Genomic DNA, 217,969 nt, shown 5'->3' with positions numbered 1-217,969 from the left:
GAGCACATAGCACATTAGGCCATGAGCACATAGCACATTAGGCCATGAGCACATAGCACATTAGACCATGAGCACCTAGCCCATTAGACCATGAGCACCTAGCACAATTAGACCTTAGCACCAAACCACATTAGACCTTAGCACCTAACCACATTAGACCTTAGCACCTAACCACATTAGACCTTAGCACCAAACCACATTAGACCTTAGCACCAAACCACATTAGACCTTAGCACCTAACCACATTAGACCTTAGCACCTAACCACATTAGACCTTAGCACCAAACCACATTAGACCTTAGCACCAAACCACATTAGACCTTAGCACCAAACCATGTTAGACCTTAGCACCAAACCACGTTAGACCTTAGCACCAAACCACATTAGACCTTAGCACCAAACCACATTAGACCTTAGCACCATACCACATTAAACCTTAGCACCAAACCACATTAGACCTTAGCACCAAACCACATTAGACCTTAGCACCAAACCACATTAGACCTTAGCACCTAACCACATTAGCCACTAGCACCTAGCTTCTAGCACCTAACCTCTAGCCTCTAGCACCTAGCTTCTAGCACCTAACCTCTAGCCTCTAGCACCTAGACCTTAGCACCTAGACCTTAGCACCTAGACCTTAGCACCTAGACCTTAGCACCTAGACCTTAGCACCTAGACCTTAGCCTCTAGCACCTAGCCTCTAGCACCTAGCCTCTAGCACCTAGCCTCTAGCACCTAGCCTCTAGCACCTAGCCTAACGAACCAAAAATATGACATCACAAAAAACAGAGTATGACATCACAAATGCAAAACATCATCCCAAAAAAGACATCACATCACCCCACATGCTCTTTTAAAATAACTTGGCCAATGCGTTTGTCTATTTGATTTGCTGCAAATCCAAATTATACCTAAGGATGGTGACAAATCTTAATATTATACTTAATAGGACATATTAAAGACTCTTTTGAATAAGTTCATTAACTTAATTGTTAGTTAAATCATTTTAATTATGATTTTGTATAAATACCAGGTATAAACAGAAAATATACTACACAAAATGGGCAGTTTACTTGTTTGAAAAAGAGTGGGAAGTAAGACTTATTTCATTTATTTAAACGGAAAAAGTAAAACTTATTTATTTAATGGGAAAAATGGATATGGTGGAATTCCAAATTTCAAAAATGAATGAAGTCATTTCAATTATGATTTTGGATAAATATTAAGTATGAACATAAACACGACTGCAAAAAATGGCCAGTTTACTTGTTTAAAAAGGACTAGGAATAAAATACTTATTTCATTTATTTAAATGGGAAGAAGAATTATTTAGTTTAATATATTTTTGTTCCCAGGCAAAATTGGATTTGCTGCAATTGCAAATTTCGACAAATTACGGTTCCAAATATTGACTTGAGACCTGATGGGACGTATTAATAGCTAATTTGATAGAAGTTGGTCATATGAGCAAGTGGAGTAACATGAGATCTATTCTCAATTACACAGCACACACAACTTTGGATCTTCTGAATGAATGAGTGAGTGGGTGAGTGAATGAATCTTATTTGTTCATTTAAATTATGACTGTATAAGTACTAGGTATAAACACACAAAATGGCCAGTTTACTTGTTTGAAATGGTGTGGGAAGAAGTAATCTATCCAATTTAAGACAAATGTAGTTACCTCTAACATTGTGTTACTTTATCTATTGTTGTCTGTGACTTCCAATGAATAAAAAGGAAGGAAGGACTCACCGGAGACGTCTTCGCCAACATCCAACCGTTGGACTTTCATCCTTCTTACAGTGGAAAACGTACAGCCGACCAACACCATAGAACCTAAAGGAATGAAAGAAAACTTTAACATTTGGCCTCAAGCAACATTCGCAGATACAACACAATGTGACGTGCGGGCTTGGGGCTCGTTCGGGTTAAAGGTTGAGGGAGGGGCCCTCGTTTTAAACTACTTTTTTCAAAAGGAGTGGGAACAAGCAAGACTTAGTTAATTTATTTAATGGGAACATGTAAGACTATTTTTCTTCCCTGGCAAAATTGGATTTGCTGCTATTGCAAATTTCAAAAAAGTACGGTGCCAAATCTTGACTTGAGATCTGATAGGACGTATTAAACGCTTAGTTACATTGATAGGAGTTGGTAATAAGAGCGAGTGGACTAGCCGTGGTTGAATGGATGAATGAATGTTGAAAGTAATTTAAATTATGACTTTGTTTAAATACTAGGTATTAACAGAACATCTACTGCGCAAAATGGGCAGAGTTTAGTTGTTTGAGAAGGGGTGGCTTATTTAAGACTACGACTTATTTAATCTGTTTGTTCCCAGGCAAAACTGGATGTGATGCAATTCCAAAATTCACCACATGATGGTGCCAAATTTTGACTTGAGCCCTGATAGGACATATATTAAACACTGGATTACTACTTTGGATCTTTTCTTATATTACTTTGCAACAACATACTCGGTAAGAGATTAGGCAGTATAATCACATATGTTAACTTAAGAGTGCCCACACTCAATTTACTTATGGTTATGTGTAACATTAATTACTGTTAGGCATCATTTGAGCAGTCTGATAATGTACCAAATATTTGAATTGAAGAATTTGTGATTTAACAAATAGCTTATTATGTTCAGGGTAATCAGATTTGTATATAATTGTAATGGCCGTCTTTTGAAAACTATTCTGAATTACAACTTTGGATCTTTTCTCATATTACTTTGCAACAATATACACGGTGACAGATTAGGCAGTATAATCGCATATGTTAACTTGAGAGTGCCCACACTCAATTTACTTATGGTTATGTGTTAAATCAACTACTGTTAAACATGAAATAGGAGGTGTTTAACATAAATGGAGGAAGAAATGGGTACTCACCATTGTGGCGACTGGTCAATGATGCGAGCCTCCAACTGATTTGTATATTCATTCTTCTGACGGTGGAAAACGTACAGCCGACCAACACCGAGGAACCTAAAGGAATGAAAGAAAACTTTAACATTTGGCCTCAAGCAACATTCGCAGATACAACACAATGTGACGTGCGGGGTTAGGGCTCGTTAGGGTTAAAGGTTGAGGGAAGGGCCCTCGTTTTAAACTACTTTTTTCAAAAGGAGTGGAAACAAGCAAGACTTATTTCATTTATTTAATGGGAACATGTAAGACTATTTTTCTTCCCTGGCAAAATTGGATTTGCTGCAATTGCAAATTTCAAAAAAGTACGGTGCCAAATCTTGACTTGAGACCTGATAGGACGTATTAAACGCTTAGTTACATTGATAGGAGTTGGTAATAAGAGCGAGTGGAATAACGGTGGTTTAATGGATGAGTGAATGTTGAAAGTAATTTAAATTATGACTTTGTTTAAATACTAGGTATTAACAGAACATCTACTGCGCAAAATGGGCAGAGTTTACTTGTTTGAGAAGGAGTGGCTTATTTAAGACTAAGATTTATTTAATCTGTTTGTTCCCAGGCAAAATTGGACGTGATGCAACTCCAAATTTCACCACATGATGGTGCCAAATTTTGACTTCAGCCCTGATAGAACATATTAAACACTGGATTACTACTTTGGATCTTTTCTTATATTACTTTGCAACAACATACTCGGTAAGAGATTAGGCAGTATAATCACATATGTTAACTAGAGAGTGCCCACACTCAATTTACTTATGGTTATGTGTTACATGAAATACTGTTAGGCATCATTTGAGCAGTCTGACCAAATCTTTGAATAGAATTTGTGATTTAAGAAATTACTTGTTATGTTCAGGGTAATCAGATTTGTATATAATTCTAATGGTCGTCTTTTGAAAACTATTCTGAATTACAACTTTGGATCATTTCTTATATTACTTTGCAACAATATACTCAGTGACAGATTAGGCAGTATAATCACACATGTTAAATTGAGAGTGCCCACACACAATTTACTTATGGTGATGTGTTAAATCAATTACTGTTAGACATAAAATAGGAGGTGTTTAACATAAATGGAGGAAGAAAGGGCTACTCACCATTGTAGCGCCTGGTCAATGATGCGAGCCTCCAACTGATGTGTATATTCATTCTTCTTACAGTGGAAAACATACAGCCAACAAACACCATGTAACCTAAAAGAATGAAATTAAACATTAACATTTACCCTCAAGACATTCAAAGATACAAGGCAACGCGACTACGTTTCAGCTAGGGTTAGTTACACATAGCTATTACACAGTGAACGCTAGCTACATCGACAACTTTAGTCAAACTACACTAAAGTAAATCTCTTTAACCACAATGAGTTGTATTTACCGTGTACGCTCTAGACGGCCCAGTTTCAAGCAGAAAATAAAGATATTTCTGTTGATATTCGTCGTGTTTGAATCTGCTGTCGCGCTTACGGCCATTTCGCGCCCACGATTTGAATCTTGGCGGGAGTTTCCCCTTTTGACGTAATTTCGACGGCACATTACTGCGACGTAATACCCGCTTATCTAAAACGGCAAAGTTAAAAGTAGAGTTAAATAAAGTTTTATTTTTTAACCAACGCAATAATTTACAAAATAACCCGGCACACTCACTTGCTTTACGGGGCTACAAAAGTACTTCTTTTTAAAAACAATTAGTTGTATTTACCCTGTACGCTCTAGATGGTCCAGTTGCAAGCAGAAAATAAAGATATTTCTGTTGTTAATCGTCGTGCTTGTATCCGCTGTCTCGCTCGCGACCGTTTCAGCTAGGTTTAGCTATGCACAGTGAACGCTAGCTACATCGACAACTTTAGTCAAACTACACAAAAGTAAGTCTTTTTAAACACAATGAGTTGTATTTACCGTGTACGCTCTAGACGGTCCAGTTGCAAGCAGAAAATAAAAATATTTCTCTTGTTAGTCGTCGTGTTACTATCCACTGTGTCTCGTTCGCTACCATTGTAGAAAGCCCCGCCCACAGATTTGAATTTCCCGCCTATTGACGTCATTTCCGCGGCACGTGACTGCGACGTAATACCCGCTTATCTAAAACGGCAAAGTTAAAAGTAGAGAAATATAGTTTTTCTTTTTAAATCAACACAATCATTTATAACCGTTGACCAGGAAGAATCGTCGAAATTCGGCGTTTGTGGCTGGCAGCAGACGCCGAGTTCGAGGACCCTAACCCCCCCCCCCCCCCCCGCCACACTCACTCGCTTTTCAGGGCTACAAAAGTACTTCTTTTTAAAAACAATGAGTTGTATTTACCGTGTACGCTCTAGACGGTCGAGTTGCAAGCAGAAAATAGAAATATTTCTCTTGTTAGTCGTCGTGTTACTATCCGCTGTGTCTCGTTCGCTGCCATTGTTGAAAGCCGCGCCCATGGATTTGAATTTCGGCGGAAGTTTCGCCCATTGACGTCACGTCCGCGTCACGTGACTGCGACGGAGCAGACGTCATTTAGCAACCGCTGTTTTGTTTAGTAGACTTACAATTGTTATACGTTGACTTAATGGTGCACTGGTTAGCATGTCCACCTCTTAAGCATGATGTTGCGGGTTCGACGCTCGTCTCAGCACTCTTTCTTTCGTCCCTTGTCTGTATGTACAGGGCTGTCTCACAAAATTAGAATATTGTGATAAATTTCTTTATTTTCTGTAATGCAATTAAAAAAAACAAAAATGTCATACATTCTGGATTCATTAAAAATCAACTGAAATATTGCAAGCCTTTGATTATTTTAATATTGCTGATTATGGCATACAGCTTCAGAAAACTCAAAAATCCTAACTCAAAATATTAGAATATTATATCACTTGCATTATGTAGCGGGTTCGACTCAAGTCTCAAAAATTTGTTTTTTCCTTTGTATGTATAACTGTATGTAAACTGGGATTTGAGCCATCCCATTGCTGAATGCAAGACACTCATCTGCACTGCACCGCCACACCCAACCAAATATTCACATACCTCTTTGACTCAACCTAAATAAAGAGACAGCTCATGGAAAATTGACTTTTTGCTTTTAAAATAATTTTCTTGTGTATTTTAAGTCTTCAGCAGTGTAAAAAAGTGTCATATATATATAGATCTATAGATATATGATATATGCAGAGATACTTTTATTATCTGTTTGGGGAGCTATTTTTTACTCCGTTCAGATTTCTCCATTTTGTATTACGTATCATTTACATCACATCCGTTGGGGCGGACAAACCAAACTACGTAATGGGTTTCGCAAATCCGCTATGTTTATTACTCGGAGAGACTTTTGCAGTCCAAACGACTCAAGGATGCCAAAGTGGATGGATCAAAATGTATGTAAAACATGACATGTCTGTATTTATCGAGGCCATTTTCTTGTCCCACTCGTGAGGCAGTCATGACACTTGGCAAACAGAAAAAAATAAATTATGAATCATAAGACACGACATGTCATATTGTACCAATAAATCAGGATGATTGGTTTGCCACTTGGCACCATAGTCATTAAGCAACTGCGTAGCTAAATTCCCTTGTCTCCTAAACATACGCACGGGTCATGGTTTATCTTGAGAGGTCACAGGAAATATGCTGCACATTTTTGCAGGCCGCATTTTGTGTGTATCGCTGGAATTATGAAAGCCATGTATTATTATTTCATAAATGCACCCTATGGTCTATCTCCTTTCTTTACAGTCTTACGTCACCGGAGCGGAATGGAATCCAAATGTGAGAGACCTCTTGCTTGTGGTTGTAAGTCACGTTATGAAGACGTCACAGCTTGGCTTTGGCCAATTGATCCCTCAGCTCCAGACGGGCGATGGTGGACAAGTGCACCTCATCCGGTCCGTCAGCAACACGCACAGTTCTTGCGTAGGAATACCTGGAAAAGGAGGCGGGAGGAGGGGGGGGGGGGGGGTCATTATACAAATAAACTTTGACTGCTCAATCAAAGTACATGTTCACATCTGCGCCAGACACCGGCACCCCCCCCAAACACTTGGATGGCACAGTCCACTACTTTGCACGCCATTCTGCCCGCTACCACTTTGATCAGCGCAATCTGCACAAATGAAAGGAATTGAATGGCGAAATGGGGAGGGTGTGCAAAAATTCCACAAAAAGTGCACAATTACGTAAAAACGGGAAATGAATCTCGAATAGTGGCTTTTGTTTCACCTGCTTGCGCGCGGCACGGCTGCCGAGGATGTCGAGCGCATGTGCGGCACAGAGTGTGAGGAGGCACTTTTGCTCAATCAGGAGTCGGCGCTCTGAGATCCAGTGAGCGACCACTTACTGCACGCACATAGGTCATGGCACGTGATGTCCACTAGGGAGCGACAGAAGCTTTTCAATCAGCATCGCCTGGAGGCTGCGCGTTGGCACAGCAGTTCAACAAGCATAAGCAGTTTCTGAAATAAAACCATGTAAATATAAATCAGACTCTGTAAATAAACACTTCTCAGTAATAAATTGCCTCTACTGACCGCAAATGACGTTATATTCACAAATGCTGTGTTAAACTGTAAGTGAATAACACACACGTTAACAGTACAGGCTAACGAGCTAGCGGAAAGATGCTAATTCACGAAACGGACCTCTAAAAGAATGAAAACAAACATTTGGAGTAACAGTAGATTGTCCTAAAGGTTTTTTTCCTCTTGTTAGGAGCCCAAACTTACGTCGTCAATGACTGCTTCACCACTGTAACCAATACTCGAACGTGAAACACAGGAAAAGGTTTCGCGTGAAAACAGCCTTCAAAATAAAAGCAGTGCTGAATAACAACGAAGAATTCTTAACAGACGCTGTTTTCAGCAAGAATCATCCGACGGAAGCGTCTGTCATCAACAGTGGCAACGCAAGATGGCGGCCACCGGGGGGCCAATTGAGATAGGCGGACGGCTGTCTGCACTCTTCTCCACTCTTCTCGATGCCGTGACGACAACGGGAAGCGATAACGCAAAGCAGTGAGCGGACAAGAGCAAAGACTTTATTGCAAAACATTTGTCAGCGGGGCTTGTTTGGCAGAACGCTCCTCATCCTCATCCTGGTCCTCTCGCTGTCGTTTCCTCGCCGGCCCCGCCTCCTGCCATCACAAACAATGGACATTGGTCAGTCTTCCGATTCCAATCGGAAAAATTCCAATTTGGCGGGTTTGCATCTCAATCAGAGTCGCTCCTTGCTGCTGTTAAGCGTGTACGTATATGTGTGCGTGCGTGCGTGTCTGTGTATGTATGTGTTGGGGGTACCATGGCAGCTGGATACATCAGCCGGTGGGCTTTCTCCAACATCACGGGGTCCTACGAATACACACACACGCACACAATCCTGTTTGAATCTCCATCACGCTGCTGCCGCTTCCGTTGATGACGAGCGACAAAGAGCACCTGCAGCCAGGCGTGCCGTAGCGCCTCGTCGATGGTCATCCTGTCGGCGGGCGCCACCACCAGAAGCTTCCTAACCATGTCCTTGGCTGTCACGCCCGCACACACACGCATACGCGCACACGCACACACACACACAAACACACGCATGAGACCACCGCGGTGAAGGTGACAACAATGAAGACGACGATCTCACCCTGGTCGGACACGTGGCGCCACTTGGACGGCACCATGGTGAAGCGGCCTTGCACGATCTGCTCGCTCACCGACAGGTCCGAGAAGCTCTCGTGGAACGGCGGGTACCCGCACAGGCTGCGCACGCAGAACGACGCCAGTAGAATGTGGCTCTTGAACCGACGTCTATACGAGACGCTCAATTACCAGACAAACAGGAGGACGCCAAGGCTCCAGGCGTCAACGGGCAGGCCGTATCCGCCGGTGGCGGCGTGCGTCAGCACCTCGGGCGCCAGGTAGGACGGCGTCCCGCACAGCGTCCGCATCAGGGCCGCCTCCTCCAGGATGCGTGACTGGTTGAAGTCCGTCACCTGATGTGCGGACGCACACGCACGCACGCACGCACGGGGTCACGCCGCTTTGCAGAAAAAGTTGCGCCGGGGGCGGGCTAACCTTGACGAGGCAGTCGTCTTCCTGCGACGACAGGAGGATGTTCTCCGGTTTCAGGTCCCGGTGGATGATACCCCGGCTGTGCAGGTACTGCGTGCACGCATCGGGCCGCATTCAGCGATCGCGCTCGACATCCGGCCGAGGTTTCGAGCGGCGCCTCACCTGCACGGCTTTCAACATTTGGTAGAAGTAAAGCTTGGCTGTGGCCTCGCTAAGTCGCTGCTGAGATTTGAGTCGACCAAAGAGCTCGCCGCCCTCCATCCTGTCGGGCGAGGCCGTTAGCACGTTAGCAAATGCGCACCGCACGCGCATGCACTCACAGCTCCAACACGATGAAGAAGGTGTCGTCCGTCTGGTAGAAGTCCTCGGTCCTGATGAGGCACGGCTGAAATCAAAGCACAGCGGCGCAGTGGGCGGGGAGGCCTTCCTTCCTGCCTCCCTCCCTCCACGGGGCGAGGCGGGAGCGCTCGACGAGCTCACGTGATCGATGCGCTGCAGGATTTCGATCTCCGTTTGAGCGTTTCTGGCCGCCGTCTGCAAACGGAGCGGCGGCGCAAAGGTCAGCCGCGGGGTCGACCGGGCACCGGCCGGCCGATGAGAGGACAGATACTCGCTCCTTCGGACTTGAAGTTGTTCTTGTTGATGACTTTGACGGCAAACTTTTTACAGGTGGAGCGTTGGAACGCCAGCTTCACCTCGCCGCACACGCCTCTGAAAGACAGCCAAGTGACGTCAAGTTTATTTATACGGCCCTAAATCACAAGCAAGTCTCAAAAGGCTTCACATGTACCAAAAATTGAAAATTATTCTCAAACATCCCCTGATCGTAAACTCTCAGGAGCGTGCGGCGAGGAGCCCGGCCGTGCTGGGCCGGGCGGGGCGTGCCGGGCGCACTCACGTCCCGATGCGACGGGTCAGCAGATACTTGTCGCGGAGCTCCTTGGGCAACGAGGACTCTTGGCCAGACATCAGGTCGATGAAGACAAACACTGAGCAAAGACAGCGACGTTACGCTGGCGGCCGCATCAGGGCCGCCTCCTCCGGCCGGTCGCCGCGGCACTTCCGGTCTTCACCTTTGTTGCGCTGCTCCGACAGCGCCAGCACTGCGTTGTTGACCAGAGGAAGTATCTTGTTGCTTCCGATTTTGTTCCCGTCGACAAAGGTCCCGTTGTTGCTCAGGTCCTGAACAAACACCTCGGTGCCCTCCTGGGATTGGGTCGCGAAAGGAAAGCAAAGAAGCAAAGCTCAGGCAAGTGTGTGTGTGTTGAGGAGGTTGAAGAGGAAGAGGAGGAGGCTCAGCTACCCTGTAGATCCTGAAGTGTCGCTTGCTGTAAATTCTGAACCGCAAGGATCCTCTGTGGTCGGGATCGTCCAGGACATAATGACATTTGGAGTCTCGGCCAAACAAATACTCGTCCTCTACGCAATCTGAAAAAAGAGCGCGCACGCACGCACGCACGCACAATCGCATTCCGTGTTTGAAATGTGCTCAGTGTGCGTTGCTACTTTTGGGAACCAGCAGGAGGAACCCGCGTGCCTTCAACTGTGCTAGGAGAAGTGGCACAACTGCCAGTGGCCTGACCAGGCCCGGGACCAAGACCAAAGAGGCTGACTTGCCGTGAGAGCCAAAGCCCGGCTGCATGGGCAGCAGACGTCCCCAAGGTTGACTTTCGGGTTCCTCTGGGACAGACGGCAAGGTGACGGGAAGCGTGTCGGCGCTGCTCAGCGTCCCCGAGCCGCTGGACGACTGGCTGCCTGATGCCGGGCCACTGGAAGAACTGGAGCTGCCCTGGGACTTGGACTGGGCCTGTGAGGGGGACAGGGTGGACGGGGCCTGCGACGAGCACTGGGCCCCGTCCCCCTCTTGTGGGGTTTCTCGGGACATCGGAGCCTACGAACGGGACGTGCAAAGGCGGCAAAATGACATCGATGAGCGAGTTTTCAGGGTTGTGCATTTGGCGCCGACACGATTGGATCGTCGTATGTCGAATTATTACACTCGACACGGTGTCACATATTCTGTCAGTGGTTCTTAACCTGGGTTCGATCGAACTGGGAGGTCCGAACACACCTGATTTATCGTGTAAATCTACTAGTCGATTACTTGACTATGTTACTTGTGTCTACCTCATGCACTGGATGGAGGTCTCCAATTTCATTGTACTATGTAGAATGACAATAAAGGTTTTCTGATTTCTGATTTCTGAAATTCGTGATAACGCATATCTGAACTGGTCTTGCAGAGGCACACTGATTTTGCAGGTATGTATATGTTGAATTCATGTACTGTGTAGGTTTTGTCCGTTGAACAAAGTGATGATCATGCACGGCTCATCTTGTGCGCCAGTAAAAAAACATGTTTTGAATTTGATTTTTTTTTTCTGCTAAAAAGGGGTTCGATGAATGCGCGTATTAAACTGGTGGGGTGCGGTACCTACATGACCTGAGAGCAGCTCGCCCCTGACTCCGCCCACTAAGCCTGGAGGGAGGGAGTTGGGAGAGAGTTGGGGGGGGGGGGCAAGTCGACGGCAATGCAGAGCGGCTCCAAATCTCTCACGAGCGAGGACCAAGCGCGTGCAGGCAAGGAGTGCGAGGACCAAGCGCGTTTCTTCTTACCTTGCTTTGCGCGCTTGCAGGCGTCGTCCACGTTTTCCGTTTCACCACGCGCCCGACGTGCGCGCCAAGCGAGTTTGAGCGAGAGCCTCGCGGGAAATGCGACAGGCTTCGTTTTCCTCTTGCGTCACAGACCCAGCCGACCAATGGGACGTTAGGCACTACGCCACGTGCTGCCGCCCTCGCTGGTTCGGAATTCCGGCGCTCGTTGTTGACTTCCGGCTTTGCGCAGGACTGACGAGCGAGCAGCGGTGCTCGATGTGACGTCACCATGTCTGCACGCAGGCGTCGTGGGAAGACCTTAATCTTCACTGAAGCTATTTGAATTATTTTTCGTGTCATTTTTGACGCAATGTCTCGTTCAGGAGGCCACATGCTCAAGCTGAAGTCGAGTGCACCGTCATGGCAGCCATGAAGCACAACGCCAACATGGCGTCAGACTACCTGGACAAGACGGCCACGCACGCATCCATCAGGAGGGTACCCGTTTATGTCGGCGTCCGGGCTGCCGCGCTGCCATGGATCCACGGTCAATAATGGACAGACTACACACGCGGCAACAAACACGCCACCTGCATGTTCATGATGTCATGGGGGCGTGGCCCACTCGCAGTCTGCTCTCTGCGTTTTTGGCTCCATCTTGTGCTTTATTCCAGCCAACAGTGTGTATGTAGTGTGTCCATGTTCAGTGTGTCAGCGTGTGTAACTGTAGCCTCCAGTGCGTCTTCCAGCTTTGAAGTTCGTTAAGTCGTCTTCGTTTGTCTGCGTCGGAATGCGACAATTGTGACGAGAACACCTGCTGAAAACGCTAACACACACACACAAAGGTTTGTTAGCCAAATGTGTGAGTGTCGAATTTGTGCGTGTACCTTGGCGGCTGCGTCCCTGTGCTGGATGACGGCCAGATGTCCCAGGGTGCACTTGGCGGTGGCCACGGCCACGGTGGTTGCGGCGCTCAGGGCGGATGCGGCGTTGGCGGGGAGCGACATGTGAGGAATGCCCGGCCACATCCTGAGACACGCACACAACCGGCGGCTCTTTAGCTCCGCCGAGACGGAACGGGCGCGTGGGAGGCTACCTGCAGGATTGCTGCGTGGTCTCCATGGCAACATCTCTGTCCTCCGACATCTGCTGCGAGGTCACTTCTGCGAGCGAGATCAGGCGCACGGATTCACGACGGTCACATGACGCCGACTACCCGCTAATTACACCCGATCAGATGTACACAAAACCTGACCTGGTAGAGGAAGTCGGTCCATCTGATGGAGGAGGTGCTCCGTCAGAGAAGCCAGCGATGTCACAAACTCCTCGGCTCTGCGTCTCATGCACTCCTGCGGGCAGAGCGGGTGAGGTCACGCGCGGACGGCACGGACGGGGCGTCTCGCTACCTACCTGCAGTTCCCGATGCGAGCCCAAGATAGCGTCGTGGAGTCTCTGTTGTCGGGCCTCCTCGCCACACCTCAGTGCTTCCATCTCATTGGTGGAGAGCGACACGCGGAGACCGGCCACGCTTGCCATCTGATGACACGCGGGCAAGCGCTCGTTAATTGACAGTGTGCCGATGCTAACGAAAGGCCGCGCGGGACCCATCGATAACATTGCGCTAACGTCCGTCACCCCGTCAGTGTTTTTTAAAAAATGTTCTAAATTAGTCATACATAAAGATCAGTGGACAAATAATATATTTTTTTTACTCATCATGATGACCTCCCTTGATCGCACGTCCCTGCTTAATACGTCGGGCCGCTAACGCTAGAGGCGGTCGTCACGACGATGCCGTCTCAGGCAACGGCATCTGGGTCGTCGCGGCAAAAGCGTTACCTTCTCCTCCTCGCTGGCGGCCATGGTTTCCTCAAAGGAGCGGCGGACTCGCCCCGCCTCTTCCCTCAGCTCCGCCCCCAGCCGTTTCTCGTGCGTACGGATCAAGGTGGCGGGCAGCAAATGCATCATGTCGGCCAACACGCACTGCTGCTGCTCCAGCGCTGCCCGTGAACACACACGCATGCACGCACAGCGTCAAGGACGATGTCGTCAGAGGAGGCAGCAGCGGCGACGGCCGGCACCTTCCCTGCTGGCGCTGAGCAGCGAGCGGGAGTGCTCGTGATGTCCCAGAAGCCTTTGCTGCGTGTTTTCCACCCACTGGTCCAGCCCGGCAGGAAGTCGATGGAAGCCGCCACAGCGTTGACTCTGGTAGAAGTCCTGAGGAGGCAGGCCGATGCCGTCGGGTGATGCCGAAGCCGCATGCGCGCAGAGTGGCGCCAGCGTGGCAACACCCAACCGTGTGTGTTACCTTGGCAACCAGCAGAAGGGTCTGATGAGTCCTCCTTAGTATGGCGTTCACGATGGAGATGTAACAACTACACACGAAAAGGAAGCCAGGCCCTAGGTGACGTCTCTCGCATGTGTGACGTGACTAATGTGGACTCACTCTGGATTGGGATCTGCTTCTGACTTGGTGCCAAAGATCTGGAGCCTTTTGTCAGTCCTGAACGACCTAACAACACATGCACGCACATGCAGTCAACGAAGCCTCAGGCGCAGCCTCGGGCGCAGCCTTGGGGCACACAAGGCGCGCAAACCTCGCGACGCCGGCAGATTCGCTGCGTCTCGATGACTGCTGGCGCGGGGCGGGGCTTTGACCTACACGCCAGCCAACACACAAACAAACACAGAGATGTGGGCGCGCGGCCGTAGCAGCGACCGACCACATCCATCGGGCCGGAGATCTTCAAGACGGCAGCCGACGTGCCATTGCGCAGGAGGCGGAGTCAGTACCTTCAGAGAACCTGGCGGACATGTGGAAAAGGTCAGAGCGGGGTGGGGCGGGGCCTCCTCCTTGCATACGCACCTGTTGAGTGACTTGACCACGCCCACTATGGGGTCTTCCATGATGTTCCCGCCCGAGCGGCAGGGCTGCAGCAAGGCCGGGGGCGGGGCCGACCACACCTGCTTTCTGGATTTGGACACGGCGGGAGGAGCTGCGCTCTCCTCGTTCAAGTATTGTCTCCGCCTCCTCAGGTCCTCGCCGATGGTCGACAACAAGGCAAACACCTGCTCCACGCTCACCTGCGCGCGCGGGCAGTCACACACAAAATGAGCATTTGTCGGCGCACGGCGGGCGTTGCCAGCCGGCCGGGGCAAAGGGACCTGCTCTTCTTCCAGGGTTTTCCTGAGTTGCTCCAGGCGTGCGCCGATGACCGCCTCCTGCTGGTTGCTGCTGGCCGCCTGGGCGCACACACACGCTCAGCTCCAGCCTCGCGCAGGTCGGCCGAGGCGGAAAAAGCAGCTACCTCGGCTTTGACCTCCACTTGAGTGCTGCTGAGGATCCTCTCGATCAACTCGATGAACTTGACCTCGGCCTGCAGCACGCACAGCTTCTCCTCCAGACGCCCGGACGCCGCTTTCACCTGAACGCAAACACCATCTTGGGTCAGCCCGACCATTTTTTTGTTTGTGTGTGTGCGTGTGTGTGCGTGTGCGTGCGTGCATGCGCGTGTGTGTACCACACCTGCTGCAAGGTCTTGGTCTGCAGGTTGTGCAGGTCCGTGTAGACGTTCTCCTCTGTGACACTGATGCGTTTGCTCTCCTCCTTCAGACGCCGCTGGAAGGTTTTCACCTCCTGACGCGTGTAGTCACCCCCTTCACTGAAAAGCCTACGCCGCACGCATGCCGAGTGGAGCAAATCAAATACGCGACGTTTACGAGAAAGGTAACGTGGCCACAGCGGCTGGCGGGAAAGGCGGAAGCGGGCACCTGAACGATTTGAGGAGGCGCGCCGTCCGGTTTCGGAGCTCGTCCATCTGCAGCTGAAGCGCCGCCCGGAAGGACGAGTGCGAGCGCTGGGTGTGCTTGATGTGCTCGTCCAGACGGTCCTGCAGAGTGGCGCTAAGGGCCTCCAGACTGGGCCACGCACACATACAGTCAGAGGAAACAGCCAACCGGAGTGACCTCCCCACCGCTTACCGTTGGCTGCCGTCCGTTTTGAGGACGCCGTCCTCCATCTCGCCGAGCGTGGCGGTCAGCTTCCGGTTCTTCTCGTTGATGGCCGTCCGCAGCTCCTGCAAGGCTGCCGTGCACGAGGCCAGCACGTCCGACACTTCCTGGCAGTGAGCGTCCACACGCTGCTTGTGCAGCTGCAGCTCGGCTACATTGGCCGTGCGAGTCAACCGACTGGAACTGCACTTACAAAGTTTCACCGACAGAAGGCGCCGTACCCATGCGCGGGATGTAGATGCACGCCTTGATGTGTAGCGGATCCAGCGGCTGCATTTGCAAGTCGTGGTAGGCGCGCACCGCCTCCTTCCTGTCCGTCACCGTGGCCACAGCCGACGTCAGGACGTCCTGAAAACGCCGCTCCACGTAATCCAGGAACAAAATGCGCATCCTGCACACGCGCGCGCGGGTCACACAGATCTGGCTGATGTCAAGCCCGACGACGCTATAGGCTAACACCTGTTGAGCGCGTGCATGAGAAGCTCGACAGGAAATACGCTCAGGTGCGTTTCCTGTTGCTTGCTCATGTTGCCAGGCAGGTCGGAGGCGGGGCATCTGAAGGCGGGGCCAGAGTAGGACACGCCCCCAGACGACATGAAGGTGACCTTGCCGCTGAGGTCGTACAGCTCCAGTAGAGACGACTCAGCCTGGACGAGTACGTGCAAAAATGTTATTCCAGCCTCTTTGCGGCCGGCCGATCGATCGATCGATCGCAAGGGGAGGCAAGGCGACCTCGGCCTGCAAATCGGAAAGCTCCTCGTGTGCCGCGTCATCCCGACAGCCGATTGGCTCTTCCTCCTCTCTCGTCCCGCCCTCTTGACGACCTTCTACAAATACACAAGTGCGCAAAAAGACAAAGTGGACAAACGCACGAGACAACCTGATGACATCATCGTCATCCACGCCAGCAGACCTTGAGTGTCGCTGGCGATGACGTCACTGACTGGCGGCAGCTTCTTCAAGTCTTCTGCACTCTGCAGGGGGCAGTGACATCATCACCATCGGGCACCCACGCGCTCGAGGCGTGTGTGCGCGCGCGCGCAGTCACAGGAGCAAAGGAGTTCTCCAGGCGGAAGAAGTTGCCGAGGAGTCGGCCGAACTCCAGAAGCTCATCGGCGACGGTGCGGGGGAGGCGGTCCAACACGGCGCACTGGTGCGTCACGCACTCGCAGCAGCTGCGTCCAAACACACATCAAACGTTGTTTGATGGGCCGTCCGCGTTCCTGGGCGCCGGCTAACCTGTTCCTGATGTCACGCAGGTAGATGATGGTTTGCTCCAGCGACGACTTCAAGGCCACTTCGCTGCTCTCCTGACGAAGCGCGGCCAGGAGCTCGTCCAGGAACACCTTCTTCCTCTTTTCGGCCGAGGCTCGCCGTTAGCGTCTGGCCGGCCGCCGGGCACCGGCTCACTCACCTGCACGTGTCGCTCGTGCGTTAGTCGCAGCTGGTCCAAGCGCCGCTGGACGTCCTCCTCTCGCCCCCGCAGGACGCTGCCGTGCTTTTCCCACAACGACGCCAGGGCCCTCATGACCACAAAGACACGTCTGCTGAGACGCGCCGACGCGCGGTACAGGCTGTCGGAACACGTCTGCGCACAGCACACGCGCCCGAGCAAGCGTGACGCAGACGACACAGACGAGAGAAGGACGCGCGGCCGCTCCAGGCGGGCCAACACTGACGTCGATGGCGGCCAGCTGCGTTTCGTCTTGTCTCTGGTGTTGTCCGATCAGAGAGATGAGTTGAGACTTGACCACGTCGCTCACCTCCTCCTCCGGCAGCTCCAGCGCAGACAGTGCCTCCTGCAGGCAGAAAGGCGTCAAGCCAGCTCGTCGGAGCGCGGCGGCGGCTTAGCCGCTGACCTGGCAACGCTTGACTTGGGACACGCGATCCTGCCACATCAGCTCGTAATGACAACGCAGCTGATGAAGGAAGTCGGCGTGACACGTGTCTGACGGACACACGCGTCAACGCTCGAGAGGGCACGGAGGGAGGGGGAGGCAGGCGTGCGGGCGGGGAGGGGCGTTACCAATCTGTTGATTGACCGCCGTCAGTTGCGCCAGCCAATCGGAGACCAGCGCAGCCGAGAGGGAGGGCGGGGCCAGAGAGCTGGAAGAGACGTGCGCGATTAGACCCGAGCGCCCGGCCCCAGGCCCTTGGGCGGCTACCGTTACCCGAGGCCCGTGACGATGTCGCAGCGTCGCTGGGACAACCGCCGCAGGTTCTGGTCCGCTTCGCGGAAGGTCAGCTGCTCCGACAGCAGACGCCACACGTCCACGCTTGCCACCGACAACCTGCCGCCGCCGTCCGACTGAGTTTGGGCGCGCCGCCTGACCCGAGCGAGCAAGTCGACGTGGCGCGACGCCAGAGCGATCACCCACCTGAACTCTTGGAGCATGTGGCCGGCCTGACTCCGCCTCCACTGGCTGACCGACTCCTCCCACTGCAAGCGCAAGAGTGCCTCCTGCTGGAGGGCCTCCTCGTGCAGCAGCAGCAGGAGGCGTGCCGCGCTGCGCCGGTTGGCCAGCAAGCACTGATTCAGCATCTGAAACACGCACGCACGCACACACGCACGCAGTGGCCTCACATTCATGGTTCAGAAGTCGCTCAGCGGCTTACCGTGGCCTGGCTGTGGATGTGCATATGCGTGTTTGTGCAAGGCAGGAAGTTAATCTTCTCCAGCAGGTGGCAGTACCTCCGCAGAACCGGTCTGATCTACATACAAGCGAGAAGAGCGTCATCGGTCACCACGGCGACCGCGTCCACCCTGCGGCGTGAAGCACAAGCCAGATCGTCACCTTGTTGACTCGCAGTCGCTCACACTGGTTGACTTGCAGTTCAAAGGTCAACACGCTGGACTTTTTCTCCTTCATGTGAGCCTCCACCGAGCTCCACACGCACAACACCTCCTGAGCGCACACGCAAGGTACCCATGTACATTTGACGTGTAATGGTGGCGGCGGCGTGTACCTGCAGGCTGCGTTGCTGCACATGCGTCATGTCCTGCGCCAGCTTGTGCAAAGAGGCATCGATCCTTTGCAGCTTGGTCCTCAGTTGCACGCTGTGGGTCCTCACTTGCTCCTCGCACAACTGCATGCGCACGCATATATATGTGTGTGTGTGTGTGTGTGTGTGCTTGCTTGTGTGCTCGCGCGAGGGCCGCGTGCGCGTGTTACCTGCGCCAGGTGTGTGAGTTGCGCGTGCACATGGCGCACAGCTTCTTGGTGCTGGATCTTCTTGTTCTGGTGGACGCGTTGCAGGATGTCGCACGACTGGTGCCGGGCCTCTGGACACAGAGTGCTTCCCGTTGGTCGGCGTCAGCGCATCACGGCGAAGTCGTCATACCCACCCACGGCGTCGGGAAGCCTGACCACCGCCTCCGCGTCGCCTTCACCGTCATCCTCTCGGCCGGCGTTGTCCTCGGCGCCGGGATGCTCCCTGCTCAAAGTCGGCGGCCATGTCTCTGCCTGTCTGTACAGTTGTGTGTGTGTGTGCGCCCGCACGCACCCGCTTTTAGCGCTGCACGGTGTGTCACAGTCGGCAGCACGCACACGCGTCGTCGCCGTGTGTTTGCGCGCGGCCAACAAACTTTTGGACAGACGAACCTTGAAGCAAAGCAACATTAGCATTAGCTTTAGCATGTGTATCTTCATCAACTTTTAACACACAAAGTCGACGCCAACAACATTAGCACACGTCATTAGAGTTAGCAATTGTAACATAAGCAGCTGCTCGAGCACCTTTACAAATACTCGGTTATTATTTTTAATAACACAAACAATATTATATAATGAATAGAAAAACACCTTATGACTATTAGTAGACTCGCCCTGAATGTGTTTTATCTTCAGCTTTTTTAAACGACAAAATTGACGTTAGCATCAATTAGCATTTGCGGGATTAGCCCTTGTTCGAGTAGTCGTTTGCATGCATTTGAAAATGGCATTATCACGTGTTTGGCTATCTTGGTCGTTGTCAAACAAATGCTTTCTTTGAATTTTCTCGAATGTCGATGGATAATGAGCGACATTAGCATTTGGGGTAAGTGACGTCATCATCGTGATATGCAGCGCTCGCATTAGCATTTGCATAGGCCCAACGCACCTGATCACCAAAGAGCTGCTGGTAAACATTGCCGCTCGGAACCACGCGGCTCTCCGACATGCTAACGCCAGCCTGCTGCAAACGCTGCCGCTTGAGTGACGTCATCTGCGTGAGCCCCCAAAAAAATCCCAATTTTTTTTTTTTTTTACACACAACCAATTCGGACCCAAACTTGCTGCATGGACGACCTCAAATGCGCCTTGGCGACATGGGTGCGTATGTTACCGTCTCCATAGAAACAACAGGTGTTTGACCAACAGAGGGCGCGCGCGTCGTCGGCTTGGAACGCGCTCCGTCGCCCGGGCACTGGCCAGGGGGATGTCACGTCGGCGTGACGTCAAGGCATTGGAGGGCGAAAGGATTTTTTTTAAACGTGTCATAAGGTGCAACGTTGCTCAGTTCATATCAATAAAATGGAATCAAGGAAATCGGGAAGATGTGGTCTCGAGGTGATTTTCTCAAAAGGTCTTTGCAGTCTTGTCGTTCGAACGTCGTCGGTGTTCAAAAAACTTCCGTCATCCAGACCAAACGACAAGAATGATTGAAACAGCAACAAATTGGTTGGTCCCATTCATATGAAAATTTTACACTACAAATATGAAACTTAAACACCTTAACAGGGCAAGTCATGACGTTGGATAAGAAAGAGAAAGGCAATATGCAGTCGCTGTGGGGAAAACAAGTCAAAAATAGCTAACTTCATTGCTTTGCACGCCCAAACACAAGCGTCATCGCACAGGTTCACGTGGCTTTTCGCAAACTTTTATTTGGGCAGGAAAACGATTGATACGGTCAGAATAACGATCGGTCACGTCAGCATAAGTCGTTTACAGTCACTGTGCACACGTTTCAAGACGGGAAATGTAAAAACAAAAACAAGACGATTCATACGTGACATCACTGAAAGACGGACGGCACGCGTGGCATTAGCGTGTCAGTGCGAACATTTGCAGCGGCTGGCTGACTGACTGGGGCTTTTCCCTTGAGGTCGGTCCGTCACGATGACGCCACTCGCAGAGCTAAAGGCTAGCGCCTTGCTACAATAGTTTTCACAAAATATAAAAATGTTAGCAGGCAAAGGTTAGCTAGCTATCATATACATTTTTTTTCACATTTTTATGTAGACAGTGCAAAACACATCATTGAAATCCTATACTACATGTATACGTCAGAACGCTTTCCCGTTTATGTTTGAAAAGGTGAAAAACACGCGTAGCTCCGAGTGGATCGGCTCATCTTAAGGAGGGAAGGAGGGAGGGAGGCCGGCCGGCCGGCCGGCGAGAAAGTCAGAGCAGGTTCAAGCTCCTGACTGCCTGGATGGGACGCACCGACACCACTCGATTTCTGCCTTAGCATTTTCAGAGCTCCTCTGATTGCAAGAAGCTACGGTATTGTCTTGTGCTGGCCTAGGCCGCCAAGGAACAGTGTGGCGCGCACATGCTGATGAAGCGCATACATTTAATGAAAGACACACGCTGCAGTATTTAGGCTTTGTTTTTTTGCCGAGGAGAAAAAAAAATAAGCGCCCGTGGACATCTTATACAGTGCTGTGCAAAAGTTTTAGGCCGCCATTTCCATTTGTTGTCTTGCCAGTGCCATAACGGTTGGGGTCCAAAAGAATTGCAGACCTCAGGCAAGGATGGGCTGCGACACACAATTTGCACCGCTTTGCATTTGCGTCCGTTGCTCCGTCTACTTGTTAGTCAGCAAGTTGGCGTCTGGTTCACGGAGGATGCGAAACAGGTGCCAAAAGGATTCGGACTCCAATGATTGATTGCAACAATAAAACCCATCGTTGCCAAAGAGTAATGAGACATCTTGAGTTAGTTGTCCGTTGAATGTTTTTTTTGTTTTCCCCCTTCTCGTTCCATCCCTCTCCAAGGTTTTGTCCGTCCTACGAGTTCACGTTTGACAATTCGAGAAGACGAACCAACCCGGCAATGGCCTGAGACTTTTCCGCAGTACTGTATGAGATCTGAAACGAGCCCACTCGCGACCGCAAGCGGGGCGGCGGCTAAGGACAAATGCCATCGCCGGGGCCCGAGAGACCAGACCGGCGTGCGCAAAGTACGTTGAAACAAACGGCCAGACGACGTCGTCGGCTATCGTGCTTTCAAAATATTTTCGAGATGATCCAGATAGCAGTCGCCGCCAAATGAAATGAAAGCCAAAGTGAGCCGGAGCCCTAAGGAAACAAAAAAAAAAAAAAAGCCAAACAAAGCGACGCCAACCTAACAAAAACTAACCGGCTGGCGGTGGTAGACGGAGTGACATCATAATGCCAGTCTGAGGAGATCATCAATCCCGGCGGAGGTTGGTTGGTCCCGGTGAGATGAAGCTAATGTGCTAAAGGCGCTCCATCTTTTGCTGTATAGCTCAAAGAATCAGTGGAACCTATTTTCAAATGCCACTTCCTGTTTGTGCATTTCATTTCCCAGCCAGCGTCCCTACAAACTCGCGCGCGTTTTATGGTGAGGAGAAAGCGCTTGTGGAGCCGCCCACCCGCCCGATAAATGACCAGGAAAGCTTCTGACGGCAAAAATCAAATCATCTCTGGGGCCAGTGCTCGCGCGTGCCGTGTACATATGCGGGTTTGGGTTTTTCAGACCACGGTGCTGACGGACGGATCCGTCAGGTTGATCTGTCCAGTGATGTCGGTCGGGTACGGCTGCACGGGGCAGAAAGAACAAACACGCACGCACCAAAGAAGGAGTCATTGTCACGATCACAGTTGCCAACAGGGGGCGACGGCGGGCGGTCCTCACCTGCAGGTTCTTCCTCCAGACGTTGACGGCGGCAAACGCCAACTGCATCTGCTTGCGACGGGCGTCCTTGTGGCGCTTGTAGGCGATCTCGATGAAGATGAGGAAGATGCCTGCCACGATGCCCCCCGCCACCAGCATGAATACGCCTGGCGGTGAGAAGAAGCACAAGGGAAGTGAGGGCAAAGAGGCACCACCGGCCACTGCCACTCACCTGCCATATTTTCAAAGGTGAGCGTGGCGGGCGCGTTGCTCCTGGAGTCGCACTCCTGGTAGCGAACCCACGTCTTGTCCAGGTCCTCCATGAAGCCGTTCTCGTGAGAACTGGGAGCCGCAGAGCCGCTGGTTTAGACCGGCGGCGGCAAGTAGGCGGCGACCCTCACCTAAGGATGGCGAGCGACACGTTCTGCTTCCAGGGGCTATCCTTCCTCATCCCGATGCCGAAGCCCGAGCGGAAGAAAAGCTCTCCGGTGGTCACCAGGTCGCACTTCTGTGAGGCCTCGAACTCCAGCACGGCGCTATCCCAGATGAAGGCGTGCAGCTTGCTAGCGGGCGCAAGACACAAAACGCTCTGCTGATCCTGATATCGTGACAACCCTCCCTCCCCCCCAAACGCGTCTCACTTGTCTCGAACGGCCTGGATGGCCTCGGCGGCGCTCTCGTAGTTGTGCTTCTCCATGTGCCGGTACATGGTGCTCAGCTCCACTTGGCGCCGGAAGTAAATGTCCACAGAACTCTGTTTCACCGTCGCGTAGATGAACTTGTCCGACGGGTTCCGCAGCTGAGCCAGGCAAAAATGGAACGTTACCCTGGTGGGACCGTCACGCAGCGCATGGGGAGCGTGGTGATGATGATGATGATGATGATGATGATGATGATGACGACAACGTCGAAGGCTCGGCGGCACAATGAGGTCGAAGGCTCGGTGGCACGATGACGACGTCGAAGGGTCGGTGGCGTGCTGACCCTGGGGTCGTTGATGCCAGTGATGCGCTCCTCAGGCCGGTCCAGCACCAGGAAGGCGGCCAGATTGGCCGTGTACGACGCCACGATGATCATGGCGAAGCCCGCCCACACCATTCCCAGGATCCTGGCCGAAAAACTCCTCGGGGCTCCTACGGGAGGTCGGGGGGTCAGAGCCAGAGGCAGACAGGGCCGGCGGCAGTCACGCCACCGCCTCGGGCTCACCTTCACCAATCCCGGAATTGAGAAGGACTCCCCAGGAGAACCACATGGCCGACGACAAGGTGAGGGCGTCTTCTTCTTCTTCTTCGCTGTTGACTTTGAACCTTCCAAAAGGGCTGCCCGCCCACACGCACGCACGCATGCACACAGACACGTTAGCGCCCGCTAGCTCTGGACACCGTTAGCGTCATAGACGTCTACCTGAATCGGTCTAATAGGTAGAGCATCACTGCCACCACGTGGACCGACAGGCCGACAAGGAGCCACAAGGTGCTCTGGAAAGGCTGCATGAAGGAGTCCAGCGTGCTGCGAGGGATTTCCTGCATGGTGCACATGAGCCACAGCCAATGGCAGCGGGCCGCAAGCCACAGCCAATGGCCACAAGCCACAGCTAATGGCTGCCGGCCACAGCCAATGGCTGCCGGCCACAGCCAAAGGCGGACGGCCGCTCTCGCTCGGCTTGGCCTCCTCCTACCTTCTTGACTAGAATGGTGAGGCCCTGGTACTTGAAGGGCTTGGAGAACTCAATGTACTGAGCGCGCTCGTTGTTGATGGTGAGGGGGGCCACGATCATGTCAGCCAACCCGCCCAGCAGCTCGCCCATCATGCCGTTCCACTCCTTCTTGTTGCTGTTGTTCACCTAAACCATGCCAAAAGCCGCTCACTCGCTCGGTCCTTCGCTCCCTGGCTCTTGTCGTGTGCTTGCGTAGCGGAGGCCGCTGCTTCTTACCCTCTCTTGCGTTCCAAATTTCCCGTCCGCCACCAGGTGAACCTCATACGTGAAGTTCATACTCATGGCCAACTTGATGAGGAGGTCGATGCAGAAGCCGTAACAACACTGAGGAACCGTCGGCTGACCTGAAACACCAGATGCGCGTGTGGCACATGTGGACGGACGGACGGACGGACGGACGGACCTCGTGTATGCATGCGTGCATGCACCAGACCTGGGATGGTGCCGTTGGGTCCGGTGCAGATAACCTTTTTGATGAGGACTCCGTTGACTGTGTATTCCTCTGTACATGTTCCATCCGCTTTTGTGGGCTTCACGTAGACAAAGGGCTCTTGGTGGATGGTCACGATCTGCAGGCACGTGACAAGATTCAGAAAAATGAGGGAGAGAGAGAGAGAGAGCCTTCATTGCCATCCACGTGGCAAACCTTGAGTTTGGTCGACATCTGGTAGCCGACCGGCTTTTCCGTTTCACCGCCGGGCCAGATGATCTTCCTTTGCGGGTTCATCACCACCTGCCACAAGCGCGCACATGCGCGCGTACGTCACCGACACGATCACATCTCGCCCCACGTGCGTGCAGATTGCCTCCCACCTGCGATCCGTTGAAGATGCCGACCTGCACCAATCTGCCGGGCTTCTGCTGATAGTTGAGGATGTTGTAAGTGGCGAAGCGTCGGTCGCCGTCGTCGTTGAACTCGATGCGACCGGTCAGGCCCTCGGCGTACTTTGAGGACATCAGCACCCTGGTCCGGTCGAAAGCGTCGCCTCATTCATCCTTTTCTTTTCAAGCGCTTGCTTTGTTTATTTTCTTCACGCAACTGCACTTTCAATGTTCGTTTGACTCGTTTGGGTCAAGGCTGGCGGCTTTGCTGCCGACCCGTGTAGCGAGCGAGCTAGCGAGTGAGCGAGCTAGCGAGTGAGCGAGCGGCGCACCTTTTGAACAGGGGTCCGGTCCTCCAGATATTGGTGTTGCCCACGCACCCACGCGGAGGTTCCGTGATGTTCTCCTTGTCCAGAAGCTCCTGCAGGGACTGTGCCACCACTCCCACGGCGTCCCTGATGTGCGCCGACTCGTTCTTACCGTTAATCAGCTGCAGACCCAGCAGGCCTAGCCGACACGCACGCACGCACGTGCGCACGTGCGCGCGCGCACACACACGCACACACACACACACACACGCACACACACACACACACACACTGGCGGGTTACACACGTACACGCGCACACACGCGGAGCGCTGTGTCCTCATAACTGCGCATGCTAATTACACCCATGTCCTTAATTACAGTTTGACACACACTCCAGGCACCAAAATGCACACTGGGAGGTGAGAGCCGCTTGTTAATTAAAATGCTCAACAGATTTATCTTCACCAGTCACATAGAGTGCAAAGTACATTTGTGCTGTTAGCACTGGCCAATGATATGTGACACGCGGCTAACAAGTGGTTAGCGTGTCCTACCGACTAAAACTACTCGCTAACATCAGCATTCGCCGCAGAACACGTGGTTAACACGAACTACCACCATTAGCATTTGGTATTACAATTACCTCCAAAAGTGGCTCATACCGCCTGCTAGCCAGCTAGCTCACTGGAAACAGTAGCTATTGCCATTAGCATTTGCTATCGCAATCGCCTCCAAAAGTGGCTCATTCTGCCTGCTAGCTAGCTAGCTAGATAGTTAGCTCACTGGAAACACTAGCTACCACATTAGCATTTGCCATCACAATTACCTCCAAGAGTGGGTCATACCACCAGCTAGCTAGCTAGCTAGCTCACTGGAAACACCACCTAAAAGTGGCTAACAGTGCAATTATCATTGTACAACAAAGGCGTTCATTTTGACTGGAATGCTAACAGGCAAAGCTAAGCTATCTTTATTACGGTCCGTGTTCTTCATCGTGTGTCTCCCAAAGAACGTCGAGTGTGTGTGTCACGCGTTCTTGTTGACCGGCATCTGTTTTGTGATGGCGCCTTCTCAGTTTAGTGGGGCTGATGGTCACGTGGCAATACAAGCCAGGCCTTCTTTGTCAAGATGCTTTCAGCACAATCAAACACACAAGCCGACACTCTTTCATTTGGCATGTCTCCGCAACGCCTGTCACGTGACCATGCATCAACGACACCACTCTCCAACACAGCACGACTCATCCACTCGGACTACGACGTTGCCATTGTCTTACTGGCGTTTGTTCAGACAATGACATCAAAACAGTCATGGCAACACAAGAGGTCGTCTGCCGTACGGCCCCCAGCGGCAAACATTATTATTACAGTCAACCCCCTCCCCGTTTGAGACCGATGCTAATTCCCATTAGCCCGTCCATGGTGTCTCACGTGTTATGTTAGCATTAAGCTAACGGACTTAGCTTCCACTGCAGTTTGACATATGCTAATTCCCATTAGCCCCGTCTATGGACCAAAGCTGCTCAACAGGCGAGCCAGAACGGGGTTACCAGTTACTTGTCGTGAAACGAGTTGTGTTGCCTTGGCCACCGCCACTGTGTGCGTGGCCCTCTGAAGGCAAACTTTGGCTTAACAGGTCAAAGTTTCAAGAGATGACCGGCTATCTGGAGAAACTCCAAAGTCGGGTGCCTCCTACTTCGTCCAGTACCTGTGAGGCTTTGGCTTGTTTTTTTGTTTTTTTTTGGCATTGCCCATTTCCTGCGTAAACCCCCAACCACCCCCCGCCCCCCCGATGCACGGAGGGGGTCACTGAATTCAAGCCCCCGCCGGCCAAATACGACAACAGGCAGGCAGACAGGCGGCAGCAGCGGCGGTGAGAAGAAAGAAGCTAAAGATGACACAAACAAAAGATGTTAGTACAGTGAAAGGCACACGCACACACGCGCGCAACATGGTTAACGCGTTCAAACGTGATTGGCACGTTTGAACCTTCAACCGGCAAAAAACAGAAGCGGCGAGATCGCACGGCACCAAAAAGAAGCCAACGGCATCACAGCTGTCATCTTCCAATCCAATGATGAAAATAATGAAGCTACACGGTAGCTTTGCCTAGCTGCAACCCACTCACATTCACTGGAACCACATTTTTCAGACGACCATTTCCTTATCCCGACATTGACCCACTGTATCGTTTTTCGCAACAATTGGAATTTCATCTCGGTGTCTTTGGCAAGCTTTCCAATGCCCCCGCGTCAAATCTGACTTGACTTGAAGACGTTGGCATTTTCTAAGAACTTTTTGGTTTGGAAAAATGATCAATTTTCAAAGAACGTTTTGTTTTTCCAATACTTGTCAGGAAAACGATGCCACTGGAACCATGTAGAAAACACTGTATACGCCCATGTAAATCAATTCATGCTAATGTAGCTCGATGCTATCTCGCAGAGTCTGCAGAGACAACTCCGAGAGAACAAGTTGAAGACAGGAAGCAAAATGAACACAGGAAGCAGAAGACAAGGACCACGTGTTCCATACCGTCCGGTGCCTCATTCAAAGCTTTTCCGCTCATTTCTCTCTCTCCGACGATCCAGACGTAACCGGAACCGGTCATGTTGAGTTGACGGGCCGCCTTGTAAACGCCCGCCGCTTCGTCCTCGCTGCCACCGGCCGGGTACAAACACAGACACGCACGTCACAAACAGGCAAAACAAACGGGAGCCTTGTTAGCTTATCCTGTTGCTATCCGGCAGTTAGTGAGTAGTTGGCTCTCACGTGACTCGCTCCAAGCAAAAATAAGTCACAGGTCTCTATACATCATTGACGTCACGAGACCTGTTCTAAATTTGGATTCACTGCATTTGGAGTCTGATCGAACGGCCTTGATCTGAGGATTGTGAGGACCTGCACAACGTCAGCTGCGCTGGTATGGCCATGTCAAAAGACTCCCCCCTGAACACCCGACTCATGCTATCCTCAATTTCCAACCAAAAAGTGCCGGCTGGAAACGACCCCGCGGTGCCCCCCGCACGCGATGGATCGATGCCGTCACCATGGACCTACATCACCTGGGCCTGTCGCTACGTGAAGCTGAGCCCCTAGCACTGGACCAAACCGACTGGCGAAGACTAACTAAACTGATTGGCTCTACGCATGGCGGCACCCCCGTCGCTGAGCAAGAGAACCGATGATGATGAGGATTCCCTCAAGGGTCACTCATCAGACAACTTTTTTTTCAGTCTGTATCTGCTACCTTTGGGTGAAATGCTCATGGCGATGCAGATGACACGCAGCTCTATTTATCAACGTCCCCAATTACCCTGTTGTTAGCATCTAAAGCAAATTAACAAGTGCCGTCCGTCCTCTACCGCTTATCCTCGCTCGTTGTGAGCAAGAGCTCAACATTATGTAAGCCACAAGCAGCTAGTAGATGGTGTGCACAGGTTAGCTCACTGACCTGGCAGAGAGGATGATGACGCGAGCCTCCAGGTCTTTGGCGTCCATGAGCAGGGCAGTGAGGTTGGTGTCCGGACCAAACAGCAGAACCTTCTCAGCCTGAAGTCCACACAGACACGTCACAACACATCATAGCACAGACTAGGTTAGCACATTGGCCGCCCTCCCATTCTGTGACCATGCTCCCACTCGTCCTGTACCAGTAGGAATAAGAATCATTTGTGCAGGGGCCGGCCGGGGGTAGGAAGGGCATCCAATGGGGAGCGGAAAGTGAAAGCTGATAGACATGCAAGACCAACCAATCAGGGACGTGCATGTTAGCGAGCGCAAATCAAACCAAAGATTTGAGAGGGGGGGTGTTGGCAGAGAAGTGGTAGGTCCCAACCGCCCGCCCGCCCGGCGGGCGGTGTTCGTCAGACCCCGCATGCATCCCTCACATGGGTTGGGGGTGGGGGGGTGCAAGGGTGTATCTGTCCTGCATTCCCAAAGTCATGACAAACCAAAAGAAAGATGGCTGCCTCCAGGATAAGGGCTATCTCTGGATCGGGTGGGCAGGGCTTCGGCCGGTGGACAAGATCGGTGAGTGGGTGGGTGGGTCGGTCGGTCGGTCGGTCGGTCGGCGTGCAGCGTTTGGACCATGCAAGCGTTCTACCTTAGACAATCTTCTACCTTAGGCGTTCTCCGGAAGTCAAAGCCGTGATGCTCCATGTTTTCATAGTTCCTGATTTTAGTCTGATGGTCATGCGACAACAGAGAGAACGTCACACACACACACACACACACACCGCAAAACAACACGCACTCGCACAACAGGACCGAAACACACACGCTGAGAACGGACACGTGAAATCTGCCGACGTGATTGGACACGCAGGTGTGATGTCATCAGATTGACTTGTGTGTGTGTGCGTGTGTGTGTGTGTGTGTGTGTGTGTGTGTGTGCGCGCTTTCTATTTTTCTTTTGGTTGCTTTTGTTTTTTCGTGTCAAACGGTGACATCTTTGTGTCCGCTTTGTGTCATTTGTTTGATATGCAAATGAGCTGACAATGGGAGACAAATTTAAGTCAAGTTGGTGCAGACCGGGGAGGCCGAACAAATCTCACTGAGCCGTTTGGCACAAAAGCGGCAAACAATGTTCATTGGGCACTGAATGAAACCGTCAGCTCAGCTCTGCGCAAACCTCAAATGGGTCATTCAGGCAAAATTGGCGACATCGTTGTTAGTGCTGATGGCTCAGCTAGCACAGCGGCACTACGCCAGCGTGCCCCACGTCAGTGGGGCCCACGTTCCCAAGCGTGAAGATGAAATGAACCTGAGTGGACAGACAGGCGGAGCACGACGGGAACGAGATGCTGAGAAGGACCCAAACTGGAGAATTCCTCAACCAAGTCTAAGGCGGACACAACTGGAATGGCTTATGTGACGACAAATCAAACAAGAAGGAACATTAGCAGGGGCGCAAATGCTCCATCTTGTCTCATCCTCATCCTTGTCCTTGCTTTCACTGGGGATGGAGCATCAGGAGGGGTCGGGGTCGTGGGGGGGGGCAGTAACTTCCACGCGTTCACCGGGCCGCAAGCTTCGGGTCGGGACACCATCCGAGCCGTGTGAGTGGCTGGATAAAGTATGACGATGAATGGGAGCGCTTCATTGTGAACAAAGCCACTTGAGCGACTGACTCCATTATCGAGCTCAGTGCTGTAAGACGCTGACTTGGGAGCAAAAAGAAAAGTTGAAGCACTGCCATCATTGGGTGAGCTACCTGAGCCCCAGTCACGTGACCCCGCTTCACCTATCACATGACCCCACGAGGAGGAAGCGAAGAAGAAGCAGGAAGATGACCAGGGGGGTGACGCAGCAAATCCCGCCGGTGCGTTTGTGAGGACGCCCGCCCGCCCCCTCCCCCCCATGTTCAAAAGTGTTGCCGTGGCAACGACGTCACACATTGAACCGTGGGATGCGCTGTCGCCATGAGAACGTCCTCACAAAGACACACGAGGAAGACGCGTGCGCGCACGTGTGTATTGTAGCTACTTCTCCCCATAGATTTGGATAGCAAAGGCTAGATGGCTTATGGCGGCGGCGCCACCTGTCGGCCGTTTTAGAAAGTAGCACTATGAATTGATTACAGACCTCAATAACGTGGCTATCCTTGAGACTGAATGTTTACATCGCACATTTCAAAGAAAACGGAAAAGCTTGCGTTTGTGTCAATAAGTAGCTCTCTGACGTCGACCCGACCGGCAAAGCGGGCCGTTCCAAATTCGGTTGCGTTGAGCAATCGAGAGGTTACTTCAAAGTCGGTCGACCGTAACGTTATAGGAGCGATCGAGCGGCTCAGTCCCAAGATGGCCGGCACCGGCCGCCTTGTGTGTGTGCTCACAGCGCGCATGAGCCATCTATACTTCTCTCACTGTTTGGGTGTGTGCGCGCGTGTGTGAATGTGTTATGTGTGTCAGGTCATAGCCACGGCATGCATGTGCATCGCCATTGTTGGCCCCTTGTTGGTTTGTGTGTGCGTGGGTGAGGCCAGCGCGCGAACCCCCCCGTCAGCTGAGTCACCTTGGTCTCCTTCTCCTCCAGGAGCGTTTCCAGCCTCTTCTGCGCGGCCCGTCCTTCGTGGTCGTCGCTGACAATGAGGATGATGTGGTTCCAGCGGAACTCTCGCATCAGGTCGAACCAGACGCTGGCCTGGTGCGAGTACGGGGGCACCGTCCGCAGGAAGGACAGGTGGATGCTCTGCACGGGGTGTCAACAGTTGGCGAACGGCGGGCGGGCAAGCGGCCGAGCGCTCGTGGCTCACCTTGTCGGAGTAGATGGACATGCGCGTGGTCAGGCCCACCACGGGGATGCGGTAGAAGCCAGCAGTGTAGGACACGGGCGTCGGCGTCAGGTGGTCGTTAGACTGAGGCGGGTGGCTCACCAAGATGGCGTACACCTGAAACGCCACGCCACGCCTCTGTGAGGGAGGCCGCACGCCAGCGTGGGAGGGACTAACCTGGTTGGAGATGAGGTCCTCGCAGACAGAGAGCGCCATTTGGATGGCGTTGGCCTTGTGCGTGACGGCGATGGCGTTCATCTTGAAGCGGTCGCGGCCGTAAGCGGCGTTGGCATGTGCCACTGCCTCGCGGAACACCTCCTCGTAGCGCTTCTGGCTCAAGACGGCGCCCACGTTGACCACGCGCGGCTCGCAGCCACACAGCGCCACCGCGCCGCAGTGTAGCGCCAGCAGCAGCAGTGACGCGCGCACCTCCACTGAGGGGGGGGATCACAGGGGCGGCGCTTAACCAATCGGCCAAAATCGACGCACGCAAATTACAATCGTGTGTTGTTGTATATTTTCTATTTACACAACATAAAAGGCAACAACACACACAGCACACAGCACACAACGAAGAGCTTATGGGGTAACCCTAACCCTACCCCCCCCCCCCTCATTGTTTACCAGGCAAGCCGATTGAGAACACTTTCTCATTTACAACGGCGACCTGGAGGCAAGGTGTGTGAAGCGTCTTACCTAATGACACAACGACGTGTGATTGTGACAGAGCTGGGATCGAACCGCCAACCCTCCGGTTATTAACCGACCCGCACTCTTGCCTGAGCCACAGCTGCCACAGCTACGCCGTGAACATGCCTTACGCAACATAAAAGCCAATAATGCACAGGTGTTTCCAATCACAACACTAAACGCTTCAGACAACCATGCACACGCGCACAACTCTCGACAACACAATACCCAACACACTTGCCACACAAATCTCACATTTTACACCCAACTCCGACCCACCCAAGAAAACACTACTATATGACAACCCTTTAACCACAATAACAAATGTGCACACAGCAACAGCCCAATTTACGCCACAACACAAAAACCCCGAACGCAACAGCAGACACACACGCACACAACACAGCGGGGGGGGAATCTTTGCACATTAGCCAAAAGGTGTTCGCGCAATAATGACGTCACCAGGCACAGGAGGAAGTAGCAGTAGAATTCCAAACTAAAAGCACTTACTGTGCGAGGCGCTTTTTTTTCTTTTCAGAATAACAGCAAGCGCGATTCCCGCCCTTGACTCAATGAGCACAGCTGCTTCCGGTCTCCTTGGCGCGTCCGAGGGTTCGGCGTATGCGCGGTTCGGTTCGCGGTTTGCCTCGATGTCACGAACGTCGACTCACTCGCTCCCTCCGTGTCTATTTCTCTGGCGCTCCGTCCTGTTGATTCCCGCGCTCACGCACGCGCAACACGTCAATTAGTGCACGCGCACCTTTCCTTCATGCCGTCCGAATGACCTCACCGCCGCCGCCGCCGCCACAACGACGACGACCATGATGATGATGATGTCGACGATGATGAAGACGGAGGATGCTCGCTCGCGCGTCAACTGTCCTCGATGCTCGCTCGTGCGCGCGCTCCCAGCGATGACAACGAAAGGGATGCACGCGGCCGCCGCAGCAGCAACGAGCGCGCGCGAGCTTCCTTGCTGGGGTTTAATCGGGTAGACGCACGCATGCACGCACGCACGCAGCGCAAGTCGCGCGCAAATCTCTGTTATAGTTGTAGCGAGCTCGAGGGCGGGCATCCAAAGTGGGACGCAGCGGATTGCTCAGAGCAACTGAATGAATCCACACCATTGAAGGTATGAAAAACACTAGCGGCAACAGCTCAGAAGGACAATCCGCCCAGGCGGGCAAGGAAGCCATTTGTAGCTCTCTGTCACTGTTGACATATTTTGTTGTTGCGGCCTCGTCCCAAAATAAAATAAATCGAACCTCATAAGTTTACACACAACACTCCGTACACTTGAAAGTTTGTTTTATCTTCTTTTTTTTTTTTTCTCAAGTTTAGTTTTAGTTTATTCGCGCAATATCCAAGACATACATCATACAACAAACAGTATTACACAGTCGGATGCGTGAAAGGTCACCCCAAGCAAGCTATTTAAAGCTTTTAATAGGGGGGCCGGTTTTCCATAAGTATCAGATATGAGCCAGAAATCCTTACTTATTTTGCTAGTGCTTTCCAAGAAAAACGGGGGATAGGGTGGAGAAAAGAAAACAAAACCGAAATGTTATTTCGAACAAACGTGCGACGAGGCAAATTAGGCGATGGTCAAATTAAGGCAGCATGCACGACGTCACCTAATTGCTGCCTATACACACGTTCATATGCGTACTCCGTGCGCTCCTTTTGGATTCAAAGTGTTCGCATCTTCACCACCACGGCCACGTATTTAAGAGCACGCACGTCCCGTACACATGCGAGAGGCAATCATGTCACTCGTGCACATATGGCCTTACTAAGTCAAAAATGAAAGATTGCGCGCGTTACCACGGCGATGCCGACTGCAGTGACCGTGCCAACAAGATACCGCTCGCTCGGGAGGCCACTTTGACGTGTCACTCGATTTGACGTGAGGGAGCGCTAATCCGCTCGACGGTGGGCGTGGCCCGCGTCTGACATCATTAGCGAGCACGTCCAATGCATGGCAGAGGCGCTGCTTGGGAATCTCGGCTGGCGGCTGGCTGCACGCGCTCACAAATTCGCTCTGTCCCGTGCACGCGTGTGCGTGTGGAGAGGCCAAGGGGGAGGGTTCCGAAAGTGGACCAGAAATCAGAGGAGTGAACTCATCGCCATCCTTCTCATCGTCTTCACATTCGCTGTCGTCATCTTTGTTATCGTTCAAATTGTCTTATCATCATCAGTATCTTTGTCACCACCTTGATCTTCATCATTGGCTACACTTATAACATGGACACACCGATCGGAGTTAAAACGCTTCATACACACACACACACACACACACACACACACACACACACACACACACACACACACACACACACACACACACACACACACACACACACACACACACACACACACAGGCTCACACACCTACACTTGCACGCACGCACACACACACACGCACAAAAGTCAATCTGATAACATCACACCTGCGTGTCCAATTATTAAACAAGCAATACCTTGAATTAACGACGAGGAATTAAATCAGTAGGAAAAAAAACAAGTGTGTAGCGCAGCGCAGTGCGCGCCGTTCGGTAGAGGAACACTTGATTCAGGCTCGTATCGTTTGTTCCTACCCGGACCACAAAACTGAGGCGCTCTCGCCGACACACGCCTGACAAAGACGCGCCGCTCAAGCGTGACACAAATAATATTTGTTGCATTTGAATGAAGCACATTACCTGGGCTTGAAAAGCACCACACAACGCAGCTAACGAGCGTGTGCTTGAAAATTTCGGTTTCTGCGATGGTTAGCATCAGCCGTTAGCTGGGCGGCGAGCTGAGTTGCGTATTGGACTGTGGCCGCCGGCCACTGGCCGGGCTCTCCGGAACGCTCAAAGGTAGTCAAGTGGAGCGCCGTCAGTGGCGTCGCCATGGTAACGGACGCTGCGGAGGCGCCGCCCACCCGCGCAAGGGTCACGTGGAGTTGAGCCGAAGCTGAACACCGTGGAAGCTGCTGTTCCTTGTTCTCCTCCTCCAGGCGGCTTCGGGTCAAGGCGTCCGCATGTCGTCCTCAGGTGGAACCGCGCTAGAAGACGCTCCCGCCGCCACCGCGCCCCCTGGCGGCGGCCGCGCTCCCTTGGCCTCCAAAGCCCTGTCAGAGTCGTTCGCTCGCCTGCGCTACCTGGACACGTCATTGCTGGTGTGGAGGCAGCAGCAGGTGGCGGCGGCGGCGGCCACCCCGCCTCCGTCCTCTTACCTCAGCCGTAGCCAGTCGGGCTGGTACAGCAGCTACGGGAACAGTGCCGTGGTGGTCCCCGACAAGAGCCGCCTGGACGAGCAGCAAGGACGCTCCAGGGTTTGCACGCTCATGTAGCGCGACGGACAGACGCGCAAGGAGCCACTTTCACCAGACCAGGGAGTGTTGGATACAAAGTTGAGATTACAGCTCGTAGCCCCTCATCACAATGTAGCTTCGACGTAAGCAGTATAATTATACTATAGCCGTTGCGGAAAGTAAATAAATTATGTTGCTCAACATCTATGGTTCTATCCGTAAGGTTTTGTGACTCATCAGTTTGCTCTGTTTTATTCAATACTTTGAATGAAATGGTGTTTTTTTTGGTGTGTGAGAGAGTGTGTGTGTGTGTGTGTGGGGGGGGGGGGGGTTGGATCTGTCTGTTTGGGCCGCTTCCTCGGGAGAAAAAAGAACGCACGTCAACAAACAGCAGCACGCTGTCCAACCATCATGAACATTTCAAATCGCTCACACGCCCCGTCTTACTCAATATCAGAACCAATGAGGTGCCCTGGAAAAGGATCCCACAAAGCCGAGCTATTCCCGCCGTTTGCCCAGGTTAGCGTGCTTGCGCTCGCGGCAGAGTCAGCCAGGCCAAGCTCACGTTACGTGTTTATTTATGAAAAGAAAGGAAGTCAGAAAATAAGGATCCCATATCAGTAATTACACCAAATGACTTTTTTTTTTTTTTCTTCTAGCTTCTCGCGTGTTGGCGCGTAGCACACGCATGTAGCATGGCGACTACACGGGAAGCTACTTGACGAGAAGCGACTATACAGGAAGCTACTATACAGTGCTGACGTACGGCCCGACGGAGTGCATGCAAACACATCAAATCACTCTTTTCCTTTTTCTTAGTAAAATACAAAATTAACTAGAGCAACTAAAAACAAACCCGCCCCTGCCCGCCTGCCCGTCGCACGTGGCCGGCTGGCGTGACCTGACCGATGGGACGAGGACATTGATGATGATTAAGAACGTAAAATTTGAAAGATTAAAAACTTGTTCCCCCCTCGCAGCGGTGTTTGGCGGTAGTGTTAGTGGGGGGGGGGGGGGGGGGGGGGGGGGGGGGCAGGTGGTGACATCACAAAGGCTTTTCATTGACTCAAAAGTGTCTGTCACGGAAACTCGCTGCCATGCCTCCCCCAACGTGGCGTGCCCCCCCGCCCCCCAGGCCATTCTTCTGACGGCAAACGTGTCGGCTTTCTTTTCCTCCACAAAGAACAAAATTCAAAAACAAAGACTAGATAGATGCTAAAAAACAGCTCAGCTTATGTACATACATCTGTGTGTGTACTTGAGTGTCTATATTTATATATTTTGTGTGTGTGTGTGTGTGTGTGTGTGTGCGCGTGTGTGTGTGGGGGGGAGGGGTGGAACAAGTCCGGAGAGTTCAGTCTGTGTCTGACGAAGAGGACGTTCCCGTCGAGGAGCTGTCATCAGACGAGGAAGATGAGCTGCCACTCAAACGACTGGCCCCGCCCCCTGTTGCCCCGCCTCCAGCTTGCTTCTCTGGAAAGAAAACAAACAAACGATGAGCGCCTACTCGGTGCAGACGTTTGGAGGCTCGACGCCGAGTCAGCGTGCAGAATTGACACTCGCGGCTGCGGCTACGGCTACGTTCGTCCTTCCTTGAAGTTCTTCTGCTCTGTGTGTGTGTGTGTGTGACTCACGCAAGAGCTTCCTCTGCTTCTTCTGCAGGCAAGACTTGACGTAGCGCTCCAGTTCTCGGAGCGTGGACGGCTTGAGGGTCTCAAAGTCGATCTCGATCTCGTCGGGGTTGGAGTCCCTCAGGGAAGGTTCCCTGGATTGGATGATGTGCACCACGCGGCCCAGCTTCTCTCCGGGCAGCCGGTTGATGTCCAGACTCAGCTGGCGTTTCTCGTCATACGACATGGGCAGAGAAGACGACTCCTCAGCGCCGCCGCCGTCGTCGCCGTTGGCCGAGCCACCCCCGGCCGCCTTGGCGCCCTTCTTGGCTTGTCTGGGAGACGGAGCGGCACACGACAGTTTCACAACGTTTGGGCCCCCAAGAGGCCGCCACTCGCTCAGCAAGAACCTCAACCCGGCCCAATCGGACAAGTTTTACTGTTGAGAAGCTGAAATTCTGCGGGACAAGCTGTTGCAGATGGAAGGAAGGAGGGAGTGAAGGAAGGAAGGAAGGAAGGAAGGAAGGAAGGAAGGAAGGAAGGAAGGAAGGAAGGAAGGAAGGAAGGAAGGAAGGAAGGAAGGAAGGAAGGAAGGAAGGAGCTCACCTGGCGGCAGTGACGGTGCTGTTGGCTTTACGCGCTGGCGCCTTCTTCTGATTGGCCTTGTTGGGCTGCTGAGCTTGGGCCTTGGGCTTCTTGTCGTCGTCAGGCTTGGCCTTGGCGGCGCTTTTGTCGGCCTTGTCTTTTTTCTTGTCCTTGTCCTTCTTCTCCTTCTTCTTCTTGGGCTTGCTGACGGGCGCCTGCGACAGGACGGCCAGCTGCTCGTGCACAGCCTTCAGCTGGAGGGAAAAGCTCGTTAGCGTCCGGTTAAACCCGTTAGCGCTAGCCGGAGGAGGAGACGAGTAGAATGTTCTGGACCTGGGATTGGCCGGCAGCACCAACCTGCTCCTGTAGCTCAGCCAAGCGCGTGGCGCGCTCCTCCTCCGAGTCGGACGACTCGTCTGAGGAGGAGTTGTTGCTGCTGTCGGACGAGGCCGTGCTTTTACTAACCAATGGCGTCGTGGACGGCGCCGACGCCTCCACACCTTCGTCCGGGATCTTGGCGAAGCGCATCTCGAACACGTCCTGCCGGAAGACGGACGGCGGCCGTCAGCCTACGAGCCTTGGTCGCTCTCCCGCCTTTACTTTAATACTTTGCCATCTGGAACAAACTTTGCTCAAAAGAGCTCATTCCTAACGCTTGCTCTGATTGCTGACTGGGGAAAAGTCAAAGGTGAGGTGGAGCAAGCACGCTTGGCCTCCTAATGTGTCGCAACGCGGGCGGGCGATGGTACCTGCAGCTTGCGCGCCATGGCCACCACTTCGTGGTCGGGGGGGTTGTACTTGTAGCAGTTGGAGAACATTAACCTGACGTCGGTGGCGAAGCTCTGAGGGTCGCCGTACTCGCCTTTGTCCATCTTTTTCTGCAAAAAAAAAGCGCAGGCGGGTTACAGGCCGGTCCCCCCGCCCGGCCCGATGGCCCGGCGGCCTGGCCCAACGCTTACCCTGACGGTGCTGAGGTCCATGGGGTGCTTGATGATGTCGTGGTAGTCGTGTAGCTCCAGGGCCTCGGCGTCGACGGGCTTGTAGAAGGGCCAGGCGTAGGCGGCGTGCTTTTTGGACAGCATCTCCTTCAAGATGGCGTCGCAGTGTTTCATCTGCTCTCCGGGCTTGCCTCCCTTGCGGCCACCGGCGGGCGCCCCGCTCGCGTCGCCCGTCTCCAGCTCCTCGCCCGCCTCCCGCCGCGCTTTGGCGGGGCGGGCGGCGGCCTCCCGGCGGGCCGAGGCCAGCTTGGCGGGTTTGGCGTCCTGCGCGGTGGGCGAGTCAGCGCGGCTGGCTGAGATGGCTGACGTGGTGGGCGTGGTGGTGTCCGCTTTCCTCTTCACGCCCTTCTTCTGTCGGCACAGCGCGCACCACGCACGGTGGGTGACGTCTGGCAAAAGCCACCGAGGAAATGTTGAGGCCCCGGCCCGGCGCTCACCTTGACAACGGGCTGAGCGGACGGCATCATGGCGGCGGGCGGCGGCACGGGCGGCGGCGGCTGGACGTTTGTGGGCGTGGCAGAAATGACGGCCGTCTGGGAGGGCGAGGGGTAGGAGGACGGTGGCGACGCCGACGACTCCGCCTGCTGACTCACTGACACGCAAAGGAGGTGGACTGTGAGCGAGCGGCCGTCTGGCGCTGGGCTAACAACGGTCCTTTGCGATCTAGCTGGTTCCAATTTTGGGGAAAATGCTTTCCGTCCGTCTGTCCATTCATTTGTTTGGTTTGGGGTGCGTGCGTGCGTACCTACCTAGGGCGGCGGTGCCAGGAACCTGCTTGCTCTTGTTCTTGCCTTTGGGGGCGGGCGGCAGCAGCGCCACTTCCTCCTGAGGCATCTGAGCCACCTTCTGCAGAAATATCTTCTCCAGCGCCTGCGCCATTAGGACGATGTCGTCTGTTGGCTGCGCGTGCGCGTGCGCACACACACACACACACACACACACGCACACACACACACACACACACACACACACACACACACACACACACACACACACACACACACACACACACACACACACACACACACACACACACACACACACACACACACACACACACACACACACACACACAAAGCCGGCAACTCAAGTACAAGTGCGGAAAGAATTTGCAAAGCTGGGCCGGCCCGGGGGCGTACTTTGTTGTAGATGTAGCAGTTGGTGAACATGGTGTTGAAGTCCTGCATGGCCTCACTGGCGCTCCAGTAGTAATTGTTCTCCAGACGCTTCTTGATGGTGCCCATGTCCATCGGGTTCTTGATCACCTTGTGGTAGTCCTACACACACACACACACACACACACACACAACACAACACGCACACACAGAGGGACAGGCTCAGCCACTCCCCTCCCCACAGCCTGGTACCAGTAGGGTGGGCGCCGGCTGCTCACCGCCAGGCACAGCTTGATGGCATCCACGGGCTGGTAGAAAGGCCACGCAAACTGATGCTTCCACAGCGTCTTCACCACCACGTTCTGCATGTACTGCAGCTGGTTTGTCTTCCTGCGCGAGCACGCACACACGCACACAAGTAACGCTTTGGATGGGTCGGTCGCCATGGCGCAGCCGCCACGTTGCTGGCGACTGGCCAGTTGTTGCCCCAGAAAGAGGACACTGAGCTACCGCAGCTCCCTGCTGGCTAGCCACTAACGAAGCTGTGGCGGAGCCTCACCTGCCGGGCTTGGTGGGGTTGGTGACCTCCGGCGGCGGCGGGTTGCTGAGGGCCGGGGGGCTCGCAGGGGCGGCCTCGGGGGCGTCCGACATGGTGGACGGCGGCGCGCTGGCGCGGCGTGGGGATGCAGCGTCTGACCGCAGGAGGGGTGGAGAAACGGCAGAAGGTGGTCCCGAAGGGGCGGACGGGACAGCAGGCGAGCAGGCGGGCGGGTGCCTTTGGCTCAATTGCGTTGCGCCTTCAGCTGGACCTTTCCCTCCAGGAGACAAACTCCCATCGTACGACCTGACAAAGGCACAGCGTTAGTTGTCAGCAAGCCGACAGGGTGAAGACGATGAGGGGGGGAACGGCGAGCAACGACACAAGCGGCCGTCATCATGCGGAACTCTCAAACACACAAAAAGAGCAATTGCGGAACTCTCAAAATCACAGAAAGAGCACTTCAAAGGCCTGGTCAATCCACCAGCACAAAAAAATAGATATATATAACACTGACAGCAACCTTCAGTTTGCACAATTCAAGTGTCAGGACTTGAAGCGTCACTCTCATTTTGGACGCTTCATGTGCATATTTTCTAATGAAACTTGTCAGCCAATCGCCGAAGGGCTCGCTACGCGAACGGAGCAATAAAGTTGGGGAATTCTGTTGACAAACAAGAAAGTTCGACTGTCCGTTTGAAAATTGAAGGCGGCAACATTTCTGGGTGCAATATCACACTCAAATATTCCCCCAGAAAAGCCATTCTTCTTGACGCCCAAAAAAAAACCCTGACACCAAAAAAAAAAAAAACCCTAACTCTTGGCGCTCATTTTCTCACCAGGAACAATCAAAAGAGAGAGCAAACAAAATACACTCCATTGGCTGGAATGTAAAAAGTTTGGCAACATGGCAAGCTTCACTTGTGACTTTGGCAAAACAAACACAGCAGCTCCTTTGGGTCCGTCCGTTGAGTGTCTTCGCAATCAAAGTTAGTGGCTACTTAATTGCACTTCAAGAACTGAAACGAAAAAGGAGGCCAGGAATATCCAGATTTCAAATCACGGCACACATACGTACGTCACTCGGCTGAACCCGAAGGAAGCGGTTGCTTTGGCTTGACGGCAAGTCAAATGTAAATGGTCAAATGTATCCCGTTTTGCGTGTGGCTCATGACGTCACAACGTGAAAATGAGCTCAGCGAAAGGCTGCTGATGAACTCAACTTGTTTCCCCAGGTGAGGTAGCAAAACCACCGTGTGGCATTTCAAGCTTGCATTTTGATCGCAACTCGGATTTTCGCTTGAGCCTCACGTTAACTGCTGTAGATTTTTTTTTTTTTTTTTTGGGGGGGGGGGGGACAAAATTGGTAAAGATAACTCTGAAATAGAAACGTTGCCTTCGAAGGCAGCGAAGCATCCGTTTTGCAAGCTCCACCGACTGCATCGGATAAAGCCAAAGCAAAAGTGAACTCGCCTGGCTTGGCGGCTTGCAGATGCTTGCAGCGGCGGCTAGCGCACAAGCTAACGGCCGACAGCGGCGGCTCCTGGGCGAATCCCCGCGATGAGCCCGCCAGCCGCTTTTTGACACACACGCAGCCCGTTTTTGTCCGCCGACGTGGGCACAAACGTAGCCCCGCGATGAAAGGCGCTCGCGGGCTTGCCCATTTTCTCACGGCCCAGCGCGACGCTCGCGATGCTCGCTCGCTAGCTGGAAAAAGATGGCGGGCAAGCCGACGCACAAGAGCGACTACGCGAGCTAGCTACACAACGTTCAGCACGTCGCCACCACAAGGAAGAAGAAGCGCGCGCGCGCGCGGGCGTACGCCCGTCCGTGGACGGAAGGGGGCACGCCGATCGAGTTGCCCGTCAAAGTTGAAGCAACATCGACGCTCGCTCGCCCGCTGGCTCGCGCTGGCAGGGTTAATTAGCACGTTAGCATGTTAGCTGAGCTTTGTCTGAAGGCGCCGAGCGGCCGGGATTGCTCCCGACGAGCGGCGTCACTTTGCGGCCAGGCCAAGCCCGAGCCGGCCCCGAGACCAATGCCACAGCGCGCGCGCACGTCTTTACTTTGGGCTTCGGTCCTCCGGCGAGTCCAACGGCGGCCTCGGCTCACGTTCCGGGATGATTTGGATTTAGCCGAGTAGCATAATAGATGAGTTATCAGCTGTCTCCCCTACGCGCAGCCGTAGTGACTAGGCGCGTCATCGCTGTTGTTGTGCCCCGATTGGCTGGCCGCGTAGTCGAGGCGTTGCCATTGCTTCAACCCGCTTCCCTTTTCAACAAGTCGTGTAAAACAAAATGGCAAATAAAGTTGTAATGAATGCGTTGCACATAACCAAATAAAAAAACTCTAATAAATTGAAATAATTGGGCCGAGCGCGTTCCACGATCTTTGCATTTGTGATTGGACGACCAGGCAAAATTGGCGGAGTGCTGCGATTGGTCGAAGGGAACAGCACGCTGCTGTGATTGGCCAAATATTCCGTTTGGCGCTCAAGTGACGAACTTCATTTCCCTGTGTACATTGCGCTCCGCTCTGACGTTAACTGCTGTGTTTGACACCGATTTCAACGTTCAACCGCCTCAACTACCGTGTGCCCAGTATGTTGCGGCAAGACCTTTTGCCATCTTTGTTTTGACTATTTCCTCTATTATTTTGCTGGCCTCCGTATTTGTTCATCTTCGCCTTGACTGATTGTTCTTTCTGTTGTGTATTTGTTAAAATTTTATCATCTATCTTTTGCGATGTTAAGAAATAAGGCTTGCCAAAAGCTCAAGAAACACATTTCAGCACCTGCCACCATCAGATGTTGTTGTACAGTATAAGACGGCGATTATTATCGCTTCACGATGTTTCCGTTTAAATTAAGACGTTCTGTGGGGGGGCGGGGGAGGGGGGCTTCTCAAGCAAATGTAGTAACGCTGTAAATATTAATCATAAGGTATGTTCAGTTGTGAGGGGCGATCAATGGATTGATTCAAAACGAAAGGAGAATGGAATTTGGCTACAAGTAAAAGGTCAAAGAGCATATCTGTGATTTCCAGAGAAGCTTTACTGTCATCAGCATGATCAGTCCCGCGTTGCTAGCGGCCAAGAAGCTGGTTAACATGCAGCAGAGCGGCTGAGGAAAAGGACAAGAAGTGCCATAGGGTAGACGGGCCGTGAGGTAGAATGACGGGCGATAAGTTAGGGGACAGACGGGAAGTTGGACAGACGCAGCCCAATGCTTATTGACTGTCTGGAGGCTCCGCCTCCTTGCCGTCAGCATCCGGGGGGTGTGGCGAAGAAGAGGAAGAGGAGGAGGAGCCCACGCAGAGGAGAAGGCGGCGGTGCCGGTCCCGATGTGGCGTACCTTCCCCGGCCGTCTCCGGACACGGGTAGGGGGTGACGCCGAGCCGACGCGCTTCCGAGCTCTCGCCGCCGCCTCCCGGTCCCGTGGCTCCCCTGCGGACCGCCTTCCCGCCACCGCAGGGCAGCAGGGACCGTATCTTTGGGAGCCATCTCTTGCGAACCCTGCGAGCGTTGGTGCACATGTCGGCCGCGATCACGTTCATCTCGCTCTCCTTGAAGCTCGGAGCAAAGTTCTGACAGTACACTGAGCAGGACCGGCATCGTTAGTCACGGCACCATTATCATCGGGCATGGGCTGTGTTGGGAATCACTCATTTAGTCAAAATGGATGATTGGGAACACAGCCCGAGCGAGCGTGGGACGCGCCTTACGTTTGACGGTGTTTAACACCCGGTTGTCCAGCGGCTTTCGGCTCGGGTCGTTGGTGGAGGAGCGGATCCCCGTCCCGCAGCTGTTGGCCAGGGTGTTTCTACGGATAGCGCAACATTGGAACACGAGTACGCTCGTGTTAGCAAGAAAAGATCATTTAAGCTAGGCTATGCTAACCTGTCAAAGAAGGTCGCCAGCAGCCTCCTGAGCAGAACTTTGTGTTTCACCCCGGCACAAAGGTGACAGTTCATCAGCTGGCCCCGTGTCATCAACACGCCCGAACCTACGCGGGCGCAAATGAGCGTACACGCATGCACGCATGCAGGCGCGCACACACACGCACGCACACACACACACACACACACACACACACACACACACACACACACGATCCCACTAAACTATTCCACCGCTGGCAACAGCGCCATTTTTTTTTTTTTCCCGTTTGAATTTGACATGACCTGCCACCAGTTCCAGTTTGTGTCCGGGCTCGCCCTCAGCGTAGAGCGCGGGGTGGCATCGATAGCCAATCTGACTGATCAGACTAGCGGGGAGCGCCACGCTGTCTCCTCCCAACGACACGCACGCACGCCGCTCGCTGGCTGACGGCAGGCGCGGTGGCATCTCTATTTAGAGACCGGCGGCGGGCGGGACATCAGGAGGCGAATCATCAAAAGACACGCAGACGAGTCACGTGACTGGCCGACCGCTCTTACCCCGGTGTTGGATCGCGTCTCGGTAGATTCCAGAGCGTGCGGCGGCGGCAGCATCGCCGTAGTAACCGTCATCCGGCTTGACTTCCGTCCAGACTTCCGATGGGGCGGGCGAGTCTTCTGAAGTAGTTGGGAGGTAGGACTGCAGGACCAGGCTCCTGGATGCACCCAGGTAATAAACAGCGCTCCCTCTGGTGCTCTGCAGCTCCCTCGAAAAGTCCACTCTGAGGACAAATGGAGGAGGACTAGTCAGAAAGCAGGGGTGGGACTAAGGCCCTACCAACTTTCGGATCCGTTCAAATCCGGACAGGCCACACTGGTCTTGCGTGACCTTCTGACCTGCCATTTGGTTCTTCTGGAGTTGTTCCTGCATGCTCCTCAGGAGGCGTCTCTCGCCTCTCCTGTTTGATCCGGCTCTCGGCCACAATCAGGTCCTCTGGAGTCATGCGCGACGGATCTGGACTGGAATCCTGCAGGTGGCCCACAGACTGGTCCAAAGGTCCCAGCTCATCCGCTGAGATGGTCTGTGAACCACCATCACAAAGAAAGGATAACACTAAAGAGCAGCCATTGTGGACCATTCTTTTGAACTCGGTGCGTCCTGCTTTTTGGACCGAGTTGACCATAGTATTTGGAACAAGCGGACCGACAATAAGCTCATGGCTGAGGGTCTACCGGGCCACGCCGGACGCTCGACTGAAACTCACCTGCGAGTCGCAGCGATCCGGCGATGAGGACGATGTGCTCTTTGTCTTCATAAGCTCTCGACTCCTCTCCACAATGTTCTGGACCTGCAGGTACCCGGCCGTGTACATGAGCACCAGCTGCTCGCTGGAAACCATGTCGAGACGGCCCGTGTAGCAGAAGGTCAGGATTTGCCGGAAACAGGACGGCGTCACCGAGGACGGGAGCTCGTACGTCGAGCGGGACCACTCCGACGGGTCGGAGGACTCGGCGCTGAACAGGTCCCGGAAGTAGAGCGAGGAGGCGGCCAGGACGGCACGGTGGGCTTTGAAGAGCTGACCCTGGACCAGGATGGAGACGTCACAGTGGAGTCCCAGGAGTCTTTGCTGGTTCAGGCTGCTCAGAACGCTGCTTCCGAAATCACCGACCGAAACCTGAAGACCGGACTCCGCCATGATGGAATGGAGGTGGGCTTAGGGAGGGTTGCTCCTGATGCTGCCGGAAGGTGTAGCGTCCATGTCGTGCTGGTGGAGGGGAGGGGAGAGGGGGGTCCAAGGAAATGAAGGAATTTGAAGAAAAGCAGAGTCCACAAGAGTCCACTTGAGAGTACGCTTCAGTCTGACAGACACCAGAAGGGTCAGGTCGAGGCCAACGTGTCAGGGGGTGTCCACAATATTTTGGGAAAAAGTCCGTCCTGCCTACCACGAGCATGTCATTAGATATCGGCTGGGGCCAGGCGAGTCGCTGTCCGGCCCCGTTTGGAACTGTCCCTCCTCCACACACCTGATTGAAATGATCAGCGTCGTGAACCAACTTCTGCAGAGCTCGCTGATCATTTCAATGGGAGGGACAAAACAAGCAGGACGGCGGCTCCCTCGGAGCAAACCTGCCTACCATCGGTCAGTACCGAGACACCCGACATCCGCATACGAGGCGGTCAGAGCGCCCCCTCAGCCTGCATCCAGAACCTTAACTTATTGCTGCGCGCCTCTCATAATAGTAGCCAGTCATAATAGTGCCCATTGTCAAGTCTGCGACAGTCCAGTAGAGTCTACCAGAGTTTTGAGTCCATCTGTGTCATCGTGCTCCCGGCCACCGTGACCCATTTCAAAAGTAGGAGTCCAGTACATTTTGGGGGAGTCCAATCAAGTCCGCTACGAAGTGCAGTTTTTCGTTCACTTTGGTCTTGCGCTTGTCTGGTTGCTCACCTCCTCTCTGCTCCTCTTCCGACGGCGGCAGCAGGCAGACACACAAACGCACACACATACACACACCCAGAAAGCATCGGGGGGTTGCAGACAGAGAGGAGGGGGTGGGGCGGGGGAGTCATCTGAGGACAGCTAGGGCGCAAATGCAGCTAACTGCTAAAGCAACGAACTGCCCTGCGGAGGACAACAAGGGAGGGGGCACGGGCGCGCTTGCGCACGCGCGCACACACACACACACACACACACACATGCCAGCGCGTGTGGCATGACTGAGCTCAACTCACAGCACTGCATTGCAGTAGAGGCGCTTGGCATGCCGACTGCGCAAGCTCGCTCACAAGCGCTACAGATGTGTTGCTGCGAGTGGATTGGGTGGCTCACAACTCCAGGTGAGGGAGTGAGGGCGGGCGGGGACTCACTCACTCACTCACTCACTGGAGCTGTCATAAATGATGAGGTCAGAGAAAAGATGACAAAACTGCTGGGTCATATTCTCCTTCGGAATGTATTTGACCTGACAGACTTTCACGTTTTAATCACAAGAATACAAACATTTCAAAATTTCAGCATATGGTGTCACTGTTGCCAAAATGATTACTTGGCAACAAAGTTAGCAGCAGGCGTCAAGTTCCTTCCACTGTCTGTGCCCCTTTCATTTGACATTTTCTCGCTTCTAAATGCTTGTGTTGTTGTGTTGATTTTCTTTGACATCAAAATTAAACAATAAATTCCACCCCCCAAAAGGCACATTCAAACTCAGATGACAAAAAGCAAAATAGTACAACCTGTAGCATTTAGATTTAGAAAGAGATTTTGAAAAGGCAACTATTGTCAGACATCCTTTCGGCGTTGAAAGCAAAATGAAAGCAGTGTGCTTCGTCTCCCCGCCGCGAGGTGGCCGCAACAAACACTTGACGTCAGCAAAACAACATCCGGGCACGTTGACAAGATTACGAGGAAGAACGCCACAAAGAACGTCAAATGAGAAAAGGCTTCTGTCCAAAGTGTTCATCGCGCTGATTTGTCGTTCACTTTTTTACGCACATGATCATCGAGAACATGACGGAAGAGTACTAACCCGGCAAGAGCCAGATCGATACGGGGACTCGTTCCATCGCGGAGCACAACACTGCCATCTGTTCGGGAAAGGAGGGAGCATTGAGTACTCGAAGGTGATTGGCTGATGTGGCCACTTGTGCAGCCTACCCAGCTTGTTTTTGACCAATCACGGCAAGGAAGAAGCATCCCCTAAAAACGCAAAAAGCGCCTCGCTGCTCTTCTTCCAAAAGGATACTGTGAGTGACTCTGCGAGAACAGAATGAATGGCGTGGCGTCCGCCCGTCTGCGCATTCGTCTACCGGTGTCGCCAAATCTGTTTCCGCCTCAGCGATTCTTGTTTTCATCGCAGCCACATACGCTCTGGGAGACAATCAGCAGCTTCCGTCCAAGTGTCTCGTTTTTTTGGTGTGATACCGCGAGAATTCAGCCGGAGGGGAAAAAAAAAAAGAAGTGACAATTCTGTCCACGCGACGGTGCTGTTCCATTGTTTCTTTAGTGGCGGAGCGATCACATCACATTACATTACTCCACATGGAACATATGTTCTGATCAAAATATTTCATTAGACTTACGTGCATATACAAATAAGTCAAGTTAATATCGCGTCGGCGTTTGTTGTCCGGTAACCATAGCAACGAGTCACTGCACCACTCAGGCGCGAGTTGCTGCCGTCGTCATAAGGATGGTCGGTCGGTCGGTCGGTCGGTCGCTGGGTCGGTCAGTCAGTCACAAGTATTGCAACAAGAATTCTCTTGGTTAGATCGGGCTGCCTGCCACAGGTTCGCTTGTGAAGTTCAAGACGACGTCTGAGGTATTCTTTCTTTTAGAAATGCCCCCTCAAACATGGTCATTGTTCCGCCAATGGCCTACAAACACATTTTCCCCGACATATTCTTGATAATCAGAAACAGCTTTATTGGCCAAATTTGTGCCTGCCAAACAAGGAATTTGACTAATATTGATTTGATTGGAATAACGTGCCGTTTGGTTTCTTCACTACTCAAGTTTTGCCCAATTTCATATCCACAAATCCAATGTTGGTTTTGTAAAACTTTGGGGGAAGGAAATCAGACAGTACACGAGTGTTGTGCGCAAAGCCCCCAAAAACAATGAGATACCTTCTTTTCATGTTTGCATCATTTTCCCCCCTCGACAGCTCTTTTTCGTTCGTGACTTGATTAATCTTGGAGTAAAGCTTGTCAAAAAAATAGTAGTTTTTGCTGTGACGTCACAGATTTCGAATGTATGATCCTAATTGGACCAAAGAGACCCTAAACAAAGAAAGAAAATGTTTGTATTTGAATGGTCATTTTGAGGCCTTTCTTCCCCTCCTTCTCACAGTATATCGCCTTAACATGACGTCACCCGCGGAGGGCGTGACCCGAGAGTCCATGAGGGACGACTCATTGCCGAGGGTAAATAAACGCTAATCGGTTAAACTAAGGCGAGACGTCCATGTGTCGGCGATGATGTCGCAATATAACGTGCATGCATGCTTGTGTATTCCTTGATTGGATGCCAAATGTGTGAGTGTTTGTCTACGGCCGTGTTTTAGGCTCCACCTTTGACTGGGGGAGCCAGCAGCAGGTTCCCAGCAGACGTGGCCCAAGGTAACGAACAGTCTTGTCCACTTTGCTGTCAGGCGAGAACGACGCCACACGTACCTGTGCTCTGCTCTGCTGTGTGTGCAGCCTTGTCCCGTTGGAGCGTCCAGTGCCGACAGCAAGTCCCGCCCCCGCGTAACCCCCCCGTCCCTGACTTTGTGACCTTCAACCAGGAAGCCATCAAGTCCGGTTGCGTGACGGCCAAACAGCTGAGGGAGTACAGAGCACAGATGGGTGTGGTCAAGCACAGCGCCGGCTCCAAAGCGCACAGAGGCCGAGCTCCGCAACGCCCGCAAGTCCCGGATATCACCTTTGGGGTCAAGACGAGGTGCGACGTGCCCGGCGTTTTGTTTTGAAGGGACTATGCAGCGATCGCCTGCGAATGACACCGAACGCGCTCGCTGTGCTCTGCATCGTTTGCTCGTTCCCGAACCGAGGAATTTTCACAAACTGACGATGGCATTCCTCAGGCCCAGATCCCCGCTCTTCGACCTTTTGTCTCACGAGTACGGTCGGCGCTGGCTGGAGGACAACGTGAAAAGCCGTAGCGAGCACGAACGACGCCATGCGGTCAGAGCACGTGCGCACGCGTGGCGCACGCGCGCAAAATGACTCACCTATACTTTTTCTGTTTGCAGGTGAAGTGTGTGCCCTTTACACACACGCGCACTTCTTTGCTACGCACTAACCCTGCGCTTCCTCACATGAAGACGCACACACACACGTGTGCACGCTACGCACAGGTAGTATAAACACACATGCTAATGTGTGCGCGAGCACTTACCAACTGTGTGTCAGGTGGGCCCCGCTCTGGACACGTTCAGCAAACGTCGCCATGCAAAGCCCACAGTCAACAAGGCAGCCGGTTAAGGCAATGAGTGGCGAGGTCGGCGGGCGGGCGCAGCACCAACTCAACAATGGCGTCATGTGCGTGATGGCAATCAATAAAAGTTGGAGGCGAAGCTACCCCGTCAAGGCATCCTGCCCTCTGTCAAGCGCATGCGCGCGACATTTCAAAGTGACGTGCATGGTTTTGGTCCCTCATAGGTGGGGTCAACCTCAAGGCCCGGGGCCAGATATGGCCCGCCACATCATTCTACGTGGCCCGCAAAGACACATTGTGCATCGACTTCATGTGTCAATACTAAGATTACAAATTGTCTTGGCTTTTACGATAATGGAGATATTGCTATAGCACCCTTTTATTTTAAAGAACGAACAGTACGAGAAGCTGACAGTCATAATGGCCTCCTGTACGACTACGGTGCGGCCCGCGACAAAAAATCGGTTTGACACCTCTGCTTTAGCTTGACGTGACAACCCGCCATGTTTCATGTTAAAATGCAAAGTGTGCGGCGGGGCAAGATGTTTTTCACGCGACTGCCGCGTGGTCAGTCCGTCTCTTGTGGCTCCTCCCGCTTCTTTTTCTTGGTGGTGAATTGGAGACCGGCGGAGAACTCGTCGGCGGCGGCGGCCTTGGCGCTCTGCTGTTGCAGTCGATGCAACCTGGGTGAGGGATCGAGGGATTTGGCATTGGTTTTATTGTTACGCAGACCATCCATCCGCAATTGGATATGCTGCCGGAAATAGCCATCCGCAATTGGATATGCTGCCGGAAATAGGCAATCTCCATAATTGCTGTAACCTCGCAAAGTGTTTTGTATGCTTGAGTGCTCTCACTTGTGGCGTGCCTTTGCAGCGCTCGGGGCTCCCCGCGGGCCACCCCCTCCTCGGGCTCCGTCGGCGAGGTCTCGCGGCGCGTCTCTCAGGCCAAAGCTCTTGGCGGCGTGGCCCAGGTGGAGGGCGCGGATGTGGAAAACGTGCTTGAGACGGGCCGGGTAGGTGGCGTACGAGCGCAGGTATGAGCCCAGCGCTGACCGCAAGGCAGAGCGTCAGCTGGGGCGAGGCAAGGTGGGCCGAGCGGAGCTCTTACCTTTCTTGGCGTTGCGCAGCGATGTGGCATCGGCGTGGACAAAGTCCTCAAAGTGCGTCTGCAGGATGGTGGCGCGCTCGCGCGTCTCCATCTCCAGAGCGCCGTGACTCGTCTGCCGGACGTCAAATTGCACGAGTTGCCATCGAGCGGACGCCGACCGCCTCGGATTCTTACATATGAAAGGTGCAAACGATACCTGGCTGCGGTACTTGCCCCGCCCCTTGAAGGCGTCGTCCTTCATGAGATGGGCCAGGATGTCGGGCAGCTTCATCTCCGACAAGCTGCGAGCAGACGGCCCCGCCCATCCGGTCAACGCCGGCCGGACCTCGAGCCAAACCGGGGTGGCGCCTCACCTGATGCCGCCGCGGGCCAATTCGTCCACGAACGCCGACTCACCGGGCGTGAGGAAGAGGAGGGTGCTGCCCGCCAAACCCATGCGCGCCGTGCGCCCTGCACGGTGGACGTACTCGGCCACGCTGCACGGAGGCGTGTACTGCCAGCGGGGGTCGACAACATGCAGATCAGAAGGGAGGAAAAGCGGAACCGGTGCGCCCCGTGTGTCACCTGTATTATCCACGTGACCTCAGGTAAGTGTAGCCCACGAGCGGCGACATCCTGAAACCACGACAAAAGTGTTTGGAGCGTATGACCCCATTGGCCGTCACGTCAAGTGCGTCTGAACGGACCGTACACAGCAGAACTCGGTGCTCAGAAGCTAAGAAGTCGCCAAAGGCCTCAGAGCGCTCCTGGTGGACAAAGCAAAGGTCATCCGACTCCGGAGGCGGAGCCTAGAGCCCGGAGCCGGCCTCACCTCCTGACACATGCTGCCGTGGAGGCGCAGGAAGAGCGGGCCCCCCAGCTTGGCTGACAACACGCCGCAGAAGAGCGTGTGCAGGAAGTCCACCTCCTCGCAACTGGACACAAACACCATGGCCTTCTTGCCCTACCACGCGCACACGCAGCCACACGTGAGTGCGCAGGTGACGGAGACACGCTTAGAGGACGCACATACCCGGCAGGCATGGAGGAGGAAGGTGGCCAGGCAAACCAGTCGGACTTTACTGGGCACCACCACCGCAAAGTGTCGGAGGCCCGTCGGCAGCGCAAAGTTTTCCCATTGGCCCTCGGCGGTGGTGGCGGCGCTGGTGGTGGCGCAGGGGGTGGCGCTGGGGGCAGGCCGGTCGGGGGGAGAGGCGGGCTCGTGCACCTGAACGCTGATCGGGTCCTTCAGACAAATGTCTGCCAAACGCGTCACACCTTCCAACACACACGTGACTGTCAAGGGTTAGGGCAGCGGCTTTGGTCCCGGTGAGCATTTACCCTGCGTGAGTGTTGCCGACAAGAGAACATTTTGTCGCTCTGATCCGGTGGCGTTCAAAGAATTTAAGATGATTGAGAGGTCCTTCTCAAAACCCAGGTCCAGCGTTCTGCAAAAGAAGGCGGCGGCGGCGGTATGGGCCCGTGCGCTGTTGCGCGTTTGCCATCATGCGTGTGCGTGCGGTACCGGTCGGCCTCGTCCAGAACCAGCCAGCGTACGGCGCCAAAGGCGATGCTGGCGGTGTGTTGGATGTGATCCACCAGACGTCCCGGTGTGGCCACCAGGATGTTGATGCCTTTGCGCAATCTGCCGACACCAGGCCAAACGCTGCGCTTAGGGGCGTGCGGTCCACTTTGCGCGCATACGTACGTACGTACCTGGCCTTCTCCGACTTCCTCTTTTCGCCGCCCATCAGAACGCCGGGAACGATCCAGGTGAACGGCTGCCGGCCGAGGGAGGAACGGGGTCAGCGCTTCCCGTCCTTCCGCCATACGTGCGAGCGCGCCGGTTACCTTGAGAAGTCTCTGGAAGGTGCCGAAGGTCTGCTGGGCCAGCTGGAAAACGACAAGACGGCGGAAATGAGGGTTAGGGACCAGCGCTGGCCCGGCCGCTTCCTGCAAATAAGGCTAACCTCCCTGGTGGGCACCACCACGAGGGCCAGAGGGCCGTCGCTGCGCCGGACTTTGGTGGGGAGACCCTGCAGGCTCTGCACCAGCGGGACGGCATAAGACAGCGTCTTACCTGCCACGCGCAACAACACACTCACACATGTCAGCGGCCAGCCGCCAATCCGTCACTGCGCGTGCACTGACCTGAGCCCGTCTGGGATCGCACCACGGCGTCTCTCCCCGACAGAAGCGCCGGGATGCTCTGCTTCTGAACGCTGGACCGCAACAAGATGTCGTCAAGCTGGAGCGGAGTGGAGAAGGAAACCTGCCTACCTCTTACCTGGTTAGCGTGGAGACATTGAGGACTTTGTTCAGCGTTGCCACCTAGTGCAGGAAAAGAGTCCATCAGGCCAAGGAGCTGACAGTGCGCATGTGTGTGCGCACGTGCGCGCGCGCGCGCGTTACCAGGTGAGGGTGAAGGTCCAAGTCTGAGAAGGACTCCGAGGTAAAAATCTTCTCTGTAAGCGGACACACGTCGGCCCTTAGCAAATGGCAGAACGTCAACACGCCATGGGCAAAAAAGGCAAAAGAAATCAAAAGTTCTCCTCAAAAGGACACAACTAAAGTCTTTCCAGATGAGGCCTCACCTGCGCACTTGCGGTATCTCCGGGTTGTGCCTGAACAGCGACGAGGTCTTGATGTCTGCCTTGAGGCGCCGCCCGACCTGCGCTGGAGGCGGGCCCTCTTGCGGCCTTGCCCGTTTGTCACAACGCTCTTTGAAGGGAGGCCGCTTCCTCTTGGCCGCCTGAAGGGCAGACACAAAATCGGTTGGCGCATTCACTCGACAATGCCACGCCAATGCCTGGTCGTGCGTGCGTGCGTGCGTGCGTGCGTGCCGCTCTGAGAGAGCGAGTCAGGTCAAAGTAGGCTCACCGGTAAAGTGGAAGGTGAACAGGAAGTGATGTTGATACACAGCTGCCCGTCCGATGACGACATCGTCGACCGGTCCTGAGCAAATGAGCCACACGGCAAGCCCGATTGAAGGCGCAGCCGGACGCTTAGACGGAAGCGGTCCAAACGGCGTATTTCTACATATTTCAATCATCTAATCATACGAATAACCTCATGATGTAGTCTGAAAGCGGAGGTCTGTATGTTGCACGGATGCAATATGCACTTGTGAGTGGATTTTTTTGGGTGGGTATTATTATTTATTCCTGACGGGCTCGTGTCATTTCTTCAGCTTTATGAAAATCCAGCCAAAATAGAAACCTTGCGGACAGATGTGCACCAAGCCACGCCAATGCTTTCTTTCCAATCACAATGTTTACAGTCAAAGTCATAACAAACAATACTGCTACCGATAGTAAGTCTGATGACGTTAATACTAATCATACTGATACTACTAGGAACTAATAAAAGTTGTTACTGGCAAGATTGCTGACTTGGGGCGCCCTCTAGCGATATAATCAAGAACCTTCAGGACACCCATTCGACTTGGGAGCAATCGACCCGTTTCTCAAGCGAGTCCGTCCGCCTCGCGTGACTTCCAAGCCGGACTCGGACCTCAGCCAGCATTTTAGACTCACCTTTCACCATCAGGCTAATGCTAGCAACGTTTACGCGCGAGCCAGCACCCAACAAGCAGACACCTTGGCTCCAAAATGGCGCACGTAAAGGGCGGCCAACATAACCCAGTGGAAACATGAACGCAGACGCGAAGCCCAAAGACCAAAAACTCACCGCTAGGCACGCACGCGGAGCGAGAGAGAACGCGTGGAAAGGCTTCCCCTTCACGTGAAGAGGCGAGGCCGCGCCTCTTTCTTCTCTTCTTCTTCGGCGTCTTTGTGTTCTTCTTCGTTGCCTTGCCAGTGGGCATTGCTTGACTTTACCTTGCTGCCACCTGTCGTTTTCATTCAGCTGCTCTTGGCGCTTCGAAGAAAAAGTCCAACGAGTTTGTTGTTCAATCAGTAGATTGCTTGTTGATTGGTTTTGGTTCCTGCGTGTTACAACAAGTCCGTCCTCAGTGCCGACGTGAAATGTGTGCCAATATGGCGGCGTGCGCATGCGTCTTCAAGAGAGCGTTTGCACACGCGCAAGTTCCATTGAGCAAAGAGATGGTAGAAAACAAGCGTGCTAACATGACTAAGAAAGAAAACGAAGAAAAGCATTCCCCGTGCAGAGTGCGAGATAAAGGGTGACGGGCTAACGGCAGAGAAATTGCGCTTAAGCAGCAAAACGCAATGTTTACCAATCAATCAATCAATCAATCAAAGCAATCGAGTGAAAAGGAACACAAGTCAGTTCAAAAAGGAAGGAGAGGTCACAAAGTCACGATGATGTTCCGGTGATGTCACTACGATGTCATGACAATGTCACAATGATGATGTCACGATGATGATGTCACGATGATGTCACGCAATGGCAGCGAGATGACACGCAAAATAAAAAGTTCGTTAGATAACAATCTGTGGCCAACGTCACCGCGCGGCCGTGACGTCGACTCGGGCCGCGGCGTCGGTGACGCGGCGAGGCGCGCCCGGGCCGACGACGCCACCACCTCGGCGGTGGCGCGGTAGGGTCAGCGTACGATGTGGTGGAGCGTCACGTTGTAGAGCAGCTGGCGGCCGTTGTTCCAGGCGTAGAGGGCCCTGTCGCGCGGGTTGTAGTCCAGCATGGAGATGTGGCCGTAGACGTTGGCCAGGGGCACGTCCACGTACTCGTAGGTGGAGGAGTCGGTGGCGAAGGCGTAGTAGACCCTGGTGGCGCCCGAGTGGCCGTCGGTGACGTAGAGCGTGCCGCAAAGCATGAAGGCCTCGCCGGCGCCGCGCTTGGGGTGCTGGGTGGTCCAGCTGCGCAGCACCCGCAGGCTGTCGGGGTCCAGCCGGCTCAGCGCCATGTTGCCGGCGTCGCGGTCGGTGGCGTAGACGGCCCACAGCCCGCCCTCGTCCACCATCAGGTCGATGTCCGAGTGGCCGCCCCACGAGTAGTGGTACGTGTTGCCGTAGCCGGCAAAGTCCAGCTGGCGGGAGCGGCTGATGAGCGATGACTTCAGGTCAAACTTGATCAGCGTGTGACTCTGGAACTTGTTGAAGTACAGCGAGCCGTTCAGGACCACCTGGCCCGTCCCGGACCACGGGTGAGGCAGGCGGTGCGAGGTGAAGTTGTCCGTGGTCATGAAGGCCAGCAGCGACGCGTACTCGCGCACAAAGCGGTTGTTATGGTAGCCGTCCATGTACCACACCTGCAACAAGACAAAATGCATTTTTTGCCATTTCAAAACAAACTCGTCCACGGCCACGTCGCCGACTCACTCTGTTGTCTCCGATGGGCGCCGCGGGGTCCGTCATCCAGGAGCCGAACCTGGACCCGGAGGTCTTGACGGTGACGGGCTGGGCTATTCTCGTCAGCTTCCCGCAAGCTGCGAGGCGAGCGGGAAGCCGGTCAGAGGCGTTGAACAAATACGAACGCTCAGGCGTGGGCTACGCTAGCACGGCTGGCCGCTCGCTCGCTCACCAAGCCGCCGCATACAGGCGCGCAGACGCTCCTCCAGGCCGGCCACGCGAGCGTGCAGGTCTCGGTAGTCCGCCGGGGAGGCGCGGTCGTGCAGCTCGGCGAGCGCCGCCGTCACGTCGGCCGCCTCCTCCTTGAAGCGTCGCACCAGGAGGGCGTCAGCCTTGTACGCCTCCAGCCGCGGGATGAGCGGACGCAGCTCCTCCATTTTGGCCTTCATGGCCTGCAGCCAAACGCGCTCGTCAAAGGCTAACAAGTTCCCGGTGGCTAATTTGTGTAGCCTCCCTCCACAGGTTTTGAGAAACGCGAGCGAGACGAGATCCTCTAGCAAAAGTCAATGCGCGCTTGCTTACCTGGTAGTGCCTGGCCTTGTTGCCCTCATGCCCCACCTCCACCTCTTTGAACTTGTTTTCCAAGCCTCTGAGCTCCACCTCCATCTTCTCCACCACGCCCATGTCCTGACGGCTGCGCCGCTCCAAATCCTCAATGGAGCGGCTTATGTTGTGCACCTGCAAAATTAACGCCGTGCTAGCTAGCGAGGTGGGGGTTTCTACGCTCGCCTGTATGTTTCTCACCTTGTCCAGCAGGTGTCGCACTTGCTTGCTGCGAGCGTCTCGGGAGCAAACGGCATCATCGAAGGGGGTCAACACCGTGCACACGCAGCCGCCTCCCGAGCTCTGGGCTGAGCTGAACACCTGCCAGCCGTCCCGCTCTTGACCCCCGTCCCGGACCCGTGGGGCCGCCGGACCCACCTGCGTGTGAAAGAAGGTTCACGCTCATCAAAATAAAGACGTCGAGAGATGTCACGTTTGTGCTGCGCGTGTGTGAAAATTCACAGCGAGCGAGCGAGCGAGCGAACGTAGTTGAGTTTCGTAACGTGGGTGAGGCTGAGACGTGCGTCAGTGTGAGAGAGAAAAGGAACGACGTGTGCGGATCTGATGTGAAAACGAGAAAGGACGGACGTGGCGTACCGGCGTGCAGGAGGCAGCGAGGAGAAGGATGAGCAGAAACGACTTGACCGCGTTCTCTTCGGACTCCATCCCTCCCGTCTTGTCCTTCTTTCTTCTCCTCGTTCGTCTTCTTGCAGCTCCGCTGCCGTGGCCAGCCCACTGCCAATACGCCGCACGCACGAGCCGTGGGCGTATGTGCGAGTGATGATGTCACTGCATGTCGTGTGGCAGCGTCCATAGCTGCTGAGGACTGCGCGCGCCGCGCGCGCGCGCGCTCGGTACCGACAACTATGTTGCTGTCGCCTGCAGCAGTGACATGTCGCCTCTTCGCAGTGAGGAGACTGTCTCCATGGCAACCGCCGACTTAGAAAAGGATGCACGCATTCAAGCAGATGGACGAGGCACACGCAGGGATGTCCGCGCACGCGCGCACAGACACAAACACGGAGATGCGCGCAGCGTTGGTGGAAATGAGTTCTTGACGTCCCGTAACACACGGATCCAATCACAGCGTTGATTGTTGGAATGGAGAGCTTAGCATTAGCATTGTCAGCTCTAGCAATTGTGGAACTTAATGGCAATACGTACAGACTATCTTTCCGACAGACAGCTCAGAAACCAGAGCCAGTCCGTTTTTGGAGAATGCGCATGCGCAGGTCTCTCCTTCACGCCTCCGCACTCACGTGCACGAGCGCCATATTTCTCAAATACGTCACAAACAGGCTTTCTTTTACGAGAACCTTCATCGTCACGACGTGCATCAGCCATTTTCACTCAGAAGTCAAGCAGGGAACACTACAACTAAACCAGTGTCCAAAGTTCGCGGGGTTTTAGCCACAAATTACGCGCATGCGCAGCACTTGGCGCAGGGACCTGAGCGCGTGTGGATGTCAACAAGGAACTAAAACACGGAAAACAAATTGATAAACAAGTTAACTGACCAATGCGGCCATCATTCACGCTAACAATGATTGCTTGAGGTTTTTCTGGTCCCACAGAGCGCGCTTTATATATATTATTTAAAGACGACCTATTTAACAATCCGTCAGTGGTATGTGGGGAGAAATTTGAAAAATATTACCAAATAAATTCCAAATGAGATCCTCTGTAATACCTTCGAGTTGTCAGTGACGAGGACAAACCTTCACAATAAACGCACACGTCAAATCACAGGCTGAGTCGAGTTCTTTTACTTTGAAACGGGGCACGTACAGGAAGGGGTTAAAAAAAAAAAAAAAAACACGTAGAAAAGAAGACACGACGACGACAGTGGGCTTGCGGGGGAGTCCAATTTCACACACTCGGCTCTTCCTGCATTACGACTTCAAAATGGAGCTTTTTGATTTGAAGGAATTTCATCCCGAGTGGCGCCAAACGGGAAGCCCGAACACAACTTTGGAACTTTCCTTGACTGTAGGGTGGGCGTCTGCGTGTAGTCGCACTGAGACAGAATTTAGCTTAGTGCAGTTACCACGGAGACCGCCGTGACCATGGTTACCAAAGGTGTGACCGTGAGGACGCCGCCGCCGCCATCTGCTGTCTCCTCACACCAGACGACTCGCCTGCACAAAGCCTGCACACACATGCAAATAAAGAGTTGCGCACGCTATGAACACCATTATTGTCTGCGTTTTGGGGCGTTGACCTTTGGCCTCAATGAAGACTTTGATGTAGGAGGTGGGCACGTATCCTTCTTCATCCGCGTTCCTGCGCACGCGCGTCCACCCGTCACCTTTGTCCTCCTCCACCACGCTCAAAAGTTCCCCCTCACCCATGGACAGCGTGCCCTCGTTTTGACCTGAGATGCCGCCGCCGCCGCCGGCATCATCATCATCATCATCATCAAGATCACAAACGCGTGCAGGTCGAGCTCCGGGCTACCTCGGAACGGGTAGAGCGACTTGCAGGTTCCGATGCTGGGCGGCGGCGGCTCATCGTCAAAGTCGTCGTCAAAGTCGGAGCTCCGGGACTTGGAGAAGTGGAGCTCAGCGCCGGGCTCTTCCGTGTAGCTGCCGTCGGGACTGCAACCACAACAAGCGAGCGCCATCTCAAAAGGCAAGCCAGCAAGACCGCAAGAGCGAGGAGGAACAAGCGTGTGCGTGCGTGCGTGCGTGCGTGCGTGCGTGCGTGCGTGCTTGCGTGCGTTTGTTCACCTTTCTCTGCTGTCCGGACCGGTGGCCTCCACCCGTTTCCCAATTCCCGGTGTACATATCGGGTCAGGCGGGAGACGCGCGCTCACACCCTGCTCGGCCTCCGCCAGCCACGCCTGGAACACACGGACGGGCGCTTGAAGAGGACAACCAAAAAAGCGGCGACATCGTCACTCCAGCGACATCACAGACAGACGAGCTGGCGCGCTTCGCCGCGCAATGACCTCATCACAGCGACGTCATCACAGACCGGCCGCGTCATCAAAGATGGCCACCCTTTGTCGGAGCGCCGCTGGGGGTGGGGGGGCCATCGGATGAGGGGCCATCAGACGAGCCACGCCGACAACCCCTTGAGCCTCGGCCACCACATCAGGCGCAAAGTCGGGTCGGAGCAGCCGACTCCTTAGTGCATTTTGCCCGCCGACGAGCCAATCGAATCAAATCGGACGCGAATCTCGGCCGCCCGCCATGTCCAACCCCAACCAAAGCCCGGACTCCAGGAAGGAGGTGAACTGGAAGATCAGGAGGCTGGTCCAGAAGCAGGACGAGTTCAAAAAGCTGTGGCAGAGCGATCGACTGAGCCACGATGTCAAGGTGGAGGCTCTGGAGTCTCAGAACCGGGCGCTGCGGGAGAAACTGGACGCGGCCGGCAAAGACGAGGAGGAGCTGATGACCCAGGTGAGAGTCCACAAAGCCCAGATCTTCTCGCTGGAGCAGAGGAAGTGCCTGATCGAATCTGAGGCCAGAGACCTGAAGGCGCTGCGGGCTCAGCTGGAGGAGAAGATCGGCGAGCTGGAGGCGGCACTGGTCGCCTGGCAGAAGAACCTGGAAGCCCAGGCCCAGAGGCACAGCGAGCAACTGCGGAAGGTGGACGACGGGTGGAAGGAGAAGCTGCGCGAGAAGGACGAGGCCTTTGCCAAGCAGGCGGCCGCGCTCCAGGCCCAGACGGACAAGATGGGCAAACAGGCGGAGGAGCTGGCCGAGGACAAACGCAAGCTCCAGGCAGCGCTGAGCGAGCGGCAGGAGGAGCTGGAAGCCCAAAAGAGCATTCGCGACAAACTGCAGTACGACCATGGCGTGGAGATGAGACTCATCCAGATGCAGAAGAACGCGCTCTCCAACAAGGTGACGGCGCTCACCAACACCACCGACGACCTGATGGAGAAGAAGGAAGCCCTCAAGAAGTCCGAGGAGCAGAAGAGCAAAGAGCTCAAGGCCAAGCTGGCCGACATCAGCGAATTGCAGACGCACAAGGAGGTGGTCAACGCGCAGCTCCAACGCGAGGAGCGAGGAGCCGCCACTCTGAGGGAATCGCTCCGACACATGGAGAGCGACATAGAGGCCCTGAGGGCCGAGTACACGGGCGAGCAGGCTGCCCACAAGGTCACCAAGAAGGACCTGGCCCTGGCCAAGATGCAGGCCGACGACCTGGCCGAGAAGATCAAGTTCCACGAGGGCCGCGTCAAGGCCCACCAGGCCAGCGTTAAGAGTCTGGAGTGCGTGCTCCTCACCAAAGACACCTACATACGCAGGTTCCGCGAGGACCTGGAGACCTCCATCTCGCTCATCAACAGGCCAAAGACCTTCACCAAAGCCATCACCAGCCTCAAGAGGAAGTACATCACGGGCGACCAGGACGTCTGCGTGGACACCATCGAGGAAAAGATTGCAAAGTTCTTGGAGTCCAACAAGCTGCAGTCGGACCAGTTTGAGAAGACCATCCAGAGTCTGCGGCGCCAGCTGGAGCAGAAAGACACAGAGACCCAGAAGAGGCTCCAGAAGCTGGACCGTTGCCGAGGAGACCTCATCAAGATCATCAACGAGCAGCGGTTGGAGATCGCCAAGGTCAAGGCGGAGCTAAACGACGTCACGCATCAACTTCGGCAACTGGCTCCGCCCCTCGCCATGGCCAGGACCAACCGACCGTGAACGCCATCGGGCGCGTGCTGGGTGGCCACCCACGCGCCCACGCGCACACCACACAAAAGCAAACACACACACACAAAAGCAAACACACACTCAAGACGGACGGACAGCGGTCAGTCGATCTTGGCGCGCCCACCTGGTTGTTCCGAAGCTCCTCCTCCAGCCTGTGCAGGCTCCGCCTGACCTCGTCCAATCGTGGCTCCAGGGCGGCGCCGTCTCCCAGCGTGGGGTTCTGGTTGTACACCGCCTTCATCTTCACCAGCGCCTCCCTGGAAACAAACACAGCAGAGAAGGAAGTGACATCACTTGCGCTCTCTCACGCTCTTCTGCCTAATCTAAGGAGGCGCGCTTGGACCTCATGCGGGGCTAACGCTAAGGAGTGGCGAGAGACTGCATCCCGGCTGGTGCAAAGCTAATGCTATGCTAATGGGACCTGTGCTACTCGCTCGCGCCCTCGTTTGGTCTTCTGGCATATGCTAAGCTCGGGCTCTCGGAGCTAAGCTAACGCCAAGCTAACGAGCGTCACCTTTGCTCTCGCTCTCGCAGGATCTCTTGTCCGATGCGGCGAATTCGGTTCTGAAGCTTATTCCGTCGTTGCTCGACGGGAAGGTGGCTGCAGTCCGCAGGGGAGGAGCCCTGAAACCACGGCACACGTCGATGACCACATCACGGCCGGCCGGGGGCTGGCCCACCGCCGCGCCTGTGCTACTCACCAGCTTGAGTGACAGCTGTCCAAAGGGAGCGTTGAAGGAAGGACATTTGGAGTTAGGAAGTCCATCAAAAGCTTTCATGTGTGCACGAAATGTAAACAATTGTTGGAAAATACCACGTTGTCGTTCAAATGTTGTTGTCCCCCCCCTTCTGAAAATGAGTCTTGCATGCGTGTTTGCGAGCGTACGCCAACGTGAAATTTGTAGGGCCTACTCCTCTCTTGATGCTGCGCAGGCACTGCTTCCTGCTCCGGGAGCCGGAGGTCATGAGGTCGTTGAGCCGCCGCGCGATGGGCTCCCTGGCGGCTGGGGGAGGGGACTGCGGGCTGCCGGCCGCGCCCCCCGGAGAAGGCGAGGCAGGCGGCGGCGGCGGGGGCTGGCGAGGCGACGGCAGCAGATTCAGCAACTGAGAGAGAGGTCGGGCAGGCTCAGGGGTCACGGAAGCGCATAGATGGGCGGGGCGCGCACAGACGAGCCTACTTTGTTCCTGCGGAGGAAAGGCCACAGCTTCCTGCCCCGCCTGCGTCCCTCCACGTGGCCGTCCAGGTAGCTGGACTCGGACACGCTCCGCCTCATGGCGGCGGCGGCGGCATGCTCCTCCACGTCCACGTCGCCCGGCGGCTCGAAGCCCGACTTGTACGCGTGCACCACCGCCAGCGTGTCCTGAGGAGCCGTCGGCTCTCGTCAGCGTGGGCCCGGCCGAGGGAGGGAGGGAGGGAGGAAGGGAGGAAGGAAGGAAGGAAGGAAGGAAGGAAGGAAGGAAGGAAGGAAGGAAGGAAGGAAGGAAGGGAAGGAAGGAAGGGAAGGAAGGAAGGAAGGAAGGAAGGAAGGAAGGAAGGAAGGAAGGAAGGAAGGAAGGAAGGAAGGAAGGAAGGAAGGAAGGAAGGAAGGAAGGGCGCGCTCACCGTGCGGGCGTGGATACTGTGGGCGGCCTCCATCATGGCGTCCAGACAACGGCTGACGACGGGAAGCGATTTCTTCTCCGCCTCGGCTGACGAGCGCATGGCCGCGCCCACGCGCTCGATGCGCCGCTCCTCCATTTCCTGGATGCGCTGACACACGCAAACGCGTTTGAGCAATGGAAAAGCCCGGGCCGGCCCGGCCCGGCCCAGCGCAGCCCAGGGTCAGCCACTCTCACCTGGTAGATGACAGGAACCATGGTGCGGTAGTGCTGGTGCTGGTCCCGGTTAAACTGGCTCAAAGCGTTCAAATATTCCTTCTCGGACTCTCGGGCCGTTAGCTGCTTTTGTTGCGCCGCCTGACGGGCCTGAAGATAAAAGCCAGCCAGACTTGCGGCGCACGCACGCACACCTTCTTGTGCTTGGGATTTGCAAAAGGGCCAAATCTGACCTTCAGGGAGCAGCGCTGACACCGGCAAACACACACAAGACACAGTTGACACAGTTACTCGTTATTCTTCAGCGCGTCACGTCAACAATCCGAAAGGACGGACGGGCGAGAGACGACTGGACCGGAGTAGCAACGGAGCAAAGGCCGTGTTGTTTGTGGCCCACCTTCTCGGCGTCCACGTCGTCGTCCGCGTCCATCCTGTCGCACGTGTGCCGAGCTCGCTCGGCCTCCTTGCTGTCGCGCTCAAAACGCCGTTTGGCCTGCAACGCCACAAGTCGTCGTTCAAAACGCAAAGGCCCGCCGGGCCTGACGGCGTCCGCCGAGTCGCCTCAACTCACAGACTCCAGTTGCTTCCAGGAATTTTCAATGTGCTGCTGGGCACGGCGGCCATCTTGGAAATGCTGGGGAGGGAAAAGTAGGAAGGAGTTTGCGAGTCGTCCCGCTTAGAGCTGGCTGGCTGGCTGGCTGGCTCGCTCGCGCAATCTGACCGACTTCCTCTCGGCCTTGAGCTCCTGCGTGAACCTGCCGAGGTCGGCGGCGACGTGCGAGCCCAGCCTGTCGGCCACTTCCTCTCTCTGCGCCGCCAGCTCACCCAGCTGCGCCAGGGTGGCGCCGAAGGCGGCGCACCACGTGTACCTGTGGGTTAGGGTTAGAAACACGTGAAGAACCCGTTTGAAAAGAGCCCACGGTGGACTGACCTGCCGTCATCTTCTCTGCTCCTCTTGGGAAGATACTTCTTTGACAGGCTCCTGAAAATGTGCAGCGTTATGTCACGGCCGCCATGCATGTCACGGCCGCCGCGCATGTCACGCCGCACGCATCCAACGAGGCTCACCTCATCTGTTTGGCGTAGTTGAGTTCGATGTCGGCTCGCTCTTTGACAAACTTGGTGTACTTCTCTAGGAAGTCGATGCCCCAGCTGGTGTGTTTCTCCAGATTGTCAAACTGGTCCTGGTTCAGTAAGAAGACAAAAGCTGGACCACAGGGCCAACGCTGGGACCCGAGGAAACGCTTGCAGCGCTGCACAGAGAGCTCAAGCTCTCACGCACCAGACTGGGCCTCTGGCGCATCTTCCAAACTAGACCGGGTCTAGAGACAAGGACCCGAGGACCTGCACTTAAGACTGATATGCAGTTAGCTGCACGCTTTGACTTGAAACAGTGCACGCAACACTGGGCAGGTTGAGTAAGCCCGTCCGTCCGTCCGTCCGTCCGTCCGTCCGTCCGTCCATCCATCCATCCATCCATCCATCCATCCATCCATCCATCCATCCATCCATCCATCCATCCATCCATCGAGGCCTCCCTACCTCGCGATTCCAACGTGCTGACAGCGGACACGAGCCGCCGCCCGGCAGCGGGACACACACGTACGCACGAGCACGCGCCGCAGGTGCCTTCCGCGGTACGTACCCACAGCTCCGCGCCCCAGTTGACGCTCATGTCGTCTCCTCTTCCTCCTCCTCCTCCTCTTTCTCCTCCACCTCCTCTTCTTCGTCTTCCTTCTCGCCGAAGCCGCCCGACCGCCGTGAGTCTGTCCGTACCTGCGCGTGCGCAGTGGCGAGAACCCAAGCAGCAACCGACGCGGTCACGCGCCTAGCCTTTGTTGTCTCCGAGAGGGCGCCAGGCAGGCAGCGCGCGCACGCGCCCGAGCATGCGCAGTGGCCGCTTCATTGTGCAGAGTCCGCTTCATTGTACAGAGGTGGCTCCATCTGCAGCTTCCACCTCGGACGACTTTTTGCCACCTTCGAAAACATTGCATTAGAAAGAAAGAGGTTCCTTGCAAAACACTTCATCGAAATGTACAATTAACCCTGAACCTCCGCGTCCCCTTTGTATTGTGTTGTGCTGATCTTACATGATTGAGTAAATCAGAAATACTCGGAAATGTATGGTTAAATCTGCGGGCCGTGCGCATGCGCGCGCCGGTGCAGCGCAGCACAGCGTAGCGTAGCCCTCAACAGGTGGAGACAAATACAAGAAAAACATTGCTTCCAAATTTGCAGCGCCACTGGCTCTAAACAGGTGGAGAAAAATACAAGTAAAACATAGCTTCCAACTTGGTGGAACACAACTTTATTTCCTTTTCTCATTTTTTATCCGTTGACGTCAACTTTGAGCTTATGCTCGGCTTGCGTCTGGAGCCAAAAGTCGGAGATCCCGGCTGGAGCGGTGAACTAGAGGCTGCAAAAGAAAAAGCGGCGGTGGGTCTCGGGGGTGGTGGGGGGGTTGACGGGCAGGTGGCGTTCAGGTGCGACATCCACGACAGCACGCCGCCGCCGCCTAATTGACCTTCATCAATGAGTCATGAAGGGCACACCGATGCGCTCCTCATTAGCACTGGTGCAAATCCTTTGGGGAGCATTTAACATTTTCCAGAAGGGGGGAGATGAAGATGATTGCAGCCCACCAGGAGATGGCCAAGGTTCAACGCAAACACCACTCGAGCCTGAAATGAACTGCGTGTGCCTGTGCTTTTTTTTTTTTCCTTTTTCACATGCGGCAGGTGTCATGGAAGGCTTCTAAGGTCCTGAAGTCCCTCCACGTTGGAGGTAGGCCGTCCTGCAGGAAGTGACCGCATCGCTGACACGGAGACTGGAAGAGCTTGATGTAGCTCCTCAGCCAAGTCTGCGCACACATTGGCACACATGAACGAGAGCACACGTGGACACCCGGCGCCTGCCTGCCTGATGCTTTTTTCCTGACCATGAAGGAGCGCACCACTACGTCGGGCATCTGCGGCAGTTGGTAGTGCAGCAGGGCGGTGGTGGCGTGGTCCGTTACCTAGTGAGCACAGCGCCGATCAGCAGGTGCCGCCGTCGACCCCGGCCCTGCCCTGCCCTGGCCTCACTCACCTTTTGAAAGACCTGATGCTGCGACTTGGTCCAGATGTCCAGCTGCAGAGGAGGGAAAGTGAAAAGACGCACGCATGCACACTAACCCTAACCCTAAGGAACAGGGGGTAACGTGCGGGCTCTCACCTTGCCGCCGTGGTCGTAAACGTTCTCGTTGAAGCCCCGCACCAACGTTCGGTCGATGAAGAGTGAGCGCATCACCACGATAGCCTTCAGCACTTTGCCCAGCGTCACCTGACCAACAGGAAGTTACGCCTCAGCTGGTTAGCACGCTAGAGGTGGGTGGGCGAGCGAGCGGCCTCGTACCAGCAGCACGGCGGACGTTCCGTTCGGTCGGAAAAGTTCGATGCTCATGTCGGGAAACAGGCGGCCGATCCGAGAAATCACGTCATCCACGTACCTGGAAAAAAAATGGAGTGCACGCAAACGACCGGGCTTTCCTCCCGTGACGTCAAATGTGGGGAGGCCGGACTCGTTTGATCTACTCACTGCGGGGGGAGGACCAGGGTGCTGGGCTGGACTTTGGGCCGTCGCTTGGCCGAGGCTCCCATCTGATTGGCCGAGCGCTTGAGCGACTGCTGGTTCAGCAGACTGGAGGCCAGGCCGGCGTGGTACTGCAGCTGCCGAGGTGCAAAGCAAAGCGCCGGTGAGCCGGCCCGAGGGAGGGCCGAGCCCGAGGGAGGGCCGAGCCCGAGGGAGGGCCGAGCCCGAGGGAGGGCCGAGCCCGAGGGAGGGCCGAGCCCGAGGGAAGGCCGAGCCCGAGGGAAGGCCGAGCCCGAGGGAAGGCCGAGCCCGAGGGAAGGCCGAGCCCGAGGGAAGGCCGAGCCCGAGGGAAGGCCGAGCCCGAGGGAAGGCCGAGCCCGAGGGAAGGCCGAGCCCGAGGGAAGGCCGAGCCCGAGGGAAGGCCGAGCCCGAGGGAAGGCCGAGCCCGAGGGAAGGCCGAGCCCGAGGGAAGGCCGAGCCCGAGGGAGGGCCTCACCTTGTTGGACCACTTGTAGGCCTGCAGCAGCTGCGAGTAGAGCGGCGTCTTGTCCTGGACCGGATCCAGACTGAGGAGGCCGCTGTTGTGCAGGGGATGCGACTCGGACGGGCGGCCCACCAGGCCACTCAGGCGCTCCAGCTCGCTGGCGACGGCAAACACAAAGAGACAAGCGGGCTAGAGCTCACCGAGCCACGGGCGAGACGGGGCCCGACGACCCCGGCCACGTGCTCGTCGCCTCCGTCTTAGTGGCTTTTGCCGGTTCTATTGATTTTGGACACTTGGAGCTGCCAAAGACCCATTGAAAACTCTGAAATGATGGCAGAGCTTGACTTAATGAATAGGCTGGGATGTACCGTCCGCCAACAAGCGCTTGTCCTGAGAAACAGGGCTTGCTTGGCTCGCTCCAAAAATCTAGTCAAAGGGCAAATTGGAGAATCACTGTAATTGCTAGCTTCAATCATGACCATCGTGATCAATTGCTTTGCAATCCTTGGACAATTTCATGTAAAAGTAGCATCCTGTCCAAAGCTCCGTTGGGCACTCAAGGAGACCGGCCGGCTGTCCAGATCATCTCCTCGCCGCATGACAGGAAAAGCGTTGCTTCTGCAATCCGCTCGAAAAGAAATGCTCAACGTGTGAGGTGCGACGCGAAGTGAAGCGAGGCGAGGCGAGGCGAGGCGAGGCGAGGCGAGGCGAGGCGAGGCGAGGCGACGCGAGTTACTGACTTGAGGTCCCTGTTGACCGCCTGCAGGTTCTCCTGGAAGTTGGCGATAAATTGCTTCTCGCGGCCTTCCAGTGTCTCACGGTTCTTCATCCCGTCCTTCAGGGACTCGAAGACACGGCTGACGCTGGAGCGCAGCGCCTGAATGCCGCTAATGGCGTGAGAAAAGGCGTCCAGATTAACACCAACGCTCACCGCGTCCGCCATCTTGTCGTCGTCCTAGGCTGTCGCTCGCCGATGACGTCAGCACACGGGAATCGCCGATGCTGCGTTCATGATTTTGTCCAACATGAGGAAACGACAGTACTTTCCAACGTTTCTGGACTTCTTCATGGATCAGGAAGATAGAACGTTTGAAAAGGATAAGCGGCGGCTCACACAATAGTCAACTAAACCATGTGTGGACAAAACGCATGAAAAAATTCTCTAATAATTGCATTCTCAAAATAAATAAATGCTCTGATATGCTATAGCTGTGGTCTGTCGAATCAAAAAAACTTCAGCCGAGGGCTAAGAAGGGAGCTTAATGTAAAGAGCTTTTGCGCGCGTGTGTGCGCGCGTGTGTGAATGTGTGCGTGAGTGAGAAGTCCATTTGAAGAAAAAAAAAAAGGAAAGAGCCACAGATGAATAAAGTAAAATGTTCATAAGAAAGTGACAGGTCTGCTGCTGCTGCTGCTGCTGCTGCTGCTGCTGCTGGTGATGATGATGATGATGATGATGATGATGGTGATGGTGACGATATTGATTATAACGATGAAGTAAAAGTAGGCGGGGCTGGAGGGAGTGAAACATCAGACGAACAAGTCTAAAGAGGATGAGACAGAAGGAGATTAGGAGAAGACGAGAAGGAGGAAGAGGAGGAGGAGGTGTGAAAGAAAACGACAGCTGCAAGACAGCGAGAAGAAAAAGATCGAGAAAGCAGAAAAGGAAATAAGAAAGTAGCCCAGCTTTTGCGCTCCATCAGCTCATTCACGCAAGAGGAAACAAGAGAAAGGTACGTGAGCTGTTGCGAGTGGATGAGTGCAACGCCACCTCGTGGCCATTTCCCCTAACCGTCAACAACGACGTCCATTTGAGCACTGGCTCAATTGCTCTACACTGCGAGTGCCAATGTGCGAGCTGACACTCTGCAAACGGCCATGCGACTGACTGCAAGTCCACTTCGTTAGGGACTTGCACTGAACAATTTGTACGCGTACAGGACTGCAAGTCCACTTCGGGCGGGCGGATGGGCGAAACTTGCACTGAACAATTTCTACTCGGCCAAAAAGTGCACCGTATACGCAGTATGGGGGTAGATGGTGTCAGCACGTCTTTTTATACGTAACAGGCTGCCACGGTAAGCGGCCCACCTGCGGCATGCCAGCCAGCCAGCGACGCCCCACAGCTCCGAGCAGCCCGTGACCTCGAAGCGACTCCCCGAGGACCTCCTCATGGACGGCCTCAAGCGCCTGCCGCTCCTGCTCCTCTTGGCCACGTCGGCTCGATGCCAATTTGATGCCTGTCGCCGAGGGACGGGCACCGGATGGGAGGACTCCGCCTGCCAGCCGCCAGCCGCCAACATGAAAGAAGCCATGCAGATACGAGTGGAGCCGCCGGGAGTCACCTGCGGCGACCCGCCCGAGCGATTCTGCACTCTGGTCAGTGTGTTCCCATTCTTTGGTGCTGTTTCCATCCCAATGGCTCGTAAGTTGGCTCAGTCCGACCCAGACTATCATCTGGACCTTTGCGTCACCCTTTAGGAAAACCCATACCTCTGCAGTGACGAGTGCGACGCCTCCAGTCCGGACCTGTCCCACCCGCCTCAGCTGATGGGAGACCGGGAAAGGGGCGGGCTCATCACCTACTGGCAGACGGTCCCGTGGTCCAAATATCCCGAGCCGCTGTTGGCCAACGTCACGCTGTCCTGGAACAAAAGTCTGGAGGTGGTGGACGACCTGGTGGTCAGCTTCGAATATGGGCGCCCCACCAGCATGGTGCTGGACAAGTCCACGGACAAAGGTGAGAGGTCCCGCGTGGGGAGGTCGTGCCCGAGTCGCGCCCGAGTCGCGCCCGAGTCGCGCCCGAGTCACGCGCTTTGTGCCGCTTCGCTCCTGCAACAGGGTTGACGTGGCGGCCCTACCAGTTCTACGCCGACGACTGCATGGAGACGTTCGGCATGCCGCCCAAGCGAGTGTCCGACTTGGCGCCCAGCAACGTGACCAGGGTCATCTGCACCGAGCGGTACTCCGGATGGCTGGGGGCCAAGGTGACTGTCCGTCCGTCCGACCATTAGATCCGGTCCGGAGAGCGCAAATGCCGACGTGCTAACGCTGACGGGAGGGGAAGACGGCAAGCTGGCATGCTAGCGCTCTAGCTAGCTAGCACGCTGGCACACTAGCACACTAGCACTAACCCTAACTCCCACCTGGCCAGGAGGAGAAGACGGTGGTGTTTGAGGTGGGAGCCCGCTTGCGAGCGCTGGCGGGCCCGAAGCTCCTGGACACGGACGCCTTGTTCACGCGGCTGCAGAGCAGCAAAGCTCTGCGGGACTTCTTTACCTTCACCGACCTTCGCCTCCGACTCCTGCGACCGGCCCTGGGCGGGACCTACGTCCAGAGAGACAACCTGCTCAAGTACTTCTACGCCATATCCAACATCGACGTCCCCGCCAGGTGCGCCGCCGAGCGCGGGCAGTTTTGTCCTAATCTCCGGATAGGGAGGGGCTCACGGACGTGCGCTTGCCGCCTTTCAGGTGTCAATGTAACCTGCACGCGTCGGCGTGCGGGTTGCAGGACGCCACCTTGACGTGCGACTGTCAGCACAACACCAGTGGGCAGGACTGCCAACGCTGCGGCGCTGGCTTCCGGTCCCGCAAATGGATGGCGGGCAGCTTTCTGCCGCTTCCCGGCGGGACTGCCAATGTGTGTACGTATTTTTGATGAGTCGTGCGTGCGTGCGCGCGCGCGTGCATTCAGATTTTTCTCCTTGCTCGATTTCCATCAATAGGCCTCTGACCTGTTTTTAATCCAACCTGTTTGCCTTTTAGGTGAAGCAGCAGCAGAAATGAGCGGTGAGTGTCTGTCTACCTCTCTTTACATTTGTGACTCTCGTGGGTGGCCCAATTTGGAAAACTATTCCCATCTCTGGCACAGTTTGCTAAGCACAAACACCGCCGTCAATGTTCTTCTCTGACAGCGGCCGATGACTCTGACAGAAGTTCAACGCGTGGAATCACTGACACTGACTCGACTTCCACCGTCGAGCCTTCTTCCCTTTCTCCTTTTGCCACTTTGGGTTCTTCTCCCGAGAGCAAGAGCGGCGCTCGCGCTATTTCCACACCTGCGACAACGGCTTCCTCGGGCGATAGGACTTTTTCGACGGACGCTTCTACTAGCTTCACGACTTTTACGGACACTTCTGCTGACACGACTCCCGCTTTTGCCACGACGACGACTCGGACGGGTACATCCGATAGCTCGTCTCCTTCCTGGGGTGGTTCTGGGACGGCGGGCGCCGTTGGCGTTTCCGGCTCCGACGGCTCCACGACTTACACTTTGACGACAGACGCTTCGGCACCCGACGCTGTGACGATTGCACCAGAGGACAAAGGCGTGAGGTCTTCAGCTGTTCCAAAGCGGCAAAGCGCTGACTCGGCATCAGCGGAAGGCGCCGGCGTCCCCCCGCCGGTTCCCGCTGTCGACACCTCCCTCGGTCAGCGTATGGACCTCGGCGCTCCGACGGTGCCCGGCGGCGCTAGGGAGACCTCAGACGTCGGCGCTAACGCTCAGGTGTCTGTGACTCCGCCCCCTGACAGCACAGACTTTGACCTCTGGCCGACATCCGGTGCCAGCTCCTCCCCTCGGAGCTCAAGTTCCCGGTCGTCGGACGCGATGGCTCTCGACGGCACGGTCCCCTCTGGAGAGGCTCCGCCTCCTCCGACGTCTTTCCTCGCGGAAGATCCCGATTTGACGACGGGAAGGTCTAACCGACCTCTCGCCGTAGGATCTCCCCCCGATGGCTCGCTCCCCAGCCCGGCGTCCGACGATCTTCTCCCTGATTTTTCTCTTGAGAAAGTAGCACTGCCTCCCTATGGACTCGCTCCTGGCAGAACGTCCGATCGGCCGTCCACGGCTGCAGCGCCTCTGGCGAAAATCCTTCCCGACGGCTTACCTCCGGACGCGACTTTTGCCCGAGAAGCTCCTGCGGACGGACTGCCGACTGACGGAACAACGCAGGCCGACAGACTCGGCCCAAAGTCACCTCCTGATGCAACTTCTGCCGACGGACTTCCTCCTGACGGCGTCGCTCCTAAATTACTTCCTCCTTCTTCTGCTGCTGCTGCTCCTCCTACACAAGTCGGCGAGATCGCACAGGACAAAGAGTCAACGGCATCAGATTGGTCAGAGCCTGCCGGGGACTTGGCCCCAGTGGACTTCACCTTCCCTTTTCCAGATCAGGATCCCACCGGGCTAGGAAGAGAAGTCTTGGGTCTGGATTCTGTTGATCCAAGTTCCAATTTGAATTTTAGATTGGATTCAGAGAACCGGGATTCCACTGGACCTGGAACTCCTTCTGCAACAGAAGATTCAAGTCCATTAAGTCTCAATTCTGGATTGGATTTAAGCGCTCAGGATTCCAGTCCTTCTGGAACAGAAGATTGGAGTCCAGATTTTGGATCGGTTTCAGTAGCTCAAGACTCAGCTGGCCCCGAAGATCTAAATCCTGAATCTGGATTAGATTTAACTGAGAAGGGTTCCACTGGACCTGGACCAGAAGATCGTGCTTCTGGATCCGATTCAACGGATCGGGACTCCACTGGTCCTAGAACAGAAGATTCTGCAATAAATTTAATTGATCAGGATTCAATTGGTCCTATAACACCTCCTGAGGCAGAAAGTTCTAATCCGGAATCGGTCGAGCGTCGTTTGGATTCCCAAACAGGCCGGACGAGTCCTCGGGAACCTGAACCGGAGTCTTTGGATTCCAACCCCAAAATTCCCGAGCGGACGTCCCGACCCGGTTCTCCTGATCGAGTCGACGAACCGAGACGGGATGCTTCTGCCGCGATGGAGAAAGAGGATCGAGAGCCTGATGCCAGGAGGAAAGAGGGCCAAAGCAATCAAAAAGGTGAAGAGCGAGAACGAGCGAGCCATCCGTTGGAATCCAACTGAAGCGGAAAAACGATGTATTTGATTGACAGCTGCTGAGTCCAAAGAAGAAGGGCTGAAGCAACCTGAGAAGAAACAGATGGAAGAAGAGAATGCGCGGACGGCATTGAAAGAAGAGCAAAAAGGCTATGAGAGAAAAGGTAACAAAGGAGCATGATGCTACTTTTAGCACCAAGAGCATCCCTGCCACCTTGCCACAGCTGCACATTCGTTCTTGTTTCCTTTCTTGCTTTTGCCCGCCAAGCAACTCAGAAGATTTTGATTCCCGCCAGTGGGACGAGCAGCCAGCTCTCCAAAATCGCCTATGTCACTTTCCAGGGTAAGACGGCTCGCCTCGCCTCAGAGTTGACCTCTAGCTCCTCCCTAGCTGTCCCTCGTTGGCATGTCACTTTCCAGGGTAAGGTGCCTCACCTCACCTCAGACAGAATTGACCTCTAGCTCCTCCCTAGCTCCTCCCAAGCTCCTCCTTAGCTGCGCCTAGTTGGCCCCGGCCCGGTGGGTGACTCTGACCCCTCTCCCATTTCAAAACCTCATCGGTCAGGATCACGGCGAGACGGCCGCCACCCTGTGATCCGTCATGGGTAATTAGCCGCGTTAGCCTATGTTAGCGTAGCTTTTCTGCTCTCTCTGTGTTAGAGTGCGAGTGCAACGGCCACTCCAACCGCTGCAGCTTCATGGACTTCCTGAACGTGGTGACGTGCGTCAGCTGCAAACACAACACCAGGGGACATCGCTGCCAACACTGCCGTCTCGGTTACTACAGGAACGACACCCTGCCGCTCCATCACCAGGACGTTTGCGTGGGTCAGTCAGTGCAGGCACACACATGGGCGCATGCAGGCACAGGCACACGATAAAAAGCCGACAGGACTCGGACCGGATCCTGATCCTGTTCTCGTGCGCATGTCAGCGTGCGAGTGCAACGACGCCGGCAGCCGCTCTCGGCACTGCGGCGCCTCGGGGGAGTGCCAGTGCAAGGAGGGCGCCGCTGGGAGGCGCTGCGACCAATGTCAGCCCGGATACACGAGGAGAAGCAGCGGGGCCGGCTGCACAGGTACGCGGCGCAGGGGGAGGGGCCGGACGCTCGGCGGATGAGTAACTAACAAGCTTCACCTCGGTCCAGTCAACGTGTGCCACGAGGCTCGCCCCTGTCTCAACGGCGGCACATGCTTGGACTTCCAGCGCTGCCAGTGTGCCGACGGCTTTGCAGGTGAGGCTCGCCATCGTGGCAGGCACTTTTTCTTTTCCTCGCTCAAACGGTGAGGCCCCGCCAAGTTGGGTCCTCGGGAGCGGCTGCCCTGCCCTGCCCTGCCTGCTGTCCGCTTCTCCCTGCTGCAACAAACCTGATCCAAATGATCAGCTCATCAACAAGCTCCGTCCGAGTTTGAGAAGGACCCTGATCGTTTGAATCAGGTGTTAGTGTGGTATCATAGAATTTCGATATTTGCGATTATTTATTCCAACAGAGGGCGCTATGATAAGATATTGCAACATCGTCCCCCCCCCCCAAAGGTTTAAAAAATGGATGGATGGATGGATGGATGGATGGATGGATGGATGGATGGATGGATGGATGGATGGATGGATGGATGGAAGAACATTTGGGTGATCTGCTGTATGAAACAATTTCAACAGCTTTCGTCAAACGTGCGTGTTGGAACGCTTTTGCAGCTTGACTTTCCCCATCATGTCAGATGGCCCGCGCGCGCGCGCGCGTGCACTGACCATGTCGCGGCCGTGTGCACGCAGGCGTTTACTGTGAGCGGCGCGCGTGTCTGAAGAAGAGCGGTTGCCTTGACGACGCAAGCGCCGCCTCGGCGCTGATGACTTCGCAACTCCGCCTCCCATTCATCTTCAGCCTGATCGCCGCTGCCGCCTTTTGAAGCCATCAAATCGAGGAACTGCTCGGCGACGTCATCATCCGGCGACGCACGCGACGTCACCAAGCCTCTGTGCCGGGAACATTTGATTGAAAGGACTGATATCATCTCGGAAAGCAATGTTTGCAAAAGATTACACGCAGCCCTGGTGGGGAAACGCTGCACATTTCGCTTTTCACTATTACATTTGTTGACCAAACCCAAGAGTATGCCAATAAAATGACCTATTTAGCCTTGTTGCCACTTGTCCGATTAAGCCAAGTTGATTGAAGGAAAAGTTGGCAATCGTCCATCGCTCCGGCACAAAGCAGCTTGTTCGAGATCACCAGCGCACGCCCGCCCGCCCGCGACGTCATTAGAGCGCGACCGGCGCGATGCGTAAATGGCGGCGGACCTTAGCAACCTTGTCGTTCGGAGCGGCCGTCGGCGCCTCGGCGGGCCACCTGTGGAGGCCTTCGGGTGGCGAGGAGGGTCTGCAGCCGGTCTTTCCGCTGGGTCCGGTACCGAGTGTCCACGCCGCCTCCGAATTGACGGTGCGTGAAGAGAGTTGCTCACGTTCTCCTGTTTGACATTGATGAAGCACATGCTAAGACGTCTAGTTTTGAAATACGGACCAATTTGGAACCAATTTGTCAGTGTTTCCCCATCAAACGAAAGCACTTTTTCTGGCGCTGTCGGAGACCGAAGGAGCGGGCGCAATTAGCTCTTTAGCACCAAGATGTCGAACTGCAATACAAAACGCAAGGCTCCTCGGTGTGGCCGATTGAACAACTCATCCACACTGTTTTGAGACACTTTTTGGTGTCGATTGCATTTCCACTCGTGGAGGCAGCGCTTCGCCGTCAAAACGCCCGCCCACTTACGCTACTCGCTCAAAAACAATTGGCGAATCGGAACTAAAAAGTGTCTTAATTGTTGCAGTTGAGCAGGTCTTCGGGGGGCGCCGTCATGAAATACGGTTTCCCCTCGCTATCCAACATCCGCACGAGAGAATCCTACGTGAGCTCGTACGACCCGCGCACCCGGACGCCCGCGTGGGTCATTGAGCGGCTCAGCGGCGACACGCTCGGCGGGGCAGCGGACAGGGCGTGCTGCGACTTCAAGGAGGACGACAGGTGGGTGGGCCCGGCGCTCGTGCGTGCCGCTCTGACATTGGTGCATAAGCGTCAGCGTGCGTGCGTGGCCGCAGTGTCCACTTCTACCACCGCGCCACCAACGCCGACTACAAGGGGAGCGGCCTCGACAGAGGTCACATGGCAGCGGCGGCTAATCACAAGTGGAGCCAAAAGGCCATGGACGACACCTTCTACCTGAGCAACGTGGCCCCCCAGGTGCCCGCCCGTGCGCGCGCTTTCCTCACTTGCGCCTTTGTGCTGCTCACTCACTCACTCACACGCACGTGCGTGTGCAGAACCCCCACTTGAACCAGAACGCGTGGAACAACCTGGAGAAGCTGTGTCGCTCGCTGACCAAACGTTACGCCAACGTCTACGTGTGCACCGGCCCACTCTATCTGCCCAGGTGAGCGCGACCTCTCGTCACGGTGGCTCGCCAAGTAACGACTGCGGTCGACAAGGAAACTCAAGGCGCCGCTGCGCTCACCCGTTGTGCAGGCAGGAAGCTGACGGCAAACTATACGTGCGCTACCAAGTTGTGGGTCGGAACCACGTCGCCGTGCCGACGCACTTCTTTAAGGTCAGCCAGCGTCCGATCCAAAAGGAAGGTCTGCTGCGCACACGCCATATTGAATTGTCTGAAGAGGCCATAGGACCAACCCAAATAATTGGTCTGCTGTTACTTCCGGTGTGGGTCCCTCGACCACCAGGGGGCAGTAGACACCAAACCTAGATTATGACACTCAACTGCGATAACGAGACCCTTTTTTTTTTTTTGCAGGCTCGTGCTGCGTTTGCAATCGTTCGCAACACAATTGGACACCAGGGTGCTCATCCATCTGTCAGCAATGTTTTCGTTGCGGAGGACTTTGAGGGCGTTTCAAGTGCTCATTGGCGTCTTTTCTTATTTTGGTCATTCCATAAAGATGGCGGCCAATGCTCACATCCTAATGATGAGGCAGGACATTTTGTCAAGGCTGTTACGACACATTCAACATGGCGGCCGCAGGGACATGTCTCTCCTTTGCGTAGTCTTCAATTCTCATGTCACGTGTGTGTCGCCATCCCAGGTGTTGATCTTGGAGCGCGGCGGCGCTCAGGAGGGCGTGGAACTGCGCTCATACGTCCTTCCCAACGAGGCTGTGGACCAGAAGATGCCTCTGGAGCGCTTCCTGGTTCCCATAGAAACCATTGAGAGGGCGTCAGGCCTCCTGTTTGTCCCTAACATCGTGCGGGCCAGCGGCACCATTGCCGCCAAGTAGCCCGAGCGACAAAGTCACGGCGGGAGTTTTGTCCGTGGCGTGGCCAACTGTGCAAAAATAAAAGCAAGGCAAAAAAACGTTTGTTTGTCTCCTCCTCAGGTGTTTTGGTAGCGCCAAGCAGTGTGTTTGCACACTGTTGTTTTTGTCATCCGACAACCGTGTGTTCATTTCGTGGGCGGCAGCCGGCCAGTCTCGGCGGGCTGAACAGCTGAGAAAGAGGTTTGCTTTGAAAAATAGCTGTATTCAGAGAGCACGGCGGCGGCAACAATGGCCGACCGCCAATGAAACACAGAGCGAGCGCGACTAGCTCACGGAAAGCCAGGAGAGGTGACGCAGGAACACACTGTCTGAGCCAATTCCAATGTCAGCATTTTGCAATGGGAGGGGACGAGCAGCAGATGCAAGGGAGTCAGCGACCCGCTCGGGACGATCAGGGCTGCGGCGTCGCCGCGGGCTCAAGCGTGGGCTGCGCTTCGGGCCACTCCCTCCTGCACTTGGATCGGCCTCTGCTCGGCCGAGTGTTATCCACTTCCAGCAAATGGCCGTCTTCTCCGTCCACGAAGATGTCTGACAGAGAGTACGAGTCGTCGAGGGTCGCCAGGCGCTCCGCCTCGTCCTCCTGCCGCCATTTGTCGTAGCGCCGGAGCCGCTCCTCCAGACGCGGCGTCACGTGCTCCTGCAGGAAGTCGATGATCTCTGCGGGGCGGCCAGAGGGTCACCAAAAGTGGGCGCAAAGTGGCAGGAAGAGGCCGCCGCCAACCGCACCCACCTCCGTAGGAGAGCCGAGACCAGTCGGGAACGTTGCGGACTTTGAGGCTTCGGAAAAGCTTCTGAACGCAGAGCGGAGTCACGCCGCTGAAAGCGCAGCGCCGAGGCGTCAGAATCTGTCGCCGAGGCGTCAGAATCTGTCGCCGCGCTGAGGCGACAGAAGCTGTCGCCGCGACTCGCAACTCACCCCAGGATGCTGGAAACCGTATCCCAATCAATGTCGCAAGCGTCCTCGATGTTCAAAGCGTACAGCCTGCAGTCCAGGGACACAAACGAGTCGGGAGCGGTCAGCCTTGCCGTCCGTCAATCGATCGCTCGACCGTACGTACGTACGTACGTGTTGATCAGGTGGAGCCTGGTCCTCAGTCCCTCCGGGGGTTTCCTAGGGTTCTTCTGCGACAGCCGGGCCTGCAGGATACAGAACCTGAAAGGCAAGACGGAACCGGTTGGCTTTTCTTTCTCCAAAAGCCTCCAAGCCGCACGGAGACATGCGGTCGGTCGAGAAAGGCAGCGGGTGGCACCGGCGCTGTTCATGCGCACTGACCACTTGACGCGACACTGGGTCCAGCATCGGGTGCGCACGTGCTGGCTGATCTCCGTCCAGGGCAAACGCGCGCAAAGCTGACGCAGCGTCAAACGGGCGTCTCCGGCGGCTCCTTGAACCAGCGCCTCCAGGTGAGCCTTGACCACCTCCTCCAGCCTGTTCTCCTCCTCCGACGTCCACAGGCCTCGGCCCGTCGCTGAGCCAGACAAAGCGTTTGCCGGGCGAGCGAACGAGTGAGCGGGGGCCGATAAAAGAGAACCAACCCACCGATGCTGACGAAGCGCTTCTGCAAGGCGAATTTGCTGCGGCCCATCTTCCTGGCGATGGTGCTCCAGTCGTTGCCGTGGAGCGTGTGCAACTTGACCAGACGATCCAGCTCCTCCTCGGTGAACCTCAAAGGCCACGGCAAGGTTAGCGTGCCTCGGCAGCGCTTTGTGTGTCGACGGCGGCGGCGGCAGCTCTCACTCTCCCATGTGGTTCATGTCGTCCAGCTTGACGGCCCGGGTCACCACCTGCTTGCACGGTCTGGGGATTCCCTCGGCTGCAAGACACGACGACAGCGGGCAGTGGGTTACGGCGGGCGGGCGGACAGGCAGACGTTCAGGCGCCTCCCATTCATCTCACCGATGGCCTCCAAGAAGCCATGTTGCTTTTTCAGCCTCTTGATGTCGGCCCGCAGCTCCTCGTAGCGATGCGGGAAGAGAAGCTGGTCGGCGGAGGCGATGCCCGTCACCGCCAGGAAGCGCGCCACGTTTTCTCGGATGCGCACATTCTCCTCGTGCGTGAAGCGGCCCCAACGCACGCGCAGGCCTGCGCGGAGAGATCGGGCTTGAGGTGCAACATTGTTGAGGAACCCGGGGATCTTCCGGAAAGAGGTTCTTTCCGCACGGCGGGCGACCTTGCTCTCTGAAGACTCGGAAGCGCTCCAGGTCGTGACGCAGAAGGGTCTTGATCTCGGACTCGGCTCTCTTCCTCACGTTGGGAACAAACTCTTCCAACTCAGCCACCAAACGGGAGTCCAAGCTGCAAGACACGCACGCGGCCGGCCGGCCGGCCTCCTGTGATATTTGCCAGGTCACGTCAGGAGTCCATCCGGCCTTTGTTTTAGCGCGCCCGCTCCACTCACCTGTCAGCTCGGTCAAGCTGGTGTCCGTCGGCGGCCACGGCAACGCTCTCCTCCGTCTCGCCGTCAGCGACAAGGAGGCTTTCTTCTGCTCTCTTGCGCTTCTTTTTGCGCACGTCGGCAGGAGGAACACGGTCGTCGTCATTGTCCGCTTCTCTGATTTTCTCCTTTCTTCGTTTCTTGGCTTTGCGGGCGAGCGCCTCGGCGGGAAAGACGCCGTCGTCATCTTTTTGGTCCTCTAGTTCTGCTTCTGCCTTCTCCACAGCCGCAGCGACCGGGTCTCGTTTGTCTCGCTTTTTCTTCCTCGGCTTTGCGGCGGCAGGAATCCCGTCCTCTTGGTCTCTTCCTTCTCCCGTCTCTTTCCTCTTCTTTGTGCGTTTGTGAGCCGGAAGAAGGCCGTGGTCCTCTTGTGTACTTTTTTTCTTCTTCCTCTTCATCTCGGGCGTAGGGACATGGACGAGGCTGGGCACCGGCGAGCGGCGGCCGACTGGAAACGACGGCGGCGAGCCACATGAGCCCAACGCTGCCTCCATTGATCAGCTAAACAAGGAGAACAATTCTGTTGTCGTCGTCTTCTTCCTCTGTAGAAGAAGAAATTCACTCATGAGTTCAAGTCATCTGGTCCGGGCTCACAATTCTTGTCACACAATAGAAGCTCCACCATAAAAAAGCAAAAGAAAAACACCACCAAAGCCACGTTTAACGACTAAAAGATCAAAATGAACTGACTGATTGATAGACTGATTGATTGTTCCGGTGAGACGAGTCTCCCTCGACGTTTGAACATTAACTTGTGACTAACGTGAAATGTGAAAATGAAGTGCGCAGGAAATGCACTTGGCTACCTGAAGTTGCCTCGACTGACGAAAGTAACTCGAAGAGCAAACTCCGACGTCAAATTGTTTGCTGTCACGTTGAAAAAGCTCAAGTTTGATGCGTGACGATGCTGGAGGGGGAAAAAGTAAACAATTCCTTCCACGTTTTTCGTAAGCGAACACGTGTGCAGCGGGGAACAACACTCGCGGCTCGCGGTCGGCGACTTTGTGCTTCCTTCCGAGTCTCGGGTCGACTGCTTCCGGTATGCAGAACCCTCTCGCGTCATCCATCCGCGTCGCAAAGCTACGTCAACGCAGACGCCATATTTGTCGGGGCAAGGCCGCGCTTAAGCTAGGGAGGAGAAGGCACGGACGGACGCTGGACGGACGCTGGACGGACGCTGGACGGACGCTGGACGGACGCTGGACGGACGCTGGACGGACGCTGGACGGACGCTGGACGGACGCTGGACGGACGCTGGACGGACGCTGGACGGACGCTGGACGGACGCTGGACGGACGGACATGAACAAACTGAAAATGGAAAAAGTGGACCATGGAAGTACTCATTTGTTTTTCGTTGCATCTTACGGTATTACAGTTGTTGTTTTTTTTTTAAAAAAAAAAGTCAAAAGTCAAAGTCTGCTTTATTGTCAATTTCTTCACGTCAAGACACACAGAGATCGAAATTACGTTTCCCACTATCCCACGGTGACAAGACATAGTGCACAATATACACACAAGTAAACAACACAAAAAGTAAAAAGAAGAAGGCACAAACAATGAATGAATAAGAGCGATGAATAAATAATAAATAAACAAATAACATAATAAATAAGAGGAGCAAAAATGGAGCAAGTGCGCATACAGCAGACAGTCAGAATATAGCGCAAAAGTACAGGACGTTACGCAGCCGAGGGTAGAGGGGGGAGAGAGTTCAGGATCCTAACAGCCTGGAGTATGACACTGTTGGTGAATCTGGTGGTGCGGGAGCGCAGGCTCCTGTACCTCTTCCCAGAGGGCAGAAGATCACACAAAGAGTGAGCGGGGTGACTCACATCACACACAATCGTGGTCGCCTCGCGGGTGAGATGGGAGGTGTAAATGTCCTTCAGTGAGGGGAGCGAAGCACCAATAATCTTGGCAGCTGTGTTCACTATGCGCTGCAGGGCCTTCATGTTGTATTCAGTGCAGCTACCACCCCACACGGCGATACCACTGGAGAGGACGCTCTCAATGGTGCCACCATTGTGGCAGAATGAGGTCATGATGGCCGGAGGAGCACTTGCTCGCCTGAGTTTCCGCAGGAAGTACAGGCGGCGCTGAGCTTTCTTTGCCAGTGATGCGGTGTTGGTGGTCCAGGAGAGGTCCTCACTGATGTGCACCCCCAGGAATCTGGTGCCGCTCACTCCCTCTACCACAGCACCGTCGATGGTCAGCGGCAGGTGTTGGGTGTGACCCTTCCGGAAGTCAACAACAATCTCCTTGCTCTTGTTGACGTTCAGCAGGAGGTTGTTGTCCCTGCACCACGTGGCCAGAAGGTCGACCTCCGACCTGTATCGAGTCTCGTCGCCCTCGGTGATGAGAGCCACCAGAGTCGTGTCGTCGGCGTATTTCAACACGCGGTTGCTGCTGTAAGTCGCAGTGCAGTCATGCATCAGCAGGGTGAAGTCTGGCTCTCTCTCTCAATTTGAGGTGTCAGGTCAAGTATTCGTTCATTTAGGAATCAATTCCGTTTTGATTCTTGAGGTTACACCATGGTTCCATTGTGAGTCTTTTAGTTGCGAATGGCAGCTTCATGGCAACACTTTGGTGCCAGCCACAATCTCGTCTCAAGCACCGTGGCGGGGAAAAACATTGAAAAAAAACATTAGCATGCTAGGCTAACATCCAGAGTATTCATCGTAGGCGCTGCTACACTTACACTAACGCTGCAAAAGCTAACTCACTGCCTTTACTTTAAGGTGAGCAACTCGCGCCTTGCCGTCTGGTCTAGAGCACCATAGCGGCGGGAATGTGGTGGACCAAGGAAGCAGAATGCGGAGGAGGCGAGCGCTGGTCGCGCACCATCAGCAGCGCCCGTCCGGCGGCGGCGGCGGCGGCTCCGGCACCACTGCCGGTGACCCCGGCTCCGGTGGCCGGGCGGTGCCTGGCGCTCTTCTGATGGGCGCGCAGACCGGCCAGCTGCGAGTAGGCCGACTGGCACACGTGGCACTTGTACGGCCGCTCGCCCGTGTGCAGGCGCACGTGGTTACGCAGCGTGGACGACTGGCTGAAGCGGCGGTTGCAGAAGCGGCACACGAAGGGCTTGTCCAGGGTGTGGATGCGCATGTGCGAGCGCAGGTTGCTGCGAGAGTTGAAGCCGCGGTGGCAAATGACGCAGCGCATGCGGCCCAGACCCCCCGAGCCCGACGTGGAGACTTCGCAGCCGTGCGACTCGTCTAAACGAGAAGAAAAGGCGTGCATGCATGTATGCACGCATGCATGCATGCATGCATGCATGCTAGTGACATGGCTGGCTGGCCCGCAGTTCTATCTATTGCAATTGAGTCCGCTACGCTGGCCTCGGCCGGCCGCTAGGCTGCTAATGCTAACTTACTTACCGCTCTTGCTTTTCTTTGCTTGCTCGTCGTCGCCTCCTGGAATTCCAGGAATCCCCAGGAAGGTGTTGTGGGAATTTCCGTACCAAACGAGCAGCTCTTGGTCTGGCGGGATGGTCTGGGGAGCGGGAGCGCGCGGAAGCGAGCGGGTGACGTTACACTGACGGGGACGGCGAGCCTGGGTTGCGCCGGGTGCCAATGAGGCCGGCCACGCGCTCACTTACCTGCAGCGCTTTGTAGAAGATGGCGCTTCCCAACTGCACCACCTCCAGGTTCTGCTCGTGCTCGTTGCGAGCGCATTTGATGTACGTCATCCAGCTGCGTTGCTCCTCCTGACTGGCGTCCACGAAGAAACGCACGCCGCCGTCGCCGTTGAACACCTACAATCCAGACGAGAGGCGATTTGTGCATGCGTTTGTAGCTGGAAAAGAGCTTGCGTGCGTGCGTGCGTGCGTGCGTGCGTACCTCCCACATGAGGTTGTTGTTCTTGTAAAAGTCGACGTGTTGCGGAGAAACCAGGCGCCCCGTAAACGGACCCATCTCGGTACCTGCCTTGATCCAAGTTTTGGAGAAGATTCCCAGACCTTCTCCTGCACGCGCGCGCACACACCCACAAGCACAACTCAAACTGTAAATGCCTGCCAACGAGACGACGAGCTCGCGAACGTCTTAAAGGCACATGAAAACAAATGCCATCCAAAAATGCTCTTTTGAAAATGCATGGCGGCGGCATAGTGCACGCGGTGCGGCATTTCATTTACATTGATTTTAAGCAGATAGTACACTTAAATACAGGGAGTGCCATCAAATATAAAATGGAGTTGATTTAATTCAAATTTTCGCTGTATTAGTAATCCTAAATTCAAACCGCTCCAAAAAATTGAGCCGTTCAAAAAAAATAAAAAAATTCCACCACGCTTGGTGCCCAAAGCGCTTTCCAAGGCCTCACATTCGCCCATTCACACACACACATTCATACACCAATGGCAGGCTGCTGCTGCTGCTGCTGCTGCATACATGCAACACTGATTTAACAATTAATATTTCAAGTAGATGCAACTGAAAAAATGAGATTATTATTGAACGAAACAAATCTGCTACACTTACTCCATTTTTTAAACATAATGTCAATTATATTATACATATCAGAATAAATCATTTTTAATATTCTCTGAGTACTTGTGCGTCTGGCATTGTTAATCCATGGTTGAAATCGGGACGGGTCGAGATCAGCAAAATTGCTTCAACCCGCCTCCCTCTCTCCCTCCCTTTCCGTCAAGTCACAATGTAAAATGAAATTGGAATCACTGTTGATTATGTACTTGCCGAAATAAACTAATCGAGTCAAATCCACGCTTCATTTTATTCAAGGTCTGTTGTTTTTTTCTTTGCTCATTTGGGTCATGGCGTTCCGGTCCGGTATGCGCTCCGCTCGGTCAGCCTCGTTTCATCTTTCGAAGATCAAACTTTGTTCTTTTTTAGCACGGTTGCATTTTACATTTTGGTTTACAACTTTTGCTACGGCCGATTTGCTGCATGCCGTTGAGTTCCGAAAGGGTTCGGAAATCTAATCTAGAGTTTCGAACTCATTTGAGCCGGGCCGGCTGCCTCTCATGCAGAGCGCCAAATCCATTAACACGACTGGGCCTCAACAAGTTCATCAGTGCAGGAACATGCACGGTCCTGTGTCGAATTTCACCACACACACACACACACACACACACACACACACACACACACACACACACACACACACACACACACACACACACACACACACGCACACACACACACACAGAACGACACGACAGGATATGGCAAAAAAAGACAAAACCACAAACAATCAAAAAAATCGGGGGACATGTGAAACAAACACGCAGTTTCATTTGGATACTTTGAGGGGGAACAAGACGAAAAAGAATGAACGTCACTTGACCGCATCAAAACGTTAACTGCTTTCCCCCTCAACGTACATCGAGTCGGCAGATGAGCGAATTAAGGAAGGTTTGCAGTGCATGCGTCACCCTTACCTGGGACAGAGCTTTGCGCAATGACCACCTCGCTGGGAAGAACCAAACTGGACAACTTCTGAACCTCTGTGGGACACACACACGCGCGCGCGCGCGCGCACACACACATTTTCAGTAAAACTATTTGGCTTTCTAATGGCACGTTTCAAATAATAATAATAATAAAAAAACATCGGAACGGAAAAGTCACTCGCATCGAAAGGAATGAAGTATGGAAAATAATCAAACGAATTTCACACACACACAAAAAATGTTAGCGCGGGCGGCCCAGCAATCATGACTCCAACAGTTTTTGGCCTTACAAAAAGAAAAGAAAAAAATTGTGTCTTTGAAAAAAAAATCTGAACAAACCCAAGACTTCTGACTTGATCTTCAACTCAAGCGAAATGGAATTAATGACCATGGACAATATTTTGATCTGCATTCATGAATGAACGACTTTCGAGTCTTTCAACAAATACACGAAATATGTTTCTGTGGGCAAACATTTACGAATATATTCATTAATAATAATAGTAATAATTGATGTTTTTAATGAGATAAATATTATATAATAATTAAATGAATAATAATAGTCATAACAATGATACCTTTCTGTCTTCGCGTGTTCATTTGGAATCTTAAATGTTCATTTCAACGTTTCAAGATAAATGAAAACATTTGGAAAATTCAGGGACATTTTTATTTACCATAAACAACATTGGTATTCTATCTATCTTCATCCTCAAAAACAGATCCAAACAAAAACCAATCTTCGTCTCTCACTGATAACACTAAATTCCAAATTTGCAACATTTACATTTCTACTTCATTTGAAATGGGAAACCCTTTTCCAAAAGATGCTCAACGAACGAATGTTTTTTTTTTTTTAGTTTTTCATCCATCTCCTGAAATATAACACAACGTTCCCTAAATTGCCTGCCATGAACGAAAGGAAAATGATCAGGAAGGTGATTTGCGATCGACCGACCTCCGGAGAAGGACTGCGCCAGCACCTCGGCGGTGAAGGCGGTTTTGGGGCTCGCGCCTGCGGCGGCCTCGTGCGTCAACTGCTGCTCGCCGTGCACGCGCCTCCATCGCCCGTACAGGAAGCTGTGCACCACGTCCGACGTGATCACTTCCGACAGCGGCGCGCCAGCGGGAGGCCTGGGCAGACAAAACTTGCGCCCTGGCCCCAGCCCCGGCCCCGGCGAGTAGGCGGGAAGTGACGAGCCCATGGCGGGTAACGAGGCGGGAGAGAGGTCAAATAGAAATTCGATGCAAAAACACCCTCGACCTCCCTTGCTGGCACCCCAGCGAAAAAAATAAAAAGAACAACGATTTGCGCTTGTTTTGGCGAGTTGCAAAGTCAACAAGTTGAAGATGAAAAGAAGCAAATGAAGCGCGACCCAGACGCGCGCTACCTTTTTATACGTGTGCGCGCGCGTTCACGAGTGACTGGCAGGAGGGGGAGGGAACAATGTGCGTGTGTATGTGTGTATGCGTGTGTCTGAAAGGAGGGCGGTGTTTCAATGTATACGTGTCTATAAATGTGTATACACACACTTGTGAGTGTATCTCAATGTGCGTGTGTGTGTGTGTGTGTGTCTGCGTGCGTGTGCGTGTCTAAAAGGGTGTGGTGTGTTTCATTGTCTGTATTTGTATGCGTGCGTGGTGTATATACCAAAGTAAGTGCCTGTGTGTGGAATTGGAAGAATTATGTGTGAAATAGCGTGGCAATGATGTAGCCTAATGGGGGTGTTGGAAATGACCATGTAGGAGTCAAGTGGAAAAGGATCACGCTTATGACGAGGAGGAGGAGGAGGAGGCGCAGGAGGAGGAGGAGGAGAAAGGGAGCAGCAGCGAGAATGACAGGTGGGTAATCCAATTAGGAAGAACCCCCATGAAGATGGCGACTGTTCCCTTTCTTGCCATTTATGCGCAATCGAGGAAAAAAGATGGGAATCTAAGGCCTAACGAGGCAAAATTCAAGGCGATAAATGGTGGCAATCTTGCAGACATCCATGTGGCCGGAATCTTCTTGAAAAGTCAGAAGAGGGCTGGAGTGAACTGAGCTGGCTGCGGGTTCTGCGCATGCGCCGCGCAACACGAGTCAAGTCGATCCTCGTTTAGTCAACATGAAACTTCGAGTGGACGCAGGACTCACACGTGTGTGTGTGTGTGAGAGAGAGAGAGACTCTGAACCAAGCAAGAATATCACGTGCGCTCCGATGAAAATGAAAAGACCGAATTTCCCAATGCGCTAGTGATGACGTCAAAGAGGGTGAATAAATTCTGTGCCGGTACGTGGACAAATGGGGATGGGTTAAATGCAGAGGACACATTTCACCACACCCAGATGTGTGTGTGACGATGATCATTGGGACTTTAACTTTAATCGGGAGTATAGGGCGCACGCGTGCGCCACTCACTGCGCCGATTGGATGAGACGCCTCGTCCTCTGATGACGTCTTCAGCCCGAATCGTTTTGGGATGACGGATGGACAGAGGGACGGACGGACAGATGGGCCCCATGCGTGTGAGATCGCAGGTCACGTAACTTCCTGGGGCGGAGACAGACGGACATTTCATGAGGACAGACACGTTCACAACTTATGAAATATTCATCGCACGCACATCAAGTTCAACTGTACTTACAGAGCACTTTGCTGTACTTAACGCGCGCGCGCGCACTCACCGTTAAAAGCTGCCCAGGAGAGCGGAGCCAGATCATTTCAACCGCAGAGGCGACTGACTTCACCGCCTCGCTCGGCAACACCCCCCCCCCCCCCCCACACACACACACACACAGCCGAAATTCTAATCGGCAGCATTTGATTTGGACGGGACACTGGGGCATCATCGCGCGCGTGCGTGTGTTTGCGCAAACACGACGCCGTTACAAGCATACTTGCGCACCCAGTGGGCATTCTGATGTCAATTCAAGATCACAACAAACACTGAGGTTTGAGGTCTTTGCGATGGTCAGTTGACATCAGGTCAGATCCCCACTGGGCACATGACAACCCAAAAGTCGCAGAAAGCAAGCCCAACACGTACTGAGACTCACAACCACAAAGACACACGGCAAGCACACTAATAACTGGCCTACACTCATCACGTTACAACCACACGCGTTGGAGGGAGGCGCACACGACCGGGTATGACATCATCAATCAGGCCATCTGGACCAAGAATAAATAAATAAATAAGGGATCCATTATTAATGGAACGGAAAAGATGGCCGCCGCAGGACGTGTTCATAAAGACACAGGAAGTCAGAAAGAAGGAGCTTCTTTATTAGCCCTCATGGTTAAATCATCATGTTCACCTTCGTCTTCCTCACCCATCAGTCCATAAAAAGTCCAAGGTTACATTTGGACAAACGTCCATTAGAAAAACAAAACAAAACAAATCAAGTTTGGCGGAGCCGCGAAAAAACGAAACGGGGACGTCCCCAGCCATCCGTTTCCCGACCTTGGAGTCGCCGTCAGGGCCAACGAGCTAATTGGCTAATCGGCCGCTCTCGGGCTCGCCAGATGTTAGCTTTAGCATTTAGCATAGGAGTCTTGAGAAGAGCTTTTCCTTGTTGGCAGGTGACGACGGAAAAAAGGGGAAAAAAATCCTTGGGAAGCAATGACATGTTCACATAGCATTAGCAATTGTAGTACATTATCAAAGCCAATATTGCTCAAAATTTGGAGTGATTCAAGAGATAGGGAATTCCCGTTCCGAATCACTACCGCAGCATTTTTATAGAACAGACGATACCATTGACTCTGTGGCTGGGTTAGGGGCCTCCTCTATGAAAACCATGAATCTGATTTATCAAATACTCCCTAATCATTATAAAGCAAACAAAACAAAATTGATTCTGATGTGACATGTACATGTAGCATTAGCATATTAGCTCATGATCAAACCAAATATTCATAAACATTTAAATAGAGCCCTGAACCCAACTCCTCATCATCATGGTCACACACACACACACACACACACACACACACACACACACACACACACACACACACACACACACACACCTGACAAAACATCTGTGGTCCGACACACGCTATGCTAGCGCCAAGCTAGCACCCTCCTTTTGCTGAGGCCAAGTGAAAACGGAAAGACGGTGGTGAATAAAGTGATAAAACAATAAACAGAGTGGGAACGTGAATGAATGCAAACTCATGAAAAAAGGACCGCTCTGACTTTAGCCACAAACAGGAAACTTAAGCGCTAATGTGCTAGTTTGGCACCGCCCACAGAGAAAACAAAGAGAGGATCACCTTATGCGGTAAACAAGATTAAAAACTCTCGCGAAACCAGGAAGAGGAAAAAAATCGCACGGCATCACTAGCACGTGGCCGTCCGAGTCACGGCGAGACTGACGGCTGGCTCCATTGAAAAAGTGACGTCCGTCCATCCGTTCGAGTGTAAAGAAGCACGCTCGTGGCTTTCTTTCCTTAAGGCTGGCTGACAGACAAGAAACGGGGAGCTAAAGTGCTCATTTGATGGAATTTGCCATTCCTTCAAACTCATCCTCGTGACAGGCCGCAAGCACTTTAGCCACCGACAGCTGCGCACGCATATTACGAGCGGCGACCAAAAGTTCCACCACGCCGTCCTGAGTCCGACCCCACAATAGACAAGATTTAAGAACCCAAAGAAAAACAAACTTAGTCACTATTGCTAGCATATCCAAATTGCGGACTTCTGATGGTTTCAAACGAGAAACAACCAACCCTGTCGTCAAAGTCACCTTTTTGTCCGACGCCATGAAAACATCCACAGAGAAAAAAAAAAAGGCATAACAATCTGCAGCATGCTTAAAACTATATTGTCGTCGTCTTCCTCAAGACTGCGAGGCATCACGTGGTGAAAAGACAAAGAAAAAAAACAAAAGGTGGTGTGAACTTTGTTCAAACTTGTCCGCGGTGGGATTGGATTACACCCAAAAAAAAAGGCCAAACAGGAAGTCCAACAATTCGGAGGTTAAAACCAAAAGAGCACTTCCTGTGTCTGCTGTTAATTTGCTCTTCGAAAAGAGGGAGGGAGGGAGGGAGGAAGGGAGGCGTGGCGTCCGAGGGATGGAGGGAGGGGCCTCCTAGTGATCCTACAGAGACAGGAAATGACATCGTCAACGTCAAATAGGCCGTGTCAAAAACAATTCAAGGCAATGTGCAAATACGAACGCAGCTATTGGGCACTGTTAGTGAGCCGCCAGCGCAGGGCCCAAAGGATTGACCGAGCCCAGCGAAACCGCTTTGCCGCCCCCTACTGGCCAGTCGCAGCGGGCTTCGGCACGAGCGGAACGAAGCGGCCGGATGTGTGTGTGATGACATCGCTACCCGTGCTCTACCTGGATCTGGGCGGGGTTCCACAAGTAGGGCTGCTGGCGGTAATACTCAGCCAGCGCTGCCGTGTAGTCGGGCAGCGAACTCTGCTGGGACGACTGACCTGAGCGAGTGCGCACGCACGCACGCACACACAAACGAGAAACACGCACACACACAAAGAGACCCCGGCGACGTCACAAGCGGCCATCGAGCCGAGTAAAAAGTGTGATAAAAAGTGTTTTGGCGTACTTTGTTTCTTGTAGTAGTCTTCCCACGCTTTGCCATAGTCACTCATCACGCCGGCGGGCTGGCCCTGCGGACCTGCACGCACGGGGGCACGAAGATGAGGCGTTGCTACGGAGATGGCGGGTCGGTGCGCGGGCGCGTTACCGGGGTCCTGCTGCGTGGCGTTCTGCCAGCCCGTCTGGTAGGTGTTCCCCCACACGCCCGTCAAGAAGGTCTGAGCAGCGCCGCAGCTGCAAAAGCGCCACATCAGTGCCTTGCGGAGAGGAGCGCGCACGCCGCTGTGATGGCGGGCGGGGACCTACTTCTGGTGGGCGGGGCCTTGCGCAAAGGGGCCGAAGCCGAATCCTCCGTTACTCACGATGCCGGAACCCTGCAGACAAAAGAAGGCGCAGGGGCGAGAGGGCGCGTGGGCATCCCGGCCCCAAACGCGTCTCACCCACCCCGATTTTGTCGTCGATGAGCTGCCGGGCGTGCTCCATCTGCTGCGCCGAGCCCCGGATGGTGAAGACGCGGGCGTTGGGGTCGGTAGAGGGCGGCGGGTTCCTCTGGAGCTCCACGTGGGCGCCAGACTGCTGGTTGATGCTCTTGATGCTTTCGCCACCTGCGAGCTCAGTCGTTAGCTTAGCGCTTAGCATCACGGCGGCGGCGGCAACGGCTTGCCTTTGCCGATGACCAGGCCGCACTTGTCCGCCGGGATGGTGTAGGTGACCTCCTGCAGGGGTCCGGGGGAACCCATGGTCCAATCCCCGCGGCCTCTGGCCCGGTTGGCCCTCAGCGCCGAGCCAAAGCCGTCGCGCTCCTGAACGGCGGAAGGAGGAAGGGAGTGAGGGAGGGAGGGAGGGAGGAAGAAAGGAAGGAAGAAGGCCAAAGCATTTGAGACCAAGACAAAGCCAACGACGCTGCCTGCTTTCAAAGGCTAAATGGATCTGGGGCTTACCTGCGCCGTCCGGATGAGCTCGTTGATGAGATGCAGCGCGTGCTGACAGCGTTCCGGCTGCCCCATCACCATGGCAACGCGCTCCGGACTGACGCCGTCGTCTGCGGAGGAGACGAGGGCCACGCTCAGGTTCCCCCCGAAACCGACGGGGCGCGAGCGGGCGCTACCTGTTTTAAACTGGACGCGCACTCCAGCGTCATTCTGAATCTTCTTGATCATTTCGCCGTTGCGGCCGATGACGATGCCCACCGCAAACCTTGGAACGGGAACCTGCCAAAAGAGGGAAGGAGAGGCGGTGGCGTCAGGCCCGTCCGTCCAGGCCCGGCGAAGCGGATCGAGCGCCTTTTACTTCAGCCGCGCGTACGTCAAGGCCGGCTCCTCCCGGTCGGGCAGAGAAGTCGCCGCGTCCCCCCCGGAAGTCGCCGTCCTTCTCCCGGATCACCTCCAGCACCAGCTCCTTGGCCACCTGCAACGGGCACGCTTCAGAGAAAGCTCGCGCTCGGGCCGGAGATTGAATCAACGTGGATCCGGGAGGCTTTGGGCACCTGAACCTTGTACGGGTCGCCGGAGATGCGGAGAGGTTTATCTGCTCCCGTGGGCATGGGACCGTCTTGGATCATCATCATCTTCACACCGGCGCGCTCCTGACGTGCACACCGGGCCAAGGTCAACGAACGCGTGCGCGCGGCCAGAGCGAGCAGAAGACTCCCTTACCTGCAGCTGCTTGATGGTTTCGCCCCCCCGGCCGATCACCAGCCCCACCTTGCTGGCCGGGATCAGCATCTCTTGCACCAGGGCTCCGCCGTCCAAGTCGCCGGGGAAGCCGGGGCCGTTCCTGCAGCGCTCCACGATTTGAACCAGGAGACGCTTGGCCTGCCTACGCCGCGCACACGCACACGCACAACCACCTCAAAGCTTCATTGATATGCAAACACGCAAAGACACGTGCGCTCGTACTGACGCAAAGACGCAAATGCAAAGCGAGCATAGCAGCGGCACGTCGGCCACTCACTCGATGCACTCGGGCGTCCCGGTCAGGGAACAGGGCCGCTCCAGCAGACCGCCGCTATCTAGGCAGGGTCACACGCGCGCGCACACACACACACACACACACACACGCGCACGCACGCCGTCAGCAGGGGCGCCAGCCACGGGCCCGATGCCAGCGGCCGGGACTCACCGGCGGCGATCTGGATCTTGCATCCCGACTCCAGCTGGATCCTGGTGATCTGCTCGCCGCCCCGGCCAATGACTGCCACGCACGCGCGCACACGATTGTGAGAAGGCGCGGGCGGGTGAGCAAGCGGGCGGGCGGAGGACAGCCACTTACTGAAGCCCACCATCCTGTCGGGGACCTTGTAGTCCTCCGTCAGCACCCTGAAACACGCACAGCCGCTCAAGATGCCGCACTGGGCTGCAGCGCACGTGCAGCGCTCATACCTTTGGTGGCCCCCTGCTGACACTTGGCTACCTAAACGCAAACATACAGGCGCACAAACAGACACGACGTCGTCAGTCAGCAAGCTAACACGCTAAGTGAGACAACATCACGGCATACGATCCAAAAGAGCACCGAGGACATCGTGGCTCGGCCGCAGCTCTCACCTGCGTCGTCTCGCTTGTAATAGAGCGACGGCTCAGCGCTCGCCGGCGAGCCGTCCATGTGCGGCACCGCCTCGCCCATCTTTCCCACCATCTGGGGAGCGCAGGAAGTGTGCTCATTGGGCCACACTAACACAACAAGTTTGCGTGCTCGTAAGCGTGAACGCCCGCCGAGAGGCAAATGGAGCGCTTGTGCGCCAGTCGCTGCGCTAAACTTTTTTTGTCCATTGGCTTGTTAGCTGCTAAGTGGACAAATGGATGATCATTGACACGTCCATGGGGAGGGGAAGGGCGGGGAGTTCCCCGAGTCAGGGCACGCAGCGTTCATGTTGAGGAGACATGTCAAATCATTTGCAAGTACCAGCAAGTTTGTTGACTCTGGGCTGTGCGGCCGGGCCTGGCCCAGCCCGGCCCGGCCCAGCTACTGGCCCGGGGACCGCTGTTTAGAGATACCCGTGTTCGCATAGGAAATGTGATGCATGCCAGGGAAAGTCAAAGTTGACCTGAATTAGTGCAGCAAAAGGTGCTGTTGAAGGCTTGCTTGCTTGTTTGAGAGTTCAACACATCGTGTTTGCGTTTGACTCGAGTCAATCTGGAAATTGGGGTCCACATGACAAAACTTTATAATTTGGACCCCACACGTGTGTGTGTTTTCACTCGCAGCCCTTCAGTTGACTGAGTTAGTCTACAAACAAATGTGTGTTACTTAGTATACTAAACAAGTCGTTGATCGCTAAGTTAGTTTGTTGGCGAGTTCAACAAGTTGGCAGGCCGAGTGACACGTGTGGACGCCAACAACCAGCCCCAACGCGTCGTCGTCTCACCGCCCCCCCACCCCCAACTTTGGCATGACAGCTCGTCAAAGTCTCCCCCCAAAAGTCTCTCCCGGCGGGGGCGGGAGGATTGGGGGGGCCTTGTGTCAGTAGCGTAAAAGTCGTCCAAAGTGGCTCAACTAGCTTAGCCTGCTAGTTGGCGTGCGTGCGCGCTGCGCTCGCGCGCGTCTGGTCCAAGTTGCGAGCGGTCGGCGGTCCGAAAGCAGGCAAAAAAAGTGTGCGGACTCGACGGAAGAGGCGCGTTGGGGGACTGCGGGGGGTGCGGGAGTCTCTGGCCGGCGGCCCCTCGGCGGAGGTTACCTGGCGGGCCCGCTGCAGCGCGTCGGCCAGGCCGTCCGACTTGAGCGCCGGCTGGCCGATCGAGGCCTGTCCTCCAGCCTGCACCAGCTCCGCCATTACAGCGCCACTAGCTCGCTAGCCGTTAGCCTGCTAGCGCTAGCTCAGCTCTCGGCCAGGCGCAGATGCTCTCCTAGGGCACAGAGGGCTCACTCGACTGACCGACCGGCCGGTTGGCCGGCCCGCCCTCACAATTCCGGGGCGAGACGCGAGTAGGAGGTGGTCTGGAGGTGGCGAGCCGGCGCCATTGCGCTCGTGCGGCAAGGAAGGAGCGGAAGGTGGACGGAAGAAGGCTTTTGAAGAAGCGTCGCGCTCGTTCCAACTCGTCGAGCGCGTCCTGTCGCGCCGAGGAGACGATCTGTGCCGCGCGCGGCTGTCTCAGCTGGCTGTCGCTTCCGCTTCCGCGTCGAATCACGTGGTCCCGCGGGCGCCACAGGTGGCAGACGAAAGTTCCCAAAACGGTGCCCGAAAAGTTCCCCGACGGCAAGGACTCTTGACAACGAGTGCAAACACGCCGCCTCTTTTCCAACTCTTGTCCCGTTGCATATACTGTAGGATACGCGCGCACGTAGTCTGGATTATGTACGGGCCGGGCCGTACATAATCCAGACTACTTACTCCCTCCCCAGTGTACCATCAATCATTGATTTGTGCATGGCTTTGGGGCCTACATTACACCATTAAATTGAAGAAGAATAAAAAAGAAAGGATAACTAGGTTAACATTGTTTACTTGCAATTTGATGCTTTTAGACGTTTTCACTCATAATGCAATCTGCATAATTCACAATTGACCTGTTTTTCACTTGTGTTGCAATCCGCATAATGCATATGCACGCTCGGATGTTTCCCGTCGACGTCCAACAAACTCGGGACGTCTTCCACTTCACTCGATGCGCGCGCACAAGTCATGAAGCGGCTTCTTCGCCGTCCTGACTCTGGGCCGCGTGACCTTGGTGGTCTTCCTCGCCCCAAATTTTCAAGAAATATTGAAAAGGCTGTAGTTTTTTTGTGTGTAATGACGCTACTGCCGATAAAAGACAAAGGTCCGGATGAGACGCGCTCCATTTTCAAGGCCTGTTTGTCGCTCTGTGCCTTAGCAAAGCGAATGACGTGGATGCATGTTGAAAGGATGTGCACCTTGGTTTCTAGTTGAAGAAAGCGTGTTTGTTTCAAAAACGTTGAGCCCAACTGTCAAATGTTTATTCAAGTGAAGATGCAATACTACCATTGAAATGACATTTCCATGCAAAATGGCCAAATAGATTGGGTGTCGAGCCGGGGTGGACCAATGCCATTCTTGGAGTCGCATTGCTTAGTCAGGCATGCAAGAAAACACGGAGAAAGGGAGTCAATCATGTCGGAGGGATCCATTTTGGTTGGCCCGTTTGTAAAAATGTTGTGCTTCCCCCCCCCCAATTTCCACTCAGTCAAGTGAGTCATGTTGGCAAACGCGCCCTCAAAATTCTCAAGGCCGTCCATCCGTCTGTCCGCATTCGTCACTTCCTTTCGAGCCAAGAAGACGAAGAGGAGCGGAAGAGGAGAGCTGGCGTTTGGCTGCTCTTGTTTAGGCCTACGTGCAGCTTAGATTCATTGACAACCCCCCCCCCCCCACCACCAATACCACCACTCATGTCAAATCTTACAAAATGTCACTGAATTCCATCAAAACGCTTTACAGTGAATGCGTGTTTTTTTTTTACAATTATCTCCCGTTCACAAATAGACAAACAATACACACACACACACACACACACACACACACACACACACACACACACACACACACACACACACACACACACACACACACACACACACAGACCAACCTTCACCACCCCCTACAAAGACGACAGTATGACGAGACACACAAACCGATAGAGAGCCACAAGTACACGCACAGTCCCCCTCAGTGGTCCTCCCCCAAAATGTGCCGTAGCCCCCCTCCCTCCCTCCCTCCCTCCCTCCCCGCGACCTTGCGCAGCTGGTGCCGCTGAAAGGAATCGAGCCGGCAGCCAATCCACGCTCACCTCGGTTGGCGCGCCATTGTGTCCGAGGCAAATGTTCTTTTGTGGTCCCTTTTCACCATTTTGACCTTTTCATCATCTCATAGGGACGCAAAGTACTTGACCTCTCGCCCCACCCGCACGCGCGTGCGTGGGTGCGTGCGCATAACGCCCATCGGCGCGCTTTCGGCGACCATGCACGTCCACGAATGCGTCTACAATGAAGTCAATTTGCGCCGATTGCGGGTAAAGGTCCAAATTCGGGTCGGGAAAGCGTCGAATCCCGTCGACGCGCCTCAGCGGACGGAGCCGCTTGCGCGTGAAAAAGAAAGGGTGCTTGTGTCGGGCAGGTGCTGCATGGAGCCACCGGCACCGACATCAGCTTCCCTGTGTTGTGCGGTGACACACGCTTCAATTGTCTCTACGTCTATCTGCATGTGTCCTCGGAGGTGCGGGCTGGCTCGGGCGCGACGGGTGGGGGTACTAATGAGTGCTTATTGTCTTCATGTCCATTACGACTGCTTCAATTCATTAGCACTGCGCGCGTCTACAATGAAGTCAATTTGCAGACTTGCATTGAGAACTTCTTGATGGCGGGCCAAAGAAATCCTAAACAAAGGAAGCTAAAAGTCTTATCAGTGTGGTGGGTGCATGGGAGTGAAAAGATTGGATTGGACTGGAATGCAAATGGAAGATTTGAATGACTTCGAAGAGGTGACCGACTCGTCGCGGGACATCCATCACAAACCGCTAAACGTCTATCAATTGGCAATCTTTACAAAATAGTCACTTTTGACGCACCAAAACACACACACACACACACACATATACATATACATATATATATATATATATATATATATATATATATATATATATATATATATATATATATATATTATACATACACACATACAATATAACAAATATATCAATACACACACACACACACACATCTAGACGCACTATCCTAAAAATATAATAAAGTCAATCTCTATTTCACGGCTATCACATCATTAAGCACGCACACCGATTGTGTATGCGCGAACTGGGCGCATGTCTGCTTCCTAAAAATACAAGTTGAGAGGCAAGCGAGCAGCAATCGAGCTCAGCAGGGCTCCCTCCGCCTGCCTTCTCACCGTGAGTGACACGCATGCGCATCTTTGCGGCTGCATTGCCCCTACCTCTACCGAGAGTAAACCTTCGTCACGATTTATTTCATTTAAATAAAGAAATATCAAATCATTTCACGCAGTCAGTACAAATCACGCTGTGCTACGTTAAAATCTCCATTATTCATAAATAAACTTTCTGATCTATGTCAAGTTTTGCGCGGTTCCTCCCATTTGATCGCAATCCCAATTGACGATGGCGACCATTGTCTAGTGACGTCACATTGTGGTACGACATCTAAACTCGGACCGCCCGGTTCAAAGGGTTGTTGCGCATGGGGCTCGGGTTCTAGTGGGATTTTTCCTACTTTCCATTTTCCACGAATGCAGCTTTACAGTTTGTCGTCATGGGAGCGCGGCGCGCTAATTGCACCTTAATTGCAGGTTAGCCGCCAAGGACGCTTGATCACCGGGGGGGCGGGGGGTAGTCCGCCTGTCACTCACACGTCACTTGAGCGCACGCAAGAGCGGGGAACACACGCGCGCACGCACCTTGATGAACACTCTCCGACGAGCGCGCGCGCACACACTTGTCTTTCGCGTGGAGGAGCAATTGCAAATCTGAGCAAGTGAAAAAAGTCAAGCAGCGCGACGACGGCGTCACGTCACGCGCGTGTTCGTTCGAAAGGAAAGAGCGTGTGCGCGCACGCGCGCAGAAGAGGGACGCGCGTCCTTGGACTTAATGGCTTGTCAATGACAAAAGACGCGCGCGCGCGCTTGCAAATGGAGTTTAAGAGAAAGAAAAAGCTCGTCAGGAGCTCATTCGAGGCACTTTTGTGACCTCGCGGCAGCTGAGCTTTTATGGAGGACAGGGAAGAGAAAAAAAAACATCTCTGAAAAGCTTTTTCAAACTATTGCGTTGCATGTTCCAATGACGAGTTGCATTCAGGCCGATGAGAGTCAAGGGCCGATCACAATTCAAATCCTCACATCCCAATTGTTTGATTTATCCATCAATCAATTGCTTGCTATTGTCGTTACTAAAGCTTTGGGAATTTGCCCTTAGTCTAAGCGTCGCAATTCCATGTGTTGAAAAATGAGTTTGAGGGCGCACGGTGCGGTTCTGCGGCGGCCCGCGAGTCGGGAGAGGAGAAGCGGCCGTATGCCCTCACACCATTTTGCTTCGCTTTGCGCGAGAAAGCGGCAAGACAACTCGATGGGGAGGCTAAGGCTAAACGATTACGCGTTAGGTCCAGATTGAACGAACACGCGGTGTTTGCGACGCCAAGGTTACACTGCATGGCACAGGCGCACCATGCATGCAGCCGTCTGCTTTCTTTGGGGGCCAATCAATAAGTCATTATGCCACCATGCACGTGCACGTGCAGGGTCTTTTTCTTGCGCGTCCTTGGCGGGCGAGCCCGCTTGATCAAGCGCCGCTCGCTCGCATGCACAAACAGGCAGACGCATGCACGCGTTCATTTCCACCTGACGCGGCAGCGCAAAAAACAAACAAAACTCACGCATGCGCGCGCCATTGCCTCTATTCAAATACAGCCAGCAAGTGAGATATGCAGAGCTGCATGGAGAAAGAAAAGCAGCCACAACCAAAACACATATTGGCCCCCGTGCACAATTTCATTTCATAGTTGCTAGGCATAATCATGACATTTGCAAACTCGCAGAGTTTTGTGTCTTCCTACAGGCTACAGGCTTAGGGCGCCTTTCCAAGCCCGCCGTAAAAGGCTGCCTCTCCGTCGCCATCTGCTGGCGGCATTGCCTCATCACCACTCAAAGGCAAGCGGCGTCGCTCAAAGGCAAGGAAGGATGGAGGGAAAGTTGGGAGAAAGGAAGGGAAGAAAGAAAGGAAAGAAGGAAGCAAGCAAGCAAGTAAGCGAGCGAGGAAGGAAGGAAGGAAGGAAGGAAGGAAGGAAGGAAGGAAGGAAGGAAGGAAGGAAGGAAGGAAGGAAGGAAGGAAGGGTGCAGCTTCAGCCGGGGCGTTAGTACACAAAAGTGCCCATTGGACGTCTCGCTAATCATTTTTTTTTAAACCGTGATTTCTGCAAAATATTATCCCAAATCAGCTACAACGAGCTGTCAAGTGAGGTCACTTCCGTCATGGGCTTCTAGGCCGGCCACCTGCGCGGGCGGAAGGATGAGAGCAGTTATTGCGGGCAGGCTGCCCAATGGCCGGCCGGCCGGCCAGCCAGCCACCAAGAGTCAAAAAGGGGCCGGCTCACCTGTCGGTCGAGCGAGCGAGCGAGCGAGCGGCCGCCTCGTCTTCGGCCGGTTCTGACGCCATTTCCTGCTTTGCCCCGCCCCCTTCCTCTTCAAAACAGCCAATGGCATCCACGGTGATGAGCTCCTGCCCCTGAGCCTTCTGGGCGCGCACCTTCTGAGAGGGGCGCACGCTCGTCAGCGGGTGCCGGCCGACGGACGGACAAACTCTCACCTGCACCTTGTGCTTGTCCGACTTCATGTGCTCCACAAACTTCCGGGGCGTCTTGAAATGACGACGGCACGCCGCACAGAACGGCCGCGCCACACGCTTGAGCGCCTGTCAGAAAACAAATGAGACTGGGAAACGCGCACACGCCATCCATCAACTCACTTTGTGTCGTTTGGTCTGGCGATGGCTGATGACATCATGGCTAAAGTCACTCTGACAAGTGTCGCACCAACGGCGTCTCCTGGCGGACAAAGCACGTCACAGCAGAGCCGGCGCCTGTGTTTGGCTGGAATTCGTCGGTTCCTACCTGTTGGAGAGCGCGCGCGTGACGACACTGACGGAATGCGCCATCTCCTCCCACTTGCTCACGTGATCTGAGCTGCTCATGTGCTCCACAAACATCTAAACACACGCACGCAGGTCAAAGATGATGGCTGCGAAAGTCTGGCGCTTGGCCGGCCTCCCGCCGTCCGCACCGGCATGGTTGAGCAGGTGACCCCGCACAGGTGACAGCGAAGCCCCGGATCCGCCCGCCGCTCGCCGGCCATCTTGAAGGCGCGACCGTCGCCGCGCCGCTGGATAGTCACCTTTAGCGAAGACGCGCTCTGGAGAAGGCGCGAACACGGCAAGTGTTTCGGCGCTGCTGCGACAACGCGGTCGGCGCGGGGGCGACGACAAGTTTGACTCACCGGGCAAGTTTGGTAGCCGTGGCGACTCCCTCCTGCTCCTGCTGCGTTTGCTGGCTCCGGAGGACAAACTCCATCGCTGCTGTCATCGGAGGGGAAAAGAGGCGGACGTTCCGGAGCAGCGCTCTGGCGCGCCGCTCCGACTCGCGAGTCCACCCGCGAGTCCGCGCCCTCGTCACCGGCGGTCGACATGGCGGCGGTCGACATGGCGGCGGTCTCCTCGGCTCGACATTGAAACACACTTCAGGCGACAACGTCCAACGTCCTTCAATTGCTCAGCCCTGTTGAAGCCAATTCAAGGTGTCGCGTTTTTTGGACCAGTAGACGTCATCCACTGACGTCGCGAGTGCTTGGGAATGCGGCAGCGACTCGCTTCCGGGTTTTGACGAAAGACGCTTGGCGAGCGAAAACCTTTTCTCGTCGTCTTTAATGAATCCCAAAGCGGCTTTTGAAGCCCTTAGAAGTGAGCCCGTTGGGGGCTCATCGGTAGTGTTGGGGTTCCGATGCTTCGGAGCGTGTATCGAGTCATCCAGGAAGTGTTTAGTGCAGCGCGCATCGAAGCATGTATGGTTGGTTGTGGAGCGGTGACGTCACCGATGACTTGGTCTGCTCGCCCGACGGGTGCCGTGATTGGCTGACAGGCTTCGTCTGCTCGACGGGTGCCGTGATTGGCTGACACACAGACAAGGCTTCGTCTGCTCGACGAGTGCCGTGATTGGCTGACACGCAAAAGCGTCTTGCCCGCGCAATTGGACTTTTTGTGCTACAATACAAGATTCTTTGCAAACGAACCGTTTTCATGGAGCCTGCGAGAAAAGGGAAGGAAACATTCCTCAGTGTGGGAACATTTTGATCTCATTTCCCCAAATAAGGTGTTCTTTTGTATGGTGCCCTATTTGATCCAAGTTGCATTCTCTTCGAAAGTGTCCCTGATGCTCCCTCCGGTGGTTAGGCTGCGGCGCTTTCACCGCGCGAGGCTTGGGGTCGACGCCCGGTCAGGGACCCATGTGCCAGTCTATTGACAAAGACTATTGTTTTGGAATAAAAATCAATAACCTCCGTTGCACAAGCACTCACTCCTCTTTACTGTTCACAAGCACAAGTACAAGTCATCTTCATCCATAAGCACATCGGTCTTTCCTTGTTAAAACACAGCAGCCCTTCTAAACAAAATGTGTTCCGGCAACGTTTAGTGTCTTAATAGACATTGATGGTATTTATTTACATATTATAATATATAGTATATGTATATATTATATTATATTATATACACGTCACTTCCTGCATCGATTAAAAAGCCACCGTTTGGTGACTTGTGCCTGGCTTCACCAAGAGCAAGAAAGCACACTGACCGATGCTGCTGGCTGGCTGGCTGGCTGGCTGGCAGGCTGGCTGGCTGCCGTACTTTATTCAAGTCTCTCTGGTGTTGATGGCGACTTGCACAATGAAAGGCTTTGACAAAGACACAAAGACCAGGCGGCTAAATTCCGTCAGATCGGCAGAACCTCTTGCAACAGGGATGCTTGCCGCGAGTGCTATGACACAACCAAAACAATGTGGGGTTTTTTCAAATGGTCAATGCGATGTGATTGGCTGGCGGGCTGGCTGGCTGGCTAGCTGGCTGATTTGTTTCACTGCTGCATTTGAACGCAAATGTTGAATCCTGCCTTCCTTTAAGCATCTGGTGGCGCGCCACAGGAAGGCGAGCGAGCGCTCGTGCAAACGGGAAATGTCAGACGCTGACGTGGAGTGGTTAACGTTCTTCTTGGTGTGTGCTTGTGCGTGCGTGCGTGCGTGCGTGCGTACCAACTTGCTAGGGAACCTCCCACTTGCAGTTGTCGCTGCCGCCGCCGGCCTGTAGCCGGCCGGCTCAGCGATGATCCGAATTGCGAAACTCGCCGTTTTCTGTGATCTGCAGCGATGATGTGTTGCTAGGAGACAAACCGTTCCTCTGTGATGTCACGCCGTAGCGCTCTTTCAGCTGAGCCAGCGCCGCCATCAGGCGACTGTTGGTAGCGTCCAGATTTGCCATCCGCTTCTCCTGATCGACACATTGGTATCATGATTACTACACATGGTCAGAATGGCAAATGTGTTTTGTTTGTTTTGACAAAGGGAGCGTGCCATTCGCTCACCCTCGTATTAAACAGACAGACCTGTGCCTCAATGATCTTTTGCTTGGAGTCAACCACAGCCTGCATTTCGGAATGATCTTTCTTCAGCTCCTCTTCCACTGCCATCAACCTGCTCGGGTCAAAGGGTGTGTGTTACTTCCCAGGCAGGCAGCCAGGCAGCCTGGCAGCCAGGCAGCCTGGCAGCCAGGCAGCCAGGCAGCCTGGCAGCCAGGCAGCCAGGCAGCCAGGCAGCCAGGCAGCCAGGCAGCCAGGCAGCCAGGCAGCCAGGCAGCCAGGCACGCAGACACAACGAGAAGTGAACCTGCTGATGATGCTGTTCATCTGGAGATCTTTGTCATCCTGCAGCCTCCTCAGCCGACTCTCTGTATCCTCCAGTCGAGCCTGAAGCGCATGAACATGTGACTCAAAAAGCTTTCATGGCTTGATTGATTGAAAAAAAAAAAGTTCAACATAGTACATGCATGCTGTGCTTTTGTGTGTATTGGAAGTGAAGAAATGAAGCCAGTGTCCTGTGCGGTGGCAGCGGCCCGAAGCCAAACAGAAGATGGGCTGCACCTACCTGATATTCCTGCAGCAGACGCTGGTTTTGCTGGTCCTGAACCAGGAGCCGGGCCTCACACTCCTCCTGACGCAGGGCCGCCACACGAAGTTTCTCCTGCAGCAATGCAATGTCCTGCTGGTACTGTCCACGCGCACACACACACACAACCATGAATTAGGTGTGTCTCGGTTAAGGTGTTCAGCGGCAGGTTGGCAGGCGCTTGGTTACCTTGTCGATGAGGGCATCGTCATGGCGGTCGTCTTCCGTCTCGGCGTAGGAAGAGGCAGAGTTCATGTTGAGAAGCCAGGCGGCCGTACGGTCCAACGCGCATGGAGACGGCGCCTGGGCAAACGCACGCGCCACCGTGTCGAGGTTTAGCGTGCGCGGCGTGGTACGGTACGGTACGGGCCGGCCAGGTTGCCACGCTACTGACCTTTGTGGCAGGCCGCACTTTTTCGGGACTGTCTCCTTTGGACGAAGACGAGGCCTGGCGCAGTCGCGAGTGTCCGCTGCTGGGCCAATCGGGACTGGACGACATCATGCTCCCAGAGGTGGGGCGAGGGGGGAGCATGCTGGGCGGCGTGCGGCCCCGCGTCGGGGGCGGCGCCGCCGCCAAGGGCGGCGGCGGTTGGTCAATGCGACGCTGAGGACCCGTGCAGCTCTGACGGGGGGGCGCGCCGCCACCTAGTGCGAGAGCGGGGCGTCAACCCTCCCTCGCTCGGACATTCAAAGGTAGGTCGGCTGCATACGTCTCATTGGTGACAAGGAAAGAAAAATGTTACTTGTGATGTTGTCCGAGAGCGCTCTTCTGTTTTGCTCTTCTCCGCTGCTGCTGCTGGATACGGCCGACAGACGCTCTCCTCGCTCGCCCCCGCAGGCCGCGCCCACTTGCATCTGGGTGAGGAAGGCGGATCTGGGCGCGACGGCCGAGTTGCGCTCATCCCCGCCTTGCGAGGTCGCAGAGCAGCCGTCGGAGGGCGCGGCCTCGGCCCGGCGGGGTTGCCGCGACGACATGTGATAGACGGGGTTCTGGAAGGACAACGGCAGCAACCCCGCCCTGCGCTGCCATTGGCTGTCATCCGCCGCATCACCGGGGAAGGAATCCTGCAGGTCCACCAGAGACAGGCTCCGGCCCTCCGCACTGCTCACTTCCTGGCCCGCTCTCGCGAACGCCGCCTCGTCGTTGGGCTCCGAGTAGGAGGAGCTCGGGGCCGGAGAGCCGCGCGGGCCTACGACAAGCGACACGCGAGTTCAGCTGTCACGGACGGACGAGGCTCGGGCCAAAGATGAAAGGTCACCTGACGCAGGCTGAAGACTGGAACCTTTTGTGACAAAGAACAAATCTTTGTTTTCAGGCGTGGGCGACGGAAGCCTGGTGAAATCCACCAACCTGCGACAAATTCCGTCGTTATTTACGGAAAGCTCGGCCATTCTGCTAACGGCGGTGCTGCCATGGCTTCGCACGTGTTTCCCATAGCAAAGAGGTCAATCCATTCCAAGAAGGTGACAAAAGCAGCCTCGAGCGGTAACGGAATACACGTGGCACTGTTACGTAATTGGGACGAAACAAAAAAGAACCTGCCCAGATTCAATCCCGCGAACCTTCGGTACCCACTGCGCCACCCCGGCCGCAGCCGAGACCGACAGCCAGTCAGTCGGTCATCAGCTGCCGGCAGCTGCCGATAGCTGCTCACCGGCTGGTGACCAGCTGCCGGCAGCTGGCTCGGCTCGGCCCTTCCCATCTGGGCTGTGTCGTTGCGCTGGTGAGGCGGTTGCTGACTCAGGTATGGGGACTAACCCTCCGTCCGGTCCAACGCCGCACTGCTGGCCGAGCGAGGGATTGCATGCTGCCAGAGGAGGTGAGAGGGGCGGCGGCGACAAAGGTGGTGGTGGCGGTGGCGGCGGCGGCGGCGGCGGGGACGACAATTGCTGCTCGGGCGAGGAGGCTTTCCCGGGATAAGGCCCGCCCCCGGGGTTGGCCAGAGCCGCCGTCACGTCCCGTAGGATCCGAGGAAGCGGACTCAGCTTGGACAGGCAGGACTGAGGAGGAAAGGCGGACGTGTCACCTGGGTGCCACCCGGCCGAAGGCTCCTCCTGCATCGAGAAGGTCATGCCTAACACCTGAGCAAATTTGCAGCTGCGCCACGCACGTCAGCCGACTGAACGTCTGGCCAGCGACCGGCCGCTTTTGCCGCGTGTATAGTCTGTCATGTACGCTGAGCACGAGCGAAAGCTTCTCCTGCGTGTCACCCACCCCGGTCACCCCTGGTACCTGTTTGGAACCCCCTCCCTCCTCCGAACGCTCGGTCGGTCGGTCACCTGGTCCAGCTCAGCGAGCAAGGTGTGCAGGCAGGACAGCTCCCGGCCCAGGTCGACGTATCCGTCAAAGCCGGCGCCGGTGTGGTTGAGTCCATCGGGGTTGGAGATCTCCTGCAGGAATCGCTGCATGTTGCTCCACTGGAGCTCCACAAAGTCGTTCATGAAGAGCATGTATTCTTCTTTAGTGCCGAACCTAAAAGCGGCGCGGGCAGGCGTTACGCCGGGCCGGCTGGCCAGCCGGCCGGTCGGCCGGCGAACGATCGGACAGACGGACTCACTTGCTGAAGTTGGCCAGCGTCTGGATGACTTTGGCGATGAGCGTCAGCGTGCGAGCCGTGCGCTCGTCGGGGTATCCTTGCGTCAGGTCGAAGAGCGAGGGCGACATCACCGCCGGACACAGGAAGCGCAGGAACAGCGAGGCGCTGATCAGGCGCTCGCTGATGTCTGTTCTCCCACGGTTGCTGCACTCCTGACGCCACGAGGCAAAAACCTCCTTCAGCTCCCGAGGAAACACCCTGTAGGGGGCACGCCGCGCCGTCAGTCACTTGGAGTCGAGGCGCGGCTGAGTGAGTGAGTGAATGGCTGAATGGCTGGGTCTGAGCGCACGGATGCGCACGGATGCGCACGTGCGCCGCCGCTGTGGTTGTCTGAGTGTCCCAGGTATACATGCGTGCGGGCCAGACCTGTAGGAGTCGAGTATCTTGCAGAAGGCCAGCTCACAGCACATTCTCAGGTTGGCCTGATGCTCGGCCAGCTCAGAGCCGGCGCAGCGAGACGCGTCCACCTCGCAGTTCTCGTCCGACTCGCACAGAGCTTTGATGAACTCGCCTGAACACAGGCAACGTACGCGTCAGCCTCGCTTGGTGTCGGAGTGCCGGCCGGCCGGCCAGCCGGCCAGCCAGCCAGCCAGCCGGCCAGCCGGCCAGCCTGCCAGCCAGCCAGCCAGCCAGCCAGCCAGCCAGCCAGCCGGCCGGCCAGCCGGCTGGCCGGCCGGCCAACCGAGCAGCCGGCCTGCAATGGCGTACCCAGCGCGTCCTGCAGGTACTTTTGTCCAATCAGCTTCAAGTATTCCTCAATGCTTTTAGTGGCCAGGGTGTTCTCTCTGAAGATCAGCTGATCATTGTCCCGGTAACGGTCCACCTCCGACATCATCAAGTCCGTCAGGAAGTCCTGTCGACGGCGAGCGTCAGGGGTTGCGTGACGGGGGCGGGCGGGGTTCCTACCTTGGCTTTGCCGGTGCTGTGCAGGATGTGAACCAGCGCCGCCGCCACTTCCTCTTTGGCTCGCAGGCCGATGGAAGATTCCAGCGTGTTGCACAGCAGCAAGTAGTTGGCGCTGATGAACTCGGCAAACTCTTTGTACTGCTCCATGGGCAGGATGGCTACGCTCTGGTAGCGCGCCTTCACCCGCACCGTCGGCACGCTCGACTTGCCTGTTGACCCGGGCGTGGAAACCGATGCAGCGACGCGTCACGTTCCGGATCCTGCCGCAAAGGCCGCTGGCGGGCCAGCGTGCCCAAATATACATATCTCACCCCTGATGGTGCTGGGCATGCTGACCGTGTACCACTTCTCCACCAGCTGTCTGCCCGTCACCGTGATGACGGGGATGTTGACCAGACCCACGTAGCTGCTCTTGTCCTTCTTGCGTTTCCTGTCTGTGTCTTTGTAGATGTGCAGCGTCACGGCGTTGACGCACGGCAGACTGCTGAAGTCGAAGCGCTCGCCCCAAAAGATGTTGTCCGTCTTCATCTTGCAGGACGTGCGTGCGTACAGGCTGTCGTCTAGACAAAGTTCACAGAAGTACCTGCGCACAGCAGGCCGGAGAGAGGGAGGGAGGGAGGGAGGGAGGGAGTCGGTGTGAGTGGTCTCCACCTTCCAACAAAGTTAGAGCTCGAAGCGCGCGCGCGCACACACACACACACACGCACACACGCACGCACACACACACACACACACACACACACACACACACACACACACACACACACACAACGCCTTCTCCGAGTCCACAAAACACACGTGCCGCCGCCACGCAGCCTCCAGGACCGAGCAAAGTCCGAGCTGAGCCGAGTGAGCGGCCGCCGCGAGCGTATTCGGCCGCCGCCACCGGCCAACGGTCACCTCTTCTTGGCGGGCAGGTCCTTGGCTTCGATGACCCACAAGGTCAGAAGGTTCTCCAGGCGTCGGCTGTTGTCTTTGTTGGGTTGCACAGCTCGCCGCAGGTTCTCCATCCACTTGTCCCGCTCGGCCGCTGAGCGGCACGAGAAGCACTTGGTCCCCGCCGAGGTGGTCACCTGCCGTGCCGACGGGTCGCGGGCAGGGTGAGAGTGGCCTACCCGCCGACGGCCAGCCCGCCCACCCCCGCCGTGCCTCTGACCTCAAAGCAGTAGTCCTGGCCCAGAAGCGAGGAGTGAACGGGTTTGATGATCACCGATTGGTCCATTTTCAGCTCCAGAGAGGTCACCCCTCCGCCGCTTAACACCGACTCCTGACGAGCGCAGCGCGGCCGACGCATGACACGCCTGCGCACAAAACAAGTGTCTGGACATCGCGCGTCCGGATGGCTCCAGCCCGGCCCGCCTTGACCCATTTGTGTCTGACGGCGGAAACGTGATCAGGGGGCAGACGCGGGATGAGCACCCAAAAGACCTCCGGAAGCAATTCTGACGGCATTATTTTTAGAGCCAGCTACTTCGGATAATTGCCGTCAAAGGGCCCGTTGCAAGTCAATGTATTGCGTGAATTAGAAATGGCTGGGACGTACATTGACATTCAATAAAACATCAAAATGTTTCTTTTATGCCGTGTAAAGGGTTACAATTAAGTCATGTAAACATGCCACAGCATAAATGCTATTAGGGTACTCTCAAGTTACATAATACCATTGATTCGATCGAATATGAACATTATGGGATGTCGGAAAATGAGTTGCCCATCTCAGGTTCCCTCAAACCTAAAGTTGAGTTGAACGCTTGCATTTCTAAAGGTCGTATTGAAGAGGAGGAAGGCGAACGGGCAGGCGGGCGTAGGGTGGGTGTGGGGGGGGGGGGGCACCCGGGCAGGGACAGTATTTCTTACACGCGAGCGAGCGACGCGCACGCGTACAGTCGTGGAGGTTTGGACGCATGCCGATCGAGCAGCGACGCACAGGTTGACTTTTGCCTTGGCGTTGCTGAAAAGCGGCGGGCCTAGCCTAGCCGCATGCTAACACGGCAGGCAGCGCGCTCGATGCACGCGCGTGCGCGCACGCACTGCAGATAGCGTGTCGATCGAGAGGACAAAAGAGAAGTACTCACAAAGCATTCTGTGCAGGTGAAGAGGAGGAGGAGAAAGAGATGGAGAAGGTTTACACACCCGCGCTATTCTCAAGCAAACAAGACCCCATGAAAGACAAACCTGCTGATCCTGTCTGTCTATCTATCTGTCTGTCTGTGCGTGCGCGCGCACGCGTCTCCTAGCTGCTGATGCTGGAGGCTCCAGCCGCGCGCGCACGGCCCCTCCCATCACGGATGCTGCCCTACTTCCTCTCTCTCCTCCCTTCCTCCATCTTTGAAAGACTGCAGCTGCTGCGCAAGGGCATCATCCAGCGACGACGTTGTCAGTCAGTCAGTCAGTATTCGGCTGAGGGTCCAAATTCCACTTTCGGACTTACTATCCCGATGCCGCAAATGGACGTCAATCAAACATCTATCTGTTCATGTCACGGGACTGACTGCGAAGCCAAACTGCTTATTTCGAGCCTTGATGATTTGAGAGAAAGAGAGAGAGCGAGCGAGAGCAATGGATAACGCCAATATATTGTACAGTGTGTCAAACCTGTTTCCAAATGCTCTTTTTCCCAGTGCATTATAACATGAAAGTGGAAGCTGCCGCTTTCTGAGGGCGTGGATGAGAAATCACCTCGAGCAAAAACGTCCCATTTTTGTGTCCGGCGGCAAAATCTGGCGCCCGCCGCCATCTAGCCGTCGACAGTGGGACGACACCCAAAACAAAGGGTCGGTAGGGCAGAGTCAAAGGCACAAAAGAAAACACGCAACGGGGACTGGCGTTGACGCCACCCGCATTTGCGACGCTCATTATGTGGGTGGATTGCTCTCGCCTGCCGTCATCCGTGCCAAAGACTTTGGAGCGGGAGCCGCTTCTGCAGACAGGTGAAGGTAGTATGCACATGGACACAAATGACACGCCCGTCAATCGGTCAGGTCAGAAGAAAAAGAACGTCTGGATAGACTCACTTGACTTTGATTGGAAGCACCTGAAGCAGATGACTTCCTCTTGGACAGTCGCGCTCACTTGACTCTTGGAAGCACCTGAAGCAGATGACTTCCTATTCTTCGCTCTTCACTCGCACGAATGACTCTTCTGAACTTGAGACGTCCTCAATAACTCAAACAAATAAATACTGACTTTAGAGCAGATGAGGAAAGACGAGCTATAGGTCAAAAGGCAACGGGTTTATTGCTGCTGACAGTTCAACAGGCCCAAGAGTGCGGTTACCATAGCAACACAAGTGGCGTTTGCTGTTTGCGACACTTCCAATGATAAATGACCATATGGACACTGTCTATTGATTGTCAATGGCAGTCCTTCCTTCCTTCCACCCACAGCGCTCAGGCCATCACATCCGAGTCAAAACGCTACGTCTGTTTTCTTAGCTTTCGTTGTTTTGGATAGCAAACATTTTGGATGAAGACCCGCTATATTATATATACACATAAACACATTTTATACGCGTCTACACATACTGCGCGCGCACACACACATTATATTAGTTCTATATATTTTCTATATACATTTTATACGCAGCGGCCTCTGATGGATGATCAGCCGCCACTGCTTGGATCACTCCAGCAATTTGCTCCCGTTACACATTAGAAGCTGGCAGAATGGTTATCCCGGTTTGCTTGAGCTGTTTTTCTCTGGTTGGTCCTCAAGTCGCTAGCAAGGTGCCGAGCCCTCCCACTCCCACTGCAGCAGGTACTGCAGGGCGCCATCTGCGGTGACACGGCGCGCCAGCACACGGGAACGCGAGTGCAGGCGAGACATGTAGCGCGACGGCTCGGCGGGATACGGGTTGACGGGAGACGGCTCGGTGGGATACGGCTCGGCGGGATACGGCTCGGCGGGATACGGGCCTTCCTCGGCGCTTACGGGAGCCTCCTCGGCCAAATGCTTGTAGGCGGAGCTCGGCAACTTCCTCTTGCTGCTGCCTACCTTTGGTCTGAAGACACAGGTCAAAAGTTGAGAAGGAGGCGGCGCTGGCCGGGCCAGTGCATTTCCAGCGGCTGACGTCCGCCTCCCTTTGAAGCTCCTACCTGGCTGGCCCAAAGGAGCCGCCGGCACTGACGGAACCCGACGTGGAAACGTCTGCCGAGTCCCGATCCGCACCCGACGTTCGTCTACAACATGACATTCTGGTCAGTGTCGTCTACACGGCTCGCTAGCTCGCGCTCATGCGCTGGTGTGTGCCACCTGCTAAGCTTGTGCAGTTGGTCCAGGGTGAAGTCAAAGATGGCGGCCATGCGGTGATGATCATTCTACGGACGCAAACATAGACGCTTGGTTTCAAGAGCAAACAAAGAAGAGCGCTTGAAAGTAAGCGAGTGTCCTAACATCGGGGATGGCGTCTTCCAGCACCCACTTGGACTTCCTCTTTCTCCTCTCTGATGAAGTGCTGCACACGCACACACGGGTGATGGGGGGGTGTTGAGGTGCCCACATTAGGCTTGGAGAAGGTCGCGGCGGTTACCTGTTGCGACCCACGGCCTTCTTGCAGCCCGGAGCGCCCTCGCCGTGAGCACGCTCGGGGAAAAGTTTGGAGGGCGGCGTGGGAGGAACGCGTGCCCTTAGACGAAAGATGCACTTCCTCTTTTTGATCTCTTTCCCGCACAGGAACCTGGGCCGTACATATTAAAAAAAAGGAGGGGGGGGGGGGGGGGGGGGGAGAAGGAAAATGTCGAACAAGCCGAGTGGATGGAAACCCCATCGTGCATTGCGCCGCAACACAGATGGATGGCTCAAGCGTATTTTTGTCAAATATGGTCAGCTGTCGCAAAGCCATCCGTTAGGCATGGACTGGTCGGGGAATGGCCTTCAAACTTTTTGTGTTTGCAGAACACCTCAGAGATGGGAAGGTGCCAACGACAGCAAACCTTGAGCGGCGGGCGCAGGAGCTTTGCGGACAAAATCGAGTGCGAGCAGAGCGCCGGCTTACTTGCTCTTGTACTTGTTGAGGGCGTCGAGCAGGTGCTGCCCCCTGTCTGCCGGAGGAGTGCTCGACAACTAGACACGCAAGCAAGAAGGTCAAGGCCGGCCGGGCCGGGCCGGGCTCGCGCTGCGCCACAGCCCGCCAACGCTCGCTATCCTCGGCTACCTTTCCCAGCTGCAAGTGTTGCCAGTGCGTGTTGACAAAGGTCACAATTTCCTCCAGTTCAAAGTACTTCTTCTTGTTGCTCAGCGACAGATTGTAGAGAACCAAGTGCACCACGTCCACCCAGCGAAGAGACAAACGGCGCACGTGCTCCGATCCTTTGTTGCACACACAACACACGAACAAGTAGAACCTGGATGGTGGGAGGGAGCAAGAGAGAGAGAGAGAGAGAGAGAACGAGAGGACCCAGTTACGAGGCAGACCGCGGGTCAGAGTCCGTGCCGCAGAGTCGGCAGTCCGGCCTTCACGGCATGGCACGGCTCGGTCCCTTTTGCGCAAAGGACATTGCTGTTGTGTGCTCAGCTCACCTGTCTCCAAACATCATGCTCTCTTGCAAGCACTGCGTGCACGCCTCGTGGAACCACTGCCGACACTGGAAGCACTGGAGCATCTTCAGATACCACCTGTGTGCACACACCAGCGGCCAGGTCACCGCCCGCCACACCAGCGGCCACGTCATCCGCACGCACGCACGCACGCACGCACGCACGCACGCACGCACGCACGCACGCACGCACGCACGCACGCACGCACGCACGCACGCGGCTCTTACTCTCCAGGGCCTCCGCAGTAGCAGTAAGACTGCTGCTGATTGGTGCGGTGCAGAGAGTCCCACTGGAGCGCATCCGGGTCGTAGGACAGCACCTGCTTCATGGCGAGCAGAGCTTTGGCCAGGGGCCCCTTCTTCAAAGCACCCCCTTTCTGTGGGAGGGCAAGGAAAGTGACGTCATTCCTCGTCACACGAGGGCCTTCACCAAGGCAGGCGCGGGGCAATCGGTCCAGTACCCTGACGGCCAGGGCAAAGACGCAACGTCGACAGAACCAGGGACTCGCATCACCGCTGTCCTCTACGGGAGGATCGTGACACTTGCGGTGGAAACCTGACAGACAGACAGACCAACAGAGAGGCGAGGTGAGGCGATGGCTCAGGAGCCGCGCCGCGCCTTTCGGACGCAAACATCCGTGCTCACCTATGCCGCACTTTCCGCAAATGAGGATCGGCTCGGATCTTGGCGCCACCTTCAGACACACCGAGCAGCGGGGCTCCTTCCCAGGCACGCCGGCTGCAATGCCATCGGATCGATCCTTAGTTGCACTTACAGATGGCAAACTTTTTCCAACCAACCAGTCAGTCAGTCAGTCAGTCAGTCAGTCAGTCAGTCAGTCAGTCAGTCAGTCAGTCAGTCAGTCAGTCAGTCAGTCAGTCAGTCAGTCAGTCAGTCAGTCAGTCAGTCAGTCAGTCAGTCAGTCAGTCAGTCGTCCGTCAGTTCGTCTCTCCCCGGGCGCGCGTCTCACCGTGCTGAATGTCCTTCCACAGGACCCAAAATTTGGAGTTGTCCTCAAAGGTGACGAAGCAGCTATGTCTCGATGGGCTGAGCTGCGCGCAAATCAGAGCAGAGTTGCGTGCACGCGGCAAAAAAAGGAGCGCATCGCAAAGGCCCAGGCAAGAGGGGAGCTGCCCACGTGCGAGCCAGGCCAAATGACGTTCGCGTCGCACAAGATAACACAGGCCGTGCCAGGATGAAACATGTTCAATATGCTGGCAGGAAGGCTGGTTACCCTGAGAATCTTGCCCAGGTAGTAAAGGCCATCCGACCAATGACAGAGCACAAACTGGCCCACGCTGAGGCCGGAGTCTGGCCCGGCCCCGTCATCCTCCGGCCCGGCCTCGTCGTCGTCCCCCGGCCCGGCCGCGTCGTCCTCCGGCCCGGCCTCGTCGTCCTCATCTTCGCTCTCCTCCCAGCGCACAGGTGCCACAGGCTCCACTTCAAACACGTCCTCAAACATGCCGACCTGTTTGACATGCTAAACACGTCACGTCACGTCACGTCACATGAGCTCATCAACGAGGAACTACCGTTACACCGGGACCGTGTGGCAACTAGTCATTGTGTCGTCCTCGCGCTCGCTCGCGCGCGCGCTCCTAATCTTCATGACCTGCTGAATTGGTTCACTGTACGCCTGAAGTGACACTACGAGATCTACGTAGTATTTGAAATTGAAAGCAGTTCAAACGAATTCAAAAGTTAAGATTCATCTGGCAACTGACGTGATGCTTGCAGTGTTTCGCCTTCCATCGAACGCCACATCGTTTACCGCCTCAACTTACTTTACGGAACTTGCGTGACGTGCGCGGTTTTTAATAAAGACACACAAGTGAACATTTTGTGCGAAAAGAAAGAGAAAAACACGTTACCGGGTAGACGCGTCGCTGCCTTCTCTCTCCTGTGCTTTGGTCACGTTTTCTTGTCGGTGTTCTTACGCCGCTGTCAGGCGTCCGCTTCGAACGTCCACCATCGCCATTTTCCCCCCGCCCCGTTTTTGCTTTTCCCGCCAAACACACCCTGGGTTGTCCCTTATTTACATACGAGACGTCACCACCTACGCCATCAACAGTCGTCAGAGTCGACCACCGATTACTTCATTTCCCCAGATTTCCCAGAAAAAATGTACCTTCTGTAAAAGTAAATGTGAAAATGGAGAGCATTTCTTTTATGGCTGTTCATCGAGCAATCAAATTGGTAAAGAACTACTAAATGGGCGGTATCGTACACCAGATAACGCGCTATGAATAACGCGCAGATAACGCGCTATGAAGCGGCGGCGTCGCCACAGGGCGGCCATCTTGGGTCAGAGCTGGTCGATCACTCATAACATGACAGTCAATGGAGCACCGATTTGAAAATAACATGTAGATTGATCAACGCAACCGATTTTCAAACGTCTCGCTTTGTCTATTTGGACTGGGTTGACCATTTCGAGGGTCAATCGTTGAAATTTGAAATGAACCGAGACGAGCCTTGTCCGCTTTGAACGATCTTGTTTTTACTGGCCGTCCCCCGGTGAGCCCATGATTGAGCCGTCCGGTTCAATCAAAGAATGAAGACAAATGCAAAAGTTAACACTCCAAAAAGTCTTTTGTGAGAAATCCGTCGGCTCTACGTTCGACATATTCAAGACGCCAAGTTTTGAAGCGATGCCAAAAGACCTTCCGAGGCAGGAACAGGCTCGCGGCTAACGGAACAAGCGCTTCGGCGAAGCGCTTCACGTGGCGGAAGCGGAAGAGCGCTCGGATCTCCACAAGTGTCTTTGGTGACGGGGGGAGCCCGAAAGCTCAGTCGTCGGTGTTAGGCGCGGGCCGTATCTTCATCTCGGTGAATCTCAGGGAGTACTGCCAGCCGGTCCAGCTGGACCACTCCACACCGTCGGCGTAAGAGGCGTGGCCTCCTCCCAGGTACTGCCCGTTCAGGTTGGATGTGTGACAGTTGCGGTACCACCAAGCACCCTGGTAGTACGCGGCGCAGTTGTTCTCAGACTGGTCCCGGTCGCGGTCTTTGGTGGTGAACTGCATCCCGGAATGCTTCAAGAGCGAATCGCCTGCGGCGCACACAAACTTGCGTTTGTCTTCCGGCACGCTCCAGAAAGGGCTCGGCCCTCCCTCCGTGCTCGGCCCTCCCTCCGGGCTCGGCTCTCCGGCCGGCGCCGGTCAGAGTCGCTACCTGCGGTTCCCGAGTAGCCGTCCACGGCCAGCGGGTAGCCGTCCTCCTCGGGGTTGACCGAGTCTCGGCCCACCGAGAAGTCGGCGTAGTGAGCGAAGGCTGTGGCGTTGTCAAAGTCGGCCATGTCGATCCGCAACTGGTAACCGCCTGAACGCGTCAGAGCGTAGATCCTCCGCAGGCCTGAAGACACGCGACGGCAGAGCATTGAGGCAAAAAATAAAAAAGACAGGACAGGACAGGACAGGACAGCACAGGACAGGACAGAGACTCCAGGCTGACTTTGTTGTCCAAAGAGGGACGCAGACACTGGCCCCCACACTTGGAGCAAATATTCACCTTTCATCTCAGCAGCTCGCCTCAACATGTGGAAGTGCAACTTTTGGAGCTGTACGGCTCAAAAAGTCAAGCCCAAGTTCAAGACCAAGTTCATCATTTTTAACCTAATGACCTTTGATGTGCTGGGCCATTTGTACACTTCACTGAACGCCAGAGAAAGCAGGTGACGGTGTGCGCGTGCGCGTCTTTCAAACCTAGCCAGTGCTCTCCCGTTGTCGTTCCAAAGCCGTCTCGATACGCATCCCAACCACGAAAGAAATTTACAGAGCCGTCCTGTCTCCTCTGGATCACCTGCATGCACGCGCAGCATTTTCCCACTCAGCAAATTAGCACGATTAGCTAGCTGTCTAGCGACAATGTGCACCGAGGTGAACGGCTAATGAGCTCGCAGCGTCGAGCTCGGTGACAACGTCAAGCTAAAGGAACGCAATGCAAGTGGAACGTTTGGGCACGTACGGTCCAGCCTCCGGCATCCGTGCTCAAGTCGCAGTAAACCATGAAGCCGTCGGGCTCGTGGACGGGAAAGATGGAATAGACTCCATCTCGGGAATTTCCCGCCGCCATGACCTCACTGCAGTCTCTGGGCGTGAGAGCTGATGAGGAAAAAGCGCGTGAGAGGGAGGGCACAAAGCCGACGCGATCGCTGCAAACCCCACACCGCGCGTTACCTTGGCGTTTGTCCCGATGAAGTCTGCTCAGACTCTCTGTCTCCCTCTGCAGGCTGGACAAGGAATCCGTCAAAGCCGAAGTGAGCCCGAGGAACCCCGCGTGCTCGCCTGACAGCACCTGCGCACCGATATTTTCGAAAAACTGAAATGATGAATGAAAGAAAAAAAATGCATGGATGGATTGTTATGTTGTTATGTTATGCGAAGTGTACGTTGTCATGTTAGTGCTATGTTATGTTAGGTTATGTTAAATGTCCGTTGCGTTACAAGCAGCATGTTAAATGTAGTATGTAAATGTCATGTATGTAAATGTCCTATGTGTATGTCTATTAGAATGATAGCTCACCAGCATCTAACTCTACACAGAAGGCTCCTACCATAAGCTTAAGTTAGCTTCCTCAGGAGACCTACTCACTTGCCTAAAATGATATGTCCAGCAAGCTGTATACATGATGTGTGTGTGTGTGTGTGTGTGTGTGTGTGTGCGCGTGTGTGTGTGTGTGTGTGTGTGTGTGTGTGTGTGTGTGTGTGTGTGTGTGTGTGTGTGTGTGTGTGTGTGTGTGTGTGTGTGTGTGTGTGTGCGTGCGTGCGTGTGTGTGTGAGTGTGTGAGTGTGTGTGTGTGTGTGTGTGAATGAATGTAACTAACTAAACTCAAAACTAAATGGACGAATGAATGGATGGATGGATGGATGGATGGATGGATGGATGGATGGATGGATGGATGGACGGACGGACGGACGGACGGACGGACGGACGCGGCTCCGACGGGAGTCATCAATGAGACTGCGGTCAGATTTGTTGGCACACCAAAGCCACGGCCGGCGCATCCCACCTGAGCCATGCGGTTCTGCTGGTTCTGCAGGCGCTCCAGTCTCTGCTCCAGTAGCCCTTGTCCGCTTTTCAAGCCCTGCGCGTCCCGTCGGAGGTCGCGCGCGTGTTCCGCGGCCGTCCGGAGCTCCTCGGCCAGCGCGCCGACGCGGCTCATCTCCTGCCAGTCTTCGGTGTTGCGCGCGCTCAGCGCCCGTATGAGCGACGCGTGCAGCGCCTCCCAGCGCTCAAAGTGGCGGGCGGGGTCGGAACAGTCGGGCTCCAGGAAGATGCTGATGGGTTCGCCCGCGCCTGCCTGCGACACGGTCACCAGCGCACCCGACTCTTTGGGGTTAGTGGTGATGACGGGGGAAGAGGACGCCGACGCTCGGTCTCTGGAGGAAAACAATGGCGTGCGTACATTAAATAAAAACGGAGCCTCGAGTTGCCGTTCACCCTTCGAAGTGCTGAAAAATCGGACCGGTAAGATGGGTCAATTTGACCCAACTTTGGCTTGCTTCCAAGAAAAAAACAAATCCCTGGATCTTTTCGGCGAAAAGCGTTTTTGTGTGTGCGTGCGTACCTGTTGACGAAGGGTAGAGCCAAGTGCTTCCCGTAGAGGACGGTGAGCGTCGCCGTGACGACCGCTACCACAAGCGCCAGCAGGAGCGCCGGCAGAAGGAAGCCGCAGCATTTCTGAGCCAAAAAAAAGGGTTTGCAAATGACGTGGTGCCAAGCGAGCGCTCTTTCCTGACCGACCGACCGACAAAGAGACAGCGTATCCGAGGCTGTTACGATTGAAAACGTGGCAGCCTCGTCCAATCTGTCGCTCGGGATTGGCCCGTGCCGCTCTCTTCTGCCGGCATTAAGTCGGTCGGTCACGTCGCCACGCGCGCACGCACACGCGCACGCACAGCGCCAGCCGCTCTGGCTTACTTGACTGCAGATTAACACAAAGCAGCTTTTTGCTGCTTCCACTTTGACCTCAATTTAGGATCTTTTGGGGACTTTTTTGTGTTTTGAGCTGCTGTTCAATTTCCGTGCACTTTGCACTCTCTGTGACGACAATCGGCAGAGCTTCTTCACTTTGGTGCCTCACTCACGCACTCAGTCAGGCTTTTTCTTTCTTTCTTTCTTTCTTTCTTTCTTTCTTTCTTTCTTTCTTTCTTTCTTTCTTTCTTTCTTTCTTTCTTTCTTTCTTTCTTTCTTTCTTTCTTTCTTTCTTTCTTTCTTTCTTTCTTTCTTTCTTTCTTTCTTTCTTTGGTACCTTGCGCTTGCTGGCTCGTCTGCCGTCCAGCTCGGAGCTGCTGTTGTTCATGACGGTCCAGCTGTCGTTCAGCATGGTCCTGAAAGACAAGAAATGGAAAGAGAAGAAGAGAAGGCCAAAGCAAAGTGTTGTAACATTGAAAGAAGACCAGTCACAATTTCAGCAAAAAGATTTGAAGGTGCGCTTGATTTCAGCCCAAACTTTCCCGAAGGTCCTTCCGTGGACAGAGTATTGACGAACCGACTTACTTGTCTGCCTCGCCGACGATCCCGGACAAAGATGATCGATCCGACACGTCGCCCACTGCAAAGTGTCGCATCGTCATGACAACAGACGCCGCCAGACAGATAGAGAGCGAGAGAGAGAGAGCGAGAGAGAGAGAGAGCGAGAGAGCGAGAGACAAGGTGCCGCTCTCAAATCAATCTGCGCAGATTAGCTCCCAATCTGTGCGGATTAACAAGAGCAATGTGTCACCCTGCACACTTATTTGTCACACATGCAAACGCACCCACACAGCATTTTCACTTGACGGCCACCACAGTCAGCATGTCACGAATGGCAAGTCAATCGTCGACAGCAATCATTGGGCAATCCCATGAGGCTGAATTATCGGAGTTTTGGCCTGCTGGGACCTTTTCGGCCTCTACCGTGATGCTTTGAAAAAGAAACGCACGGCTCGCGGCTACTTTAGCCACGCCAGCCCTCGCCAAAGAGCCCGAAGAGATGTCAGTGCAGTGATACTAGAAATAGATTTGAAGTGCTCACCGCGGTCACCATGGGGACCACAAGCTGCTCAGGAGCCATGTGACCCTCAGCACACCTCTGTCCTATTTAACACACACACTCACACACACACACACGCACACACACACACACACACACACGCACACACGCACACACATGCACAGAGTCAAAGCGCCTCCCACTCCTCTGGTGCCATCCCAACCTGACAAGACGTGGAAGCGGTCAACGGTGAGCATTTCGGGACAAACAAGAAGAGGACGGCCGTCGGTGGGCTCTGGTTGCCGCCGCCGCCGCAAGACGCCGCCGCCACCGCCGCCATCGCTCTCACCAGAGGTGGATGGGGTCACACCATCACTCTACAATTGTGTCGTCGGCGGTGGCCATGTTCTGGAAGCACACCTCCTGGTCCTGGCACGATGACGGGGGCGACGATCGGTATCACGGAGAGAACCGCGGCGAGCCGCTCGATTGCCGCCATTGCGACGACGCTCGTGCGATCGTCACTCTACCGGACCCAAAGCGCCCCACTGACTCGGCGGCCGGGACCGCCCCATTGTCGGGGACGCTCGGCGGAGACGCCGACCCGGATGCCCGCCGCCGTACCAAACGGGTCGATGACCGGGACACCCGTCAGAGGCCCGAACGGAGCGTCGACCGAGACGGCGAGCGAGATGCCGCAACTCGACAGAGGGTGAGTTTGAGCTCTCCGACTGGCCAGGACTTTTCCAGCCCACACGCACGCATGCACGCACGCGCACTTGAACGCTGCACAATGCTTTGCGTCGAGCGACGCGGGCCTCGGTACTCCGATGAAGGCGCCGGAGGGTGGGACGGGCTCGGTGAGGAGCTGCGCGTCAGGCACGCGCACCATCTCCCGCCTGTGTCACTTGTGCATTCAGCAGAACCCGCCTCAGGTCGGTGCCGGCGGGCCCTCTGTTGGACAGAGGCCATCTTTTATGGACTTTTTCAATCTTTCATGACCCGCAGGCAGTTGATGCACTTACGGGGCTGCTTGTGCATGAGTGCCTGAGAGCACGTGCGCATGTGTGTGTGTGTGTGCGCATGTGTGTGCGTGTGTGTGTGTGTGTGTTAGACAGTGTCATAAAACATGTACACACACATAAAAAGGGTTTTCTCCTGGCACCGCAGGTGTGGCTATTGACTCGCTAGCGTGTCGCTACCAGGCAGGACGTTCTTGTTCTGGCTAAAAGGTTTCTTCATATGACATTCTTGCCTTCTATTTGAAGTTTTTGAGCTAACGTGATTGTTTATTTGGCGCTGGGCTTCCTCCGTTTGCGGTTTACGGCTGTTGCCTGCCTGTGTGGCTGCCTGCCTGCGTGGCTGCCTGCCTGCGTGGCTGCCTGGCTGCCTGGCTGCCTGGCTGCCTGGCTGCCTGGCTGCCTGCCTGCGTGGCTGCCTGGCTGCCTGCCTTTTGTGTGCTTCCCTTGACAAATGTTTGCAAATCCAAGTTTTGTGGGCTCGCTAGCTCGCTTGCTCGGGAGTCCGTCCTCCACCGGACCAAATTCACACGCTCCGTCGTCTGAGTTCACGGTGAAGGTCATCCGTCTCTGCAGAACAGCACAAAGAATGCGCCGACGGAAAGGTCGCCCGGCGGGACTTCCCAGGCGGGACAGCTAATTGCGTGCGTCGGTCTGACGGACGACTTCGAGGATGGCGGCTCCACTCGGTCGGTCAGTCGGTCGGACGGTCGGCGTCGTCACGGAAACGGACGTTTGCGCCAGTCGAGCGATCGGCTTCCGATTCACGCCGACGACGGAGGCGAGATCGACGGCCACGATGATGACGATTGTAATGATGAGCAAATGTGCAGCGACCGTGCGCTCTGCGTCCTCAGGTCAGCGTCACGCGAGGACTGGACGGCTTCGGATTCACCATCTGCTGCGACGGTCCCGTGCGAGTTCAGGCCGTCGACACTGGTAAGAGCCACAAAAAGTTGGACGACCAAACGACAAAACATTGGGTTCCCCCCGGCCATAGGCGGTCCCGCTCATCGCTCGGGCCTCCGCCGAGGCGATGCGCTTTTGCAGCTCAACGGACTTCCTGTGGAAATGTGGAAGTGTGGCGAGCTGGCTCACGCCATCAGGTGACTGCTCGCTTCTTCACCGCAGTGGCCAACATGGAATCGTGTCAATAAAAAAGCATGTTTGTGTGTGTGTGTGTGTGCGTGTGCGTGTGTGGGTTGTGTGCGCGCACATTCGTACACCCTACTGTCTCAGGAGTTGTCCCAGTCGTATCATCCTGGTGGTGCGGAGAGGCTCACCTGTGGTTAGGACGTGCAGCGAGACTTTGCTTCGTCTCACGGCAGCCGGCGAGGTGAGTCATCATCACGCGTGTTTTGTGTTGATCGATCAAGCCTCGATGGATTTTTGCGAGCGCTACCACGTGAGCTTCCTATGGCGCTCTTCGTAGAGCGCCGCCGCGCCGCTGCACCAGCCCGCCCCCGGTAAACACGGCCGCTGCAGACGCCGTCGGGGGTCGTTGGTGTCGTCCGGTCTGGGGGTTCTGGGGTCTCTCTGGAGAGATCGCAAGGAAGACAAAGAAGAAGAAAAAGGAGGAGAAGAACCACCGTGCACGTCCACGCTGAAGGGCACCCGTGTGACGTCATCACAGGGTGACAATTACATTATCCTGGAGCAGGTGCGTCTTGGGGGCGGGGCTACACTGCTAAACTACCCTCCGCCAGCTTGTGTCTATGTTGTGCTATGCTGGCTGTAAGCTTGTGCCACGGACCCTAAGCAAGCCCTTTAGACCAGGAGTCCTCAAGGGCCCCTACTGATGGTTTGAATCAGGTGTTTTGTTGTTGGGCGTAACCTAAAACAGCCTGGATAGGAGCCCCCTCGGGTCAGTCGGCGCAGCGCATTGAGAGGGCGCATGCTTCGCCTCTTGCAACACAAAAAATGGCAAAGCCCTGGACAAGTTGATGCCCGTTGAGCTATGCTATGCTCTACTATGCTATGCTGTAACAATAAGTATGTCACTAATTATGTCACTTTGTCTTGTCTTTAGCTCACCCATCCGGTATTTGAGGACAGAAGCACGACCCTGGGTATAGCTCCCGTCTCCTCCATTTCAATACGGCTTCTTGGCACGCACACATGTGTTTGCATCTTCCAGGACGACCATACCAGAGCCACCACCCCGGACGAGCGCTCGCTTACGAGCCAACGGACTCGGTGGGTCCCCGGCCGTCCTCGGCCGTCTTCTCGACGCTGCAAGGCTACCGCAACAATCAGGCAACCAGCATCTGGTCACACGGGCCTTCCTGCGGAGGCGCCGGAGAAGCGCCCAAAGCGCTCATCTTGCCCATCTGCGCTGAGGTCAGTGGCAGCAGTCGGGATCCCGTTGACCTCGGGACCGGTCTGATGACGCGGTGCCAATGTTGCCATGCGCCAGCCCGTGGACCCACGCGGCCCTGACACGACGACGCCACTGATGTCAAAAGAAATGATTCACCACCGGGCCCGGCGGCTGCCCCACAAGGTGCCGAGCGTCGCTAAGTTTTGGTCTCCTTTCGCACCTGACACGGAAACAACACACTGGACATGCTCTCCCGCACGCTGGTGAACACGTTTCTGCTGCTCACACGCAACCCGAAGGCCGTCACGCTTCCAATCAACACACACGCGCACGCGCGCGCGCGCGCGCGCGCACGCACGCACGCACGCACGCACGCACGCACGCACGCACGCACGCACGCACGCACGCACGCACGCACGCACGCACGCACACATTTTCAGCATAGCATGTGTCAATGATGGAGTTTTGCACTTCCTCTGCCCCATCCAGTTGTCGGCCTCCCCCTCGGAGTTGGGGCTCTTCCTCCCTCAGCCCTCCCGTGCCTCCTCCCCCCCTGCCGCGATTGCCTGGCTGCCCTCCGATCCAACCCTCAGTCCCGTGTGGAAGGAGAAAAAATGCCTTGGAGAGGAGTTAGGCTCCGCCTCCAGATCGCGAGGTCAGCACCCTCAATCACTTCCTGGAGTTCACATCGCTTCTGTTTTTTTGGACCTTTTGTGTCGCTGCCTTCAGGCCTCAGGCGTTGCTTGTCCGAAGGTTCCTTGCGAGCGCGACCGGAACGGACCCGCTCGCTCTCAGACATCCACCGTCTAACCCTTGACCTCCACGCCCTCCGCCCTTCCGCTCAGAGCCTCAAGAACGAGCCGAGCTCAGAGGGAGCGGCGCCGAAGCAGACGCTCACGTGGCTCCGAGGGGCCCAGGTGCACACTGGCGCGTTGGACAGAACCGCGCTTCAAAGACGCACGAGAGAGTGCGGCTCATGCACCAAACGTGCGAGTTGACAGAAAATGTGTTTTACTTTTTAGGATGTTGAAATTGGAAAGGAGCTCAGGAAGAAAAGCAAGAGTTTGTATGAACACACACTCACAGACACAAACGAAGTGAAGTGGCGTTGCGGATGTCGTCGCAGCTCTTCAGAGGCGAGCGCTGGCCTGTCGTTGCTGGGCAGCAGGCGCGAGCGTTGGCTCCAAAGTGACAGTCTGGAGAGGGCTCTGAGGAACACCAGGTTTGTTTTTCAAAAATGGATTTATATTTGCGGCAGGCAACGGCGGCGGCCGGCAAGCAACGGAGGCGGTCGGCTCCTCGCGGTCCCTGGGCCACGAGAAGCCGGCCGGCTCCTCGCGGTCCCTGGGCCACGAGAAGCCAGCCGCCGTCCAGGCCAGAGGAGGAGGATCCGCTCGACTCAGGTTCTCTGTGCTTTTTATCCGCCATCTTTTCTCCCGCAGGCCATCGGCGCGGGAAGTGCAGACGTGGGCCCAGAGTCTCCAAACGCTCTTGGCCCACCCATGTAAGCCTTCCATTCCTGTTGGATTCAAAGCCAGACGAGGGCCGGGCCATATTGTGTTTTTCTTCTTGTCGGTCAGACGGCCTGGCGCTATTCCGCCACTTCCTGAGGTCAGAGTACAGCGAGGAGAATCTGGACTTCTGGTTGGCCGTGGAGAAATTCAAGGCGACACGTCTCCTCGGCCAGATGGCGGACGGGGCCGCTCACGTCTACGAGGGGTTTGTCTCACGCGCGGCCTCCAGACAGGTAGATTACGACGTCCGACGTGCACAACGGATCGGGTAAACTCAGTCGGAAGGCCCATCTGAGGACCACTGATGACTTCTGGCCCGCACATGTGACTTCCTGACTCACAGGTCAAGGTGGATTCAAAGGTCCGGGAGATGACCCGTCGCAGCCTGCGTCTGGGCATCGAGGATCTTCAGGATGGGATCTTCGGCCTGATGGAGGCCGACAGCTACCCGCGATTTCTCAGATCCCGCCTCTACGCCCAGCTGGCCAATCAGGAGGCGGGGCTTGCCCATCCCGGCCGACTGGATTCTGCCCGAGCGCCCGGTCCGAAGCGGTCCGGAGAGGTCGCCATCTTGTGAGGGAGGGTTGGCGTACGCGCTCGCTCGATATGTCGGAGACCCGCTGGCTTCCGACCGATGGCAAAAGGGCTTGAGCGAGAAGTAGGTCAAAGATCTTGATGAATCCAGGCTCTTGCCATTTCAGGCACATTGATTGGTGGATCAAAGCCTTTCTGAGGGCCGCCTGCCTGCCCCCCGGCCAGCCCCCTGCCCCCCTGCCTGCCTGCCCCCCTGCCGGCCAGCCGGCCTCCCGCCTGCCCCCCTGCCTGCCTGTCCACCCGCCCGCCTACTTTTTTGTGTGCATGCGAGAAGCACAGAGCAAAGCGTCAAAGACAAATAAAAGAGACAGACCAAGAAGGTCTTTATTGGCTTCATTCTTTCAACGTGACATTCACGCACAGACACACCGAGAGGCGACAAGAAGCCGTCTTCATCCGGCCATGATGTGTTTGACAAAGTCCGTGTAGTTGACGTGGCCGTTTGCATCTTCCTGTCCGGCCATGAGCCGGTCCACCTCGTCCTCCGTCATCTTCTCGCCCAGGGTGGAGAGGACGTGGCGCAACTCGGCCCCCATGACGGTGCCGTTGCCCTCCTTGTCGAACACCCGCAGCCCTTCCACGAAGTCCTCAAAGTGTCCCTGGTCCTTGGCGCCGGCCACGTGCTGCAGCATGGGCAGGAAGGCTTCAAAGTCAAGCAGCTTGGCACGCATCTCCTCGGCTTTGGGCCGACCCAGCAGCTTCAGGACGTCATCGTTGGTCGGGTTGTGCCCCAGCGCTCGCATGACGTCGCCGCATTGAGCGTAGGTGATCTTCATCTCGCCCGCCGGCGTCTCGTCGAACAGCGCAAAGGCATCGCGGAACTCCTCCAGCTGCTCGGTGCTGAACTCCAGCACCACGCTCTTCGGGTCTGCCTGGCATGTGCCGCCGCCCCCGCCTTCGACTTCCGGAGCTTTGGCCGGCGCCACCGCGACAGCGCTCTCCTCCTTCTTAGCCTCTGCTGCCTTCTTGGCTTCTGCGGGCTTCTTGGCTTCCACTTTCTTGGGGGCCATGTTTTCGAGCGGCGGGCGGGCGGGCAAGTGGCGCTCCGAGGACGGGCCGTCTTCTTATAAGCGGTGCCGGCCGGGCCGACCGCCGTGACCAAAGATGGACAACGACTGGAATGGAAACACTCCGCCAAGATAACGCATGACCTTGGTGACCTTTGGGCTGATAATCATGACAGCGCACACTCGCACGCATCAATCTTTAAATAAACCTGTGGGTGTGTGTGTGCGTGTGCGTGTGTGTGTGCGTCCGTGAGCGGAATGTGACCTTGTCGTGGGGTTTGGAGTGAAGGCGGGGCAGGGCGGAGTATTGTCTTGAGTGCCACTTTTTTCATACTTTGTAACATGAGCCAATGTGTCCGTGCTTACGCTTGTTGAGAGGCAGGCAGGCACCGGCCTGGCAGGCACCGGCCTGGCAGGCACCGGCCTGGCAGGCACCGGCCTGGCAGGCACCGGCCTGGCAGGCACCGGCCTGGCAGGCACCGGCCTGGCAGGCACCGGCCTGGCAGGCACCGGCCTGGCAGGCACCGGCCTGGCAGGCACCGGCCTGGCAGGCACCGGCCTGGCAGGCACCGGCCTGGCAGGCACCGGCCTGGCAGGCACCGGCCTGGCAGGCACCGGCCTGGCAGGCACCGGCCTGGCAGGCACCGGCCTGGCAGGCACCGGCCTGGCAGGCACCGACATGAACTCTGACATGTGAAAAATGGCAGATATTCTCAAACATCCCCTGATCTTAAACTCCCAAGAGGGCAAGGAAAAACTCAAAACCCCAGCTAGGGGAAATGAGAAACCTTGAGAAGAGACCACAGATGGAAGTGTCCCTCTTCCAGGATGACCAGGTTGCAATGGATGCAGAGAGGACACATAATAAGACAAAGAAACAGAGAGCGACTCACCGTGGCGGCCATCCGCGGCGCCATCATGACGATGAAATGTGCTGTATGCACACTTGCTCCATTTTCGCTCCTGTCACGGACGGATGGAGCAGGGCGACCAAGTGCAGCTTGGACCAGCTTGGTTTATTGACGAATACAAACCAACAGACTCGGTAAACTGACATTACTTACTAACCAAACCAACAACAAGACTGACCGACAAAGACGTGAAACCAAAAGACCTGATGACACTAACACAACAACAACGATCCGACCAGAAGCGGAGTGACACGCAGACAGGACTTAAATACGAGACGGGTAACGAGAGAGAGGCAGGTGACTGTGATCAGTACATTGATTGGGAGTTGACACAGGAAGGGAGGGGCGAGTACATAGAAACCATGACAACCTACTACATATCAAACAACCGGGGACGAGTCGTGACAGCTCCTCTTATTTATTATGTTATTTGTTTATTCATTATTTATTCATCGCTCTTATTTATTCATTGTTTGCGCCTTCTTGTTTTTGCTTTTTTGGGTTGTTTACTTGTGTGTATATTGTGTACTATGTCTTGTCACCGTGGGATAGTGGGAAACATAATTTCGATCTCTTTGTGTGTCTTGACATGTGAAGAAATTGACAATAAAGCAGACTTTGACTTTGACTAAAGATGTAGATTTTGATGCTCGCCCGCCCGCCCGGACCAAAGCCCAAGGCCACAGCGACGTCTCTCTCTCTCTCTCTCTCTCTCTCTCTCTCTCTCTCTCTCTCTCTCTCTCTCTCTCTCTCTCTCTCTCTCTCTCTCTCTCCCTCTCTCTCTCTCCCCCTCTCTCTCACTCTCTCTCTCGCACTCTCTCTCAATGGACATGGGGAGAGCGGCGCTCTTATTGGATTCTCGATCTTGCTCGGAATGCTTCCTTCGGGCTCGCGCACGTGGACTCAATCGAGTCGACCGTTTCCATTGGACGCTCGCTCGCTCGCTCGTTCGCCTTCCGCCTCCTCTGCCGCTCTTGGCAATCAAGCGAGCCGGCCACAATCCCAATCGATATGTTTGCGCAGTGTCCGAAAAGACCAAGCGGACCAAGTCACCTTTGGCCGGACTACTCACGTTCACGGCCGACGAGCCACAATCGATATGTTTGCACAGCGTCCAAAAAGACCAAGTGGACCTTTCGACCCTGAGTGAACACATGCGGGAAGTTCCACTGTGCGTGCGTTTGTGCCGTGATAAAAGTCGTGCGCGTGTGCATCAAGAGCCTCAATCTTGATCTTTGTCTTGCTATTCGACGACTTCTTCATGACAGAGTGTCCATGTGTGCGGCGGCATGAAAGCGTGTGTGCTGTGTTGGTGTGCGTGCTGCGTGTGGTGGACGGTGAGCGCTCAGCAGGCCGGAACGTGAGTGGATTTGCTTCTCTTTCCATTTATTCAGCTCAAATGGAACCTTTTCTTATGGATTTCTTTGTGGTTGTTGCTTTTCACCGCTTGAGTTTGTGAATTGAATGGATTTCTTCTTTGAAAATGAGATGTGGCTCATTCAACCAATAACAGTAAAGATCAGTGTCACTGGCATTTTCTTTTCTTTTCTTTTCTTTTTTTGACTCCGGGGTCCGTCCCCCGTTTGAGAAAAGTGAGTGACGACTCCAAGTTTGAGATTTGACTGTAAGCTAACCGCGGTTCTGCTCTTGAAGCGGAGAAGGAGGAACAGCTTGGCACTGCACGCCATTACGCCAAGCAAGACTGCCTGGAAAAGTGGATCGTTTGAAGCTTTTGAGTCTCCCAAGCAAGCAAGCAAGCGAGCAAGCAAGCAAGCAAGCGAGCAAGCGAGCAAGGAGCAAATGTTCTCAAATCTTGGCTTTTATTTTGATCAGTGAAAATTGGCCCCCAACAATGGTGACTGCATGGCATAGAATTGCTAGTCGCAATTCAATTGGAAGGCTTTTCTCACACCTTGTGTTCCTTTTGATGACATCATCAGACCGTGAGCCAATGGCGGCGTGCAGTTTAGTCTCTGCCATTTTTCCTCAGGTACCTGGTAAGCGCCCCCACGGTTTTGCGCGTGGATGCGCTGGAGACGGTCCTGGTGCAGATGTTTGGCTTCTCCGAGGAGGTCAGGGTCTACCTCTTCATCAAGACCTCCATGGCGCCAGACCACCAGGTTCACTCGCTCGCTCAAAACACTCGCTCGCTCGCTCACTCACCGGTGCCGGCTTGAACTCCCTCTCGCAGGTTCTGTCCCGTCAGGTGGTGACCCTCAACACCCAGAACCAGCACCAGGCCATCGCCTCAGTGAGGGTGAGCGAAGTTGGCTCGGCTCCTCGGAATGACTCGCAATTGTCGGACCAAATCGGAGGCATTTGTCATTTAGTCCCGGACGCTTGACCGCAATCGCTCGCTGGCTTCTTCTTGTCTTCAGATCTCGTCGGGGCAGCTGGACAAGACTGTGGATCGTGTGACCCTCCACGTCCAATCGGTGCAGATCAACCAGCACGTGTCGCTTCCCGTCAGCCGGAAAAACGGCTTTTTGTTCGTTCAGACCGACAAACCTCTGTACACACCCACTCAGAGCGGTGAGGCACGAGCGGATGAGAGCAAGTAGCTCGTTACGTCTTGCGCTGTGGGCGGAGCCTCGGTGACATCACTTCTTTGTTCTGGGCTCGCACTGTAGTGAAGGTGCGTGCCTTTTCGCTAAACCAGGAGCTTCATCCGGCCAATCGCAGCGTCTTCCTCACCTTCAAGGTGGGCTTGCTCACTCACTCACTCACTCACTCACTCACTCACTCACTCACTCACTCACTCACTCACTCACTCACTCACTCACTCACTCACTCACTCACTCACTCACTCACTCACTCACTCACTCACTCACTCGCGTCCCACCGCCCAAGCAGGATCCCGATCGTCAGACGGTGGACGTGCAGGAGCTGTTGGACCTGAACAACGGGATCCCATCCATGCAGAACCCCTTTAAGATCCCCATCAGACCAAAGTACTGAGCCAGGAACCAGAACCTTTCCAAGGATTCTCAGGCCTGATCTTGCAATGTCATTCCAGGTTGGGAATCTGGTCCATCGAAGCGTCGTATTCGGACCTCTTCAGCACCAAAGCCACCACGTATTTTGAGATCAGAGAATACGGTGAGACAGGCTCCGCTTGGTGCTCTCCGATTGTCATCTGGGTTGAGGTCCGGGTCCGTAGTCTCTGGTCTATGACCTGGGTCCAGGTCTCTGGTTCAGGTCCAGGTCTGCAGACCCGGTCCAGCCGTATGGGTCGGGTCCGTGTCTTTGAAGACCTTTGTGTGTTGTCAGTTCTTCCCAGTTTCTCCATCGTGGTCCAGCCTGAAGTCAACTACATTAGCTTTGGGAACTTTCAACGTTTCTGCTTCAAAGTGGAGGCCAGGTGAGAAGCCAGCCAGCCCGCCAGCCTTATCTGGACTATGTTGACCACCCGCTCTCAGGTATCTTCACGGCGGTCCGGTTTCTTTGGGCGAGCTCTTCCTGCGCTTCGGCTATGTGAGCCAGAAGGAACGTCCGGTTATCATCCCAAACTCCGTGACCAGGGAGAGAGTCAGACCTTCTCGTTTTTCGTCTTTGAGTTGCTCTCGCGCTTGTGTTGACTTTTGCTGAAGGCAAAAAATGTGTTCAGTTGTCGCCATCCGGTGAAGTGGACGTGTGCGTGAACGTGGACGAGGTTTTGTCCAAACACGATGGAGCCAAAGACCTTCACGCTCTCATTGGGAAGTTCCTGTATATTGCTGTGCTGCTTCAGGAGGAAAACGGTATGCACGCGCGCACGCACGCACGCACGCACGCACGCACGCATGCTGACGCTTTGCTCCGCCCCCACGACTCAGGTGGTATCAGCCAGGAGGCGGAATTTTCAGCTGTGAAGTTTGTCAAATCACCTTTCAGTCTGACTCTGGTGTCCACACCCCCTTTCATCAAACCCGGACTTCCTTACAACATCCAGGTGATGCCTGCTTGACTCATTACCGGGCCCGGGAGTGCATGTTGGCTCACCTGCTGGCCCTCCCGCTCAGGTTCTGGTGAAGGACCACCTGGAGCAGCCGGTGAGCCAGGTTGCGGTGCGCGTGTCCGAGCAGCGCGTGTGGAGTCGTGACGGAGAAGTGGACGTCAAAGTGTGCCCCGAGCACGGGCGCAGCCAAGCGGAAGGTCTGGCCCTCTTTGTTTGCAACACGCCTGCCACGGCCGCCAAGGTCTCGCTCATGGTAAGCCACCCAAACTCGCTCCCACGGGAGTGGACTTTAAGCATTTGCCGCCCCCCCCAGTTGGAGACGTCGGAGCCGTCCCTACCGGCCGCCAGTCAGGCTCGTCTGGTTGTCACGGCGACGGCGTACGAGTCTCCCAACCGCCGCTACCTTTACATCGACCCGCCGCTGTCCGGGCGGGACCTCCAGGTGGGCCGCTTGGCCAACATCAAGGTGTACTCTTCTGCCCACGTGCCCGTCGACGCGCTCAGCTTCCTGGTGAGGACGGCACGGCCAGTCGCTCGCTCGCTCGCTCGGCGCCCTCCCTTTTACCCACGTCCCGTGCCTCTCAGGTGCTGTCCAAAGGCAAGACGGTCCATTTCGGCAGCCGCGCCTCGGTCGCCGGCAACGACTACCAGCAAACGCTCAGCTTCCCGGTGACGGACGCCATGGTGCCGTCCGTCCGCCTGCTGGTTTACTACATCCTGCACAGCGGCGGGGGCGCGTCCGAGCTGGTGGCCGACTCGGTCTGGCTCAAAGTCGGCGGCGTCTGCGTCGGCGGACTTCGGGTGGGAACCCCGGCGCCTGCCGAGTGCTGGTCCGCATTCTTGTCCGGGAGTGTGCTTGTGTTGTGCTGGCGTCATTCAAAGACCTATGTGGTCTTGAAGACTGTGTATGCGTGTGTGCGTGTGTGTACATGTGTGTGTGTGTGTGCGCCGACAGACCGAACTGTCCTCGAGGAAGCAGGACTACAGGCCAAAGGAAGACCTGCAGCTGGACGTCCGCACCAATCGGGAGGGGCTGGTGGCGTTCTCCGCTGTAGACTCCGCCCTCTATCACCTGTACCCCAACTATAGAGACCCCGTTTCCACGGTGAGCGCGCCGCGGCCCAGGAGGAAGCGGCGGGCCGGGACTGACGGCATCCTCTCAGGTGCTGCGTCACATCGAGCAAAGCGACCGAGGCTGCGGAGGGGGCGGGGGCAAAGACGCGGCCGACGTCTTCCGCTTGGCCGGCCTCACCTTCATCACCAATGCCGACGCCAAGCCGACACCCGGGGGTCAGTCAGTCGCCGACCGGCCGGTCAATCGTCGAGCGCCCGTGCCACAGTGTGTGCGTGCGTCCGTGTGTCCGACGCAGGTGCGGCGTGCACGGCTGCCGTGCGGAGCAAACGAACGCTGACGGAAGAGATGAAGCGCGACAAAGGCAAGAGGCGGCGTGGCGGGCGGCCGTGTAGGGGGAGCCTGTTTGTTGATCACCTGTGCGCGCAGCGGCTTCTTTCGGAGCGCTGAAGCCCTGCTGCCAAGCCGGCATGAAGTACATCCCCAAGAGCGTGACCTGCCAGCATTTTGCCCAGCAGAGCATCCGCCGGACGCCGCATCATGCTTCCTGTCGCCTGGTCTTCACAAAGTGCTGCGAGTTTGTCCAGCAGCACCTGGACCGAGAGCAGAGGCTGATCCTGGGCCGCCACGGTCGGTGGGCTCGTCGGCTTTTGCCGCTTTGGGCGAGAGCCCGCCCAAAGCTAACGTAGCGCGTACGTGTGTTTAGACATGGGGGCCGACTTTGACGCGGCGCCCTCTCTGGTCAGGAGTTTCTTCCCCGAGAGCTGGCTGTGGGAGGTCCAGCCCAGCAGGTGAGCAAAGGTCTCGGCCCAAAAGCGGTCTTTGACTGGCAACCGGCCCCGTTTGCACAGAGGAGGCCAGATGTCCGTCACCCGGGCACTTCCCGACTCGCTGAGCACGTGGCACTTGAAGGCTGTGGGAATGTTCGGCGACGGCATCTGCGTGTCGGAGCCGCTGCGGGTGTCGGCGCAGCTGGCGCTCAGCGTGGACGTGCCGCTCCCTTACCAGGCGGTCCGCGGCGAGCAGCTGGAGCTGAGCGGCTCCGTGTACAACCGGCGGGCGGAGAGCGTCACGGTACCGGAGAGCGAGCGGCCTTGGCCGGTACCGTCGGGCTCCAGGCCGCTGCCGCAATGGTTGCCTCTCTGTCTCTCTCTCTCCCTCCCTCCATCCCTCCCTCAGTTCTGCGTCACGCTGACGGTTGGGCCGCAGGTGTGCCTGCTCCGGTCCAAGCCGGCTGCCGGCGGGGCGGGGCTTCGCTCCACCGTCTGCCAGTGGAGCCCGCTGCCGCCCAAGGCCGTGGCCAAGGTGTCGTTCGCCCTCATGGGGCTGGAGGCCGGAGAACACACGCTGACCTTCGCCCTGGAGACCCAGAACCAGGGAACGCAGGATGTGCTGGAGAAGAAACTGCGAGTGGTGGTAGGCACTCGCCAACGCCGCCAACGCGCCCGGCCCACGCCGCCAATGACGGCCCGTTTCTTGTCGGTAGCCCGAGGGGGTGAAAATGGAAGATTATTCCGGCGGCGTTTTGGACCCGCAGGGGCTTTACGGTAGGCTCAACGCGCTGGTTTCCCATCCAGGCCGCTTGATACCGTCGTCACGCTCGCAGGTTCCGAGAAGACGACGGTGGTGCTGAAGAACCTGCCGCCGGCCAACACGGTTCCCAACACGGCTGTGGAAAGATCTCTGAGCATCAACGGTGAGATTGAGATGTTTTTCTGACCAGCCTCCCTCAGCGTGCCCGCATTTGCTTTCTGTTGCTGTTAACAATCCAAACGGGTCACCAGAGTGCGTTGCGTGCGTGCGTGTCCCAGGTGAAGTTCTGGGAGATTTCTTGGCGGTGGTCCTGGACCCCCAAGGCCTCAGACAGCTGATCAACCTTCCCGGCGGCTCGCTGGAGGCCGAGCTGGGCAGGGTTCTCCCCGTGGCCCTGACGTACCAGTACCTGGAAACCACCGGCAGCTGGGTTAGCCTGGGCGGAGACATCCAGACGAACTCGGCTCACCTGAGACAGAAAATCAAAGAAGGTTTCTGTGCCGTTTGCTTGAAGTGAGCTGGACGGGAAGGAAGGAAACGCTGGGGGGAAAAAAGGAAAAAAATCGGCATGTGTATTTTAGGACTGGTCAGCATCTCTTCCTTCCGGCACCGAGATGGCAGTTACAGCATGTGGACCAGGAGGGAAGCCAGCACCTGGTCAGAACCCGCACACTGAGGCGCACTCACTCACTCACGCACGCGCAGGCAGGTCACCTGGCCGTGCACGCTCTGTCAGGCTAACGGCGGCGGCAGTTCGGACCTTGGCCTCCGTGGACCCCGTGCTCCGGGTAGACCGCCAAGCTCTGTCCGAATCGATGTCCTGGCTGATCCGCAACGCTCAGAACCCGGACGGCTCCTTCTCAGACGCGTCGGCCTACAGAGCCAACAAATTCATGGAAAGTCCCGCCCCGCCGGCAGACGACAAACAAAGCCGGCCGGGCGTGCTTTGGCCAACGTGCGCTCCTTCTGTGATTGGCTGCAGGCGGAGGGTGCGGAGCCGGTGGAGCGCTCGCTCTACCTGACGTCACTGGTCCTCATAGCGCTATGTCGGGCCAGCGCCATCCAGGAGCGCGTCCTGCAACTCAAGGTGAGCGCTCTGGCCTCCCTTGTCCGATGGATGGACGGCAGCCAATAGCAGCGGCGGCTCTCTGCACCTTGCCGCTTCAGTTCCACGACGACAGCATGCACTCCGCCGCCGGCTACATTTCCCGCCACGCCGTGACGGTCAAGAGCGTGTACCTGCGGGCGCTGGCCACCTACGCCCTGACGCTTCACGACCCCAACGGCGCCGCCGGCGTCACACTCTTCAACAGCCTGGAGACGCTGGCCAGGCAGAAAGGTGCCTACCTACCTGCCTGCCTATATGCGCGCGTCTCGGCTCGCGCGCGCACGTCTCACCGTGTGTGTGTGTGTGCGTGCGTGCGTGCGTGCGTGCGTGCGTGCGCAGGACATCCGGTTGTGCTCAGGTACTGGCAGGAGTCCGGCACCGCATCGGAGTGGCTCAGACCCGACCGAGCCAGTGGCCTGACGGTGGAGACGACAGCCTACGGGCTGCTCAGCGCGCTGCTGAAGGTGCCGGCCGGCCGGCGTCCGTCCGGCGTCCGTCCGTTCCTCTTTCCCGCTGGCCGTGTCGATTGACGCGCACGCCACTCGTTGCTGTTTGAAGGGCCGGATTCCGTACGCCAACCCCATCGTGTCCTGGCTGACCCAGGATCAGCACTACGGGGAGGGATTCTACTCACTGCAGGTAACCCCTCCACGCAATGCCCGTCTCCAGACGGTCCACTTTGACCCTGCCGCTTCCAACAGGACACGGTCTTGACTCTGGAGGCTTTGACCGAGTACAGCCGGGTGGTCCCTCACGCCGTCCTCGATCAGGACATCCACGTCCGCTACGGACGAACGGGAACGCTGACTCGGGTCCACCTCAGCCCCGGGCGGCCGGTGGCCACACCCATCCAGGTGAGAGGGAGGGGCTCGAGACACCAAAGGTGAATCGCCTAGAGACTTTTTGGTGAGCGCTCTTTGTCGTCAGGTGTCGGGGAACGACGACATCATCGTTTCCACGGGATTCGGGAGGGGCGTGTCCAGCGTCAAGGTGGGTCCGACTTTGCCCAAGTTTTCCCGCTTGGGCTGAAATGTTGCTTGTCAGATGAAGACGGCCTACTACCAGATGACGGCGCCCTCTCGCAACTGCAACTTTGAGCTGAGCGTCGAAATTGTCGGCGCGGATGACGGTAAGCTGTAGAAAATGGCCGCCGCCCTCGCCCTGGCTGTTAATGGTTGACGTTGCCTCTTGTCCTCCTCTTCAGGCTCAAGCTTGCATGAACCTCACCTGTCCGCATGTGCCAAGTAAGACAAATGGGTCATTAGCCTTTGTGCTTACAAGCCCGCTAGCGTGCTGGAGACGATATTTGCTTAATACACTCGAGATTTTTTTTTTTTTTTCACTTGCAGGTACAAGCCTCCTCCTAACGAGCTGGTGACTGAGTCGGCCATGACGGTGATGAAGATCCAGCTGCCGACCGGCGTGGAGGCGTACCTGGAGGACCTGAGACAGGTGAGTCCCCCCCCCCCTCCCCCAGAAAAAAAAAAAGAGCCAAAATCCCTACCCTGCTACCGAACCTTCCAGTTCCGAGACGCCCTGGAGCCCGTCGTCTCGCACTACGAGCTTCAGGGCAACACCGTGGTCATCCAGATGGACTCGGTGAGCATCCAAACGGCTTGCCTAGCACATCACCGTCACCCCTGCGCCAACTCTTTGCCGTCTACCGTCCAGGTTCCATCCGATGTCTTTCTGTGCGTGGGCTTTCGGATCCGCGCTGGCTTTGTGGTGGGCGGAGCCGGCGACTCCCTGCTGACTGTTTCTGAGCCCCAGGACAAAGGTGAGAACATCCGAGTTTGGAGAAGGCTTTGAGTTCTGTGACGGCAGCTTCCTGGCTCTTGCTGTTGAAGAAGGACAGCCCCCCCCCCCCCCCACAGACACAATGGCTGTCATCTCCCCCCCCAACCAAGTCCCCTGAAAGTCACTTCTCGCCCTCTTCTCCTTGTCATGTTGCTCCCGTGCAGGAAGTTTGTGTAGCAAAAGCTTCTCCTACAAGGAGCAGAAGCTGCAGCGCCTCTGTGTGGCTGACCAGTGCCAGTGCATGACAGGTCGGTGACTGCCCTCGCCGACCGGCCGCACGAGATGGCTCGCCAGTCCAGAGTTTACGACCGTGTCACGTTGTTTCTCTAGCTGCTTGCGCGACCTACCGAGCCAAGCCCGACCCGACGTTGAGTGCCGCCCAACGCCTCCAAGAAACTTGTCAGCCTCACATCAAATATGGTGAGAACGCGGCGCCGCCGCCGGCGGCAGCCCGCTCCGCGCCCCGGCAGCAGCAGTGTCCCGCTCTGCGCCCCGACACTGGCGTGACGTGGTGTCTACGTCCTTTGCAGCTTACAAGCTGCAAGTCAAGTCTTCGCACACAGACGGAGACTTTGTGATCATCACAGCCAGCGTGCGCGAAGTCCTCAAGAACGCCGACGCAGGTAATTCAAGGGACCACGGGAGCTTGAGGGAGGACACAGTGGCCCGCATTAAGCTTGTCTAAAAGTCTACCGACATCATCCAGGTCAAACTTGCCCGTGGTCTTTGTGTCATGAAGTTACCGCGACGGCCACGTTGCGTGTCGCATGCTATTTGTTAGGGTTCGAGGCGTTGGGATCTGGCTCAGAGGTGGAGCTCATCAAAAAGGTCACGTGCAACCTGGTCCAGGTGGAGCTGGACCAGCAGTACCTGCTGATGGGATCCAGTGGGTCCGAGCTGCGGGCGGGCCGCGTGTCCAGGTGAGTGAACGCGCCCTAAACTTAACGCCTCCACCTCCTCACGATGCTGTCTTCAGGTTTCGCCTGCCCCTGGACACCGACGCCATCCTGGAACCCTGGCCCGTCCGATGTGAAGATCCGGCCTGCTCGGCCCACACAGCCAGCATGGACGAGTACGCTCTGGACCTCCAGCTCTTCAGCTGTCCTAAGGCCTGATGGCATCCTGCGATGTCATCGGCGCTATCGTGACATAACAATTCTGGATCGACACCATGAAATGAATTTGATATTGTGGCATTTGACGTGTTGTTGTTTTTTTTTTTAATTATTGAAAATAGCCTTACTATACAATTTGAGATTGATAGTAGCACCTGGATGCTCGGGAGAATAGAATGGGTGAAAACAATGGAGAAAAAAAAAAAGACTTTTCATTTTTGGTTTATCGAATTTCAATTGACGAGCTCGCGCCGGCGGAGGTCAAGAGCCGGCCAGCGCCAGAGGAGGTCAAAGTCCGAGCGGCCGGCCGGGATTGTCGGAGGAGGCCTCACTCGGGCGTGGCGCTCGGGCACGCGCACAGACGTGCCGACGCTTCCGCTCGGGTCCAGGCGCCGTCGGAGCAGACGGGGCAACGGGATGGGCTCTTGCCGCTCGCCACTGTTACCGTCGCTAGGAGACTCGCCACCTCGGGAGTACAACAGCCGGCGTCCACCTGCTCCAGCGCGCACTGACCCAAAACGCTCGTGTTAGCTAGAAACGGCGCCAGCCGTACACATGCGGCAAACAGAAAACGCAGACGCACCAGCGTCGTGTTCACCTACCTGCAGGCGTCCGCGGGCGGCGGCATCCAGCAGGGCCACGCATCGGGCGGCCCGGCGGCCGAGCCGGCGGCAGACGTCGGGGCGGAGGCGGGGCTCGGGCCACTCGGCGTCCACCAGCAGACGCAGCAAACACGGGAGCCACATGGCGATGGCGCGCGCTGAGCCGCAACTGCCACACTTTTCCACAGTCAAAATTTTCACAAGACGCCTTTCGGCGTTTCTTTCACACTTTCTGAAAAGGACTTTGAAGCAAGCATGGTGGCTGCCAGTTTGGCTCAGCACAAGCACACGTTTGTCGTCATTGCGGAGGCTCGCCGCTCTTTGCGTCACTCCGAAAGTTGCATTCAAAACGAGTTGAAAACGAGGCAAGGACTTTTTTTTTTTTGTTGGATGGAAACGCTCAAAGTGGCTCAGGCAACCGGGAATGAATGAATGATTTCAAACGACAGTTAGCTCAAGGCGCTAACGCTGCCGACGGGCGGGCGCCCTATCAAAACGTCTTTTCTCCGTTTGCTTGCGCTCAGCAAATTGCTTCACAAAGTCATTTCAGAAGCAGCAGAGAACGGCCAAATGGAGTCTGACCGTGGCCACGCCGCCGTGAGGATTTGCCAGAGGGCTTCCAGGGTGTACAGTCGGGTGAGCTCTTCGAGACCGTCGCCGACCTCCAGGTAGGCTGGGACCACGCGACTCAGACGGGCAAAGTGGCGACACGCGCTCACACCCATCCTAAAGGCACAGGGGGTGTGAAAGGGCTGGGCACGCACGCACACACACGCACGCACGCACGCAGGCAGGCACACCTGTGCAGGTAGGCCGGCAGCGCCTGCGCGTAGACTCTCCTGAGCGCCACCTTGTGCTCGGCCTCCATGCGCGTGAGCAGCAGGCGCAGCACACGGTGGTGGCGAGGGGCCGCCCCGCGGGGGGCTGCCGAAGGGGGACTCTCCAAAACGGCCAGCAGGTCCAAGAGGCAAGGCAGGAGCAGCTAGGCCAGGTGAGCGAGGGTGAGCACGGTAGCGCGGGCGTTACCTTGTTACCTCGTTACCTGCATGACGTCAGCGTCAGTGCCGTGCAGATGTCGGAAAAGCGCCTCGTACATGACGTCCGCCCGGTTCAACGCGCGCAGCTCGCTGGCAGCCTGCCGATTGAGCGGGAGTGACAAAATGGCGCCAGCCGGTCAGTCAGGCACGAGACATGCGGCCGGCTGAGTGTGTGCTCCCACCGTGTTGCTGACAATATGGTGCAGGCAGCGAATTCCCAGCATGCACTTGTCACCGCCTTGGTGGTCGCTGAGGAGGAGGGCGGGGCCCAGGAGGCGGGGCAGCACAGGTGCCAGGAAGGGGCGCGGCACCTGCGCACGCTCACAACGACAGCACTCAAGGCCGGGCCGACGGGACGACGGGCCCGGCGGCCGGCTCGCCCGCCCGCCCGCCCGCCCGCGCGCGACCCACCCGCAGGAGCGTCCACGCCAACGCCGAGTCCACCTCATCGACTCGGTCGCACTGCCGCCGCGCTTCCCTGAAACGCGGGCGCTCGTCGGTTAACAGCTCCCGAAGGAGCGACGTGGTGTGACGGCGGGTACCCTCACCTTTCGAGCGTTGGCCGCACCACATCCAGGACCGCCCCCAGGATGCCGGCCTCGCCGTCAGGGCCGCCGCCTGTCAGCATGTGGGTGGAGTCTAGCCAACCTCCCGCTGCCAACAATTGCGATTCCAGGCGGCCACACGCCTCTCTGGAAGCACGGCTGGTCCACGCTCGCTCCTGCGGGCGTGAAAGACAATTCACACACAAATAGGCATGGTCGCGTGTCTCATTGTGAAACTGACCTCCATGTGCGGGGCAGCAAACACGCAGACGTGGGGGGCCAGGGCCAGCGTCAGGGTCCGGACGCGCCGGTCAGGCCCCGCCGCTTGCAGTTTTGCCAGCAGCGCTTGCAGGGCAGCAGCCACGGCGGCCACATTGGACGCGTAGGGTTGCGGCGCGGGGACGTCATCGGGCGGCGGGGCGGCGCGGCTGATTAGAGCGCAGACCACCGAGACATACGGCGCCTCCGGTCCGCCGGCCGGGCCCAGCAGCCAAAGGGGATCGGCCGCTCGGAGGAGCCGGCCCATTCCGCGGATGGACAGACTTGGGTCCGGGGGTCGGCTGACCAAACGCCGCCGCAGCTCAGGGAGGAGCGCGGCGACGGGTGGGAGCAAGGCGGAGGAGAGGGGCCGCTCATCGTCATCCAGCTCAAGCTCATCAAACAACCGGGAAAAGTCCGTCATGGCTGGCTGGCTGGCACACACACAAAGTTAGAGGCTCACACCCATACTGTTGTTTCACTCTTTGTCTTGTGACATCGTTTACTCTTCAAACCTTTGTTTTGATTTCATTGACAGCTTTGGAAACAACATCCCCAAATTTCACTATTTTCTCGCGCGCTCTTGATGACGACCGAACAAAAAGAGGGAAGCTGCACCTGGAAAGGGAGAATTTCGGAGGTAGATCCACCCGATGCCAAATCGATATTTTATTCTGGGACAAATCGAGTCCCAAGGTACAAGACGAGTACAAGTTGATAATCGTGCAGTTGTGGATCAACCGCTCCACCTCTACAGAATCATTTGGATTTTCACTATTTTAACCACCGAAAGGCCAAAATCCATCTTTAAATTCGATACGAATTTCGGATTGGAAACACCGCACGACACAAAGATAAGACGCGCTTAAAAGTCGTACTTAGTTTAAGCACATCAGCGGTGCGCAATAAATATATACATTCCTGTTGAGTTGACCTTTTACAAGAAGACGCTTGTAGGAAGCATTTGGATGAGGACAAAAAAAGAATGTAAACACCTCCAAAAAGAGAAGAGCGTCAAGGCACGGCTCCGCCTCGGGCCCAGCGTCCGTCAGTCAAAAGTGTACCCCGGAAATAAAAACAAGGCAAACGGGCTGTCCGTCGCGAAAGGTTCCTCGGGTCGAAGCTGCGTCGTCAAAGTCGCAAAGCTGCTCAGGAGCGATGGTATGACACCGTTTCTTAGTCAAGTCCCATTTGCGCTACACACCTACAGCTCAAACGCAAACATGATTGCTACCATTGGCTTTCTTGTTGCTGTGGAGCCGACAATCATTCGGTGGTATCGTTTACCGCTTGATGGCGCCATCGAGCTATTGAAGCGCCGCGCCGCGCCGCGCCACGCCACGCCACGCCACGCCACGCCACTTTGACCCCCGCTTGCCTTCAAAGAGTCACGCTTCAGTTCACCATCGCTACGGATGAGCATCAACACACGCACGCACGCACGCACCCCTCAAACAATCAAACTAACAGACTCGGTAAACCGACATAACTTACTAACAAAATCAAGCAGGGAAACTGAACAGAGACGTAAAACCAACAACAGGATTGACCGACAAAGACAAAAGACATGAAGAACATCATTAACACAACAACATCAACGACCCGACCGGGAGTGGAGTGACACGCAGACAGGACTTAAATACGAGACGAGACGGGGAACGAGAGAGGCCCAGGTGACTGTGATTGGGAGTTGACACAGGAAGGGAGGGGCGAGTACACAGACGCGGACAGAAACCATGACAACCTACATAGCATAAAACAACCGGGGACGAGTCGTGACATCAACAGGCATGGGCACTGATTTTATTGACATTGATTGGACAGCTCCAGAGATTGATAGAGAGAGAGAGACAGAAAAACGTTGAACTGCGTGTGTGTGTCAATGTGCGTGTGTTTGTATGGTGAGTTGTTTGTCTAAAGCCTCAAACACACACTGGGGATCCTGATCTGCATCCACGTGCACGCCATCTGGAAACACACACTAAACACACGCGCACGCACATACAAAGCTCAATGCCACAAATGAAGATGGATCATCAGTGGATCAGTGTGTGTGCGCGCGCGCGTGTGTACCTGCAGGCCTGCGGTGTGTGTCCTGTACACACCGAGCGCTTGCGTGACACTACGTGTGTTGTCAAGACATTGGCTGACGTCGCCAGGTGCCGCGTGGACGCTGAACAAAAAGCGACATCACGTGACCAAATGGCTGCGTTGGCAATCGTGTACTGAGGATTTTTGTTTTGAGGCGCACCATTGAAAGGTTGCTTCGATGAGAGAGCATTTGATTTGGCGTCGCAACTGACCTGGGATGAACCGGGGTGATTGTGGTTCTTTGTAAACAAACGTCGTCAGTCAACTCCAGGAAGAAAACTCTGCCGCACACACACACAAGTCACAAAATGAGAGTTGTTGTGTGCGTGCGTGCGCGCGCGCGCACTTGTAACCTGTTGGGGGCGTTGAGGGACTCCGTTAAGTGTTTGGCGTGCTGCAGGTCGCACGGCAGGTGGTGAAGGATCCAACCGCGCTGGCTGCAGTCCGCACGGTCCAGTCGCTCTTGAAAGACTTTCAAAGTGACACTTTTTGGAACTGGAAAACACACACAAATGCCTCAGAAGCCCTGGCCGTCGGAATTGCCAGCAAGCTCCGCTCACCCGTCCGGTTGTGCTGCACGTACGTTCGAACTTCTTCTCCCACTGAAGACGGGTCGGCTTCGGCCCAACGAAGGAGGTCACTGCAACAGACTGAGAAGGCGACGGACGAGGCGTCAGTGCGACGGGCGAGGCGTCAGTGCGACGGACGAGGCGTCAGTGCGACGGACGAGGCGTCAGTGCGACGGGCGAGGCGTCAGTGCGACGGGCGAGGCGTCAGTGCGACGGACGAGGCGTCAGTGCGACGGACGAGGCGTCAGTGCGACGGACGAGGCGTCAGTGCGACGGACGACGCGTCAGTACGACGGACGAGGCGTCAGTGCGACGGACGAGGCGTCAGTGCGACGGACGAGGCGTCAGTGCGCGTGCGTTCACGTGTGCGCGCACATACCGTCCACCATCTTGTATTTGTCTGCCAGCATCTTGGCTTGAAGTCTCTTCCCTGAACCCGGCGGCCCCAACAGGAGAACCCTGGGAGTTCGGGAACAGCGCCGAGTCCGCAGGAAGGCCAGCGCTGCACGCACGCACGTGCGGGCGGGAGGGCGGGCACAATTTTCAGTAAGTTCGACGCCTTCTCGGAAAACGTTTTGGTTTTGACCTTGCTGGTAAACGTCGAGCGGCGGCTGGTCGGCGTCCACTGTGGTGAGGATGTGTCGGTAGGCGGAGCTCAAGCCGGTGACCTTGCAACGGTAGCGCTGCAGGTGGGCTCTCAGAGCCCCGACGTGGGCGTCGGCGCTCTTCTCGGCGCGCCGCGCCGCCTCCTCGCAGGGTCGCGCGAAGGTCTCGTGGTACACGTCTGAGCGAGCACAGGAAGCCGCGTCACGCCGGCGCAGTTCAGCCTGCCGGGCCGCAAGCAGCTACCTCCGGTCAGCGGGTCCAGCAGCCTGCCACGGTGGCGCTCCAGGAGAACGTCTTCACCGGCCACCAGCAGAACTGCCGCGACACGCCGCCTCACGTCACTTCCAGACACGCAAACAGCTGCCCAAACAGGGGCACAGGAGAAACCTACCCACGTGTTTGGGAATGACGCCGCCCTGCTGGAGACTGCGAGCCTGCAGCCGAGTTTGGGGGAGCCCGTCCAGCACCCAGCCCTGGAAGGCACCAAACAGCGCCCTCAAACGGGCGGAAAAAAAAAACCCCAAATGGAAACATGATCCTGTGCCCGTACCGTGTTGAAGCAGTCAGACTCTTTGAGTCTGCCTTGAATCAAGCTCACCAGAAGATCGTCAGGCACCTCCTGAGCACGCGCACGCACAAACGCGCCTGTTGAGCCGGGGAGGTGTGGCGCATGCACGCGCGCGCATACACGTACCTCTTGCTTGAGCGCATGGCGGCGCGCCTCTTGGCCCAGAGGCGATGGGTCGTCCAGGAGCGTCTCCATGGTGACGTGCACAGCTCCCAGGTCGGCGCACAGTCGCCCGGCCTGACGGAGACACGTTTCGGTCATGTGACGCCGACGTCACGATGGCTCGACTCACCAGAGTGGTTTTGCCCACGGCGGGGGGACCCAGCAGGACCACCCTGGGAACTGACACGCGGCAAAGCAAATTGAATGCAAGGAGCACCAAGGTGTTAAGTGACAGCGCCATATGCTGTTCGTTTGAGTCGAGGACGGCGAGGTGGCTGACCGTGCACGCTGCTGTCCTGCAGCAGAAGCAGAAGGTATGCGATGGGGTCTTCGGGCTGGTCCACAGCCAGGCTAGATACCATGGTCTGAGAGCAACGCGGAAGTCAAGTGACCCGCTCGTGAGTGACATCTGAGCGAGTGGCGCCATCCATGAGCAAACCTTTGCGGTGCCTCACCTGCACCAGGTGGATAATGTTGTGCTGGTCGGCGTAGATGGACATCTGAGGGGGGACTCGGAGGGGCTGAACGCTCTCCTCCATCATCATCGCTTTGGACTCCATCGGGAAGACCAGATGGATGGCTTGGGTGAAGGAAGGAAGGAAGGAAGGAAGGAAGGAAGGAAGGAAGGAAGGAAGGAAGGAAGGAAGGAAGGAAGGAAGGATGGATGGATGGATGGATGGATGGATGGATGGATGGATGGATGGATGGATGGATGGATGGATGGATGGATGGATGGATGGATGGATGGATGGATGGATGGATGGATGGATGGATGGATGGATGGATGGGCGGATCAGTGACAGACAGACAGAATGCGCGGAATAGTGACAGACAGACAGACAGGCAGGCAGGCAGGCAGGCAGGCAGGCAGGCAGCCAGCCAGGCAGGCAGGCAGGCAGGCAGGCAGGCAGGCAGGCAGGCAGATACTTGATTATGACATAAGACTTGAAACGAGCCTCGCATTTTGAAAAGCCCAAAGGTGCCACAAAAGACTGGAGTCGGGCTTGGCAGCGTAGCTTCAGAGTTAGCTTAGCTTCGCGTTAGCCCAACTGTTGAAAACAATCAGCTGTCCTGGAATCTCAGAGTAGGGTAACTCAAATTTGAGGGATAGACTCCGTACTCGTAAAATTCCCATTTTTTACCTGGAAGAAAAGTCTCGTTGCTCTTTCCGCCGCGGTGGGACGCCTTGATCGTCGTCCCGGCAACTCTGTCTGCGTTTGCGTAGCGTCATGACGTCACCAACAGACGTCACATGGTTGACGTACACAAGTCAACGCGTCAAACGGACGGAGTGTGGTGGTGGTAATAGTGGGGGGGGGGAACAGCCACAAGAGATGGATAAAAATACAATAGCGAATTAAACCACTTTCTTTTTTTATTATTTCAATGACATTTGTCCATTCAGATCAAGTCAAGTTTATTTATATGGCCCTAAATCACAAGCAAGTCTCAAAGGGCTTCACATGTACAATAACTGACAATTACTCTCAACATCAACCCTGATCTTAAACTCCCAGGGGGCAAGGAAAAACTGAAAAAAAACCCTCCTGGAGGATAAAAGAGGAAAACATTTTAAGAAAATGAACTTCATCACTTGTGTTGCACGTGACCCGAAATAAAAGCCCAAACGGCGGCGTGAGGTTTAATCCCTTTATTTTCTCGCCTTCTCATTGACGAGAATCAAAACGGCTGTCGTCACATGTGTGCCGTCACGTGGTCGTAGTCCATGATGCTCAGCTCGCGCCGCCTTGGCACGATGGCCGGTGACGGGCCGGAGGGCGGGGCCGACAGGCGGGCCCGCACCGGAGGACTTCCTGCCAGGAGGTCGCCGTCACCGCCCGGACTTCCTGTCCGGACCTCCTCATCTTCCTTCAGCTTTTCATCTTCACCGTCGTCTCGGTCATCCTCATCATCCTTGTTCTCTGGCTGCGCCGCCGCCACCGCCTCCTCCGGACTGTGATTGGCCGGTCTGAAGAGCTGCCAGGCCCTCTGCTCCAGGAAGGAGCCAATCGCCAACGGCGACTGGTTGGGGGACGGCGAGAGGGGCGACGACGACGAAGCGCCGGCGGGGAAGAGGAGGGGCGAAGTGGACAGGCGGCACGCGCTGTTCATGACCGAGGAAGAGGACGTCCGGAGATCGGGCTCTTCCAGGGCGGGCCTGCGGGACAAAAGATGATGACATCAGGCTGTTGTCATGAGAAGGCCTCCGCTTCCTGTGACCTCACCATTGCACAAGTACCACGACAACGGAATGACGTCGAAATGGTTGCGTGCTGACCTCATCATGTGAAGATGTGTGTGTGTGTGTGTGTGTGTGTTTGACCTGCTGAGAGCATCCACGACGCTGTAGAGGTGAAGCATCTCGCTTTGCAGACTCTGCACGGTCTTCCGCAGCGTTGTGCATTGGGCCTCGCATGCTGACAGCTCCCCCCTGACAAGACAGAAGAGAGAGCAAGTGCGTGCATTTCAGGACACACCCTTTTCACAGACAGACAGACAGACAGACAGACAGACAGACAGACAGACAGACAGACAGACAGACAGACAGACAAAGACAAACCTGCTGCGCCTCTTGTGGTCGTCCAACAGCTCCTTGTGAAGTTCTACGAGCGTCTCCTTGTGGGCCAGTTGCTTGTCCAGCTCGGCCGCTCTGTGATTGGCCGCTTCCAGCTTCTGCCTGTGCTCCTGCTCCGCCTCCTTGGAACGACCGAACTCTCGGCGGGCGCCGCCGCCCGGCTCGCTTGCCTCCTGGGGAACAAATTGCGTGCACATCTCGCTACGGTGAGCTCAAACGTCCCGTCGGCGCGCGTGTACCGACAGTGCGGCGGTGGCGTGGCGGCGGCTGCAGTGCGTCCAGTCGGCGCGTGAGAGCTTTGTTGGTTTCTGTGAGCACAATCAGTTGTCGGTTGAGCAGGAAGCTCTGCCGGCGCAACTCGTCGCTGCTCCTCAACTGAAACGGGACATGGTCGCAGTCATGGCCTGCATTTGACAGTGGAGCCGCCCTCGCCCGCTCACCTTGAGCGACAGCCGGCTCAAGTGGCGCTCGGCCTCGGAAGCCCTGTGCCTGGCCTTCTGAAGCTGCGTCTCCAAATCCCTCATCTTCACCTGACACTCCTGAAGCTCGCTCTGGAACGGCCAATCGGTCAACTGTCAACCAATTGCAGGAGGGCGTGAGCGTCACTCACCTGCAGCGCCAGACGTTGCGCGCGATGTTCCTGCTCCTGCCGGAGCAAGTGTTGCACGTGCGCCTGCAGCTGTTGCCCGTGCTTGCCGGCGTCCAGCCGCAGTCGAGCGCAGCGCCGCTGCTCGGCCTCCAGGCTGCTGGTCAGCGCCCTCGTCTCCTCGTCCTGCAGCGCCAGCTGAGCGCACTGCCCGAGCGGCGGAAAAGCACAACCTCCGGCATGGAGTAGCCACGGGCGAGCGCCGATACCAACCGTACCATGGCGACGGTCCGCTCCTCCAGCGCGGCGGCGCTGACCACCCGCCGTAGGAGGCGTCGGTTCCTGATGGCGTGCTGCTGACGTTTGAAGCGCTCGTACAGCAGCTGAGCCTGCGCCAGCTGCAGGCCTCGCCGCAGCGCCTCCGCGTCCTCCGCCTGCGCGCAGCCTCCTGACACGCGTGTGTGTGCACATGCCAATTTCGGACGTTCATATCAATCCATGAAAATCAAATCAAAAAAAAAAAAAAAAAAAAATCAACAGCCAAGGCCTTTGCTTTTCTTTCATGCTTTCACGTTTACCTGCAAAAGGGTTGCGATCCAACAGCTTGCCCGAGGCCGAAGACCTGCATACAAAAATGAATTCAATTACTGGGCAGTGATGCGCTTGCTTTTAATTTTGCGTCACCTCCGGCTAAGGCTAACGCTAGCAGCGTGCGTGTCGTGTCCGTGGGCAATGAGGCAGTCCAACAAGTCCAGAGGAGACGCAGCGGTCAGATCTCCCTCCTCGTCATTGTCACGCTTCTCACGGTGCTGGGCCGCCATCTTCCGCTGCGCCTCCTGCACGGGCAAAAAGCGGCGCCGAGGTCATCGACGCGGCCGTCGACCGGGCCGAGGTCGGTTACCTGCGCCTTGTTCTTCACAAACAAAAGGGCGGCGCGGGGAAGCGCCAACTCAAACAGGAAGTCGTAAGCGGGGGCGGGGCCCGGCGAATCGGGGCAGGGAGGGGGAGGGGCTAAGTCGGACACGGGTGGGATTTGGCGGCGGGCGGGCGTGGAGGTGAGGGGGAGGGAAGGCAGGGAGGAAGAAGGGCGGGGCTGCGCTGGGCAGGCCGGGCCTGCTGGAGAGAAAAGAAAAGGTCTGAGGGGACAGGTGACACTGCTGGGTGGGCGGGTCGAATGATGCAGAGGCAGAGTGGGATAGTCAAAGGGGTGTGTTGACAATGCGATGGATGGATGGATGGATGGATGGATGGATGGATGGATGGGTGGGTGGGTGGGTGGGTGGATGGATGGATGGATGGATGGATGGATGGGTGGGTGGGTGGGTGGATGGGTGGGTGGATGGATGGATGGATGGATGGATGGATGGTTTTGGGCGGAGCATCCAATCAAAGGTGATGGGCCTGGCTTCGGGGCGGAGCCCGGCGCTTGAGCTCACCTTCAACGGCATGGCGAAGCGCTGGCCCCACGGCCTCCATACTGATGGGCTGCTCTCGGACCTGCGGGAAGTGACAGAAGCTCATCCTGCTGCTGCTCCTCCAAAAGACAAGGCTGGAAAAGCGGCACCTGGGAAACGTCTGCACGCCGGGCGCTGTCTGAACCGTCGCCTGTGGCTGGGCCCGCGCACGGCGATGCACATTTTGCACCTGAAAACACACCAAGCATGTAGACAAGCATGCACATATAGTGTGCTGGATGTGTATGTGTCACCTGAAAGCGAGTTGTTTCTATTCAGGGGGTGGTCGGGGCTTACGGCCACCTTTTCCGGAGGCGGGGTCGACAAACCACATTGAGAGGAGGGGCTCCATGTGACGTCGAGCTGAACACGTGACCATATCATCACCATAAACGTGCAACAGAAACGGTCACATCTGCCACGTCATTCACACGCTACGCACACGCACGTCCGGGCGGTCCACGTGGAGCACGCTTTCCGAGAGGGACCAAGCGTGCGTCCGGGCGGCGTCCTCGCTGCCGCACGCTGAGGAGACAACCGGCAGCGGTCAGGGACAGACGGCAAGGTGAAGGGCGCAAGTGACTCACCGCCGACGAGGCAGGTTTGGTCAAGGTGAGCGGGTAGGGGCGGGGCTAGTGTGTGCTCATCACAAGAGGACTCCAGAGGGTCCAGGGAGACTCGGGAGCACTCCACGATGATGTCGTGAACCTCGTAGCCACGCCACCTGATGCCACAAATTGGAGATTTCAAAATAAAATTCTCATCAGTCCGCAGGGTGACTTGGGGGGGCACCAACTGACCTGGAAGGATCCACTTCCGAGTCCTGAGTCCCACTCACCAGCTCAGGATGAACACGCACGTGGTCCAACATTGGCTGACACGGGACCCAAAAAAAGAACATGAACAACATTGGTCACACAGGGTCAACTCGCGGCGTCAACCGTGTACCTTGACCACACGGTGGAAGGTGTCCAGGTTTTCCTTCATGCTGTAGTGCAGGCGCAAGTACGACAGGAAGTTACACGGGAACATTCCGTACAAGCGGTGGAATAAGGCGTACGCTCCGGCGTGAAGGTGGACCAGGTGGGACGCGGGCGCGTGGCCTGTGCGGCGGCGGGCGCAACTCACGTTTACAAGCGCAAATATGAAAGGGACCAGCTAAGACGCTAACTGCTGCCTGCACGCATCACCGGGGTTTTTGAGGCTCCATGATGCCAGGCGTCCAAAGACGTCAAAGAAGTCATAGATGTGTTGCTTGGCGGCCTGAGGGATCATGGGTAAGAGCGTCACGATCACCAGCACTCCAGGGACCAGCATCATCACATCGCCGTCGCTCTAAAAGGCACAACGTGGCAGCTTGTTTGCTATTTCACACGCGACTCCAAGACAAAAGTAAATAAGCAGCCGCGGGCGGCTCTTTCATGCTCTTGGCCTAATGGAGTCTACTGGAGACAAAAGCGCGGAGAAGCTTCTTCCCCATCCGCTTGGAGCACACCAGCCTTCAATCCGGAGATGTTCTTCACACGAGTGCGTCTGCGCATGAGTTTAGCGTGCGCGCGTGCGTGCGTTTCACCTTGAGGCAGCGCAGCAGCGAGGTGAGCAGAGGCGATCGGCTGACGTGATGAATCCATGGCGGCTGCCCGCTGATCACGTGACCGAGCAGAGTGACGGCGGCCAACCGGCTCGCCGGCCTGCACACCGCCTCATTCAGTTTGTCCAGCAGGGCCTGAGAGGAGCACGCCGACGCACACGGACGGCCATGCTATATTAAAAGGGAGGCGACACCAATGTGCAGAAAACAACGTGTGTGCGCGCGTGCGCGCAACCTTGTGTAGAGGTTCTCGGATGGAGGAGAGTAGCGTCAAAGCCGAGGCACATGAAGAAGAGTTCAAGTAGAAATCCACCAGACTGCTGAGCACAGCGCCTCCTTTGTCTGCCAGGACACATTGCCGTCAACATGGCCAACAGCCACACAAAGTGACCCAAAGGCAGGCACCCACGTGCGCATGCAAGCGAGGGGGCGGGCGGGCGGGCGGTCGAGGCTACTGTTAAGGCCGCTCGGATCAGGTAGCGCACCTGAACTCAGCTGGTGGCTAATTGCCACTCGGCCTTGCTCCGCCTCCTGTAGGTCTGAACTGTCCAATGAGAGCAGGAGCTCACCAATGCTCACCTGCTCCTTGGACATCCTGCGCATACCAAGAAACACACTCATGAATAAACACAAAGCCCCAACACACAAACAGTTTTTATGGATTATGCATAGTTAGGAAAAAATAATCATCACAACGTTAACTAAACCCTCCAAAGTTTGAATGATGCAATAGAGGCAGCAACAGCCATTTCAAATGGAAGTTTAGGTGGTCCCACGTCACTATGGTAACCGAACCATTTCAACTTATTTGTCAAGTTAGCCACTTCCTAATATCACGCGCAGCCACCTTTGCTCAGTCACGTGCGCAACAGGCTTGCGCAGCAGCCACTCGGTTAGCCTTGCGCAGAGCTAACATGCTAACAGCTGTCACGCAAACACAAAGCCATTATTGTTATGAAATGGCTTTCGATGAGCCAACCAGCTCCACGGGCGACTCGCGGTGACGTCAACGCTAACGCGAGCTCGTTGCCATAAGGTTGAAAGATTTCAAAGTTTGTCTACTTTTGGGGGGGGGGGTTACCTTCAGACGCGTTGAGCAGAGCAGGACGCCGCCATGTTGAGCATCTAATGTCCCGCCCACAACGGGCAATCCGACACCTGCGCCTGTCAGTCAATGCTTCGAGCGGCGTTCGGGGCAATGAGAAAAAGTGTGGAAAAGTCAACGCTCGAGTTTTTCTCAAGTGAAAAAAAGCCCCAAACGAAATGAAGGGTGAAGCGGGTCAGAAAATGGATAGATGGAAGGAAGGAAGGAAGGAAGGAAGGAAGGAAGGAAGGAAGGAAGGAAGGAAGGAAGGAAGGAAGGAAGGAAGGAAGGAAGGAAGGAAGTTGATAGCGCTTCATGTGGATGCACTTGATGTTCGCGTTACAAAACCTCACGTTGGCCCGTTCACATACACTAACGGGACACTGCGGCCACGCAAGGCGCTGCCAGGTCCACTGGGAGCAAATTAGGATTTAACATCTTGCTCGAGGACACTTGGACATGGTCAAACCCACATTTGCGTGTGCACACGATGCATTTTGTTTGACGGCGATAACAATATCGGCACGCATCCAATAGAAGTGTGCGACCACGTGTAATGATTGACTAGAGACCGATAAAGTAGCAGCATCTGCGCTCGTCCCCACGTCCTCGTGTCACTTGACGGCAAAATAAAAAAAAAAAAGCGTATGTATGTATGTATATATATGTGTATGTACGTATGTATGTACGTATGTATGTACGTATGTATGTATGTATGTATGTACGTACGTATGTATGTATAAAATACCGCCTGGCGCGTCACATGGTTAATGTTTAGCACCACGCGCAGCCTGTTTCCGTGAGTCGGAACTCTACAAAGAAATGGGACTTGACCCGACTTGGCCTTTGGGCGAGCGTTCGGCTTTGTCACCTTAACCTCGGGTGCCCACCCCGTCAGCCCGCCCCCGCGCGTATCCAGGCGCACGCCTTGCTTGCCCATCCAGCCCGGCGGCGGCTATATAAGGCAGCCGCCGCCGAGCGGGCGGGCGTGAGAGAAGACAAAGCTGAAGATGAGTGTGACCACCACGCTGTCGCTGTCGCTGGTGCTGATGAGCATCTCCCTCTCGTCGGTGTCGTCCGCAAAGGTTGCGCGGGCGCACCTGAGGGTGGTGCAGACGGAGAGCGGCAGCGTTCAGGGTACCAACAAACGCACGGGACTGTTCACGTCCGTGGACATGTTCAAAGGGATCCCCTTCGCCGCCAGACCCGGACTGTGGGAGAAACCGAAACCCCATCCAGGATGGGACGGTAGGTCAAGGGACCTCTCCGGAGCCCCGCCTCGTCTTCGAGCGTGAGGAAACAAATGTTTGTTTGCTCCTCTTGCCCGAACCGCGGCAGAACTTGAAGCAAGCGCTTCGCCCCCAAAACGCTCGCCATTTGTGTGCGTAGGGGTGCTGAAGGCCAACAAGTACGCCGAGCGCTGCCTGCAGGTGTCGCTGTTGCAGACCGAGACTCGCGGCAGCCTGGATTGTCTCTACCTCAACATTTTTGTGCCTCAAGCGAGCACACGTACGTAGCCACTCACATCACGTCAGCTCTTGCACCTCGTCACGTCGGACGCCGCCGTGTCACGTATCTGGTGTGACGCCAGATTTGATTCCAGAAATCGCGCCGCACACAGGCACAACTACGTCGTCATATACGGGAATCGAACTCACAGCACAGGCCACGTGTGATGTAACACGAGAGCTCCTCGCGTCTGGTGACATGCTGAGGACCGGGTTCATAAAAGCACGCACGCTTGCACGCACACTTGCACGCACGCACGCACACCCACGTGCAAGGTGGTCGCCCAAGTCAACGGTCCTGCGTGTGCGGGTCAGTGTCGTCCAACCTGCCCGTCATGGTGTACCTGTTCGGAGGGGCCTTCCTGCTGGGGGCGTCCAACGACTTGGCCATCCTGGGAGACTCGCTGTACGACGGCAAGGAAATGGCCGAGCGCGGGAAGGTCATCGTGGTGTCGGCCAACTACCGCGTTGGAACCTTGGGCTTCCTCAGCAGCGGAGACGCTCGCATGCCAGGTGCGCAAATGGCTGCAAATCGTTCGTTCACGCATGCACTGGAGAGCCGCGGAGGAGGAGCCTGGGCATGTCGAGGTAACTGGCGCGCGCACGTGTGTGTGTGTGTGTGTGTGTACTTCAGGGAACTACGGTCTGTGGGACCAGCACGCCGCCATCTCCTGGGTGCGAAGGAACATCGCCGCATTTGGAGGAAACCCGGACAACATCACCATATTTGGACAGTCGGCAGGGGCCGCCAGCGTCAGCTTCCAGGTGGCCTCGCTAACCCTTAGACAAATTGAATTGGTTGGGCCAGGAAAAGAGAGATGATATCGTTAGCCGCCATGCTAAGTGACCGCGGTGGTGCGTGTAGATGTTGTCCCCGTACAGTAAAGGTTTGTTCCGGCGAGCCATCACTCAGTGCGGCGTGGCCTTGAGTCCTTGGGCTCTGCAGAGGAAACCCATGGCGATCACCAAGAAGGTAGCCAACGCATCACTTCCTCTTTGTCCTCATCGGCGATCACACAATGGCCGTTTGCTGCAGATCGCCCGTAAGGTCGGCTGTTACCGGAGCGACGAGGACCTGATGTTGACGTGTCTTAAGATGACCGACCCGGTGGGTCTCACCATGGCGGGAAAAATTGACATCCTGCAACTGCTGGGCAACGGTGAGGACGGACGGGTGCCCCCCCTCCTCAGCGAGGTTAAAGCTCCTCCGCGGCCTCTGTAGGCGTGGTCATGGATCTCTTGGAACACGCCCCCGTGGTGGACGGCGACTTTCTCCCCGACCAGCCCGCTCGCCTTTTTCACAACGCCGCCGACGTGGACTACATGGCCGGCGTCAACTCCATGGACGGGCACATCTTTGCGGGCGTCGACGTGCCCTCCATCAACCGCAGGAAGGCAAACACCACCGTGTGAGCCCCATGCCGTACCGACCGATGTGGGTCAAGATGAAACCTTAAGCCAAATCTTGGTCGTCGCCGTCGTCAGGGAGGACGTGAGGGGGCTCCTGATGGGCCTGACCAAAGAAAAAGGTACGGCGGCCGTGGAATCGGCATTCCGCGTGTATTCCGCCCACTGGGGCTCGGCCCCGGATCCGGCGGCGGTGAAGAAGACGGTGGCTGACATCGAGACCGACTTCCTGTTCCTGGCGCCGACCCAGACGGCGCTTCAGCTCCACGCCAACCAAAGCGGGTTAGTCCCCAAGGGGCTGCCAGAGGCTGAAAAGTTGCCCGAGTTGAGCCCGTTTTTGTCCCTCAGCGCTGGCCGCACCTTCTCCTACCTGTTCAATATGAAGACGCGCATTCCGGGCTTCCCCCGTTGGGTGGAGGCGGAGCATAGCGAGGACCTACAGTACGTCTTTGGCAAGCCTTTTGCGACGCCGCTCATCTACTTCCCACGACATCGCGACCTGTCCCGATACATGATTGCGTACTGGACCAACTTCGCCAAGACCGGGTACGGTGGTAGCCGACCTCAGAGTGGTTGAGACGCTCCTATTTCAAGTCAAGTCAAGTATTTCCTTCTTTGTCTTTGTGTCTCCCCGGTCGGTATCCAGCGATCCCAGTCAAGGAAACACTAAGGTTCCGGTCCCGTGGCCCGCCTTTGGCAAAACCAGTCGTCCCTTCCTGACCATCAACCACAAGATGAGCAAGTCGTCCGTCGGGTCTCTGTTCACTCGCCGTTCACTCGCCGAGTTCCCGTCGATAGCGGCCGCTAACGTGCTCTCCTCTCTGTCTCGCCAGCTACGACCTGAGGCAGAGCTACGTCGCCTACTGGACCGAGACGTACGGCGCCCTGCCGTCAGCGCGGCCAGCGTGATCCCGATGCACCCGTGACTACGACTGCCTTTTGAGCGGCTAGCGAGACGACGAGCTACGAGGCGCTAGGTTGCCCGATCAAACTTTGATCGTTCAGCAAATCCAATAAAATCCTTTGAAGTGAAAGGAGGAGTGACGCCACTTTTCAAAGATGTCCGCGTCGACCCATCAATTCATCAGTAGTAGAGAAATTGAAGTCTTGACTGGCACCTTCAAGGACCCCGAGCGCTCTCTTTTGGCCCATGTGTTCTTGGCGAACGCAGGCGTGCGGGCGGGCGTGTGGCCGTACCTTGTAGGCGTCCAGCCGCTTAGCGAGGCGGGTGGCCGCCGCCAGCAGGTTGCGGTTCTCCGGGCTGTCCGAGGTCAGCCACCTCAGCAGCGTCACCTGCACAGGGGTCATGCTCAGCGTTAGCAGCCAAACTGCGGGTGAGGTGGGACAAATGAGAAGAAGAAAAACAATGGAGCCCTGAAGCACGGCCGCTGTTGCGGTCTTTCTCGACAGGAGATGTCGAGAAGAATATTTTGACTCGACTTTTCGTCGTTTGACGCTCGGCATATGAGGGAGACTTCACCGTCCGTGCAAATTTGAATTTACCTGCTGGAAAAAATCCAAGAGCCCCATTTGTCCGTCGCCCGTCCACATATTCAACAACAAAGTGACATAAGCAATAGGCACACAATGGGAGTCACGGACCTGCGTGAAGCTGGCCCCCACCCCACCCCACCCCACGCAAAATTCAAGGAAAACAGTTTGTTTTGTTCGTGCTGGTTTGTGCCATAAAAATGTTTGTTTGTGCTGCAACGTTTTCTTAGTTATGAGAGATTATTGCATAGGTCATCCAGAGTTCACCCATCTGCTCCAAATGAACCCAAAATGGCTACCGTTCGTTTGCGTTACCACTAGATTTCGTAGCTATTACACATTTAATTTCTAGCATGTCGTCACTCTGCCCAACTCACTCCACACCCGTTTTGGGTTCATTTGGTGCAGATGGGGGCGGGGGCTGGGTGAACTCTGGATGACCTATAAAATAATCTTTCATAACTAAAAAAAAAAGGTTGCAGCACAAACGAAACTTTTTACGGGACGGCACAAACGAAACAAACTATTTCCCTGAAGTTTTGCGTGGGCTGGTGGGCCAGCTTCACGCAGGTGAGTCCCGGCGATATTGCTTTCCTGTTCCCACTTTTCCGCCTTCTTCTTCGTCGTCTTGCTGGTGCTCATTAGCTGTAAGCTAAAGCTCTGTCGCCACCTGGCGTCCGCGCGGTCTCACTGCCATGATGGGAGCGATTGCCGTGGAGCACGTTTTCAAAACTCGATCCCATTTGGATTTGTCAAAGATGAGTACGATTTCGACTCTCACATAGAAACTGGGAAAAAAATATTTCACGAGTTTGTCTTCAAAGTTCAACATAAATCAACACAAGGGAGAACAACAAAGCTCCTCTTCAGTATTCCACGTTTTAATGTGACCATTTTCACGTGACATCACGATCTAAAATTCGTCCCACTACAACATGATGGTGAACTTGGTCTGGAAAACTGCTCACGACGCAGCTGAACAAGCACAACACGCAGGATGTCGGCGTGTCTATTCTCATTTCGTCACGTCGTGTCAAGTTGCGCGTCGGTGGAGACGTACGTACGTTCGTTCACATGCAGATTGAAGGCAGACAGACGGTGGTGCATTGAGACGTTGCGCACGTCGGCAACGTCAAAGGTGCTGGCTCTGGCATAGAACCGGTGGGTGTCAGCTGCGCTCTTTGCTTTTGGCGAAGGTTCCCAGCTGTTTGGTGTTGACGTCCTTAAGCTGCTCCAGCTGCCGCTGAGCTCGCCGGAACAAATACTCGATATGCATCACGTCGGTCTTCTTGATGCCGGCGTTCTCACGGAACTCGTCTCGGATGCGGGGCAGGAAGCCCGGCTTGTCCCGCCCGGCCCGCAGGAACTGTCGGTACAGGGCCAAGACCTGCGTTTGCAGCTTGCTGTGCCGCGCCATCTGCGATGCCCGCGGAAGACGCCAGAAGCTACCCGCGGCCACCGGGCGTGAGGGCAAAGGTCTCAAATGTCCAGCGAAGCTTCGACCCAGAACGCTTCCTCAGTCGACCCAGGTGAGCTCGGGCTGGCTGGCTGGCTGGCTGGCTGGCCGGCCGGCTGACAGGAAGTACAAAACAATTTCGGATGCTAGAAAGCGGTGAGGATGCTCACTGGGTAACCATGGTAACTGAGTCTGCCAAGTCAACGGCCAGTCCGGACAAGATTTAAGTCAATCGTTTTAATCATTGCTCAATGCTTCGTCTTTCTTTTCAATGACATGGGGACACATCCTGAAAAGCAATAGGCGCCAAACTAATCGCGCGATGACGAATCAGCGGATGTCAGGTTGACATTATTCGTGTGTTTGTACGTGATATAGTTCGAGAAGAACATACAGTACAAATGAGCGACGAATTAAGAATGTCGGGAAGGAGAAGGTGTCAGACGCGCATGCAATCACAAAATGCCTCAAGAAAACGAATTGACTTGTTGAAAGAAACAAAACAGACGTCAGGCACAGCAACGACTTACTTTAACTCGCCGCTTGATTGTCAGTCAGCAGTTTGACGACGTCACTGAGTTGGCGTCCAAAGGACAGACGGCCTTCTCGTCATTAGCTCACTCGTTAGCCTAGCCAAGTTGGCATGTTGAGAATGAGAGCACACGTACGTACTTCTGATTCCTTCTTTCAAAATAAAATGCCACTAGCTTCGAATTCGCTGGACAAAGACGGGGACATGCGTCGAAACAACGCGATATCACATTTCCACCGCTTCCCCTCCTACACACACGCGCACACACACAGTTGTCTCCGATTCTCTAACAAGAGCACATAAAAGTTGTTTTGTAAAACTTGAAGGTGAAAGCCAATGTACGTCCGGTAGCGTGATGACGTCTCAAATGTCAAAACACCGCACATTTGACACCAAGCGGAAAATCAGGTCCGTGGAAGTCTTTCTACTCTTTACTGAAATGTTGCGTTCGCTAAATGCCGGCGGCCGATCATCTCATCTGATAGTAATGATTGACTTTCCAGTTCGCTGACCCTTTGCGGCGGCGGCGGCGGCGCGCACTTCAGCTAGTAAGAGGATTGAAAGAAAAGAAGGCAAGGCCACTGACGAGTCGCTTAGGAAATTATTGTTTGCATACACATGAATAACATTGAACGTATTATGATATTTACAGTATCCTTCTGTTTTTTTTGATCACAACGAACTAAAAATGATGAGACTTTTTACTTTGCGTTCTGCGCCTTTGCAAACGACCACATAGTGGTCAGGGAAGGTTTCATTCAAAACAAATAGCTTGCCAACGTGGCCCAACTCCGCTGCTCTCCATCAGAGGCGCGCGGCAGCGGCCGACGGGAGGCCCGTGAGGCGGGCCGTCGGGCGTGCGTCACATGGAGGCGATGGCGGCGGAGCAAGTGGAGGCGCAGGTGGAGCGTCTGCTGGGCGGCCTCGGCTGCGAGGTGGCGCCGTGCGACATCGGCCTGGAGCAGAGCAAGCCGGCGTCGCTCGGGAACAACGTCACCTACATCGTGTGCGCCGTCATCTTCAACGACACGGTGGCTGATGCACGCCGGCAAAAAGGCCAACGCCGCCGCTCGCCTCGCCGTCGTTACCCAAATGTTTGTGTGCGACAGGAGGAGATTCTGATGGTCCAGGAGGCCAAGCAGGACTGTTACAAGAAGTGGTACCTGCCGGCGGGGAGGGTGGAGGTCGGCGAGAGTCTGCAAGAGGCGCTGCGGAGAGAGGCGAGTGCAAACGTCGCCACCGCCAACAAGGCGCCGACTCCAGCCAATCAGCTCCCTGTGCAGGTGAAGGAGGAGGCGGGCTTTGAGTGCCGGCCAATCACCTTGCTGCTGATCCAGGAGCAGGGACCTCAGTGGATCCGCTTTATCTTCCTGGCCGAGATCACGGGTGAGCCGCCCCAGTCGCGCCGCCCCAGTCGCGCCGCCCCAGTCGCGCCGCCCCAGTCGCGGCGCCGCCCCAGTCGCGCCGCCAACGCTCGCCTTGCCTTTTCCCCCGTCTGCCTTTCCAGGTGGGAGCATCAAGACTTTGCTGTCGGCGGATCGGGACTCTCTCCAGGCCACCTGGTGGGACCGACGCGCCCCTCTCCCGCTGAGGGGCCGGGACATCCTGCGACTGATCGACTTGGGGCTCAAGTGAGACCCGCTTGCGTTTACGAGCCAAGTGCTCTCGGACTCGCTTCCGAGTCGTCGTGCTTTTGGACTCGGACCCTTCGCGGCCTGGCGCTCGTCGCCTTTTGACTCTTCTCTCTCTCTCTCTCTCTCTCTCTCTCTCTCTCTCTCTCTCGGGCCGGTTTCGGCATCCATTCAGGTACCGCCGCGACGCCTGGCATCCCGTCACTCTGCCTCTGGACACCGGCTGCCGCCACGTGGTCCAGAGGCTGGTGCTGATCTTCAGCGCCGACTCCAACGTCTGGCTCCTGCTGGTCAAAGGTAGGACCCCCCTGCGGATCGGGAAGCCCTTTTTGCCGCCATTGAGGCGGGTCAATGCCGTGTCCCTCAGGCCCCCGGCCCCACCTCCCCACGGCGGCGGCTTTGAAGACTCACGCCGTCACGTGGGCGGCCGACACGGTGGCGCGGGACGCCGTGCCGTCGGCGTACTACGAGCACAACGTCAACACGCTAGGCGTGTTGAGCCTGCAGCATGACGGACGGCAACACGGAAAGACGGACGGCGTGTGCTTCAACACGCTGGTGGCCCTGCAGCCCGACGGCGTGGCACGCCGGGAGGACGGCACCGGGATCCCGCCGGCGCCGCCTGCCCGGGGGCCGCCGCCCGTGGAGAACCCGCGCTACGTCTGGCACCGGGTCCTGTCGCCCGGGCTCAGGGACAAATTGCTGGAGAAGAGCGCCACGGCTGCCATTCTGCCCATGCACAGCCTTTACTGATGACCGCCAGTGGCCACGTGAAGGCCGGCGCCAAAGCTGATGTCCCTCCCGCCGTTGCTGCTGCCGCCGCCGGCGGGCCTAATAAATGTCCACTTGACGTCTCTGCATGTTTCAAGCACAATTCATTCCAATCAATACAGCAACTTTGCATGTTCACAGACAAAAATGTGAAGACAGTCTTGGAAAAATGTGTGCAAGCTTTGTGATCACGTTTCCTCGCTTGTCTTCTTGCTCACGTTGAGGGGAAAAGTGTGTTGTTCATCTTTCACAATGACTAAACTTTGTCTCGAACAACGAGCTTGCGCTCTAACTTTATTTTTCACACAACGCCATTAACCGGAAGTGTGTGTTCCTCGTTCCGTATGGCTGACTTCCAACATGAGTGAAAACAATGGAACCTCCCCTCTGCTGGTCACATCGACGATTACAGTTTACCGCAACAAAACCCATTTTCGACGCATCACTGGGGCGGGCCATAAAAGCGAGACCACAAACTCGCTTCTTTTAGTTTGTGTTGGTTTTTCACAACACGTGACAAGCGTGTCGGACGACTTCTTGAGAGCCCTTTTGCTTGGAAACAGAGGAAGCTTTCCTCAAACACAACTGCCATCAAGCACGGCTCCTTAGGTTCCGTTTGCGCCGCATGGTAAAGGAGCGAGCGGGGGCAGATGAAGGAGGAATGAACTCACCTGCGCTGTGGGGATGGCGACACCCGCCTGCCTGCCTGCCTGCCTGCCTGTCTGTCTTGTGTGCAGGCACCATGAGTTCGATTCCCACATATGACGGTGTGCATGTGTGTGTCACCTGCGCTGCCCGTGTGCTGACTTCCTGCTCGATTCTGGGCGTGGCTTCTTCACGCTCTATTTTCCTTTTCAGTACTGAGCGATAATGATGGCAGATACTTCGATTATACTTTTAATACATCCGCTTTTATTGAAAAAAAAAAAGACATGCATAACGTGAACAGAGAGCATTCATGACGATTTGCCAACGTGTCCGACTGCTTAGGTGGAGCGCCGGTCAAACGACAACCAAAATGTACAAAGTTCTCGTTTTGGTTGAAAAGCTGCCCCTGATCAGCGCGTCAAGAGATACGTTAGGCTATTGGGCAACCACGCTGAAGGTGAAGAAGGTCGCGCGGGGTGCGTCAATTTGGCGTTAGTGCACCGACGCCTCCTGGAGCTTAAGGGCCGAGTCTGCGTCCTCCTCAGGCGGCGCGTTGTCGCTGAAGAGGGAGTAGGGCGGCGTCTGGCGCGCTTCGATGATGAGCACGCCCTCGGGCGACAGCGAGGCGAACACCGTCAGGGGGTCCACGTCCGTCGGGATCCTGTGTGTGCGTGGTGGTGGTGGGGGGGGGCGCACGCGCACACACACACACAAAACGCGCTTGAGCTCAGCACGGAAACATGGCAAAATGTTGTTGTGCTTCTAAAATGGACTTTGTTTCTCATCAACTCCAAACTTGAGCACTTGGCGGCGCTCTGATTGTACGGCGACAAAGTTGTCGGCATTCCCAAAACGGGCTTGAAAACGTTAGAGCGGGAGATCCGCGCAAAAGGTTTTGCCAAATATGGCCATCACGGCCGAGACGAGAGTGAGGAGAGCAGAGGAGTGGAGAGGACGGAGAAAGGGGCGCCAGACGCTCCGCTGGGAACATCACCTCACTCGCCTATTTATAGTCGCGAATTGGGGGCCATCCAAGCGACAGCTGAGGCTGGATGAATCTTCCCTGAGATGGGCTTGACCGCCAAGCCGAACAGAACACATGGAAAATGGCACAACCTCCAAGCGCTACAATTTGTTTGCTGTCTTTGCTCGATTTCTTTTCATTTTCTCCACGCGAGCGAGCGAGCGAGCGGGCGGGCGGGCGCTTTGTACGCGCCTCGAGTTGAAAGCCAAATGGCACAATGAGCCGTTTCTCACTTGGCAAGGCGAACGTGCCAACGCGGGTTCCAGCGTTGGCCGCGATGCGACGTGCACATCAGGCGAGCCACTTGGGGAAAAAAGTCAACAATTGCGCGGTTGAAAGTCGTTTGTTGACGCTGCCACGAGTGACAAAGGGGAATTTTAGCAGCCCGTCCACGCAGGCCCTATTGACACATAGCTGTTTGTTTGTTTCCTTGTTTGTTTGTTTCTTTGTTTGCTTGTTTCTTTGTTTGGTCTTATGCGCGCGCTACTCAGCTGCACGTGTTTGACGCCATGCACCCACACAAAATGCGACTCACTGGATCTTCTTGGTGAAATTCTTGGTGACGATGCCGCCTTCCTCCTGCTTCTCTTCATGTTTTCCTGCAGGGAAAAAGACAAGCGCGGTGCTCAGAGAACACAGAACACTGAAGGTGCAAATTTCAGGATGGGGTTCGTATTTTGTTTTGTTTTGGCAGGAAAGACAAAATGGCTGACTTTCTTTTCAGGCATGACTTGACCCGAATCAAGTAGAATCACAGACTAGGCCAAGGTTTCCTGACCGATGCTGCTCCAATCGATCAGGATCGATCGGGTCTTCCGTTTCTAAGCGGGCTGCCGGGCGGCCGGCCGTCATGCGCTCCACCACCCCCCCCCAAGCGACAGCTGCTGACTGACCCAGCCGACCGCTCGCACAATCATGGAAGGGGGCAGGGCTTGGATATGACGCGGTACCTGGAATTGGCCAAAGCATTGAACTTTGCCCATTTCTAACCCCCGTGCGCCTGAACTCCATGAGCGCAACGTCAACAACTGGTCACTTCCGGAACATTCTGTCCGGCGCTTTGACGGCAGCGGGCTGTTTGTCCGACTCGGCTTGGCTCAGCTCGGAGCTAAATCCGGCTCGCCGCCGGGGGAGCGACAGCAACGCTCGAGGAATGCAACGCAACAGGTGTCCGAGTTCCAGCCGAAGACAACGCTGGACATGCAGTCACCGCCGCCACCGAGAAGTCGACATGCTCGCTGTCACCGGTTGCGAAATTGTAGTGGTGCAAAACAATGCCAGCTTGCAATGAGTCATCTCACGTGTTGCCAGCCCGCCGCAGGCAGGCCCGTGGAACCACACTCACGCAAAATATTCATTCAATGAAATGGCAAGTCCAACAAATGAGCGAAAATGACAATATGTTGTGAGAATGAGAAAATGTATGACAATCTGGAAAGTCAAATGACAAAACTGTAACCGATGATGGCAAGAATAAATGGGAAGTTTCCCTAAAATGACTTCTTTCATCGTTTGTAAAACTTCCCAAAAGGTCAATATAAGGCACGATTTGTTTTCCTTCAAATGGTTTCCGATGAGAGCGAATGTTTAAAAAAAAAACACAAACAAAGACAAAAAGAATACACTTGTAGACGGATGATGACGCAGCGCAGCGATGGTGCACTTTGACGAGAAAGGCGTGGCCAAACTCCAGCAAAAGCAACAAGTACAGACTGAGATGTTGCTCACCTGACACTTCGACGAATCCCTCCCTGGTTTTGATGTTGAGCTCGTGCGACTTGAAGCTGTGCACGTTCACGCACACTTTCCACGGGTCCCCCGCCTGGGCGGCAGTGGCGGCGGCGGACGAGGGCTCGAAGAGCGACGGCCCGGACTGGGGCCGGCGGCGTTCGGGGAAGGCCGCCCGCAAGCCGCCGCCACCGCCGCCCAGGCGGGAGCCCAGCCGGCCCGGCCTGGCCCAGTCTGGCCAGTCCATGGACAGGTCGTCCGGGAAGGGCGGCATGCCGAAGTCGTCCTCCGCCAGGAAGCGCGAGGTCATCGCTTCTCCGAAAGGGTCGCGCGGAAACCTCTGGCGCCCGCCCACGGCGTAAAAGTCTCCCTCCGACATGTCCGATGCAAGTCAAGAGAAGTTTGGCGACTTGTCGAGCGGTTGCGGGCGCATCGCCATCCAAGTCCGGAGAAGCCTACAAAAAGGAGGAGCCAATGGCCAGCCCCGTTGGCTGCGCCATTTTTATAGGGGCTCCGCTCCACCCACCCCACCCCAACCCAACCAGCAGGCGTTCTCCAAAGCCCTCGAACCTCGCCGAGAACGCCTTGGCCGTCAACTTGGCCCACTTGCGCTCACCCTCCCATCCCCTTCGACGCCGTTCTCAGATCAGACATGCGGGCAACAAACTGGTTTTGACAGCGTTGGCCCTTTGGCGGAAATGAGTCACGCCGGCCAGAATAGAAGACCATGTCAAGACCATCAAGTCAGCGCGCCCAAATGACCGCGCCACGCACGCACGCACGCGCGCACGCACGCTGCCTTTTCCACCTCCACAAGAAGCTGTGCTCATCTTGGCGGGTGACGCACGCCCATTTCATGTCAGCGGAACGAATACAAGAAAATCAGGGTCACCGTCAAAACCCCCCATAATCCATTTTCTTTGCAAAACTCCAAATTTACTTTGGTGAAATGAAAGAAAAGAAGCACCTTTTCTTGGTGTACCACAGCATTTCTTTGGGTGGATTTCAAAAACAACGGCTGGGATAGGCTCCAGCACACCTGCGACCCCTGTGGGGACTAAGCGGTACAGAAAATGGATGAATGGATGGATGGATGGATGGATGGATGGATGGATGGGTAGATGGTGCCCAATACACTGGACCCCCACTTGCCCGCAGCTCCGCACCTACAGCGCCACGATTTGGCCAGTACAGTTTTTTTGAATACGAGATGTTTAAGGTGCCTTGTTACAGTTGCAGCTCGTGAAATAAAGTTGTGTTGTATTTTAGCATCATTTCTCTTTACCACTACTACAATTTCTAGCAAGAATTCCCTCTAGCATTTTTAAAAACATTTGTTTTCTCGTAACAGGTTCTTTCAGGGTTTGAATGGATTTTTGATCAACTCAGGCCGTTGTTTTGTTTCGACAATTCTTCCCCTTTACACAGCATCAAAATGAAATGGGAAAAAAAATGACATCAAAATATAATTCTCAATTGATGTTCTTAAAGGTGTAAAAACATTTGACATTTTTTGATTTGAAAAAAATCGACTAAAAAAAGTTGACGCCATTGCAATTGAATGGAAAAATCCCCAAACAACCCTAAGCCTTCAATGAGGAAAACGCTGCTTGGCTTGAGCTCGTTTATTTGTCAAAAGGGAATAAAAATCAGATGGACGGCCTACTTATATAACCACAACCAACGTTTGTTTGGGCGAATGTACAATTAACACTTGGCTGGGGGGGCTCTTTTCAAGCTGCCGACCGCCGCCGGATGACGAAGGCTCCCCTCTGCAGCTGTCCAAGGTAGATCCTCATCTTTGTGCTGTCGCTGGTCTTCCTCACCCAAATCTACACACAACCACAAAAATACACGAGCTTAATTTTTAATTTTTTGAAAGAGAAGGGAGCACCCACCTCATTGGTGGCCACTGAGCTGATGACACAACTGATCTTGGTGTTGTCTTTGGACTCCAGGTAGATGGCCTGGCTCTTGTGGTACCTGGGGAAAGCAAACGCAAAGACTGTTGAGCCTCCGGGGGAAGTTCCGGGCAGCGGACTCACCATCTTTTGTCGTAGTACAGTTTGCCGTCCTCGATGCGAGCCTCGAAGCGCTGCGCCGGGTACTCGGCGGGCGCCGAGGGCATGCGCACCGGAGACGACGGCGACGCTGCATGGCAGAGAGAGAGAGAGAGAGAGACAGAGATGTGTAATGGGGTGGGTGGCTCACTCGTGGAGATTTGGGCTTTCTACTGGTATCAAAATGGTTTCAAGTGAACAATTGCCCGACGCTGCCCCCCCCCTCCCAAGCTGACGCGGGTCCCGCTGCGAGTCGGCCCGTACCTGCTCGTTTCGGCGACTTGAGCTGCAAGACAAAAACGGCGGCGAGACGTTGAGCTATGAAGGCCAAAGGGCAAAAGGGTTACGTAGCTCGGGGATGACGACCACCTTATTCAATGTTCGGAGATCTTCCATGATCTGGTCGTCTGTGAGCAAATAATTGAGCTGCGGTGGCGACAGTTAAGGTGAGCTGAGCCGAGCTGAAAAAAGGCTAACGGTAGTGGCGCGAGTCCGACGCACGAGGCAGGCAAAGGATATCAGGCGCCGGCTTGCGTCTCTTGTCCGGAATGGGCACGGGGTCGTTGGGTCTTCTCCTCAGCTTGCGCGTCATGATAGGCTTGACCTCCATGGAATCTGAATGAAGAGAAGAAGATGAAATGCTGCAAAGACCTGCTGGAAATCTTCACCTCACCGCCAGTCAGCTCCATGGTTAACTTCTCGTTCTCAATCAACTTCTTCTTCTCCTCCAGCTCGGCGACGAGGTTCTCCTTCAGCTCCACCTTCTTGTCATCAAACTCCTTCACGGCCGCCTCCTTCTCTTTGATGTAGTTTCGCTCCACCTGGTCCGTCTGAACGCCATGCGGGTGGGTCACCACGGGGTACAACACGGCGGGCGGGCCTTGACCTATGAGCGGGCAAACTCACCTCCAGCTGCAGAAAGAGATCTGCAAAGCACAAAACAGCAACGTCGTTGTCATGACCCCAAAAAAAGAAGAAAAAAAAATCTCCCAATATCTCAGCTCGGTGTTGTTAAAAGTCAAGACAATTTGCAAGAAATGCCAAGTCGACGCAGGTGATTCTCCCTCACGGGCCGCATGAAATTATGTCAGGGGCCGGATTTGACTCCCAGCCCGGGAGTTTGACACCTGTGGCATTTTAAGGCTGTCGAATTTGGAAAATATACAACCGGATACGAGAGTATTTTTGGTAGTGGATGGCCAAGGGACATTGAAAACAAAACGAAGAATCAGCGAGGAGGCCTCCCTCGGAACGGCTCGTGGCTCACCTGCATTGCGCAGCCTCTCTTTGTATTGCTGATCTAACTTCTTCATTCTCTTCTGATACTCCTGCAAAGTGCCTGCAAAAAAAAAAAAAAAAAAAAAAAAAAAAAGGATAGGTGATTTTTTTTTTTAACACTGGTTTTGTCTGCTTCAGTTAGTAATCAACATTTAAAAGAGGCTGGACAAACAAGCACCTTCTTGCAATTGCTGCAGTTGTCTTTTCAGAGAAGCCAGCTTGTCCTGATACATTCTGTAGAGGATGGATGGACGGACACACGGACACACACACACACACACAGCAGGTGAGGGACCTCTAACCCGTCCAACGCAAACAGCTTGCCAGGAGCTCCGGCCCAAGACGTACTGCTCTTTGATTTCCACATAGTCGTCTTCGTCGTGCTTGGCGAGGTCCGTTTCGCTGGCGTCTTCTGTGTCTGCGACGGACGTCGACAAGAGGAGAAGAAGAAGGGGGGGAATCTTGTGAAGGCGGCTCGCAGCGGACTAATTGCTTGGAATTGAGCGCAAAAACCAGATGGTTGTCCCGAAGCTAAGCCTTGACATTGGCTGGAAATTTACGTTAGCTCCGATGCCATTTTGACACGTGCTACAAATGCCACTTAACTGTGCTGTACTTCGTATGTGTTTTAACAAGCTACGGCTGGCAATCTTGCCCCCCCCCCCTGCAAGCTTGAGCGCCAAATTCAACCACGGCCAAATTCAGATTCATTCGACACCCCTTGTGCAGAATCAATCGTTACTTTCATGTCTGCAGACAAGAAGGCTTGCGCCTGGCACTCGGAACCAAACGAGAGTCCAGTCACGGAACGAGGGGGTTTGCGGCTCGGCTCGGTTCGGCCGTCATTTGAAATGGCAAGTGACAAGGAAGCTCTCTGTTTTTGCCGCAAGCAAGGAGAGGCAGGCAGGCAGGCAGGCAGGCAGGCAGGCAGGCAGGCAGGCAGGCCGGTCGGCCGGCCGGCCAGCCGGCTTTTTCTTGTTCGCCTGTCTGTCTACGAAAGCCAACTGGTACCAGTCAAGTTCAGTTCGACAAAACAATTTTGCACTCGCTTTGCACGACATTTTAATGACGCTTGAAGATGACACGAGCTCGTAGAGCTTCGTAGTGCTAGCTCGAGTTAGCTCGGTCGGTCAGCTGTTTTAAGGACGGCTGTGGGGGTGGCATAGCATTTCCATTTCAACACGAAAGCGGCTCGACGGGCCACCCAAAGCAAAAGTGTGCGTGCGTGAAGTTCTGAGAGCGAACCTGGCTTAGCGCTCATCGTCCTTGACGTCGTCCCGTCTCTTTATTTTGCCTTTCACCGCAATGTCCTCGCGTCTCTTTGGAATCAATGAGTGTTGTGGTGTGAGTAGTGAGTGAGTGTGTGTGTGTGTGTGTGTGTGTGTGTGTATATAGCTGTGTGGTGTGGTGAGGGGAGGGGAGGGGAAGGGGTGTACTCTACTAGCCGCTTGTGGAGCTAACCGCTAACGCCTACTTTAGCAATTATGTTATCAAGAAACACAATTTAAACAAGACACGCGGACGGACGCGGCGATGATATGTAACAAGGTTAGCTAGCCACTTTGCCCTAATCACCACAATTAGAAATGAAAGGCATACCCGACTGTTAGCATAAGCCAGCTGATGGCGCTACACCTCGACAGGAATCCCGCCGTCCAAAACATTTCCAAACACACACCGTCATCGGCATTGCTTAAACCACGAATCGGAGTAGAGGGGGCAATAGTTGAGCAGCAAATGGGGCAAAGCGTGTGATCCTGGCGAGCGAGACAGAGAAGGGTGCCGTTGTCGTTGCTGTTTGTTTTCCTCCCAGTATGTCAGTCCGTTCTCTCTTTTTACCTTCTTCGGAGTCTCTCCCTCGAAAGCTGCGCTCGTCGTCGTCGTCAACGCTGTCGAGCTCCTCTTCGTCGTTGTAGTAATCCACCGCGGTCGAAAGCAAAGCGGCGGTGGAAGCCATGGGAAATTGCTCCTTTGACCCCCTAGCCGTGTGTCTGAATGTAAACAAAAGAACGGCTTCAAAAGCAAACTCGCGTTTTCGGTGGCGACGACTTGTGTGCGCGAGCGACGCCGTTCAGCGCCTCCGAAGCGGAGCGGACCCTCAAGCGACAAGCGGTTCACTTAAAAGCCTGTTTGAAAACGGAGCGCTTTTGTGGCAGACGTGGAAAATGTGAGATTGCTTTCAATAGAAACTCCTTATTTGGTGTGGAGTAAGCCATTTTCGTTGGTATGATCGCATTCAAAAGGCACGGTTTCACGTTCGCAACTAAACTTCAAAACAGGCGTATCTTTGGACACCCTCAAAACATGTTGCTTTCGCTCGCCTGACTGGCGTTGCCATTTATTACAAAATCATAAGAGAACAAAATAAAGACAATTTCAAAATATGGATTCTATTTTCTTTCCCGACTCTGGTGATTTCGGTGTGCCCGGCCGCTCCGGCAACAAACAGCACGGGCTGATCTGAGACCAGTTGGAGTTGGCCTTCGTTTCCTTTCGTTTTGTTGCTCGTGATGACGCGACGGCTAACGTCTGACAGGCTGGCGGGAGCGAGAGCGTCGAATCGTATCAACGTCGTCTTGTGTTGTTAAGTCACACAAGGAAAGTTGATCGTAATTCTTCCTAGCGTGGTCGGCGTTAAGCCTCAACGCGTGATTAGCTCAAGCCGAGTCTCGCGGGGCCACTGGCACCGCACTTCCGGCGGCGAGCTGCATTCGGTCGGTAGGGGCAGCGATTGGTTGATGGAACGGACGGACGGCACGCCACGCCAAGCCAAACCTCCGACGAGCTGACACGCTGGAAGAGACGCGGACACCCCGAGGCGGCGATGCTCCAACATGTGAGATGATCGCGGGCAAGGTCGCTGCCGACGAGTCGAACCATATCGACGTCATGCTGGTCCGGAGCTCGGTAAACCCTTTAGCTCAATTTCGACGGCTAACCTTTATGTCGGCGGGCGGGCGGGCGGGCGCCAGCAACAATGGCGGCGAATCAAGCAGACTACAGGAAAAAATATCAAGTTGAGGGTTTCCTCTCTCGTTTGCGTCAAACGGCGACCTGCGAGCATCTTCGACACATTTGGGACGCCAACAATGTAAACAGACCAACTTCCTGTCTTTTCCGTCGTCGGTGACGTCATAGCAAAGTTTTTTTTTCTTACGTCATTGTGAAGTTGTGCAAGGTGAAGGTTTAAAAACAAAGAAAACAAAACAGTGATTCAGTGTCAATTATTCAGGTTGTTGCTATGTGTGGTCAGGGCCGCTGTGTGAAAACATAGCAACTATTGATGCTTTCCGCTTCCGGCGTTTTGTTCTGTGCGTTGGCATGTCGCTCGCAGAAGGTCCTGTGGTTGTTTTAAACGATTCTCTTTGTGTTGGAAGCGCATTGAACTGACTGCCCATAGACTGCTCGTAGCAAAAACAAAAATTGTCCCACGCAACAATATACCAGAGCCTCTCTTGCGGCTATTACAAGGCACGAAAGGGAAACCAGGAGAGATGATAGATGTCAATGGGAAGTGGGTCACAACAACGGGGAGGAAGTGAAAGGATTTGTCTTGTTTTTCGGGTGGCAGCACGGGCGAGGCCGAGCCAAGGTGACGCACGCCGTCATTGTCATCTTCTTGGAGTTCTTTGCCTGGGGACTGCTGACCACGCCCATGCTGACTGTGAGACACTCGCCTACTCGTGGCAGCGTCGAGGCTAGGCTAGGCTTTGGTGGTAACTCGATGTTGCTGCTGGCGCTTATGCTTTCAGGTTCTTCATGAAACCTTCCCGCAGCACACGTTCCTCATGAACGGACTGGTGCAAGGTGTTAAAGTGAGCGCTGGTCCGGTTTGCTGAGATGAACTCGTGCGTGCGTGCGTGCGTGCGTTGACGCAAGTATTTGTGCCTATCTCAGGGCTTTCTGTCATTCCTGTCGGCTCCCGTGATCGGCGCCCTGTCCGACGTCTGGGGCAGGAAGCGTTTCCTCCTGATGACGGTGTTCTTCACGTGCGCGCCCATCCCCTTCATGAGGATCAGCCCCCGGTGAGTTTGCCGGGCCGGCGAGCCCAGTCTGCCGAGGGTCACGTGATCCTCACGCGGCCATCATGTGGGAGCCTGATCCCCGGGCGGCGGCGGCAGCGGGCGCCAGTAGAACAAAAAGCAAGCGGGTGCTTGGAATTTGCAACGTCGTGCTTAGTGGAGTCTCCCATCGTTTGATTGCCCCAAAACATTTGGACCCCCCCTCGCTCCTGAATGGAACGTGCTAGCATGCAACTGGAGGAGCTACATTGAGAGAAACGAGAAGAGCCCATCCACAGCGGTGCAGCAAAAAGTCACTCGTTCTTCCCACGTGTGCGGAAGCAGGAGAGAAGGGCCTGCCGAGTCTCTTACCGAATCATGGGCTCAGGTTCAACAGTGGACCGACCGGCTGTCCCAACGCCAGGCACCCGCACTGCCTGCCTGCCTGCCTGGACCAAAAATACCGCAGCACCATCAATCTCAAGCAATAGGCTAGCATTAGCATCGCAACATTCACATCCATAACCTTCAGATTTTCCCCTTCAAAGCATAAGATCATGTTAGCATGCTAGCAATTGAATACATGACAAACTCAAAGCCCTCGACACTAAGTATTAGCAGAAGTTAGCGGTTTGGCTAACAAGTGATTTCAAACTTAGCAGTTTGGTGGATTTTGGACAAACAAATGCAGCCAAGAGGTCTCCTGCAAAGAGAAAGGTCTGCTTGCCAAAGAGCAGCTCAAACACTTGGACTGGCCAGTTGCCATTTGAAACCGGACTTGACCAAATGGGGCCACGGCTGCTCTTTGTCTGCGCTTATATAGCGGCCAGCTGAGGTTCCAATGGGTGATTGGAAATCGGTGCCTTCAGGTACTGCTGGAAGTGTGGGGAAAAAAACCCACTAGGCAGGCCCGGTTCCAAATAAGCCGTCCACGTCGGCGTGATAAAGTCGTCCTTGCGTGTCCCCAGGTGGTACTTTGCCCTGATCGCCGTGTCGGGAGTCTTTGCCGTGACCTTCTCCGTCATCTTCGCCTACGTGGCCGACATCACCGACGAGCGTCAGAGGAGCACGGCGTACGGCCTGGTAAGGCATCCTCCGCCTGGGCCCGGACCCACCCTCACGCGTGCGTGCGTGCGTGCGCCCGGCTCTCAGGTGTCGGCGACGTTCGCCGCCAGCCTGGTGACGAGCCCCGCCATCGGGGCCTACCTCTCGGCGCGCTACGGCGACAGCCTGGTGGTCCTGATCGCCACGGTGATCTCGGTGGCCGACATCGCCTTCGTCTTCTTGGCGGTGCCTGAGTCGCTGCCCGACAAGATGCGGCCGGCCACCTGGGGCTTCCCGCTCTCCTGGGAGCAGGCGGACCCCTTTGCCGTGAGTCGGCGGCAGCCATGGCGGCGGCGGCGGCGGCGTTCTCTCTCTCCTTGCGGGACCTTGACGGGGAGCTGCCGTTGTCCTTTGTCTAGTCGCTGCGCCGCGTGGGCAAAGACTCCACCGTCATGCTCATCTGCGTGGCCGTCTTCCTGTCGTACCTGCCGGAGGCCGGCCAGTACTCCAGCTTCTTCCTCTACCTCAGACAGGTCCAAAGACGCACGCGCTACTCCACAAAACACGAGGACGACGTGCGCTTCTCACGAGTAACACGCACCTTTGCAGGTCATCGACTTTTCCCCCGCCGCCATCGCCGCCTTCATCGCCATGGTGGGCATCTTGTCCATCATTGCGCAGGTGTGTCCCCGTTCACATTGTTGGAAGCGGAAGTCGAAAGGCAAACTGTGTGTGTGTGCGTGCGTGCGTTTGTTGAAGACGCTTCTCCTGGGCGTGCTGATGCGTACGTTGGGCAACAAGAAGACGGTTTTGCTGGGTCTGACCTTCCAGCTCCTGCAGCTGGCCTGGTACGCATTTGGCTCAGAGCCCTGGTGAGTCATTTGGGGAATGGGTCCGCCATGTTGCAGTGTCGCCGTGGTAACCGTGGCAGACCTTTTCATCTTCCAGGATGATGTGGGCGGCGGGCACGGTGGCCGCCATGTCCTCCATCACTTTCCCGGCCGTCTCGGCGTTGGTCTCGCACAGCGCCGCCCCGGACCGGCAAGGTCTCTGTGGCGTGGGTCGGGAGGTATACGTGTGTGTGTGTGTTTGTAACCTACATGCGTGTTTGCACAGGCGTGGTCCAGGGCATGATCACAGGCATCCGGGGTCTGTGCAACGGTTTGGGCCCCGCTCTGTACGGATTCATCTTCTTCCTCTTCAATGTGGAGCTCAGCGACGTGCAGACTGCAGAAGGACGGGACGCGCAACACATTAAGGTACGCATGCACGGACCAGACGTGCGACACACGCAGCGCTCGCATACCTCCGGCCAATCAAGGAATCCGAATGGCCATCAAGTCGCCAAATTGGTCGATTGGCAGATGATGTTGACAAATGCAAAGATTTTGCTGCGTCTGCAGAAGTCCAGCGTTCCGGGGCCCCCCTTCCTGTTTGGCGCCTGCGCCGTGGTCCTGGCGCTGATTGTGGCCGCCTTCATCGAGGAGCGGGCGCCGGCCGCCGCCATCCGGACGTGCTCGGACTGCAGGCCCGGCAGCGCGGGTCTGCCCGCCGCCGGCCCGCCCGCCACGCCTCCCGGCCACGCCGACGACATCGAGCCGCTCTTGCGGGACAGCGGCGTGTGATTGACAGGCCGCCCTCGGCCAGTCGGGAGCTGACCAAAATGTGCCAATTCTCTTTATCGGCGATGTTTTTTTTTTTTTTTTTTTTTTTTTTACACGTCAGACGTGTAAAAACTACACGCCAACGGTAGCCACATCGTGGTTACCGTTGGCAACTTTCTGTTTATTCTAATGCCTTAAAATGAAAATATAAGGCTGGAACAAAACTGCAAAATGCACAACTGACATTTGTAATATAGTGAAAATAATAAAAAAACAAACGTTTTTTTTTTTTTTTCAAGAGTAATTCTTTTACCACTGACCTAAATACAATACTAATATTTTCTGTCTCTCCTAGGATCATAAATGAAATCAATAGTGGAGGTCGCCAATGTATGGAAAGCGAAATCCTTTCAGATATTACAGATGCCAATGTAAGGAAGAATGGCTTGCGAGAAACGATGGAGAAAATGGTCCCACGGGCGCTTGAACAAGCGAACAACCATGAACAGAATGGCAAGAAACCACATTTATTATTTGTCAAGTTGGACAGAAGGAAGATAGACTTTTCCTTCTACTGGGGTTCATTCACACACACACACACACTGCTCATCTTCATTGGCACAATTCACACTTTCCCCCCCAAAAAGGTGTCAACTTTGCAGTATTTGCTCCTCCACAAAAGCAAGAACAAATGTCAGAACAGGTTTTGACACACGTGTCAGCTGTGAAGCAGCGGAGAGTGTCAAGCAGATTCTACGAGTAACGGCAGCATGCTTACCCTGTCAGATCATCATGATTAGTGGTACGTGCGCGCGGTCACACTTAACGTCAACAAGAAGTGCAGCCGACCAATGACAACAAATAAAAAGGATCTACTCTGGATCCTCAACCACTATGAATAATGCATTCCTTATCGCTCATCAGATGAATTGAGATCAACGGGAAGCAAGTGTGCAAAGACCAATAGGAGAGGCTTCACACACACACACACACAAACACACACGGAATAAAAAAGAGCATTCCAATGGAAATGGCACGCATTGTCATGCCCTGACAAAATAGCCCCAAAGCACTGTTAAGCGCTGTGTTTAGAAATGAAGTGCACTGATTTCAATGAGCCTGTCCTATTGTTGAATCACACTTGGGGTAGGGACTCATAGTTTGGGTGACTTAGACTCAAGAAGCAACTTTACAAAGCCCCACACTGAACGGCAATGTACTGCCGCTGCCGCCGCCGCCGCCACTCGAGCACAAAAGCAAATGCGGCCTTATCGGTGTTGCTAGTCTTTGTCGTGCATCTGCTGTTGCATTTTTGTCAGCATCTCTTGCATCCTCTTCAGCTGAACAAGGAAGAAGGAAACTTTCAGCAGCAAATCAAGCCCATCACATCACACCGTACATGATTTGATTGGGAAAACATTCTGCCATGCTAGCAGCTGACAAACGTTAGCTTGTCCTCTTACCTCCTCATCTTTCATTTTAATCAGCTTTTCTGTGTCCGCATCGGGGGTGGCCAGCGGCAGGATGGGGATGGGACTCTCCATACGGTTATCTTGTGTCAGTTTACTGGGAGAAGAAGAAAGCGGTGAAGCACCGGCCAGCGGACGGGCACACATCAACACAATTCAAAAGATGCACCTGGACCAGGGTAACGCAGGATACGTGAGCCGAGCGCTCACACCATACATCTTTTGGATCATAATTGCTCCCTAAGAGCGGACTTCACCTGGTCATCTCCTGTATGCACTGCGCTCGGTAGTTCTCATAGTGGACATCGCAGGTGACGTCTTTCAGGTCGTGCATGTGCGAGCGGATCAGCATGTTCCGCAGCTTCACAAAGTCGCAGTGCGATTGGTTTTCCACTGCACGGAGCAAACGCTTTACGTTCCTCAATCGGCCTTTGAAAAGTAGCACGTTGACAATGATGACATCATCACCTTCCACGATTCCCCAGGGGTACAGTCGCCCTCGCACTCGCTGGCCTCGAGCTTCCACCACCGTGTTACTGCCAATCACGGCGAATGGCGTGCACTCCTGCCATCAGCAATAGTGACAAAAGCGCGTTGTGTTCTCTCTCCAGAGAATAGGAAAGGAAAGGAAAGGAAAGGAAAGGAAAGGAAAGGAAAGGAAAGGAAAGGAAAGGAAAGGAAAGGAAAGGAAAGTCACACCTTCAGCTCTTTATCCAATTGCTTGAACTCCTCGTCCTCATCCGAGTCACATTCGGGGAACTGGTAGACTTTGATGGCAAACTTGTCAATTTCTTCTCGTATCTGCGCACACGCGAGCGACATTTCTATCAGAATATGTGTGTACGTAGTATATACTGTACACGTGTGCGTGGCAGCAGGAAGACAGAAATGCTCGCTCGCTCGCTCGCTGGCACTCACTCGGTCCTTCAACTTCTTGATCTCGCTGGGGGTGAGGCAGTCGGCTTTGGCGATGAGCGGGATGATGTTGACTTTTTCGTGCAGAGCTTTCATGAACTCCACGTCCACTGGGCGCAACCTGAGCCCAGACGTGTGTGTCAATGGGCTGGCTGGCTGGCTGGCTGGCTGGCTGGCTGGCTGGCTGGCTGGCTGGCTGGCTGGCTGGCTGGCTGGCTGGCTGGCTGGCTGGCTGGCTGGCTGCCTGGCTGGCTGCCTGGCTGGCTGCCTGGCTGGCTGCCTGGCTGGCTGCCTGGCTGGCTGGCTGCGCGTTTGCTACCACAATATTTCAAAGCATCGCGGCTTTACAAATACACTACTGCGCCAAACCGCGTCGGAGAAGGACGGCCTTGTCCACCTTGATGGCCAACCTCTGGTGTGTGGGCATGTAGTATATGTTATTACCCATGACCAAAGGGAGGGATGAAGTAGAGGCAGCAGTGGACCCTGTTGTCCTGGATGTTCTTCCTATTGAGCCCGCTCTCGTCTCGGAAGTACTGCTCAAACTGCTGCTCGATGTAGTCTGTGATGGCCTTCCAGCTGCACATGCAGGTCAGCACATTAAGTGCGAGCGTCTTCCAAGCAAGCCCCCCCCCCCCGCAGCCAGCTCACCATTCATTGTTGTTGACGGCGTCTCCGAAGCCCGGCGTGTCGACGATGGTGAGCTTCAGCTTGACTCCTTTCTCCTCGATGTCCACGGTGTGTTTGATGATCTCCACTGTCTGATTGATGCGTTCTGGTCACCGTGACCACATGAAAAAATAGAAGAGCAGAAAAAGCCCGCGAGATAAATAGCGGCGCAAACGCATCGCGTGAGGTGACGCGACGCGACGCCACTCACCCTCAGCGTTCAGCAGCTTCCTGTCCTTGTAGAGGTCAGTGAGGAACAAGCTGTTGACCAGAGTGGACTTGCCCATTCCAGATTCACCTGATCAGATCCCAACAAAGCCCCCCCAGCCCCAGTTCTCATTTGACCTTTGAGAAGCGACAGAGAAAGCAAACACACCTGCCACCATAAGAGTGAAATCAAAGCCTTTCTTCACCGACTTCCTGTGGACTTGGTTGGGAAGAGTGGCAAAGCCCACATACTGCTTCTCCTGGAAAACACACGTACACGGGTAGAAAGCAGCAGGGAAGACAAGAGAAGAGGACTTGTTCTGATGCATTTCAAGCACTCACAAACGGATGGAGGAGCAAACAGCTCACCCACCGTACTGCGCTAGATTTCTCGCCACTCTATTTAACAGTTCAAAGCGTCGAGCGGCTCGCGCTCCACAATAGAAAGCTGACTGGAAGTGCTTCTCCGAGTTTACAGTACGTTCATCAAATCTGGTGGCAAGCGGAGAACCGACCGACCGACCGACCGACCGACATACACTTTATCCAGCTAGCCAGCCCTCTGCCGTCATTGGGAAAAAATGAAGCAAGAGTGACTTTGGAGAGGCCATCGGCCATGACTGGATGGAAAGAAGCAAAGGCTGTTCTCTCCTGCACACTGCGGCAAAACATCGCCACATCACTTTTGGCGCCGAGATCTAAATACACGCTCAGACGGAGGGAGGTTGGCTGCATGACAGTCGAGGACGTTCACACGCGCACAGACGCCACATTGACCAGAACCCCAAAAAAACTCACGACTGACTGTGCAAACACACAGCTGGCGTTTTTAGAGAGAACACAAAACGTCCACTGATGAGGGAGGGAGGGAAGGAAGGAAGGCGCTAACGCAAAATGGAAAGTCATTGAATGAAATCACAAAGCATAGCATAGCATAGCATAGGCGACATTCTGGTGGCCAGCCGGCCGGCCGGCCGGCCGATCTGTCACTTTGGAATTGACAAGGGGTGCTGCAAGTCCAGCAGAGGGTGCTGTAGTGAAAAAAGCCCCACACAAAGCATTGGTGGAACGGTGGTCAGCATAGCTGCCTCTCAAGCAGTTGAGCCGGGTTCCATTCCCAGCCAATACAAATAACTCCTTGTTTTTCCCCATCTACAGTAACCGCTACGAATGATTTGCGTATTGTTTTGCCCATACTTAGCTTTGTTATGGCCAAACCAGTTACACAAACAAAGGGGCGGCAGTCTAAAAAATGGTGTCAATAATGGAATGAATGTTGACATTTTGCCGGCCGGCTACACAACTGACCGTTATGCCAAAGTTACCAGATTTGTGGCGTGGCCGGCCGACATAAAAAAAAAAAAAAAAAAAAAAAAGTCAGTTTTCACTTTATACGAACAAATTGCCTTTGACATGTGCACAGAACAACTTGTCACGGGTTCAAGCGGAAGTGAAGTCTTTTCACTTTTTGTCGCAAATCAAAATCAGCGAGTCAGTCGACACAAGTCCAAGTCATATGACTTGAGTCGACTCGACTCCAAGTCACGTGACTTGAGACCCCCCCCCCCCCACTTCTGCCAAATAAAAGAATACTGCATAGTAACAATAAGAATTTGAAAAAATAATAAGAAGGGGTCCAAAAATGGCGCCGTACCAGTACTGTTCCATACAAATTTCCGCTGCGAGTGCTTACTTCAAATCGTTTCCAACCAAAACGCCTCCCAATACAGTATATTCCATGTTACCTTCTGTCTAGCCGTTCTCACACGCGGGCACAGGAGTCGTTCCACGAGTTTCTCCTGTAGCATGATGGCATCCATGCTACAAGTGCCCACCCAGTCAAAGAAGAATCCAACGGGATCGGGACAGAACAGACGGAACGCTTCAACACACGCACAGCTACAAAAGCAACGTTTTTTCCTTGCCCGCCTGCCGCCGCGGCGTCCGCCCTTGTTCAGACAGGTACGCAGGAATTCACATCTCGCCGCGTCGAGCAGAGCCGAGCCGAGCCGAAGAAATCGGAAAGCCAGGCGAAGCGGGGCCAATTGGTGGCTGGCTGGCTGGCTGGCTGGGTGGGTGGGAGGAAACCAGTCGAAGAAAGGAAGGCCTCATAGAAATTCATTCATTTGAGAAAGAGTCTCCGCTTTACTGAGCTCCAGCGAGAGAGACGCACGCACGCACGCACGCAGAGCCTGTCTGAGCAGGAAGCGGGGCAAAGAGGCCCTCGTAGAAACAACACGTGAAGCCACTAAAACGGCAAGTGTGGACCTGCACTCACAACAATGATTAAGCTATAAGGAAAGCCAACCTGTCAGTCAGTCAGTCAGTCCGTCCGTCCGTCAGTCCGTCCGTCAGTCCGTCCGGCCACATGCTCATCGGTGTCGCAATTTCATCTGAAATAGCTCGCTTAGCTTTAGCACCAGCCAGCCAAGCAGCTCCCGTTATCATTCGAACAAAACACATTCAATTTGAGGCTAAAGCACTGTTTTCAATCTATGGATAGAGGAGCTGCTTTTTGCGGCAACGAGAGTTGCAGGCGATTTTTTCCAGATGTGACAGAGTCGTGGGCATGCGTGTGTGTGTGTGTGTGGGGGGGGGGGGGGGGGGGGGGGGGGGGGCGTGTCCGTGGCGTGTCCGTGGCACAGATCATGTGGGCAGCGTCTTGGAAGAAATGAGCTCAATCTTTTTCTTTCCCACCATGCAAGTAGCAGCTAGGCAGGCGCACCCTGTTAAGTCCAATGAGTTGCACACGCCACATGGAGATGTTGGACAAAAGTTGTCATTGTTTTTTTTTCCATTTCCACCAACCATTTATCAATAATTAGGTTGTGCAGAAGAAATACACGACGTCCTGTTGAGTGACTTTTCAAACGTTCTCAAAACTAAATAAGTGTGCTGCCATCTCGTGGTCGATAGTTGACTCACACACATTATAACCAAAATAGTTCAAACAGTTCAATCAGCACAAGTTAATTGTGTTCCTTGTTGCTTGAATTATTTCTGGTTTAGGTGATGGTGGAGGGAGTGTAACATGTGCGCTCGTGTATATTTTGTCTTCATTAAAAAAAAAAAAGCAGATGCACAGCACAGCACAGCAGACAAAGCCTCAAGCGCCTTTGTCTCAGAGGCCAGCTGTCACACACGCACACGCACACGCACACGCGCACACACGCACACACGCGCACACACGCACACACACACACACACACACACACACACACACACACACACACACACACACACACACACACACATCTCTTCAAAAGCCCACTTGAGTAGTCCAACATCAAAATCCAATCCAACCAATGAGCCCAGTAACCCACGCACAAGCTTGTGGACGGCTCACCGCAATACTTAACATGGTCAGAAACCCCCCCCCCCCCCCCCCCCCCTGTTGCCTGGCAACACGTTAGCGCAAAAAGCGGGAGTTTAATGCTTGTAGCCGTCATCCTAATCCCAGTTTTCCAGCAAAAGTCATCAGCTTGTGTGTGTGTGAGCTGATAGCATGTGACTGCAAAATGATTTGTGTATGAACCGGGTTTGCTCCAAGTGAGTTTGTGTGAGAGAGAGAGAAAATGTGTCTGTCCGGCCGGCCTATCTGCCAGGAAAGGCCTTACAGGAGGTCATCATTCAATCCGAAGACTAAGCAGAAGCCAACAAACAACTGGATGGGAACTCACACCTGGGCTTTAAAGATAGTGAAGAAGCATCAAGAAGACCTTTTGCTATGGAGATTGCAATGGGAAAGTCACCTTGCACTCGGGTGCACTAATCACCATGCCCGCCCGCACATATGGCATTACTGTGATATGTCCCATTTTCACATCATTGCAAACCCCTCTGGTCACATGACCTACACATGAGAGTGCACATTGTGGATGTGGCTTGTGGTGTTTGGAAGGCAAGAACAAGTGGTACCTTAAGGTAGTGGAGATGCCCGCCTATAAGGCACATGATTCCAATCCACAAAGTGCATTCATATATATATATATATATATATATGGATATGTATAATCCAATAATGATTTTTTCCCCCTAAATATAATAGCTTATCAGATGTTTTAGAAATCCCCATTTTTGAGTATTTAAATGAGGGCGGATTGGAGTAAATTGCCACTGTGAGAGGGTCATTAAAGGCTTAATAGCATTGTGGCCTTACATCACCCTTCTTAGCCGTCCGTCCACCCCCATAATCTCGTGATCATCTGTACACACAGCAGCTTCACGAAGCAAAGTCACACTTGTTTCAGGAAAAAGATACAGAAGTATAGCACTGCAAACTACAATAATAAAATTGATATCTGGGAACGTCAAATTTATGTTTTCAAGAAATTACATTGGTTTGAACTTTCAATATTATTTCATTCAATGGCAATATTAGAAAATGACATCTTTGATACCATTTGTGATGCAAAAAGTTGAGGATCTTTGCGAGTCACATGAGCTCAATGCACTAACATCACATTAGCCTCAATTGTGACTCGTGATCCATCCATCCGTCCGTCCGTCCTTCAGTCCATCAGTCCGTCAGCCCGTCCATCAGTCCATCAGTCAATTCGCCCGTCCGTCCGTCCGTCCATCCATCCAATTTTAAATAAAATAAAGCACAAAAATAAATCATTAAAAATACAAACTGTAAAATAAAAAAATGTCAAGTATGAAATAAGAAATAAAAACATAATACAGAATGAGGGATATAATGACACAAAACACAAAATGAAATACTAAAAATTAAAAGGATGAATAATATACCACAACTATCCAACATCATTGACAATGCAATTATATCATTTTTTTTTTTTTACTTGACCCATTTTGACAATGAATACACCCTGTTACAAATGTGCCACTCTTGGGCTCACAGTGCAACCGAATAAAGGCATATTATGAATGCATGATCAGCCATTCAGGACCCAGCACATGCAAACATGGGGGAGTGTGTGTGTGTGGGAGGGGGGGGGGGGGGGGGGGAGCAGAGGTGAGATGAGGGGGATGGGGGTCCTGAAGGCCATATAGCTTTCAGCTTTCTTTTCAAAATGGATGTAGGGTAAATGATAATGGCTGAAGGAGGAGAGGATGGCTATGGCTGGCCATAATGGATGCTGCTCCACTTCTAAAAATGAAATCGAATCTACCAGCACAGTGCCCCCTCGGTCTCTCGCTCCCTCCCTCCCTCCCTCCCTCCTCCTCTAGCATCCTTCACAATGCATTCATAATGAAAATGATTCTCAAAAACAGAGATTAAATTCCATCGAAAGAATGGAATGGAAAAAAAGACATCTTACCTCGGCCGTTTCCTCTGTGGGCCACGATCAACACGAAGGATTCGAGGATGAAACAGGAGGAGCAGGAGGAGCAGGTGCAAGGACACACACAACCAAACCAAGCGCTTCGATTGAATCAAACGGCTTCCAAACGAGACGACAATAAGCGACAAATGAGGCTGGCTCACCCGTCTTGACCGGAATCCGGCTTTTGTATCGGATGCTGGCCGTCATGTTGAGATGCGATGCGATGCGTTGCGATGCGATGCGATGCGCCTCGCTCGGCTGACACACGCGCTCACAAGCAGCAAGAGGCAGGAGGAAGAAGAGAGAGAGAGAAAAAAAAAAAAAAGAGGCCGAGCTGAGCCGAGCCGAACCGAGCTGCTCGGGCGAAGGATGCAAACCACGCCCATTAAGGCTCAGCCAATCAGCTCGCAAGCGGAAAGTGTAGCGAGACCTTACTCACCGACACTGACGCTTTGGAGAGACAACAAATAGAATCGTTGTCTCGTTACAAAAATCGTCCGGGATTTCGTTGGACTGCCTCAAACATATTACATGGACAGAACATTGGGGCTTGCTCCGTGCACGCACGCACGCACGCACGCACGCACGCAGGCACGCACGCACGCACGCACGCACGCTCTCACCTCCATACATGTTGCTGTTTGTCCCACTTCACCACCACCAAAGCAAAGTCAAGAGTGTGAGGTATCAAACTGTATCCAGCGCTAAGACCAAGCCAAGCTCATAGCGAGTAGTGCTGAGCAGGTGCCATCAAGTTGAAAAGGGGCAGGCATCATTAAACGGTCTTAGATAAGAATAGTAATAATACGTAGTCATGAATTTAGTTGTAATGTCATTTGAGTACAAAGGATATCAAATAGTACTTCTTGTTCTGAGCGTGAGCCTAAAACCTTCCGAAGAAGAATTCAAGGAAACTTTTAAGCCTGTTGGGGAGACCATACAATAATTCAAAGTGGTTCAATAAAAATGTGTGATGAATAAAATATGGCATGCTGCTACATCATGTAGGTTACATCATTTAGAGATTTGAATCATGTACATTGGATCCTGATCAAATAATGTATCACCAGTTGCTACTTGTTTTTTTTAAACATTCCATATCATAAATACAAAGAAAGATTTCAGTCATTTTTTTCCCTGCTTAAGTGATGGCAACAAATGTTAATGTAGCATTCGTATCACAAAAAAACAGCACTATACACTGTTAACTTGAAAAACAGCAATTTGTTGTTTACACATGCTCGTAGTACTAACATTAGGCAGTAAAATGTATGTATTCGTTTAAATAAACAGTTTCTAATCAGTGATTGGACTTATAAACATTGCATTCCAGAGCAGCCAACTTGCAACACATACAAATAAACAAATGAGTAAGATATATAAACCTGAGTTTAGGGGGGGGGGGGAAATCGAATCAGTCATCTATTTAGAAAAGCATGTGGTGAAATGCTTGGGCAGTATCAATGGCAGAAATTTTCATTGTCCAGTCATCAAAAGTTGTATCCTACGTTGAATTATTTGACAGTTGTTGTTGTTTTTTTTACATTTAAATTTACATCAGTCATTACAGTGGTGTCACTCCGTATGTAACGTTTAACAACAGCACCCTCTGGTGGTCTTCACAGTTGCGGCGGCGGTAGCAGGATGGACTTGACCCAATTAGATGGTTTTTCTGCATTTCTGTGACCGCGCCTCTTTGATGGCACAATGGTTACGTCTTCTCGTCCCATCTTAATGTGAGATACATGACGGCCATTTTTAGCTACATCTATCTGAAAAGTTTTCCGTATGATCTTTTGAACAGAATCTTACAGAGTTGAATGAAAATCAGTGTCGCTACCTTGACTTAATATGTACAAAAGGTCTTGAGCGATATCTGTTAATAAAAAAAAAAAACCCAGTTGGTCTAAATCCCTTTGCTGCGCTTGAAGATTCATTTCCCCAAGACAACAAGTCAAACCCAATACTGATTCCTCTGAAGCGAAGGAGTGGCAGTCTGGATCGTTTGCGACAGCGCGGTGGAAGAATCACGACTCCAAGAGCTTACAAGAATGTTGGCCTCGACCGTGTCACGATTGTACCGCCGCTGGTTGCGTACCAGTAGGTGACTGAGAGCGGGGCTACCCGTGCCGGCGGCGGGGCTTAATGGGGTGACGGTGACCGTAGGGACGGCGGCGCTCCTCTGGCTCTGGTATGACGGGCCCGGCGGCGGCGGCGGCTCCTTCGGCACGTCGGTCCCGCGCTCCCGTCGTCGGTGGTGGTGGTGGCGAAGAAAAACAACCAGCACCACCAAAATGATCACCAGCAGAAGCAGAGCGAGCAGAGGCAAGACGACCAGAAGAGGACCGGAGCTTTTCTGCGGGTAGGACGTGTTCATGAAGGATGGAAAATGATCCGTCCCTGTGGTCGGCTTCCCCAGAGTTGTGCTGAAAATGCTGGTTCCCTTCCCCCAGCGCTCGCGTCCTTTGAACCTTTGTTGCTTTTTGCTCGACTGCCGGGTGTCGACGACCGCTGTGGAAGTCGCCGCCTTTCTCGGAGTCTGGATTGTTGTCCGAGAATGAGATGATGAGGTCACAGCAGCGGGATTTTCGGTGGTCGGAGCGTCCGACGGCACCACGGTGAAATGGAAGTCCCCTTTGGCGGGTTGGACGTTATCAGCTTTTAGTAAAAAGCCCACAGAGTCGTTGACTTGTTGAACTCCGCTCATGTTGGCGTTGACTTCCAGGGCCACTTTCTCTTGCGTAACGTCCCGGAAGGTGAAAGACTCCAGCGCTTCCGATTGCCGCCACTTTTGAGTCTTTGGCCGAACCACTTTGCCGTGATTGGGCTGTGAGAGGATTTCAAAGACCGGGTCGCAGCGACACATTTCAGCCAGTTTGGAAGCATCCAGGTAGGCCGGGGTCAGTTTGAGGACACTCCCGCTGGGAGCCTTCACCCTTGGGCCAACCCGGATCAGAGGAGCCACGGTGACGTTTAGCACTTGCGCGCTCAGGTTGGCCTCAGAGGTGAAGGCTGTGAACTCAAAGCTATCTTGGGCGGACGAAAGATCGCTCATGCGGTAAGCCAGCCGTCCCGCCTGTACGTCTTCCTGATCAAAGTCGGACACCTCCCGGGTGCCCAGCAGAAGTTTGCCAAACTTTGGCGGTCTGGAAAGCCGGTAGCGAATGGTGGCGTTCCTGCCGTTGGTCTTGGCGCCGAGGTTGTCTCCGTTGAGAAAAACCACAGCGCCACCTTGCTGGAGTGTCAAGCCCGTATGGTTGACTAGAGAGATGGTGATGTTTGTCACGTCCAGGTTGAAGAGTTTGTAAATGGGCTTATGGTGGCCGTCCGTCACGCTGAAGTAAAAGACCCCTGAAGCGGGGCTACCGTCATGGACAAAATAAACACGTCCGTCGTTGATCTGGGCTTGGGTGAAGGTTTCGATCGATTGGTTTAAGCTTCCGCCAAGAGCGAGGTATCCGTTATTGGGTTGGCTAACCACAGAGAAGGCGATCTCATCGGGGGGGTTGTCCAAATCTTCAACGCTGAGGTTCTCCGGCTTAATGGCGACCGCGTCTCCTTGCACCGCGGTCAGACCGGGCGCTCGGGTCTTCAACACGGGTGGCTGATCGTTGACGGCAGAGACGGTAATGCGGAAAGACTCCTCCACCACGTCCGTGTCACGGAAAGGCCTTTGAGGCGTTTGGCCTTTCGGGTTGACCCAGGCGCTGAAGGCGAAGGCATCGCGCCTGCTCTCGGAGTCGTCGTGCGCGTACGTGATGCCGTATTTGTCGACGATGAATTGAGAGAAGTTGGGTTTCTCTTTGGTGAGGTTTCTCTCGCCCACCACGAGCACGCCGTGCTGCGGCAACGAGGTCACCTGGAACCACACTTGGTGGGCGCTTCGCTCGGGCGTCGGCAGCTTGGACAGCAGGTTGGTGGCGTCCAGCTTGGACTTGTCAATAATGACGCTCCCTCCTTCTGCGACTTCAGCACCTGACATAAGGAAAAGTACCGTTTGAACATTGGCCGCGTTGCGTCTTCACCATCAACTCTCGCGGTTACTTACCCGTGTTGGCCAGAAGGACCGTGTTGCCATCGGGTCGTCGGTTCTCATAGGAGATGTGGATCTGGAAGGTCACGCTCTCCAGAGACGAAGGCGGTGAGCTCACGGAGAACGTCAGCGAGTCCGCGGCTTCCCAACCCACCGACTCGATGGCGCTTTGGACGTACAGGACCTCTTTCCGATCCACCTGACGCACAAAGAACAAAGGCGTGGCGACGTCGGAACGGGTCTGGCTCCGGAGCCCACGGTCATTGAAATCATCTCCTGCTGGCTAACCATATCTTGCGTGAAGGTGGAAATGTCAACGGAGGAATTATCCGCCTGCTTCCTCACCAGGCGCCCCAGTGTGGGATGTCGGATGACGTCGAACGTAACGGTGCGCTTGGAGGTATCGCTGACATCGTTGGTTACCACTTGCAATTCCTCATTTGAAATTGCCCTCCAAGATCCTGCACAAAGGAAAACTACCGCTTAGTTTTTGTCACGAGCTGGAACGAAAGCTTTTTAGGTGCGTCCGAATCTCCACCACAAGCCCTTTGTCTTTCTAAGAGTGAATCAACACGTACACTTGATCGATGACAACGTTTTGGAGTCGCCGTGTCCTGGTCTTTGTCGGAAACATTGTGAAGCCATTCCACGCCCGACCGCCAATGTGAGGCGCAATGCAAGCATTTAGCAAAGAGCCAAGGCATTGGCAAAGATGAAAAGGCACTCATCACTTTGCACCGTGACAGTGAATCATTGCACCCCTCGAGGCATCTTTAATTGTCGTTTGCAAAAAAAACCCAAAACAGCCTGCTTCCTCAGACAAGACGAGCTCTTCAAATACTCTGGAACCTACGGTTGCTCCCCTCGTAATCTCCTTTTCCTCGCAATCCAGACGGCTGGAAATCCCAGAAAAGCTTGCAGCAGCCTACTTTGAGCTCAAGTGTATAAAAATAGCAGAGCTCGCTACCATAAAACATCATGAACGGCAACTCTGATGACTTGGGCTTTGACCTCACATCAGTTGGTGAAAAATGATTGATGAAAAATTGAGTCCAAGTACTTGAAAATTGTTTTCTCTTGGTTACGAAAGGCATTGCGTCATCCAGAACAATTAGCCGCTAATTATTAGCGGCGGCGGCGGCGGCTTACGTCATGGTTGGATTTACCTGGAAAGACCTTTAGGGGGCGATTTTGCGCCAAATTGAGGACCAAGGATCTCGCGGTGATGCTAAAGATCTGCCGGGGAGTAAAATGCACGCCGTCGTTGACTTGGAAGTTCAACCCACCAGACATGGGACCTGAAAGAAAGAAAAGAAACGCATTCCATGAACAATTGGATGGCTCATGACAGCTACATGAAACGTGTGCAATTTTTCCCCCCCCCCAATTGCACTATTACAAGTGATACACATATTGGAACTTAACTCAACAAGCCTACATTTGAACTGAAACCAATTTGGTTTCAACTGCACAAGTTGTGTTGACGTCTACAGCGCAGCGCCTCCTAGCGGATGCAAAAGAAACCGTTACTTCCCAAAGGACTTTCTACCTTTATGCACAAAGAGCAAGTGTCCCTGGTCGATGTGGGCCTGAGTGAAGTTGAGCACGGCTGTGGTGGGGGCACTCTTTAGCGCCAGGTGGCCGTTGCTGGCTGGGGTCACCGTGAAGCGGAGCTCCTCCGGGGGGGTGTCCAGGTCCTGCGCCCTCAAGTCCTCCAGGCTGATCTCTGTCACTGACGACTCCCAAACCTGGACATAGACAAAAAAAAAAAAAAAAAAAAGGCAAGAGCCAGACTAAAAGTGTTAATCAATTAATTGCACCTTTGAAGAGTAAATTCGTTTCAAAAAAGCACTTAACCCATTTTGACCATGAAGTAAGATTCAATGACAGAAAAGGAAGAATGCGAAGTAGCACAAAAAAACTGCTGCGATAACACGGAGGAGACTGTTACGCAGCTGAAGGCCAGTGGAGGGAGGCAGCTGTGTGCGTGTGCGTGTGTGTGCGTGTGCCCTTTACTTCCAAATGACACACAGTGGATGGACGCGAGCTGCGATAGGGCAGCTCCAAGGCTATTTTCTCATACTGCTCTTTTATCTCCTTTAGCCGTTTTCCATTGCACATCATCCGATGGAGCAGAACTGACGTGTGTGTGTGTGTATTAAAAAAAAAAAAAAAAGTTTTCCGGATGAAGCACGAAAGGACAGCATGAGTGACATTTTCGATGGTGAGGCATTTACAATCAAGTATAGCTTGATTTGATTGGGGAAAAAAAAAAGAATGACTGAAACCATTTCAATCTGCCCTCCCACTCTCTTTTCAACGTCAAAATGTCAAATTGCACCTCCTAATTTCATTGACGTGCTTTTCTTGCCCTGTGATTGGCTGGCCACCAGTCCAGCAACTTTGATTCCCTCGTGCTGAGCGTCGACGGCGCTGCGCCAGAGCAGCTCTTGCGTAACGCAGGTCGTCATTCCCAAAGGCAGTTGTGCGCTGCGCTGCGCTGAAGATCCAGACGAGGACAGACAGTACAGTCCTTTGCCTTTGTTGTTGCCAGTGTCGGTTAGGTCTCGTTGGACTTTACGAGGGGCACGGAATGGTTGTCACCTCGCTCCAAATAAAGGTGAAGACTCATCTTGTCATTCTAAGTGGAATTTTTTTCTTCGTCTTCTCCCAGATCCTTGTGATTTGGGGAGATGAAATGACAGGCTTAGCGCCAGTGATTAAACTGTGGGTTCTTTCTCAATTCGCAGCAGCAGCAGCCAGCCAGCCAGCCGGCTGAAAGGAAAGCTCCTGATTGTTTCAAATAGTTTGTTTCCATTGCCCAAACATCTGACGTCCAACAGAGCCCCCTTGTGGACAGCAAAGTGTTGCGCACATCTGTTGAGAATGTCCAACAAAATGCAATGATCCATCATCACTTCTATGTATGCCCATATAGAAAAAGAGCCATGAACAAGTATGCATCAAGAAGAGCCGTCCGTGCTAGACGTAGCGTTGAAAATCAAAGCAGCAGTGCAGCACACTCACTCACTGCCTCTCTCACTCTCTCACTGCCTCTCTCACTCACTGCCTCTCTCACTCACTCACCGCCTCACTCACTCACTCACTCACTCACTGCCTCTCTCACTCACTCACCGCCTCACTCACTGCCTCTCTCACTCACTCACCGCCTCACTCACCCTGAGGACCCTGTTGGCGGTGATAACGGGGGGCTCGTCGTTGACGGCCGTGACTCGGACGAAGAGCGTGCGAGCCTCGCTCCGCTTCCCCTGGCCCGTGTCGTTGGCGACCACCGTGAAATTGTCTGCTGACGTTTCGCTGCCGTCGTGGACGTAGTAGATGAATTCATGCTCCACCTGGTCAACGTTTGGAAACCATTAGCTTGCTCGTACGACGACTCCTCGAAGAGATTAGCGGGCGCGTTGAAATGAATACAAGTTGTCAGCGCTCGCTCGCTCGCATCGTACCTGCCTCCTGCTGAACGCCGTCAGGGGCACGCCGGGCTGGCGGGAGTGCTCGACGTGGCCGTGACGCGGGGGCTCGCTCAGGTGAAACAAGAGGTTGCTTCCGGCAAAGTGTCCGTTGTCGACTTGCAGTTGTTGATTGCTCAGGGCCTTGTAGCCGCCCTCTTCCACAGTGAAATTGGAGACCCCGAGCGGGATGAGGCGGGGTACGATATCCACCCACATGCTAATGTCAGCGACGCGGCTGACGCCGTTGGTGGCCTCCAGCACAAAGGTGTCGTTGACTTTATTGGGCTCCACCTGCACGTACCGGACCTTTCCGCCGTTGACGTCCTCTTGAGTGAACGTCCGGACGGGAGAGTCCCGGCTTCCGACGCGACGTGGGTCCGCTTCGGCAGAATGTCGCAGGAAGCCGTAGCGGGGACCCGTCTTGACGGTGAAGACGATCTCGGACGGCACGTTGTCCTCGTGCGTGACCTGCGTGCGCGTCAGTCGGAAACGACGCCTGCGGTTACATTTTCGAGACAACTAAAACGTGTGCGGCGCTCGCTCGCTCGCTCTCTCACTCACCTGGAGTTCAGTCTGGTCAATCTTGACCGATTCTCCCTCCTCGACCAGTAACTGTTTGCGATGCTGCAACTTGGGCGGCCTCCGATGACTTTCCAGGTAAACCTTGACGTCGATCCTCACCGCCAGCCGCACGTCCTTCACCCTTATGGTCAAGTTGAAATGATCTGCCAGATGTTTGCTATCATCGTGTCGATAAGAGATGAATCCGCTCTTGAGGTCCGACAGCGTGAAGGACTCGGCCGCTACTTCTTCTCGGTAGAGTCGTCCGTGCCGAGGCGTGGCGTTCAACTCCAAGGCCACTTCTCCGTCATGGCGAATGTCCAGATTCGACGCCGTGCTGAAATTAGCGGTGGACAACGTGGCCGAGTGTCCCTTCTGTACCAGCAGGCCGGTGTTGTTGACAACTTTCAGGAAAGGCTCCTGCGCACTGACGTCTAAAAGACCGGATACAAAGTTCTTGCCGTCCGAGACAAAGAGCACAAACCTGCCGAGGCTTGCGCCTTTATGAACGAACAACACTTTCTTGTCGCCTAAATCCTTTTGTCGGAATTCAAACAGGGGACGAGCGGTGTCGTTGGCCAGCACCAAATCTCCCACGGGAATTCCGCGACGGGTATAAATCAACTGGCCGTCGTCGAAATCCGAATCGGGATCGTGGTAACGTAAATCGTCGAGGGTGAGCAGCCTCTGTCCTTCTCTCACCACGTGGAAAACTCGATCGATGAGCCGTAGCGGTTTTTGATCGTTGACGAGTTGAACGGATATGTTGAACGTTCCTTCCTTGGAGCCAATTTCCTCATCGGCGACGAACGATTTGAAACCCTGGGCGGTGGAAACGATGAAGGTGAAGTGGTCGTGGCTGGTTTCGCTGTCGTCGTGAACGTACACCAGGCGTTGGTCCGAGAGATCCCGATTGCTGAAGGTGAGGACGCTGTCATCGCTGGAGTCGGCGCGCGTGGTGCGAGCCAGCCTTCCGTGTTTGGGACTACTTGTCACCGTGTAGTGCATCTCCTGCGTAAGTAAGGTTTCTGCAAACAGCTCCTTTTCTGTGATCAGCTTACTTTGGCCCTCTCGAAGAACCAGTCCTGTATTTCGGACGAAAACATGATTCGCGTCGGCTTTGATGGAGAACTGAAAATCGTAGTTCTGGGACTGAGCGTGCTTGGAGAACAGGTGGAACTTGAACCTGTCACGCGTGTCCTCGCGAGGCCGCTCGACGAGTTGATAGTGCACGTGAAGGTCCGTGACGTCCCTTTGACTGAAAGTGGAGTTCTTTGTCAGGACCGTCGTGCGGAGAAGTAGTTTTCCTTTCTTTGGGGTGGTGAGAACTCGAAAATAAAGATTCTCCTGAGAGACGACGACACCCGTGGCTTGGGCAAAGAGATAGTCCGAGTTCAGTGTTACTTTCCTGACTTTATCCAAGTTGATCATTCGGTTCCTGACCAAGTTGTACGCCGCCCATTTGACGGTGATGGGGAAAAGCAATTCAGCGCTCGCCCTTGCCGCCACAGTGACTTTACATTTGAACGAATCGCTGGCGTTGGACGTCTGAATGTCGCGGTAGGTGCTGACATACCTCAGGCGGCCTTTTTCCAAAAGCCTCTGGGAGAAGGAGTCGGCGGGCCTCCATTCGCCGCTGGAGTGAAGTCGCTGGAGCGCGCCGTAGCGCGGTTGTTCCACCACATCGTAACGGATGTCGAGCGCTTGGTCCACGGCGTTGGTTTCTACCGACAGTTGCGACGAACCGATGGCAGCCGTTTCTCCTTGACTGACATTCAGACCCGTGTTGTTGGCAATTTGAAATTCAAGTTGGACAGCCATCACCCTCAGCACCACGGTGTTGCTGACCTTCTCCCCGTCACTGACTCGAAGCACGATCCGGGAGTTGGGAACACCTACGTGAACGTAATACACCCGCGATTCTCTCAAGTCCGAGTGAGCGAAGGAGCTCACCGCCGTTCCCGGGTCGTTGTCAAGTTCCAAATAGCCCGCGTCCGCATTCAGGTTCCCCAGCACGCTAAAAACGAGATGGGCGGCGTCGCTGTCGACGTCGGTGGCTTTCAGAACATCTGCGCTCAGACGTTTCTTGGAGTTTTCCAACAAGACAAAAAGATTGCCTTCGGGGAGACTCAGCTCCGGAGCGTCATTGGTGGCTGTGACCGTAATGTTGAAGCGATACAACGTGTCCGCTCCAAGATAACGGGGAACTTCTTTGCGACTGCTGGAAGCGATGGAAAACAAGAAGAAGTCGTCGGGATCTTCGGAACCTCCGTGGATGTACATTACCCGTCGGTGCCAAAGGTCCAACATGCCGAAGGTGTTCTCGGCTCGGTCCTCATCGACATCCAGCCTGATCTGACCGTGCGTCGGCCGCTCTCGAATTTCAAATACGATTTGAGACTGACGAATACCGAGCGTCTTGAAATCCAACAGCACTTTGATGTGCTTGGCTTCCAGAGACGCTCGGCCGCCTTCGTCGACGATCAGAGGCTTTAGCTGCACAAAATTCGAGCCGTACCTTCTGTCCAAACCTCTTGCGAGGGTCGGCGTCGGGGTCACCAAGAAGAACAGCGACTCCGGTGCGCCCGTGGGACCGGTCGACGGCGCCGGTTCTTTCTCGGGTTGGCAGCCCACCGAGACATCCCTGGTGACGAGTGCGTGAGCCAGCCCCATCTTGACTCTGTTCACTTGAATGTTCTTCAGGCAGCCTTTGAAGGAACCTCCGCGCATGGCTTTTCCCGACACGGACGTCAAGTCGGCCTTTCGGACTTCCGCCCTGGTGCCGTCGTCGACGCCGCCGACGAAAAGGGAGCCTTTGAAGTGCAGCCCCTTTGGGCGAGAGCCCAAAGTGCTTTTCACCGTTTCCCCATCGACGGCTAATTGGAGCGTCTGAGAATCGAAGCGCATCTTGATAGCGTGCCATTTCCTGTCATTGATCAAAGTAAGGGAACGAAGCTCCGTTTTGCCGCCGCCGCCGCCGCCGACCGCGGCGGCGAGCTGGCCTTGTCGGAGCTCCAGCGCCGCAAAGCCCCCCTCTTTGGCAGAGATGTACACGAGTAGGCCATCTCTGGCCGAAGTACGCGCAACACACTCGAAGACGGCTTCTTGCTGGCCGTACCAGGGGGGGAGAGAAACGTAGGCCCTGGAGCTAAAGAAGCTAACCGGGTCCTCTTCGGTGGCAAAAAACTGGGGACTGCAACCCGGCGACACTTCGTGGACCATCTTGAATCCGGTATACGGCCTCAGCGACGACAGCAAGTCGTGCCGGTTGAACACCGCATCCTCCACGCAGCCTCGAAAGCCGACGAGGTCTCGGGGGAGGTAAAATCTGTCCAGGCCAAAGGAGCCTCCTACGTAGATACCGTCGGAAATGTGGAGAACATGACGGGGCCCGGGAATCTTGGCGCTCGTGCGGGAGTTCTTGTTGACTGTCAGAGTGACATTGCGCTTGGAATGCTCCACCTCCACAAAATGCCAGGCCAGGTCATTGAGCTGCGTGCCTCTCTCGGATCGCAGGAGTTGCTCCCCGGATCCCAAGTCGACTTTCAGCTGGGGAAAAGAACACAGCGCATTATGGGCCTCGCGTTAAAGGACGTCACCTGTCGTTACAACGGTGGCGTCGGAAGAGCATCATTAGCTCTCCGCCTTGAGCCGTACCCCGAGCGCATCGTGTCACCTTGTCAAAATCATTGTCATGACGTGCTTGTCAAAGGCCGCTGTCGAGCGGCCGCTAAGCGAGCGCCGGCTTCCAGCGAGACACGCTGGAGCCTGACTCACAATTGCTCACTTGTGCCAGTGAACACAATTATTTGGTAGCCTGTTGAAGGAAGAAGGGGGTGAGCGACCGTCAGGGGAGCCGGAGTCCTGGCTTCGGGACGCTCAGCGACGTTGCCGGTGGGACTTTTCTTCCCTTGTTTCGAGCCATGCGTGCGTGCGTGCAATGTATGCTTGAGCACATATGCTGGATGTACCCACCTGCAGGCGACCGGCGTTGAGCTCCAGCAGAAAGTAGACGCTCTGGCCGCCGGCCAGAAACAGCAGCCCGTCGGTACTGGAAGTTCGGAAGCGAAAGCGGAGCCTGTTATGGTCGGACGATTCTGTAGCCTTCAGCTGTACAAAGCCGTCGCCATAAAAGGACGCTGGAGAAAAATAGCCAAAAGGGCAATGAGGCACATTTGTGAGAAAGGACAAAAAAAAAAAAAAAAAAAACTGCAAAAAGATATATATATATATATATATATATATATATATATATATATATATATATATACACTATTCATATGTATGTATATATACACCTTTTTGCAGTTTTGACAACAAAGTACAGCAATGGCAAGGAAAAAAACAATACAGATAAAACAAGAGCCAGTAAAGTATTGTGCTCTTAATATAGCACACATCTGACATTTAGCTAGAAAAGCACCCGGCTAATTAGCATTCTGCTTGTTCTTACCAGGGTAGCGTCCACGCACGCACGCACACAGACACACACACACGCACACACACACACACACACACACACACACACACACACACACACACACACACACACACACACACACACACACACACACACACACACACACACACACACACACACACACTTGACAACGCATTACATTTCTTTCCAGAGGCTCTTAAAGTAACCTTCACCTAAACTTTCCTGAACCTTCAGCAAGCTTTTGCCTGAAAACATTTAACATTATGCAGAGTCGCTTTACATGCACCAAAGGAAAGCCTGCTGACAGCGAACATGATCATTTTGCTTTACGGCGCATGGACCGGCTGTCCCAAAATATTTACACTCAACCACAACAACAGCAGCAGCAGCAGCACAGTCACAAAAGCGCCTTTCAAAAGTTATAGCAGACAGGCTTGAAGAAAAGCGGCTTTTCAATTTCAGCAGGCCGTGTGAATTTAGCAAAGATTTGATTTGAATGCCAGTGAAGAAACAGAGGTGGGCAAGTTTGGACCCATCCTTCAAGCTGAACATAAAAGGTTCCCACAGCCGCACAGATCCATCTGCTTCTTCTCGCTGGTTTCCTTGCCAGCCTCTTTTGTCTCTCCAGGCGAACCAACGCAATCAAGCGTGTTAATTGAGCCTACGGCAATGATGCTATTCACTCATCCGCAGTCAATGAGGCTAGGACCTTTAACGCATGTGACCAGTGTGACTATTTGAGTCTTCACAATAGAGAAAAAAAATCCATAACGAGTAGCTATGAAAGTTAACAATTTGTTGGTTCGATCGTTCAGCCTTGGTCTGTTTGCTCCACTGGCTCCGTTGCAGTTTCTTCTGCCTTGTTCCTATTTGTGGTGGTGACGTTTAATTAGCACTTATGACCTGACCGTCCCGGATTTAAACTCCCAGTCGGTCGGTCGGTCGGACAGTCAGTCAGATCATTGAAGGCAAATTGAGAACTGTTTGCTTTGATTTCGTTGCCCCCTCTCAGTGGAGACCATTTCAAATAAGACAGTGACACTTTTGCCCTTTACTGTCGTGACAAGGATGAACATGCACTCTGGGTGGGATTCACGATGATGTCAGACCGACTGTCATGTTAGCTTAGCTTAGTTTAGCTTCGCTTAAAAGCACCGGTCTCCCCTCAAAATGCACTTGGCTGTGCAGAGCTGCATTCTTCCAAACAAAGACACAGAGAAGCCGTTTTGTGGCAGAAATTCTCCAAACAAACACGGCTGGGTGGACATTTTGGGAACAGCCGCAATGAGAGAGGAGAGGTGCGAGAGCTACGAGTCCAAGGAAGCATGTTCTGTCACTTGAGCGCACAGCCAAGCCAGTCAGTCTTTATTGTTAATTAGAGAGTCAAGACCAGAGCTTGTCACTGCTTGTGTGCCAAAGTTTAGCCAACAAATGCAACTTGACTCAAGTGTCTCTTTTTGTTTGTCAAAGCCCTACACGGCGGCCTCTTAGGGAAGACTCCGCTCATCACGGATGCCGCTAACGGAATGCTCGTACCATTGGGAGACCATTTTGGACACTTATCCTATACTAGCGGATGCTGCCGATACCGACCGCAAAATACAGACATCGGACACATGGCGAGTCGCTTGAGCGCTATTGTCACAAAACACACCGAGTCCACGGCTGCTGATATTTTCAATGCATGATGGAGTGAGTCAGAGTGAAATGATTCCTGATTATGCCCACTGGCACAGCCCTACACGGGGGGGATGAAATCAAGCACACCAGGCTAATGAAAAGGCATACGAGTGTAAACAATGTCTATAGCCATCAAAAGAACACATGCGTGCGCGCGCGCGCGCGCAGCCTGAGCCCTTCGTCTTGAAAAGAGCCTGTGGTCGCTTGTGTGTTCTTGTCATCACCAGACTCTTCTGAATGAGCTTCAACGAAATCTAGAAAGTACATTAGCATGATTTTATACTGAGACAGTGAGTGCAAAATGACTTTGGTATGCTATGAGGCTAATGAAAGTCAACAACATAAAGAAAGAGTCCACTTCCTTCAATCTTTGGGGGATTCTAATTCTCGATTCAAAATACGTTGAATAGATCATCTGCACACGCGCGCGTATTCCATTGGGCTGCAACGCCCACTGCGTTATCAAGGTGAAAAAGAGCGCATTTTTATTGTTGCACCTTTTGCATTGGATGCCAACAGACACTCATGCTCATGTGTAGCTGTCCCTAATGTAATATGGTCGAGACGCGGACATGATGACAAATCACGGCATTGGAGTGACAGCAATCGGAAGTAACAGCTAGCAACAGCTAACAACACTTTTACTGGTCGTGGTCGCCTGCCTGGCTGCCAAAAGTGGCTTTACAAAGCACACGCGCAGCTTTAGGAGAAGTTTGTTTGTTTGTTCGTTCGTTCGTTCGTTCGATCGTCATTTGTGTCGAAAAGTTGCAAAGTAGCACCTACCTGCCGACGCTCGATCGATCGGGAGCGAGCCCCAAAGCAGTCCGCAGATCCACAGCAACAGCAACTTCTTCGGGGCTTTTTTCCCAAAGGAGAACATCTTCACATTTCACATGCTCGCTCGCTCGCACACGGCAGACACTTTTCTCTTTTTTGTCTTCTTAGGCGCGTAGTCCGAGACGAGACGAGACGGCTTGGCAATGTGATTGCGTTCTGCACGAGAAAAGAGTGGACCGGAGCGCCGGCCGACCCCACCAACCCGCTCGCGACACACGACTCGAGAAACTCCGCCTCGTGAGCGAGCGGGTGCTCTCGTGAACGCGCGTTCCAAAATAACAGCGCAAGACACGCGTGGTGCCTGCCACTGCAGGGTGATTTATTTCTCCATTGAACCACTTCGAATAACGAACAGCGGCTTTTTATATCATACAACAGTAATGATAAAATAATAATCAAAGAAATGACTCAAATTGATTGCTCTCGGCACGTTCACTGCATGGTCACCTGTTGTCAGGCAGAATTCAGCGGGCTCAATTATATGTGCCAATTCTAAAAGAGAGGACATAAAAAGAAGAAAGTTAGACAAGCACTAAACTTCCCATTAGGCTAAAATGGTTAATAACTTGAACAATAATAAGTGACAGTGCATTTAAACCTGCCCATTCGGGCCGGCTTGGCCACAGCACTCACAGTCCTGAGGAGAATAAATAAAATGGAGAAATTTAACAAATGACAGATTGATGTTATTTACCTACACTAATTTCACATTCTGTAAGAAAAAAAAAAGACTGCAGCACTTGTCAATGATCAATAATTCACAGATCAATTTATTACAAATTACAATAGCTCTACAAACATAAGCATCGCGTTTTAGTCCATCATCATCATCACAGAAATGCAACGTCACATTCGAGTAAGAGCAAACAATGTATTTTGTAGACCGCCTCAATTAAATGAAGGCGCACAAGTATATTTAAATAGCTCAACACGCATAGTAAGTTTATATTTGATTGAAATCCAGATGAAAAAGCCACAAATCATAAGAGGTAATATGGAATATTACAAAAATAAACTTCCTTTCAATCTTCTGAGGGGAGGGAGGTCAGCTGACTTTGACAAGTTTCCTGTACTCGTGTTTAATACAGCTGAAGATGGCGTGGTAGAAGCGTCGCTCGGCCACCACGAGCTCAGCGATCATCTACGTATCTCCGTGTGGTCCACAGCGGGCAACAAATAGAGCGACGTCTTCACGGACAGCGAGGTGAGGAGCTCCGAGAACTTGGCGGAAGCTTGCGCCCGAACCACCGTGGATCAAAGTAACCGACCGGCGGCCGGCACTCTGAAAAGAGGAGAACCCGGGGTTGGCGCCACAATGCCACACCGAAAGTATTTGCTGCCGTTCCTTGGCATCTTACCTGCGCACTTTTTCCTGGTCGAAGGTGCCCAGCAAGTACGTGGGCGAGTAATACGTGAAGTTCTCCACTCCGTTCATGGCGAGACATATTCCACTCCTCGCTTCTGCTCGTGCTCATAATGCTCCATGATGTTAGACCTGTTGAGAAATTCCCTCACAGTTTGCTTCAGAGTATTCAACGGTGATGACCAAATGGACTCTTTTTCAATGTTGAAAATACCCATGGATGACATTTTGAACAACAAGGCGACGAGAGCTTACCGACGACTCCTTTGATGGTGGACGCGAGGTCCCGCTGCTTGCTGGCCTCGACGAAAAGCTCCTCGTCCCTGGCATCGATGAGGAAAAAGCGTGGTCAGCGCGCGCAAATGCGCACCCGCCGAACGCCCGATTAAAACAACATTGTCCTGCAAAAGAACTAAAAATGGGCTTCTTCAACAAATGTCAATCAAAACACATGATAGAAGCGCAGCCTTAATAATGCTCCTTCTTTGAAGAAACGAGTTATGCTAAAAGCAAGTCTGAAAAGCAGCCCAATTTAGCAAGCTCATGTTGATTTGCTTTGACGGTGGATGGGCGAGTCACAAGTGTAGAACGAATAGAGTTTGATGAGACGCCAACCGGGAACCAACCCCCTTGAGACATTCATTAACAACCGCCATGAATACAAAATGCATTGCTGCGTTGTGGAATGTCTTCTATTTTGAGCGCACAACGCAAGCTCCGGTTTCCTTTGCGACATTTTGGAACGCAGCTTGAAGATTCAGAGCCACTTACAAGTGCAAGAATCCATCCATCCATCCATCCATCCATCCATCCATCCATCCATCCATCCATCCATCCATCCATCCATCCATCCATCCATCCATCCATCCATCCCTAAAACGTTGATCTGGCAATCAGAAAATATCTGTCGTCAGTCACCTAGATTGTATTTTCAGTCAATGCTGTTTTAACTCATAACACTTTATATTTCAGTTTTGGAGAAAGCCGTCTGAACCTTTGGATAAGTCGTGTCGTCAGGACAGATGACAGTGGCGTTGAGCTCTTGGGTGAGGTGTTCCAGCAGACAGTCAACGTAGCGTTCCCCGGAGGACCAAGCACCGCCGTAGACAAATAGGGGCGCTGGCGTAGCTTTATCTTCCTCAGACCACCCAGGAGGGTGGTACAGGTCCAGCTTGTTCCCACGGTGACCAAATGTGATGCCCTTCAATGTGAGATATGACCAAAAGAGGTCAGAAAGAATCACATCATAAAAAGCATCTGTTCAAAAAAGTTCACACGCAAAAGTACAGAAAAGAGACCTTTTCATCATGCATTCCGTTCTCGTCGTTTTCGTACCATGACTTCAGCTCAAAGTCAAGTCTCCCATATTGCAGCTATTGACGTATTTCACTGCTTCCAACACAGCTCTTGTAATAGGGTCAATTCGTCTGGTTGAGAAAGTGCCCGGTCGGTCAGAAGGAATGAAACTTGATGTTCCTTCAGAGCAAATGTCATTTTTGGGGGAAGGTACCTTGCTTTCACAGCTCCCAAGTACTTTTAGTAGCCAGCCGAGCATCAACTGGGCAGCCAAAGAGATGAGAGGAGGAGTACGCGAGACCCACGAACGGAAAGTCATCAGTGGTTCCAACGTGCAGCATGTGATATTATTTTAAGTAGGGTACAGTGCAGTACAGTACAGTACAGTACAGTACAGTACTGGGGATTGTAGATCAACAATCATGCTATTTCGAGGAGGAAAGCTGCGAGTTCCCCCTTCGTGAAAGACAACGAATCGAGAACGTACATTTACAGCTTCCCAGTCAACCTCCGAATGAACGTAAAAGCGCTGAATTAAGCAGGTTGCTATGTAGCGCTATCTTTGTCCTCGAGATGGCCGCCATCCCATTCGGGGACTCATAGACACGACCAAAGATAAGCGTCATGAGACAAGAGCAAGAGCAAGGCGTTTCCGGCTTTAACATTGGAACGCAGTATATGACACGCCAAATTTCGAAGAACTTGACAATGCGGACTTTTTTCTATCAGTTCATTAATTATAGTTATCTTATTAAAGTCATGGTATGATATATTGGCACATTCGCCATTTTTATTAAATGAACGGTGACGACGATTACCATCTTGTTCCGATGTATTTGCTTTGGAAATAACCCGGAAGTGCTAGACAAAATACATTTGTCGTATTATTCATATTTCAAACGCTGCATTTTTTCGGCGGTGGAAATACATGCGCTTGATTGTAACTGCACTCCGCCACGTCCCAAAAATTACGTTGTAATATATTTGACACAAAAAGCGGCAGTGGAGCACTAGATCCAGCAGAGGGAGCCAAAAGGTTGTATTTGACCGTGCCCCTTACGATTTGACGAGGAATGAGCTGTGTGTTGGCACAACAAATGGAAACCAAAATAGGGGCTCAAGGTGTGAAGGGAAAGAATGCTGACTTCAGAATGCGGTTTGCGCTTTGTTTTACGTGTGTTGAGAACAGACCGGCAAGTTGTCAATCAAAAGCCAATGTACGACTGGGTCGCATTTCTTTGACCCCCCTCGAATTAGATGACGAACAAATGACTCTCTTGCACTTCCACCGTTCATAATGTGGTTATGTTCTGCTTTCATTGGCCGTGTAACATGGAACCTCTGCGTGCAAATTGACGAAACGCAGTGGCGATCCAAAGGTTATTATTATTATGTTTGGCCCCTTGGAGCGAAGGCTCCAAACCTGAGTGGGTGTGTGGTTGCTCTTCCATCTGCCACGATGTGGGGAGTCCCAGGTGCTTTTTTCACATGCCACAATAGAAATGAAGCTGCTATGTATATATGTATAGTGCAAAGTCAGGCTTTGGTCTGACAGCTTCCAAGCCGAGTCAGCCCCTTTTCAATTCCGTGGTAAGAGTTGCCCCGTGCTTGTTTAGGAATGATACGATCCGTAGCGGAATTATTGTATTCACAGTGGTGCTAAGATAATAACTGCGAACAAACCTACCTTGTGTGTCGCTACACGGGGAGCCCTTGAAACATGAAATCGTGGAAAACGTGGGCTCCGTTAAATATGTAACACATCACTGAGTTGGTCGTGTCAATACTAATGGTGGTTGCGTAAATTACACACTGACGGGAACTCCTTGAACTTTAACTTGACATTCCGGAGGCGTCCGAGAACTTGATTCCAGATAACCGGAAAGGCTGGTGGCACTGGTTGTCCCTAAATATCCCCTTCAAGCGTGCTGCCATTTGAAGCTTCAAAATGTCAGGTCAGCAAATGAAGCTTTGTCTGCGTCGAACAATCAGGCTCCTTCTCACCCGTGACCTTGATGAAGACAAGCCATCTCAAAAAAAAGGAACGACTCGACTTTGGTCAACCTTTTATTTCCCAAGTCAGACTCAAGCGTCTTATCGGTCAACTCACATTCTTGGGGAATCTTTTCAGGATGTCTCCGGGCGTGAGCTCCTCTTTACCAGCCGGTGAGTCACCGTGGCCGTTGAACAGAAGCTTCCACCAAGATCCGTCAGATACGTCCAGGCAAAGAAATGATAAGGCGTGCCAGTTGCAAAGACGTGAGTCATTTGTAAACATTTGCAGAAGAAATTCTGTATTCTGTCAGTAAGCCAGCCCTAATATCAAATATGTTTTGCAAAAATACGTATCTCCGTTTCTGAGGCCTGGTCATGTCATGAAGCTTTGATTAGCGTACGCAATGGTCTGTTTACTTCCTCTCGTAAACCCCAACAGTGAGCCACTCCCCCGAGTGGCGCCTCGCCAGGACTGGCAAACGTGGCTTCTGTCGTTCCCCTTCCACACCGAGCAGGGGAGAAGTGTAAAGCGGCTGTCAGCGGACCTGGCCGGGACCTCCGGCATACAGAGCCATCTTTTCACACCGGCTTCCCAAACACACACCGGGCTCAGAGAAGACTCCCTTTGATTCGGCGGGGGGGTACCATGGAAACTGGCATTGGCCCGCTTTCTAGGCATCTCAATGTCCAGAATCACACCCAAAAACGGAGGACTTCGGAGGGTAATGCGCTTTTTCATGAGGGGCCCTGTGATTGATTCCAACAACACAGAGATGCCATTGAGATATACTGCAGGAATACCAACAAGCCAGTGTGTTGGGTGGGTGGATGGGTGGATGGATGGATGGATGGATGGATGGATGGATGGATGGATGGATGGATGGATGGATGGATGGATGGATGGATGGATGGATGGATGGATGGATGGATGGATGGATGGATGGATGGATGGATGGATGGATGGATGGATGGATGGATGGATGGATGGATGACAGATGGATGGATGGATGGATGACAGATGGATGGATGGATGGATGGATGGATGGATGGATGGATGGATGGATGGATGGATGGATGGATGGATGGATGGATGACAGATGGATGGATGGATGGATGGATGGATGGATGGATGGATGGATGGATGGATGGATGACAGATGGATGGATGGATGGATGGATGGATGGATGGATGGATGGATGGATGGATGGATGGATGGATGGATGGATGGATGGATGGATGGATGGATGACAGATGGATGACAGATGGATGGATGGATGGATGGATGGATGGATATCCATTCAAGCATGCAGGAGAGGACGGGGACGGGGCAGATGTAGATACTCTTGAGAGTCGCAAGTAAATATTGTCAAAGTTGGCTGTTGCTCATGGCTCCCCCGGGTTCGGCCAGAGTTCCCGAGCCAAGATGAGACGTCAGCTGGCGCCGACTGTTAAAATGCGCCACCCCACCTTGAGCATTGAAGAGGAGCTAGCTACAAGAGTTCATAGGCTGCAAATATGTCAGGAGACCAGACAACACAGATGAATGAAAAATGAATAATAATAATAATAATGATACTGGCCTTCTTTCAATGGATCGGGAAGGCTTCTGCTAGCAGCGCTAAGAATTGGAACAAAAAAATAAGCAGATATCAAATAAGTCTTTCTCGCCAGTAGTTGGCGCTACACTGCGGCAGTTTGACACCTGAGTGAGTTGTCATGCACATTTTTTTCCCATGATTGTTATTCAAGGAAAATAATGCGGTGCTCGCCGCCACCGTCAGAGATGGGGTGACGCCCTTGCATCCTCTGCTGCCCCGCCGCTGCCAATCTTAATTTAGTCCGAGCTCTTTTGCGTGAAGCGAGGCGTCGAGTTGCAGTGCGCCATTTCTCTTTCCAGTGAGTCAACACAAGTTTCTGCCCAATGGGCTGCCGTCCTTTAAAAAAAAAAAAAAAAAAAAAAAAACATTATCCATGCATAGATGGAGCGAGATAACAGCTGTGCCACACAATGCAAACATACTCGCCATGCATTGTATTTACCATCAAGACAGTTGAGAAGTGAAGGTGCCCTTGTCCTCAGCTTGTTGCACCTTTTTTGGCACGGACAGCCTAGCCTCATGTAAGAGTGTATTAATAGAATAAAAGTGAGGCTTCTTCTGTGGATATCACGTGTCCAAGATCACCACTGGTTACCTCATCAGAACACTTGACTTTACTCTGCCATAGAGGAACAAGTTGGTATGTCTATGAATCTTCAACACAAGAGGCCTCCCTCCGTGTTGGGGAGCCACGCTGGAAAAATATCCCAGTTAGTCATGATGGAAATACATACATCAAGAAAATGGACACATCCACTTGAACTTTCCATTGGTTCATTCACTTTGAGGCCAAGGCATAATATGCAGATTTGATGAAGATATCCGTCCGTCACTGTGCGGCAGCTGTAAAAGGCCCCGCAACAAATTGGCATCGTTTGATATCCGTCTGGAAATGTGCTCCCGTGGCACCAAAGCGGAACATCAATTCATTGCAGTGAAACAGCAGCAGCAGCAGCAGCAGGACGAGCAATCACATCAGGTCTGCCTGTTGACTTGCACACTGATCGTAAACTCGCTCCCTCGCTCACTGGCAAGTCACTTACAGGATTTCAAATTAGGGCTTTGCACTTAGAGTTACCATTTAAAAGTAAAAGTATCTTCAAGTCAAACTTTCAATTTGCATGTTAGCCTTTTGCAATGTGTAGCTTTTCTGGGACTTTGCTCCACGTCCCAAAAAAACCCAAAACACGCATGATAGCTTTTGATGTTTTGGACCGACCACATGATGTGTGACCAACACACTCAAATGAAGGTTGAGAAAATGAATTCAAGAACACATCTGTCCATCCCAAAGCAACCGACCGAATATATTTGGAAAGGCATGGCACGCTTCCTCACCACTGTTACGGTCCGGTGCTTTTTTTAAATTCAGCACCTTTTGTAGCTCTGAGCGTGCAGTGTCCACAGCCAACATTCTTTCCACGGTTTCGCCGTATCGAATGCTCTATACCTAGCTTACATAAACGTTCATTCTTTTTTTTCTCCCAAAATGTTCACCTAACTAGTCTGGCTTGGACTTCTTTGCTGACTCTTAACTTTGTCCGCTGCCCAGATTCTTCACAACACTCCATGGCTACTTGGTGAAGAGACAGGAGTGAGTGATCACGATTCCCGCACTGCGCACTTTGATGTACGCTGAAGAGGCAAACAATGGGGGGGGGGGGGGGGGCACTTTGGTTGTGCCTCCGATGACATTTACAAGTAGGTGTTTTTTTTTTTTTTTTCAGGGGGCTGGTGGAACAGGTCTGATATAGAGACATCAGGGTGAGAAAGAGGCGGGGTGTGTGTGTGTGTGGGGGGGGGGGGGCTAGCGTGTGAACAGGTGTGCCATTGGGTGTCAAGCTCAGGTGACATATACTACCGTAAGGACACAACGTTCAAAGGCAAAACCATTCGTGAGCTCCAAGAGTCGAGCGCTTGGGCCTTTTACTCATTGCATTTTCAATCTGAAAAATGTACTTATTTTTACGCTTAGCAACCTGAGCCGTCATGTTTCGATCAATGCCGAGCGCCAGTACGCCTCCAATTATCCGCGCGGAGGACGGAGACGAACGCAATCCAGTGTAAGAATGTTGCAAAAGCGTCCCATCCAGCTCATTATGACACATGTTGCGGCATTTTCCCTCACTGCTTTGGAATGTCATCAACACGTTTGCACAAGAGCATTGTACAGTCGTCACGTCACCTGACTGCGTACTAATCTGCTACCATATGGAGCCATAAAAGTGCAAAAGTGTCGTGATCCGTATTCCAATTTTAAGCCCAAGCAAAGTTCAGATGTTCCAGGAGGCTTATCCTGACACTTTAGCGCTCACATTTTACCGTTAGCGGAGAGCTAGCACGGCATCATTGTTCAAAGGTGCCACTCAGGAGAAGGCTACAAATTCATTTTCAAGGAATTGAATGGAGCACAAAACACACTTTGGTTTGATCACAGTTCAAACCACGCAAGAGCTCCAAATACCAGTCAGCATTAGTGCAAAATCCGACTTGAAGAGCTTAACTTTATTCATCAGAGGTGGCGGCGGCGGCGGCGGCGGCTGCGGGCCATGCCTTTCAATTGAAGACCTTCAGCTCATGGGACTGAAACAGAAAGACGTGGCTTTCTATTTGAAAGACCACCACCCATTTTCAAAAAGTCTCATGGTGCTGGTGTGCTGTGGCACAGGTGTCAAATGTCAGATCAGATAGCAAGTGGGTGAGGGGAGGGGAGGGGAGGGGAGGGGGGGGGGGGGGACCACTTGTGACATTATGAACAAGCCAAACATGCACCGCTCGCTCGCTCGCTCGCTCGCTCGCTCGCTCACTTACCACAACAGTGAGTAGGTGGTTGCACCTGCACAATCCAGAATTTGAAGCGTTGGGTTTTCACATTTCCAAAACATGAACGGTTACACGTCCAGCAACCTCGGGGTGCATGTTCCTTGTGGAAGGAAGGTGTTGCTCCCTGCACGCCTTGATGGGGAAGACGCACGGCACCTGTTTCTCAGCCAGATGACCTCCCTCCCTCCCTCATTACCCAAACACCTGGGGTCTCATGCAACATACTTTGGAATTGGATAGAAACCCAACATTAGACGTATTTCCATGGACGTTTGATGTGATTTGTTCGACTTTCAGTTTTACTCAAGCAGCAGGTACCTTGCTGGAGCTCCTGCATCTGTGGCAAATGTTTTTCAATTTCTGGACCATCTCTGTTTACTTTCCACTATTAAACAAACAATGTTGCGTAATGATTCCCTTTGCCAAGGAGGTTACAGGTTCTATTATGTTTGCATGATAACACAAAAGTACCGGGTCAGGATCACTCCAACGTTTCTTGTCAGATTGACTGATTGATTGATTGATTGATTGATTGATTGATTGATTTTCATTGCTGCGATTTTGTCCCACACAGTTCTGCTAACTGTCATTTGTGGTTAAATGATACAAAATCCAGATGATTTGTACAACGTTTTGTCCGCATCCAGTTAGATTATTTGATCAGACACAATCAAAATCAAAAACATGCATATGAGGCTGATCAATGTGAATGGGTGTTTTATAGTACCTACCCTGCAATTTGCCAGCACTCCCATCCAAAGTCATCTGGGATAGACTCCAACAAGTCCTACAAAAAAAAGGATGATTGGCAATGTCATGTACACAAGACTCCCCCCAACCCCCATTTACACAAAGTGAGCAGTAATGACAATCTGGATTCCTTTATAAAACCATCTCAAATATGTGTAATTGTATCCTCCAGGCAGGCACAAGACGCACGTGTGTTGAATTAGAGCAATTGTGTTTCTTTCAACAAAACATTGCTTCAGTTAAATATACTTGTGGCCGCCGTGACCTTCCATTATCCGTATTTACCCTGGCCTGGCCGCTCACTGTTAATTATATGTCCGCTTAGTGGAAGCATAACACTTTTGTTCAGAGTGGGGACTTGATGTCACTCACTCCAGCAGCGTTTCTTTCTTTCTTTCTTTCTTTCTTTCTTTCTTTCTTTCTTTCTTTCTTTCTTTCTTTCTTTCTTTCTTTCTTTCTGACGCAGGTATGACATTCCGCTATCCGCTTTCTGTCACATTGCCAACATGACACTCGCTCGCTTGTGCATCTGGAGCAGCTAGCGTGCTATCGCTCTTATTTATTCATTGATGTTGCCTTCTCGTTTTACTTTTCTTGTGTCGTTTACTTGTATGTGGATTGTGAACTCTGTCTTGTCACCGTGGGATAGTGGGCACGTCATTTCGATAACTTTGTGTGACTTGGCATGTGAAGAAATTGACAATAAAGCAGGCTTTGACTTTTTTTTACTTTGACTTATGTACGTACGTGTTCAGCATTGACTCAAGAACGTTCGTATTCATTTGTGAGCGAGATCCGTGGAATTAAAAAGACTTTAAGAGGAGTGACACACGCACGCACACACACACACACACACACGCACGCACACACACACACACACACACACACACACACACACACACACACACACACACACACACACACGCACAACCTTTCCTGCCTGATGGTGACTTGGGACTCAAAAACTTTCAATATTGGCTATATTCGCAATAACAACTGTCGGTCGGTCGGTCAGTCGGTCGGTCGGTCTGTCTGTCTGTCGGTCTGTCTGCTATTCAATTTGTCTAGCCATGCATGTGGTTTACTCCTAACCAGACGTCTGATTGGTGAGAAATGGTGGGATGTGCAAGAGGTGACTGGAGTTTGTGTCACTCACTCTATGTGTTTGTGTCAACGTGCGGTGGCGGTGTCGGTGGCGGGTGCAATGGCACGGGCACTTTGACTTTGAGTCAACTGGCTCGCTGCCGCTTCTCTTTTATGTGTTCAGTATTACATTGACGTTGGCGTGAGTGAAATTGCGAAATTGACATTGACACTGATCGTTTTTCGAAGGCCGATTCTACTCGTCGTCATTTGTGTAGTAAAAATCAACTGAAAACGTCGACACCGGCCACCGTATCGATGGATGTGTGCAGAACTTCAAAACCTAGTTCCATTATTTCCAAAGCCGGTCACAAATAATATGGCAAATCCGTGTCGTTGTTGGGGTGTGCAAAATGAAGTGGTGCCCAGATGAAGCGAGTGTGTCTTGCAGATGGCTGCACACGTTAACGAGTGATGGGAACTTCTTTCTGTAGCCAAAGCCTTTGGGCCTGCCACAAATGTTTGCGTGATGCGATGAGAACATTCCCTTCCTTCCACTGCACATGTTTCCTTCATTATATAAGCACCAAAATAAGGCACTTGTTACTGCTGCACTCAATGCAAGTTGCAAACTCTACTGACAGCCATCAAATCTCTCTCTCCGTATTCCAGCTTTTATAGGCCACTGGTTGAGAGCTAAGATCCCCCCCCCCCCCCCCTTTCTTCCATTGCCCCATAGTGGCACCAAACAGGGTCGCCGCGGCCGGTTGGCCTTTCTCTTCGTACTATGTTGTTTGTGCTGTGTCTCGGCAGGAAAAGCCGAGGAAATTGGATGTCTGAGCTAAAGGGACTTGATTTCTCCCTCCCTCATTGACGTTGCTCCTTTACAAGGAGAAGTTGCTTGCTATGTAGTCATTTTGGTAAATGTGTCTCTGACTCATGACGGCCCAGCCGCTGCCCAGCTGCCCAGCTGCCCAGCCGCCCGTCGCCCGTTGCCCGTCGCCCGCCGCCGCCGCCGCCGCCGCCGCACCAAACCGAAGTGAATAGGCGCAAAAATTGCCAGCAAAATGTCAAGAGTGCAGCGAAAGCCTGTCTCCGGCGTCAGCATGAAACGAGCTGACGTTCATTTTGCCGTTCTGGCAAGCCACCGCTTGCCATTATCCTTCGGAGCTTCTTTTGTCCACTACGAGCGAGGAATGTTAATGACCTTTACTTGACATTGTTGCCAAGGTGCCGGCACGCCATTTTGACTCGCCGGGTAGGCGTCAAGAGAACTTGCGGTTATTTTGATAGCAGAATGAATTGGATTCAATGACAGCACGATTTAGCCATTCAAATAGTACATGATATGAGATTTATGTATCAAAGTACTTCTATGAGCCTACTGTGAATTGATCAACTATTAAAAGAAGGGGGGAGAGCACAGCACCATAAGGAATGATTGGAACAGCTAATGGGCAAAGCAGCCGTCTAGCAGTCTAGACAGCAGTTCTTTGCGACACTTTCAACATGATGCAGTTTTGAAATGGCTCATTTTCATTTTCAACTTCTTCCCCCAAAAATCAGGGCACAGTTGAAAAGAGCGAGTCCTAAAAGTAGAGGAGTGCTGAGGTTATACCGCAAATCATAACGCCATTAAAATGTTTTGTTTTGTACAATAAAACTTTGTTTTCCATTTCAATCCCTGAATGGACTTTAAGGCAACCTTAAATTCACTTTTACTCATTTGTCATTGTCATGTCCTCAACTATCAGCTTCAACAGGAAGCTGTGATGCAGCAGTTGGGGGGGGAAAAAAAAGAAAAGAAAATCAAACGAAAGCACGCTCAGCTTCAAGTAACCAACTCATCATGAGCACGTTCCCACCGACGTGAGACAAAGTCCCTTTTGTTGCCGCGCATTCATTGGCTGATATTCAAAGAGAGCTCGGGGTCACCACACAGGTCACCCGTGTTGGGGAAAATTGAGGACCAGGGGGGTCAGGGTTAAGGTTGGTGAGGCAATGACTTCAAATTAGGCTCTATTCAATTCCATTACTGCGAATACGGATTGGATGCAAGCTAACTTCAAGGAAGGAAGATGCGCGGAAAATGGTGACTAACCTTTTTTTCCCATGGAAGGCGGACGGACGGACGGATTCATCGGATGCAAGTTGGACATGATAATCCTCCCCTTTAAAAAAGGGGGTTGGGCTAACGGTTTAGCTTAGGGTTCGAGTCACCCTGTGATATTCACTTTGGCAGAGAACAGTAATGCTTGGACATTGGTTGGCACGCTACGAATATACATAACGCAACGTCATTTAAAGTTAGCTACATTGTATGCAGAACTTTAGTCAAAGCCAGCAATGTTCTTACCCTTATTCCTGGACATTCCATATACATTGCCTAGGAATTACTCGAGAGCACTGACACTACCCTATAAAGGACAACATAGCCAGCCACGATTCCCATTTTCCTTTCATACGCCGGAATCATCCGGCCACCGGAATCTACACATTCTGGCCACCGGAAGCGCATCAATGGTAGCGATACGCCAGGGAAGGAGGGAGGGAGGGAGGGAGGGAAGTGAGTGAGTGACTGAAAGACGTGGAATGTGCAGAGTGTCTGAACATGCTGACTTGTCTGTGGCTAATTTGAAAAACACGCACGAGTCACGCACGCACGCACGAGGCACGCACGCTTACCGAGAAGGAAATCTCCACGTCACTGAACCGTAGTAACCCTCAGTTAAGGTGAGGCCATATCTCTCAACCAATCACAACGGAGCAAGAATCAGCAGTACGCTCAGAGCCAATCACGTCCCTTGTCATTTTTTCCCCCTTGCTCCCTTGCCCTTTTTTCAGTTTTTGCGGCTGCTTTACGAAATCCGCTCTCACATTCTCCGCCCGCCTGCCCGCCCGCCCGCAGGCAGGCAGGCAGGCAGGCAGGCAGGCAGGCAGGCAGGCAGGCAGGCAGGCAGGCAGGCGGAAGTGAGGTTACTGTTGGCCTGGCGTCGCACCCACTTGTCTTTTGTCCTTGTATCTCTTCTAAGCTGCTCTGCCTCGCCATTCATTATGTGCGTGTGTGCGTGCGTGCGTACGTGCGTGCGCTTTACCACCAAAGGCCATTCATGAGCACCTCCGAAAAAACATTCGTCGCATGCCGCCGACATGTATACTTAGATGGTGCATGAGCGCAGTGTAATTTGAGGTTGGGAACGCTAACATCTGCGGACGACGGTTGCATAATCGGCGTCAAGCTAAGACAGGACCGACCGTCGTCTCTGTTTGCTCCTCGACTCGCATTCCCACAGAATCCCATAACACGGGGTCAGGACTCAGGTGGTCCGTCCGTCCGTCCGTCCGTCCGTTCGTCCGTCCGTCCGTCCGTCCGTCCGTCCGTTCCCATACGTGAGCGAGATGGAAAGGTCGAGAGATCAGCTCGTCAAAACATTCTTTGTTTGATTTGGAGACCGTCGTCTTTTGCGTAACAGAAAACTACAGTGCCTTGTTCATCCTAATAAAGGCGGTGATGGGAAGGAAAGCAGAGGTGATTGGTTCCAATTGGTTTGACTTGACGGGAGGCGGCACAGTCAGCTCGGGCTTAGCCCGCCCGTTGCTCTCACGGTGTCAAGGTTGTGGCCTTTCAACGGTTCGGAAAGGCAACAACATTTTTGGACCGTTGTTACGAGTTGCTCCTAATGGAGGTCAAGTACAAGAGAAGAGCAGAAGTGAAGCAGCAGCAGCAGCAGCAGCAGCAGCAGCAGCAGCAGCCAAACCTGCTGCAATGATGATACCCTTGCAGCTTTTCACCTGCTGACTCAAGCAATGACCTACCTGTCAATGATAATACCGCTCCAGCTTTTCCTGTATCTCATCCAGAAAAGCAGGAGAAGACAGACAAAACATCTGTTCCACTTCTCCGTCCGCCACTTTGTGATGCTCCAAAATCAGAGGACAGTGAGTCAGTCTTTCATTGGTGGTTCATGTAATGACTTGGACTCAATGGCGTTCGTTCGTTCGTTCGTTCTTTCTTTCTTTCTTTCTTTCTTTCTTTCTTTCTTTCTTTCTTTCTTTCTTTCTTTCTTTCTTTCTTTCTTTCTTTCTTTCTTTCTTTCTTTCTCGTCTCACCGTTAAGATGTCTTTGCCAACAGCTAGGAACACTTGAATGAAACCACACCGTGTGATCGATGGAGAACTTCAAAGCGTTGATAAAGTCTTGCAAGCAAAGAGCCTAATGAGGCCTAAAATGGCACCATTCACTTTGCCTCTGACGATCCTGTTTCCATGACTTTCCCAATGTGAACAGTGGTCCGTTGTCGCTGCCCCACCGCTGTAAAAGTCATCATCGGTCATTGAGTGAGCTCGCTGCACTTGAGCTGGCCGGCCGGCCGGCCGACTGGCCGGCCGCTGTCTCGCTCACGCGCAACATGTGTTGGCATTAAGAGATTAACAGTAAATCCTCGAGGCACTGTAGTCCTGATGAGGGATGATGTTCGCTTTGAGGTGGGATCTGTCCTCCGCTGACACGCTACCGTGTTTTTGATCTTCACATCGCCCATGTGACTTTGCAGCTCAAATCTCTTCTACTGTAGTATGGATGGGATGGGATGGGATGGGATGGGATGGGATGGGATGGGAAAATTGCACACAGTGACCTGGCCTGGCCTGGCCTGGCCTGACCTGAATCCACACCATTAAAATGCCCAGCGGCCCTGTTGACAGAAGCAGTCAGTCAACAATTCAGCGGGTCGGAGATTCAATTAGAAACACGCTGCTGCAGGGGGCGCTCATTTCGAGCATCAGATTAGCCGTTATTGTTTTCATTAAGGGTTCCAATTCCCCAAAGTATTTCAATTCATAAAGCCAAAAGCATTCCTGTACCCAAAGGTTCTCGTTTCTAGCTGTGACTTTAAGCTCATTTCAAGCCGACAAAAACAAAACCATTTCAACACACCTCCTTTTCAAATGAGAATTACTGTACATGAATGAGAGCGTTTTTATCCCCCCCCCCCCTCCTTCCCGCTTTTCTTTGCATTCCTCATTTGTTCCCATGAGAAAGTCCCAGCCTTCTCTTCTCAGAACCAAAATGTTGCAAAAAGGTAAGTCATCTGTGTGTGTGTGTGTGTGTGTGTGTTGCCTCTTTGAATAAAGCATTGTTTCATTGACTGGTGGTGATCAAATTTCGTGCTTTGGGGAATGTTCATCTAAATTTAAATAAATGACGTACATCAAAAAGTGTGAAAATACGCCTCCGTTTTTTATTTTTTTTATTTGGATGCATAGATACTGGAGAGGCATGAAATAAAACATTTGAAACTGGGAAAGTCAACTATAGAACCGAGACAATGTAGTTAGGTGCACACCCTCTTATCAGTAAGGATTTAGTTGTGTTCTGCTCATGTTAACAAGAGATTTCAGTTATCGGCTTGTTATTCCTTTTTTTGTTTTTGCCCAAATGCCATTTCTCAGGCAAAAACTGTCTGTGCAGTGTGCACTGTACCACATGACTGGATAGTTGGCGTAATCCAAGAGAAGCGAGTGGGGAGTCCAAGCATTCGCCAGAGTTGCCCTTTTGCTTCTTTTGTGTGCAGATAAAGTGGCTGTGTTTACATGCTGGGAGAATCACCTTCAATTCGATTCGAATAACTCAGCTCAAATGAACTTTTTTTTTTTTTTCTCCTCAGCTAAAGCGCAGAAACAAAGTGCTTTAACATTAGCTACCGTTTGGAGCACATTTGGAAACAAATGCGAGTTGCGCTGCGACTCAGAGCAGCCAATGGAAAGGTGATCAATCTCCAGTGAATTCTAGAAATTCATTTGAAACACTTTTCATTCCTTCCTTCTCGTACGCTGCAGCTGTCTGTCAAAGCTGACTCAAGACTTGGAGTCAGGAAAGTGTCAGCGGTCGGAAAAAGAAACATGTTGGTCGTATACTGTCAAAATAAATCCCATATCATAACAGATTTCAAATGGCAGTGTTCAGCCACAAATTGGTGTTGTGAAAGTAGGCCATGCTATTAGTATTTTAATCTTCAAAGTGGACATACGCCAATAAATCCTTTCTTTTTACATTCACTTGCGGTCCATATATACACGTACGTACGCAAGTGAGAACAGCAATGCTTTTGCCTGAATTCCTTGTTTTGATGGCATCCCAGGTCCCTCTTTTCTACGTACTTGTTCTGAGGTGCAAGCCCTTTTGGTGCCGTCTCTCGAAATGCAAACAAGATACTTCACACCCTACCCTCCCTCCCTTCCTCCCCCCAGGCCGCAAGATGTGCGCCTCCCTTTCCGCAAACATTTGGATGGATTCAAAGATGTCAACGGCAGAAGACTTGTCCATACATACGTACATAGCACGTAACAAAATAAATCCCCTCGCAATATTTATGACCACGTCTTGTCAACAAGCACTGCAGTCAAGTTAAGCAGTAAGCTAATGCCGGCATTAGCGAGAAGCTAACAAATGCATTTAACACATGTTAATTATGTTTCCCAAGAATCAGGCGGCGTCACGAATTGCGTGGATGAACGCATCCGACAACGGAACATTTTGATCGGCATTCATGAGTTGTCTGGACTACAAAAGTCTCTCCGAGTAATAAAGATGGCGGCGGATGTGCGAAAGCACTTGGCTGCACACCCATGACCTTTTTTTTGCAATAGTTAAAAATACGTACCTAATAGCTCCACGTGCGGAGTGGAGCAGGGCCACCAAATGCAGCTTGGACCAGGGAAAAGGGTGCGAGAGGAGAGGAGAGGAGAGGAGAGGAGAGGAGAGGAGAGGAGAGGAGAGGAGAGGAGAGGAGAGGAGAGGAGAGGAGAGGAGAGGAGAGGAGGAGGGGAACAAGCAGGCATAGCAGGACTAACAGGGTGGCAAACAAAACGAGCAGTGACTAACAACAGGACTGACTAACACGACCATCCGACAGGGAGTGACACGCAGACAGGACTTAAATACAAGACGGGTAACGAGGGGCAGGTGACGGCCATTGCAATCGTTACAGGTAGACACAGGCCAGGCCAGGCCAGGCCAGGCCGGGAGGGGAGGGGAGGGGAGGGCCAGGAGGGGAGTCATAATATTTGTCTAATCAAATGTAAACTGCTTCAAATCATTCTGCATTATTGTCAAAGCCCAATGTTGTCAAGTTAAATGTCCTATTTTTGTTTTCTTGAAAGTAGCAAAAAAGGAAATGCGTCAGTGATTCTAAAATAGCAGTAAGTCCTATTATGTCATGTACTCAAATACATAACGCTGTTTATTTCCATCGGGGGCTAACACGTGGAGCGTAAAAACAAAAGCAAATCAACGTGACACGGTGACACTGTAACACTGACGTCAATGTCACGCGTGTAACATGAGCCCCCCCGTAAACAAACAAGCCTGAAACGCTAGCTAAGGCCGCCGGACCTCCTGATTGGACGGCCCCCGGCCCGCCGCTCGATTATTGCTTCATAATAATAGTCACACTCGGTGCTGTTCCGTGTTCTCGTAGCGTCACGGCTCTCCCTGGAGACAGGTCGTGAGGAGCAAGGGCGTCGTCGCATTGAATGACGAGCACATGAGCAATGGAAACAATGTGACTGAGGTGATTCGGTACATAGCGGCAAAGCTTCAGGTTGGACAAATGCGTTTGTACGCAAAAAGTACAACCAAGCAATTGTCGACTTGATGTTTAGGATGCCAGACAACGGCTCGGTGACATGATTGCTTGAAGGAAAAATTGCACACAACATCGTTTTTTGATGTCACTGTCCACATGTCACACACACGATGATTTTCAAGGCCTCCGTTGTCCAGCAAGCTCCTTCACGTCATAGCACATACAACATGGAAGGTTGACTTTGGTAAACTAGGATGATGGCAAATGAAGGACTGCCAGTAGTTTTGGGCCTGGTAGATGCTATGGATAAGTTGACTACCAAGTTGTCACTTAGGTCTCATCATCACGAAGGACTGCCGTGTGGAGATGACATACTGTAAGTACAAACAAGGCGTTTGCTTGCTCAAGGTCGACGGGTACATCTTGACAATTTCACATCCGATGGTTTGTTTGTTCAAGTAACAGCCAGCCCCCTTTTTCACCTTGGTTTTCCTAGAAAATCTGCAGGACCTCTTACTCGGAAAGCCAGCCAGACAATGCACGTGAGCCGAGCTTTCAACTCTGGCTTCCAGGATCCGACGCTCTGGCATAGCAGGAGCGCTCGCTCAGGTGGGTCCTTTGAGGTCATCCAGGCACTTTCCACCGCCGCCGCCGTTGTCACGTTAACAACTATTAAGAACTACTGCTCCGAGCGGAGGACTTCCCTGAGCGTGTGCATGGCATGGCATGGCATGGCATGGCATGGTGCCGCTGCCACCCAGGTGGCAGGCAGCAGCTGGTGTCATGCAACATGTGCCAAAATCTGCTAATGCTCCCAAATGGCGGTGGGTGAGATTTGGTTGTTGTTGTTGTTGTTGTTGTTGTCTCGGTTGGGAAGAGCAGTGCAGTGCACCAGCAATCTGCCGTTCAGCAATGACGCACGTTCCTTCCCCTGCTATCATTGTACGGCATGCATGGTTTGATCCATCTAATCTCATCGGCTGGATCCATCCATGTTACGTGATATCCAGTCAGGGGATGTTCTGAAAACATGACACCTTATCTTATTTCAAGTACCCAAATAAATGAACCAAGCGCAAGACTGGTGGTATCTGCCGCTAACCCGACCGCCTGCCTCCCTCCCGACCTCCCTCCCTCCCTCGCCATGAAAAAAAATAAATCCAAGGAATTGTGTATGGGAAACGACTACGCGGCAAAAGTGTCTTCAGAAAATCACAACAAAGCACGCCACATTGTTATCCAAGTGGGTCAAAGCAGCGCTATGTCTATTGACAAAAAGCGTGACGCGTTTAAAAGTTCCATTTCAAATGCAGTCGCTGAGTCTGTGCGGCGTGGCGCCCGCCAGAGGCAGACGGCCGAGCAAATCACCATAGCAACGAGGCACAACATCAAACGTCTGTGTCCTCGCTTCCACGACTTGAGGTTGCTCCAGCTTAGTGAAAATGGGTCACATGGTGCCTGCCGTGAGTGGATAAAGACAGCCTTAATAATAGCGTTTGGGGAAAGAAAGGGTGAGGGTGTCCCTAAAGTAGTCTGGACACGAGAATAGCGAGGAGGAATTAGCGCTGGACTTCATGTGACGACTGACTGACTGACTGACTGACTGACTGACTGACTGACTGACGCATAGCAGTCTTGGAAAAAAGAAATTGACAGGTCAAAGGAGTCAGGGGCCGGCCACATTTTGTGGCACTGAAAAATGTCTTACAAGCACGCAGGAATGTTGTTGATTAGCACGCAAAGTCCATCACAGCGCTTTGTTTATATTTACATTTACATTACATATTACAATGGCGGCGGCAAACTTGCAAGGCATCCAATTACTGCGAATGGCCTTGCCGCTTGGTAGAAAGCTGATTTTGCCGGTGAGCCACTTGAGTTCTCTTTTTCCGTACATGATTGAGTACATTTGAATTTGGGTCAGAACCAACGACGGTGTGCCGTTGGCCGTGCACGGTCACAGTTAGGACGGAGCGTGGTTTCATGTTGGTTCACTCGATTGCTATTTGACTTTGCTTTATTGGGAAACGGTGTTGTCATTTGGTCCGTCAGCTGAGCTCGTTCACCAAATATGCTCGGGAGAGCGGTCAGGGGTTTTACATTTACCATCATCAGGTGTCTCCAATTTGGACATT

At 54.1% G+C, this 217,969-nt stretch overlaps 36 protein-coding genes across 80 annotated transcripts; 10 read left to right on the top strand and 26 right to left on the bottom strand.

The window, feature by feature from the left end:
- Window positions 1–7,933: 7,933 nt before the first annotated feature.
- Window positions 7,934–11,961, bottom strand: chek2 (checkpoint kinase 2). Of its 3 annotated transcripts, XM_049762691.2 has the most exons (16): window positions 11,590–11,726; window positions 11,412–11,452; window positions 10,591–10,864; window positions 10,277–10,401; window positions 10,047–10,179; window positions 9,872–9,962; window positions 9,588–9,684; window positions 9,454–9,507; window positions 9,294–9,358; window positions 9,136–9,235; window positions 8,977–9,063; window positions 8,731–8,894; window positions 8,546–8,661; window positions 8,353–8,438; window positions 8,215–8,265; window positions 7,934–8,051 (listed from the first exon to the last, which is right to left on the bottom strand). In XM_049762691.2, exons 3-16 carry the CDS (start codon window positions 10,856–10,858, stop codon window positions 7,956–7,958), a joined length of 1,533 nt encoding a protein of 510 aa, XP_049618648.1. In that variant the 5' UTR covers window positions 10,859–10,864; window positions 11,412–11,452; window positions 11,590–11,726; the 3' UTR covers window positions 7,934–7,955. The 3 variants fall into 3 exon arrangements, 2 of the variants coding, with proteins under 2 accessions (XP_049618648.1, XP_049618646.1); XR_007490401.1 differs by lacking the exon at window positions 11,412–11,452 and having other exon boundaries at window positions 8,546–8,709; window positions 8,808–8,894; window positions 11,590–11,961; XM_049762689.1 differs by lacking the exon at window positions 11,412–11,452 and having other exon boundaries at window positions 11,590–11,961.
- Window positions 11,962–12,212: 251 nt separating this feature from the next.
- ccdc180 (coiled-coil domain containing 180) lies at window positions 12,213–19,822 on the bottom strand. Its single transcript, XM_049762663.1, has 36 exons — window positions 19,681–19,822; window positions 19,084–19,181; window positions 18,926–19,014; window positions 18,753–18,862; window positions 18,547–18,666; window positions 18,375–18,485; window positions 18,196–18,291; window positions 17,958–18,121; window positions 17,751–17,870; window positions 17,606–17,685; window positions 17,439–17,527; window positions 17,259–17,378; window positions 16,994–17,167; window positions 16,819–16,934; window positions 16,628–16,754; window positions 16,493–16,553; window positions 16,312–16,406; window positions 16,039–16,226; window positions 15,801–15,970; window positions 15,550–15,730; window positions 15,340–15,486; window positions 15,095–15,239; window positions 14,877–14,993; window positions 14,734–14,811; window positions 14,435–14,652; window positions 14,362–14,372; window positions 14,166–14,226; window positions 14,015–14,080; window positions 13,877–13,943; window positions 13,650–13,785; window positions 13,408–13,568; window positions 12,979–13,104; window positions 12,824–12,917; window positions 12,665–12,731; window positions 12,456–12,597; window positions 12,213–12,394 (listed from the first exon to the last, which is right to left on the bottom strand). Exons 1-36 carry the CDS (start codon window positions 19,783–19,785, stop codon window positions 12,272–12,274), a joined length of 4,173 nt encoding a protein of 1,390 aa, XP_049618620.1. The 5' UTR covers window positions 19,786–19,822; the 3' UTR covers window positions 12,213–12,271.
- A 598-nt stretch (window positions 19,823–20,420) lies between these two features.
- grin1b (glutamate receptor, ionotropic, N-methyl D-aspartate 1b) lies at window positions 20,421–33,165 on the bottom strand. 3 transcript variants are annotated; one of them, XM_049762674.2, is made up of 21 exons: window positions 32,747–33,165; window positions 31,724–31,980; window positions 31,529–31,663; window positions 31,288–31,464; window positions 29,395–29,457; window positions 28,727–28,824; window positions 27,808–27,929; window positions 25,296–25,470; window positions 24,955–25,105; window positions 24,788–24,874; window positions 24,575–24,710; window positions 24,358–24,485; window positions 24,103–24,267; window positions 23,829–23,947; window positions 23,631–23,743; window positions 23,409–23,557; window positions 23,066–23,223; window positions 22,826–22,987; window positions 22,657–22,766; window positions 22,446–22,591; window positions 20,421–22,348 (listed from the first exon to the last, which is right to left on the bottom strand). In XM_049762674.2, coding segments are annotated over exons 1-21 (2,718 nt in total). In that variant the 5' UTR covers window positions 32,748–33,165; the 3' UTR covers window positions 20,421–22,282. The 3 variants fall into 3 exon arrangements, with proteins under 3 accessions (XP_049618631.1, XP_049618634.1, XP_049618632.1); XM_049762677.2 differs by lacking the exon at window positions 32,747–33,165 and adding an exon at window positions 32,243–32,724; XM_049762675.2 differs by lacking the exon at window positions 29,395–29,457 and having other exon boundaries at window positions 32,747–33,164.
- Window positions 33,166–33,526: 361 nt separating this feature from the next.
- On the top strand, window positions 33,527–35,739 carry LOC125993840 (putative uncharacterized protein BRD3OS). The gene has a single exon (XM_049762794.2). It carries the CDS (start codon window positions 35,262–35,264, stop codon window positions 35,571–35,573), a length of 312 nt encoding a protein of 103 aa, XP_049618751.1. The 5' UTR covers window positions 33,527–35,261; the 3' UTR covers window positions 35,574–35,739.
- Window positions 35,740–36,095: 356 nt separating this feature from the next.
- Window positions 36,096–42,614, bottom strand: LOC125993790 (bromodomain-containing protein 3-like). The gene is given in 12 exon segments (XM_049762688.1): window positions 36,096–37,007; window positions 37,169–37,479; window positions 37,751–38,052; window positions 38,054–38,269; window positions 38,479–38,607; window positions 38,689–39,078; window positions 39,165–39,319; window positions 39,477–39,627; window positions 39,867–40,004; window positions 40,121–40,232; window positions 40,402–40,686; window positions 42,447–42,614. Coding segments are annotated over 11 exon segments (2,115 nt in total). The 5' UTR covers window positions 40,494–40,686; window positions 42,447–42,614; the 3' UTR covers window positions 36,096–36,888.
- Window positions 42,615–43,412: 798 nt separating this feature from the next.
- Window positions 43,413–47,610, bottom strand: LOC125993801 (nucleus accumbens-associated protein 2). 3 transcript variants are annotated; one of them, XM_049762716.1, is made up of 9 exons: window positions 46,706–47,610; window positions 45,732–46,021; window positions 45,521–45,644; window positions 45,153–45,337; window positions 44,817–45,037; window positions 44,562–44,726; window positions 44,278–44,383; window positions 44,103–44,200; window positions 43,413–43,975 (listed from the first exon to the last, which is right to left on the bottom strand). In XM_049762716.1, the coding sequence occupies exons 2-9, from the start codon at window positions 45,950–45,952 to the stop codon at window positions 43,608–43,610; spliced, it is 1,488 nt and encodes a 495-aa protein (XP_049618673.1). In that variant the 5' UTR covers window positions 45,953–46,021; window positions 46,706–47,610; the 3' UTR covers window positions 43,413–43,607. The 3 variants fall into 3 exon arrangements, with proteins under 3 accessions (XP_049618673.1, XP_049618674.1, XP_049618672.1); XM_049762717.1 differs by having other exon boundaries at window positions 45,521–45,838; window positions 45,926–46,021; XM_049762715.1 differs by having other exon boundaries at window positions 45,521–46,021.
- A 24-nt stretch (window positions 47,611–47,634) lies between these two features.
- On the top strand, window positions 47,635–50,334 carry cfap77 (cilia and flagella associated protein 77). Of its 3 annotated transcripts, none has more exons than XM_049762789.2 (7): window positions 47,635–47,877; window positions 49,106–49,179; window positions 49,320–49,374; window positions 49,456–49,696; window positions 49,839–49,938; window positions 50,007–50,111; window positions 50,167–50,334. In XM_049762789.2, the coding sequence occupies exons 2-7, from the start codon at window positions 49,120–49,122 to the stop codon at window positions 50,236–50,238; spliced, it is 633 nt and encodes a 210-aa protein (XP_049618746.1). In that variant the 5' UTR covers window positions 47,635–47,877; window positions 49,106–49,119; the 3' UTR covers window positions 50,239–50,334. The 3 variants fall into 3 exon arrangements, with proteins under 3 accessions (XP_049618746.1, XP_049618744.1, XP_049618745.1); XM_049762787.2 differs by having other exon boundaries at window positions 47,635–48,000; XM_049762788.2 differs by lacking the exon at window positions 47,635–47,877 and adding an exon at window positions 48,426–48,575.
- Window positions 50,335–50,552: 218 nt separating this feature from the next.
- On the bottom strand, window positions 50,553–55,737 carry ddx31 (DEAD (Asp-Glu-Ala-Asp) box polypeptide 31). 3 transcript variants are annotated; one of them, XM_049762680.2, is made up of 20 exons: window positions 54,971–55,737; window positions 54,161–54,235; window positions 53,875–54,032; window positions 53,693–53,768; window positions 53,568–53,611; window positions 53,432–53,502; window positions 53,251–53,360; window positions 53,132–53,173; window positions 52,997–53,061; window positions 52,806–52,925; window positions 52,622–52,728; window positions 52,314–52,558; window positions 52,113–52,244; window positions 51,988–52,047; window positions 51,866–51,916; window positions 51,655–51,794; window positions 51,498–51,582; window positions 51,302–51,413; window positions 51,049–51,241; window positions 50,553–50,874 (listed from the first exon to the last, which is right to left on the bottom strand). In XM_049762680.2, exons 1-20 carry the CDS (start codon window positions 55,292–55,294, stop codon window positions 50,760–50,762), a joined length of 2,325 nt encoding a protein of 774 aa, XP_049618637.1. In that variant the 5' UTR covers window positions 55,295–55,737; the 3' UTR covers window positions 50,553–50,759. The 3 variants fall into 3 exon arrangements, with proteins under 3 accessions (XP_049618637.1, XP_068506276.1, XP_049618638.1); XM_068650175.1 differs by lacking the exon at window positions 54,971–55,737 and adding an exon at window positions 54,817–54,964; XM_049762681.2 differs by lacking the exon at window positions 54,161–54,235.
- On the bottom strand, window positions 55,454–58,710 carry LOC125993810 (noelin-like). The gene is made up of 6 exons (XM_049762732.1): window positions 57,712–58,710; window positions 57,316–57,492; window positions 57,094–57,249; window positions 56,744–56,963; window positions 56,542–56,648; window positions 55,454–56,471 (listed from the first exon to the last, which is right to left on the bottom strand). The coding sequence occupies exons 1-6, from the start codon at window positions 57,778–57,780 to the stop codon at window positions 55,809–55,811; spliced, it is 1,392 nt and encodes a 463-aa protein (XP_049618689.1). The 5' UTR covers window positions 57,781–58,710; the 3' UTR covers window positions 55,454–55,808.
- A 147-nt stretch (window positions 58,711–58,857) lies between these two features.
- Window positions 58,858–65,474, bottom strand: fnbp1a (formin binding protein 1a). The gene is made up of 18 exons (XM_049762692.2): window positions 65,239–65,474; window positions 64,662–64,777; window positions 64,525–64,575; window positions 64,315–64,462; window positions 64,165–64,227; window positions 63,991–64,086; window positions 63,827–63,841; window positions 63,615–63,743; window positions 63,382–63,528; window positions 62,957–63,139; window positions 62,691–62,882; window positions 62,480–62,494; window positions 62,293–62,402; window positions 61,903–62,035; window positions 59,844–59,956; window positions 59,572–59,711; window positions 59,336–59,488; window positions 58,858–59,263 (listed from the first exon to the last, which is right to left on the bottom strand). The coding sequence occupies exons 1-18, from the start codon at window positions 65,266–65,268 to the stop codon at window positions 59,235–59,237; spliced, it is 1,863 nt and encodes a 620-aa protein (XP_049618649.1). The 5' UTR covers window positions 65,269–65,474; the 3' UTR covers window positions 58,858–59,234.
- Window positions 60,087–62,589, top strand: LOC125993805 (cingulin-like). The gene has a single exon (XM_049762724.2). It carries the CDS (start codon window positions 60,309–60,311, stop codon window positions 61,767–61,769), a length of 1,461 nt encoding a protein of 486 aa, XP_049618681.1. The 5' UTR covers window positions 60,087–60,308; the 3' UTR covers window positions 61,770–62,589.
- Window positions 65,475–65,885: 411 nt separating the features above from the next.
- Window positions 65,886–68,590, bottom strand: med27 (mediator complex subunit 27). The gene is made up of 8 exons (XM_049762758.2): window positions 68,388–68,590; window positions 67,660–67,804; window positions 67,170–67,300; window positions 66,987–67,080; window positions 66,807–66,914; window positions 66,681–66,722; window positions 66,532–66,609; window positions 65,886–66,453 (listed from the first exon to the last, which is right to left on the bottom strand). The coding sequence occupies exons 1-8, from the start codon at window positions 68,588–68,590 to the stop codon at window positions 66,319–66,321; spliced, it is 936 nt and encodes a 311-aa protein (XP_049618715.1). The 3' UTR covers window positions 65,886–66,318.
- A 239-nt stretch (window positions 68,591–68,829) lies between these two features.
- Window positions 68,830–75,644, top strand: LOC125993781 (netrin-G2-like). Of its 2 annotated transcripts, XM_049762669.2 has the most exons (14): window positions 68,830–69,377; window positions 69,714–70,023; window positions 70,126–70,384; window positions 70,486–70,631; window positions 70,799–71,037; window positions 71,118–71,290; window positions 71,412–71,435; window positions 71,561–73,492; window positions 73,566–73,673; window positions 73,778–73,852; window positions 74,170–74,337; window positions 74,444–74,587; window positions 74,657–74,743; window positions 75,283–75,644. In XM_049762669.2, exons 2-14 carry the CDS (start codon window positions 69,817–69,819, stop codon window positions 75,414–75,416), a joined length of 3,696 nt encoding a protein of 1,231 aa, XP_049618626.1. In that variant the 5' UTR covers window positions 68,830–69,377; window positions 69,714–69,816; the 3' UTR covers window positions 75,417–75,644. The 2 variants fall into 2 exon arrangements, with proteins under 2 accessions (XP_049618626.1, XP_049618627.1); XM_049762670.2 differs by lacking the exons at window positions 71,561–73,492; window positions 73,566–73,673; window positions 73,778–73,852.
- A 109-nt stretch (window positions 75,645–75,753) lies between these two features.
- endog (endonuclease G) lies at window positions 75,754–77,871 on the top strand. 3 transcript variants are annotated; one of them, XM_049762752.2, is made up of 7 exons: window positions 75,754–75,946; window positions 76,335–76,528; window positions 76,603–76,744; window positions 76,825–76,934; window positions 77,027–77,108; window positions 77,310–77,486; window positions 77,599–77,871. In XM_049762752.2, exons 1-7 carry the CDS (start codon window positions 75,788–75,790, stop codon window positions 77,788–77,790), a joined length of 1,056 nt encoding a protein of 351 aa, XP_049618709.1. In that variant the 5' UTR covers window positions 75,754–75,787; the 3' UTR covers window positions 77,791–77,871. The 3 variants fall into 3 exon arrangements, with proteins under 3 accessions (XP_049618709.1, XP_049618708.1, XP_049618711.1); XM_049762751.2 differs by having other exon boundaries at window positions 77,310–77,871; XM_049762754.2 differs by lacking the exon at window positions 77,310–77,486 and having other exon boundaries at window positions 75,756–75,946.
- Window positions 77,872–78,010: 139 nt separating this feature from the next.
- On the bottom strand, window positions 78,011–81,298 carry LOC125993794 (transcription termination factor 1). The gene is made up of 11 exons (XM_049762695.2): window positions 81,071–81,298; window positions 80,229–80,806; window positions 80,001–80,125; window positions 79,727–79,912; window positions 79,568–79,643; window positions 79,370–79,494; window positions 79,103–79,298; window positions 78,896–78,982; window positions 78,746–78,811; window positions 78,560–78,645; window positions 78,011–78,486 (listed from the first exon to the last, which is right to left on the bottom strand). Exons 2-11 carry the CDS (start codon window positions 80,756–80,758, stop codon window positions 78,221–78,223), a joined length of 1,743 nt encoding a protein of 580 aa, XP_049618652.1. The 5' UTR covers window positions 80,759–80,806; window positions 81,071–81,298; the 3' UTR covers window positions 78,011–78,220.
- A 372-nt stretch (window positions 81,299–81,670) lies between these two features.
- On the bottom strand, window positions 81,671–88,425 carry LOC125993814 (PR domain zinc finger protein 12). Of its 2 annotated transcripts, none has more exons than XM_049762742.2 (6): window positions 86,641–88,425; window positions 85,671–85,736; window positions 84,106–84,230; window positions 83,865–84,020; window positions 83,644–83,758; window positions 81,671–83,481 (listed from the first exon to the last, which is right to left on the bottom strand). In XM_049762742.2, exons 1-6 carry the CDS (start codon window positions 86,885–86,887, stop codon window positions 83,033–83,035), a joined length of 1,158 nt encoding a protein of 385 aa, XP_049618699.1. In that variant the 5' UTR covers window positions 86,888–88,425; the 3' UTR covers window positions 81,671–83,032. The 2 variants fall into 2 exon arrangements, with proteins under 2 accessions (XP_049618699.1, XP_049618701.1); XM_049762744.2 differs by having other exon boundaries at window positions 88,082–88,425.
- Window positions 88,426–88,927: 502 nt separating this feature from the next.
- On the bottom strand, window positions 88,928–95,350 carry LOC125993798 (far upstream element-binding protein 3). 3 transcript variants are annotated; one of them, XM_049762700.2, is made up of 18 exons: window positions 94,910–95,334; window positions 93,780–93,870; window positions 93,615–93,645; window positions 93,505–93,551; window positions 93,355–93,426; window positions 93,187–93,244; window positions 92,889–93,051; window positions 92,720–92,818; window positions 92,539–92,640; window positions 92,342–92,444; window positions 92,175–92,275; window positions 91,898–92,036; window positions 91,678–91,838; window positions 91,540–91,607; window positions 91,382–91,467; window positions 91,241–91,312; window positions 91,015–91,112; window positions 88,928–90,768 (listed from the first exon to the last, which is right to left on the bottom strand). In XM_049762700.2, exons 1-18 carry the CDS (start codon window positions 95,003–95,005, stop codon window positions 90,760–90,762), a joined length of 1,596 nt encoding a protein of 531 aa, XP_049618657.1. In that variant the 5' UTR covers window positions 95,006–95,334; the 3' UTR covers window positions 88,928–90,759. The 3 variants fall into 3 exon arrangements, with proteins under 3 accessions (XP_049618657.1, XP_049618656.1, XP_049618655.1); XM_049762699.1 differs by having other exon boundaries at window positions 92,524–92,640; window positions 94,910–95,329; XM_049762698.2 differs by having other exon boundaries at window positions 91,241–91,467; window positions 94,910–95,350.
- Window positions 95,351–96,125: 775 nt separating this feature from the next.
- On the bottom strand, window positions 96,126–101,807 carry LOC125993827 (cip1-interacting zinc finger protein). Of its 4 annotated transcripts, none has more exons than XM_049762776.2 (7): window positions 101,201–101,807; window positions 100,988–101,116; window positions 100,819–100,913; window positions 100,674–100,752; window positions 100,515–100,619; window positions 100,303–100,454; window positions 96,126–100,201 (listed from the first exon to the last, which is right to left on the bottom strand). In XM_049762776.2, the coding sequence occupies exons 1-7, from the start codon at window positions 101,402–101,404 to the stop codon at window positions 100,189–100,191; spliced, it is 777 nt and encodes a 258-aa protein (XP_049618733.1). In that variant the 5' UTR covers window positions 101,405–101,807; the 3' UTR covers window positions 96,126–100,188. The 4 variants fall into 4 exon arrangements, with proteins under 4 accessions (XP_049618733.1, XP_049618735.1, XP_049618734.1 ...); XM_049762778.2 differs by having other exon boundaries at window positions 100,521–100,619; XM_049762777.2 differs by having other exon boundaries at window positions 100,303–100,457; window positions 100,521–100,619; window positions 101,201–101,805.
- A 451-nt stretch (window positions 101,808–102,258) lies between these two features.
- On the bottom strand, window positions 102,259–110,154 carry dab2ipa (DAB2 interacting protein a). Of its 2 annotated transcripts, none has more exons than XM_049762671.2 (17): window positions 108,572–110,154; window positions 108,316–108,488; window positions 107,727–107,998; window positions 107,416–107,624; window positions 107,218–107,362; window positions 106,876–107,020; window positions 106,471–106,707; window positions 106,193–106,385; window positions 105,672–105,967; window positions 105,172–105,263; window positions 104,656–105,102; window positions 104,307–104,557; window positions 104,102–104,215; window positions 103,892–104,014; window positions 103,634–103,713; window positions 103,354–103,441; window positions 102,259–103,238 (listed from the first exon to the last, which is right to left on the bottom strand). In XM_049762671.2, exons 1-17 carry the CDS (start codon window positions 108,782–108,784, stop codon window positions 103,068–103,070), a joined length of 3,249 nt encoding a protein of 1,082 aa, XP_049618628.1. In that variant the 5' UTR covers window positions 108,785–110,154; the 3' UTR covers window positions 102,259–103,067. The 2 variants fall into 2 exon arrangements, with proteins under 2 accessions (XP_049618628.1, XP_049618629.1); XM_049762672.2 differs by having other exon boundaries at window positions 105,672–105,913; window positions 108,572–110,150.
- Window positions 110,155–110,633: 479 nt separating this feature from the next.
- Window positions 110,634–115,272, bottom strand: phf19 (PHD finger protein 19). Of its 2 annotated transcripts, none has more exons than XM_049762703.2 (14): window positions 114,822–115,272; window positions 114,185–114,430; window positions 113,921–114,002; window positions 113,596–113,688; window positions 113,411–113,505; window positions 113,178–113,326; window positions 112,933–113,028; window positions 112,568–112,757; window positions 112,409–112,476; window positions 111,944–112,090; window positions 111,808–111,868; window positions 111,667–111,731; window positions 111,510–111,593; window positions 110,634–111,415 (listed from the first exon to the last, which is right to left on the bottom strand). In XM_049762703.2, exons 2-14 carry the CDS (start codon window positions 114,410–114,412, stop codon window positions 111,133–111,135), a joined length of 1,641 nt encoding a protein of 546 aa, XP_049618660.1. In that variant the 5' UTR covers window positions 114,413–114,430; window positions 114,822–115,272; the 3' UTR covers window positions 110,634–111,132. The 2 variants fall into 2 exon arrangements, with proteins under 2 accessions (XP_049618660.1, XP_049618658.1); XM_049762701.2 differs by having other exon boundaries at window positions 114,185–114,418.
- Window positions 115,273–115,425: 153 nt separating this feature from the next.
- On the bottom strand, window positions 115,426–119,572 carry LOC125993803 (fibrinogen C domain-containing protein 1). Of its 2 annotated transcripts, XM_049762720.2 has the most exons (9): window positions 119,452–119,572; window positions 119,204–119,282; window positions 118,520–118,632; window positions 117,962–118,331; window positions 117,129–117,246; window positions 116,917–117,053; window positions 116,655–116,751; window positions 116,125–116,304; window positions 115,426–116,002 (listed from the first exon to the last, which is right to left on the bottom strand). In XM_049762720.2, the coding sequence occupies exons 1-9, from the start codon at window positions 119,526–119,528 to the stop codon at window positions 115,740–115,742; spliced, it is 1,434 nt and encodes a 477-aa protein (XP_049618677.1). In that variant the 5' UTR covers window positions 119,529–119,572; the 3' UTR covers window positions 115,426–115,739. The 2 variants fall into 2 exon arrangements, with proteins under 2 accessions (XP_049618677.1, XP_049618676.1); XM_049762719.2 differs by having other exon boundaries at window positions 116,917–117,246.
- Window positions 119,573–120,284: 712 nt separating this feature from the next.
- On the top strand, window positions 120,285–125,802 carry LOC125993786 (regulator of G-protein signaling 3). Of its 2 annotated transcripts, XM_049762678.1 has the most exons (15): window positions 120,285–120,638; window positions 121,803–121,884; window positions 121,946–122,051; window positions 122,185–122,281; window positions 122,378–122,605; window positions 122,975–123,014; window positions 123,083–123,285; window positions 123,362–123,448; window positions 123,755–123,920; window positions 123,995–124,182; window positions 124,288–124,487; window positions 124,708–124,769; window positions 124,846–125,012; window positions 125,123–125,331; window positions 125,481–125,802. In XM_049762678.1, exons 1-15 carry the CDS (start codon window positions 120,285–120,287, stop codon window positions 125,800–125,802), a joined length of 2,511 nt encoding a protein of 836 aa, XP_049618635.1. The 2 variants fall into 2 exon arrangements, with proteins under 2 accessions (XP_049618635.1, XP_049618636.1); XM_049762679.1 differs by having other exon boundaries at window positions 125,123–125,616.
- On the bottom strand, window positions 125,673–126,383 carry LOC125993835 (myosin light polypeptide 6). The gene has a single exon (XM_049762790.2). It carries the CDS (start codon window positions 126,381–126,383, stop codon window positions 125,766–125,768), a length of 618 nt encoding a protein of 205 aa, XP_049618747.1. The 3' UTR covers window positions 125,673–125,765.
- Window positions 126,384–128,467: 2,084 nt separating this feature from the next.
- Window positions 128,468–137,934, top strand: c5 (complement component 5). The gene is made up of 42 exons (XM_049762657.2): window positions 128,468–128,651; window positions 129,282–129,411; window positions 129,483–129,548; window positions 129,670–129,823; window positions 129,922–129,992; window positions 130,145–130,242; window positions 130,308–130,390; window positions 130,562–130,652; window positions 130,711–130,819; window positions 130,899–131,031; window positions 131,107–131,222; window positions 131,293–131,481; window positions 131,542–131,739; window positions 131,814–132,029; window positions 132,184–132,333; window positions 132,392–132,518; window positions 132,599–132,664; window positions 132,730–132,930; window positions 133,007–133,091; window positions 133,152–133,374; window positions 133,480–133,716; window positions 133,787–133,847; window positions 133,907–133,996; window positions 134,112–134,324; window positions 134,415–134,490; window positions 134,570–134,730; window positions 134,817–134,920; window positions 135,001–135,172; window positions 135,281–135,405; window positions 135,500–135,580; window positions 135,643–135,795; window positions 135,869–135,931; window positions 135,986–136,070; window positions 136,146–136,185; window positions 136,291–136,393; window positions 136,466–136,540; window positions 136,613–136,718; window positions 136,903–136,986; window positions 137,069–137,158; window positions 137,269–137,361; window positions 137,520–137,658; window positions 137,715–137,934. The coding sequence occupies exons 1-42, from the start codon at window positions 128,581–128,583 to the stop codon at window positions 137,851–137,853; spliced, it is 5,067 nt and encodes a 1,688-aa protein (XP_049618614.1). The 5' UTR covers window positions 128,468–128,580; the 3' UTR covers window positions 137,854–137,934.
- Window positions 137,935–138,059: 125 nt separating this feature from the next.
- On the bottom strand, window positions 138,060–141,922 carry tti2 (TELO2 interacting protein 2). 9 transcript variants are annotated; one of them, XM_049762706.2, is made up of 11 exons: window positions 141,790–141,922; window positions 140,811–140,913; window positions 140,279–140,729; window positions 140,041–140,213; window positions 139,904–139,970; window positions 139,675–139,803; window positions 139,498–139,590; window positions 139,256–139,437; window positions 139,038–139,181; window positions 138,456–138,624; window positions 138,060–138,361 (listed from the first exon to the last, which is right to left on the bottom strand). In XM_049762706.2, the coding sequence occupies exons 2-11, from the start codon at window positions 140,846–140,848 to the stop codon at window positions 138,182–138,184; spliced, it is 1,626 nt and encodes a 541-aa protein (XP_049618663.1). In that variant the 5' UTR covers window positions 140,849–140,913; window positions 141,790–141,922; the 3' UTR covers window positions 138,060–138,181. The 9 variants fall into 9 exon arrangements, with proteins under 9 accessions (XP_049618663.1, XP_049618669.1, XP_049618662.1 ...); XM_049762712.2 differs by having other exon boundaries at window positions 140,279–140,725; XM_049762705.2 differs by lacking the exon at window positions 141,790–141,922 and adding an exon at window positions 141,291–141,647.
- A 149-nt stretch (window positions 141,923–142,071) lies between these two features.
- On the bottom strand, window positions 142,072–145,545 carry ak8 (adenylate kinase 8). 6 transcript variants are annotated; one of them, XR_007490402.2, is made up of 14 exons: window positions 144,747–145,542; window positions 144,572–144,656; window positions 144,422–144,471; window positions 144,256–144,366; window positions 144,112–144,180; window positions 143,953–144,034; window positions 143,805–143,876; window positions 143,542–143,739; window positions 143,335–143,457; window positions 142,947–143,036; window positions 142,740–142,881; window positions 142,547–142,667; window positions 142,369–142,468; window positions 142,072–142,276 (listed from the first exon to the last, which is right to left on the bottom strand). XR_007490402.2 is itself a non-coding variant. In XM_049762729.2 (14 exons), exons 1-14 carry the CDS (start codon window positions 144,849–144,851, stop codon window positions 142,175–142,177), a joined length of 1,332 nt encoding a protein of 443 aa, XP_049618686.1. In that variant the 5' UTR covers window positions 144,852–145,542; the 3' UTR covers window positions 142,072–142,174. The 6 variants fall into 6 exon arrangements, 4 of the variants coding, with proteins under 4 accessions (XP_049618686.1, XP_049618685.1, XP_049618688.1 ...); XM_049762729.2 differs by having other exon boundaries at window positions 142,599–142,667; window positions 142,970–143,036; window positions 143,335–143,414; XM_049762728.2 differs by having other exon boundaries at window positions 142,599–142,667; window positions 144,747–145,541.
- A 382-nt stretch (window positions 145,546–145,927) lies between these two features.
- Window positions 145,928–151,689, bottom strand: LOC125993784 (hamartin). The gene is made up of 22 exons (XM_049762673.1): window positions 151,579–151,689; window positions 150,983–151,092; window positions 150,733–150,839; window positions 150,480–150,632; window positions 150,097–150,241; window positions 149,855–150,009; window positions 149,707–149,780; window positions 149,494–149,630; window positions 149,349–149,431; window positions 149,161–149,269; window positions 149,017–149,096; window positions 148,889–148,949; window positions 148,354–148,568; window positions 148,137–148,288; window positions 148,031–148,074; window positions 147,731–147,909; window positions 147,477–147,659; window positions 147,307–147,417; window positions 147,110–147,241; window positions 146,852–147,039; window positions 146,615–146,722; window positions 145,928–146,449 (listed from the first exon to the last, which is right to left on the bottom strand). Exons 2-22 carry the CDS (start codon window positions 151,089–151,091, stop codon window positions 145,987–145,989), a joined length of 2,988 nt encoding a protein of 995 aa, XP_049618630.1. The 5' UTR covers window position 151,092; window positions 151,579–151,689; the 3' UTR covers window positions 145,928–145,986.
- Window positions 151,690–152,577: 888 nt separating this feature from the next.
- On the top strand, window positions 152,578–155,530 carry LOC125993796 (bile salt-activated lipase-like). The gene is made up of 11 exons (XM_049762697.1): window positions 152,578–152,829; window positions 152,971–153,090; window positions 153,405–153,602; window positions 153,724–153,854; window positions 153,955–154,062; window positions 154,126–154,249; window positions 154,312–154,498; window positions 154,575–154,778; window positions 154,845–155,042; window positions 155,143–155,250; window positions 155,330–155,530. The coding sequence occupies exons 1-11, from the start codon at window positions 152,592–152,594 to the stop codon at window positions 155,403–155,405; spliced, it is 1,692 nt and encodes a 563-aa protein (XP_049618654.1). The 5' UTR covers window positions 152,578–152,591; the 3' UTR covers window positions 155,406–155,530.
- A 1,317-nt stretch (window positions 155,531–156,847) lies between these two features.
- Window positions 156,848–158,112, bottom strand: sdhaf1 (succinate dehydrogenase complex assembly factor 1). Its single transcript, XM_049762795.2, has 2 exons — window positions 157,974–158,112; window positions 156,848–157,559 (listed from the first exon to the last, which is right to left on the bottom strand). The coding sequence occupies exon 2, from the start codon at window positions 157,402–157,404 to the stop codon at window positions 157,156–157,158; it is 249 nt and encodes an 82-aa protein (XP_049618752.1). The 5' UTR covers window positions 157,405–157,559; window positions 157,974–158,112; the 3' UTR covers window positions 156,848–157,155.
- A 729-nt stretch (window positions 158,113–158,841) lies between these two features.
- nudt18 (nudix (nucleoside diphosphate linked moiety X)-type motif 18) lies at window positions 158,842–160,656 on the top strand. Its single transcript, XM_049762757.2, has 6 exons — window positions 158,842–159,006; window positions 159,085–159,195; window positions 159,259–159,361; window positions 159,483–159,606; window positions 159,782–159,903; window positions 159,974–160,656. The coding sequence occupies exons 1-6, from the start codon at window positions 158,842–158,844 to the stop codon at window positions 160,357–160,359; spliced, it is 1,011 nt and encodes a 336-aa protein (XP_049618714.1). The 3' UTR covers window positions 160,360–160,656.
- Window positions 160,657–161,266: 610 nt separating this feature from the next.
- On the bottom strand, window positions 161,267–164,264 carry hspb8 (heat shock protein b8). The gene is made up of 3 exons (XM_049762791.1): window positions 163,778–164,264; window positions 162,585–162,648; window positions 161,267–161,686 (listed from the first exon to the last, which is right to left on the bottom strand). The coding sequence occupies exons 1-3, from the start codon at window positions 164,154–164,156 to the stop codon at window positions 161,518–161,520; spliced, it is 612 nt and encodes a 203-aa protein (XP_049618748.1). The 5' UTR covers window positions 164,157–164,264; the 3' UTR covers window positions 161,267–161,517.
- Window positions 164,265–165,387: 1,123 nt separating this feature from the next.
- Window positions 165,388–170,231, bottom strand: suds3 (SDS3 homolog, SIN3A corepressor complex component). 6 transcript variants are annotated; one of them, XM_049762747.2, is made up of 13 exons: window positions 170,055–170,231; window positions 168,955–169,106; window positions 167,464–167,533; window positions 167,294–167,349; window positions 167,105–167,176; window positions 166,744–166,763; window positions 166,511–166,667; window positions 166,357–166,452; window positions 166,207–166,268; window positions 166,102–166,123; window positions 165,823–165,928; window positions 165,676–165,760; window positions 165,388–165,609 (listed from the first exon to the last, which is right to left on the bottom strand). In XM_049762747.2, the coding sequence occupies exons 2-13, from the start codon at window positions 169,070–169,072 to the stop codon at window positions 165,511–165,513; spliced, it is 963 nt and encodes a 320-aa protein (XP_049618704.1). In that variant the 5' UTR covers window positions 169,073–169,106; window positions 170,055–170,231; the 3' UTR covers window positions 165,388–165,510. The 6 variants fall into 6 exon arrangements, with proteins under 6 accessions (XP_049618704.1, XP_049618702.1, XP_049618706.1 ...); XM_049762745.1 differs by lacking the exon at window positions 170,055–170,231 and adding an exon at window positions 169,891–170,034; XM_049762749.2 differs by lacking the exon at window positions 170,055–170,231 and adding an exon at window positions 168,715–168,872 and having other exon boundaries at window positions 168,955–169,398.
- On the top strand, window positions 169,878–174,046 carry LOC125993807 (hippocampus abundant transcript-like protein 1). 2 transcript variants are annotated; one of them, XM_049762726.1, is made up of 12 exons: window positions 169,878–170,022; window positions 170,687–170,779; window positions 170,868–170,930; window positions 171,013–171,140; window positions 172,085–172,199; window positions 172,269–172,487; window positions 172,580–172,693; window positions 172,770–172,841; window positions 172,920–173,032; window positions 173,109–173,206; window positions 173,277–173,419; window positions 173,564–174,046. In XM_049762726.1, the coding sequence occupies exons 1-12, from the start codon at window positions 169,957–169,959 to the stop codon at window positions 173,783–173,785; spliced, it is 1,446 nt and encodes a 481-aa protein (XP_049618683.1). In that variant the 5' UTR covers window positions 169,878–169,956; the 3' UTR covers window positions 173,786–174,046. The 2 variants fall into 2 exon arrangements, with proteins under 2 accessions (XP_049618683.1, XP_049618684.1); XM_049762727.1 differs by lacking the exons at window positions 170,687–170,779; window positions 170,868–170,930 and having other exon boundaries at window positions 169,889–170,022.
- A 229-nt stretch (window positions 174,047–174,275) lies between these two features.
- On the bottom strand, window positions 174,276–179,582 carry LOC125993811 (septin-5). Of its 2 annotated transcripts, none has more exons than XM_068650227.1 (11): window positions 179,333–179,582; window positions 177,194–177,284; window positions 177,029–177,115; window positions 176,800–176,923; window positions 176,593–176,727; window positions 176,152–176,269; window positions 175,933–176,034; window positions 175,702–175,798; window positions 175,491–175,626; window positions 175,228–175,330; window positions 174,276–175,104 (listed from the first exon to the last, which is right to left on the bottom strand). In XM_068650227.1, exons 2-11 carry the CDS (start codon window positions 177,201–177,203, stop codon window positions 175,045–175,047), a joined length of 972 nt encoding a protein of 323 aa, XP_068506328.1. In that variant the 5' UTR covers window positions 177,204–177,284; window positions 179,333–179,582; the 3' UTR covers window positions 174,276–175,044. The 2 variants fall into 2 exon arrangements, with proteins under 2 accessions (XP_068506328.1, XP_049618694.1); XM_049762737.2 differs by lacking the exon at window positions 179,333–179,582 and adding an exon at window positions 178,770–179,306.
- Window positions 179,583–182,476: 2,894 nt separating this feature from the next.
- On the bottom strand, window positions 182,477–197,574 carry cspg4ba (chondroitin sulfate proteoglycan 4ba). Of its 2 annotated transcripts, none has more exons than XM_049762652.2 (10): window positions 197,287–197,574; window positions 194,358–194,521; window positions 190,383–193,931; window positions 189,816–190,289; window positions 189,528–189,704; window positions 187,898–188,096; window positions 187,515–187,646; window positions 186,637–186,809; window positions 186,364–186,547; window positions 182,477–186,290 (listed from the first exon to the last, which is right to left on the bottom strand). In XM_049762652.2, exons 1-10 carry the CDS (start codon window positions 197,381–197,383, stop codon window positions 184,270–184,272), a joined length of 7,170 nt encoding a protein of 2,389 aa, XP_049618609.1. In that variant the 5' UTR covers window positions 197,384–197,574; the 3' UTR covers window positions 182,477–184,269. The 2 variants fall into 2 exon arrangements, with proteins under 2 accessions (XP_049618609.1, XP_068506327.1); XM_068650226.1 differs by having other exon boundaries at window positions 186,694–186,809.
- A 518-nt stretch (window positions 197,575–198,092) lies between these two features.
- On the bottom strand, window positions 198,093–201,680 carry si:dkey-193c22.1 (uncharacterized protein LOC567837 homolog). Its single transcript, XM_068650147.1, is given in 9 exon segments — window positions 198,093–198,487; window positions 198,490–198,622; window positions 198,699–198,780; window positions 198,783–198,835; window positions 198,946–199,040; window positions 199,042–199,126; window positions 199,666–199,904; window positions 200,002–200,082; window positions 200,085–201,680. Coding segments are annotated over 9 exon segments (1,104 nt in total). The 5' UTR covers window positions 200,319–201,680; the 3' UTR covers window positions 198,093–198,385.
- Between the last annotated feature and the right edge of the window lie 16,289 nt (window positions 201,681–217,969).

The sequence above is a fragment of the Syngnathus scovelli genome, chromosome 3, assembly GCF_024217435.2.
Source record: "Syngnathus scovelli strain Florida chromosome 3, RoL_Ssco_1.2, whole genome shotgun sequence".
In the NCBI taxonomy this organism is placed as follows: Eukaryota; Metazoa; Chordata; class Actinopteri; order Syngnathiformes; family Syngnathidae; genus Syngnathus; species Syngnathus scovelli.
This window is presented reverse-complemented; position numbering and strand designations above follow the sequence as displayed.

Coding starts and splice junctions, on each gene's coding strand:
- chek2 (XM_049762689.1), bottom strand. CDS start 11,961: ATGTGGCCTCCTGAACGAGACATTGCGTCAAAAATGACACGAAAAATA. Junction 9,508..9,587: donor ACAACTTCAAGTCCGAAGGA/GCGAGTATCTGT, acceptor CTCCGTTTGCAG/ACGGCGGCCAGAAACGCTCA. Junction 8,439..8,545: donor GCGCCACGTGTCCGACCAGG/GTGAGATCGTCG, acceptor CGGGCGTGACAG/CCAAGGACATGGTTAGGAAG.
- ccdc180 (XM_049762663.1), bottom strand. CDS start 19,785: ATGACGTCACTCAAGCGGCAGCGTTTGCAGCAGGCTGGCGTTAGCATG. Junction 15,240..15,339: donor CGCCTCCTCAAATCGTTCAG/GTGCCCGCTTCC, acceptor CGTGCGGCGTAG/GCTTTTCAGTGAAGGGGGTG. Junction 14,994..15,094: donor AGACCAAGACCTTGCAGCAG/GTGTGGTACACA, acceptor GTTTGCGTTCAG/GTGAAAGCGGCGTCCGGGCG.
- grin1b (XM_049762674.2), bottom strand. Junction 27,930..28,726: donor GTCATCATCCTCTCTGCCAG/GTCAGTGAGCTA, acceptor GGCCGGTGGCAG/CGAGGACGAAGCGGCGGGCG. Junction 24,268..24,357: donor AATTTGGAACGCAAGAGAGG/GTAAGAAGCAGC, acceptor GGCATGGTTTAG/GTGAACAACAGCAACAAGAA.
- LOC125993840 (XM_049762794.2), top strand. CDS start 35,262: ATGTCGTCCTCAGGTGGAACCGCGCTAGAAGACGCTCCCGCCGCCACC.
- LOC125993801 (XM_049762715.1), bottom strand. CDS start 45,952: ATGGCGGAGTCCGGTCTTCAGGTTTCGGTCGGTGATTTCGGAAGCAGC. Junction 44,384..44,561: donor CAAACTGGAACTGGTGGCAG/GTCATGTCAAAT, acceptor GCGCCCGCGTAG/GTTCGGGCGTGTTGATGACA. Junction 43,976..44,102: donor GGTGTTAAACACCGTCAAAC/GTAAGGCGCGTC, acceptor GGTCCTGCTCAG/TGTACTGTCAGAACTTTGCT.
- cfap77 (XM_049762789.2), top strand. CDS start 49,120: ATGACGTCACCCGCGGAGGGCGTGACCCGAGAGTCCATGAGGGACGAC. Junction 49,697..49,838: donor ACCTTTGGGGTCAAGACGAG/GTGCGACGTGCC, acceptor GGCATTCCTCAG/GCCCAGATCCCCGCTCTTCG. Junction 50,112..50,166: donor CGTGTGCACGCTACGCACAG/GTAGTATAAACA, acceptor ACTGTGTGTCAG/GTGGGCCCCGCTCTGGACAC.
- ddx31 (XM_049762680.2), bottom strand. CDS start 55,294: ATGCGCACGCCGCCATATTGGCACACATTTCACGTCGGCACTGAGGAC. Junction 54,033..54,160: donor GTTCACCTTCCACTTTACCG/GTGAGCCTACTT, acceptor TCTGCCCTTCAG/GCGGCCAAGAGGAAGCGGCC. Junction 51,583..51,654: donor TTGGCCCGCGGCGGCATCAG/GTGAGGCGCCAC, acceptor GTCTGCTCGCAG/CTTGTCGGAGATGAAGCTGC.
- LOC125993810 (XM_049762732.1), bottom strand. CDS start 57,780: ATGGAGTCCGAAGAGAACGCGGTCAAGTCGTTTCTGCTCATCCTTCTC. Junction 57,493..57,711: donor TCGCTGCCTCCTGCACGCCG/GTACGCCACGTC, acceptor TTTCACACGCAG/GTGGGTCCGGCGGCCCCACG. Junction 56,649..56,743: donor CGCCTGTATGCGGCGGCTTG/GTGAGCGAGCGA, acceptor CTCGCCTCGCAG/CTTGCGGGAAGCTGACGAGA.
- LOC125993805 (XM_049762724.2), top strand. CDS start 60,309: ATGTCCAACCCCAACCAAAGCCCGGACTCCAGGAAGGAGGTGAACTGG.
- fnbp1a (XM_049762692.2), bottom strand. CDS start 65,268: ATGAGCGTCAACTGGGGCGCGGAGCTGTGG. Junction 64,778..65,238: donor ACTGGGGCGCGGAGCTGTGG/GTACGTACCGCG, acceptor TTACTGAACCAG/GACCAGTTTGACAATCTGGA. Junction 59,489..59,571: donor GTCGCTCTACCCGTTCCGAG/GTAGCCCGGAGC, acceptor GCGGCATCTCAG/GTCAAAACGAGGGCACGCTG.
- med27 (XM_049762758.2), bottom strand. CDS start 68,590: ATGGCGGACGCGGTGAGCGTTGGTGTTAATCTGGACGCCTTTTCTCAC. Junction 67,301..67,659: donor CCTACAAGTGGTCCAACAAG/GTGAGGCCCTCC, acceptor GCACCTCGGCAG/CTGCAGTACCACGCCGGCCT. Junction 66,610..66,680: donor AGCATCAGGTCTTTCAAAAG/GTGAGTGAGGCC, acceptor TGTGCTCACTAG/GTAACGGACCACGCCACCAC.
- LOC125993781 (XM_049762669.2), top strand. CDS start 69,817: ATGGACGGCCTCAAGCGCCTGCCGCTCCTGCTCCTCTTGGCCACGTCG. Junction 70,385..70,485: donor GGACAAGTCCACGGACAAAG/GTGAGAGGTCCC, acceptor CTCCTGCAACAG/GGTTGACGTGGCGGCCCTAC. Junction 73,853..74,169: donor CGCCTATGTCACTTTCCAGG/GTAAGACGGCTC, acceptor TCTCTGTGTTAG/AGTGCGAGTGCAACGGCCAC.
- endog (XM_049762751.2), top strand. CDS start 75,788: ATGCGTAAATGGCGGCGGACCTTAGCAACCTTGTCGTTCGGAGCGGCC. Junction 75,947..76,334: donor ACGCCGCCTCCGAATTGACG/GTGCGTGAAGAG, acceptor TAATTGTTGCAG/TTGAGCAGGTCTTCGGGGGG. Junction 76,745..76,824: donor TGAGCAACGTGGCCCCCCAG/GTGCCCGCCCGT, acceptor GTGCGTGTGCAG/AACCCCCACTTGAACCAGAA.
- LOC125993794 (XM_049762695.2), bottom strand. CDS start 80,758: ATGGAGGCAGCGTTGGGCTCATGTGGCTCGCCGCCGTCGTTTCCAGTC. Junction 79,495..79,567: donor GACATGAACCACATGGGAGA/GTGAGAGCTGCC, acceptor GTGGCCTTTGAG/GTTCACCGAGGAGGAGCTGG. Junction 79,299..79,369: donor GAAGCGCTTCGTCAGCATCG/GTGGGTTGGTTC, acceptor TGTCTGGCTCAG/CGACGGGCCGAGGCCTGTGG.
- LOC125993814 (XM_049762742.2), bottom strand. CDS start 86,887: ATGGGCTCGTCACTTCCCGCCTACTCGCCGGGGCCGGGGCTGGGGCCA. Junction 83,759..83,864: donor TCTTCTACAAAGCGCTGCAG/GTAAGTGAGCGC, acceptor CCCGCTCCCCAG/ACCATCCCGCCAGACCAAGA. Junction 83,482..83,643: donor AGCAAAGAAAAGCAAGAGCG/GTAAGTAAGTTA, acceptor CTTCTCGTTTAG/ACGAGTCGCACGGCTGCGAA.
- LOC125993798 (XM_049762698.2), bottom strand. CDS start 95,005: ATGGCGGAGCTGGTGCAGGCTGGAGGACAGGCCTCGATCGGCCAGCCG. Junction 93,552..93,614: donor TCAGCAGGGGGCCACCAAAG/GTATGAGCGCTG, acceptor TGCGTGTTTCAG/GGTGCTGACGGAGGACTACA. Junction 91,113..91,240: donor AGACTACTACAAGAAACAAA/GTACGCCAAAAC, acceptor GCACTCGCTCAG/GTCAGTCGTCCCAGCAGAGT.
- LOC125993827 (XM_049762775.2), bottom strand. CDS start 101,404: ATGTCGACCGCCGCCATGTCGACCGCCGGTGACGAGGGCGCGGACTCG. Junction 101,117..101,200: donor ACGGCTACCAAACTTGCCCG/GTGAGTCAAACT, acceptor CGCCTTCTCCAG/AGCGCGTCTTCGCTAAAGGT. Junction 100,753..100,818: donor ACGCGCGCGCTCTCCAACAG/GTAGGAACCGAC, acceptor TTTGTCCGCCAG/GAGACGCCGTTGGTGCGACA.
- dab2ipa (XM_049762671.2), bottom strand. CDS start 108,784: ATGGGTCAAGGCGGGCCGGGCTGGAGCCATCCGGACGCGCGATGTCCA. Junction 107,999..108,315: donor GACCTGCCCGCCAAGAAGAG/GTGACCGTTGGC, acceptor TGCTGTGCGCAG/GTACTTCTGTGAACTTTGTC. Junction 106,708..106,875: donor AAGATACTCGACTCCTACAG/GTCTGGCCCGCA, acceptor TGCCCCCTACAG/GGTGTTTCCTCGGGAGCTGA.
- phf19 (XM_049762703.2), bottom strand. CDS start 114,412: ATGTTTGAGGACGTGTTTGAAGTGGAGCCTGTGGCACCTGTGCGCTGG. Junction 112,091..112,408: donor CTCAACAAGTACAAGAGCAA/GTAAGCCGGCGC, acceptor TGTACGGCCCAG/GTTCCTGTGCGGGAAAGAGA. Junction 111,594..111,666: donor CAACTGCACAAGCTTAGCAG/GTGGCACACACC, acceptor GTCATGTTGTAG/ACGAACGTCGGGTGCGGATC.
- LOC125993803 (XM_049762719.2), bottom strand. CDS start 119,528: ATGACGATGCGACACTTTGCAGTGGGCGACGTGTCGGATCGATCATCT. Junction 118,332..118,519: donor GCTCTACCCTTCGTCAACAG/GTACGCACGCAC, acceptor GTTTTCCTCCAG/AGACCGAGCGTCGGCGTCCT. Junction 117,247..117,961: donor AGCAGAACCGCATGGCTCAG/GTGGGATGCGCC, acceptor ATCGGTGCGCAG/GTGCTGTCAGGCGAGCACGC.
- LOC125993786 (XM_049762678.1), top strand. CDS start 120,285: ATGGGGTCACACCATCACTCTACAATTGTGTCGTCGGCGGTGGCCATG. Junction 122,052..122,184: donor GAGCTGGCTCACGCCATCAG/GTGACTGCTCGC, acceptor CTACTGTCTCAG/GAGTTGTCCCAGTCGTATCA. Junction 122,606..122,974: donor ATTACATTATCCTGGAGCAG/GTGCGTCTTGGG, acceptor TCTTGTCTTTAG/CTCACCCATCCGGTATTTGA.
- LOC125993835 (XM_049762790.2), bottom strand. CDS start 126,383: ATGGCCCCCAAGAAAGTGGAAGCCAAGAAGCCCGCAGAAGCCAAGAAG.
- c5 (XM_049762657.2), top strand. CDS start 128,581: ATGAAAGCGTGTGTGCTGTGTTGGTGTGCGTGCTGCGTGTGGTGGACG. Junction 128,652..129,281: donor AGCGCTCAGCAGGCCGGAAC/GTGAGTGGATTT, acceptor ATTTTTCCTCAG/GTACCTGGTAAGCGCCCCCA. Junction 131,740..131,813: donor TCGACGCGCTCAGCTTCCTG/GTGAGGACGGCA, acceptor CGTGCCTCTCAG/GTGCTGTCCAAAGGCAAGAC.
- tti2 (XM_049762706.2), bottom strand. CDS start 140,848: ATGTTGTTTCCAAAGCTGTCAATGAAATCAAAACAAAG. Junction 140,730..140,810: donor TCAATGAAATCAAAACAAAG/GTTTGAAGAGTA, acceptor TGTGTGTGCCAG/CCAGCCAGCCATGACGGACT. Junction 139,591..139,674: donor ACCATATTGTCAGCAACACG/GTGGGAGCACAC, acceptor CTCAATCGGCAG/GCTGCCAGCGAGCTGCGCGC.
- ak8 (XM_049762728.2), bottom strand. CDS start 144,851: ATGGAGTCCAAAGCGATGATGATGGAGGAGAGCGTTCAGCCCCTCCGA. Junction 144,657..144,746: donor ACATTATCCACCTGGTGCAG/GTGAGGCACCGC, acceptor CGTTGCTCTCAG/ACCATGGTATCTAGCCTGGC. Junction 143,877..143,952: donor CGTCATTCCCAAACACGTGG/GTAGGTTTCTCC, acceptor GTGTCGCGGCAG/TTCTGCTGGTGGCCGGTGAA.
- LOC125993784 (XM_049762673.1), bottom strand. CDS start 151,091: ATGTCCAAGGAGCAGGTGAGCATTGGTGAGCTCCTGCTCTCATTGGAC. Junction 148,950..149,016: donor GGCGTGCAGACGTTTCCCAG/GTGCCGCTTTTC, acceptor CACTTCCCGCAG/GTCCGAGAGCAGCCCATCAG. Junction 148,075..148,136: donor AGCGTTAGCCTTAGCCGGAG/GTGACGCAAAAT, acceptor TTTTGTATGCAG/GTCTTCGGCCTCGGGCAAGC.
- LOC125993796 (XM_049762697.1), top strand. CDS start 152,592: ATGAGTGTGACCACCACGCTGTCGCTGTCGCTGGTGCTGATGAGCATC. Junction 153,091..153,404: donor TGTGCCTCAAGCGAGCACAC/GTACGTAGCCAC, acceptor TGTGCGGGTCAG/TGTCGTCCAACCTGCCCGTC. Junction 154,063..154,125: donor CCATGGCGATCACCAAGAAG/GTAGCCAACGCA, acceptor CGTTTGCTGCAG/ATCGCCCGTAAGGTCGGCTG.
- sdhaf1 (XM_049762795.2), bottom strand. CDS start 157,404: ATGGCGCGGCACAGCAAGCTGCAAACGCAGGTCTTGGCCCTGTACCGA.
- nudt18 (XM_049762757.2), top strand. CDS start 158,842: ATGGAGGCGATGGCGGCGGAGCAAGTGGAGGCGCAGGTGGAGCGTCTG. Junction 159,362..159,482: donor CTTCCTGGCCGAGATCACGG/GTGAGCCGCCCC, acceptor CTGCCTTTCCAG/GTGGGAGCATCAAGACTTTG. Junction 159,607..159,781: donor CTGATCGACTTGGGGCTCAA/GTGAGACCCGCT, acceptor GCATCCATTCAG/GTACCGCCGCGACGCCTGGC.
- hspb8 (XM_049762791.1), bottom strand. CDS start 164,156: ATGTCGGAGGGAGACTTTTACGCCGTGGGCGGGCGCCAGAGGTTTCCG. Junction 162,649..163,777: donor GGGATTCGTCGAAGTGTCAG/GTGAGCAACATC, acceptor TTTTCCCTGCAG/GAAAACATGAAGAGAAGCAG. Junction 161,687..162,584: donor AATTTCACCAAGAAGATCCA/GTGAGTCGCATT, acceptor ACGCACACACAG/GATCCCGACGGACGTGGACC.
- LOC125993807 (XM_049762726.1), top strand. CDS start 169,957: ATGATCGCGGGCAAGGTCGCTGCCGACGAGTCGAACCATATCGACGTC. Junction 170,023..170,686: donor TCATGCTGGTCCGGAGCTCG/GTAAACCCTTTA, acceptor TTCGGGTGGCAG/CACGGGCGAGGCCGAGCCAA. Junction 172,842..172,919: donor TCTTGTCCATCATTGCGCAG/GTGTGTCCCCGT, acceptor CGTTTGTTGAAG/ACGCTTCTCCTGGGCGTGCT.
- suds3 (XM_049762745.1), bottom strand. CDS start 170,006: ATGACGTCGATATGGTTCGACTCGTCGGCAGCGACCTTGCCCGCGATC. Junction 169,107..169,890: donor AGCGTGTCAGCTCGTCGGAG/GTTTGGCTTGGC, acceptor GTTTACATTCAG/ACACACGGCTAGGGGGTCAA. Junction 167,177..167,293: donor ACTGCAGCAATTGCAAGAAG/GTGCTTGTTTGT, acceptor TTTTTTTTGCAG/GCACTTTGCAGGAGTATCAG.
- LOC125993811 (XM_049762737.2), bottom strand. CDS start 178,844: ATGGATGCCATCATGCTACAGGAGAAACTCGTGGAACGACTCCTGTGC. Junction 176,035..176,151: donor TCAAGAAGTTGAAGGACCGA/GTGAGTGCCAGC, acceptor GCGTGTGCGCAG/ATACGAGAAGAAATTGACAA. Junction 175,627..175,701: donor CCCCTGGGGAATCGTGGAAG/GTGATGATGTCA, acceptor TGCTCCGTGCAG/TGGAAAACCAATCGCACTGC.
- cspg4ba (XM_049762652.2), bottom strand. CDS start 197,383: ATGTTCTCCTTTGGGAAAAAAGCCCCGAAGAAGTTGCTGTTGCTGTGG. Junction 187,647..187,897: donor CTTGCTCTTTGTGCATAAAG/GTAGAAAGTCCT, acceptor TCTTTCTTTCAG/GTCCCATGTCTGGTGGGTTG. Junction 186,548..186,636: donor CCACCTTCACGCAAGATATG/GTTAGCCAGCAG, acceptor TTTGTGCGTCAG/GTGGATCGGAAAGAGGTCCT.